Source organism: Vipera berus (genome assembly GCF_964194415.1).
Source record: "Vipera berus genome assembly, chromosome: 16".
In the NCBI taxonomy this organism is placed as follows: Eukaryota; Metazoa; Chordata; class Lepidosauria; order Squamata; family Viperidae; genus Vipera; species Vipera berus.
Genome location: NC_138219.1, coordinates 2146560 through 2431881, shown reverse-complemented (window position 1 = coordinate 2431881; position 285322 = coordinate 2146560). Strand labels below are relative to the sequence as shown.

General features: G+C 46.8%; 9 protein-coding genes across 16 annotated transcripts in view; 1 reads left to right on the top strand and 8 right to left on the bottom strand.

The window, feature by feature from the left end:
- Positions 1-2996: 2996 nt before the first annotated feature.
- Positions 2997-4686, bottom strand: ANKRD34A (ankyrin repeat domain 34A; the record flags this gene model as incomplete). Its single annotated transcript, XM_081340318.1, has 1 exon — positions 2997-4686. The coding sequence occupies one exon, from the start codon at positions 4684-4686 to the stop codon at positions 3145-3147; it is 1542 nt and encodes a 513-aa protein (XP_081196444.1). The 3' UTR covers positions 2997-3144.
- A 19727-nt stretch (positions 4687-24413) lies between these two features.
- POLR3GL (RNA polymerase III subunit GL) lies at positions 24414-41086 on the top strand. Its single transcript, XM_081340278.1, has 8 exons — positions 24414-24504; positions 27924-28058; positions 29461-29590; positions 30713-30781; positions 31904-31960; positions 34347-34420; positions 39097-39210; positions 40851-41086. Exons 2-8 carry the CDS (start codon positions 27933-27935, stop codon positions 40935-40937), a joined length of 657 nt encoding a protein of 218 aa, XP_081196404.1. The 5' UTR covers positions 24414-24504; positions 27924-27932; the 3' UTR covers positions 40938-41086.
- A 48973-nt stretch (positions 41087-90059) lies between these two features.
- Positions 90060-96291, bottom strand: TXNIP (thioredoxin interacting protein). The gene is made up of 8 exons (XM_081340326.1): positions 95856-96291; positions 94601-94673; positions 94345-94492; positions 93898-94000; positions 93083-93339; positions 92688-92844; positions 92278-92429; positions 90060-91622 (listed from the first exon to the last, which is right to left on the bottom strand). The coding sequence occupies exons 1-8, from the start codon at positions 96103-96105 to the stop codon at positions 91584-91586; spliced, it is 1179 nt and encodes a 392-aa protein (XP_081196452.1). The 5' UTR covers positions 96106-96291; the 3' UTR covers positions 90060-91583.
- Positions 96292-104722: 8431 nt separating this feature from the next.
- Positions 104723-126413, bottom strand: ITLN1 (intelectin 1). Its single transcript, XM_081340346.1, has 8 exons — positions 126317-126413; positions 122901-122974; positions 120057-120212; positions 117483-117730; positions 116111-116269; positions 114953-115073; positions 108678-108781; positions 104723-105044 (listed from the first exon to the last, which is right to left on the bottom strand). Exons 2-8 carry the CDS (start codon positions 122959-122961, stop codon positions 104892-104894), a joined length of 1002 nt encoding a protein of 333 aa, XP_081196472.1. The 5' UTR covers positions 122962-122974; positions 126317-126413; the 3' UTR covers positions 104723-104891.
- A 3010-nt stretch (positions 126414-129423) lies between these two features.
- Positions 129424-130675, bottom strand: LOC308675146 (interferon-inducible GTPase 5-like; the record flags this gene model as incomplete). Its single annotated transcript, XM_081340156.1, has 1 exon — positions 129424-130675. One exon carries the CDS (start codon positions 130673-130675, stop codon positions 129437-129439), a length of 1239 nt encoding a protein of 412 aa, XP_081196282.1. The 3' UTR covers positions 129424-129436.
- An 8851-nt stretch (positions 130676-139526) lies between these two features.
- On the bottom strand, positions 139527-177626 carry F11R (F11 receptor). Of its 2 annotated transcripts, XM_081340402.1 has the most exons (9): positions 177515-177626; positions 160981-161028; positions 156560-156673; positions 154755-154892; positions 153317-153519; positions 148196-148298; positions 144069-144176; positions 142256-143067; positions 139527-140324 (listed from the first exon to the last, which is right to left on the bottom strand). In XM_081340402.1, the coding sequence occupies exons 1-8, from the start codon at positions 177561-177563 to the stop codon at positions 143054-143056; spliced, it is 777 nt and encodes a 258-aa protein (XP_081196528.1). In that variant the 5' UTR covers positions 177564-177626; the 3' UTR covers positions 139527-140324; positions 142256-143053. The 2 variants fall into 2 exon arrangements, with proteins under 2 accessions (XP_081196528.1, XP_081196529.1); XM_081340403.1 differs by lacking the exons at positions 139527-140324; positions 142256-143067; positions 144069-144176 and adding an exon at positions 144694-146175.
- A 4600-nt stretch (positions 177627-182226) lies between these two features.
- USF1 (upstream transcription factor 1) lies at positions 182227-211291 on the bottom strand. Of its 7 annotated transcripts, none has more exons than XM_081340509.1 (11): positions 211169-211291; positions 203569-203664; positions 198893-198942; positions 198065-198183; positions 195899-196000; positions 194664-194856; positions 193209-193299; positions 191388-191446; positions 187733-187827; positions 184921-185049; positions 182227-183129 (listed from the first exon to the last, which is right to left on the bottom strand). In XM_081340509.1, the coding sequence occupies exons 2-11, from the start codon at positions 203574-203576 to the stop codon at positions 183043-183045; spliced, it is 933 nt and encodes a 310-aa protein (XP_081196635.1). In that variant the 5' UTR covers positions 203577-203664; positions 211169-211291; the 3' UTR covers positions 182227-183042. The 7 variants fall into 7 exon arrangements, with proteins under 7 accessions (XP_081196635.1, XP_081196638.1, XP_081196639.1 ...); XM_081340512.1 differs by having other exon boundaries at positions 198065-198177; XM_081340513.1 differs by having other exon boundaries at positions 184916-185049; positions 198893-198945; positions 211169-211285.
- Positions 211292-213510: 2219 nt separating this feature from the next.
- Positions 213511-264188, bottom strand: ARHGAP30 (Rho GTPase activating protein 30). Its single transcript, XM_081340275.1, has 12 exons — positions 263798-264188; positions 245234-245336; positions 242391-242535; positions 239533-239615; positions 238581-238688; positions 227767-227894; positions 226911-227070; positions 224436-224536; positions 221841-221918; positions 220225-220689; positions 218566-218807; positions 213511-217789 (listed from the first exon to the last, which is right to left on the bottom strand). The coding sequence occupies exons 1-12, from the start codon at positions 263904-263906 to the stop codon at positions 215531-215533; spliced, it is 3981 nt and encodes a 1326-aa protein (XP_081196401.1). The 5' UTR covers positions 263907-264188; the 3' UTR covers positions 213511-215530.
- A 6933-nt stretch (positions 264189-271121) lies between these two features.
- Positions 271122-285322, bottom strand: part of NECTIN4 (nectin cell adhesion molecule 4) — a 42317-nt gene continuing 28116 nt past the window's right edge. The window contains exons 5-9 of the mRNA XM_081340506.1: positions 280806-280957; positions 279701-279848; positions 278988-279066; positions 276144-276293; positions 271122-274415 (exon numbers count right to left, since the gene is read on the bottom strand). Coding sequence (XP_081196632.1) covers positions 274149-274415; positions 276144-276293; positions 278988-279066; positions 279701-279848; positions 280806-280957 — 796 coding nt within the window. The 3' untranslated portion in view covers positions 271122-274148. The remainder of the gene's footprint in view (positions 274416-276143; positions 276294-278987; positions 279067-279700; positions 279849-280805; positions 280958-285322) is intronic.

Here is a 285322-nt window from a genome sequence, read left to right as displayed (position 1 = left end):
CTTAAGACAGAAGTGATGACTGTAAGAGCAGGGGGGTTGGGCTAGAAGACCTCCCTTCCAACTCCGTTATTCTGTATTCTATTCTGTAAAAGGCAAGTCAAGAGTGGGCCAACCAATCATTTATGAGTCGTGGGGTGGTGGGGGTGGTCCAAGGTGATTGAGTAGGGGAGAAGCCAATTGTACCTGCTTCCATTATTTAAAAATGGTGACGCCAATGAGGAGTGGTTCCTCCTGCCGGCCACCGTGAATTAGCCCCCAAATTGCTCCAGCCGTTCCCAAATCTGGGTGCTGCGAAGGGCGCGTTTGTGCAATGTTTTGGTAAAGGGGTAGATATCTCAATAGGGTCCCTTCGGTGAGACAGACCTCTCCCCATCGAGAGAGCTGTTTCTGCACCCAGGAGGGGGCTCGGAGGGGGCAGAAAATAGACGGGGGGGCTTCAAGGCTGGTTCCGAATTCTGTTGCTTGGAAGGAACAGGCCAGATCCAAGCTTACCGCATTGTCAGGGGGCACCAAAGACAACCAAGCCTCTTTCGGGCATGGGTGAGTTACAAGTAGTCCTCGACTTACAACCGTTCTTTTAATGACCATTCAAAATTACGGTGGCGCTGAAAAAAGGGACTTATGATCATTTTTCACCCTTACAACTGTTGCAGCCTCCCCCATGGTCACATGATTTAAATTCACATGCTTGACAACTGACTCACATTTATGACGGTCAGGTTATGTGATCCCCTTTTGCAACCTTCTGACCAGCAAAATCAATGGGGGGGGGGGTGTACCCAGATTCACTTAACAACCGGGTTACTAACTGATCAGCTGCAGTGATTCACTTAACAGCTGTGGCAAGAGGGTAAAAATGGGGCAAAATTCACTTAACAAACGTCTCACTTAGCCACAGACGTTTTGGGCTCAATTGTGGTCGTAAGTTGAGGACTACCTGTAGAGGCAACCTCAATTCAGCCAGAGATGCAGGCAAAAGGAGGTTGGGTGGAAATACCTAAATTTTAGAAATGGATAACACTGTTTAAAAAAAAACAAACTTGGCCCCTTTAAGATGGGTGGACTTCAACTCCCACAATTCTGTAGCTGGCTGTGGAATTCTGGGAGTTGAAGTCCACCTGTCTTAAAGGGGCCATGTTTGAAAAACACTGCTCTGAGAAAAAAAAATGGAATAATAAGGAATAAGGTTTGAATATAGTTCTGGAGAGCAGCAGAGGAAGCTAACAGGAAGGTCCACGATAGAAGCTGTCAAATTGGAAAATCCAAGGTCCCCGTTTCAAGGGACAACAGCCAGGAGACATGAAGACATCCCGCAAGTCCTTCTGGGACATCAAAATCAGGGTGCCCTCCCTGAGCCTTGACAGTCCAGGTGGAAAAAGTAAAATAAATAAATAAATGTAAGATCCGGAGAACCATTTTAAACTGGCCATCCATCTCCCTGGAATTGCTCTCACCCACAGTTCTGGGAACAGATTAAGGAATCCACTTACTTCCTGATTTAAATAAAGAAGGGAACTCTGTCTGGTTTTCACCCAGAAAGACGAGCCTACATCCCGGAAACAGCATTTCTGGAAATATTTTGACCTCGTCACCGAAACTGTGAGGTCCACGTGAGGTTCTTGCTGAAGTGACAATGTGGAGAGAGTTGAAGTTAAGTTCAAAAGCATCCGGAAGACCAAAAAAATAATCCATGCTGGGTCAGAAATAACCCTGAAAGTCTCAAAATCTTCTCCAGAAAATTTAAGATCGCCAGTCAAAACTTTCCTACTGGGAGTAATGGGGGAAAAGAAAGAAAGAAAGTCTTGGTTTTTAGTTGCTCAATCCTAGAAACTGGAGGATGGGTAGAGGTTCCCCGATCTCCAAGCTGAACCCCAAAACCCTGAGTCCCGACTCCCGTCAGATAAAGCCTTCAGAAGAAATGGAAACCTGGAAAAATCCAGATGGTGGAAAAAATATAGCGGTGACCAAGGACATAAAACATTTGGTTCAAGTTTTCCTTCAGTGAGGACAAATCCCAAACGGTCAGTGAAAGGGTCAGTAAATTATTGCAGTTTTCCTCAAGCTCAGCTGTGTGGACTTCAACTCCCAAAATTCCCCAGCCAGCATTGGGAATTCTGGGAGTTGAGAACATAGGAGGAGTGACAGAACCCAGGAGCGGAGTGAAAAGAGGCATCAGCATAGAATCCGTACGTAGCCACAAGCAAACTAAATCCAATCTCCCTTGAGTGCCCTTGAGCCTTATCTAACACTAACCAAGTGCTGACTGCTAGTTGAGAAGATTCCTGTGCATTGGCTTTTAGCAATAAAGCAGCTGAATTGAACCTTCAGGGGTGGACCTCGGCTTTCTTGCCTCCCACCATTTTCATCTCATAAAGTTGAGGAACACTGGTCTACTGATCGGAAAAGGCAGAAGGCCCAGGATTTGACCCGGAGAATGAGAAGTAGAGAGGGCCATTTTCCTGGGTGTTGCTATGTATAGAACATTTTCAGATCTGTCACTTCCTGGCTCTCTGCAGCCGAGCGATTTCTCTAATTTTCTCAGATCTCTTTGGGAAAGCAGACCTGACGGGAGAAGCAGAAGAATTTTGCCTGATGCCAATGGATCCCTGAAGAAGTCCTAGATCCACAAGACATGAATCTATCTTGTGTCATTCATCTCAAAAGTTCCTCCAGTTTGTCCAAGAGGTCCCTCTTCTTGGACCATCACTTGAGCAACAACCTCTACCGTTGTGTATTCGGCGTTCACCATCTCCAACTCGGCATCCAAACCACAGAAAGGGCGTCTAGATCTCAACAATCTCCTATTTTCATGGTCAACCTTTTGTTGCAGATCTTCCTCTCCCCAAAGTTGACCAGAGATGGGTGAGTTTCCTCGAAGTTGTAGCCACTGGACGGCAACTGTGAATTGTCTGGCCCATTCCAAGATCCTGTCTCTTCGGTGGTCTTCGGATGCTGGTTCCAACTCTCCAGGTTTAGCAAGTCAAGTTAGGTTAGGATTCTAAATATGGCCGCTACCACGTAGGACACCAAACAAAGGAGGAAGACAATGGAAACCCAACTATGAAGACAGGTTGGGCCCTCTAAACTTTGACTAGGCCGAAGACAAAGATTACGGTTGATTCTGGTTTCTAAGGATTGCCCATTTTAGGTGGCCACCGAGTCGCCTTGTGCAATCAGGCTCTGGAAACTGACCAGCTGCTTCATCTGCTCCGTTTGCATGGAGTGTCTTCGGAGAAGCCGCTTGGTCTTCGGGGATGAGGGAGCCATGGGGATCAGCCCCTTGTGGGCCGGGGAAGGGGGCTTCCCATTGGCTCGGATGTCGCGGAGGGGAGGGTGAGGGTTGAAGTGCAGAGGGGGCAGGAACCCCGGGCGGCTGTGGGCGATGTGGTCGAGGAGTAACGTCCCGGAGCCCCTTCGCTCCAGGAGGCCTGGGGTCCTACGCCGGATGGACATCGGGGAGACGGCATTGGGGATGCTCTCTAGACTTTCCCGGGAGGAGCTGGTGGGCAAGGTCAAAGGGGAGGCGTTGTACCGCCTTCTCTCCAGCGAAACCCGGCCCGAATCTGGAGAACCTGGAATGGATTCGGGACAGAGGGAATCAGACTCAAAATGTTCCAAGCAGGTCAACTTGTGGTGGGCCACGCTTCTGGGACTAGGACCCTCTTGAGTTTCTGGGGCTGTGTTGTGTCGAGAGAGGGCCTGATGGAGGTGGCCCAACTGGACCTTCTCCGCCCAGGAGGAATCCAAGGCCGAGACCTCATCTCCAGATCCTTGGTGGGTCCCCATCTTGAAGCAGGAGGTCTCCTGTCCTTCCACGCTGTGTCTCCGAGACAGTGGAGGCCTTTTGGCGAGGCTCAAGCCGTTCATCTCAATCCTTACCCGATCTTCTGGGCTCCGGGCTTTTTCCTGATAGGAGGCAGCCAAGACCGAGGGGGCCACCAAGCCCCACGGCTCAGAGTTCAGTCTCTTCAGCTGCTTGAGCTGACTTTTGGGGAGTAGCCCCGAGGAGCCCTTCTCCTCCATCTCCTTCCCCTTGCTATGGGGAGAGCAGCTGAGTCGGGTGGCCAGGCTGAAGTTGAAAACGTCCCGCTCCTCTTCCTTCTCGCTGCCCCCAGGAGACTGGGAGGTGCGGACTTCGATGTCGGAAGGCGACATGCACAGGGTGGGCAGGGGCTTGTCCTCCACGCCGGGAGAGGGCGGGGAGTTGAGGTACTGCTTGGTCTTCTTGGTTCCCGAAGGGGAGGTGTCGGTGGTGATGATGATGACCTCCTTGCCCTTGGCTTTGCAGGCATCCAGAAGCACCTGCAAGGTCGCCCGGTCCCCTTTGTTGATGGCGTACACCAACGCCGAGGCGCCCGAATAGTCCTTGGCGCTGGGGTCCGCCCCGTGCTTCAGCAGGACGGTGGCCACCTCGGCCCCGGCGCCTTCCGCGCAGGCATGCATCAAGGCAGACTTGCCCGTCTTGTCAGGAATGTTGGGGTCGGCTCCGCTCTCCAGCAGGTACCTCACCATGCGGGGCTTGTTCTGGGGCTCCTCGTAGCTGGCCACGCAGGCGGCAATGAGCGGCGTCTCGCCCTGGGTGTTGCCCTCGTTGATGTAAGCCCCGCCTTCCAGCAAGAGGCGGGTCAGCCGGAATTTGCCCTGCCAGACAGCTTTCAGCAAGGCGCTGCCTTCGGTGTGCACCATGGTCAGGGTGGTCGTGATGGCGGCCTGGCCTGGCCGGGAGGGGGGGGGCGGCAGAAGGGGCTCTGTCAGAAGGCGGAGATGGGAGAGGAGGCAGACATCGCAAGGGAGGCTTTTGAGACCTGCAAAAGAGGAAGAGAGGAAGAGAATGGGGTGGTGGGACACAGATTTTCTAGGCTCCAGAGATGTACAAGCAGTCCTTGATTTATCACTCCCGGAAGGCAAGAGCTTTCAGGCAACTGCAGGAGGGGTTAGATTGGATGGCCTCAGAAGGTCCCTTTTGAAGAGTCAAGGAGCTTACGTCTGATTCGTTTTAAAACAACCTGGTCATCCTTCAAGGAAATAGTATTTTCAGTTAGGAGAAGAAAAAAGCAGCCAAACAGAATGCAATTCAAATTTAGATTATGGATTGTGGCTGCGAATTATTTATTTATTCATTTATTTTATTTATTTGTTTGTTTTTATATACCGCCCTTCTCCCGAAGGACTCGGGGCGGTGTACAGAGCAAGGTAGGTATACAGTAGAAACAACAGTAAATAAATGAAACCCCAAAATCTATCAGGCCAGGCCGGATTGCTGGAATAGGTAGGTTTTTAAGTCACGTTGGAAGGTGCGAAGGTCGGGGGCCATCTGGATTTCGGCAGGCAAGCAGTTCCAGAGTGTTGGCGCACCCACCGAGAACGCTCTCCCCCTGGGGGCCACCAGCCGGCATTCTCTGACCGGTGGCACCCTGAGGAGGCCCTCTCTGTGGGAGCGCACAGGACGGAGGGGTGTTGACGCTGGCAGTAGGTGCTCCCGTAGGTAATCCGGACCCATGCCATGTAGGGCTTTGTATGTCATCACTACCACCTTGAATTTCACCCGGAAGGCAACTGGAAGCCAGTGCAGCTCACGGAGGAGATGTGTAATATGGGAGTATCGGGGAGCCCCCAAAAGCGTCCGTGCAACTGCACTCTGCACCAGCTGAAGCTTCCGAGTGATTCTCAAGGGCAGCCCCATGTAAAGAGCGTTGTGACTGTACTGCAAGGCATCCAGGTCCAGATAGGGTCGTAGTTGGCGCACCAGGCGAACCCGAGTGAAGACCCCCCTGGTCACAGCTCCTATGTGATCTTCTAAGGAGAGCTGTGAATTAATAGGCACAACAGAACCAAGAGCTCAGCAGTTGGGCGGGTACATGGTAGTCCTCGACCTATGACCACAACCGAGACCAAAATGTCCACGGCCAAGCGAGACCGTTGTTAAGGGAGTTTTGCCCCATTCTGCGGCCTTCCTTGCCCCAGTTGTTAAGTGAAGCACTGCAGTTGTTAAGTTAGCAGCCCAGTTGTTAGGTGAATCTTCCCCACCCACTTTGCTTCTCAGCAGGTCGCAAAAGGGAATCACGTGATCCCAGGACACTGCAACCGTCGTAAGTATGAGTCAGTTGCCAAGTGTCCGAATTTTGATCGTGTGACCTTGGGGAATGCTGAAATGGCCGTGCGACATCCATTCTATTACTATTTTCAGGGCCATTGTAACCTCAGTCACTAAATGAATGGTTGTAAGGTGAGGATTATTTGTAACTATTTTGCTCCCTCTCTTTAAAAAAAAATCAGAATCAGTATAGAGCTGAAAGGGACCTTGGAGGTCTTCAGGTCCAGCAAAGCTACAAAAAACTGCACTACTCTTACATTTTAAGGAGATACCTGGTTGATACCTAGGATGCTGGCAGCAACCCGTGTCAACCATTAGTGCCAAGTCAGTTTGAGTGTTCAGCTGACTGAGTTTCATGTTTTATGAATAAAAGTTTTATAATAATAATGAAGTTGGAAGGGATCTTGAAGGTCATCTAGCCCAACCCCCTGCTCAAGCAGGAGAACCTATACCATCTCAGACAAGTGGCTGTCCAGTCTCTTCCTAAAAACTTCACAACTTCTGGTGGCAAGCTGTTCCACTGATTAATTGTTCTGTCAGGAAGTTTCTCCTCAGTTCTAGGTTGCTTCTCTCCTTGATCAGTTTCCATCTGTTGCTTCTTCTCCTGCCTTCAGGTGCTTTGGAGACTAGCTTGACTCCCTCCTCTTCTTCGGGGCAGCCCCTCAAATGCTGGAATGCTGCCATGATGTCCCCCCCTAATCCTTCTTTTCTCTAGACTAGCCAAACCCAAATCTTTTTAAAGAAAAAAAAAATCTAAGCAAATACAAAAGGGAACGGAAAAATTGAAACGAACAAACCAGGGATTTAAAAATGTCATGGACATTACCGCTTTCTGATAGATCAGGGGTGTCAAAGAGCCTTGGTGGAGCAGTGGGCTAATGCCACCTTAAGTAACACCAGCTGCCTGCAATCAGTGCAGGTTCGAGTCCCACCAGGCTCAAGGTTGACTCAGCCTTCCATCCTTCCCAGGTAGGTAAAATGAGGACCCAGATTGTTGGGGGCGATAAGCTGACTTTGTAATAATGCTGCTTGGTGTGTGTGTGTGTGAAAGCCCTAACAAGCAGGCATATACATAGAATGAAGGCTACTGCTAAGCTTGTAAGCCGCCCTGAGTCTTTGGAGAAGGGCGGGATATAAATGGAATTAAAATTTTTTTAAAAAAAATTAAACATCACGTGACATGCCGCAATGTATCGTGACTTTTTTCCATTGCCGGCAATGGGGTCGGTGCGGTTTCGCCATGACGCATCCAGCCCGTGCGGGCCAGCAGTCTGACACCCCTATCATAGATCATTAAGTAAGTGTAGAGATTAAATATGCAGGTAGTTTTCAGTTTACGACGACTGAAGTTAGCGATTGTGCGAAGTGACAATGGCATTGAAAAAAAGCAATTTATGGCTGGTTCTCACACTTACAATGTCCCCATGGTTACGTGATCACAATTCGGGCACTTAGCAACCAATGTTCATCTACAACAGTTGCAACAACCCGGGATCACGTGATCACCGTTTGTGTCCTTCCCAGCTGTCTTCCAACCAGCAAAGACAATAGGGAAAGCTGGATTTGCTTAATGACCGCATGATTCACTTAACAACTGCAGTGATTTACTAAACAACAGTGGCAAAAAGAGTGTAAAAAGTCAGGCGCGGCTCCCTTAAGCACCGCCTTGCTTAGCCACCAAAATTCTGGTCCCAATTGTAGTCGTAAATCGAGGACTGCTTGTATCGTATACCACACCAGAAGAATCATTGTTAGATTAAGAATGAATATTAAGAACCATGGATAATAATAAAGCGCCAAATAAGAATCTATCTTGATTTACGTATCTCATAAAATTAAAATATCGTTTCTGTGCCTTGATCAATCAAAACGCTAGCTGCGATAATGATTCATTCTCAGTTCTAGGTTGCTTCTCTCCTTGGTTAGTTTTCATCTGTTGCTTCCTGTCCTGCCTTCTGATGCTTTGGAGAAGAGGTGGACCCCCCCCCTCTTCTTTGGGGCAGCCCCTCAAATATTGGAAGAGTTGCTATCTTGTCACTCCTGGTCCATCTTTTCATTAAACTAAATTGCTGCCCAATTCCAGCAACCCAAGGGTGCTTTTTCAAGAGGTAACTCAGCTGAAGAAGCTTCTTGGATGAGAAGCAAAATGTCTTCAAAGAAAAATGAGAAAGTCCAGTTGCCTCTTGAAAAACCACCTTTGGGACAATCATGACGTGGATGACCTGGATGAATCTCCATAAAAAGTAAAGGTAAAGGTAAAGGTTCCCCCGCACATGCATGCTAGTCGTTTCCGACTCTAGGGGCCGGTGCTCATCTCCGTTTCAAAGCCGAAGAGCCAGCGCTTGTCCGAGGACGTCTCCGTGGTCATGTGGCCGGCATGACTAGACGCCAAAGGCGCACGGAACGCCGTTACCTTCCCACCGGAGTGGTCCCTATTTTTCTACTTGCCTTTTTACGTGCTTTCAAACTGCTAGGTTGGCAGAAGCTGGGACGAGTAACAGGCGCTCACTCTGTTACGCGGCACTCGGGATTCGACCCGCCAAACTGCCGACCTTCTGATCGACAAGTTCAGCGTCCTAACCCACTAGATTCCTGCAATTCCTGCAACCATTCTTCATGTGCTGGTGCTGGTGATGACCTATAAAGCCCCAAATGGCATGGGTCTGGATTACCTACGGGAGCACCTGCTGCCGGCGTCAACTTCCCATCGCCCCGTGCGCTCCCACAGAGAGGGCCTCCTCAGGGTGCCGTCGGTCAGGGAGTGCTGGCTGGCAGCCCCCAGGGGGAGAGCATTCTCTGTGGGCGCGCCTGCCCTCTGGAATCAATTGCCTGTTGAGCTCCGGATGGCTCCCGACCTTCGCTCTTTCCGCCGCGACCTGAAGACTTGGCTATTCAAGCTTGCCGGACTGGACTGAGGGATTGGGGTTTTAAATTTCATAATTTAATTTATTTTGTTTGGGGCTAAATCTAATTTAATCTATTTTTAACTTTTGTACGTCATATTTTAATTGCCCTGTACACCGCCCTGAGTCCCTCGGGAGAAGGGTGGTATATAAATCTAATAAATAAATAAATAAATAAATAAATAAATAAATAAATAAATAAATAAATAAATAACAAATGTTTTAGCCTCCAGGCCCGCAATCATCTTTGTTGCTCTTCTCTGCACCCTTTCTAGAGTCTCGACATCTTTTTTTATAGCACAGTGACCAGAACTGGATGCAGGATTCCAAGTGTGGCTTTACCAAGGCATTAGAAAGAAGCACTAGAACAGGGGTCTTCAAACTCAGCCCTTTTATGACTCATGGACTTCAACTCCCAGAATTCCTCAGCCAGCGTGCCTGGCTGAGGAATTCTGGGAGTTGAAGTCCATGAGTCATAAAAGGGCCGGGTTTGAAGACCCTTGCACTAGAACTTCAGGTGTTTCCATCCGTTGCTTCTTGTCCTGCCTTCAGATGCTTTGGAGAACAGCTTGACACCCCCCACTCTTCTCTCTGACAGCCCCTCAAATATTGGAAGAAGTTTATCATTTGAATCCCTAGTTCTTTATTTCACTAGACTAGACAATATCCAATTCCTGCAACCGTTCTTCATGCGTTTTAGCCTCCAGCCCCCTAATCGTCTTTACTGCTCTTCTCTTCACTCTTTCCAGAGGCTCAACATCTTTTTAATATTATGGTGACCAGAAGTGGACGCAGAATCCCAAGTGTGGCCTTACCAAGGCATTATAAAGAATACTAACACCTGAAAACTGGCATGTACCAGAGTTGCAACATCCCAGGATCACATCATCGACATTTGTGACCTTCCCAACTGGCTTCCGACAAGCAAAATCAGCAAGGGAAGCCAGAATCATCATTATCATCATCATCATCATCATTATCAGGAGGAGGAGAAGAAGAAGAAGAAGAAGAAGAAGAAGAAGAAGAAGAAGAAGAAGAAGAAGAAGAAGAAGAAGAAGAAGAAGAAGAAGAAGAAGAAGGGGGTTGGACTAGAAGACCTCCAAGGTCCCTTCCAACTCTATTATTATTATTATTATTATTATTATTATTATTATTATTATTATTATTATTATTATTATTATTATTATTGACTGTTCAATAATAATAATAATAATAATAATAATAATAATAATAATAATAATAATAATAATAATAATAATAATAATAATAATAATAATAATAATAATAATAGAGTTGGAAGGGACCTTGGAGGTCTTCTAGTCCAACCCCCTGCTCGGGCAGTAAACCCTGTATTATTTGTTTAAAAACCATGTGATTCACTTAAGAACTGCAGGGATTTGCTTAACAACTGTGGCAAAGCAGCTGGTAAGATCAGATGTGACTCACTTTAACAATACCTGGCTTAGCAACAGAGATCCTAGTCTCATTTGCGGCTGTAAGTCAAGGACCATCTATAATCTGAAGACTTTATAATCTATTCTTTACTTTCTACTATTAGTCACAACCGAGTCTGCACCAAAGCAAACATTCCTCACGAAAGCAACGGGTATCTCCGCTTGTATCTTTATTTTTTCCCACCACATTTTCCAGGCCTGTTCAGTTGGAGCTCATCGGAGTGGTCCTCAGACAAAATCCACCCCGAAAGAGCTGGAAATCTGGCTTCAGGATGGGTGATTAAATGCAGGCAGGGTTCAAAGGTCTCTTTGGGACCCCCAGCAAGCCCCCTAAATGGTGACACTGCCTGGTATTTCCTGGCACCAGTTCTCCCTCTTTCAGACATGTGTTTGGCCCAGCCTGTCTCAGAGGTTCTCTTGGGAACAAAACTGGGGCTCTGCAAACTCATCAAAATCCTGATAATTGTATCTGGTTAGGACGGGGGGGGGAAAGGGGGGGTCAGCAACTGGACGCCTAAGGGCCCCGATCTGCCTGCAGTACACAAGAGGTTCCTGGCCCACCAATTTTCAAGTACTTAAATGGCTAGTTGCAAAACAAATCAGCCATAGTGTCTTTCTGTTGCAGTGTTTCTCCACTTTGGCAGCTTGAGGATATGCAGACGTCAACTCCCAGAATTCCCCTGGCTGGGGAATTCTGGGAGTTGAAGTCCACATGTCTACAAGCTGCCCAAGTTGTGAAACACTGCTCTATTCCCTTTGACTTAGAGGAATGCTCAGGATCAGCGGTCCCCAACTTTTCTGGCACCAGGGATCGGTTTTGTGAAAGACACAATTTTTCCATGGACAGGTGGTCGTGTGTGTGTGTGTGTGTGTGTGTGTGAATGGTTTCATGCACAATCTAGGTCCCACGTGTGTGCAGATAAAGCTTCGCTCACTCGCCCTCTGCTAGTGCAGCCCAGTCTCCAACAAGCCGTGGCCCGGGACCAGCCCAGAGGTTGGGGACCCCTGCTCAAGATACTTTCTTTCCCAAAAGCCCCCTCCCCCATTTCTAGTTTTTATTTTTTTAAAAAAAAACAAGGATTTCTATCCAGGAGAGCAGGATTCAGTTTTCAGCAAAACCCACAAGCACTTCATTCAAATTACCTGTTTTTGGAGATGTTCAGAGCAAAAAGTCCTCCAGCTGGGGCTGAGCTGTTTGCAAGAACATTTTAATTTTATTATTTTATCCCAAAGGTGCGTTTTTTCAGGAGGCAACTGGACTTCCTTGTTTTTCCTTTGAAGAAATTTCGCTTCTCATCCAAGAAGCTTCTTCAACGTCTTCAGAGAAAAACAAGGAAGTCCAGTTGCCTCCTGAAAAAGGACCTTTGGGATAATAACTATGACCTGGATGATGGAGAATCTGCAGGTATTTTATTTTGTTTTATTTTGTTTTATTTCGTTGTATTATTTTTATTTTATTGATTCTAGTGCCTGAGAAACAAGTGAAAGCTGAGGAATTACCCATCACTCATGCCAGCAATTTCCTAATCCAATTCCCCCACTCATTATTTTCCCAGCCTCCCTAGAGAGGCACTCAAAAGCTGTCAAAGCTTGAAATCCAAAGACCAGGAAAATGTACCTGCCTCTCACACTGGGAGAGAAATAAGCTCCTTGTTTTTGTGTTAGGAATTCCCCAGCAATTTTATTCTGAGCCAGTATGGCTTGAAATTAACACCAAATTTAATTTATCTTTTACTTCTCCTCGCCACGGTTGCTACGGCTATCGGCACAGACATATTTAAAAGCAGATTTATTTGGAGAGCATCAAAGGAGTATCTGGCTCAACTCCCATTTTTAACATAAGCACAATTCTTAAACCCCAAGGAGCTTCATTAATAGGTCATTAATGCGAAGGGTGGAAAGGAACGGATTTGGCTGCTGAAACACAAAGAATGTCGGTTTTGCCAAAAACAAGAACAAAAAAAACGTTGCATCTTTCTTATTCTAAGAAGGAAGAAGCAGAATCGGGCGGCAAGGGGGCTCCAAAGAGATCCACTGGAATCTCGGCCCTGGATTCCTCAAGGATCAGAACCCCATCAAATCAATCCTTAGTGGTGGCATTTTATTTACTGATGGAATTTTAGCCTTTGCGTGTTAGGGGGAGATGAACTTAAAAATAGAGCAATTAAAATTAGTTCTCTCTCTCTCTTTCTCTCTGTATGTGTACACACACAAATATGTTGTGTCTGTGTCTGTGTGTGTCTGTGTCTCTCCGGGGAGTGTTGACTCGGCTTGAGTTACATAACTGCAACAAAAGTGAACAATTTTATGAATTTCTGTTGGCTCTTTCCAAAGGGAAAGCCGAGGCCATCTGTCCACTCCAAAATCAACCAACTCCTGTTCCCCCCACCCCACCAAAAAAAACACACAAAAAAACCAGGTGCTGCAAGGCGGCTGCAAATTGAATAAGGTCTGGCTGGAGAGTGCATGTATATATGTATACCTGTATATACATATATATGTGTATATGTGTAAGTTTTTACCAGTCAGACCGTTTTTAATCGATACACCTGGGGTTTTTGAACTTGCTCTACTACAGTTCTATTATTATTTAAAAAAAAAGAAATTCGAATGTATATATGTATAGGTGTATATTTGTGTAAATTACTAACAAAGAATTAAAGGAGAACTGAGATGCATTTCTGACTCTTTAGTCTTCATCAGTCAGTCATACCCTTCTGAGATTCGAACCTGGGCTGATTGCATATCTATGCATGTATGCATATATGTATACAGAGAGAGAGATCTAAACAGAAATAGAAACCTCCCCACCCAAAAAAATCGGATTGGCCAATTAAAACAGAAGCTCGGTGTAAGGGATGCGGTGCTAAAGGCAGCCAGGCAGCCAACCTCGAGAGAAGCCAGGGGCAGAATTGGGAAAGAAAGAAAATTGCGGGGGGGGGGGGAGGTTTAGAGAAGAGGGTGGGGTGGGGTGGGGTGGGGGGTCTGCTAATTCCGTGGAAAGATCCAGAGGGAAGATCCAGCAGCGAAGGGTCCTGCGAGATTGTTGGGGGGGGGCGAAGGAAGGAAAGGTCGTCTGGGAGGGAGATGCGAAGGAAGAAAGGGGGGGGCGGAAGGGGGCGATCCTCGGAAGAGAGAAGGCGAGGCTGCAGGGGAGGGGGGGCTTCCCATTGTCCCCCCCTCCCTGCAAGCCCTGCAAGCGAAGGGGGGTGGTGGGGGGGGGGCGAAGCCAGCTCGCCCGGCGGCTGCGCGAGTGAAGCATCTTTGCATCCTCACCTGGATGCCGGCTGCCTCCAAGCGCGCATCTTGGCCCCGGCTGGAAGCGCCCCTGGGAGTTGGGGGGGGTCGTCCGAGCAGCCCCCACCCAAACCCCTTGGCGGGAGCCCGGGCAAACAACGTGATTCCCTCCCTCCCTCCCCTCCCCTCCCCAGCTTGCCCGAGCCGGTCCAGGTGAGCTGCCCAGGTGAGCTGCCTCGCCACGCCTGCCCCGCCCGGCCGCCCCTCCAGCTGCGGACCCCTTACCTGCCTCGGCCTCGGGGCGGGGACGGGCGCTGCGCCGCCGCTCGCCGGGCTGCCTGGGCTCCGGGAGACGGACTGAGCCGGGCTGGGCGACCGCAGCGCCGCCTCCTTTGGCGCATCAGACACGTGGCTGCCGCCCCGGCTCGGCCTCCCTCGGCCCGGCCGGCTCCGCTGGGGTCTCCGCTGGGGTCCCAAGGCGAAAGGGGGCGCCCGGGAGGGGATGCGCCTCCTCCGGCTTGGCCGCCCGGGCTTAGGGAGGGAATTCTGGGTCTGAGCAGCCTTGGCCGGCTGAGACTGGGGCGGGGGCTTCTTTCCCTTTGGGCCGACTTTCCCAACCCTAGCGAGTTTAAGAGGGGTGGGCTTCCAGAATTCCCCAGCCAGCCAGCTTTAAGAGGGGTGGGCTTCCACTCCCAGAATTCCCCAGCCAGCCAGCTTTAAGAGGGGTGGGCTTCCAGAATTCCCCAGCCAGCAAGCTTTAAGAGGGGTGGGCTTCCACTCCCAGAATTCCCCAGCCAGCCAGCTTTAAGAGGGGTGGGCTTCCAGAATTCCCCAGCCAGCAAGCTTTAAGAGGGGTGGGCTTCCACTCCCAGAATTCCCCAGCCAGCCAGCTTTAAGAGGGGTGGGCTTCCAGAATTCCCCAGCCAGCAAGCTTTAAGAGGGGTGGGCTTCCACTCCCAGAATTCCCCAGCCAGCCAGCTTTAAGAGGGGTGGGCTTCCAGAATTCCCCAGCCAGCAAGCTTTAAGAGGGGTGGGCTTCCACTCCCAGAATTCCCCAGCCAGCCAGCTTTAAGAGGGGTGGGCTTCCAGAATTCCCCAGCCAGCAAGCTTTAAGAGGGGTGGGCTTCCAGAATTCCCCAGCCAGCAAGCTTTAAGAGGGGTGGGCTTCCACTCCCAGAATTCCCCAGCCAGCAAGCTTTAAGAGGGGTGGGCTCCCAGGATTCCCCAGCCAGCAAGCTTTAAGAGGGGTGGGCTCCCAGGATTCCCCAGCCAGCAAGCTTTAAGAGGGGTGGGCTCCCAGGATTCCCCAGCCAGCAAGCTTTAAGACGGGTGGGCTCCCAGGATTCCCCAGCCAGCAAGCTTTAAGAGGGGTGGGCTCCCAGAATTCCCCAGCCAGCAAGCTTTAAGAGGGGTGGGCTTCCGCTCCCAGAATTCCCCAGCCAGCAAGTTTTAAGAGGGGTGGGCTTCCAAAATTCCCCAGCCAGCAAGCTTTAAGAGGGGTGGGCTTCCAGAATTCCCCAGCCAGCAAGCTTTTGGAGGGGTGGGCTCCCAGAATTCCCCAGCCAGCAAGCTTTTGGAGGGGTGGGCTCCCAGAATTCCCCAGCCAGCAAGCTTTAAGAGGGGTGGGCTCCCAGAATTCCCCAGCCAGCAAGCTTTAAGAGGGGTGGGCTCCCAGAATTCCCCAGCCAGCAAGCTTTTAGAGGGGTGGGCTCCCAGAATTCCCCAGCCAGCAAGCTTTAAGAGGGGTGGACTACAACTGCCAGAATGCTGGTGGGGGAAAATTCTCGGAGCTGAAGTCCACACGCTTAAAAGCATTCTGGTTGGGGAATTCTGGGAGTGGAAGTCCACCCATCTTCAAGATGCTGAGACTGAGAAAACCAGAGCTAGCTTCCCAAAATCAAACGGGGGATACTGGGAGTTGAAGTGAGCCCATCTTAAACTTGCCGAGGGTGGGAAACCCTGCCACTAGGACACCAGGGTGGGCCACCAGGCTGTGGGGAGGGGGTCTTCCCAGCCTTGAACCCCTGGAGGGAGATTCCCAGATTCTCCGGTCTGCGCCCAAACTGGGATGCTCAAAAGCCTCGCAGAAAAAAAGTTTTCTTCTCCATGTTTTTCCCTGTGGCTGTTTTTTTTTACTATACAGGTAGTCCTCAACCTATGACCGCAATTGAGCCCCAAATTTCTGTGGCTAAGTGAGACATCTGTGAAGTGAATTTTGCCCCATTTTACGACATTTCTTGCCTCATTGGTTAAGTGAATTTAACCGTGTCAAATTAGTAACACGGTTAAATTCCCCATTGACTTTGCTTGTCAGGAGGTCGCAAAAGGGGAATCACGTGACCCCAGGACCCCGCAATAGTCATAAATATGAGTCAGTTGCCAAGTGGCTGAATTTTGATCATGTGACCACGGGGATGCTGCAACGGTCATAAGTGTGAAAAATGCTCGTAAGTCGCCTTTTTCAGTGCCGCTGTAAATTTGAACGGTGGCTAAATGAACTGTCGTAAGTGAAGAACCACCTGTACTTAACAGCTGCTTTTCCCGTCATTCCTCTGAATACGTCCTCTTCGTGCAACATACAAGGCACAATAGCAAATAAACTCTCCAGAAATCCCATTGGGAGTGGAAGGCCAGGGGTCTCATGGAAAGAAGGCCTGTTTGAAACCATGGAATAACCTAGTTCAGGGGTAGGCAACCTCGGCTCTTTTATGACTCATGGACTTCAACTCCCAGAATTCCTGAGTCAGCTGACTCAGGAATTCTGGGAGTTGAAGTCCATGAGTCATAAAAGAGCCGAGGTTGCCTACCCCTGACCTAGTTTGACCCAACCTAATAACCTCATCTACTCTGATGATATGGGGGGGAAGACCTGGCCCTAGGTATCCTGTCAAAGAAATCTTATTAAAGGTGCTTTTTCCAACGAGGCAACTGGACTTTCTTCTCTTTCTTTGAAGACGTTTCCCTTCTCATCCCAGAAGCTTCTTCAGCTCTGACTGGATGCTGGGGAAATGGGAGGATTTATACTCCTTGCAGACAGCTGGTCGTTTGCCTTCTTTTTAAGAGTCGTTGAGGCCATCTGCAAACGACTTCTTGGAGGAGAAGCGAAAGTTCTTCAAAGAAAAACAAGAAAGTCCAGTTGCCGGGTAAAAAAAGCACTTTTGGGACAACCATGAGGTGGATGATGGAGAACCTCCATCAACCATACTGGAGATTTGGTTTTTCATTGCTTTTCTGCTTTAAAACGTCGCGTTTTTGCTAAATTTTGTAATCCGCCCAGAGTTTGGCTACTGGGTGGATTAGGAGCAATTTCACTAACTGTGTCGGTTTTGGCTGCCGGTGGATGCATGAGTGGACCAGGAGTCTCCAAACTTGGTGAGTTTTGGACTTCGGCTCTTAGAATGCCCGTGGTTGGCTGCGGAATTCTGGGAGTTGAAGTCCCCAAGTCTTAAAGTCGCCACATTTGGAGGCCCCCTGCATTAAACCAGTGTTACTTAAATTTTTGCTCTTAGCTGGTTGAGGAATTAGTGGAGAGATGAACTCCTATCAAGTTGCCCAGATTGGGAATGGCTGCCCTTAGGACCACCGATTCGTCCTCCTGATAATGCAAAGCAAAGTGAAGGATTAGAAATGAATTTCCCCAGATAGGTGGGGACCCTCTATTTGAATGAGTGGGCAAACAGGAAAAGCCCTTATACAGATAGTCCTCGATTTACGACTACGAGCAGGATAGGAACTTCCGTTGCTAAGCAAGGAAGACATTAAGTTAAAACTCTGGCTGATTTATTTATTTTCACTGTAGTCGTTAAGTGAATCACCGCGGCCACTGAGTGAAGCACACCGCTTCAGGCAAGGCGGTGGTTAAGGGAGTCACGGCTAATTTTACGACCTTTTCCGCCATCGTGGTTAAGTGAACCATGCAGTCATAAGCTTCCCCACCGACTTCGTTTCTCGGAAACTGGCCGGGAAGGTCACAAATGCTGATCTCGGTGATCCGTCACAAACACATGCTGGTTGCCTGATGTCATATGTGCGAGGACCGGTCATACGCCGTAAGGATTTTTTCAGGGGCCCTTATAACTTCAAACGGTTGCTAAACAAATGGTCGTAAGTCAAGGACAGCCTGGACTGTGAAATATTTAGCGGCAACCCCCCCCAGCCGGAATTGGATGTCTGCTTTTCCGTTAGCGAGGCTATTTTTGTAGCACGCTAATTTTAGGACGAAAGCGCCCAAGTGATGCAGGGAGAGGCAGGCAGTGCGAGTCTTGCCAGCAAGTGGGGGTGGGGGGGTGGCCATCATGAATTTAACCAGAGCGACACCCTCCCTCCCCCCCATCAGGCTGCTGAAATCGAGGGGGGGGGTGGTTTGTGGGCAGAGGAAACAAGAGTTCAATTTCTGGTAGGGAAGAAATAAAAAACGCAGCAAATCAAATGTTCCCCATTGAAACACCCTCAGCGTTCCAACATTCCTGGCTTGTTTGCTCTGGGCAGTCAGCAGATTGGGACGATGCGTCTCGCAAGCCGCGTTTGGGGTCAGGATTGGTCCAGCTTGCTATCAGGAGCCCTCGGACGACTTGCAGGGCCACAATGAGCAACGGTCGGTAAGTGAGACAGCCCAAGACGTTAAAGCAGCAGCGGAGTCCCTGAGTAGCCCCCCCTGCCCTGCGCATCAGTCTGGACCAGGCGCTCTTAGGGGCCTCAGATAGAGCCCCCACCCCACCCCCGGATGGACTTGGGAAGGTATGACTTACGACGTTACAAAGCTACGTTGAAAAATGTGACTGATGACCAGTTTGTCACACTTAAACAACCGTTGCAGCATCCTCGGGGGTCACGTGATCAAAGTTCAGAGGCTTGGCAACTGACTCATATTTACGACGGTCGCAGCGTTCCCGGGGTCACGCGATCCCCCTTTGCGACCTTCTGACCAGCAAAGTCAATGGGGGAAGCCAGATTCACTTAACAACCGTGTGACTAACTTAACGACTGCAGTGATTCGCTTAACAGATGCGGCAACAAAAGGTTGTAAAATGGGGCCAAACTCACTGAGCAATGGAAGTCTTGGGCCCCGGGCCACATCCACCCTTTGACTCTTTCTGTCTGGCCCGCCTGAGGTCAATCAGCAACGTTGGCTGGGGAATTCTGGGAGTTGAAGTCCACAAGTCTTAAAGCGGCCAAGTTTGGAGACCTTCGATATAGGTTGGACTAGAAGACCTCCAAGTACCCTCCCAACTGTTTTATTCTGTATTTCCTTCCTTCCTTCCTTCCTTCCTTCTTTCTTTTCCTTCCTTCTTTCCTCCCTCCCTTTCTGTTTTTCTTTTTCTTTTCCTTTTCCTTCCTTCCTTTTCTTTCTTTTCTTCCCTCCCTCCCTTTCTTTCTCTTTCTTTCTTTCTCTTTTCCTCCCTCCCTCTTTCTTTTTCTTTCTCTTTTTCTCTTTTCCTTCCTTCTCTTTTTTCTTTTCCTTCCTTCCTTCCTTCCTTCCTTCCTTCCTTCCTTCCTTCCTTCCTCCCTCCCTTTCTTTCTTTCTTTCTTTCTTTCTTTCTTTCTTTCTTTCTTTCTTTCTTTTCCTTCCTTCCTTCCTTCCTTCCTTCCTTCCTTCCTTCCTTCCTTCCTTCCTTCCTTCCTTCCTTCCCTCCCTCCCTCCCTCCCTCCCTCCCTCCCTCGATTCTTTCCAACCTAGAACTAAGGAGAAATTTCCTATCGGTGAAAACAATTAATCAGCCTCCAGAGGTTGAGGGTGCTCCATCACTGGAGGTTTTCAAGAAGAGACTGGACAGCCATTTGTCCAGAATGGTCTCCTGCTTGAGCAGGGGGTTGGACTAGATCAGAGGTCCCTGACCTTTGGGGCACCAGGGATCACCGGTTCCGTGGGGAGAGGTTTTTCCGCGGACCGGAGGGTACGTGGTTTTGCGTGCTGCCTGCATCTCGTGGATGGGGCTTTGCTTGTTTGTGCGGACCGGTTGCTGGCATGCCACGGCCCGTTACTGGTCCACGGACCGGGGGTTGGGGACCCCTGGACTAGAAGACCTCCAAGGTCCCTTCCAGGTCTGTTATTCTGTTATCTCTCTGCCTTCCTTTTCCCTAAAGAGTTATTGGTCTGGTTCGACAGACTGACCCTTGGCCAGCAGCGCAGGGAGGCTGTCCTGCGCCCCCCTGCGCCATGCGCAACTGGCCCCACACAAACAGGGAAAGCAAGGAAGCATTTAATTCCTTTTCCCCCCAGCTTTGCTAAAACCCAGAGCATTGCACTGGCTGGACAGGATCGTGCCCCCCCCCCGCCTCGTGAAAGGCTTGTTCCTCCACCCACCCACCCTTCGCCCTTTTCCTTTCTTGCATGTCCACTCTTCCTCCTCCTCCTCCTCCTCCTCCTCCATCTTCGGCGCCCCCTTCCGTGTGCATGGTTGCCATGGCAACCTCCCAGCTGGGCACATAGGTATCCCCGGGTGATGGGCGGCTGAGACGCACCACAAATGGAGCAGAGAGAAAGATCTGCAGATCTCTGGCGTTCCTGCCTGCCACCCCCGGTGCACCCACAGGAGGCAGCCATGTGTTGGCCGCTGGGCTATTAATATGCTCCCGAGCATCAGAAGAGGGGAGGGGGGGAAAAAAGTTTATTTTTAACCTTGGTGCAACCGGGAGGCTACTCCGAGCATGAATCAGCTGAGCAGAACGGGAATTTATTTATTATTTTATTTAAATTTCAAAGGGGTTTTTTTGTGTGTGTGTGTCTTTGCGGGGTGAAGGAGAAGGACGCAATGAGGAGAGGCTGGGGTCACAAACCGGATGTCATCTAAACGAGAAGAGGGTTCAAAAACCAAGGAATAATGAACCTCAGAGAGGAAGAGAGAGAGAACTCTGCCCATGGTCAGAGGAACAGGGTTGGGGGAGGGTGAACCTTTGGGAGAAGACTGGCCCCAGAGCATCCCACCAGTTCTGCACAAGAGGTTTGAACATTTAATATGTTCAATGTCGACTGGTGGCCCCCAGGGGGAGGGCCTTCTCTGTGGGCGCACCAGATTTATGGAACCATCTTCCGGTCGAGCTCCAGATGGCGCCTGACCTCTGCTCCTTCCGGCTCGATCTCAAAACCATCCTTTTTGAACAAGCTGGCCTGGCCTGATGGGATGGGGTTGGGTTTTACTAATCTGTTTTAACCTACTTTTTAATGTGTTTTAACTTATTCGTGGGCATTTTGTTTAATCGTTTTTAATTTTTGTATCTTGTTTTTTTAATATGTATTGCCCTGTTCACCGCCCTGAGTCCTTCGGGAGAAGGGCGGTATACAAATAAAATTAATAATAATAATAATAATAATAATAATAATAATAATAATAATAATAATAATAATAATAATAATAATAATAATAATAATAATATGCAGAGAAGAGCAACGAAGATGATTGGAGGGCCGGAGGCTACAACATATGAAGAACGGTTGCAGGGACTGGGTATTGTCTTAATTTGATGCAAAGAATAATTAGGGGTGACATGATAGCATCTGCCAATGTTTGAGGTGGTGGGGGTGAGTCTTCCTATTCTCCAAAGCACCAGAAGGCAGGATAAGGAACAACGGATGGAAGCTCATCAAGGAGAGGCACAATCTGGAACTAAGGAGAAATTTCCTGACAGGGAGAACAATTAATCAGTGGAACAGCTTGCCTTCAGAAGCTGTGGGTGCTTCATCACTGGAGGGTTTGAAAAGAAGAGACTGGATGACCATTTATCTGAAATGCCTGAGCAGGAGGTCAGACTAGAAGACCTCCAAGGTCCCTTCCAACTCTGTTGTTCTGTAAGACTCAGATTAATCAGGTGAACTCATCCAATTGTCCTGGTTAGAGGTTGAGACTCTAGAGAAGTGCAGAGAAGAGCAAAAATAGAAAAGATAATTGAACTAGAAGATCTCCACGGTCCTTCTATTCTAATCTATTCTATTCTGTTTTGTTCTATTCTAATCTCTTAATTCTATTCTATTCTAATCTAATCTCTCTTAATTCTATTCTAATTCTAATTCTATTCTATTCTTTATTCCATATTCTATTCTATTCCATTCCATTCCATTCTATTCCATTCTATTCTGTATTTTCATTATAATCTATATTCCTATCCTATCCTATCCTATATTTCTATTCTATTCTATTCTATTCTATTCTATTCTATTCTATTCTATTCTATTCTATTCTATTCTATTCTATTCTGTAATTCTATTCTATTCTATTCTGTAATTCTATTCTATTCTGTAATTCTATTCTATTCTATTCTGTAATTCTATTCTATTCTATTCTATTCTATTCCATTCCATTCCATTCCATTCCATTCCATTCCATTCCATTCTATTCTATTCTATTCTATTCTATTCTATTCTATTCTATTCTATTCTATTCTATTCTATTCTATTCCATTCCATTCTATTCTATTCTGTAATTCTATTCTATTCTATTATGTAATTCTATTCTATTCTATTCTATTCTATTCTATTCTATTCTATTCTATTCTATTCTATTCTATTCTATTCTATTCCATTCCATTCCATTCCATTCCATTCCATTCCATTCCATTCCATTCTATTCTATTCTATTCCATTCCATTCTTCCCATGATCCCCTTCTGGCTAGCGAAGACAATGGGGGAAGCCAGATTTGCTTAACGTGTGCACGATTCACTTAATAGCTGCTGCAATTTGCTTAACTGTGGCAAAAAAAGGTCATACAATGGGTCAAAACGCACTTAACAAATGTCATGCTTAGCAGTGGTGATGTTGAGCTCTGTTGTGGCCATAAGTCAAGGACTATCTGTAGAGCCTCTCATTACTGTTGTTAAGTCATGACTATTGTCAAGCCGGTGATCAACCCGTTTTTACAACTTTTGCAGCAGTCGTTAAGTGAGCCCATCGGTCACTGGCGCGGGGGAGGGGGTTTGCAGAAAATTGTCATACACTGCACTTATGTGACCTGGGATGCTGCCAATGGCCTTAAGTGCTGACCGGTTGCTGAGCGCCCCAAATGCCGTCACATGACTGAAGCAAGGGAGAGCCCCCCCCATAGCTGTCCGAACATGGATTTATTGTAACTTTGAACAGCCGCTAAATGACTGCCGTAAGTCAAGGACTAACCTTTACTAAAACCGCAAAAAAGGTAAGACGCTAACCAAGCTCAAATGCAACGACAGGAACCTGCTTTTCTGCTGCGTGAACCCACCTGGTTACCTTCCCTCCAACCGCCCCTATTGGCCGCATTCATACAACACTAGATCTACTTTGGACACATGGTGCTGCACTGTGTTGAAATGAACCAACCCATCATTAAAGAGATCTTGGTTCGGCCACGGTACAGACCACAAATGGGTTGTCTTCTCAGCCAGCAAGTAAAAGGGAGAGCCTCTTAAATCCAGATGAACTGAGTTTCTAGGATTTCCGGGTGGTGCCTCATCCAATTCTCCTAGTCCAGCACCACTGAGCTTTTCCGAACAGCCAAGGATGCCCGAGGATGCCCCCTAGCGGAGCTGAAAGGAAATTTGCGATTCTCTAAAGTGGGTTAAGAGGGACGCAGTGGCTCAGTGGGTTAGGACGTTGAGCTTGTCGATCAGATGGTCGGCAGTTTGGCGGGACGAATCCCGAGTGCCGCGTAGCAGAGCGAGCGCCTGTTACTCGTCCCAGCTTCTGCCAACCTAGCAGTTCGAAAGCACGTAAAAATGCAAGTAGAAAAATAGGGACCACTCCGGTGGGAAGGTCACAGCGTTCCGTGCGCCTTTGGCGTCTAGTCGTGCCGGCCACATGACCACGGAGACGTCCTCGGACAAGCGCTGGCTCTTCGGCTTTGAAATGGAGATGAGCACCGGCCCCTAGAGTCAGAAACGACTAGCATGCATGTGCGGGAGGAAACTTTACCTTTTTAAAGGGGGGTTAAGTATGGCAACTTTACGACCTGGGGACTTCAACTAATGCCTCCTTAAGTAACACCAGCTGCCTGCAATTAGTGCAGGTTCGAGTCCCACCAGGCTCAAGGTTGACTCAGCCTTCCATCCTTCCGAGGTAGGTAAAATGAGGACCCAGATTGTTGGGGGCAATAAGCTGACTTTGTAATAATGCCGCTTGGGGTGTGTGTGTGAAAGCCCTAATAAGCAGGCATATACATAGAATGAAGGCTACTGCTAAGGTTGTAAGCCACCCTGAGTCTTCGGAGAAGGGCGGGATATAAATGGGATTAAAATAAATTAAAAATAAAAAAAAATAACTCCCAGAATTCCTGAGCCAGCACGGCTGGCTCAGGAATTCTGGGAGTTGAAGTCCCCAGGTCGTAAAGTTGCCAGAGTTGCCTTAAACTCACTAAGCCAGGGGTCGGCAACCTCGGCTCTTTTATGACTCGTGGACTTCAACTCCCAGAATTCCTGAGCCAGCATGGGGGAACTATGGCTGCTTTATGACTGGTGGACTTCAACTCCCAGAATTCCTGAGCCAGCATGGGGGAACTATGGCTGCTTTATGACTGGTGGACTTCAACTCCCAGAATTCCTGAGCCAGCCTGGCTCAGCTTGGAAACCTCTCCCTCCCAGAGGCCCCGCCCTTTCGAACGTCGCGGATCGAACCTTGGCTTTCCCCGCCCTCTCTCTTGACTGGCTGCAACGGCCAGAGGCTCCGCCCTTTCGAACGTTGCGGATCGAACCTTGGCTTTCCCCGCCCTCTCTCCTGACTGGCTGCAACGGCCAGAGGCTCCGCCCTTTGGAACGTGGAGTATCCGGCTTCGGGGCGGCGCGCTTTCCCTTTCGCGGCGGCTGCGGAGCCAAGGGAGATCCACATTCGGAAGTCCTCTACTGGGTCGGAGCTGGTAATTGGGGGCCGGGGGTTTTTTTTTTGGCCTGGCTTAGCTTCCGGGGATTTTGTGGCCTTTTCAGGAGTCGGAGGGTGGGGGGGAGGGGGAGGTTCGCTTTGCTAACCCCAGGAACAGCCTCCCTAAGAAATAAGACTCCCCGCAAGTAGAAAGTTAGCTCTTCAAGGCACACAGAATTCAACCAACCAACCAATCAGAATAGAGCTGGAAGGGACCTTGGAGGTCTTCTAGCCCAGGGGTAGGCAACCTGTGATTAAAATTAAAATTAAAATTGTGATTTTAATTTTTGGGGGGGCTAGAGTTAATTTATTATTTTATTTTAATTTTATGTTGTATGGTTTTTAAATTTTGCCTTGTAAACCACCCTGAGTCCTTCGGGAGTAGGGCGGTATATAAACCTAATAAATAAATGAATGAATAAATAAACCTCGGCTCTTTTATGACTCGTGGACTTCAACTCCCAGAATTCCTGAGCCAGCTATGCAGGCTCAGGAATTCTGGGAGTTGAAGTCCACGAGTCATAAAAGAGCCAAGGTTGCCTACCCTTTGTTCTAGTCCAGAGGTAGGCAACCTCGTCTCTTTTATGATTCGTGGACTTCAACTCCCAGAATTCCTGAGTCAACTGACTCAGGAGTTCTGGGAGTTGAAGTCCACGAGTCATAAAAGAGCCAAGGTTGCCTACCCCTGTTCTAGTCTAAACCCTTGCTCAGGCGGGCGACCTGCCTGGACCATTTCAGAGAAGTTGCGGATTTGGTTTCCTAGCAGGCCCTCTGGAGGTTTGTGACCAGGCCCGGAGGTCCCACGGTAGCGGAGACCTGTCTCAATGACTCCGGGGGTGGAGGGGGCCCTTTTTGATTCGAGATCACGCGAATTGTAAGCGCCAATTTATAAGGCCTTGGTTAAGACCCCTCTGCCTGGAATAACTGCATCCAGTTTGAATGAATGAACGAACCTTTATTGTCAAAGTACAACAATTCAGATTGGCGGAGCCTCCCTTTGTGCCCCCCCAACTTACAGCGACACAACCCCTCCATCTTATTACACCATGTGAGCTAATTGCACAACGCACCGGCCTCGCAAGTCAATCATGCATAAAGTTTATAAAATTATTTCCCGTTCAAAAGCCTGACAGCCCATGGATAAAAGCTGTTCTTCAGCCTGTTGGTACAGCTGGCTATACTCCTGTATCTCCTACCCCACGGTAGGAGAGTAAAGAGGTACCATCCAGGGTGTGGGTCACCGGATTATTAAAAAAGATGTTGAGATTCTGGAAAGAGTGCAGAGAAGAGCAACTTAGAGGATTAGGGGTCTGGAGGCCAAAACATACGAAGAACGGTTGCAGGAATTGGGCATGGCTAGTCTAGTGAAAAGAAGGATTAGGGGTGACATGACAGTCTTCCAACATCTAAGGGAATGCCCCAAAGAAGAGGGGGTTACCTTTTCCCCAAAGCATCTGAAGGCAAGATAAGAAGCAATGGATGGAAACTAGTCAAGGGGAGAAGCAACCTAGAACTAAGGAGAAACTTCCTGACAGTGAGGACAATTAACCAGCAGAACCACCTGCCTCCAGAAGCTGTGAATGCTCCAACACTGGAAGTTTTTAAGAAAAGACTGGACAGCCATTTGCCTGAAATGGTATAGGGTTTCCTGGCTGAGCAGGGGGTTGGACTAGATGACCTCCAAGGTCCCTTCCAACATTATTATTATTATTATTATTATTATTATTATTATTATTATTATTATTATTATTATTATTATTATTATTATTATTATGAAACTTCCTGACATTTTAGAACAATTAACCAGTGGAACTACCTGCCTCCAGAAGCGGTGAATGCTCCAACACTGGAGGTTTTTAAGGAGAGACTGGACAGCCGTTTGTCCAGGATAGCACAGGGTTTCTTTGCTTGTTGGAAGCTAGCTGGAAAGGTTGCAAATGGCCATCACGTAACCCCAGGATGCTGCAACCATAGTAAATCCACGCTGTGCGTGGACTTCGGTTCCCAGAATTCCCCAGCCAGTTGAGAAACACTGGGTTGCACAGACTATATACGCTGCCCTGCCTTGGGTCCAATGTAAAATCGATGGATGGATTTATCTGCGGGGAAAAACCTTTGCTCCTGTGGCAAAGAAGAAACGAAGGCTCTGCCTCGGCACTAGATCTCCAAAGTTGATCACTTATGAGTCAACATTTGTCCGGAATAGTGTGATGTCTCCTGCTTGCGCTGGACTGTGTGAGTTGCAGATACGGATGAATTGTTGCTACCCTCTGGCGGTGGGTTGCATATTTTGTCCCCAACCCCAGGTCCATGGACCGGTACCGGCTCGCAGCATGCCAGCAACCGGTCCGCACAAACAAGCAAAGCTCCATCCGCGGGATGCAGGCAGCACACAAAACCACGCACCCTCCAGTCCGTGGAAAAACCTGTCTCCACGGAACCGGTCCCTGGTGCCCAAAAGGATGTCGCCTTCCCATATTTCCTGAGAGAATCAAAAAGTTTGCATTGAACAACTGTATTTATAGGTGCAGTCGCTGAGATCAGGGGTCCCCCAACAGGGGGCCTGTTTGGAACCGGGCCGTGCAAGTGGTGGGCGAGCGTGCACACACCTGATGCTCCATTTGTCTGAGCAGTGGGTGGTCGTGTCTGCCTCTTGTACAAATGGAGCTACGTGTGTGTGTGCGTGCGTGCGCACACCTGCTGCTCACACAGAACCATCCCCATTCGCCAGTCCGCCAATCTGGAAAGGTTGGCTAATGCTGGCTTAGACCTTCTTTCTAAGACCCTCAGTGGGGGAGCCATGAGCAGCGATGCACACACCTCTTCCAGGCTGTGTTCTCATGACCTATGTAAACCCAGATCAACAAACAACTAAATATGGTAACCTCTGCATGCGACAGTCTGGTTCATATAACACCAGTGGGGTCCTATACAGATAATAATAATGCAATAATTGAACACATGTAGTGCTGGACGTACCGTCGCAATTGAGGTCAAGATTTCTGCTGCTAAGCGAGACGGTTGCTAAGTGAGCTTTGCCCCATTTTATGACAATTTCTTGCCACAGTTCTTAAGTAAATCACTTAAGTAAAACACAATTGTTAAGCGACTCTGGCTTCTGCTTGTCAGAAGGTGGCAAAAGGGGGATCGCACGATCCCGGGACACTGTGACAGTCGTAAATATGAGTCAGGTTGCCAAGCGTCTGAATTTTGATTGCGTGATCGCGGGGAACGTTGCAAAGGTCGTAAGTCTGAAGACTGATTGCAGGTGACTTTTTTCAGATCGGACGTAATTTGAAATGGTCACTAACGTCAAGGAGTGTCTGTCCAAATTCTGATTTTCAGCCCCACTCGTTTACTTTGGGACTTCTTGTCTTCAACCTTTCTGTAATCTTTTTAATGTTTTTTTTCCCCCAGGTTCACCTCATGGCTGGAAGAGGCGGGAGAGGAAGGGGCCGGGGCGGCCACATGACCTTCAATGTTGAGGCGGTGGGCATTGGGAAGGGGGAGGCATTGCCCCCTCCCACTCTGAAGCCATCTCCCCTCTTCCCTGTGAGTTGCTGAGTTTCCTTTGGACTTCCTTGGGTGATCACTGCGCCCCGATTTTTCCCCCTTCATTGTTAAAACTCTTTTTTTTTCCCAGAAAGTCTTATCAAACTTTGGGGGACCATCCTAAGTCCCTTCCTTCAGCACCGGTCGTAACCTTAAGCGGTCACTGAACAAACAGCCATAACTCGAAGGACAACCTATACTATAAGAGAATAACCACCGAACAATCTTTATGTCAGTTCAGCATAAAGATAATTCCATCCATTTTTGTCTTTGTAAGGAAGACTTTGGGAGATTTTTTTTTAATCCATTTCAGTATCTCTGGCAATTGTTAAGCCCATTTAAATTTCCCTTTGGCGATGGGTCCTGAGTTCGAGGGTTGTTTGATCCTGTGTAGACTTTTGTCAGGTCCTGAATTTATTTATTTAGCGTACGGCTGGTCACACACAGAATTAAAAGCACTTCATATTTACAAGTTAGAACAGTTAAAACAATTTTTTTTAAAAAAGAAGCAATTATAAAACCTAAGAGGAAAACAGAAATAACATTTCAGAGTTTAATGTCGAGTTTGGAGATCCAGTCAGTAGCTGCCGTTGTTACGCAGAGGAAGTCCTTAAAATCTCCTGGGTATCTTCTATTAGTGCATTCCCTCACTATATGTTGGATAGTCTGTCGGGGAGCCCCGCAATCACATTGCGCTGAAGGTGTATTTCCCCATTTATACAAAGAGTCGGCGCACATCCCATGAGTCGTTCTAATTCTATTGTATGTCACCCATATGTGTCCTGGAGGTATACTATTAGGATTAATATGCTCAGAAATATCTTGGGAGGTATAGCTACTCCATGCTTCCATCCACTTTTGTGTGGTGCTCTGATGTTCGGCCAGCAGCTTAAGCGCTGTGAGGAGTGGTGGATTTCTTGACTTTAATCGACATCTTAAGAGATCAGAGGTGTAGGCATGAATGGGTAGAGAGGAGTTTAGCAGGATCTTACTATACTCCCGAATGAGAGCTTCTTGTCGTCGTAAGTGCGGGGGAAGTATGTGGCTAAGAACTGGTAGCCAGTGAATAGGTGTAGATTTTATGCACCCAGTAATTAATCTCATCGTATGGTTGAGTTGAACATCAACTAGTCTTGTATGTGAGCTGTTTATCCATACAGGTGCGCAGTATTCAGGTCCTGAAGACGTAGCTAGATGCCCAGTCTCAGTGTCTGGCTAAACTGGCTAAACAATTAAGCATCCGTGGTTTGTTGATTGTGGCTTACACCAGTTGGGCTGTTGTGGGTTCGGGGACTTAAACCTATCCAGTAAATGGGTTAATTTAATAGCCCGATGAAGCGTGTTGTGGGAAGGGAGCCAAAGCATTCGCATGTTTTGTCTTAAACCTGGCTTGTTTCTGTAGCCGCTGGAATACAAGCCACTTCCGCTGCAGGCCGGCGAGGAGGTCGAATACATGCTGGCCCTAAAGCAGGAGTTGAGGGGGGCCATGAAGAACCTGCCATATTTCATCAAGCCTTCGGCCCCCCAAAAAGGTATCGAGTGGCCCAGAAAACTGTGAAGTCCTTGAAATATTGTCTGCCTTGTGATTGTCTGAGCTTCTGTGATGTCATAGAATACTGGAAAGAATGGAATGGAATAGAATTATGGGATAGAATGGAATAGAATAGAATAGAATTATGGGATGGAATAGAATAGAATTATGGGATAGAATGGAATAAAATAGAATATAGAATTATGGGATGGAATGGAATAGAATTATGGGATAGAATGGAATAGAATAGAATAGAATTATGGGATAGAATGGAATAGAATAGAATTATGGGATGGAGTGGAATAGAATAGAATTATGGGATAGAATGGAATAGAATAGAATATAGAATTATGGGATGGAATGGAATAAAATAGAACAGAATGGAATTATGGGATAGAATGGAATAGAATTATGGGATAGAATGGAATAGAATTATGGGATAGAATTATGGGATGGAATAAAATTAGAATCGAATTATGGGATAGAATGGAATAGAATAGAATTATGGGATGGAATGGAAAAGAATAGAATAGAATTATGGGATAAAATGGAATAGAATAGTATACAATAGAATAATGGAATGAAGAATAGAATAGAATTAGAATTAGAATTATTTATTTTATTTTATTAGAATAGAATTAGAATAGAATTAAGAGAGATTAGATTAGAATAGAATGGAATGGAACGGAACAGAACAGAACAGAACAGAACAGAATAGAATAAGAGTTGGAAGGGACCTTAGAGGTCTTCTATTCGAACCCTCTGCTCAGGCAGGAAACCCTGTGCCACTGATTCTTGCATAGGATATTTTTCTTCTCCCCCCCCCTTTTTCTTTTCTACCTGCTAGAGGTATTGTCCGTCTGCTAGTTTCCCCATAATTCAAAGACTGCAGAACCTGCACGCAAGGATTTATAACAGTCAAGCTAAATTGGCACTAGAGGGGGGTCAGTGGCACTCATGGGGAGAAAGCCAGACTTGGGCCTTTTGTGGCTGCATAAGGATTCCCAACTACTGACCCATTTAACCCCGGCCGCCATCTCAGCCTGCTCACCACCTCCCTCTTCTCACCCTCCCATTTTTTAAAGAGGGCATCGCTAACTCCTTGAATTTTTAATTTCTCCAGATATCGAGCGCTATTCCGACAAATATCAGACGACAGGCCCAACAGACAACACCATGGACTGGAACCCAGGTTAGGCCGGAGAAATATTTTGATTTCTTGTTGCAGGTATAGTCTTCAATTTATGACCTCGATTCAGCCCAAAATTTCCATTGCTAAGCAAGACAGTTAGCGAGTTTTGCCGCATTTTACAACCTTTCTTGCCTCAGTTGTTAAGGGAATCACTGCACTTGTTGAGTTAGTAACATGGTTGTTTAGTGCAGGGGTCCCCAACCTATGGCCTACTGGCCTACTTATCCCCGCTCGCGCTAGTGCCCGTGGACCCGTTTGTGCATGCATGCATGGCTAGCAGCAGCGGTGATTAGCAGTTGTGCACATGCACAAACAGAGCCACTAGCGCGCACTGGTTGCGCAGCCCATTTGTGCACACACCTGGGACTGGCAGCAGGGGTGGCTAGTGGTTGCGCGACTGCGCAAATGGGGCCACTAGCCCCATGCAGGTGCGCACAGCCCCATTCACATGCGGCCCCGTTCACGTGCAGCCCTGTTCATGCGCATGCGTGCGTGCAAATTTCCCAGTTGCTCGCTTTCCTTCCGGGCTGCCGGCACGAAAAGGTTGGTGACACTTGATTTAGTGAATCTGGCTTCCCCATCGACTTTGCTTGTCAGAAGGTCGCAAAAGGGGATCGTGTGATCCCAGGACACTGCAACTGTCATAAATACGATTTAGTTGCCAAGCGTCTGAATTTTGATCATGTGACCCTGGGAATGCTGTGTCATAAGTGTGAAAAACGATCCAAAGTCGCTTTTTCCGGTGCCGTTCCAATGGTCACTAAATGAATGGTTGTAAGTCGAGGACTACCTGTACTGCATAGTTCATAGTGACCAAAGGTACGGGAGTGAAAAGTGTTTTCTTTGTCCTTCATCTTGGAGAAGGGTTAAGAATCAAAATCATGTGTGCCCAACCTTGGCAACTTGTGGACTTCAACTCCCAGAATCCAATTCAACTCTATGACTGGCTGGGGAATTCTGGGAGTTGAAGTCCACAAGTTGCCAAGGTTTGGGCACCCCTGCTCTAAATTATGCCCAAGAGACACAGAGTTTCTAATTTTATTCACTTTTTAAAAATCCCACTGGAGCACGTTGGAGCCCAAGTAGCTAAATTTTAATTGCTTTTTGATTAAATCTCTGCAGATTGGAAACAGCTACCTCCAGAACTAAAAATTCGGGTGCGGAAGACTCGAAAACAAAGTAAGTCATTTCATTATCTGTGGAGGAAATACAATTTTCCCAAACCCCTGCAGCCCAGAGGGTTGCCCCACCTCTTGATAGGAAGAAACTTTACGAGTGATCAGAGCAAAGTTTGCCCGTTTGATTTCAGGCTATTATGGGTGGAGAGGTGGAAACATCCTATTTTCTTGCTTTTTGAATAAACAGTTCAGATTAGCCCTCCGCCTATGGCCACAGTTGCAACTGGAACTTCTGTTGCTGAGCCATGCTCTCATTAAGCGAATTGCGCCTGATTTTATGATCTTTTTTTTTGCCATGGTTGTTAAGTGAATCACACGGTCGTTAAGTGAATCCAGCTTCCCACGTCGACTTAAACTTGTTGGAAACCACTGGGAAGCTTGCAAACAGAATCACACGATTCTGCGACTGTCGTAAAAATACACGGCAGTTTGCAAAGCACACCAGTTTTGATCATGTGACTGTAGGATACCGACGGTTGTTAAGTGTGAGGACCAGTTGTCAGTTGCTTTTTTTTTTAATTGAAATCGTATCTTCGAAGGGCTGTTGAATATTTATAAGTGGTGGGCCACCAACGGTTGTTGCTGACCTTTGGTGATCGGGACACTGAATGTCGATGCCGGGTTTTGGGGTGCTGGTGAACCCCAAATCACCGCTTATGAAGGAGAGAGTCACACCCTACTTTCAGGAGAATGAATTTGCTTCAGATTTGAGAGGCAGGACTATCCTTGCTTTTCTCCCTTTGTGCAACTTCCTCCATGTTGCCATTTGGCACATTGGGAAGATCTTAGTAGGGTTTTTTTTAAAAAAAACCCATTTATATCCCGCCCTTCTCCGAAGACTCAGGGCGGCTTACAATCTAAGAAGCACAAATCAATGTGCCTGCTTATTAGGGCTTTCGCCCCCCCCCCCCCCAAGCGGCATTATTACAAAGTCAGCTTATTGCCCCCAACAATCTGGGTCCTCATTTTACCTACCTGGGAAGGATGGAAGGCTGAGTCAACCTTGAGCCTGGTGGGACTCGAACCTGCACTAATTGCAGGCAGCTGGTGTTACTTAAGGAGGCATTAGCCCACTGCTCCACCAAGGTGATCAAATCCGAAACCTGGATAGCATCTTTCCAGGAACATCACAGCAAAACACCCATCACCTCGGTCAGTGTGTGAGGACAATGGGAGATGTAGTCCTGCACACATGGTGGGCTGCAAAGTGATGTTCAAGTACATTGAGAGGGATGTGGGAGTCCTAGTGCGCTGCAGTTGCCAAAAAGGCCAATGCAATCCTAATGTCAATGCTGCAAACATTGGCATGCTTTTGCACTGAGAGTATAAGAAGCAGCCTTTTGTTTAAACTGCTTCGCTTTGAATCTTGAAGGGAGGGAAATGTCAAACGGCTCTTTTGAGAAGATAAGAAATAGCCGGGCAGAGAAAGGGAAGGGAAACTTCATATGTAAAACTAATTGGATAATGTGATTTATGACGTGTAAATAAGGGTGGGAATTGTGCATGATACGATGGGCTTAGGGGAGGAGATTTCACATTCTGTCATCCCTCCATGAGTGCCGATGCTGCGTTTCATTATTAAGACTTTTTAGATAAAAAAATGCCTTAATTTTGTTTGAACTGTCTCATTAATTGGAACCATGACACCTAAGCTGCATTGACGGAGGGATTGAATCAAGATCACGTGAGGTAGTAAGTAGTACTCCTTTGTAAAGCCTTGGTAAGGCCACACTTGGAATTCTGCACCCAGTTTTGGTCAGCGTGATGTAAAAAAAAGATGTTGAGACTCTTGTAAAGAGTGCAGAGAAGAGCAACCAAGATGATTAAGGCGCTGGAGGCTAAAACGTATGAAGAACGGTTGCTGGAATTGGGTACGTCTAGTGAAAAGAAGGGTTAGGGGTGACATGATAGCCTTCTTCCAATATTTGAGGGGCTGCCACAAAGAAAGGGGTGTGTGTGGATTTTCGACGTATTGTCCAAAGCACCCGAAGGCAGGACAAGAAGCAACGGATGGAAACTAACCAAGGAGAGAAGCAACCTGGATCTAAGGAGAAATTTCCTGACAGTTAGAACAATTAGCCAGTGGAACTACCTGCCTCCATAAATTGTGAGTGCTCCATCCCTGGAGGCTTTGAAAAGAAGGGACTGGACAACCATTTATCTGAAATGCCCGAGCAGGGGGTCAGACAAGACCTCCAAAGTTCCCTTCCTATTCTGTTGTTATTTTGTGCCTTCTTTTAGGCCTGCAGCGTGCTTGCAACTGACCAATGCCATCAAAGAATTTTGCTTTCCCGTGAAGCAGCTCTTGGGCTGTAGCCTGGTCAAAACGGGCCCTGGAGGGACCTTTGGCCAGGATGATGAGTTTTCCTGTTTTCTTCCCGGCGCAGGGCGGGCAACGCCGGCTCCGAAGCACAAACCGAAGGCGCCTGCAGACAAGGAAGAAGCCATTAAAAAGCTGGAGGTAAGCCAAACATCCTGGCAGCGCTTTCAAAAGACCAGGCTGGGATTGGGTGGGTTCCTCCCCCCCCACTTTATTTCCAAATTCTTCTTACACAAGTGGTCCTCGGCACACAACGGTATGTTTAGTGACCATTCAAAGTTACAACGGCACTGAAAAAAGTGACTTAAGATCATTCTTAAGAGAGCCTTGGTGGAGCAGTGGGCTGATGCCTCCTTAAGTAACACCAGCTGCCTGCAATTAGTGCAGGTTCGAGTCCCACCAGGCTCAAGGTTGACTCAGCCTTCCATCCTTCCCAGGTAGGTAAATTGAGGACCCAGATTGTTGGGGGCAATAAGCTGACTTTGTAATAATGCCGCTTGGGGGTGTGTGTGAAAGCCCTAATAAGCAGGCATATACATAGAATGAAGGCTACTGCTAAGCTTGTAAGCCGCCCTGAGTCTTCGGAGAAGGGCGGGATATAAATGGAATTAAAATAAAATAAATAAATAAAATAAAAATTCTTCACACAACCGTTGCAGCATCCCCAAGTTCAATGATAAAAATTCAGACCCCTTGCAACTGACTGGTATTTATTTATTTTTATAAATGTTTTACTGATTTTCTAGTTTCACAGTCAAATACTTAATAGACGACGTGTTGTCTGGGTCTCTTAGTAATTCGGTGGAAGATATTAACTTCTTCAGTTTAGATCCGATATTACACCATCAAATGTTTAGTACCTGATTTCCCACACTAGGCAAATACAATTCTTATTGTTATGAGTCAATATCCAATTGAACATCAACATCTTTGTTACACATTTCTCATAATATCAATAATGTCAGTTTTAGATAACTTTTCTAACCAAAACACATCTTAATCGCATTTTCACTTAATATGCATATGTCCAATCAGTATCCTGTTTTCGCTTTTTTTTAAAATTTCCCATCAGTGTTCAAAATGTCTCTATTGTTTATAATTTAAAAATAAGTTATATTTGGGTAACCAAAAGCTTCCCTTGTTCAAACCTCTTAGCATTTTCCTGTTTCCCTTCTCATACCAAAATTGTAATATTCTAATTACTTTTATTTCTAAAGGTAAAGGTAAAGGTTCCCCTCCACATGCGTGCTAGTCGTTTCCGACTCTAGGGGCCGGTGCTCATCTCCGTTTCAAAGCCGAAGAGCCAGCGCTTGTCCGAGGACGTCTTCCGTGGTCATGTGGCCGGCATGACTAGATGCCAAAGGCGCACGGAATGCTGTTACCTTCCCACCGGAGTGGTCCCTATTTTTCTACTTGCATTTTGACGTGCTTTCGAACTGCTAGGTTGGCAGAAGCTGGGACGAGTAACAGGTGCTCGCTCTGTTACGCAGCACTCGGGATTCGACCCGCCAAACTGCCGACCTTCTGATCGACAAGCTCAACATCCTAACCCACTGAGCCACCACGTCTCTACTTCTATTTCTAGCAATTATCTATTCTCCACCATATTCAAGTATCTAGTTAATAATGTAATATCCCATCTAATGGATCAAAAGCTCTATTTTCTTCAGTCTTTCTTCCTTTGCCAACTAACTTTCCATGCCAATGCATTTGAATCATCGTAATTTCCCCCCTGTTTTTATATATATTCTTTGGACTTAGAAAGATCATTTAATTCAAGTATTTTTGGAAGAGCGAACCCACTGATATTCATTAAACAGCCTCTCTCCTTTTCCCAGCTCCCCACAGTTCACCTAACAGCTCTATGTTCCATTCAATCAGTTCTTCCTTTTCCTAAAATGTATTCCGAATTCTTGATTGGCAAGAAGTCTTTTCCATTTCCGATATTATCGCTCCGTCTTCCAGTTCTTCAGTTGTCTGAATCTGTCGCTTAGTTCCTTCCTTTACGTCCTCCATCTTTGGAGCTGCTTCCTCCAGTTTTCCTTCTGTGTTCTGGCTTGCTAATTCCTTCTTTGTAGTCATGTAGCGGGTTTATAAATTTAGATTAGAAAATTGTTCTTTTATCTCCTTTGTGGTTATTTCTAGTCTCAATCACGAGCTATAAGGGACGCTGTGGCTCAATGGGTTAGGACGCTGAGCTTGTCGATCAGAAGGTCGGCAGTTTGGCGGGTCGAATCCCGAGTGCCGCATAACAGAGTGAGCGCCTGTTACTCGTCCCAGCTTCTGCCAACCTAGCAGTTCGAAAGCACGTAAAAATGCAAGTAGAAAAATAGGGACCACTCCGGTGGGAAGGTAACAGCGTTCCGTGCGCCTTTGGCGTCTAGTCATGCCGGCCACATGACCACGGAGACGTCCTTGGACAAGCGCTGGCTCTTCGGCTTTGAAACGGAGATGAGCACCGGCCCCTAGAGTCGGAAACGACTAGCACGCATGTGCGGGGGAACCTTTACCTTTACCTTTACACGAGCTAAAGCAATAGCCTCTTGTATTGGTTTCAACATGGAGTTTCTTTCTGATCTTCATATTTTCTTGGTGGTAAGCCAACTGAAGAATTTGGGAACAGGTGTTAGAGATGTTTTTTTAACCATTTAAAGCTGAGTATGGGACATCCATTTCATTTTTTTGTAGGGCGTCTTTATGATAAAAATTGTTTATCAATCGCAGATATGTAATCCAGAATATTCCATCATCTCAGGCAACGATGTGTGTTTCTCCTGCAAGGAAATAGTTCCACAACACAGCTCTGAAAGTCAGTTAATATTTATATTTGTAATTCAGGCAGGCCGATTTCAAAGTAGTTCATAGTCTCTGCCACACCGATAAGCAGCCCCAAAGTGTTTTTTTTCCCCTTTTCCAAGCTGCAGTCTTCAAAAGTGAAAGTTTCCAAAGGACAGCAAGAGTCTTATCTAAATCTGGGCTTCAAGCCAAATTTCCTTTAAGCATAACAAATTGTAGTGCCATAATTCGCCACTAGATGTCATTAGCGCCATTTTCCAGCTTTTCAAATCCAAATTTATATTTTCAAATATAAATCTCTTTCAAATCTCTTTTTTTTTTAAAAAAAGAGTCTCAAAAGCACTTTTAGTCCCCAAGTTTCAAAGCCATATATGTGTCTTAATTCCAAATTAATCTTGTAATTTTCTCTCTTTTTCCCCCAAGTAATTAATTTGCCGCTTTTCTTTTCTTGAGGGAATAGGGTGGAAATTCCCCTTCCCTCTCTCATTGGGGAGGGTGCTTTGGGCATTTTTTTCCAGGAAGAAGACTTAAGAGTCATAAAGAGAGGATAGGGTCTAACCCAGTTTCATCCACGTTGCTGAAAGCTTGCTTGTTAGTGCTTGTTTTGTCTTCTGTTGTCAGCAGCTTCTGACTGGCTACACGATTGTAGCTAGTCTTTCCCCCGCCAGTTTGGACAGCTTCCTCAGATCAAACAGAAGGGCCACTGCCCTCCCGCGATCAACGAGGGTCCCCTCCTTGTTTGTCGCTTCTACGGGGTGACTTTCGACCTTTTCCAGGGTCCCCAGCGGGGCAAAATCAAATGCAAAAGTGTCCCATCTTTCTGCGCCTGTCCCGCTGCGACGTCAAACCAGAAGCCCCTGCAACTGATTCATATTTATGATGATTGCAGTGTCCCAGGGTCACGCGATCCCCTTTTGTGACCTTCTGACAAGCAAAGTGAATAGGGAAGCCAGATTCACTTAACAACTGGCTTGCTAACTTAAGAACTGTGGTGATTCACTTAATAACTGTGGCAAGAAAGGTCACAAAATGGGGCAAAACTCACTTAACATCAATCTCACTTAACGACAGAAGTTTTGGGCTTAGTTGTGGTCGTGAGTCGAGGACCGGCTGTGCTAGTGTTGGTTGGAAATGAGTACCACATACGTACTTTAAAATCTACGTGGTGGATTTTAAAGACTAATATTCAACTGAAGCCAGAAATCTCCCTTTTAGGACTGGTGGATCAACAGTGAGAAAAGTGTCAGAATTTTCGTTGCTAAGCAAGGCAGTTGTTAAGTGAGTCGCACCTGATTTTGCAACCTTTTTGCCGAGGTTGTTAAGCGAATCACTGCAGTTATTAAGTGAATCACGTCATTAAGTGAATATGTCTCCCTCCATTGACCCTCTTAAATAGATGCCCGAATGTTTTGTGACCATGGGATGCTGCAGTGGTCATAAGTGCGAGGACCAGTTATCAGTCACTTTTTTCGGCGCTGCTGTAACTTCAAGAGGTTGCTAAAGGAACAGTAGTTGTAAGTTGAGGACTTCCTTTATTGCGCACCTGTGTATCCCTGGGTTTCTTGGCATTTCTTTGGGAATGCAACAAATGGACTAAGTGAGCATCCAGGTTGAAGGTGTTGTGTGAACTCACCCTTTGTAGCACATGCTCAACCTCGGCTACCTTAAGACGTCTGGACTTCAATTCCCAAAATTCCTCACTGGTTGATGAATTCTGGGAGTTGAAGTCTAGACATTTTAAAGTGGCCAGCCTTGAGACATGCTGATCTCGAGCCCCTGAAAGGCGTAAGGACAGTTAGCAACGTTAATCTTTCCTCCCCCATAGTTTTGTCAAGAGCTCAGGAATGAGAGTTGGCACTGCCAGAATTTTTGGTGCTGAACTTGGTGACTTGCCGGGACAGTTCCGTAATTCTGCGCCAGGATAGGAAAGGAGAGCAGGAAGCAGGATGAGGCAGAAATTCAGTGGGAATAACAATGAGGAAATGGCGGGGTCTTAAAATCCTTCTTTAATTGTTTCCCAGACTCTGGAAAAGAAAGAGGAAGAGGTGACATCGGAAGAGGAAGAGGAGAAGGAAGAGGGTGAAGAAGGCAAGGAGGAAGAGGAGGAGGGCTATGATGAAGAAGAGTTTGAAGAGGTAAGAGAAACGGTAGCAGAGATGAAGGCCAAAGATTGTTGCTTCTGAGTTAAGATAATCTTTATTGTCGTGTTTTTTTTACTGTGGGCACAATGGCACACATCAGAAATGAAATTTAGTTTTAGTGGGAGCAGAGTTCCCCAATCTCTGTCATTTTAAGATGGATGGGCTTCATCTCCCAGAATTCCCCAGCCAGCATGGGAGTTGAAGTCCACCCATCTTAAATGGCAGAGATTGGAGAACATTGAATTAGAGTAGGGGTAGGCAACCTTGGCTCTTTTATGACTCGTGGACTTCAAATCCCAGAATTCCTGAGCCAGCATGGCTCAGCTTGGAAACCTCTCCCTTTCCCTTCAGCATGGCTGGCTCAGGAATTCTGGGAGTTGAAGTCCACAAGTCATAAAGCAGCCTAGGCCTAGGCCAGGGGTTGGCAACCTTGGCTCTTTTATGACTCGTGGACTTCAACTCCCAGAATTCCTGAGCCAGCATGGCTCAGCTTGGAAACCTCTCCCTTTCCCTTCAGCATGGCTGGCTCAGGAATTCTGGGAGTTGAAGTCCACAAGTCATAAAGCAGCCTAGGCCTAGGCCAGGGGTTGGCAACCTTGGCTCTTTTATGACTCGTGGACTTCAACTCCCAGAATTCCTGAGCCAGCATGGCTCAGCTTGGAAACCTCTCCCTTTCCCTTCAGCGTGGCTGGCTCAGGAATTCTGGGAGTTGAAGTCCACAAGTCATAAAGCAGCCTAGGCCTAGGCCAGGGGTTGGCAACCTTGGCTCTTTTATGACTCGTGGACTTCAACTCCCAGAATTCCTGAGCCAGCATGGCTCAGCTTGGAAACCTCTCCCTTTCCCTTCAGCATGGCTGGCTCAGGAATTCTGGGAGTTGAAGTCCACAAGTCATAAAGCAGCCTAGGCCTAGGCCAGGGGTTGGCAACCTTGGCTCTTTTATGACTCGTGGACTTCAACTCCCAGAATTCCTGAGCCAGCATGGCTCAGCTTGGAAACCTCTCCCTTTCCCTTCAGCGTGGCTGGCTCAGGAATTCTGGGAGTTGAAGTCCACAAGTCATAAAGCAGCCTAGGCCTAGGCCAGGGGTAGGCAACCTTGGCTCTTTTATGACTCGTGGACTTCAACTCCCAGAATTCCTGAGCCAGCCTGGCTCAGCTTGGAAACCTCTCCCTTTCCCCTCAGCGTGGCTGGCTCAGGAATTCTGGGAGTTGAAGTCCACGAGTCATAAAAGAGCCCAGGTTGCCTACCCCTGAATTAGAGGAAGAATATTTATTTTATTTTATTTTGTTATTCTTATTTTTTTATTTTATTTTATTTTGTTATTTTATTATTTTATTCTTTTATTTTTTATTATATTTTTACTTTACTTTTTACTTTACTTTCTTTTTTTAATTATTTTTAAACTTCAATGCTGCCCATCTTGCCGAAGTGATAGTTTTCGGTTTGGCATCAGATTCTGCACCATCTCCCCAATATTTTCTTACCTGGAACTGCATCCCAGCTTCCGACAAAAGTGGATATAAAATATGAATCTCCGATCCACCTGAAAAACAGGGAAAGGTTTTATTTAGCAGGCTCCGAAATTGTTGGATTTCAGCCATTTTCCTTTCCTTTCCTTTTTTAATGCTGCTGCAGGAGACGGACTACATTATGTCCTATTTTGACAACGGGGAAGACTTTGGCGGCGACAGCGATGATAACATGGACGAAGCCATCTACTGAAGCCGTAGGCTGTCCAGCTGCAGAGGTCACCTCTAGTGAGGTGACTGGCACGGTCATCCTTGAGGGATCTCGGAAGGGGTGTCCAGATGTCCCCCCTCCAGCCTCCAGGTAGCATCCCTGTTCCGCGTTGCTGGTGGCTCTTCGCCCTTCAACAGCCTGAAGATGGAGCTTCTCCCGAAAAGGGGCCGCGTGGAGCAGATTCTGTGCTGCTCCGAAGTTCTCCAGGATCTTGTAGCGAAGAGGCTCGGAAATCTCCAAAACCCACCCCTAAACCATGGTCTTTGGAGTTGGGGGCCTGGGGTTACATTAGATGACACGACTTGTTCTTCTCGGCCTGCATTGGATGACATGACCTATCGTCCTTGGCTTGCTTTGAATGACATGACCTATCTCCCTGACCTGTGTTGGATCGCATGACCTATCCTCCTTGGCCTGGGTTGGATCACATAACCTATCCTCCTTGGCCAGCGTTGGATCACATGACCTATCCTCCTTGGACTGTGTTGGATCACATGACCTATCCTCCTTGGCCAGCGTTGGATCACATGACCTATCTTCCTTGGCCAGCGTTGGATCACATGACCTATCCTCCTTGGCCAGCGTTGGATCACGTGACCTATCCTCCTTGGCCAGCGTTGGATCACATGACCTATCTTCCTTGGCCAGTGTTGGATCACATGACCTATCCCCCTTGGCCTGTACCTTCTACCCGGCTTTGATAGAGCAGAAGATGGGAGAAAGTAACTTGGATATCCCAAATTTTGAGGAACATCTGAACACCTTTAATCCTTGGGACTCCCTGGGGCAGCTTGGCCTGTAGGGGAGCAAAGGGTCCCACTGAAGAGGAGGCTTCTGCAAAAAAGGGGGAGGTGGGTGCAATTCGAGGTTAACCCCCCTTTTTAAAAAAGTTTTTGGTGCACAGTGGGGGAAGGGTAGGAGAGAAATCCACATAAATCAGCAATAAAGCTTCTCAAGATGTATGGACTTCAAGTCCCAGAAGCCAACCTGCTTTAAGATGGGTGGACTTCAACTCCCAGGATTCACCTCTTCCAAGTCGCCAAGGTTGAGAAACGCTGGCTTAGCCCCAGCTCATGGAAAGAGGAAGCTGATTTTGGGGACAGAGTTTGGGGGTGATTCTTCAGATTTTTAACCGCTGCTGGAAAAAGCAGGTATTTGGGTTGTAAACTCGAGATATTTTTCCTGATCCTGAAGCTCATCAGCTGCCAAACGGTGGCTGGTTTTGGGGAGGGATGTGTGACATCCGTGGGCTCTCTTAAAAGTATTCTGTAAAAATGTTGGGTTACAATTAAAACCTCTGTTTAATTTTTCTCCTGCTTCCCCTTTGGGCAGAAATGAGCCTGTGAATTAGGGGGAGGCTCCTGTCAATCTCCTCTTAATTAAAGTCACACGTTGGGTGTTCTTGCAAAGGGCCTCTGGGTGCCACGTTTGATCCGGAAATAAAATGATGGGAAGAGTTTGCCATCTCTTCTGGCTCAAAATTGCCCACCTGCCAGGAGGAGGTATGTGTGTGGGTGGGTGGGTGGGGTTATGGGTGTGCCAGACCACCCCAATTTTTCCAGTCCAAGGACCCCTGAGATTTTGTTTCCCAAAGGGGAAATGAGCAGGAGTTTCTGGGCAGGTGTGAAATTTGGCTTGCAAAGTTTTGGGCCTAAAATAGGTAGTCCTTGACATACAATGACAGTTGGGACCAGAGAATTTCTCTTTAAGCAGTGTGGTTGATAAGTGAGGCACCATGTGACCGCAGCTGATTTTAGGATCCTTTTTAGCTCCAAATCACCCATGCTCATGAACAGGATACAGGCAGTCCTTGACTTACAAACGTTTTGTTTAGTGGCTGTGACAGCACTGAAAAAAGTGACTTTTTCACGCTTATGACCGTTGCGGCATCCCCACGGTCACGTGATCAAACTTCAGATGCTTGGCAGCTGACATGTGCTTACGATGGTTGCAGCGTCCCCGGGGAATCACGTGATCCCTTTCTGTGACCTCCTGGCAAGCAAAACCAATGGGGAAGCCAGATTCACTTCACAATCATGTTAAGAGTTGCAGCTGACGTCCTTAACAACTGTGGCAAAAACATTGTATGGCTCACTGAACAAAATGCCTTGCCGAGCGTTGAAAATTCCCTTCCCAGTTGTCGTAAACCGAGGACTACCTGCATCATATGGCTGCGACTTCCGAGTTCCTGCTGGCTTCCCCATTGCTTGCCAAGTGCCCAAATCGCAGGTCGTGACAGTGGGAATGCCACAACCATCGTAAGTACGAGGATCAGCTGTAAGTTGCTTTTTCTGCACCGTCATAACTTTGAGCTGTTGTTAAATGAATGGTCACCAGCTCTCTTTTCCTGTAGCCTGCCCAGTAAACGAATTTCTTTTTGAGAGTGAAGGGAGCTGAACGTCCGAAGGGGAAGCTTTGGGGAGGCGACCTTCTGACCTTGTTCTCCACTTTCCAACGCCTGCCCTGTGAGGAAGGCCCGTGGGAGGTCTTGGTTCATTTCTGTGTGGGCTGACTTAGGCTTGGCTTCTGGTTTCAGCAGCCTCATTAAACAAAGCCGCATCTCACCCAAAATGGGAACTTGAGAAGGGTGACCAAAAAAAGCCCACACTTTCCAGAGAATCTTGGCTGATGTTTTTTTTAAAGCGCCAGCCATCCGTCAGCACTTTTACAGTTGCGACAACACATTGAAAAAGAAAGAAGAATTTAAAACAAAACCCACCCTGAAAGGTTGCTTGGGAGTGATTGTGTCTGGAGCTGGCACTTCATTTCACGATAAAAAAAAATGAACTCTCCTCCTGGGTTTATTAATCCAACGAAGCATCAATTAGCCAATTGTAGATAGTCCTCAGCTGATGACCATTTCTTTAGCAGCCCGTTTGAAGTTATGATGGCAGTGGAAGCAAAAGGGGACTTGCGACCATCGGAGCCTTCCCACGGTCGCGTGATCACGATTTGGGACGCTCGGCAACCGGCCTGTATTTGCGAGAGTTGCAGCAAATCCCTGTGTTCATGGGATGCAGTGCGGATAATCCCCGACTTATATCCATATATTGCTTCTTTGAGGGAGACGGATGGCTCAGGAACGGGAAATCAAGTCGATTGCAGAAAATACATAAATGCATACAGGTAGCCCTCAAAATTTCCGTTGCTAAGCAGGGCGCTTGTTAAGTGGGTTTTGCCCCATGTTACGACCTTCCTTGCCCCAGTTGTAAAGCGAGTCACTGCAGTCGTTACGTTGGGTCACACAGCTGCTAAGCGAATCCGGCTTCCCCAATGACTTGTGCTTGTCAGAAGGTCGCAAAAGGGGACACTGGGACCGTCATAAATATGAGCCAGTTGCCAAGCGTCCTGGGACACTGGGACCGTCATAAATATGAGTCAGTTGCCAAGCGTCCTGGGACACTGGGACCGTCATAAATATGAGTCAGTTGCCAAGCGTCTGAATTTTGATCATGTGGCCCTGGGGAGGCTGCCAAGGTCGTAAGGGTGAAAAATGGTCATTTTTCCAGTGCCGTTGTAACTTTGAGCAGTCACTAAGTGAATGCTTGTTAAGTCGAGGATTCTCTGTACATACCTACATACATAGATACTAACTACTTTGGTCATAACCTATGTAGGCGCCCTTCAAAGCCATCCATTATCTGACTTGATGTGCTGGAAGGAGATATTTATGACACCCGGAATAATCTTCCCGAGTAAATTATTCTCCTGTTACTACTAGTCTTTATCGTTGTTATTATTATCTCAAGTTCTAGCAGTTTATGGCTTGTCCACGAGAGTCTTAAGTGCAGGCCAGACTTTCAGCGGCTCTTGTGTCTCTCTCCTCCTGGCTTTCTCTTTTCCAGGTCTTCCAGATGTTGTGTTTTTTTCTGTCGCAATTGGATAAGTAGGCCTTGTGTCCAGGTGTTACCTTGTTATCATCATCCCAAACTTTCTGGTAGTCATTAAAGGAGGAGGAGGAGGAGGAGATGTGAAGGGCAAGGGGTTTGTGGCTGGGTGACTCACCCACAGTTTCCACACCAGTAATCGGAGTTTCTTGGAACGCAAGTCTCTGCGCTCCAACTCCGTTTTTATCAGTTAAAGCTCTGTCGATATGTCTGGCTGAGGAATTCTGGGAGTTGAAGTCCACAAGTCATAAAAGGGCCAAGTTTGAAGACCCCTAGTGTACAGTGTACACAAGTCACAGAGAATGTAGAATCTTAGGCTGGAAGATTCTTAGAGCAGGGGGTCTTCAAACGTGGCCCTTTGATGACTGGTGGACTTTCAACTCCCAGAATTCCTCAGCCAGGCACGCTGGCTGAGGAATTCTGGGAGCTGAAAGTCCACAAGTCTTAAATGGGCCAAGTTTGAAGACCCCTGCCTTAGAGGTCTTCTAGTTCAACCCCACTGCTCAAGACAGCGGCCTTTTACTCTCCCATTGTCTAGTAGTTTTAATGACAAGAAGGAGTGGGAGCAAAGGGATAGCAGTCTTCCAATATTTGAGGGGCTACCCCAAAGAAGAGGGGGTCAAATTATTGTCCAAAGCGCCAGAGGGCAGGACAAGAAACAATGGTTGGAAACTGACCAAAGAGAAGCAACCTGGAATTAAGGAGGAATCTCCTAACAGGACAATTAACCAGTGGAACAGCTTGCCACCAGAAGTTGTGGATGCTCCATCATGGGAGGTTTTTAAGAAATGTTTGGGCAACCATTTGTCCAGAATGGGTATAGAGTCTCCTACTTGAGTTGATTGGATGAGAAGACCTGTGTGGTCCCTTCCAACTCTTATTCTGTTGTCCAGTCTGTTTTTGAAAAGGCATCCAGTTTTCATGGACCTGGCTAAGACAAGGACTGGGTTACTACCCAGTCTTGAACCATAAACCACCCCCACCTCCGTATTCCTCATTTAATGGCTGCATGAACCCGGGACTTGAGTTTGGGTGTCTTGAACTCCTTTGGCTTTTAACGCATGTCCACAGACACAGGACTGGACTCTTAGATAAGGGTGGTCCTTGATTTACAACGGTTTGTTTAGTGACCATTCAGAGTTAACGGTACTGGAAAAATGACGTGCAGCCGTTTTCCACACTTAATGACCCTCTCCAAGGTCACATGATCAAAATTCAGAAGCTCATATTTATGACCTTTGTAGGGTCCCAGGGTCAGCTGATTGCTTTTTGAGACCTTCAGACAAGCCAGGTTAATGTGAATTTCGATCATGGGACCGTGGGGGGGGGGGGAGGAGAAATGCTGCAACGGTCGTAAGTGTGAAAAATGGTCGTAAGTCACTTTTTCCAGCGCCGTTGTGACTGAACGGTCACTAAATGGACTGTTGTAAGGCGAGGACTTCCTGTATTTCCTTCTACCTTTGGCGCTGGCAATGCTTAAAACCTTTAATGAGAGACCTAAAATGGCCTTTGCCCTTTGTATAAAGCAATGATGGGAGAAAAGCAGAGATCGCCGCCTGGTGGCAAGGTAAATTTAATAATAAACAGCCTCTGTACAAAATGTGAGCTAGGATCGCCATTATTCCTCATCTAATTTTGCCCTTCAGTCAGGCCTTCCGTAAACCACCGACAAACCATGATGGTTGCTTCAAACAACACGCAAAGAGGAGGATGGCTCGGCCAGACTGCAAAACCTCAAGGTGGCACTAGATGGCAGCAGTACTCTCCTTCAGCGTTTTCCAGCCAGAAGAGAGAGCACTGCAATTGGTAATAAATAAGTCTCTTGCAGTTTTTTCCCCCAAACTTGGCAACCTTAGGATGTGTGCAGGCTTCCAGTTCCCAGAATCCCCCAGTTGGCAGGTTAAAAGCAAAACGCTATTTTGAAGGCTTCTTTCGCTAAGCTGTAAGGAAAGGGCAAGAGAGAAAACCCTACGCAAAGCTCGACTTTTAACCCACAAAGTTAAATCTTGTTGGTTGGGAGTTGAAATCCACTCCTCTTAAAGCTTGCTGGCTGGGGGGATTCTGGGAGTGGAAGCCCACCCCTCTGAAAGTTGCCAAGGCTGGTAAAAGCCTTTGCTTAAACGGAGCAAAATGGCTGGCTGGGAGGGGGGGGTGTGTTTTGCCAGGCTGCTTGGCGTAAATCTTGCTTTTCCTGGGCAACTGGATGGGAAGGCGGGGCCTGCGCTGGCGCGCCTGGTCTCTGCTTTGGCTCCCAGCTTAGGGAAAGGGGCACCTGGCTTGTGGGCCTGCCCCACGCCTGCTTCCTGACCCTACAAGGACTGTCGCCCTGTGCACCCCAAGGCTACGTGCAGAAGGGCTGTTTCTCCCAGTCCTGTGACTCTCTGGCTCTGATAAGGCCGCTTGGAGACTCGGCACCACCCTGGCTGCCTTCCCCTCTGGCCGGGATCCAAGCTGTCTGCAAATGGGTTGATTGCAACACAGCAGCCTAGTGGATTCTACTGGATCCTTCCTGCTGTATCTCCTGGGACTGAAGCCAGCCCTGCTTGAAGATGGGTGGACTTCAAGTCCCAGAATTCGCCAGCTAGCCAGTGTTTCCCTATCTCGAGTCACTTTACTCTTTGAGGACTTCAAGTCCCAGAATTTCCCAGCCAGCCACTCTTCCTCAGTAAGTTGAAGATGGATGGACTTCAAGTCCCAGAATTCCCTAGACAGCATTTCTCAACCTTGCTGACTTGAAGATGGGCGGACTTCAACTCCCAGAATTCCTTAGTGACATGATTTAAGAGGCCAGGACTTCAACTCCCAGAATTCCTCAGTGACATGATTTAAGAGGCCAGGACTTCAACTCCCAGAATTCTGCAGCCAGCCACTGTTCCTCAACCTTAGTGAGTTGAAGATGGACAGACCAACTTGAAGACGAGTGGATTTCAACTCCCAGAATTCTGCAGCCAGCCAGTGTTCCTCAACCTTAGCAAGTTGAGGACGAGTGGACTTCAGCTCCCAGAATTCCCCAGGTAACGGAATTCTGGGAGTTGAGGTTCCACCCATCTCCAAGTTCCCAAGATTGAGAAATACTTGTTTAGGGCTGTGTGTGAAGTCAGACAACATTTGTGTTAGCATCTGTTAATAGTTTTACCCATACCATTAAGCCATGATTATTTGACCCAAACCACAATTGGTTTATTCACCTGTGCACTAAGCCATAAGCCACTAAATGCTCACCTCATGTGATGCCAAAACCAAACAAAACAATTGTGGTTTATTGCAGTGACTGCAATGGATGTGAGCGCGTAAGAAAGTGGACTAGACAGAGGTCACACATTATGTGTTGGCATGTGTGAACCTAGCCATAAGACAAGTTCTCAGCAAAATTGAAGCTTGAATTCTGGGAATTGAAGTGCACCGATGCTAGCTGGGAATTCTGGGAGTTGAAGTCCACCCATCTTCAAATTGCCATGTTTGAGAAATGCCGCTATTGATACCAAACTGTTCTTTCAGGAATTTTGTGGGATCCTTTCCCAAATAATCTCCAAGAAAACCAGAATTGAAAATGTGTGAAGTCAGTAAATATTTTTTTCTTGATCAACCACCCAGCCTTCTTTGAGATAGATTGCAAATCTCTGGTCCACCATGCGATGGCAGCAGAGAGAGTCTAGTGGTCCTCCAGATTTCTGTATCTAGTTGTGGCTTATCCCCTCCAGGTACAGATGGTCCTTGACTTAACGACCACAGTTAAGCTCAAAATTTCTGTTGCTAAACGAGACAATTGTTAAATGAGTTTTGCCCCATTTTACGACCTTCCTTGCCACAGTTGTTAAGTGAATCGCTGCATTTGTTAAGTTAGCAACACGATTGTTAAATGAATCTGGCTTCCCCAGTGACTCTTTGCTTGTCAGAAGGTCACAAATGGCGGTCTTGTGAACCCAGGATGCTGTGAAGGTCATAAATACGAGTCAGTTGCCACACTGTCCAATTTTGATCGGGTGACCCTGGGGGATGCTGCAATGAGGGTCACTTTATCGCATCGGAACAGTCACTAAACAAATGGTTTTGTAACTCAAGGACCACCTTGCAATCTCCCAATGGTAGCTGTTCATTCTGGTTTTTTAAATTTGTTGGTTTTTTTTTTGCAAAAATCCTGCAGAAACAGAGAAATTAGTGCAAGGGAGTTTTAACGGTGCTCACCAGGAACTGAAATTTTGGTGGGGGGGGGGGAAATCTTTTTTGGATATGGTGGGGAAAGGCAACCGATATTTTGTTTTGCTCTGCTGAAATCCTCCCTTGCCCTTCCATTCTTTCTAAATTTTAATTTTGAGTCAGCATGCAAGGATGCTTATGGCTCTGGGGTGGCTGAGAGGTCCCTGGCCTGAAGGGAGATTAGAATGGGTGTCATAAATCACAGGTTGAGGCTTGTCCTGGCTTTGGTCACGTAGCAACTAACCGGCCCAGGTTTTTGCCGGCAGCTGCTGGGCAGATCGGAAGGGCGATCCGCTGGTGGAGGAGGGGGGGGTCCCTGGGTGACCCTATGCCGAAGCGGAACGCCCTTTTAAGCTTTTCACAGGTCATTGTTATTCCTCGTCTCCATTTTATTTTATTCAGAAGTCAAACCTACAAGACCCAAAAGAAGAAGAAAAAAATATGCAATTTTTATGAAAGGTGTTTTTTTTTAAAAAAAAAGAAAGATGAAAAACCAGCACCAAGAGAAAAAAGAAAAGCGGAGAAAAGCAGCGAGAAAGCTAAAAGTGCAAGAAACAAAAACAAAATCTAGAAAGAGAAAATGCAAAGAAATGCAGGAAGTCCTCAGCTTATGAGCCCAACACTTTTGTTGCTCGGTCAGACAAGTCAATTGTTAAGTGAAGTTTGTTAAGTGAAGTTTGCCCCATTCTATGCCCTTCCTTGCCACGGCTGCTAAGTGAATCACTGCAGTTGTTAGGTTAGTCACACGGTTGCGAAGTGAACCTGGCTTCCCCCAGGTCACCAAAAGGGGATCACGCGACCCCCGGGATGCCACGACCGTCATAAGTACAAGCCACTTGCTAAACACCCAGATGGGGATGCTGCAACGGTCGTAAGAGTGAAAAATCGTCATAAATCACTTTTTCCAGTGCCGTTGTAACTTCGAAACGTCACTCAATGAACTGTTGTAAGTCAAGGACTATCTGTAGCATCCGACCTTCTTTATGTCGGTTAAGTACCATTATCAACTTACTGCTTACTGTAGGGCAGGGGTAGGCAACCTTGGCTCTTTTATGACTCATGGACTTCAACTCCCAGAATTCCTGAGCCAGCATGGCTCAGCTTGGAAACCTCTCTCTTTCCCCTCAGCGTGGCTGGCTCAGGAATTCTGGGAGTTGAAGTTCACGAGTTATAAAAGGGCCAAGTTTGAAGACCCCTGGTTTAGAGTATAGGCCAGGGGTAGGCAACCTTGGCTCTTTTATGACTCATGGACTTCAACTCCCAGAATTCCTGAGCCACCATGGCTCAGCTTGGAAACCTCTCCCTTTCCCCTCAGCGTGGCTGACTCAGGAATTCTGGGAGTTGAAGTCCACGAGTCATGAAAGAGCCAAGGTTGCCTACCCCTGCTGTAGGGTTACAACACACCTCTCTTCTTGTTATAATCCACCCTGTCTAATCAATCATCCCTACCATGAATCGCCAGTTCATTTTATTTCTCTTTCGTTCCAGAAGGCCATAAAGAGTTTGCAACCTGCCATAAAGGCAGACGGGCATTCGCCATGGCCTCCTCCATCGTCACCCACCATCCTTCCGCTGCGGACAGTGCCTCCTCTTTCCATCTTTGGACACGCCATAAACTCACTGCAGTTATTCTGCGTAAAAAGAAACCACAGAGGCCCCAAAGGTGCTTTTTCAGGAGACAACTGGATTTTCTTGTTTTTTCTTGGAAGACGTTTCGCTTCTCCTCCAAGAAGCTTCTTCAGCTCTGACTGGATGGCGGGGGAGTGGAAGGATTTATATACTCCTTGCAGACAGCTGGTGGTTTGCCTTCTTTTTTAAAGAGTCGTTGAGGCATTTCAAGTTTTTAAAGTTGGCCCACCTCACCTACGCCTGAACTTCACAATTTTTCTTAATCCTATTTTAGGACAGTCCTCAAAGGAGTGGATTTCGTGCTGTAGCTTCTTAGGAAGTCTTTCTAAGCCTTGGCAAGGCTCTTCTAAGACCTGTGGGCTTTTCAACTCCCAGAATTCCTTGGCCAGCTGGGGACTTTGAAGTCCACCCCTCTTAAAGCATACCGGCTGGGGAATCCTGGGAGTTGAAGTCCACGCTAGACATTTAGTCTAGGAAGATTCTCAGTCATCTGGGTCATGGCTGTTCCAAAGGTGCTTTTCCAAGAGGCAACTGGATTTTCTTGTTTTTTCTTTGAAGACGTTTCGCTTCTCCTCCCAGAAGCTTCTTCAGTTCTGTCTGGATGGTTTGGAATGGAAGGATTTATACTCCTTGCAGACAGCTGGTCGTTTGCCTTCTTTCGGAGAGTCCTTCAGGATCCTGAGGACACAGGTAAACCTCCAAGTGGCCTCAACGACTCTCTAAAAGAAGGCAAATGACCAGCTCTGCCTGCAAGGAGTATAAATCCTTCCATTCCCCACCATCCAGACAGAACTGAAGAAGCTTCTTGCAGGAGAAGTGAAACGTCTTCAAAGAAAAAACAAGAAAATCCAGTTGCCTCATTGAAAAAACACCTTTAGGACACCCTTCTTAAAATCATCCTGGCTCGAGAATTCTCCACCCATCTCAAAGTATGCTGCTGGGGAATTGTGGGTAGTTAAGGTTGAGAAAGTCTGTTGTAGGGAAAGGAGAAGAGAAAGGAACAGCTGGTCTAAGCAGGGTTTGGCTTCTGGAGACAACTAAGCAAATATTTTGTTCCCTCAGCTAGATTACAATGTTCTTGCAGTTAAGGAGAAGCCAGACCGCAAAGTTACGATTAAGCAATCAGTTCGGAGAGGCCAAAACAATCCAAAATAAACAGAAGGAAAGATCCAGGCTCCAGTGTGCTTACAAAAGAGGAATATTTTCAGTTGTAGACATTCTCTATATAGAGTTATGACCACATTTTCTTGGAAAACAAAGGACAAACCAGAAAGAGGACAAATTCTAAAAACAGGTTCCTAAGGTCAAAACATTTCAACGGTTTATTTTTTACGTTTCCTTTGCTTTACAATGTAAATTTCAGGTGCAAAGCGAAGAAAAACTTGGCCAAAAAAGGCATCCGTGTTGGCCACCTTATTTCTAAAGGTAGGATGTAAATTCCATCAATCTAATAAAATAAAGTTGTCTACACAAATTTATTTTAAGGAGAGCAAGGTGAAAAACTCTGCATTAGGGGAGGCCGCGGGCATGGTGAAAGTTAAAAGATCAAATTAAAAGTGAGTTTCTGAAAAATAAACAAATCTCAAGGACTGAAATATCGTAAAAGAAAGTGGTATTGACAGAAGAGACTACAGTATTTGTAGCTCGGGGTTGAAGGTTTGCAGTGGAGAAGTAGGGGGTGGAAGGAGGATGATGATGATGCCAACCTTGGAGACCTCGGTGCTCTCTGAGGTTGGCTGTTTTATCTAAAGACATCCCATTACCATTCTAGGTAACATCATCAGTGCTAGAAAGGAGTGGGATTAGCTCTCTGTTAACATACAAGTGACTTGCCCTGTCTAGTATTTTTTTAAATTATTTCTTCCTCCGATGGCGTATCTTCATTTTTTCTAATATTGTGCAATATTGGTGTCCTTGATTGGGCCGTTGTTTAATATTAGCTTGTTTGTCTAAGTTGATAGTTTCTTGATTGGGATATTGTTTACTTCTTCATTGTTGGTCTGATGTTAATCTCGGTGTTAATCTCAGCTTATCTGGGTGTCAATGGGTATTTTGGTCTTTTTTGCACCTTTCTGGCTTTTTTGATTGTCTCTTTTGAATGGTGTGTAAACGTTGCTTATCTCTATGTGTCTGTTGACGGTCGATTTGTCTGAGCACCAGGTTTCCAGGAATTCTCCGGTGTTTTTGGGTTTGGCTTGGTCATCCACACAACTTCACATTGCCAAGATTGAGAAATAATGCACCAGATATTTGTGGCCAGAGAGCTACTGGTGTTATTTTTAAAAGTGCAGCTATTTCTTTGCGGGGTGACGCACAGGGCTGAGGCTGGATGGTTGCCCCACAACCATCTGGGGAAAACTGAACTCACTGAGAACGAAAGAAAATTGAGCAGAGGAAGCGGATGTTTTTCTGCAGTTCCTGAGTCAGTGGAGAGAACGGAGCTGCACTTGGTGACTCTGAATTGGATGGCCTCCATCATCACAAGGCAGACAAATCTGTTTTCCCTGCATTTATTTTAATCCCATTTATATCCCGCCCTTCTCCGAAGACTCAGGGCGGCTTACAATCTAAGAAGCACAAATCAATGTGCTTAGCAATAGCCTTCATTCTATGTATATGCCTGCTTATTAGTCATGCTCAGAACTAAGCTAATCCAATGCGAGGCTCCTTTCTGTAACTGCTCTGTGACTTCGTTAGCCATAAATTTAATCAGAATCAGAATAGAGCTGGAAGGGACCTTTGAGGTCTTCTAGTCCAACCCCTTGCTCAAGCAAGAGACTCTAGACCATTTCAGATATGTGGCTGTCGAGTCTTTTCTTACAAACCTCCCAGGATGAAGCACTAACAATTTCCGGTGACAAGCAGTTCCACTGGTTGATTGTCCTCACTGTCAGGAAGTTTCTCCTTAATTCCAGGTTGCTTCTCTCTTTGGTCAGTTTCCAACCGTTGTTTCTCATCCTGCCTTCTGGTGCTTTGGAGAATCGGGTGACCACCCCCTCTTCTTTGTGGCAGCCCCTCAAATACTGGAATCCTACTATCCCCTATTCCTTCTTTTCTCTAGACTGGCCATATCCAAATCCTGCAAAAGTTCATCGTATGTTTTAGTCTCCAGGCCTTTGATCATCTCAGTTGTTCTTCTTTGCACTTTTTCCAAAGTCTCAACATCTTTTTTGTAATGTGGTGGCCCAAACTGGATGCATTATTCCAGATGTGGCCTTACTCAGGCTTTATAAAGCGGTACTAATACTTCACATTATTGTGTTTCTGTGCCTCTAGAACTAAGGATTGTGTTAGCTTTTTTGGCTGCTGCCGCACGTGACAGACTCCTGTTGGTCCACTGGGACGCCAAGGTTCCTCTCAGAGTGACTGTTTTTGAAGAGTATTTATTTAAATTTAAATAAATGTGTATTGTCGTTACCCTTTAATCTTTCATTAGTATGCATGTAAAAATTGTGTTTGAAAATTTTCACCATCTGTTTCCCTTCAGCTTAAACCAATTACAAGATCGTTCTTGACCCAGGAACACAATGGGAACAGCCATTGCCAAGCAATGCGGTCTTTAAATGAGTCGTGCCCAATTTTACAATCTTTTTTGCTGTGGTTGTTAAGCGAATCCGGCTGGCCACCCCTGGGTTTGCTTGTCCAAAGCCAGCTTGGAAGGTCGCAAATGGCAGTCACCATGATCTCCAGGATGCTACAGCTAACATAAGTACATGCCTGTTGCCAAGCACCTAAATGTGGATCGCGTGATAGCGTTGCATCTGTCCTAATTGCGAGGATCCGTTGTAAGTCACTCAGCACCACCATAATTTTGAATGGTCTCAAGTAGAAGACTACCACCTAGATTTCAAGCCAGAATTTTTTTTTTGTTAGGTATAATTGTAGGACATTATGAGAAGGAATGTGTCTATTTAATGTGACCTGTATTATTAACTGCGGAGAGAATTGTATTTGCTCAACATTGGAAGGATGAAGAATTGCCAGCGGAAGAAGAGATAATTAAGAAAATTTTAGATTGTGCAGAAATGGACAGACTGACACTCAAAATGAAAGAGAAAGAAGATTCAGAACACTTTAGAACATGGGATAAATTTTATCAATGGCTAGAAAAATGAGGTAGAGAGGAAGGAGTTTAACATGTATTAGTAAATTAAACATTGGAACCCAGATAATATGTTGCTGATAAAATATTAAGGATCTGTGACTATAAAAAAATAATAAAATATTGGGGGGGAAAAGTTGAAGACTACCTGTAGGCTTATTTTCCATAGAAACATTACTTCGAATAGTGCAAATTGAATAATGTGATTATTTGGGGTGTGTTTGTGTAATCCATTAATTGCTCCAGTCAAGACCTTGCCATATTACATTATTTGTAAATCAATTTTCTTCGATTGAGCAAAAGCTTGGTGTCCGCTAGGACAAATTTGCCTCCTGGGGCAGATCAGAGCAACAGAGTCTTAGCTGGCAGATGTGATCTCGGGACCACTGACCCAAATCTTTCAAAGATCCCGAGGCACCAGGGAACTATCTGAGGACTGGAAAAGAGCTGATGTGGTTTCCATCTTCAAAAAAAAAAGGTGGGGGAAACAGATCCAGGACACTACAGACCTATTAGCGTGACATCCAATACCTGGGAAGATCCTGAAAAAGGTCATCAAGCAACAGATCTGTGAACATGCAAGCAAAGTTATAACCAGAAGCCAACATGGGTTTGTCAAAAACAGCTCATGCCAATCAAATCTGATTGCGTTCTTTGTCAAAGTGGACCAGAGAAATGCGGTGGACATAGTATATATACTTGGACTTCCATAAGGCATTTGACAAAGGAGACCACAACCTACTTCTTGATTGGCTAAAAAAAATAATCTGGGATAGAGTGAATCACCACTAAATGGATTCCTAACTGGCTGAGCATCCGAACTCAACGTGCAGTCCTTAATATAGCTACACCAACATGAAGGGAAATTGAGTAGATGAGACTCTTGGCTGGTCTGCGTTCTGTCTTGAAGTTTGGGAGTGATCCCTTGGCCATTGACCTTGAAAATTGTCCAGAAGTTGGAGCAACCAGGCTGTTAAATGGGTCTACAAGGTTTCTCTCTTCTCTTTCCTTGAAGGTCTGTACTGGTTTCCATGAAGACCAAATTCCTGAGCATAAGTTAAATGTTGGTGATGCCCTTCAAAGCCCTAAATAGCCTGACCATGTAAGGACATACTTCTCCAGTTACAGGCCTGATAAGAATGGCGGAAAAGGCCTTTGAAGTTGCCCAGGAGTTCTCCTTCTGGTATGCAGGAGAGGACTTCCCCTGGCATTCCTCCTGAGATAGCAGACATCTCAAGAGATGTCATCTTCAGGAAGGAATGGACATTCTCTCCATCGCCCTGAAGGTTGAAACTTCTGGGAAGGAGATTCAGATTAGATACGAGGAGGAATTGCCCGAGGTCGAATTGCTGACCATCAGTGAAGTAGGGTGGCTTCATGAAGTGGCCTGTTGGCCTCAACGGAAGTCTTCCAATGGAGGCTGGAGCTGGTTGATATGCTTTAGTTGACGTTGTGGGAGTTGTAACACCCTTAGATTAGGAGAGGACTGGAGATTTGAGTCACCCACTTCCTCCTACCTCATTTTGTAGCTGTTGACCCATAACCTCTAACGCAGTCATTTAAAACTTTGGAGTAATGGAGAGATTTGAGCAGTGTCTCTCAACCGTGGCCTCTTTAAGATAGGTGGACTTCAACTGGGAATTGAAGTCCAACTATCTTAAACTTGCTAAAGTTGAGATAATAATAATAATAATAATAATAATAATAATAATAATAATAATAATAATAATAATAATAATAAGAAGAAGAAGAAGAAGAAGAAGAAGAAGAAGAAGAAGTTGGAAGGGACCTTTGAGGTCATCTAGTCCAACCCCCTGCTCAGGCAGGAAACCCTATACCAGGGGTAGGCAACCTTGGCTCTTTTATGACTTGTGGACTTCAACTCCCAGAATTCTTGAGCCAGCATGGCTCAGCTTGGAAGCTTCTCCCTTTCCCCTCAGCGTGGCTGGCTGAGGAATTCTGGGAGTTGAAGGCCTCTAATCATCTTTAAGGGATGCGGTGGCTCAGTGGGTTAGGACGCTGAGCTTGTCGATCAGAAGGTCGGCAGTTTGGCGGGTCGAATCCCGAGTGCCGCGTAGCAGAGTGAGTGCCTGTTAGTTGTCCCAGCTTCTGCCAACCTAGCAGTTCGAAAGCACGTAAAAACGCAAGTAGAAAAATAGGGACCACTCCGGTGGGAAGGTAACAGCGTTCCGTGCGCCTTTGGCGTCTAGTCATGCCGGCCACATGACCATGGAGACGTCCTCGGACAAGCGCTGGCTCTTCGGCTTTGAAACGGAGACGAGCACCGGCCCCTAGAGTCGGAAACGACTAGCACGCACGTGCGGGGGAACCTGTACCTTTACTTTAGTGTTAACAATGTTTGTGATAGTACTGTTAATGTCTTCATTATTGTTTTTTTAATATATATTTTCTACTCTAAAAGAGTGTTTTTCAACCTTGGCAACTTTAAGAGGTGTGGACTTTGTGTTGTAGTCCACAGGTCTTAATGTTGTCAAGGTTGAAAAACATAAGATTGGGTGTAGATTATATAATTTTATATTACCTTTAGTTGGCCTATAATCAAAATTGTTTACAGTTCTTTCTTAATTGAAGTTTTTACCTTTATGTCAAAGAACTTTTTTTTTTACTGGTAGCCACTAAGGTTCCTTAAAGAGCTCATATTCATATTTTTTCCAGTCCTTCAGCATACAACGCTTGCAAATAAAATAGGGAAACTATTAACATCTGATCTGCTCTTTGAAAATTCATTTTTTCTGCAAGTTGACATGATGCTAAGGAAGTATCTTGTTAAAATTAAATGATCAGCAAAAAAAATATGCTATCTGAAAGGGCACTTTAGTTTCACGGGGGTAGTCATTTATCTAGAAATATAATTTTGGCACCCTCATTGAGCATCAGTTCCTCTATAGAGGGAGGTCAAACAGGTTTCTTGAGGACTAGCAGCTATGAACATGTCACCATGACCAAATGCACATCTATCCTAACTGCATCAAAGCAACACTTGGTTAACAAATCCAACAAATAAATACATTTTTACTAGTCTCTGACGTCTTTAATCACAGGTCTTTATTTTTTTGTAACAAAAAGATATTTAATCTTAAAGAAAAAAAAGATAATTCAAACATTTAAACTAAGAAGGAAAAGAAAAAAAATCCATCAGGCAATAAATGAATAACGAAGCAATAATGAACTCAGCAGGGAAATATTTCTTTACTCTTTTTGCCAAATTCAAATTCTCTGCAGGAGACCTGCTGGGGTTAAAATCCGAGCAGAGGTTATCAAACTTTGAAGGTGCTTTTCATTTTCCTTTTGGCAACATGCTGTTTGCAAGAGTCTGTTTTCATTCAAAAAGGGCCATTTTTGGCTTCACTGGGACCAGGAGTTTTGCACATCAGAGTTTGGATAAACAGGATGTAATAAAGACCACCCACCTTTTGAACCAGACAGTTCAACGATTGGGAAGTGGAGATGATATTCTTCTTAAGAGGTGGTTTCTGAATTTCAAGAGATGTCTCTGAGTTTATATATTTTAAAGCAGGGTTTCTCAACCTTGGCGACTTTAAGGTGGGTGGACTTCAACTCCCAGAATTCCCTGGCCAGCAAAGCACAGTGGGGAATTCTGGGAGTTGAAGTCCACGCATCTTAAAGTCGCCAAGGTTGAGAAACACTGCTTTAAAAGATAATTTCCTGGAAAAGTATAGTGGCTCTGGGATTAAAAAGGCTGTTGTTTTGATTGTCATAATTATGGGGTGTGCAATGTTGCCACAGGCAGTGCCATCCACGCTGGGGACCCCACTTATGCCCATAGCTATGACATTGAGTTGGACAGATAGAGCTTGCTAGCTGCAGGCTGCTCAGATACCTGTTTTTCCCCCCACTCTATCTCCCAAACTGGCTGGGGATTATGGGCACTGAAGGCCAAACTGGCCCTTGGGATCATTTGGGGATAGACAAATGCCCATCATCGCCCATCCTTCGCTAGTTTCCTTGGTTTCTTGCCAGTTCTGACAGCAAAGGCACCTTCAGCATTTTAACAGAACGACAGAATAACAGAGTTTAAAAGGGACCTCAGAGGTCTTCTAGTCCAACCCCTCGCTAAGCGAGAGACCCTACACCATTCCGGAAAAAGTGGTTGTCCAAACTTTATTGATTTATTGTGGTTTCTCTTATCTAGACTTTTGATTTAGAATCTGGGTTTATTTTAGCATAAAACGCTGATTAGACAAGTAAAAATAATTTAGTTTAAAACTAATTGGTTTTGTTTTTCCCTTTTTTTTAAATGTAGAATTTGGATTTTGTTTTGAGTGTGGAACCCCAAGATGACGTAATTTGAAAACTTATCGTGCTTTTTGTTGCCTGGATTTTTGCTTTAGAATCTGGGTTTATTTCAGGGTGAAACCTCGATTCGTTCAGTAAATAAGTAAAAATAATTCCAGTAGAGAGACGTTCCCTGACGATGGGGTCCAGCATGAGTCTTGCAAAAAAATAATAATAACTTAGTTTCAAACTGATCTGTTGTATTTCTGGTTATACCTTGAGTTCTGTGTGTAGAATCTGGGTTTATTTGAGCGTGGAGCCCCGATTAAGCCGCTGAAAGTTCATCTAATTTGAAACCGAGTTGTTGTGCTTTTTTTTTTCTGTCTAGTTTTTTTCCGGATAGCATCTGGGTTGATCTGAGTGCGAAGGCTTGGAGGCTTTTTTTAGGGAATCCTGTCAGCAACTTTGAGGGGAATTGGTTTCCCAGCAGAGCTCCCCCTCCTTTCACCTTGGAAGGAGTCTCATTTCCAACAGGAATGCAAGACGGGGGAGCTGGACAGATCCCAAGTGGGGAGAGTCACCGGCTTGTCAACAAGAGAAGGAATCAGGCATCTCCAGCGTGATCGTGCATGTGAACCAGCCTGGCCCGCCAATCAGGGAGCCTCACCGCCCGGTCTTGCACCCAGGGCACACCTGTGACACGCATGAGAGAGGAGTGCCACTACCTTCCAGGAATGGAGGCAACTTTGTGGTGAGCCAATGTTGTGCCTGCTCATGTTCCCTGCCTCGCCAGAAAAGGGAAAAGGACGCACAGAGGCTGAAATGGTTGCTGTTCCTTTGCAGGTGTCAATTTTCTGCAGGGGAAAAAAAGTTCCATTCCAGGTCAGTCCAGATTAAATCAGATCATTTCTTGGTGGGGAATGAACCCCGACATCTGGGACAAAAAATGACTCTAGCCACAAAACCAGCGGCTGCCGTGCATTTGTTATTTATTCCAGATGGTCCTCGGCTTACAGCTGTTGGCCGCTATTGCAAACTTACAATTGCTTGTTTAGCAACTGTTCAAAGTTACAATCCGGTCCTCACGCTTATGGCCACTGCGGCATCTCTGTGGCTCTGTAAAATTCAGATACAGGTAGCCCTCGGCTTACTACAGTTCATTTAGCGACCGTTCAAAATTACAGCGGCATTGAAAAAAGTGACTTAAGGCCATTTTTCTCACTTAACAGCCCTTGCGGCCTCCCCCTGGTCATGTGATCAAAATTCAGACCGCTTGGCAACTGACTCATGACGGTTGCAGTGTCCCGGGGTCACCCGATCCCCTTCTGCAAACTTCTGACAAGCAAAGTTAATGGGGGAAGCCAGATTCACTTAACAACTTAACAACTGCAGGGATTCCCAACATCTGTGGCAAGAAAGATCTTCCCAGGGGAAGGGCGTTCTCTGTGGGCATGCCGGCCCTACGGAACCAACTTCCCACGGAACCTAGGACTGCCCCCGACCTTCGTTCATTTCGCCGGGACCTGAAAACTTGGCTCTTCGAAGCTGTTCGGGGACTTGAATTAATTAATTGTTTTAACTGATTTTAATTTTTGTATGTTATGCTTTTAATTTTCCCTGTAAACCGCCCTGAGTCGTACGGGAATAGGACAGTGTATAAATTTAATAAAATAAAATAAATAAATAAATAAAATGAGGCAAAACTCTCTTAACAACTGTCTTGCTTGGCAACAGGAAATTTTGGGCTCCGTTGTGGGCATAAGTCAAGGACTTCTCCTGTACCTGTCCAACTGCTGTGTGCTTGGTTCTGTTGTTGCCTATTAATTCACACTCAGTTGTCACAAACCGCAATCTAAATTTGAATCACATCCTGTTCGGCTGCTTTTTTTCTTCTTCTCCTAATTAAAAATATCTACATTACTATTTCCTCAATGAATGACCGGGTTGCCTTAAAATGAATCAGACTTAAGCTTCTTGACTCATCGAAAGGGACCTTCTGAGGTCATCCAGTCTAACCCCACTGCAGTTGCCAGAAAACTGTTTCCTTCCGGGTGTGATTCAAAGGGCTGTTTTTTTTAGCTAACGAGCCTGAGTTGGCAGAGGTCCTGTTCCTTGAAGGACTGCCTGTCAGCTGAGGAAGCTGCCCGGCTGATCCGATCTGGCAAGGCTGGCACATTCTGGGTTCCTTCCATTAAATGTTCCAGCTCATTGGCTACTTCTTCATGCGCATATTTTTTCTATTTTTCTGCTACCTTTTTTCTTGTTTCTTTCACATTCTTTTTTTTCCCTCTTTCACTCTCTTTTTCTTTGCATTAATCTTATTCTGGTGTTTAAAATTTTCAATAGTTTTTAAATGGTTTATCTTATTAAAGCGTCCCTTTGGCCATACCTGCTCCACAACAGGTGTGAAGCTTCATTTACTGTCTGCTGGGTCATTTTTTTTAACCACATTTTATCTTTTTTTCCGCCATCCCCCTTTTCTTCCATCAATTTCATTCCAATTTTGTTTTGATTGCCCCTAGCCACTTTGAGGACCTGGGAGACCAGTGCCCCCAAAATGTAATCATAAAAGAAGCAAACTAATCAATAACCGAACTGCACCTGCATGTTTATTATTTAGGACTTTTTCCTTAAAGTGACATTTCATGATCGCATATTTACTTCATCACCTCTGGACAGCTCAGAAAATATCTAAAGGTCCCGTAACGCTTTATCTGGAGTAAACACACCCAGTGTTTTTTCAGCACAGCTGGGCAGAATGATAAATAAACTTATTTGGGAATGAATTTGAACGCCCCGTGAGAGGAACCCAGTTCAGTGGTAAAAGGCACCAGCTGGGCTGTGGGGTTGACACCCATCCAGGTAAGTTAGGAAGCTAAACATAGCCAGTAAATCTGGCAGCTCGCTTCCTGCCAAAAAACCCTGCAACTTCAGAGTTTTACTTCACAGACTGTAAAATGGGAACAAGTTGACCAGTTTCATAACTGTATTTATCCAGATGACTATTCTAAAATATTCACGATAAAATACTTTACAAGCTCCCAGCTGTGTCTGGCACCACAGGAAGTATTAGTACCGCTTTATAAAGCCTCAGTAAGACCACACTTGGAATTCTGTGTTCATTTTTGGTCACCGCGATACAAAAAAGATGTTGAGACTCTGGAAAGAGTACAGAGAAGAGCAACAAAGATGTTTAGGGGACAGAAGGCTAAAACATATAAGGAACAGTGGCTGGAATTGGGTATGTCTAGAGAAGAGAAGGACGGGGGGGGGAACATGATGACAACTGTTCCAGTATCTCAGGGGCTGCCCCAAAGAAGAGGGAGTCAAGCTATTCTCCAAAGCGCCCGAAGGCAGGACAAGAAGCAACGGATGGAAACTAATCAAGGAGAGAAGCAACCCGGAACTAAGGAGAAACTTCCTAACAGGGAGGACAATTGACCAGTGGAACATCCAGAAGTTGTGATGCTCCATCACTGGAGGTTTTCAAGAAGAAGAACAAAATAAGAGAATGACAGAGTTGGAAGGGACCTTGGAGGTCTTCTAGTCCAGCCCCGTTTAGACAGGAAACCTATATATACCATTTCAGACAAATAGCTGCTCAATCTCTTCTTTAAAATGTCCAGTGTTGGAGCATTCATAACATCTGGAGGCAGGTTGTTCCACTGATTAATTGCTCTCATTAATTTCTCCTGCATGTTTATTATTTCTCCTTAATTCCAGATTGCTTTCCTCCTTGATTATTTTCCCTTCGTTGCTTCTTATCCTGCCCTCTGGTCCTTTGGAGAATAGGTTGACTCCCCCTTCTTTGTGGCAGCCCCTCAAATATTGGAGCACGGCTATCATGACACCCCTAGAGATTGGACTACCATTTGTCTGAGATGGTATAAAGTCTCCTGCCTTGAAGATCTCCAAGGTCTCTTTCAGCCCAATGATTCAATGCTATGTGTGCTACCCTGGCTGTCATCCAAAGGTTAATAAGTCCAACTTAACACTTAACAACTAGCACCCAATTCCATCGTTCAAGGGGTGAAGGTGGAATTTACTGCTGGCTGGTAGGAAAAAGTGGGATTTAGTATTTCTTCTTTATTTCTCAGTTGTTGTACCTTTAAGGCCACGGCCTTGGGACTGCCTTGCCAAGGTGTTCACCAGTAGCAACCTTAAGTGACCACTTAACTTGGTCTCGGAAGCAACCCACGCTTTATCATCGATGGGGCGAGCTTTGAGCCCAACAGATGGACTGCACTGACAGTCACAAACGCCGAAAGGTTAAAATGAACTCAGCTTAGCAATTTGGGTGAAGGAAACCACCAAGGTTTTTATGAATCTGCCTAAGCACGTTCACGAGATGCCTGAGAGACGACTCTCGCCAAAACGTTTGTGCAACACATTGCACACTGGCCCTGGAGTCTTCACAGATCCTTTTTCCATTCCAGGGAATTTCCATGTCAAGACTGGTGCCCCCCCCGCCCCCCTCCCTTCAGATTTCACCATCTCTGTTGCAAGGGCTAAGATAACTTTTGGTTATCCGAGGAGAGATACTTTATCCTACAGTGCAGCTTGCTGACCTCAACACCCCGGGCTGATATCCAAAGTCCCCCCCCCCCCCGAAAGATGGGCATTTATTTTTTGGACGCTTTAAGAACTTCCTAACCTCCGAGCTGTAACTAGAGCTCAGAGGAGCATGCATCAAAATGTCTGTCTGAAAATTTTGGAATTGTTATTTCTTTTATTTTTTTAAAAAATGTACTTATTGATATTGAGGATTTTATATAGAGGAAAAGACTAATCTCAAGAGAGAAAGAAAGAAGAAAGAAAGAAAGAAAGAAAGAAAGAAAGAAAGAAAGAAAGAAAGAAAGAAAGAAAGAAAGAAAGAAAGAAAGAAAGAAAGGAGGGAGGGAGGGAGGGAGGGAGGGAGGGAGGGAAGAAGACAGAAGGAGAAATGAAGGGAGACAGAAGGAAAAGAAGGAAGGAAGGAAAGAATAAACTAGAGTTATGAATGTTTCCATTTATTTATTCTTTAGATTAGCCACCCATCTCGCTGCAATGAAATATGAAATATAATAACCTTGGACCTTCTCGTCAACATATATTAGCGAACCTAGGGTCCCCTCTCCCAGCTAACTCTTCAAAGCCTTATTTAATTTTCTTTTCTTTCAATCCTGAAATCCCCCCAATCATCCCATTAGCATTTACATAAAAAGGAGCATACAACAGCCTTTGATCTGCCCCCCCCCCACTTCCCTTTCAGCAGCACTCTGAAGCCTCAAAGGAAACACACCAGCACTTAGATTAGCCCCCTCCCTCCATCAAAGAATCCCCTCAAGAATCCCTCAAGGGGATTCTCCTGATAATAATCCACTACCCAGGAAGGATCTTTCTTCCTGGACTTCACACTTCCTCAGGGGAAAATCCATTTCAGGTAGTCCTCAACTTGCAACCAAAGGTGAGCCCAAAATGTCTGTCGTTAAGTGAAACATTTATTGAGTGAGTTTTGCCCCGTTTTACGGATTTCCTTGTTAAGCAAATCCCTGCAGTTGATGAGTTAGTAACTGGTTGTTAACTGAAGCCGGCTTCCTCATTGAGTTTGCCTGTGAGAAGGTTGCAAAAGGGGGAATCACGTGACCTTGGGACACAGCGACCGTCATAAATATCAACTCCTTTGCCAAGCATCTGAATTTTGATTACGTGATCCTGGGGATGCTGCGATGGTCGTTAACTGTGAAACACCGTCACAAGTCACATTTTTCATTGCCGTTGTCACTTTGAACAAACGTTGTAAGTCGAGGGCTTAGGTACACACCTAAACTTACACCCCAGGACAGAAGCACCCAAGTTGCATATTTAAACATCAAAGCCTCCTTGTTGTTATATATATTCTGCTACTGGTAGACCCGGAACAATGTAGACTACAAGTTGTCCCTGACTTACAACAGTTCGTTTAGTGACGCTTCCGAGTTACAATGGCACTGAAAAAAAGTGACATGACCCTTTTTCACGCTTGCGATCCCCCGTTGTGTGATCAAAATTCAGATGCTTGGCGACTGCCACGTACTTAAGACGGCTGTGGTGCCCTGGGATCACGTGATCTCCTTTTGCAACCTTCTGAGAAGCAGTCAATGGGGAAGACAGGCCCACAACGAACCGTGTTACTAACTACTAATACCACTTTACAATGCCTTGGTAAGGCCACACTTGGAATGCTGCATCCAGTTTTGGTCACCACGATGTAAAAAAGATGTCGAGACTCTAGAAAGGGTACAGAGAAGAGCAACAAAGATGATCGGGGGGCTGGAGGCTAAAACATATAGGGAACGGTTGCTGGAATTGGGTATGTGTAGTTTAACGAAGAGAAGGACGAGGGGGGACATGATAGCCGTGTTCCAATATCTCAGGGGCTGCCCCAAAGAAGAGGGAGTCAAGCTATTCTCCAAAGCACCTTAAATCAGGACAAGAAGCAACGGATGGAAACTAGTCAAGGAGAGAAACAACCTAGAACTAAGGAGAAACTTCCTGACAGTGAAAACAATTAACCAGTGGAACAACCTGCCTCCAGAGGTGGTGAATGCTCCAACACTGGAGGTTTTTAAGAAGAGACTGGACAGCCATTTGTCTGAAATGGTCTAGGGTGTCCTGCCTGAGCAGGGGGTTGGACTAGATGACCTCCAAGGTCCCTTCCAAATTATTATTATTATTAACTTAACCACTGCAATGATCCACTTAACGACGTTGGCATAAAAGGTCATACAACGGGGCAAAACTCACTCAACAACTGTCTCACTTAGCAACAGAAAATATAGGCTCAGTACCTTCAGCCGTTGTGGTTGAATGAATGAATACTTTACTTCTAGCAGCAGCCCTTTTGTGTTTACCTCGCATTATATGTTTATGTGTGATCCGGCTGAGAAATCATTTCACTTTTTTCTTCCTTTAGCACAAAATCGATGATGATGATGATTATTTTTTAGTCTTTCCCTTCAGACCAGCGTTTTTCAATCTTGGCTGTTTGAAGATGGGTGGACTTCAACTCCCACAATTCCCCAGCAAGCATGAATTCTGGGAGTTGAAGTCCAGCCCTCTTAAAGCCTGCTGGCTGAGGAATTCTGGGAATTGAAGTCCACAAGTCATAAAAGGGCCAAGTTTGAAGACCCCTGTTTTAAGGTGTGTGTGTGGGGGGGGAAATGGGGGCGTCCCAAAGAATGTACATCCTGAAAATGAAGCTGCCCCACCCGAACGATCCAGGGATCTCCCGCTTCTTCTCAATGGCACCCCGGAGACCGGAATCCAATTCGCAAAAATTTCATATTTTCCCCCCTTTGGAAAGAATACCTACCCCCCCTCCCGAAAAGACAGGGGTGGAGGGGACAGGAAAAGGATCGGCTTGCAAGCAAGGAAATCCCGCGCGGACGGGCGCTTTGCGGTCCCCGGAGGCCGGCTGCGGCTTGCCATGCTGGAGGATGCTGGGCAAGGCGGCCTCTGATTGGCCGGCTGCAGGGATCACGCGGCGCGCGATTGGCCGGAGCCTTCCAGCACTCGGCCTGCACGCGTCCTCCGCCTGATGCCGCCGCTTCCCACGGTGGAACAGCCCGTTCCGGCTGCTTCTCCCTGGGCTGAGTCATGGCCGGTCCCTTTCCAGCCCTGCTTTCCAACCGAGAGAAATGCGCTTTTTTTCCCCCCCCTATAGGTTATATACCCCGTTGCAAGCAGTATATTGAATTAAGTAGTCTGGTTTCCAGCTGATTTCTTGGGAGTTGTTTATTTATTAATTATTTATTTATTAATTTAATTTGTATACCGCCCTTCTCCCGAAGGACTCAGGGCGGTGAACAGGGCAATACATATTAAAAAACAAGATACAAAAATTCAAAACGATTAAACAACAATGCCCATGAATAAGTTAGTACACATTAAAAAAGTTAAAACAAATTTATGGAACCCAACCCCATCCCATCAGGCCAGGCCAGCTTGTTCAAAAAGATACGTCTTTAGATCGCGCCGGAAGGAGCGAAGGTCGGGCGCCATCCGGAGCTCAACCGGAAGATGGTTCCATAAATCCGGCGTGCCCACAGAGAAGGCCCTCCCCCTGGGGGCCACCAGTCGGCATTCTTTGACCGGAGACACCCTGAGGAGACCCTCTCTGTGGGAGCGCACTGGGCGGAGGGAAGTTGACGCCGGCCGCAGGTGCTCCCCAAGGTATTCCGGACCCATGCCATGTAGGGCTTTGTAGGTCATTACCAACACCTTGAATCTCACCCGGAAGACAACTGGAAGCCAACTGGATTTCCTCCAATTAACAAATGCAGCTCTGAATTGGATAAATGGATCAGGGGTCTGCAACCTTGACAACTTTTAAGACTTGTGGACTTCAGCTCCCAGAGTTCTTAAAATTTGTCAAGGCTGCAGAGCCCCCGGCCTAGATACTCATGTACGGAGGGCTTGTTTTATCAACTAACCTGTTTTAAAATGTAACTTGTAACTTCATCTAGAACTTTTTTTTTTTGCATCCTACAAAACTGATCACACATCTTCATTTGAAGTGTACCACGTAACCAACTCGACTTACGATGTCCACGGAGGCCAGAATATAATTTAGCTAAGTGAGAAATTTTGTTAAAAAGTCATTTTGGCCCCATTTGACGACCTCTCTTGCCACTTCTTGTGAAGTGGATCGCTGCAGTTGTCATGTTAGGAACACGGTTGTGAAGGGGAATCCGGCTTCCCCACTGACTTTGCTTGTCAGAAGGTCCCAAAAGGGCATCCTGTGACCACTAAAACCGTTGTAAATATTGAGTCAGTTCCTAAGCTTCTGAAATTTGATCACGTGACCCTGCGGATGCTGCAACAGAAGTTGTGGGTGCTCCATCACTGGAGGTTTTTAAAGAAGAGACTGGACAGCCATTTGACGGGGATAATATAGGCCCAGGATCTCCTCTGCTTGAGCTAGGGGGTTGGACTAGAGGACCTCTGAGGTCCCTTCACTCTTAGGATTCTATGAAGACGCTGGAATGGACTTCCAGAGGGCTGGTTCAACAAATACCAGGAACCAGGCCTTGCCTTCCCTTGTGGTCTGAAGCCACTATGGAGTTAAAGGTTTGGGCCTGGCCTGTGCTATGAACGTGGGACTCTTCTCATTAACCTGAGATTTAAAGCCCTTGTCGTGGTTGTTGCTCCATGGCTGTGCTGAATAAAACGAATCCTGAACAAGATTTGAAAATTGGGGTTAATAAAGGATCTCTTAGCGGTAAAGATGATGGCTACTGGAGCATTCTTCCAGTCTTACACATCCGAGCCTAAGTACCAGATGCCCATTTTGTGCCTCAATATGGATCGGTCATCGAGAAACGTTGGCAAAAAAAGGTCCGAGGAGATCAAGAAAAAGAGGTAGTCCTCGAATTATAACAGTTTGTTTAGTGACCGTTCAAAATGATAACGGCACTGGAAAAAGTGACATGGCTGTTTTTCATACTTCTGACCATTGCAGCATCCCCACGGTCACGTGATCAAAATTCAAGTGCTCGACAACTGATTCACGTTTATGACGGTCGCAGTGTCCCGGGATCACGTGATCCCCTTTTCCAACCTTCTGACAAACAAAGTCAACGGGCAAGCCGGATTCACTTAACAACCGTGTGACTAACCTATCAACCACAGTGATTCCCTTAACAAGCGTAGCAAGAGAGGTCGTAAAATGGGGGCGAAACTCACTTAAAAAGTGTCTCACTTAGCAACAGAAATTTTGGGCTCCCTTGTGGTCGAGGACCACCTGTAGGAAGCTCAGATCTGGCTCTGTGGTGTGTTGGGAACAGCCAATGAACTGCCTGAGATAAGTCAGTTTTGGCCTCTCCTCAAATGCTTTTCACCCTTGGAGATAAACTGAACTCTAATTATGTAGGCAAATGGGATCCACCCAGACCTGTGAAGGCAGGAAGGATTTTTCTTTCGGGGAGGGGCAGAAGGGCTGGGCCTGAGGTATCGGCAGATTGCTAGAGGGATAAAACGTGTCCTCAAAAATGGGAGAGGGGCTTTCAGGAAAAGGACAGAATTATCATACAGATAATCCTCGCCTGTTACTCGTCCCAGCTTCTGCCAACCTAGCAGTTTGAAAGCACGTAAAAATGCAAGTAGAAAAATAGGGACCACTCCGGTGGGAAGGTAACAGCGTTCGGTGCACCTTTGGCGTCTAGTCATGCCGGCCACATGACCACGGAGACGTCCTCGGACAAGCGCTGGCTCTTCCGCTTTGAAACGGAGATGAGCACCGGCCCCTAGAGTTGGAAACGACTAGCACGCATGTGCGGGGGAACCTTTACCTTTACCTTTATATTTACTGCACTGGGAATGGGGAGCTGTTCTTTCTGTTTATTTTTATTCTTTCTTTCTTTGCTTTCCTTCCTTTTCTACCTCCCTCTCTCTTTTTTCCTTCCTTCTTTCCTCTTTCCCTCCTTCCCTCCATTCCTTCCTTCCTTCCCCCCACTCTAATCCTAACCTCTCCTTCCTTCCTTCCTTCCTTCCTCCCTCCCTCCCTCCCTCCCTCTCTTCCTTCCTTCCACCTTCCCCCCTCCCTGTTTCTTTTCCTTCCTTTCTTCCTCCCTCCCTTCCTCCCCTCTTCTCTGTTTTTCCTCTTTATTAGTTTGGCTTCGTTTTTATCCTTCCTTCTTTCTTCCCTCCCATCTTTCTTTCGTTCCTTCCTTTCTTTCTTTCTTCCTCCCTCCCTCTCTTCCTTCCTTCCTTCTTTCCTTCCTTCCTTCCTTTCTTTCTTCCTCCCTCCCTCCCTTCCTCCCACCCTCCCTTCCCTCCCTCCCTCTCTTCCTTCCTTCCTTCCTCCCTCCCTTCCTTCCTCCCTCCCTCCCTTCCCTCCCTTCCTCCCTCTCTTCCTTCCTTCCTTCCTCCCTCCCTCCCTTCCCTCCCTCCCTTCCTTCTTTCCTTCCTTTCTTACTCCCTCCCTCCCTTCCTCCCTCTCTTCCTTCTTTCCTTCCTTCCTTCCTTCCTTCCTTTCTTCCTCCCTCCCTCCCTCCTTCTCTTCCTTCCTTACTTCTTTCCTTCCTTTCTTACTCCCTCCCTCCCTCCCTCCCTTCCTCCCTCCCTCCCTTCCCTCCCTCCCTTCCTTCTTTCCTTCCTTTCTTACTCCCTCCCTCCCTCCCTCCCTTCCTTCCTTCCTTCCTTCCTTCCTTCTTTCCTTCCTTTCTTACTCCCTCCCTCCCTCCCTCCCTTCCTTCCTCCCTCCCTCCCTTCCCTCCCTTCCTCCCTTCCTCCCTCTCTTCCTTCTTTCCTTCCTTTCTTCCTCCCTCCCTTCCTCCCTCTCTTCTTTCTTTCCTTCTTTCCTTCTTTCCTTCCTTCCTTCCTTCCTTCCTTTCTTCCTCCCTCCCTCCCTCTCTTCCTTCCTTCCTTCTTTCTTTCCTTCCTCCCTCCCTCCCTCCCTCCCTCCCTTCCTTCCTTCCTTCCTTCCTTCCTTCCTTCCTTCCTTCCTTCCTTCTTTCTTTCCTTCCTCCCTCCCTCCCTCCCTCCCTCCCTTCCTTCCTCCCTCCCTCCCTTCCCTCCCTCCCTTCCTTCTTTCCTTCCTTTCTTACTCCCTCCCTCCCTTCCTCCCTTCCTCCCTCTCTTCCTTCTTTCCTTCCTTTCTTCCTCCCTCCCTTCCTCCCTCTCTTCCTTCTTTCCTTCTTTCCTTCTTTCCTTCTTTCCTTCTTTCCTTCCTTCCTTCCTTCCTTCCTTCCTTCCTTCCTTCCTTCCTTCCTTCCTTCCTTCCTTCCTTCCTTCCTTCCTTCCTTCCTTTCTTCCTCCCTCCCTCCCTCCCTCCCTCTCTTCCTTCCTTCCTTCCTTCTTTCTTTCCTTCCTCCCTCCCTCCCTCCCTCCCTCCCTCCCTCCCTCCCTTCCTTCCTTCCTCCCTCCCTCCCTCCCTCCCTCCCTCCCTTCCTTCCTTCCTTCCTTCCTTCCTTCCTTCCTTCCTTCCTTCCTCCCTCCCTCCCTTCCCTCCCTCCCTCCCTCCCTCCCTTCCCTCTTCTCTGTTTTTCCTCTTTATTAGCCTGGCTTCGTTTCTATCCTCTCTTGTAATTACCCTTGTAATTCTAAGGAAAGTCTCTTCCGGAGGACCCAGAGGCAAGGGACCAGACACCTGGCCTGCACTTCCAGGCGCCGCAGCCTCCCTCTCCAGCCCAGCGCAGGGCGGATGGGCTCCCCTGCTTTTAGCTCAAGAAAGGGAGCGCCTAGCAGGATGTCGCTGGGTGAGGGTTTCACCTTCTGGGTACCCGGGAACCTTTCCTTGTTCAGCCAAGCATGTAGCTGAGGTGTGGGTACCCGCGTGCAACCGGGTCTCCACCAATCCCTGCCACCCATTGCTCCTCTCAGCCAATCAGCAGGAGCTCCCCTTTGCTTGCTGGAGCCAGCTGGCGCTTGCCAGTCCACCCCCCCCAAGACACCTTGGCACCTACGAAGAAACTTCTCCTGTTACCCTCTCCTTTCCTAGTAATTGCACACATACACACAAACACACAAATGCCCCAGTTCTGGGCGCCATCGGCTCGGCTCTTGCCAGGGCTTCCATGCCAGCCCTAAAAAGGGCAGAGGGTAGGGAAGAATAGCATGTGGACTCCTGCTCAGCAAGGGGGTTGGACTAGATGACCCCCAAGGCCCTTTCCATCTCTGTTACGAGAGAGCAGAAGAGAAAGAACTGGAGAAATTCACAAAATACAAATTCCTGGAAATAGAAATAGAATGACTGTGGCAAAAGGTAGTAGCCATCGTGATAGGCGCCTTGGGTGCAATGCCAAAACATCTGGAGCACCACCCAACTCTGTTATTCTGTTATTTATCCAGAGTGGCATGGAGTTCCATGTTCAAGCGGGGGGTTGGACTAGATGACCCCTCAAGGCCCCTTCCAACTCTGTTATTCTGTTATTTATCCAGAGTGGCATGGAGTTCCATGTTCAAACAGGGGTTGGACTAGATGACCCCTCAAGGCCCCTTCCAACTCTGTTATTCTGTTATTTATCCAGAGTGGCATGGAGTTCCATGTTCAAGCGGGGGGGTTGGACTAGATGACCCCTCAAGGCCCCTTCCAACTCTGTTATTCTGTTATTTATCCAGAGTGGCATGAAGTTCCATGTTCAAGCAGGGGGTTGGACTAGATGACCCCTCAAGGCCCCTTCCAACTCTGTTATTCTGTTATTTATCCAGAGTGGCATGGAGTTCCATGTTCAAGCAGGGGGTTGGACTAGATGACCCCTCAAGGCCCCTTCCAACTCTGTTATTCTGTTATTTATCCAGAGTGGCATGGAGTTCCATGTTCAAGCAGGGGGTTGGACTAGATGACCCCTCAAGGCCCCTTCCAACTCTGTTATTCTGTTATTTATCCAGAGTGGCATGGAGTTCCATGTTCAAGCAGGGGGTTGGACTAGATGACCCCTCAAGGCCCCTTCCAACTCTGTTATTCTGTTATTTATCCAGAGTGGCATGGAGTTTCATGTTCAAGCAGGGGTTGGACTAGAAGACCTCCAAGGCCCCTTCCAACTCTGTTGTTCTATTATTCTCTCTCTGGACAGCTGTTATTCTGCCTTCTGCATTCTGTAAGTTTTTATTTTTAAAAGAAAGAAAGCAGACTTCACCATTTGAGGACCGTTCAGTGGGCAAGTGGTGTCACCTTATGCTTGAGAAGCCAGTTTTTTTTCCCCAAGCTTGGCAACTTTAAGGGATGGGGACTTCGACTCCCAGAATTCCCCCTCCCCCAGCGGAGCTGGCTGGGGAATTCTGGTAGTTGAAGTCCCCATCTCTTAAAAGTTGCCAAGCTTGAGGAAAAACTGGCCTATATAGGCTCCTCGCAGCCCTTGATCCTCTGACCTTCAGGCTATAAAGATGTCACCAGAGTTTTTTTCAAAGCAAAAGAAAGCAGGCAGAAATACAACACACACACACCCTAAAAAAATTTCCTTTCAATAAGGATATGGAAGCTGAAACTCGTCCCTCAAAAGATAAGTCTCGTGGGAACTTTTTTTTTCCTTTTTCCGCCCCCCCCCCTGAATCCAAAATCTTCCCAAGAGGCAGGAATGGCTCCCCTCTGTCTTGCTAGCTCTGGCTGTAAACTTCCCCAAAGTATTTCTGGCTTTGGATGCCAGGCTAATGACGCTGAGAGCTTCTACTTGAAAAGCAGGAAGGGGTCATAAATTAAGGAGATATCCTGAAGGGAACAATCAACAACCTCAGTGCCAAACAGCTTCCAGGGGGCCAATGAATCAGCAAGCCATGAGTGTGCCAACAGCGAGAATTATTTAAGCAGCCTGGATGGTTTGTTTGAGTTAAAATCCTGGTCTAGGCCGTGGCTGATGTCAAAACGAAGCAAGTTGAGATACAGACGGACAAGCCAAGATGTCAAAATGTTGGCTTGGGAATTCTGGGAATTGAAGTTTATATATCGTAAACCATACGGGTGGGGAAATTGGAGAGTTGGAAGTCCACTTATCTTAAGCCATGTTGGCTGGGGAATGCTGGGAGTTGAAGTCCAAATATCGTAAATCATGTGGCTGGGGAATTCTGGGAGCTGAAGTCCACTTATCTTAAATAATGCTGGCTGAGGAATTATGAGCATTAAAGCCCATTGATCTTAAACCAGGCTGGCTGGGGAATTTTGGGAGCTGAAATCCACCCATCTTAAATCATGCTGGCTGGGGAAATTCAGGAGTTCATCCTACTGCTCCTTGTAGTAGTGTGATCTTGAGTTGAAGGGAAGGTTGAGAAGCGTGGGCAGCTGCAGATGTGGGAGAGAGAGGGGACCCTGGGGGTGGGGGGTGGGGAATCAGCACAGTCACCTCTATCCTTGGCCCTTTGCTCACTGGCTCTGTGCATATTCACACTTCACTGATTCCCGAGTTCATTCATTTTCTGGATTTGAATCCTGAGCTAACCAAACAGGCATCTGTAGCCAGGCAAATGTGTTAATTCAGGAATGAGTTGCATGGACACAACCGGTGAGCAATGATTCCCCCACCCGTCTTAAAGCTGACAACTTAACCTCCTGCCCGCCCCCAGGCAAGCTGATTGTGTTGTGTACATGCAGCACAATCGGTCGGTGTTCATTTAGCCTCCACTCCACGTTCAGCTATTGCTTAAAAAGCGACTTAGACGGGTCCCTGCAGGACATGTTTGTGGTCCAGATGCCTAGCAGCTGTCTCACATTTATGACGAGGGGGGGTGGGGGTGGGTGGGCTGGAGGTGGCAGGGTCCTGGGGTCAGGTGATTGCCATTTTGTGACTTGCCCAAGCCGGCTTCTGACAAGCAAAGTTAATGGGGAAGGTTGCAAATCACGATCACATGATGTTTCTCTCATCATCACAGCCAAAATAGGTCATAAAATTGAGTGCCTGTATGTCTAACAACCTCCATCCATTTAACGATGAATTTTCTAGCTGGGAAAGTGTGGTCGTAAGTCAAGAACAGGCTTGGCCTGTTGTCGGACCTCCCCCAACTCATAAGGGCCCAAGGAGACCTTCTGTTCTCCTCCGGGAGAAGCCCCAAAATGTCGTTTCTTTCCTTCAAGCCGAGCAGTCGAGAAGCAGGCTGGCCTAGGAGTGGTGAAGGCCACATGCTAGAAAGACGGAGCCTGGGAGTTCTAGTCCCGCCTCAGCCGCGAAAGCCAGCTGGGTGACTTTGGGTCATTCCCCTCCCTCTTGACCCAACCCACCTCACAGGGTTGTTGTTGTGGAGAAAATAGGAGGAGGAAGAGGAGGAAGGCAACGTTTGTATATATTTGTCAGCTTGAAATAGCTGTAAAAATAATAAAGACTGGATGTAAATAAACAATTTTTTAAAAAAATAAACTATGAGATAAGCCCAACCAACCCTCCAGCACTGAGATGTTTTTCCCTTGGGGAAGGACCGCTTGTTTCCAAACACGTGACAGATTCAGGGGGCTCCCAAAAATGGTGGGTGAGGGCCACGGATCCATCTTTGTGTTTTTCCAATCTTGCGTAAACGCAATCAACAGACACCCCCACACACAGAGATTGGATCGTAGCTCAGCTCAACGTCGCGGCTTTTCTGCTCGTCTGCAGATGCCAAAGTGTGGATTAAGAACAAGGTAGAAAACATCATTGCCATCACTGTCAGTGTTTTAAAATTAGCCCTTGGGATTTACACCCCTGTGTTTGTGTGTGTGTTTAACCAGCAGCAGAGCCAAGCTACACCCATCACCTGCCCAGGTCAAAGCAGGCGTGAAGCTAAATGGGAATACTTTGCAACCAAGCAACAAAGCAACACAACCATTGAAGTCCTCTCTGTGTGTGTGTGTGTGTGTGTGTGTGTGTGTGTGCATGTGTGCGAGCACACACCCTGGCTGATCAGGACAGGAGGAGAAAACAAGGAGACATTGAATTGTACTGGAAGCTGCTCAGGGGCCATTTTGTTTTCAAGGGCTGCATTCATTTTTTTAAAAAATCAAAATAAAGGATAAAAAAAATCACTCTTTAGGATGACGGTGAATAACACAACAATAATATCTTTTTTCTTTTTCTTTTAGGTCTTAGACTTTTAGAGGACCCTCAAGGTGAGCGACTGTTGAAAAAGCAGAATTTAATTAACCCAACAGTTCAAATCTCTCTTCATTTTCCAACTTAAAATGTTTTTCTAAAAAGGGTTTGGTTGTTGTTTATGTATGTTACTTTTTATTGTTCTTGAATTAATACGGCTATCAACAATAGATCTCAATCAATCAGCAGTGGATCAGCAGTCTTGATCTCCCGAGGGCAATTCTGTCTGTCTACCTCAGGGTTTTGCAAGCTTGGCAACTTTAAGATGGGAAGACCAACTCCCAGAATTCTCCAGCCATCATCCTGGCTGGGGGATTCTGGGAGTTGAATTCTCTTCAAGAATCTTGGCTGGGGGATTCTGGGAGTTGAAGTCCTCCCATCTTAAAAGTTGGCAAGTTTGGAAAACACTGATCTACAGGGAAGCAAGCCACACTGAGGGATTCCGCCCAAGAAATGAAGATTGCAGTTTTTTGGCAGGCCAAGACCTGGTGTGACCAGTACCTCCTTGTTTCCAGACACAAGGAGACCACAAAACAACAACGCTGCCCCAATAAACATAGCAAGTGTGTGCGAGGAGGAACACTGTCTCCAGAAAGGCAGACATTTCAACAAGAACACAGCCTGGATTTGTAGATCATACGAGGATCAAGGGCTTCATTGGTATCTGAGATGGAAAAAATTGGTTCTCCTTCTCTGGGAGATGAAAAGGTCCCTGATGGGGGGGGGGAGGGAGGGAAGGAGGAAGGAAGGAAGGAGGGAGGGAGGGAGGGAGGGAGGGAGGGAGGAAGCCTCCTATGGAAAGTCCAGCTTGGTCGCAAGAACAATGGCTGACCTTTTGCCCAGATGGCATGGCCTCGGGGACAAGATGCCTGCAAACAGCTGACAGCAACCTTTAGCCCATTTTTCTTTCTTTCTTTCTTTCTTTCTTTCTTTCTTTCTTTCTTTCTTTCTTTCTTTCTTTCTTTCTCTTTCTTTCTTTCTTTCTTTCTTTCTTTCTTTCTTTCTTTCTTTCTTTCTTTTTCTTTCCTTCTTTCTCTCTCTTTCTCTTTCTTTCTTTTCTTTCTTTCTTTCTTTCTTTCTTTCTTTCTTTCTTTCTTTCTTTTTCTTTCTTTCTTTCTTTCTTTCTTTCTTTCTTTTTCTTTCTTTCTTTCTCTTTCTTTCTTTCTTTCTTTCTTTCTTTCTTTTTTCTTTCTTTCTTTCTCTTTCTTTCTTTCCTTTTCTCTCTGCATAATATTTAATGCCACAAGAATATTGTAACGTCTACTGTAAATAGAAGCCATTGTGCAAGCAAGACTCCTCTCCCTCTCTCTTAAACCCCATGACCTAAATTACTCCTTCCCCATCTCCACCAATCTGCACCACTAGCAGAGGAGGGGCACCGCAGAAGCCCCTGGGAGGTTTATGAGGGGACATTAGGCTAGAATATAAACATTTATTGCCAGTCCAACTTGCTGCCAAGTTCTTGATGGAAAAATGCCATCAATCACATGTGCTCCTGTGCTGCAGGGATCTCATTGAAGGCCACCATTTTATGGACCCAGCTGAACACGTTTCTCAATCTATGAAACAATAGCTTGTCCAGGTCCATTGGTTCACAGGGAAGGCAACACAGATTTCATGTACACAAAGTCCTTCCAGAAAAATTGGCTCAAAACTCTGTCCTTCCCAGATGGCAGAGGTGGTCACGTCCCAATGAGGGGACCTCACAGTCATTGTCCTCCAGAGGCAGCCTTGGCAGGACATGCCTGAACCCAGAATACTTCTCAAAACCAAACTTGCATTGTCCAAACGTTGTCATCGTTGATTGATAAACTACAATGGGCAGATTGCAGGTGTGTGTTTTGAAATCCAACCTAGAAGTAAGGAGGAATTTCCTGATTGTGACCACAATTAACCAACTTGCCTCCTGAAGTTGTGGATGCTCCAACCCTGGAGGTTTTCCAGAAATGACTGGACAACCATTTGACCGGGATGGTATGAGGTCTTCTGCCCTGAGCAGTGAGTTGGACTAGAGCAGGGGTGTCAAACTCAATTTCATTCAGGGCCGCATCAGCATTGCGGTTGCCCTCAGGGGGACGGGTGGGTATGGCCAGGGTGGGCGTGGCCTACTGGGTGGGCGTGGCTAGAGTGCGTATGGCCTACTGGGTGGGCATGGCCAGCTCTAAATTGTTCACATCAAGGGTGCCTATGGGGGCCTGGGCAGGAGTGGGACAGATCTGAGGGTCTCTGGCAGAAGGAGGGTCTCTGGGTCAGGGCCAAGGCAGTGGGGGCCGTTCCCTCACTGTTTCCAGGATGGCTTCGCGGGCCACATGAAACCACTTTGCGGGCCGGATCCGGCCCCCAGGCCTTGTGTTTGACATATCTGGACTAGAGGATCTCTGAACCTATGTTCTATGAAAAACCATTTTGAGTGTGGCAGAGTGGCTACTATTTTGATTTAATCAAGAGCTGTGCAGCCTTTGAGCTTCAAAGACAATAATTCTTGGTTTGCAAATCCAACATAGTTTCGCAGGACTTTCAGTTTCTGAGTAAGAAGAAAAAAATAAGATCAACCATCCAACTTTTCAGTCCTCAGAAGCTTCCAAAGACCACCCTCACTTTTCACAGCATCTCGAGGTCATCTGGCACTGGAGACATAAAGCCACCAACACGCTCTTGATCGGTGTATCTCAATCTGGGGCAGTTGGACGTGGGTGGACTTCAACTCCCCGATGTCAACGTGGACAGACTTTGTGGATGGGTGAACTTTAATTTCCAGAATTCTGGAAGGGTGTTTCTCAACCTTGACCACTTGAAGATGGGTGGACTTCAGTTCCCAGAATTCTTGCTGGCTGGGGAATTCTGGGAGTCAAAGTCCACCCCCTTTTCAACCGGTCAAGGTTAAGAAGCATTGCTCTCGAATATTTATGTACTGAAGGGATGGAGAAGGAATTCTATGGATGCAACCAGATTGACGTGGGATTTGTCTATATACGTACATGCAGGAGGCCACTACTATTAGATTACTCCTAGTAAACTGACCTTTGTACACACAATAGCTTCCGATACACTGAAAAGGAAAGTTGTGGAACACAACAAGCCTATAAATCATGGTTGCTCAACCCTTGGCTCTCGACAGCAATGATGGTTATTTCAGTCATGCACAAGTACTGTATGTGGGATTCTACAAGCTCAGGATAAAATGAGCCCGTGTAGTATTTAATGTCCTGAAAACCTCCGTGTTTGTTTCATATTTACAGGGTAGGTCTTGAGCCCCAATGGCTGAGAAGCTTTGTTTAAAAGTATCGTGGCTGTTAGTTGCGTTTTCTGCTTTTTTTTTCTTTTGTTTTTGAATGACATCTTAATGACTTCTGAGAAAAATAGAAAAGGCACGGAAAGCATGTGGAGAAAATCTCCTAGGCGTAGACTTGCTCTGCACTGGCGTCAAAAGCAACCTTACAAGGCCTTCTCTGGATTCCAGATTCTTGTCCTGGACGGTGAGGGTTGGCACACGTTTTTCCGCAATGTACAACAGTTCTCAACTTATGACCACAGTTGAGTCCAAAGTTTCCATTCCTAAGAGAGGCAGTTGTGAATTCCTAACAGGGAGAACAATTAATCAATGGAATGACTTCCCTCCAGGAATTGATTGATTGATTGCAATTGTTAAGTTAGGAACACAATCGTTAAATGAATCTGGCTTCCTCATTGACTTTGCTGGTCAGAAGGTCGCAAAAGGGGATCACACGACCCCGGGACACTGCAACCGTCATAAATACGAGTCAGTTGACAAGTGTCCGAATTTTGATCACGTGACCTTGGGGATGCTGCAATGGTCATGTGAAAAATAGCCATAAGTCGCTTTTTTTTCACTGCCCTTGTAACTTTGAACGGTCACTAAACAAATGGTCGTAAGTTGAGGACTACTAGGGGAGGGCCATTTAACCAGAATTCAGGACTACGCCCCCTCCTGAACAATGGCTTCGCTTAAGGACCATGGCATTTGCTTTACGACTGCCGCATTCCCTTAATGACCCACTGTTAAAAAAAGGTCATAAATTCAGTTTGGTCACCTGGATGACCAGATTTATGCTGGTCACAGCTTACCTGCGGCCATAGTTAACAAGATCAATTACAGTCATAACTTGAGGACTACCCTTAGAGCAGAGCAGGCCAGAGAAAAAGGCTGCCTTTAGTTAATGAATCCTGATCTTTCATTGAAAAATATCCACCCAGTTTCTCTGTTGGGCTTTGTGACCTGTTTACTTGGCTCCTGAAGTGCCGGCATCACATGGGGCTAATAGCCAAGAGCTCATTAACCTTCAGCTTTCCTGGGTGATTTGGGCCCATCCTAGCGTGGGAAATGTTATTAAACAGGTTTCTGCTTAGGGGGAAAAAAAAAGGATCTGCAGATAATTATTAAACAGTGTTTCTGCTGCCCATTTCCAGTGCAGGTAACGTACATCCACAATCAAACCCAACATTTCTGTGGTTAAGTGAGACGTTGGCTAAGTGCGTTTTGCCCCACTTTACAACCTTTCTGGCCACAATTGTTAAGTGAATCACTGCAGCTGATAAGCTAGTAACCCGGTTGTGAAGTTTTCCCCTTGACTTTGCCTGACAAAAGCTCGCAAAAGGGGATCACTGCGACCGTCACAAATACGAGTCCGTTGCCAAGTGACCGAATTTTGATCACGTGACCGTGGGGATGCTGCCACAGTCGTATAAGTGTAATAAACAGTCGTAAGTCACTTTTTCCAGTGATGTTGATTAGCCTTGGTGGAGCAGTGGGCTAACGCCTCCTTAAGTAACAGCAGCTGCCTGCAATCAGTGCAGGTTCGAGTCCCACCAGGCTCAAGGTTGACTCAGCCTTCCATCCTTCCCAGGTAGGTAAAATGAGGACCCAGATTGTTGGGGGCAATTAAGCTGACTTTGTAATAATGCCGCTTGGGGTGTGTGTGAAAGCCCTAATAAAGCAGGCATATACATAGAATGAAGGCTACTGCTAAGCACATTGTGCTTTAGATTGTAAGCCGCCCTGAGTCTTCGGAGAAGGGAGGGATATAAAGGGAATTAAAATAAAAGAAATAAAATAAATGTTGTACCTTCGAACAGTCACTAAGCGAACTGTCGTAAGTTGAGGACTACCTGTATAAAAAAACCTGAAAACATTCTGTGCTAAGATCTTGCAGGTTCCTTTGGCCTCTGCTACTTTGTCCTTTCACAAAAGTGTGCTCGAAATGGATTGATTAAATGAGGGATCGCTGGATTGATTGACTGAATTTTTATGCCACCAATCTGCCCTTAGGAGGCGAGTCTGGGCAAGTTAGACAAGTAGAAGTAGAAACAAGTGGAAAAATAATTAAAATATTAAATGAGTTACCTGTCAAATTGTTCAAACTCTACTGAAACCGGAACACAGAGACCGAGGGGAAGGGAATGAGGTCTCCTTATCCTGTCAACTTTTTCCAGGATGAGATTCCTTCTCTCTCCCACCCCCAACTCACCAGTAAGGTAAAGGAAAAGGTTCCCCCGCACGTGCGTGCTAGTCGTTTCCAACTCTAGGGGCCGGTGCTCGTCTCCGTTTCAAAGCCGAAGAGCCAGCGCTTGTCCGAGGACGTCTCCGTGGTCATGTGGCCGGCATGACTAGACGCCAAAGGCGCACGGAACGCTGTTACCTTCCCACCGGAGTGGTCCCTGTTTTTCTACTTGCGTTTTTACGTGCTTTCGAACTGCTAGGTTGGCAGAAGCTGGGACGAGTAACAGGCGCTCACTCTGTTACGCGGCACTCGGGATTCGACCCGCCAAACTGCCAACCTTCTGATCGACAAGCTCAGCGTCCTAACCCACTGAGCCACTGCGTCCCTCACCAGTACAAGGGGTCTATTTGTGGGAAAGGACTGTTCGGGTCCCGCAAGCTGGCTGGGAAAATTGATCACATGACCTGGGATGCGGCAATTGTCAGAAATACAAGCGGTTTGCCAGCCCCCATTCTGACCGTAGGGATGGTGTGATGGTCATCAGTGTGAGGTCCGGCAGTAATCACCTTTTTCAATGGCATTGTAACTTCAAACCGGCGCTAAATGAATAGTCGTAAATCGAGGACTACTGTATAAACAAGAATGCTAATTATGTATAACAGCCAAGATGGATAGCCATGAAACTCAGAAGTCATAGAATCCTAGGGGTGGAAGGGACCTTGGAGGTCATCTAGTTCAACCCCCTGGTGACATAATAGTCTTCCAATACTTGGGGTGCTGCCCCAAAGAAGAGGCGGGTGCACCTCTCCTCCAAAGCCCCTGAAGGCAGGACAAGAAGCGACGGATGGAAACTAATCAAGGAGAGAAGCAACCTAGAACTAAGGAGAAACTTCCTGACAGTGAGAACAATTAATCAGTGGAACAACCTGCCACCAGAAATTGTGGACGGTCCATCACTGGAGATTTTTAAGAAGAGACTGGACAGCCATTTTTCTGAAATGGTCTAGGGTCTGCTGCTTGAGCAGGGGGTTGGACTAGATGACCTCCAAGGTCATTCTGATCTACTGGCTTTCCCTGGGAGTCGGCACCTGGAACAAAATGGTGCGCCATGTAGTTCCGCACGTCTGAAAGCTGCCAAGGCGGAGAAAGCCCCGGTTTCAGTTGTGACTCAGAGGTTGGACTAGAAGACCTCCAAGGACCCTTTCCAGCTCTATTCTGATTGATTGATTGATTGAATTGAGAGAGAGGGGGACTGGTCCAAAGTTACCTAGCTGTCGTGCCTAAGGCAGGACTAGAACTCACCGTTTTCTGGTGGTTGGTCCAGAGTCACCCAGTCGGCTTTCATATTACACCCCATATTACAATCCTCCTGCGTGGGCTGCATTGGTTGCCGGTTACCCTCCAGGTGAGGTTCAAGGTGCTGGTTCTTACCTATAAAGCCCTACATGGCTTAGGCCCGGGATATTTGCAGGACCGTCTGCTGCCGGGAACAAATTCCCATCGCCCTGTGCGCTCCCACAGAGAGGGTCTCCTCAGGGTGCCGTCGGCCAGACAATGTCGGCTGGCGACCCCCAGGGGGAGGGCCTTCTCTGTGGGGGCACCTAGTTTGTGGAATCAGCTCCCCCGGGAGCTCCGGATGGCCCCAGACCTTCGGTCCTTTCGTCGCGACCTTAAGACATATCTTTTCCAACAGGCCGAACTGGACTGAAGACGGGGTTTTTAATATTGCTTTATTTTATTGGTTTTAGTAAATAATGGGGCTTTGTAAATTTAATCTTTTTTAATATTTGTATTTATTGTTGTTTTATTGTTGTTAGCCTCCCTGAGTCCTTCGGGAGATAGGGTGGCATATAAGTCCCATAATTAAATTAAATTAAATTAAATTTCATGGCTAAGGCAGAACTAGAACTCACCATCTCCCTCTTTCTAGCCTTAAGTTCTAGACCAAACTGGCCAAAATGGGAGTTGCTGGGTGGGTGGGGGGGCTCTCCCATAAAATAAAATGTCCTTCTAACCCCCAAACCCCGTTTTTATCTTGGAGCATTGGTCTGCTGTGACCAGCATGGGTTGTGCTGGGTTGTGGCTTGTACTGTCTTTCCACCACAACTCTCCACATCCTTCCTCCTCCCGGCCTCCCCTTTCCCCTGGTTGGCTTGTAAACCCCCATCCCCACCTGTCCCGCAAGCCGGCCGTGCTATGGAGTTGATCCAGGGCAGTCCACATAGCTGAGTTGAGCTGGGGATCAGATGCCCGCTTGGCAGATGCCGGGCATCAAAGGATATTGGACAAAGGTCACCATCAATGCAGCTACCCAGTCCGTCCTCAGACACAAATGGATATCCAAATTTATCCAGAAAGGAGCCAGCCTAGAATTAAAGCGGAATTTCCTGACAACGATAATAATAATAATAATAATAATAATAATAATAATAATAATAATAATAATAATAATAATAATAATAATAATAATAATAATAATAAGAAGAAGAAGAAGAAGAAGAAGAAGAAGAAGAAGTTGGAAGGGACCTTGGAGGTCATCTAGTCCAACCCCCTGCTCAGGCAGGAAACCCTATACCATTTCAGACAAATGGCTGGCCAGTCTCTTCTTAAAAACTTCCAGTGTTGGAGCATTCACAGCTTCTGGAGGCAAGGAGTTCCACTGGTTAATTGTTCTCACTGTCAGGAAATTCCTCCTTAGTTCCAGGTTGCTTCTCTCCTTGACTAGCTTCCATCCGTTGCTTCTTGTCCTGCCTTCAGGCGCTTTGGAGAATAGCTTGACCCCCCCCCTTCTTTGGGACAGCCCCTCTAATAGTGGAACATACTATCATGGCACCCCTACGCCCTTCTTTTCACTAGATTAAAGGTAAAGGTAAAGGTTCCCCCGCACATGCGTGCTAGTCGTTTCCAACTCATCTCCGTTTCAAAGCCGAAGAGCCAGCGCTTGTCCGAGGACGTCTCCGTGGTCATGTGGCCGGCATGACTAGACGCCAAAGGCGCACGGAACGCTGTTACCTTCCCACCGGAGTGGTCCCTATTTTTCTCCTTGCGTTTTTACGTGCTTTCGAACTGCTAGGTTGGCAGAAGCTGGGACGAGTAACAGGCGCTCACTCTGTTACGTGGCACTCGGGATTCGACCCGCCAAACTGCTGACCTTCTGATTGACAAGCTCAGCGTCCTAACCCACTGAGCCACTTTTAGCCGTGCCCAATTAGCCGTGCCCAATTCCCACGACCGTTCTTCGTATGTTTTTGCCTCCAGCCCCTAATCATTTTTGTTGACCAGAAAGCCATTTGTCTGAAAGGTCTATGGCGATTCCCCGTCATCCAGGTCATGGCTGTCCCAATGCTGCTTTTCCAAAAGGCAACTAGGCTTTCTTGGATTTTTCCTCCCTTGAAAACGTTTTGCTTCTCATCCGAGAAGCTTCCTCAGAACTGAGCAAGCTTCTTGGCTGAGAAGCAAAAGGTCTTCAAGGAAAAAACAAAACAAAACCCAAGGAAGTCCAGTTGTCTTTTGGAAGATTGGTCTGGGATGGTGGAAGAGGGTCTCCTGCTTGAGCAGGACTAAAAGACCTCCAAGCTCGTTTCTCCTTGGAGAAAGTTCCTAACGGTGAGGACAATTAGCCAGTGGAACAGCTGGCCTCCAGAAATCGTGGGTGCTCCATCAATGGACGTTTTTGGGAAGAGACTGGTCAGTCACTTGTCTGAGATGGTACAGGGCAGTGATGGCGAGCCTTTTAGAGACCGAGTGCCCAAACCTCAACCCAAAACCCACTTATGTATCGTCGGGTGCCAGATGGGCGTGGCCCTTTGGGTGGGTGTGGCCCATTGGGTGGGCGTGGCTGCGGTGGTAACGGCAGACCGGGCGGGACTAAAAAGTTCAATCAATCAATTCCAACTTTGCGAGAACTTTTTTTCCCCCCGCGAGAAGTTGAAATGGATTGATTGAACCTCTGTTTTTGCACATGGCGGTGGAGGCCTAAAGCGAAAAGGTTTTATAAAATCCAGCTGAAGGCCTAGGACTGGGACGAGGGCGCGCGTGCCCACAGAGGGGGCTCTGCGTGCCACTTGTGGCACCCGTACCATAGGTTTGCCACCACAGGTATAGGTTGTCCTGCTTGAGCAGGGGGCTGGACTAGAAGACCTCCAAGGTCCCTTCTAGCACTATTCTATTCCCTCTGCTGTTCTGTCCTTCTACGGTTCCCCCGTAGCTGAGCAGTAGGTTATTTATCCTAACCTTCTGATCTCCGGCAGCTCTTGTGGCTCCAGAGCCAACCTGTGGCCGCAGCCACACTCACACACACATACACCCCCCTGTTCATGTGAGTTGCACGGAGACTCCTTGCCACAGGCTCCATTGCTGAGTGAATGCAGGCCAAGGAGCAGGAAGGGTTTTGCAAGAGGCTGGGAAATGTCAAGTTCTCCTTTCCGAAGTCTTTGAAGCAGAACCTTCAAGGATGGATTTTCTCAACCTCAGCAGCTTAAGAGACGTGGACTTCTCTAAAGCGTTTTGAATCTGAGAAACGCAGCTTTAAGAGGATCCGGTGACTTGGAACACTGCATCCCGTTCTGGTCACCACGATACGAAAAAAGATGTCGAGACTCTGGGAAGAGTGCAGAGAAGAGCAGCAAAGATGATCGGGGGGCCTGGAGGCTAAAACATATGAAGGAAAGGCGGCAGGAACTGGGTATATGTCTCGTTTAACGGAAAGAAGGACCAGGGGTGATGTGATAGCAGTCCTCCAGTATTTATTTATTTATTTATTTTATTTTATTAAATTTATATACCACCCTATTCCCGGAGGACTCAGGGCGGTGTACAGGGAAAATTAAAACAAACATACAAAAATTAAAATCAGATTAAAACAGTTAATTAAATAAAGTCCCGAAAATTTAAAACTAAAACCCAGTAAAAATTAAAACCCCTTTGAGGACACAAAGATGTGTCTGACACAAAGATCAGGAGGGGGTCAACCTATTGTCCAAGGAATCTCCAGGCAGGACAAGAAACAATGGAGGGAAACTAATCAAGGAGAGAAGCAAACTAGAGTTAAGAAGGAATTTCCTGACAATGAGAACCATTAAGCAGGGAAACGGCTTCTTTCCTGACGTTGTGGGTGCTCCTTTGGTGATGATTTTTTTTTAGAAGTGATTGGACAGCATTTGTCCTGAATGGTGTAAAGTCTCCTGTGCAGGGGGCTGGACTAGAAGACCTCCAAGGGACCTTCCAGTCCCAGGATCCTATGTTCTATGAGACTGGTTTGGCTCTGAGGCCTCTCTTCCCTTTGCAGCTCAGAAGGGACTTTTCGACATTCTGGATTTCAGAGCTGGCTCTCAGCTGCCCAAACAAGATTTCTGCAGTTTTGCCTTAGCTGGCTTCTGCAGCTCTTGTTTACCCTTCCTATCAGAGCTGGCAGCTTAGCCATAAACAGTCAGCTGAGACAGCTCCAGATAACTCTCTCCATTTTATTTGCCTTTTCCGCTGTTGAGGAGTCCACCGAGTGAGTCACTTAATAGCAGTCACCAAGGTTGTTTCCGAAGGATAGGAGATATCGGATGAAAGCAAAAGAGGAAACTTTATAATTTTCTGGTGCTTTTTGGCCCAAGGCCCCCGGGATCTTGATTCAACAGGCAGCAAATTTAGCAGAAGTGTCTAACCAGGTGTCTTCTCATGGTGGGCACTGTAGCTAAATGAATCTGGAAGTTTAAAGTTTGCATTCCCCCAGCAGACAGTTTGGGAAGACACTAACTTTTAGCTCATAATCTGCAACATCACTTGAACGCCATCCGCACTGATAAATTCACCATCAGTCAGTTGCAAAAGCGGGCTTTATTCGGAATAGCTTGCATCCTGTGACGAGACCTTAAACCCCATCAAATATTCCTTGGGAAGGATTCCAGAGATGGACAAAAAGGCAAAAATCCAGTCTCAATGTCTAGCTAACTGGGCCACAAACCGTAATAATTGTGCAAGAAGACCATTTAACTGCAAGCAAGAGCTCGTGCGCTATTGAAATAGAGCAAGTTATGGAAAACGAAGAAATTAAATTGTTCTGGGACTTTAAGACATGAAACAGACAGGCGCCTGCCACACAACAAGCCCGACTTAACAACTGTCGATAAGAAAGACAAAAAGAGTCTGGATAGTGAAAGTAGTAATACTTGGAGAGAGCAGAAGAGAAAGAACTGGAGAAATTCACAAAATGCAAAGACTTGGAGATAGAAATAGAATGACTGTGGCAAAAGGTAGTAGCCATCATGATAGGCGCCTTGGGTGCAATGCCAAAACATCTGGAGCACCACCCAACTCTGTTATTCTGTTACTTATCCAGAGTGGCATGGAGTTCCATGTTCAAACAGGGGTTGGACTAGATGATCCCTCAAGGCCCCTTCCAACTCTGTTATTCTGTTATTTATCCAGAGTGGCATGAAGTTCCATGTTCAAGCAGGGGTTGGACTAGAAGACCTCCAAGGTCCCTTCCAACTCTGTTGTTCTATTATTCTCTCTCTGGACAGCTGTTGGGAGCTGGGTTGTTGTTGTTAGTTGCGAAGTCGTGTCCGACCCATTGCGACCCCACGGACAACGTTCCTCCAGGCCTTCCTGTCCTCTACCATCTTCTGGAGTCCATTTAAGCTCACGCCTACCGCTTCAGTGACTCCATCCAGCCACCTCCTCCTCTGTCCCCTTCTTCTCTTGCCCTCCACCTTTCCCAGCATTACTCTTCTCCAGTGAGTCCTTCCTTCTCATTAGGTGGCCAAAGGATTTGAGTTTCAGCTTCAGGATCCGGCCTTCTAAAGAGCAGTCAGGGTTGATCTCTTCCAGGACTGACCGGTCTGATCGCCTTGCAGTCCAAGGGACTCGCAGGAGTCTTCTCCAGCACCAGAGTTCAAAGGCCTCAATTCCACGCTATTGTTGTTAGTTGCGAAGTCGTGTCCGACCCATCGCAACCCTATGGACAACGTTCCTCCAGGCCTTCCTGTCCTCTAGGCTCACGCCTCCTGCTTCAGTGACTCCATCCAGCCACCTCCTTCTCTGTCGTCCCCTTCTTCTCTTGCCCTCAATCTTTCCCAGCATGAGGCTCTTCTCCAGTGAGTCCTTCCTTCTCATGACGTGGCCAAAGTATTTGAGTTTCAGCTTCAGGATCTGGCCTTCTAAAGAGCAGTCAGGGTGGATCTCCTCTAGGACTGACCGGTTTGATCGCCTTGCAGTCCAAGGAACTCGCAGGAGTCTTCTCCAGCACCATAGTTCAAAGGCTTCAATTCTTTGGTGCTCAGCCTTTCTTATGGTCCAGCTTTCACTGCCATACATTGCAACTGGGAAGACCATAGCCTTGACTATACGCACTTTTGGGAGCTGGGTATGGCTGGAAAAAAAAACCCTGCACAACTATCTCACAGTTTCCTCTGGCCCACTCAAGAGCTGATCTTACCAAAGGAAGTCCCAAAATAGGCAGAGCAAGGGGAAACATTTCCACAAATTCTCTCCTACATCTTTGCCAGAACATTCAACTCTCCAGGGATCAGAACATCTGCTTTATTTCAAGGCCAGGGCACGGGAGAGCGAAGTTTCTCTAAAAGCATCCTGGCTGAGGAATTCTGGGAGTTGAACTCCACCAGTCATAAAAGGCCAAGTTTGAAGACCCCTGTCTCAAAGCATCCTGGCTGAGGAATTTTGGGAGTTGAACTCCACCAGTCATCAAAGGGCCAAGTTTGAAGACCCCTTCTCAAGACAGACCAGGATGGAGGCTTCACTGCACGCACTCTGGTTACCAGAGATGCTGTACTCTTGGATGAGAAGCAAAACCTCTTCAAAGGAAAACAGGAAATTCCAGCTGACTCTTGAAAAAGCACCTTTATGACAATCATGACCCAGATGACTGGGAATCTCCATAGTGAGTGTTTCTCTTTTTAAGAGGTGCACAGAGCTGGATTCTGCCTTTGGGAGCCCCCGCAAGCCTTGGGCCTGCTTCTCAACCCCACTGGGTCCCCTCAGGTTTCCCACCCAGCAGCAAGATGGGGGTGGCCTCTATGTCCCTGTGGTCAGTTGTAACGGTGTATGGCCGTGGGGCTCCTGCAGCAGTCGAAACTTTGAAAACAGTTCATAAATAGCTTTTTGGGGGGGGTATGTGTGTGTGTGTGTGTGTGTGTGTGTGAAACTGGGTGATAAGGACCCTTGGGGGGGGGGGGTTGCCATAATTTGAAAGGTCACTAAGTGACGGATTCTACCGTAAGTCAACACCCTGGTGCTGGAGAATGAGTATCCTCACAAGTGGAAGATAGACCTGCCCCCCCAAAAAAGAAGTTAAAATCTCACTTTTTAAATGTATATTGGATTCTATGCATTGGTCTTTCAAGAAATGTTTTCTTCCAAAATTTTCCTGGAGCCAGGAAAAACAGAGCAACAATAATAAAGAGTTGGAAAGGGACCTGAGAGGTCTTCTAGTCCAACCCCTTGCTCCAGTAGGAGACTCTGTACCAATCCCCAAGGAATGGCTGTCCGGTCTCGTTTTGAAAACCTCCACTGAGAACTTCTGGCAGCAAGGCTGGGGTGAGGTGAAAATGTAAAACCTCCCCACAATTTAAGTCCAAAAAAGGCTTGAGTTTGGAAGGGGGGGGGAAATCTTAAGTCTAAATTTAAACCTGGGTGTTTGGTGCTACTGCTGAGGTTAGCTGTGTTACCTTTTGGGTGTGGTTACTCTGCCTAGGGAATACTCTGGGTTACACCAGGTAGCTACTCTCTACTTTCAGTCAGAGCTGAAGAAGCTTCTCGGATGGGAAACGAAATGTCTTCAAAGCAAAACAAGGCAGTCCAGTTGCCTCTTGAAAAAGCACCTTTGAGACTCACTTAACGTCCTCGGTCCGGAAGAGTAGGGGTTGGGGTTGTTAAGTGAGGCCATCCCATAGGCCCTATTTGGACTGCAACGGGCAGGCCCCGTTATGGACATCACCTGAGGACTGCCTGTAAACTAAGTACTTACAGGAATTTGTGCTTGCACATGTAAACATTTTTTTTGAGGATGACACCAATCTTGCTGCAGCCCCAGTCAGAACCAACCAAAGGAGGCATTTTAATGTTTTGATAATTTATTTAGGAAAAAGGTTTATACCCCTTTAGTTCAACAGTACAAAATATAATTAAGTTGCAAATACAAAACAAGCAGAACAGTGAAACAAAAACACAAGTTAAGAAAAAAAAATCAGTACACCCATTTGCGACACACAAAGGTATTTTGTGGCAACAAAATCTGGGATGAATTAACACTTCGGCTATGCAGTGCAGAGTCATTTCAAGTGCATTTTTTCTGACGTGGCGGGGAGCAAAAACACAAGTGTGTACAAGTTGGACGGACACAGGATGGCTTAACTAACCACAAATAGATGCTTCTCCGTATGTATGGCTTCTTGAAATATTAAAGCTCTCGTTACGGATACAATCATTTTAAAATGCAGATGCTTTGGCATCATTTGGCAAAAAACATTTTTTGATCTTCTGAGGGGCCCTGGGAGATTCAAGGGGGAGGGGGCCTGAAACGCCCCCCCAACCCCATCTGCGACCTCTGCCTCAAACCCTCCAACCCATCTACCCCACTGAATGCCTATCGAAAATCTTAGGCAAAACAGCAATTTCTATTTTACAAAAAAACAACACAAAACAGGTGGTTTGCTTAACGGATTTAGACAAAAGGGAGGAAAAAATACAGGATTTAAGTGCTATTTTTAAAAAAACCAGTAACAAACTTGAGGACCCAAGTTGCTATCTTGCATTGTTCAGTTTTACAGGAACAGAAAACCTTTTTTTGCTTATTTAGGCTCTTTGGCCTATGGATGCTGCAAGTTTTATTGCGATACAATATTTTCCCACTTCTCTCTTTTGCTTCTTCTCGCCTCTCTCCTTCTCCTCCAGGCTGGTGAGGGGAAAGCCCCCCCCCTCCTCACCACCTCTGCTAACCTCAGATCCCTTTTTTCCTATACACCCTTCCTCTCCGTGTTCCTGCCAAGGCTGCCACGATTAAGAAAGATGGTGGGGTTTAAAGAGTGAAAACCACCACCCAAATACCAGCAGCTACAAAAAAAAATCTCCCCTTCCCCGATTTGGGTGCAGAAGCCCTTTTTGTTCTTTTAACGACAGAATGTCACACCTACAAAAGAGCAGAGGTATGCATTTTTGTCTCTCAGTAGCAGTGAAGTCCTACCAAGCCTTAAATTTTTTTCCCCTTTTCCTTGTCAAGGAGGGAAAAATGGGGACAGGATTTTTTTTTCTCCTCTTCCAAAAACCTGCCTCTTCCCTACAATCACATTTAACACCGGTCAGTTCGCAGGGGGCACGCTCTGCCTAAGTAAGGGCTTTGGAGGAAGGTCCCCCCAAACCCATACGTGCCCCCCGTTTGCGTCATCTGGAACACGTGTACTAAGGCACACTAGGAAGCCGCGTTTCGCTCCTTGCTGACCGTTTCCCAAGAGGTCATTTGACACCTGGTGGTTCTGTGTCCCTTTTCTGCTACGTGCAGAATTGCTACGGAAGGCAACGTTTAAAAGTCCAGAAAAAGCCGGATTTAAAAAAAAAATCACAGCTGGACTTCTCTGCAGTGCTCACTGGATGCTGTTGTTGTTGACAGCACAAGGATCAACCTGAAAGAGAGGTAAAAAGGGAGACGTGTAAAACGGAGGCAAAATGTGCTTCTTTGTGCAAATAAAAAAACAAAAAACAAAAAACTGGACGTCTTTAAGAAGAGGCTGGACAGCCATGTCTGGAATGATATAGGCTCTCCTGCTTGAGCTGGACTAGATGACCTCCAAGGTCTCTTCTAGTCCCATTCTGATTGAACTCAGCGGGAAATCATAGCTTTATCTTTATCTTTATCAGACTTCGGTTCACAAGGTTTTTAAAATAACAATACAACAATTACAAAAATTAAGAACAGTTAAAATGATTACATTTAGACCTTGAATAAATATAAAACCCCAATTAAAATCCAATTAAAACCCCAATTAATACTCTCAGTCCCGGCCAGAAAGCTGAAATTAAGGTTAACACACACACACACACACAAGTTAATCTAAGTCTCATTCTCAATGATGGGGGAAGCATGTTCCATAAGGTGATTGGCAGTGGCACAATCCAATCCCAGATTCAGCCTGGTTGGGCAGCAGCACTTATGGGCCTAGACCCGCCCCCCCACCCCCACCCCCAAGGCCAAGACAACCTGGAACAGACCCCCGCTTATACAAGACCTAACTTGCTCTACAAAACTGACTTGTGCAGTAGCCTTAAGAGAAGCCTCACCTCTGTGTAGGTCGGTGGCGGCATAAATTTGAACTCGGGAGCGTACATGAAGATGGGACTGTCAAATGAATTGTCCAGATCATCCAGGAGGGGAGTGGTCGGGCTTTCGATCCGATGGTCTTCAGGAATGATGTCCAGGTAGCATGGAGGTGCTAGAAGAAGAGAGAGAGAGAGAGAGAGACCAGGTCAGTTCTGGGGGGGTGGGGGTCAAGAGGCAGCTGCAGACATTGCAGAGTCTATCCAGGAAGGCATCTTAAAGTACAAAGCCAGTGAGAAGGCTTGTATTGGTAGGTAGAGGTCCTTCAGAAGACCTCCCCCCAAAAGACAACCACCTCCACAGAGGGATAGGTGTGTAGGCTCTTCCTCCTCTGGATCTTGAAGGGTTGACTTAAGACATTCAGATTGCTCACCTTCTGGAGCATCAGGCATGTTGAGGTCCACCCAACTCATCTCGGAGCTGGTCTGGCTAGCCATGCTGGAATTGCGACTGCCGAAGCTGGACTTGTTGCCGATGACCAGCGGCAACTCAAGAATGATCTTCTTAGAGCCGGGGACGCTGACGTAGATCTGGGGAAGAGCAGAGACGGTGAGGCGTTGGGTGAAAGCGACACCTGGTTAAAGAGGTTCCTTTCCCACGTGCAGTCAACCAGGATCACTCAAGACAAGGGGGAACTTCCTTGAAAAGTGGCTTAGGCTGGGGGACCTGACAGGTTCTGGGGCTATTCCTTTGGCTAAGCCAGTGCCAGTTGAAACGGGACCCAGAAGCTCTTGTAGAAGTGGGGCCCTTGTCTCCAAGGTTGCTCACCTGGAGGAAATACTCTACGCGCAGGATGTTGCAGCCCAGAATGGATGGCTTGATCTTCCTGACCCGGAGCGTCTTTCCCCGCCACGACTCGGACATGCCGGAGGTGATGTGGTTGCCTCGGACGCAGGAGAGCTTCTGGGAGAAGACCTTGGTCTGCCCGTTGGCCAGGTAGGTGTGCTTGGCCATGATGGCCGCCTTGGGCACCACAATCCGAGAGCAGGTGTTCTCAAAGTCCGCGTTGATGCAGATGTCATCCCCTGGAAGAAGGCAGAGGAGGGAGAGGTCAGACCCTGGAGAACACTCAACAGCCCTTCTTGTCCAGAGGAGACCCTGCGTTCTGGTCACCCATGAACCCCTCAAATTATTTCCATATTCTTATTCAGGGTTGCCAGTGAGATTTGCTAAAAAAAAAAACACCCTCAAGATTTCACATTCAAATTCTACGCAAAAACCTACATCAGCTTTAAATTACGTTTTTATCTATTTAGTCAGGGTTTTGCACTCAAATCAACACAGATTCTGCAAAAAACAAAACAACCCCAGGTAATAAGAAAAAAATCCAATTTTTACTTAGGGTTTGACACTTAACTGAGCCTTAAACTTATTTTTTACCTATATAACGTATGCAACATAACGTCATGCATGGAAAAGCTTAAGATTTTGAAATTAAAAAGCCCTAGAGATCAAAAACCAAGATCTGGGGTTGCTGGCAACTCTGTTTTTATCTGCTCCACCAAGCAATGGCTGAGCTAAACTCTGACTTTACAAACAGGTGGAGGTAAATGCAGGAAAATTGCCAAGCTCCAGAATCTCACCATCACAGAAGCCTTTGCGGTCGATCCTTGCACTAACCGACACGTGCCCGTCTGGGATGAACATACAGGAAACTTTCTTCTCCTTTTTGGCAGAGACAGGAGACTGCAGAGGAACACACAACAAAGTGAGTGACTTGACAACAAGCATCTCACCCGCTCCCAACTGATTTTTTTTTGGGGGGGGGGGGAATTCTTCCTTAGCTAAAAACTTCCTTCAGCCATGCAGCTATAAGCCAAGAAATGTTTTGAGTGCCTCGCACACAAGACTATTAAAGTCACCGCAAGGGCCAACAAACCTCACCAAAAGTTTTAAAGAGAAGGCTTTGGAGAAAGACAAGAAAAACAACCAGACATTTAAAGTCGTAATTCTAACTTCTTAATTTTAACCCTGCGTGATTGATGGACAGCAGAGAAGAAAGACCTAAGTAAATGAACCGGGGTAATTACCATCAGATCTGGGGTGCTGACGTCGATTTGATCCATGACTTCGAAGCGTTTCTTTACCTCTTGAGTTGGGAAAGACGGGCGATCCAAGAACGCTTTCACCCAGTAATCCACGCAGCCGTACTTCCCCTTAAAGGTGGTCCCAAGGGGTCTGAAAGAAACCCAAGCAACTTAGACAAAGGGGAACAGGGCAGATCCACGGCAGATGTTTAGGATTTTTTTTTACACCGATTTAATAATGTCTTTGATCTCTACCTACCCTTGGGGCAGTTCAAATTCAAACTTGTATTGGTATGTGTTTCCCGGCCTGAGTAAGACAGAACCATCTTTATCTAGAAAAATACAAGAAAGAAAGAATTCAGATTTCTTTATGGATTCTTTTTCAAGCTGAAAAATCAACATTCAGAGCGGCGGCAACCTATCAAAGGGTTTGCAGAACTTCCCCCTTTTAAAATAAGAAATTGCAACGGGTGTTCATTTCACTTCTTTTAAAAACTCAAAAAGTCACAGAAGCCCAAAGTCTTTACTTCTCTGTCCAGCTTTCATCCCCAGCCAAGTTTTGACAGCTAAAGCCTCTCTAAAGGGAACACCTGCGCGGCTGGGGCATTTGCTTCCGATTTAATGCTGTTAAAATTGCCTCCCGCCAGGGACATTCTGTACTACGCAGGATGTCTTTCCTTGGAAAACAGCCAACTTGGGCAAATTTTAAAAACTCCAGGATGCCTCATTCTTCCTTCCCTCAGAATTAACAAGAGTTGGAAGGGATCTTAAGTGGTCTTCTAACAAGACTCAAGCAAGAAACCCCTGTATCATTTCGAACAAATCTCTTCTTAAAAAGGCATTTTAAAGATCCTTTTAAGGATTGCTTTTTGCTCGGTAACCTCTTCTTGATGCTTCCAATTTATCAAACTTATCTAAACCTTCCTTCGCATGGAAGAAGGCAGAACCCGAGTCACTTGGCCAGAGTTGGGTGGCTATTGTAACTGAACATACCAATTAAATATATTTAAAGGCACTCTCTGGGGTGCCTTAAATGGAATTTATTTAGGAAGTGGGACTTTTGGAAGCCTTGATCTTTAAAGATGCAAGCTTTAAAATTTAATTTTAAAATTTTAAGATTCTTAAAAAAAAAAGAGATTTCCAGCAGGGAAGAGAGGGCTATTTCTAACCCCGTTCCATCCACTTGTTCCACCCCAGAAGAGGGTCGCTCAACCTCAGCTACTCTTGAGAGGGTGGACTACAAATCCCACCACCGGCTGGGGAATTTGGGGAGTTGTAGTTCACCCCTCTCAAGAAAGAGTGGCTGAGGTTGATCCAGAGGATGCCCCACTTCTCCCAATAATGCCAAGTGTGGAAAGCCAATGCTGGGCCACCCATGGGGGGTGGGGGTGGGTCTCCCCCTCCCAGACGCATGGGACCTTGGATCCCCCCTCCCAGACGCATGGGACCTGGAGTCCCCCCTCCCAGACGCATGGGACCTGGAGTCCCCCCTCCGCAAGCCTCCAGCTGCTCACCGGCCGGCTGCTCCTCCATCCGGAGCACCGATTCGTGGCGCAGGTACTCCATCTCCTGCTTGCACTGCTGGGGGCCCCGGATCCAGAGCACGCGGGCCACCCCGCAGGCCAGGAAGCGCACGGCCGACACCCGCGTGACCTCGGCCACCTCCACCTCCACGCGGCCGGCCACCTTCTCGCCGCTGGAGTAGACCCGCCCGTCCTCCTCGAAGTCCACCCGCAACGCCTTGATCCGCTTGAAGACCACCATGGCTGGGTGGAAATGGCAAAGACGCCGAGAGATGGCAAAAAGCGAGACGCCTCTCCGCGATCCCGAGGCTCTTCTTTTCAAGTAACGAGCGAGGCGGGACGCGGCTTCCGTCACTTATTCGGGACGCGACGCGGCGAGAAACCTCCGTCCTGTTCAGCTGCCTCTCGGCTCTGGCCGGCTGCGTGACGCAGGCGGCGCTTTTATACCCGGCTCCCGCCCTCCTCCCCCCGCCCCTCCGTTGTTGATCTCAGCGCGCGCGCCACGCGGCCGCCTCGTGGGCCCGCGTGCCGCGCTCGTGCACAGCGCTCCCATTGGCTTCCTCGCCGTGTTTACCCTCCCGGCAGCCAATCGGCAGCCAGCCGGCGGCGCGTGGACACGGTGTGGGGAAAGCCCTGCCGGCTGGTGCAGAGCAGCGAGGCGACGGGAAAGACCCCAGCGCTGAGTGACGGCCCAAGCGGCCAATCCCAATCCGACAAAAGAAAAAAAAAACCCGCGTTCTTCGCCAATCAGGCGCGGCGTCCCGGGTGGGGCTGTTCTAATTGCAGAAACTTCTGCTTGTTTGTTGTTTTTTTTCTCTCTCTCTCTCCTTGCTTGGAAGTTTCAATTTCAAACGCAACTTGGTTAGTTTTGTAGCTATTTTTCCCCCATCCTATCGGTAATAACAGGTCAGCATATTTGATAAAAGAGACTCTAAGGTTCGCTGGGGAACATCCATCCACGCCGCAATTTCTGGATTGAGGTTAAGGATGGGCAGTAATTTTGAGCAAAATAAATGGCATATATTTGGTATTTTCTTAGCATGCTTTGACTTGTTTTTTGTTTTTGCAATCTCCCTGGTTCTAAAAAGATCCTAAAGGAAGTGCCTGGAGTTTTGCCAACCGCTTTCCAAATGTGGGACGTGGGTGAGCGATAAAAAAACAAATATTAAAACTTAGGACTGAAAGTGGCTTCCCAAAATTTGGTGAAATAGAATAAAATTGGAGGTTATTTTTACATCATATAAAGTCATATTTACTTGTCTTTGTCTACAGCCTTTATAACAGATCCAAACCTGTCCAAGCGTTTATGGAGCAAAGAATCCTGTGACATCTTTTTTTAAAAAAAAATATACATTTAAAAATAATAATAATAAACCATGAAAGATAAAAGACAAAATAAAACAGTGAAGTCCAGTTAGTAAAATACAAGTAAGTAAACATGAGGTCCTCTTGAAAACTAGCCAGTGTTCCTAGATCAGAGCTTGCTGGAGAGAATTTTTATTTTAAATAAGGGCAAAATGTGACTTGAAAGTGCAGCATAGCAATGGGAAATGCTATGAAATACATTGAAAAGTTGATATATTCTAGATTGCTTCCCTTAAGTTCTATTCTCTACTTTTACTGGTGATTGGAAGCCTATTGAGGACTTTTTTAAACATAAAAATTAAAAGAGGGAATTTGTGATTTATGGCTTTCACATCCAAACAGGATAAATTATAGAAATAGAATATAGAAATAAATAAATAAATAAATATAGACATAAATATAGAAAACTGCTTCTTTGTATCTTTTTCTTCAGCATTTCTTTCTTTCTTTTTCTCTCCCTCCCTCCCTCCTTTCTTTCTGTTTCTCTTCCTTTCTGTGAATGTTCATCTAGTTTTGACGACCATAAAATTATGAAATTATTATGCATAAAAATTGTTCTCATCAGCTCACCAACCTAGGACACCAAAAGGAAACACAACCTCAGCTGAGAACACTGTTTGCATTTTTGAAATGGGGGCTGTACAGATAACAGGAAGCTTCTGAGATACAGAGAAAATTTACTTTTTCCTGCCTGTTTCTCCTCCTTCGTTTATGTCTTTGTTTCACTTCCCTGAAAATTAAGTTTTTTTCCACTCTGTTGAAATGTCATTTAGGGTAGGGGTCTGCACGGCTGGCTGGGAGATTCTGGGAGTTGAAGACCACAAGTCTTAAAGCAGCCAAGTTTGGACATCCCTGCTTGGGGGGGGGTGTGAGTTTATTTCTCTCCCCCACATTTCATCTGGAACGGCGTTAAACTGATTTTAGGCTTAAACTGACTGCCACCACCACCCTGCCTCTTTTTTTTTTCTTCTCTTAAGCAAGTAATGCATTCTGCAAATATCTGAGAAGACAGCAGGGCTGGTAGCCAAGCCAGGCTCTGAATCCGAAACAGATTCCAGACATAGCAGCCTCCTCAGAGATTTGTGGCCAGAGGACATTTAGCCTTTGGCACCCTGAACTCAATGCAGTCACCAATCCTTCCGAATAGAATAGAACAGAATAGAGAATAGAATCGAATCGAATCGAATAGAATAGAATAGAATAGAACAGAATAGAGAATAGAACAGAATAGAGAACAGAATAGAACAGAACAGAATATAGAACAGAATAGAGAATACAATAGAATAGAATAGAACATAGAACAGAACAGAATAATAGAATAAAATAGAATATAATAGAATAATAGAATAGAACAGAACAGAATAGAGCAGAATATAGAAGAGAAGAGAATATAGAATAGAACAGAACAGAATACAGAATAGAACAGAACATAGAACAGAACAGAATAGAATAGAATAATAGAATAGAACAGCAGAATAGAGCAGAATATAGAATAGAACAGAACAGAATAGAATAGAACAGAAGAGAATACAGAACAGAACAGAACAGAACAGAATAGAATAGAATAGAATAGAATAGAATAGAATAGAATAGAATAGAATAGAATAGAATAGAATAGAATAGAATAGAATAGAATAGAAGGGATTTTGTAGGTCATCTAGTACAACCACCTGCCCAAGCAGGAGTCCCTATATCATATCAGTCAAATGGTTGTCCAATCTCTTAAAAACTTCCAGTGTTGGAACATCCACAACTTCTGAAGGCAACTTCTGTTCCACTGGTTGATTGTTCTCACTGTCAGAAAAAATCTTCTTATTTCTAGGTTGAATCTCACCTTGATCACCTTCCACTCATTATTCCTTGTCTGGCCTTCAGGTGTTTTGGAGACTAGGTGGACCCCCTCCCCTCTTCTTTGTGGCAGCCCCTGAGATATTGGATCGCTGCTATCGTGTCTCCCCTGGTCCTGCTCTTCAGTAGACCTGGAGGACTTCTGAACGGGGATGCTTAGATACCCAGAGTGGAGAGTAAGATGGCATCTTTGAGAGAATTTATGACCATTTTTCACACTTACGACCGTTGCAGCATCCCCAGGGTCACGTGATCAAAATCCAGGCACTTGGAAACTGACTCATATTTATGACGGGCACAGTGTCCCAGAGTCACGTGATCCCCTTTTGCGACCTTCTGAGAAGCCAAGTCAGTGGAGAAGCCAGTTTCACTTAACAACCATGTTACTACCTTAACAGCTGCAGTGATTCACTTAACAGCGCTGTGTCGGTTTCTAATTTTTTAAAATGGACAGGTGGTCCTTGAGTTACCACCATGCGCTTAGTGATGTCCAAAGTTACAAGGGCCCTGAAAAAAGTGACTTGGAACCGATCCTCACACTTATGACCAGTTCTCACACTTATGACCATTGCACATCCCCCCATAGTCATGTGATCAAAAAGCTTTGGATTTGGCAAGTATTTATCATGGATTCAGTGTCCTGGGGGAGGTCATATGATTGCCATTGGTGACCTTGCCAGCCAGGGAAGGCCCCTCCTGAAGGAGTCAATCCTGGGTAAAACTAAGATAATAATTCTTTCAGGTGAGGATCAGCAAGCAGAAACTTCTAAGCTTTTGGTATTGGATGAAAGTGGGTGTAATAATAGACTAGGAAGAAGAATTGGGCTTGGGGTGAGTGAGGGGTAGAAGAAAATACATAGGGTGGATGGATGCTTTCAAAGAAATGACAGGGATGACCATCCTTGGAAGAGCTACGAGTTTAGCTGGCATTTGTCCCTGCAGTTAGAAAGTCGCTCTCTGAATGAGACGAGTGGTCTCGAAATTTAATGTATAAATTATTGGCCCAAAATCACGCAGACAGCTTTCAGACCTAAGGCGGGACTAGAACTCACCGTCTCCTAGTGATTAGCCCAAAGTCACCCAGCCAGCTTGCGTACCTGAAGCAGGACTAGAATTCACTGTCTCCTGGTGATTGGCCCAAAGTCACCCAGCCAGCTTGCGTACCTGAAGCAGGACTAGAACTCACCGTCTCCTGGTGATTGGCCCAAAGTCACCCAGCCAGCTTGCGTACCTGAAGCAGGACTAGAACTCACCGTCTCCTGGTGATTGGCCCAAAGTCACCCAGCCAGCTTTTGTGCCTAACACAAGACACCACAATAGCAATCTGGCTCTCTTAAGAAGTAAATACCTGCAATCAAGCCTTTTTCCCCTTCATTCACACATCATACCATACTAACCATGGTTTTCTTAGCCATAGTTTACCAGGGGAAAAATCATAATTTGTTGTATTTACATGTTGCATCTCTATGGTTTGCAAAACCTGAAGCTAAGGGGGAATTTCCTGACAGTGAGAACAATGAATCAGGGGAACGGCTTCGCCTTCAGAAGTTGTGGGTGTTCCACATCACTGGAGGTTTTCAAGACAAGATTGATCTGGGATGGTATAAGGACTCCTGCCTTGGGTAGGGGGTTGGACTAGAAGACCTCCAAGGTCCCTTCCAGCTAAGGATTCTATGAGGCAGAATAGCTGAGTTGACCGATCACCCCTTAGACATTCATGGGGGTGGCAAAGCTAAGTGAGAAGACACACATCACTCCAGCATGACGCAGAAGCTGGGACTTCACAGCTACACCACACCAGTCAGAGGAGCGATGTTTGTGTCATAACATTGTCTTGATGTGACACGGCACCTTCAAATGCCTGTGCAGCTTCTAAGCCAGAACCAAACAAACTGACCACATTAGGGCTTCACCAAACGTATTTTTCCCAACTCATATGTTGGCTAGTTAGACTTAGAGCCTCTTTTTCAAGCTTACTCAAAGAATGTCACAGAAAATCTCCCTTTTTAACCTCATGTATGGGGGGTAGGGACGCGGTGGCTCAATGGCTTAGGTTGCTGAGCTTGTCGATCAGAAGGTCAGCAGTTTGGCGGGTCGAATCCCGAGTGCCGCGTAACAGAGTGAGCGCCTGTTACTCGTCCCAGCTTCTGCCAACCTAGCAGTTCGAAAGCACGTAAAAACGCAAGTAGCAAAATAGGGACCACTACGGTGGGAAGGTAACGGCGCTCCGTGCGCCTTTGGCGTCTAGTCATGCCGGCCACATGACCACGGAGACGTCCTCGGACAAGCGCTGGCTCTTCGGCTTTTAAACAGAGACGAGCACCGGCCCCTAGAGTCGGAAACGACTAGCACGCATGTGTGGGGGAACCTTTACCTTTTACTATGGGGGGTAACAAATCTTCAGCCTGGACTAGCACCTCTTGTTAATATACAATCACAGAGTCCTCAACGTACGACCACAACTGAGTCCAAAAGGGTTGCTAAGTGCGTTTTGTTCCATTTTACAACTATTCTTGCCACAGTTGTTTAAGGGAGTCACTGCGGTTGTTAAGTGAGTAACAACATTGTTAAGTGAAATCTGGCTTCCCCCACTGACTTGGCTGGTCAGAAGGTCGCAAAAGGGGATCACATGATTCCTCGGGACACTGCGACTGTCATAAACACAAGCCAGTTGCCGAGCGTCTGAATTCTGATCACGTGATCCTGGGGACACTGCAAAGGTCGTAAGTGTGGAAAAACGATCATGAGTCACTTTTTTCACCGCCATTGTAACTTTGACAGGTCACTAAATGAACTGTTGTAAATTGAGGACTACTTCTACTCCAGTTCTGGCTGTGGCAACTTGGTTCTAATTTCACTTTCAAGGCATGGCAGGATGTAAAACCAGGGCTGTCCAATCTTAGCAACTTGAAGACCTGTGGACTTCAACTCCCAGAATTCCCCAGCCAGCATAGCTGGGATTGAAGTCCACAAGTCTTCAAGTTGCCAAGGTTGGACATATCTGAAGTGAAGGCCAAAAAAAAAAAAGCTCTTTCCCCTGTATTAACAAACAATTTTCTGACCTGGGTCAGAGGAATCAGCTAAGAAGGAGGCCTCCATTATTGTTTTCAAACCCAACCTTGGATACTTTAAGTTGAGTAGACTTCAACTCCCAGAATTCCCTTCGTTGGCTGAGGAATTCTGGGGGTCAAACTCCAACCATTTGGAAGTTGACAAGGTCGAAAAACAATAATATAGGCATTTAAATCGTTGATATGGCCACTTATCTCACAAAAGTGACTCTGAGGGTCTCCAGAGTTGTACATCTAGAGTCCTTCTTAATTGTGAAGGCAGACATTTTTGGTTTCAGTTTCACTTTTGCATTTTAGCAAACCCTTTTTGCATGACCAGTCTTTCATTTGAGCACAGGTCTACTTGCCGAAGTTCAGCTTTTCTGTTTCTCGGCCTTGGCCCCTTTATGGGAGCCATTCAACTCCCAGAATTCCCCCTGCTCCCAGAATTCTCAGCCAACTGAGGGAATTCTGGGGATTGAAGACCATAGTCAGTGCCGCAATAAAACGGAGCAAATCCACTCTCTGCCCGCAAACTCACAATCTGTTCTCTGTGCCCACAGACACACACACACACAACCCGTCCCACAGAATAAATGATGTTTTTTCCTTAAATCCTATAGCTGCTGAGGCGTAGGATGACACTAAGCAAATATCTTTAATATCTGAAGGAGAAATATTTTCTGTGGGATAGGAGCATAGTTTTATGGATAAATACCACCTCCTAGTGGTGATTGTTAGTACTTCACCCTGGCATTCTGAGGAACGCTAGAGAAAATTAATCTTGGCTCTTTTACAGATTTAGGCTTGATTCTTATGAGCTGGACTGCCCAATTTATTTATCTTTTTTTTTGGATTTCTATACCGCCCATTTCCCGAAGGACTCAGGGCGGTTTACAGGGCAATTAAAACAATACAATATACAAGGTTAAAATAGAATTAAATTAAATAGCCCCGAAAATTAAAAACTAAAAACCCAGACCCTCAGTCCAGGCCGGCAAGCTCAAATAGCCAGGTTTTTAGGTCCCGGCGAAACGAGCGAAGGTCGGGGGCCATCCGGAGTTCCACAGGCAGCTGATTCCAAAGGGCAGGTGCGCCCACCGAGAATGCCCTCCCCCTGGGGGCCGCCAGCCGGCACTCCCTGACCGGCGGCACCCTGAGGAGGCCCTCCCTGTGGGAGCGCACAGGACGATGGGAAGTTGATGCTGGCAGCAGGTGCTCCCAAAGATAATCTGGACCCAAGCCATTCAGGACTTTATAGGTCATCACCAGCACCTTGAATCTCACCCGGAGGGCAACCGGAAGCCAATGCAGCTCACGGAGCAGAGGTGTTACATGGGAGTATCGGGAAACCCCCATCACAACTTGCGCGGCCGCATTCTGCACCAGCTGGAGCCTCCGAGTGGTCTTCAAGGGCAGCCCCATGTAGAGAGCATTGCAGTAGTCTATCTGGGAGGTCACGAGCGCATGAGTGACTGTACGCAGGGCGTCTCGGTCCAGGTAGGGCCGCAACTGGCGCACCAGGCGAATCTGGGCAAAAGCCCCTCTGGCCACGGCTCCTATATGATCTTCCAAACTGAGCCGTGAGTCCAGGAGGACGCCCAAATTGCGGACCCTATCTACGGGGGGTAACACCTCACCCCCCCATAATTAATAATTTTTATTTATATCCTGCCTTTATTATTTTTAAAATAAGGCAGCTACCCCAGCCCACCAACAAGGCAGTTTTCACTGTATTTTTTTCCCCTGTTGGGCATCAGAAATAGATTTTTCTGACTTTCTTATTTTTAAATAGTAATATTTTTTATAGAACTTTAAAAATACAAAGATAGCAAAATAATACCAACTAAGAAAAAAAGAAAAAAGGAACAAAGAGGGGAAAAAAGGGGAAGGGAGAAAAATTTGTAAAAGAAAGTATGTATTTCTTGATTTTTCTGACTTTCTGATGCAGCTCATTTAATAAACAAATGCTAATCAGAAAATGTCTGGCTGACTTCACAGATAGTACAAAGGATAAAATATATTTTTTCTGCTTTCTTTTACTGTTTTGATGTTAGTTTTTTTACTGTATTATTATAGAAGTTTTTAAGATAGTGGTACTATCGCTTTGGTGATTTCGACGCTATTATTTCTTTATATACAGTATCTCTTTTCTATTTTACCTTACTATTCTTTTTCTTTTTATACTTTTCGTAAAGGTCAAGGTTCCCCCGCACATGCGTGCTAGTCGTTTCCCACTCTAAGGGCCGGTGCTCATCTCCGTTTCAAAGCCGAAGAGCCAGCGCTTGTCCGAGGACGTCTCCGTGGTCATGTGGCCGGCATGACTAGACGCCAAAGGCGCACGGAACGCCGTTACCTTCCCACCGGAGTGGTCCCTATTTTTCTACTTGCATTTTTTACGTGCTTTCGAACTGCTAGGTTGGCAGAAGCTGGGATGAGTAACAGGCGCTCACTCTGTTACGCGGCACTCGGGATTCGGCCTGCCAAACTGCCGACCTTCTGATCGACAAGCTCAACATCCTAACCCACTGAGCCACCGCGTCCCTTACTTATGTTTCTTACTTTGTGTTATTTCCTTATGTCCACATCTGTAAACTTTAATGCAAAGGATTATCATGAAAAAAGAAAGACAAAACGGAGGCCAGACTTTAATCTGCTGCTTTAATTTTCGTTGCATAGCATCATCATATGGCGTGCTGTAATCATAAATTTCTCTTGCTCCGGGAGTTAAATTTCTCCGTCTCCCGTCTTCTGATTCAGTTGCTCAGCGGTAGAAGATCAGCACGGCGGCATCCACAAGGGTTTTGGAAACGCTCCATCCACGGTGAACCCCGTAGCCGTCCCAGTCAAAGCCTGTAAAATCCCCACATTGACGGGGGGTTGCTTCTGGGAAAAATCCACCTCCTCCGATGCAGTTCTAAGGACGGAAAAAGGGAGTTAAACATCTTATGTATTGGGAGAGAGAACCAACTTAAACTAGAGAGGAATTTCCTGACAGTGAAAACAACTAGGCAGTGGAAGGGGTTCCCTCCAGACGTTGTGGGTGCCCCCTCACTGGAGGCTTCTAAGAAGAAATTGGACAGCTGTTTGTCTGGAATTTGTGTAGGGTCTCCTGCCTGAGCAGTGGGTTGGACTAGAACAGGGCTTTTCAACCAGTGGTACGGGTACCACCTGTGGTACCTTGGCACCTGGCAGGTGGTACGCGACCATCCTAGAGAAGTGGCAGCGGGGAAGGGGAATGAGCTGAACCGGTGGCAGCACCGCACAAGCCTGAGCGAGAGACGGCTGGAGCTGCAGGGCTGTCGGGGCTCAGCGGAAGCGCCAGGATCCAACTGGAGCTCGGCGCTGATCCTGGCGCTTCTGAGCCCAGAAGAAGCGCCAATCAGCTGGAATGTGGCAGCATCTCCAGGGTCTTGTGATTTACATTCAGACGCTTGGCAACTGATTCATAGTTATGACGGTCACAGTGTCCCAGGGTCATGTGAAGTAACCCAAACCTGCTGCAACCACCCAGCAGAGGGGGGGGGAATAAAAACCAAACACCCCCCACCCCACCCCCCTGCCAATCCTCAACAGAAATGAAAACCTCGGACAGGAGGAAGAGCACCGCCGGGCGGGCAGGCAGGTGATTTGCTCAGCTGTGGCTTGGGGGGCACTTTTTCCAGTGCCATTGTAACTTTGAACAGTCACTAAGCGAACTGATGTAAGTCGAGGACTACCTGTACTTCATCCCTTTTTTCCTTCTTTTTTTTTTTGGTCATCAAGGTTTTGACACTTTGCTAGGCGACTGGTGGTGCTCGGATGTTGCCCTATCCTAAAAGTGGTACAGTGAGTGAAAAGGGTGAAAAGCCCTGGACGATGACCTCCAAGGTCCCTCAGCCCTTAGGAGTTGATGTTCTGTGTTCTAAAATGCCACAGTATGCTGTGTGCATGGAGGACAGGATGCAAAACTATAACACACACACACACACACACAAATCTAGCAAAGGCGAACCTGGATTCTAGGATTGAAAAGGACAGCCCCAAAGGATGAACAGATAGTCCTCCATTTATGATTGGTCGCTTAGCAACTGTTCAAAGTTACCACAGACTCTCCAAAAGATACGTAAGACATGGGTTTTAAGTTAGGGAAAGTGTCCATTCCTCACCCATGTGGTCACCTTACAGGCAGTCCTTGAGTGATGATCAGCTCCCACAATTCCTGGATGAAGCGGACTATCTGGACCCGTACCAGTCCGGTTTCAGACCCGGCTACAGCATGGAAACGGCATTGGTCGCACTGGTGGATGATCTCTGGCGGGCCCGGGACAGGGGTTGCTCATCTGTCCTGGTCCTACTTGACCTCTCAGCGGCTTTTGATACCATCGACCATGGTATCCTGCTGCGACGGCTCGAGGGGTTGGGAGTGGGAGGCACTGTTTTACGCTGGTTCTCTTCCTACCGCTCGGGCTGCTCACAGTTTGTATTGGCAGGGGGACAGAGATCTACCCCGAGGCCCCTCACTTGTGGGGTGCCTCAGGGGTCGGTTCTCTCCCCACTCCTGTTTAACATCTATATGAAGCCGCTGGGTGAGATCATCCGGGGCTTTGGGGTGAGGTATCACCAATATGTGGATGATACCCAGTTGTTTATCTCCACCCCGAGCCAACCCAGTGATGCCCTTGAGGTGATGTCCCGGTGCCTGGAGGCGGTGCGGGTTTGGATGGGAAGGAACAGGCTCAGGCTTAACCCCTCCAAGACCGAGTGGCTGTGGATACCGGCATCTCGTATTGTCCAACAAGCTCCATCTCTTCTGATGGGGAGGGAGGTATTGCCCCCCTCAGAAAGGGCTCGCAACTTGGGTGTCCTCCTGGATTCACGGCTTAATTTGGAAGATCATCTAACGGCCGTGACCAGGGGGGCCTTCGCACAGGTTCGCCTAGTGTGCCAGTTGCGCCCTTTTTTGGACCGAGATGCCCTATGCACGGTTACCCACGCCCTCGTCACTTCCCGCCTGGATTACTGCAATGCTCTTTACACGGGGCTGCCCTTGAAGAGCACCCGGAGGCTTCAACTGGTGCAAAATGCGGCCGCGCGGGTGCTTATGGGAGTATCTCGGTACTCCCATGTTACACCACTCCTGCGCGAGCTGCATTGGCTTCCGGTTACCCTCCGAGTGCGAATCAAGGTGCTGGTAATAACCTTGAAAGCCCTACATGGCTTAGGCCCGGGGTACTTGCGAGACCACCTGCTGCCATTGTCAACCTCCCATCGCCCGGTCCGCTCCCACAGAGTCGGCCTCCTCAGGGTGCCGTCGGCCAGGGAATGCCAGCTGGCGACCCCCAGGGGGAGAGCCTTCTCTGTGGGCGCACCAACCCTCTGGAATGAACTGCCTCCGGAGCTGCGGACGGACCCTGACCTTCGGTCCTTCCGCCATGACCTGAAGACCTGGTTGTTCCAACAAGCGGGCCTGGACTGACTACGTTTTTTAATTAAGTTTTTACTGGGTTAAATTGTATTTATTGCATTTACTGTTTAATTCTTTTAAAAAAATTACTTTATGTTTTTTTAATTTTTATGGTTGTGAGCCGCCCTGAGTCCTCAGGGAGAAGGGCGGCATATAAATTTAATCAAATCAAATCAAATCAAATCCCAACCGAGCCCAAAATTTCTGTTGCTAAGTGAGAAATTTGTTAAGAGACTTTTGCTCCCATTTTACGACCTTTCTGGAAACAGTTGTTAAATGAATCACAGTTAGTAACTTGGTTGTTAAACGAATCTGGATTCCCCATAGACTTTGCATGTCAGAAGGTCGCCAAGGAGGGCCATGTGACCCCGGGACACTGCGACCGTCATAAATACGAGTCAGTGGCCAAGCATCTGAATTTTGATCACGTGACCCTGGGGTGGAGGCTGCAATGGTCGTAAGCGTGAAAAATGGTCGTCACTCACTTTTTTCAGTGCCGTTGTAACTTTGAATGGTCAGTAAATGAATGGTATATAAGTCGAGGACTACCTTTATAAGGTCTCCTGGTTGTGCAGGGGGTTGGACTAGAAGACCTCCAAGGTCCCTTCCGGCCCTAGGATTCTACCGTATGTTCTAAAATGCCAATAGAATTCCATAGTGTGCTGTGTACATGGACGGTGGGATACAAAACTATAGCACACACACATACACACATACACACAGACACAGACAGACAGACACAGACACACACACACACACACACACACAGACATACACACACACCAAAAACCAGCAAAGGCCAAACTGAATCCAAGGAATGAAAAGCACAGTTCAAGGGGATGTATAGGTAGGCCTCTACTTACGACCGACTGCTTAGCAACTCCTCAAAGTTACCATGGACAACCCCCACCCCTCAAAAAAAAAAAGATATTTAGGAGCTGGATTCAAAGTCCTGATGGCTGTCTACCCCCCCGCCCCCCCGTCGCCCCTGCGATCACATGATCTCATTTGGCTGGTTCGGCAACCGGTATGCATATATTTATTTTATTTTTCATTACTCAGCTTCTATGCCGAGGCGGCGTTCCTGACGGCCGGGATACTCACGTGTTCTGAGTTGCACCTGGTGAGTTTAATGCCAGAGCAGAGCGCCATTGCTGCCTTTTCGTGATTGAACACCCGGAACTGGACAAAGCCAGAGAGAAATTCACCTGGGACACAGAAGAGAAATACTAAATGCAGTTGGGAGGGTTTGGATTATTTTCACAATCTTGGTGGAGGACAATTGACAATCGGGGACTTCAACTCCCAGCATTCCCCCCAGCATGTTATTGAGCTGAAGCCCACCCCTCTTAAAGCACTCTGGCTGGGGAATTCTGGGAATGGAAGTTCGCCCCTCTTAAAGCAGGCTGGCTGGGGAATTCTGGGAGCTGAACTCCACCCCTCTTAAAGCACTCTGGCTGGGGAATTCTGGCAGTTTATTTATTATTATATTTTATTTATTTATTATTATATTTTTATACCGCCCTTCTCCCGAGGGACTCAGGGCGGTGTACAGGGCAATAAATACGAAAACAGGATACAAAAGTTAAAAGCGATTAAATAAATGCCCAAGGTTAAAACAATAATTAAGACGAATTTAAAACCCCAACCCTAACCCATCAGACCAGGTCAGACTGCTCAAATAGATACGTTTTTAGATCGCGCCGGAAGGAGCGAAGGTCGGGGGCCGTCCGGAGCTCAACCGGCAAGCGGTTCCATAGCTCCGGGGTGCCCACAGAGAAGGCCCTCCCCCTGGGGGCCACCAATCGACATTCTCTGACCGGTGGCACCCTGAGGAGGCCCTCTCTGTGGGAACGCACAGGGCGGAGGGAAGATGGCCGCTCGCAGCTGATCGCGGAGATCAAAGGATGCGAGTTTGGCATGGAGCCCTGCAGGGGGCTGCTGTTCCCTAGCCCGGATGGGCGACAGGACCCTCCGAGGCTTTGGTGGAGCCCGTAATGAGCGCCAGTAGTAACAACGGGGCGGTATTGGAAAGGGATGGCGAAGCGGCAAGGAGGCAAGGCTCCCGGACTCGAAGGGGCCAAGCGGAACGGCTCGATCAGGCTGACGGTCGAATTACAACGGCCGAAAGCAACCGGCGGCACCCTACGGCAACCTGTAAAGCGGCCGAGGATGGTCGGGCTGCAACGTGCAGTTTGCAGCCTTTTCTGGCTCGCTCAAACCAGCAAAGAGCATATACCAGCCGGCAGCTGCCGATGGGATCTTGCGGCGGTCCCCAAATCAGCTGTTAAGCGGCCAGCTTGGATGCGAGTAACCGGCGGCACCCCGCGGCAGCCTGTAAAGCGGCCGGTGATGGGCGGGCTGCAACGCGCAGTTTCCAGCCTTTTCTGGCTCGTTCAGACCGGCAGAGAGCATATACTAGCCGGCAGCTGCCGGTGGGATCTTGCGGCGGCCTCCAAATCAGCTGTTAAGCGGCCTGCTTGGATGCGCGGCATGCGGAAGCCTGCAACGGACATACAACGACCTGATCGATCTCCCTTCGATAGACAAACGGTCCGGCCCTGCAGCCACCTGCGGAGGAGCTGTAACGACCTGGGGCTGCCTACAAAGGTAGCCTGGACGGCGAGGCTCCAGAATTGGTGGCTACTGCCCCCCATCTGCCCATCTATAAGATCTTCGCGCTCCCCCCCCACGACAGAGATCTGTGGGATGATGGCCACCGTCTGTAGGCTAGAGCGCCATTTAAAACCCTCCTATATCTGGTCTGGAGGGCGGAATTCACCAGGGACCACCTGAAGCTTTATTTGGAGGTGGGATGTGCCGAAAGGCCCCCGAGATAGCAGTTATCCTCTCGGGATCATAACTTTAAGTCCAGATAATCCCTCCTTCATTTTTTCACCGGAGACTGACTACAGCCCCTCGGTCGCGATGACATCTTAGGCATGGAGATAGATGAACTACCACCGCTCATCACCGGAGCTACGAAGTTATCCACCAACAGACTATGCTAGCATTCACCGGACTCTCTCTCCTCCTGCGACCTACCCGGAGCTGGATGGTGACCCCCTGAGATCCTGATCACTGTGAGAGGGTGACCATGTTCTCAGGAGCCACTACTTCAGCTCTGTGGTCTTGATATGCAGTTGTTCCTACCAGCTCGTCCTTTACTCCTATTTCCACCTCTGATGGCTTACACCAGAAGTGAGCTACTTGCCCTGAGAGCTTCCCCACTCTCTCAGAGATGGCCATCAGACCTACGCCGCCGTTTCCTTAATGACGGGTCCTGGGACCCCGAGAGGTGGCATGGCGCCAAGAAGAGGCTCTTGGGTTTTCTTTTAAAATTTTTTGAAGGGTTAGGGAGGGGGGAGGGTCAGGCCCAGCAAATCGAGGGGAAGATCCCACCGGACCTGTCTCAGCCTAAGTTGGCCAATGGTCGCGGCAATATGAGGGCCATGGAGAGTCTTGTAAACCAGGGGGATGGGACAGGGATACCGATCCCCACAGTAATTGGGAATGGCAGCAGATGGAGGAGCAGAGGGTCATATCGTATTCTGAGATCACGCCCACGCTATCTTCTTGCTGTGGCGCGCTCTGACCCTCTGGCTCCCGCTTGCTGCCCTGGGGAAGAGGGAGGTCTGACTCCTGAGCTCAGGCTGATCTATTTTAATGCCAGGTCTGTTGTGAATAAAGCTCCCCTCATCCATGACTTGATCGAGGAGGAAGGCGCAGACCTGGCATGCATCACGGAAACCTGGCTGGGCCCAGAGGGAGGGGTCCCTCTGACTGATTTATCCCCCCCAGGTTTCCGTGTGCTACATCAACCTCGAGCTCAGGGTAGGGGAGGTGGCGTGGCGATCGTTATCAGAGAGACCCTCCATCCGCGGGAGGCCACTGCCCCTCAGATAGACGGATGTGAATCCCTCCTCTTAAGGTGGGGTCCTGGTGGTCAGTTGGGCCTACTTCTGGTATACCTCTCTCCAAGCTGCACAGCAACGGTTCTACCCAAGCTACCTGACGCCATCTCAGGATTGGCGGTCAAATTTCCAAAGCTTATGGTACTGGGAGATTTTAATCTACCTTCCCTGGGCAGTGCATCAGAAGTGGCCCGAGAGTTCATGGCCTCCATGACGGCCATGGACCTTACTCAAATTACTCAGGACCCAACTCACGAGGGAGGAAACATGCCGGATCTAATTTTTGTCTCTGGGCAGTGGCTAAATGGGATGGGTGGGGTTACTCCAACATCACAACCCCTTTCATGGACAGACCACTACCTCCTGCGGTTGGGCCTCCGTCACGTCACCCCCCGATGTCAGGAAGCGGAACCGACCAGGTGGTTCCGCCCCAGGCGCCTGATGGACCCAGATAAATTCCAGATGGCGCTTGGACCGATTCCCACCTCCCTCTCCCACAACCCGGTCGAGTCCTTAGTTAATGCCTGGCAACAGGCTGCTTCGGAGGCGCTCGACCGCGTTGTCCCTTTGCGGCCTCTGACCCGGCGCAAGTCCCGACTCGCTCCTTGGTTCTCCAAGGACCTGCGGGAGATGAAGCGCCAGAGAAGGGGCCTAGAGAGCATTTGGAGAGCCAGTCGGTCCGAGTCTGACCGAACACAGTTAAGATCCTTTTCTAGATCCTATCTTGTGGCAATGAGGGTGGCAAAGCACGCCTACTTCACCACCCTCATTGCGTCCGCAGATAATCGCCCGGCCGCCCTATTTAGAGTGGTCCGCTCCCTTTTAAGTCAAGAGACGGGAGAGGACCCCCTACATGGACGGGCTGAGGAATTTAGTAAATATCTGGTGGACAAAATTGCTCAGATTCGGGCTGGTCTGGACTCTGACTGGGCAGTATCTAACGAGAGGAAAACGATGAAGTTGGCCAAGTACATTTGGGAAGAGTTCGATCCTGTGACTCCGGATGAAGTGGACAAGATCATGGGGAAACTAAGTGCCGCCACATGTTTGTTGGACCCGTGTCCCTCCTGGCTAGTCTATGCTTCTCGGGAGGTTACACGAGGCTGGCTCCTAGCAGTTATCAATGCCTCACTGAGTGAAGGGTACTTCCCTGCTGCCTTGAAAGAGGCGGTGGTAAGGCCCCTCCTCAAGAAACCGGCACTGGACCCAGCTGTTTTAAACAACTTCCGTCCTGTCTCCAACCTTCGCTTCCTTGCGAAGGTCGTTGAGAGCGTGGTGGCACGACAGCTCCCTTTGAACCTGGAGGAAGCTGAATATCTAGATCCGTACCAATCGGGTTTCAGACCGGGGCACAGCACGGAGACGGCATTGGTCGCGCTGGTGAATGATCTCTGGCGGGCCCGAGATAGAGGTTATTCTTCTGTCCTGGTCCTATTAGATCTATCAGCGGCTTTTGATACCATCGACCATGGTATCTTACTGCGTCGTCTTGAGGGGCTGGGAGTGGGAGGCACCGTTCTACGTTGGTTCTCCTCCTACCTCTCGGACCGTTCGCAGACGGTGTTGGCAGGAGGGCAGAGGTCAAGCCCTAGGCCTCTTAATTGTGGAGTGCCTCAGGGTTCGGTGCTCTCGCCCCTCCTGTTCAACATCTATATGAAGCCGCTGGGAGAGATCATCCGTAGCTTCGGGGTGAAATATCATCAATATGCTGATGATACCCAGCTATTCATCTCCACCCCGAACCAACCCAGTGATGCCCTCGATGTGATGTCCCGTTGTCTGGAAGCGGTACAGATTTGGATGGGAGAAAACAGGCTTCGACTCAACCCGGCCAAGACTGAGTGGCTGTACATACCGTCATCTCGTTTAGTCCAAGAGGTTCCATCTCTGACTATAGGAGGAGAGATGTTACCTCCCATTGATAAAGCACGCAATCTGGGCGTCCTCCTAGATTCACGACTCAGTTTTGAAGATCACATCGGAACCGTGGCTAGGGGGGCATTTGCCCAGATTCGTCTTATATACCAATTACGCCCCTTTTTGGACCGAGATGCCCTACGTACAGTCACCCACGCACTCGTTACCTCCCGTATTGATTACTGTAATGCTCTCTACATGGGGCTGCCCTTAAAGACCACCCGGAGGCTTCAGCTGGTGCAGAATGCAGCTGCGCGGGTTGTGATGGGAGCTTCCCGATACTCCCATATTACACCCCTCCTGCGGGAGCTGCATTGGCTACCAGTTGCCCTCCGGGTGAGATTTAAGGTGCTGGTACTTACCTTTAAAGCCCTACATGGCTTAGGTCCGGGATACTTGCAGGACCATCTGCTGCCGGGAACAAATTCCCATCGTCCAGTACGCTCACACAGAGAAGGCCTCCTCAGGGTACCGTCAGCTAGGCAATGTCGGCTGGCGACCCCCAGGGGGAGGGCCTTCTCTGTGGGAGCACCAACCCTATGGAATCAGCTTCCCCCTGAGCTTCGGATAGCCCAAAACCTCCAATCCTTTCGCCGCGGCCTCAAAACACACCTGTTCCACCAAGCTGACCTAGACTGACAGGCATCTTAATTAATTTATATTTAGTATTTTTAATTCATTTTTAAATTCTCTAATTTTTTATTGCACTGATGTTCTCAATTTCATTTATCTTGATTTATGCACTTATTATATGTTTTATTGTGAGCCGCCCTGAGTCCTTCAGGAGATAGGGCGGGATATAAATCCCATCAATAAATAAATAAATAATGACGCCGGCCGCAGGTGTTGCCGTAGGTAATCCGGACCCATGCCATGTAGGGCTTTGTAAGTCATTACTAACACCTTGAATTGAAGTCCACCCATGTTAAAGCACTCTGGCTGGGGAATTCTGGGAATGGAAGTTCGCCCCTCTTAAAGCAGGTTGGCTGGGGAATTCTGGGAGCTGAACTCCACCCCTCTTAAAGCACTCTGGCTGGGGAATTCTGGTAGCTGAACTCCACCCCTCTTAAAGCAATCTGGCTGGGGAATTCTGGGAGCTGAAGTGCACCCGCCTAAAAATGGCCACATTCTCACTGTGCCAGACTCTTCCCATTCCTATTCCTTTTTCCTAGCAGCTGGAGTCTAGACTTTTGGGGCATACCAAATGCCCCCCAAGACACATCGTTAGCCTAACTTTCCCAGTCTGTTTTCTAAACCACCTTAACTGCGGCACCAGTTTTGGGAAGGAGCCCTTCCTTTGCCTTCCTCCTCAATCTTAGCTTCGGCAGATGAAGTCCCAGCTGAGGAACTGCATTGTGACCGTGAGAACTATCGACCAATGGAACAGAAGTTGCCTTCAGAAGTTGTGGGAGCTTCATTGCTGGAAGCTTTCAAGAAGAGACTGGATTGCCATCTGTCAGAAATGATGTTTCAGGGTCTCCTGCTGGGGTGGGGGGGGGGTTGGACTAGACTAGATGACCTACAAGGTCCCTTCCAACTCATGCTTACCCCGTCCATTGGGAGAGTACAATTCTGAAGTCGTCTGGGCATTACCAACATCGTAAACAATAGGGATAGCCGGGCCGTTGTTGGTTGGACAGCTGCCAGCACCATATCTCACCGGGTATTTCTGGAAAGCAAACCACAGCTGGATTATTTCCATGCATGACTGCTCCATCAGCAAAGCACAGGCAGAAGAGGAAGATGTTTTACCGTGTCCTCTTCAACACAGTTGTAGCACTCTGAGATGAACCAAGGCCCAGTCATCAAAACAGAGTTTGACTCATGCTGACTTCTTGGACCATGACCACCCAGTCAAGGTCCAACTAGAGGTTTTGTGGGCACCAAGATGGTTGCTTTGATCCTCTTTTGAGAGGTTTTCTTCGCCTTCCAAGTTTTAAGACCAGTTCTGGGATTCTGGTGGACTCTCAAACAACCACTAAAGAGATAGATAGATAGATAGATAGATAGATAGATAGATAGATAGATAGATAGATAGACAGACAGACAGACAGACAGACAGACAGACAGACAGACAGACAGACAGACAGATAGATAGATGGATGATAGGTGGTAGATAGATAGATGGTAGATGATACATGATACATGCATAGATGATACATAGATACACAGATGACACATAGGTGATAGATGATAAATAGATAGATAATAGATATAGATAGATAGATGGTAGGTGGTAGATAGATGGATAGATAGATGGATAGATAGATGATAGATTGATTGATAGATGATACATAGATGATAGGTGATAGATAGATAGATAGATAGATAGATAGATAGATAGATAGATGGCAGATAGATGATAGATAGCAGATAGATGATACATATACATGATAGATGATAGATAGATGATACATAGATGATACATAGATAGTAGATAGATATAGAAAGAAAGAAAGAAAGAAGAGATAGAAAAATGATAGTAGATAGATAAATAGATAGAAAGAAGATAGATAGATGATAGATAGATAGATTTAGATAAAGTATAGGTGTAGATGATAAACAGACAGACAATAGACAGTTAGACGCTTATTTCGTGTTTTAGGATCAGCCGGGATCAGGCCCAAGAGATGGGTGGTTCTAGGTATCCCATATTTGGTAAATCGTCAAGCAGAAAGGCAGAGAAGTCAGGTTGGTGGGGCTCACTTCATAAAGGTGGAGAAGGTTGCCCCCTTCACCCGCCAAGAAGCCTGTCTCGGTGTGGTATCTCAAGAAGGAAAGGTCCCGCCATTTCTTGATCGGGGTGTTGTTGGGAACATGCCATATGGAGACATCTCGGGCTGAAAGATCGTAGTAGCCTGGGTTCTGGAAAAGAAGAGAGACCATGGAGGACACTGGAGGACAGTTCGAGAGTTCCTTTCTAAGATCCTTTGAGAAGCTCTAAAACTTGAGATTCTGCAGAATGATACGTTCTCCAGACGCCTGGAGAAGAACCATCATGAAAAATTACCAGCGAGAGGGTTGACCCTAGCAGCACTGCACAAGGGCCATGGGGGGACCTCTTCCCTTCCCCCATTGACTGGAAGTACCTCTTGAAGAAGGAGCAAAATTACTGGGCTGCCACAAGGAAGAGGTGTGTGTGTGTCAAGTTATTCTCCAAAGTGCCTGAAGGCAGGACAAGAACCAACAGATGGAAACTAGTCAAGGAGAGAAGCAACCTGGAACTAAGGAGACACTTCCTGACAGTGAGGACAATTAATCAATGGAACGACTTGCCTCCAGAGGTTGTGGGTGCTCCATCACTGGAGGTTTTCAAGAAGAGACTGGACAGTCACTTGTCTGAAATGGTCTAGGGCAGACATGTCAAACACAAGGCCCGGGGGCCAGATCCGGCCCATTAAGTGGTTTCATGTGGCCCCCGAAGCCATCCTGGAAACAGTGAGGGAACGCCCCCCCACTGCCTTGGCCCTGGCCCAGAGACCCTCCTTCTGCCAGAGACCCTCAGATCTGTCCCACTCCTGCCCAGGCCCCCATAGGCACCCTTGATGCCAACGATGTAGAGCTGGCCATGCCCACCCAGTAGGCCACGCCCACCCAGGCCACACCCACCCGGCCCCCTGAGGGCAACTGCAATGCTGATGCGGCCCTCAATGAAATTGAGTTTGACACCCCTAGTCTAGGGTCTGCTGCTTGAGCAGCGGGTTGGACTAGAAGATCTCCAAGGTCCCTTCCAACTATGTTATTCTGTTAAACTTACGAAGTAAGGGATACTCCAGTAATACAACATAATTGTTGTTGCGCAATTCTGCAGCCATGTGTGCTCAACCCAGCATGAGTCAGGACATTTTATGCCCAAACTGGCCTGTCCGGTCATCTTCGGACCTACCACATTTAGGTTCAAGGTCAATGACAGTGGACAAACAACATCTGCTATTTTTTTTGCACCAAATATTAAACATCAGCCAGCACTGCCTGTTACTACCAACTCTTTTAGACTGATTTTGACCTGTGGCTAAAAAAGGCTCTTTAAAAAAAAAAGTTTGCTTTTTTTCCTTCCCCTCAAATGAGTTATTCTTACCTTGTAGTCATCACTTGTGGCTCCGACGGCTGATCCAAAGATGTTATTGTTGGACCAATTTCCGTCTCCGTCGGGGTAGTTGGCATTGCTACCTTGCTGACTGGACCAGCGATCGCCAACGGTGCATTTCCCAAAGATGTTGTTCTCGTGGACGCTGGCCACCAGCGTCCAGCCGCCTCTGTTGGTGGACATGTCACAGAAGGTCTGGTAGACCTCACCATCTTTGGTGGTCAGGCTATACAGTCCATCTGCCAAACAGCAAATAGAAGATATATGTGTAAGGTAAAGGTAAAGGTTCCCCCGCACGTGCGTGCTAGTTGTTTCCGACTCTAGGGGCCGGTGCTCATCTCCGTTTCAAAGCCGAAGAGCCGGCGCTTGTCCGAGGACGTCTCTGTGGTCATGTGGCCGGCATGACTAGATGCCAAAGGCGCACGGAACGCTGTTACCTTCCCACCGTAGTAGTCCCTGTTTTACTACTTGCATTTTTACGTGCTTTCGAACTGCTAGGTTGGCAGAAGCTGGGACGAGTAACAGGCGCTCACTCTGCTACGCGGCACTCGGGATTCGACCCGCCAAACTGCCGACCTTCTGATCGACAAGCTCAGCGTCCTAACCCACTGAGCCACTGCGTCCCTCAATATATATGTGTACACACACACACACACACACACACACACATTTATGCTCAATTATTGATATTTCAAAATGACCTCGTCCTCCTCCTCCTCCTCTCCTCAAACCCCCTTCCCCTCTAGCACTGATGATGTTACCTCGTTGGATAATGAAACGTCTGCAAGAAAACAAGCTCAGAGAGCACTAAGGACCCCACAGTCCTCCTCTTCCTCCTCTCCTCCTACATTCCTCCTCTTCTTCCTTTCTCCTCCTCCTCCTTTCCTCCTCCCCCCCTCTTCCTACTTTTCTTCTCCATTTGTCCTCCTCCTTCTTTCTTCCTCCTCCTCCTCTTCCTCCTTCTGTTCTTCCTTCTTTCCTCCTCCTCCCCTCCTCCTCATTCTCTCCTTCCTCCTCCATTTGCCCTTCTTCTTTCTTTCTCCTCTCCTCTTCCTCCTTCTCTTCCTCCTTCTTTCCTCCTCCTCCTTCTCCTTCCTCCTCCATTGTCCTCCTCTTCCTCCTTTCTTCCTTCTCCCCCTCTCCTTCCACCCTCCTCCTCCATTTGTCCTCCTGTTCCTTCTCCTCCTCCTTCTTTCCTCCTCCTCCTTCTCTCCTCCTCCTTCTCTCCTCCTCCTTCTCTCCTTCCTCCTCCATTTATCCTACTTCTTACTCCTCCCATCCTCCTCATCCTCCTCTCCTTTCTCCTACCTTTCTCCTCCTTTCTTCCTCCTCCTCCTCCTCCTCCTGTCTGCTTTTCATGACCACGAACACCATTTCAAAATAACCAATTGACATAAATGGTAGAAGATAATGTCGGTTTTGAATTATAATGATAAAAAGAGTTGTAATGATTCCAAGCTATGTAATCAAGAACTATACATATCAGGTTAACAGAAATTAACGATGGCTGGCCGGGGAATTCTGGGAGTTGAAGTCCACCTATTTTCAAGCTGCCCAGGTTGAGAGAGGCTGCTTAGATTCTCATTGTTGGCATGATAAACGGGGCCGAAAAAAGGACAGCCTCTGGTATTTAGAAAAAAATGACCCAAGGCTTTGAGCAGACCTTCTCTTTTTATAAAGCAGGTCTCGCCAACCTTGGCAAACTTTAAGACTTGTGGACTTCAACTCCCAGAATTGATGGCTGGCCGGGGGATTCTGGGAGTTGAAGTCCACAAGTCTTAAAGTTGCCAAGGTTGGAGAGACTCCTGTAATAAAAGATCAGATTGACCAGTAGCCGGAGGGGGTGTCATAAAATCAAAGTGCAGGCACAACTGTGAAGTCAAAGCCCCCTCCTCTCTTTTCCATGCCTCCCAATGCACAGGGTTGGCCTTCCATCCCATGTATGTGGCCACCATTTTGACTCTTTTGCCCCCTGGACTGTGGGGCATGGGGGTGGAAACCGGAGGGAGAGACCGATTTGTCGCAAAGGAACTTATGATGAAGAAGGGAAGCGGTGGGTGCTCCAACACTGGAAGTTTTTAAGAAGAGACTGGACAGCCATTTGTCTAAAATGGTATAGGGCAGGGGTAGGCAACCTTGCCTCTTTTATGACTGGTGGGCTTCAATTCCCAGAATTCCTGAGCCAGCATGGGGGAACTATGGCCCCTTCATGACTTGTGGACTTCAACTCCCAGAATTCCTGAGCCAGCATGAGGGAACTATGGCCCCTTCATGACTCGTGGACTTCAACTCCCAGAATTCCTGAGCCAGCCTGGCTCAGCTGGGAAACCTCTCCCTTTCCCCTCAGCATGGCTGGCTGAGGAATTCTGGGAGTTGAAGTCCATAAGTCATAAAAGAGCCAAGGTTGCCTACCCCTGGTATAGGGTCTGCTGCCTGAGCAGGGGGCTGGACTAGAAGACCTCCAAAGTCCCTTCCAACTTTGTTATTGTTGTTGTTATTGTTATTGTTCAGAAGCGGAGTGATTGGAGCGGGCTGAGAAGAACTTTCAGCGGCCCGTTTGCCCACCTGCGGCCTCTGGTATTGCCGCCTTGATTTCCTGGCAGCTCCGGCGCAGCTTCTGGGGCTGGCCTGGCTGGGTGGGGTGGCAGGATGACCCCGCTTCCCATTTCTTCAGGAGGTCCAGGAGGTCTTCCTTGGCTGTGCTGATGTAGCTGTTGCCACCTGTCGACACAAAATACAACAAAACGTAACTGAACCACAAAGCCCCAAGGATGTTCTGTACCTTCGCTACCCATTGGCCCCTTGGCTTTATTATTTTAATTTATTGGTTGATTTTTTAAAATGGATTGGCCGCCCATCTTACCACAGGGTAACGCTGAGTGGCTTTACAAAATTTTAAAAAAGATAAAACTACAGGTAGTCCTCAATTTACGACCACAATGGAGCCCAACATTTCTGTTGCTTGCCTAGTACAAAATTCACGCTTCCGGTGCTGAATTTGCCCTATGATATATAAACCAATGCTGTCTTAATGAAAGAAGCATTTCTTTTCATTATTTATTATTTTCATATTGATGAAAGAATTTCTAAAAAGTGTGCAGAGAATAGCCACAATGATGATTAGGGAACTGGAGGCTAAAATGTAGGATGAACGATTGCAGGAATTGGATATGTCTCTTTTAATGAAAAGAAGGATCCGGAGTGACATGATAACCGTATTCCAGGATTTGAGGGGCTGCCACAAAGAAGTGGGGGGGAAGCCTATCCTCCAAAGCACCTGAAGGCACAACAAGAAGCAACACATGGAAACTAATCAGGTTGTTCACCAGAGCACCAGAGAGAAGGACAAGAAGCAACGGATGGAAACTAGTCAAGGAGAGAAGCAACCTAGAACTAAGGAGAAACTTCCTAACAGTGAGGACAATTAACCAGCGGAACAGCTTGCCACCAGAAATTGTGGGCGCTCCATCACTGGAGATCTTTAAGAAGAGATTAGACAGTCCCTTGTCTGAAATGGTCTAGGTTCTTCTGCTTGAGCAGGGGGCTGGACTAGAAGACCTTCAAGGTCCCTTCTAGCTCCACTCCACTCCATTCTATTCTATTCTATTCTATTCTATTCTATTCTATTCTATTCTATTCTATTCTATTCTATTCTATTCTATTCTATTATTTTATTCTATTCCATTCCATTCCATTCCATTCCATTCCATTCTTATTCCATTCCATTCATTTCTCTATTCTATTCTATTCTATTCTATTCTATTCTATTCTATTCTATTCTATTCTATTCTATTCTATTCTATTCCATTCTATTCTATTCCATTCCATTCCATTCTTATTCCATTCCATTCATTTCTCTATTCTATTCTATTCTATTCTATTCTATTCTATTCTATTCTATTCTATTCTATTCTATTCTATTCTATTCTATTCTATTCTATTATTTTATTCTATTCCATTCCATTCCATTCCATTCCATTCCATTCCATTCCATTCCATTCTTATTCCATTCCATTCATTTCTCTATTCTATTCTATTCTATTCTATTCTATTCTATTCTATTCTATTCTATTCTATTCTATTCTATTCTATTCTATTCTATTCTATTCTATTCTATTCTATTCTATTCCATTCCATTCTATTCCATTCCATTCCATTCCATTCTTATTCCATTCCATTCATTTCTCTATTCTATTCTATTCTATTCTATTCTATTCTATTCTATTCTATTCTATTCTATTCTATTCTATTCTATTCTATTCTATTCTATTCCATTCCATTCTATTCCATTCCATTCCATTCTTATTCCATTCCATTCATTTCTCTATTCTATTCTATTCTATTCTATTCTATTCTATTCTATTCTATTCTATTCTATTCTATTCTATTCTATTCTATTCTATTCTATTCTATTCTATTCTATTCTATTCCATTCCATTCTATTCCATTCCATTCCATTCTTATTCCATTCCATTCATTTCTCTATTCTATTCTATTCTATTCTATTCTATTCTATTCTATTCTATTCTATTCTATTCTATTCTATTCTATTCTATTCTATTCTATTCTATTCTATTCTATTCCATTCTATTCTATTCCATTCCATTCCATTCTTATTCCATTCCATTCATTTCTCTATTCTATTCTATTCTATTCTATTCTATTCTATTCTATTCTATTCTATTCTATTCTATTCTATTCTATTCTATTCTATTCTATTCTATTCTATTCTATTCTATTCTATTCCTTATTCTATTCTATTCTATTCTATTCTATTCTATTCTATTCTATTCTATTCTATTCTATTCTATTCTATTCTATTCTATTCTATTCTATTCTATTCCATTCCATTCTATTCCATTCCATTCCATTCTTATTCCATTCCATTCATTTCTCTATTCTATTCTATTCTATTCTATTCTATTCTATTCTATTCTATTCTATTCTATTCTATTCTATTCTATTCTATTCTATTCTATTCTATTCTATTCTATTCCATTCTATTCCATTCCATTCCATTCCATTCTTATTCCATTCCATTCATTTCTCTATTCTATTCTATTCTATTCTATTCTATTCTATTCTATTCTATTCTATTCTATTCTATTCTATTCTATTCTATTCTATTCTATTCTATTCTATTCTATTCTATTCTATTCTATTCTATTCTATTCTAGGAGAGAAGCAACCTAGAACTAAGGAGAAACGTCCTAACAATTAACCAGTGGAACAGCTTGCCACCAGAAGTTGTGGGTGCTCCATCGCTGGAGGTTTTTAAGCCACTTGTCTGAAATGGTATGCTTGAGCAAGGGGGCTGGACTAGAAGACCTCCAGGGTACCTTCCGGTCCCAGAATTCAGTGATCCTTTGAGAACCTGCTTTCCCACAGATCCACCAGTTACTCACTCACATGCAGTTTGTGCTTTTGCGAAGGCAGCCCAGGCCAGCAACAGAAGCGCCAACAACCTCATTGTGGATCAGCCTCTAGAGAAAAATGAGAATTAATCTGTCTGTGAATTAATAGCAGAGATGGGGCTCTTTAAGAATCTGCGCAGAGGTAAAACTGCAAATGTAGATGCTACTGGCACTGTTTGATTGTCGTGGTGAAACAGACTTTGTGACTAATCGCTCCTCTTGCCAACTTCCAGGAACAGAGCCCTGTTGTTTTCAAATTCTGCCCAGCTGCCAAGACAGCAGCAATTGTTTTTAAGTGGTTTTGAAATACATCCTTCAGATTTGATCGGGCTTGAATGATTTTGCCGCAGGAGTTCTGAGAAAAAAAATATTAAAATCATTTCTGGCAAATTACCAAGACTCTTCTTTGATTTGATGGGCAATTTTAGGGCTGGTTGAAACACGGAATCAGAAAAATTGCAGCTCTTACCTACTTTTCTGAAGAACAGAGCCTTTTTTTTTTAAAAAAAAAAGAATAAACAGGATTTAGATCTCAAAGTACTTGGCCACTCAGCTTTTTAAGATAGATGTTCTCCCCAAGATTTTTTGGGATCATAATCTTGTGAGTTTTGCTTATAAGAGGAAATTGTATTCTTTTAGATCCGGAGTCTCCAAACTTGGCAACTTTGAAAGACTTGTGCATTTTGGCTGGGGAATTCTGGGAGTTGAAGTGCACAAGTCTTACAGTTGCCAAGTTTGGAGACTCCTGTCTGGAGATTCTCAGTCATCCAGATCAAGGTTGTCCCAAAGTGCTTTTTTCACCATGCTGGCCCTCTGCCTGACCACTGCCTATTTTAAATATAACGACGGTTTCTACAGACAAAAACACGGCTGCCCATTGTCCCCCCTTTGTGGCCAATCTCTACATGGTAGAAACCCTAAACTCCTTCACAGGAATTCCACCCACTTCCTGGTAAGGTGTGTGAACAATACTTGGGTCGAGATCAAAACACAGGGATTGGAAGCCTTCACCAAACACATCAAACCTGTGGACAGATACATCAAATTCATGGGGAAAGATGTTAAGGAAAATAGTCTGGCAGTGCTGAGCTTGTCGATCAGAAGGTCGGCAGTTTGGCGGGTTGAATCCCGAGTGTCGCGTAACAGAGTGAGCGCCTGTTACTCATCCCAGCTTCTGCCAACCTAGCAGTTTGAAAGCACGTAAAAATGCAAGTAGAAAAATAGGGACCACTACGGTGGGAAGGTAACAGCCTTCCGTGCGCCTTTGGCGTCCAGTCATGCCGGCCACATGACCACGGAGACGTCCTCAGACAAGCGCTGGCTCTTCGGCTTTGAAACGGAGATGAGCACCAGCCCCTAGAGTCAGAAACGACTAGCACGCATGTGCGGGGGAACCTTTACCTTTACCTTTTTACACATTAAGGAAGACAGAAGCCTTAACATTGAAATTTACAGAAAACCTTAGCACACAGACCAATATTTACATTTAGATTCTCACCACCCATTGGAGCACAAAGGTTATCAGAACCCTAACACAGAGGTCCCCAAACATTTGGGCACTGTGGAGAGAGTTTTTCCCACGGACTGGAGAGGGCTTTGCTTGTTTGTGCAGCCCATTTGTTGGCATGCCATGGCCCGGTACTGGTCCATGGACTGGGGGTTGTGGACCCCTGCCCTACACCACCGAGCTGAAGGCCTACCCACCAGCAAAGATGGAAAAGAAAAAGAACTAGAAGACATCAAGGAAGTCCTCGGAACCTGTGGCTATCCCAAATGGGCCTTCATCCAATCTCAAAAAAGACGCAGCAGAAACTTCTCCATAACAAAGTAGAAAACAATAAACAAAGCAACATAGTCATTCCACACGTTGCAGGAAAACCAGGAAAGCTCAGAAAAATCTTCAGCCAACACAACATACGTGCACCCTTCAAACCCAAGAATACACTAAGGCAGAAGCTTGTCCACCCCAAGGATAAAACACCCAGACACAAACTCAGCAACGTGGTATGTGCAGTACAATGTAGTGAGTCACGGGCAGATCTGTACACAGAATAACCACTTCATAAAGGCATGGCACAATATAGGACAGCGATGGCGAAACCTTTAGAGACCGAGTGCCCAAATTGCAACCCCAAACCCACTTATTTACCGCAAAGTGCCAACACGGCAATTTAATCTGAATACGGAGTTTTTAGTTTTAAAAAAAAAACAACTCATACATTAACCGGGACCTGAAAACTTGGCTCTTCGATCTGTTTGGTCCAGACTGTGGGGTTGTTAATTTAACTGGGTTTTAGATTTACTCTTGGGGCTTGAATTTAATTTAATTGTTTTATTTGTTTTAATTTTTTTGTATTCATGGTTTTAACTGCCCTGTAAACCACCCTGAGTCCTACGGGAATAGGGCGGTATACAAATCCAATAAAATAAATAAATAAATAAATAAACCTCTTTATTTACAGCTCAGCGTCCTAACCCATTGAGCCACCGCGTCCCTCTCTATGTTCTTTATTAGAGGTTAATTTTATATGACATACTAGAGAACTTTAAAAAGAAGAAATGAAAGCAAGAGTTTCCTAGATATTTTGACAGCAGGTCCAGTGACACGGAGTCCCCTTCCTTGGATGGGAATCAGAGGCAAAAGGGTTGGTCTAGGTGACCTCAAGGATCTTTCCAACACTGTCATTCCACGGCTGCATTCTTACCACTTGCTTAATCTGATGACTGAAATCAACTCAGTTCTGGGATGGTACAGTGCAATGAGCAACACACTAACCAAATCTCACTGTGTGTTAAATCAGAAAAAACAACAACCAACCCTTAATGATGGTTAATATTAAGAAACCTATGAATGCTGGGCGTAAACTGGTCTTTGGCTGTTGGGTTGAGCTTGCTGTGGGAACATCGGCTATAACCCCCATTTAACAAACCTCTCAATTGTTCGACTAAATAAAAAAGCCACTTCAGTCTAGTACTTTGTGTTGCAGAATCCATGCTTCTCCATCTGCACCCCAACATTGGACCCCCCCCTTCTGCTTCCTGGCTAAATTTATTACTTTATAAATTTATTACAAGGCACCTGAAAGCAGGACAAGAAGCAACGGATGGAAACTAACCCAGGAGAGAAACAACCTAGAACTAAGGAGAAACTTCCTGACAGTTAGAACAATTAATCAGTGGAACTACTTTCCTCCAGAAGTTGTGGGTGCTCCAACACTGCAGGTTTTTCAGAAGAGACTGGCCAGCCACTTGTCTGAAATGGTCTAGGGTTTCCTGCCTGAGCAGGGGGTTGGACTAGATGACCTCCAAGGTCCCTTCCAAATTATTATTATTATTATTATTATTATTATTATTATTATTATTATTATTATTATTATTATTATTATTATTATTATTATTATTATGACTTACCTAACTGATCTCAAGCGTTTCTTTGACGTCTGATAATGCACTGAGCACAGGTTTGTCTTGTCTGGATGAGGAAGACTGCGTTGTCTGAAGAAAGCAGGAAGCTCCAATCAGACTGGCTTTCTTGCTCAACTTTATTAAGTGGTTCAGTTTCAAAATTCCACCTCCCCACCACACAAGGAAGTGAAAAGCAGGAAATCCTGAAGTGAGGAGGGGCTGCTGTTTGCACAAAGAAGGTGAGAGAGTTTCGGGAATGGGGCTGGCCAATATAGAAGTCAATAAATATGATAATCTTAGCTGTCTCTGAGCTTGGTGTTTTCCTTGCAGATGTTGCATTACCTGATTAGGTAACATCTTCAGTGATAGAAGGGAGGAGGAGGAGGAGGAGGAGGAGGAGGAGGAGGAGGAGGAGGAGGAGGAGGAGGAAGAAGAAGAAGACAACGACTGTGGGGTCTTTGGTCCGGGATGCTCTCTGAGCTTTTGTGATTTTCTTGCAGACGTTTCATGACCCAGCTAGGTAACATCGTCAGTGCTAGAAGAGAGTGGGTTTATGAAGAGTAGGAGGAGGAGGAGGAGGAGGAGGAGGAGGAGGAGGAGGAAGACAACGACTGTGGGGTCTTTGGTCCGGGATGCTCTCCGAGCTTTTGTGATTTTCTTGCAGACGTTTCATGACCCAGCTAGGTAACATCGTCAGTGCTAGAAGTGAGTGGGTTTATGAAGAAGAGGAGGAGGAGGAGGAGGAGGAGGAGGAGGAGGAGGAGGAGGAGGAGGACAATGACTGTGGGGTCTTTGGTCCTGGGTGCTCTCTGAGCTTGGTGGTTTTCTTGCAGACGTTTCATGACCCAACTAGATAATATCATCGGTGGTAGAAGAATGAGACTGAATGGTGTGGAAATATTGTTTATCTCGATGTGCCCGTCGATGGCTGATTTGTCCGAATGTTAGGATTCTCTTGCATTTTTGGACTTAAGTTTTAGCTAGGATGCTCACAGTTTTCAATTTGGCAAAAAAGAAAAAGAAAAAAAAGAGGCATTTTGTCTTTGCCATTCCTTGGAATTGTTTGTGGTTCTTACAGAGCCTGCCCCCATTGATTGATTGATTGATTGATTGATGGTGGGGGAGATGGCAGGCTGGTCCAGTCACAGAAAGGAGAATGGTGGCAGGTTGTTCTTTCTTTCATATAAAGAATATTAGAGTTAGAAGGGACCTTGGGAGGTCATCTAGTCCAAGGCTTTTCAACCAGTAGTACGGGTACCACCAGCGGTACATTGGCACCTGGCAGGTGGTACGCGACCGTCCTAGAGAAGTAGTAGCAGGGGAGGGGAACGAGCTGAACCGGTGGCAGCACCGCACAAGCCTGAGTGAGAGACGGCTGGAGCTGCAGGGCTGTTGGGGCTCAGCGGAAGCGCCAGGATCAGTGCCAGGATCCAGCTGGAGCTCGGCGCTGATCCTGGCACTTCTGAGCCCAGAAGAAGCACCAATCAGCTGGAATGTTGCAGCATCTCCAGGGTCTTGTGATTTACGTTCAGATGCTTGGCAACTGATTCATATTTACGACGGTCACAGTGTCCCAGGGTCATGTGAAGTGACCCAAACCTGCTGCAACCACCCAGCAGATGGGGGGGGAATAAAAACCAAACACCCCCCACCCCACCCCCACTGCCAATCCTCAACAGAAATGCTCACAACCATGAAAACCTCGGACAGGAGGAAGAGCACCGCCGGGCGGGCAGGCAGGCGTCTTACTCGGCTGTGGCTCTGGGGGGCACTTTTTTCAGGGCCATTGTAACTTCAAACAGTCACTAAGCGAACTGTTGTAAGTCGAGGACCACCTGTGCTTTCCTTTTCTTTCTTTTTTTTTGGTCATCAAGTTTTTGGCCCCTTGCTAGGCAACTGGTGGTACTCGGATGTTGCCCTACCCTAAAAGTGGTACAATGGGTGAAAAGGTTGAAAAGTCCTGGTCTAGTCCGACCTCTTCCTCAGGCAGGAGATCCTAGACCATTCTGGACAAATGGCTGTCCATGAATCGAAATGATGAGACCAACGTATTAGCCAAGGGGACCTTCTCAGCGTAGAGATTTTGCCTCTGTCACCCTTCCAGTCATTGATGCTGAAAAAAATGCAAGATTCCTGAGATATCGTTGGGGGCAGACGAACTAGAGAAGATAAAGGAATCACAGGCAGTCCTGGAGTAACAACCACAACTGAGTCCAACATTTCTGTTGTTAAGTGAGACATATGTTAAGTGAGTTCCCCCCCCCCATTTCTCGCCATAGTTGTTAAGCTGAATCACTCTGCAGTTGTTAAGTTAGTCACACGGTCGTTAAGGGAATCTGGCTTCCCCATTGACTTTGCTTGTCAGAAGGTCCCAAAAGGGGATCACGTGACCCGGGATACTGCAACCGTCATAAATAGGAGACAGTTGCCAAGTATCCAAATTGTGATCACGTGGGGATGCCACAATGGTCATAAGTGTGAAAAATGGTTATAACTTCCTTTTTTTTCCTCCCCAGTGCTGTTGTAACTTTGAACGGTCACAAAATGAATTGTTGTAAGTTGAGGACTACCTGTATTGTAGTTTATCTCTGAATGCCAACCTAATTTTGCTTTCTTCCGAAGGAATATGCAGAAGGGTGATCGTGACAAATAAAAATCACGCTTCTCCCAATGTTTCTAGGGAGTTTGTCCCTGTAAAGATCAGTATTGTGGAGGTCACCTTAAAGGGGACGAAATGTTTGTGAAATAATTTACAAACTGCACCCTAGTTAAAGATTTGCAGTCTCTTAGGCAAAATTACAAGCAGAAATGAGGAAGTCGCATATTGCACAAAGACATTTCATAACCATGGCTGGCTGGGGAACTCTAGGAGTCGAAGCCCACCGGTCATAAAGTTGACAAGGTTGAGAAACGGACAACAGAGTAAGGCACACTCCAGGATTGAATCAGTTTGTGAGAGGGTTACTCCTGATTTACTCTCTTAAGCAACAACCCTGGTTTGAAAGAACATGGGAAAAGATAAAAGTGTAGCGTCAAAGCAAGAACATCCGTCGGAAACTTGACATGTAGCTTCTTTTCTAGAACTTCATGGTGTCCACCTTGGGTGTGGAGCTTCGTGGAAACCCCTTAAGAATGGCCTTGGTTCTCCAAGACTTTTGACACGGATGTCTGAGGCTCACTTGTGCCCTTATGGCTCATAAACACCTTGACCAGAAGCTTGTGGGCATCGGTTGCCACATCCTCCACAAATGTTTTCAGCATGCTGTAGACCACCGCGAAGGACAAGCCTACCGAGGCCATGGGCACAAGCTGTTTTGGTAGATTGGGTGCTCTGCTGGCCGCTTGGATGAGCAATTCCACCACAACTGCTTTGGTGACTGCAGGAGCCAGTGGAGACCTGATAAGGGCCTTCAGCTGCTCAAAGGGCTGGTCTACATGTTCAGCGGTCCTCCTTAGGGAGTCCTCTTCCAAGCCAAAGCTGATGCAATAACCTTGCATGGTTCTGACCAGCAGGTCCACATTGCACGCCACCGAAATATCTGAGATAGCTTCAGTCTGGATCCCACAGGCCACCACGGCCACCAACCACAAGTGTTCCAGCATCATGTCCTTCTTCTTCTCCAAGATGCGATGGGAGATGTTAGGGGTGGCAAGGAGGAACGAGTGGCTCTTTGGTAGATCCAGGTTCTTCTGCAGAGTCTCTTCCAGAAGATAGAAGTCGTACTTGCTGAGTAGATGGCTGGAAATAAGGAAGATCTTGGGAGATCTCACTTTCTCAGCTTGAAGATCTTGTAGGCAGTCTTCCCGGATCTTCTGCAGGGTGACCAGCTCATTGAAGCTAGATGGGTTGCTCTGACGGATTGATTCCAGATCTGCCTCCACTTTGGAGCGGACAAAATAGTATCCTTTGCCAGCTTTTTTGACATAATAAGCCAGCTTAGCATGGAAGGACCTGAAGTGCTGAGAGGCAATAATTAAAAAGAAGTCATAGGAGGCCAGATCCACCTTCTCCACATAACGTCTGGCACTGAAACCCGGATTCCCAATATCTGGCAGATCCCACAGGATTACTTTGGGGTACTTGGGGTGTGGATAAGCCACAGGAGTTTTATTGGCCTCCACTTTTCTGGGAGAAGCTGCTCCTTCATCTTCCGCACACAGGTCCCGAAAAGTGTTGATGAAGGCTGCCCTGTCTTCTCCCGATTCGCCAACGACGGCCATATTTAAGCTGATGTTCTCCAGAGAGGACAAAGCGTCCTGGAGGCGTTTGGTCAGCTGATCAAAACTCCCCGTCTTAAAGGCAGCCTTGAGGTCCTCAATTTGCTTTTCGGTTAGAGCAATTTTGTCGTCCGCTTTTTGTGCCATGGGGTCAACAGCTTCACTTTTCTGGTCAGCCTGGGGAGGAAGATCTAAAGGGCCAAGTGAAGAACATTGCATTAGTGGAAGTTAGGTGCCTGCATACATCTATTTTCACCACCAAGGGCTTGATAAAATGTCATCTTGCAGTTGGGTAACCTAGCCTGGATTTCCACCAGCCACAAGATGTTAGCCTCCAGTTCTCAAAAGGCAGGGATCCTCCTAGCCATCAACCCTTCCACAGAGCAGGAGCTGAGAAAAGTTTCAGGCGCCCTCGCAAAAAGCTGCTTGTAACGTTAAACTATCACACGAGATTTCAGTAATGTCACCTTCAAAATCTTATACGACGGGTTTTTAAAATGTTTTAATTTTTAAATTGTTTAGTTAATTTATTTTGGGGCTGTTTATTTAATTTCTTTTAACTTTTGTATTGTTGTTTTTATTGTTGTTAGCCGCCCTGAGTCCTTCGGGAGATAGATAGGGCGGCATATAAGTCCCAAAAATAAATAAATAAATAATAAATACAATTTTCACTCAAAATTCAATGAGACGTTGACCAACTTGTCTCTGGTCGAATCCCAAGTGCCGCGTAGCAGAGTGAGCGCCTGTCACTCATCCCAGCTTCTGCCAACCTAGCAGTTCGAAAGCACATAAAAACACAAGTAGAAAAATAGGGACCACTACAGTGGGAAGGTAACAGCGTTCCATGCGCCTTTGGCATCTAGTCATGCCGGCCACATGACCACGGAGACGTCCTCGGACAAGCGCTGGCTCTTCGGCTTTGAAACGGAGATGAGCACCGGCCCCTAGAGTGGGAAACGACTAGCACGCATGTGCAGGGGAACCTTTACCTTTACCTTACATAGATGATAGACATAGATGATAAATAGATAGATAAAGAGAGAGAGAGAAACACAGACACACACACAGATTCCTATAGCTAAAAAAGGGAGGATCTCTTTTTCCTCAAAGGGGAGTTTCCCAATTATGTTGGAATAGCAACCCTCAGATTTTGAAGGAAGGCCAGGCATGGTTACCAGATTCGGGAAAAGTCTTGCACAAATGATTATAACGGCAGACAACCAAGTCACCTCTTGCCATCCAAAGCTATGTTGGATCGTTCTCAACTCTGCAGCAGGAAAGTCATTTCAGCATTAGGTCTCCTTTGTTCTCAAGTCTAGAACTTGAGGGCTTTTGGAACTACAGGTTTCAAAAGCTACAAACAAATCACTGCGACTGTTAAGTGAATCATGCGGTCGCTAAGCAAATCTGGTTCCCCTCATTGAGTTTGCTTGCCAGAAGCTGGCTAGAAAATTTGCAAATATTGACCCCAGGACACTTGAACCGTCGTAACCTCATGCCAAATCCTTGCGAACCCCTGAATTGTGATGCACACGAGAACGGTGCAACCGTTACAGGTGTAATGATTGCTCCATGGGGACTTTGAATGGTCTTTAAGCGAATAGTCGTAAGACGAGGACTGTCTACATTCTGCTCAGGTCCACATAGATCTTCCTTGACTTCAGGCAGCATTGGTGCAACCGATGGAAAATCCTGGGTTGATTCCAACATCTGGAGCTAGAAGGAAGCCAGTTGTGAGTCTTGTAATTGGGCTGATACGAATACAGGTTGTCCTTGACTTACAACAGTTCGTTTAGTGACCCTCCAAAGTTACAACGGTGCTGAAAAAAAGTGACTCATGACCGTTGTTCACACTTATGACCGTTGCAGCATCCATACGGTCACGTGATCAAAATTGAGATGCTTGGCAACTGACTGGTATTTACGACGGTCGCAGCGTCCCGGGGTGGTGGTGGTCGCGTGATCCCCCTTTTGCGACCTTCTTGCAAGCAATCAACGGAGAAGCCAGATTCACTTAACAACCGTGTGACTAATTTAACAACTGCAGTGATTTCACTTAACAAACGTGGGAAGGAAGGTCGTAAAATGGGGCAAAACCCCCTTTAACCACTGTCTCGCTTACCAAAATAAAAGATAAAAAATTGGGGGGCTCAGCTGTGGTTGTCAATTGAGGATCCCCTGTATTTGCTTTCCTTTCCCCCCGCCTTTCGCTTCAGGGACCCCCATCTTTCCTCACAGTCTTTCCGGAGGGCACCTGGCCCGGGACCCCAAGAGTCGGTGAGTGGGGTGCCAGGTGGCCCCCCTGCTTGTGAAGTCCTGCCAAGTTCAACGGTCTTTTCAGCAATTTCCTTTGACCCAAGTGAGTGTTGGCTGGTGGCACCTAAGCAGCTGCTGTAGACACCGAGTGCCGGCTGGCCGGGCTGGCCATCCCAGTGTGAGGTCAGCAATGGAATCCCAAGCAGGAAAAAAAAACAAAGTCAGCTGAAGTCATGAGAAAGATTTGCATATTTTACTGTTGTGATTCAGGGTCAGCCTGTGGGTTCGGGAGTTGGGTCGGACGACTCAGAGGAGGAGGAGGGGGGTGTTGAAGAGCTTGCTGAGGGGGTTGAAGATCTTGCTGATCAGAGCCCTCAGCCAGGCCCCTCCCACTTGGTCACCACGGAGACCCAGCTGTGTGAGCCTGACAGCGTGGATAAAGATGACCCACAGCTGGCCCTGTTCAAGGACGCCCGACGCAGGAGGCAGTCAGTCAGGAGTAAACAGAGGGAGGCAATGGGGCACCTCGGAAGGAGGCACAGAGAAGCCACGCCCTGAACTGTATTTAAGGGGAATGTGTGGGAGGGCTGGTTTGCTGAAGGCAACCGCTTTGGATTGTTCCTGCTTCTTAGCTCGTGTTTTATGGTTGGTGTCTTGTCTTGCTCTTGTTTTATGTGAATAAATTTGGCAGGCTTTATTCCAGCCTCTTGCCGTTTGTAAAGGGGTCGTCCCTGCTTTTGCTGCAGGGCCGGTAGCAGGCTGGTACAGAACATTTTACAACCAAGAAGCACAGCAGGCATCTGGAAGGAAAACAAAGCCACCTGTTTATAGGTGTGCTCTGAGTTCAAATTATACGTATTACTTATCTCTCAAAGGTGGGGTTGGTTGTTTTTCCACGAGGCAACTGGACTTTCTTGTTTTTCTTTGAAGACGTTTCGCTTCTTATCCAAGAAGCTTCTTCAGCTGATGTGAAGCAAAAGGTGAACTAGAATAGAATAGAGCTACAGTAGAAGGGACCTTGGAGGTCTTCTAGTCCAGCCCCCTGCTCAAGCAGGAGAACCTAGACCAGTGATGGCGAACCTTTGAGAGACCGAGTGCCCAGACTGCAACCCAAAAGCCACTTAGGTATCGTCGGGTGCCGGGTGGGCGTGGCCCATTGGTGGGTGTGGCCCATTGAGTGGGCGTGGCCCATTGGGTGAACGTGGCCATGGTGGTAACGGCAGACTGGGTGGGACTAAAAAGTTTAATCAATGAATTCCAACTTTGCGAGATCTTTTTTTTCCTGCAAGAAGTTGAAATTGATTGATTTAACCTTTTTTTTTTGCACACGGCGGTGGATGCCTAAAGCCAAAAAGTTTTATAAAACCCAGCTGAAGGCCTAGGACTGGGCATCTGTGGCACGCGTGCCGTAGGTTCACCACCATGGATAGATAAGATAGAAAAATGTGGGTTAGATAGCATTACCACCAGATGGATTCGTAGCTGGCTGACAGGCCGTACTCAGCATGTGGTCCTCAATGGAACCGCATCTACATGGAAGGAAGTGTGTAGTGGGGTGCCCCAGGGCTCTGTTCTGGGCCCAGTGCTCTTCAATATCTTCATTAATGATTTGGATGAGGGGATAGATGGGGAACTCATCAAATTTGCAGACGACACCAAGCTGGCAGGAATAGCCAATACTCCAGAAGATAGGCTTAAGATACAGAAGGATCTGGACAGACTCGAACACTGGGCACTATCTAACAAAATGAAATTCAATGGTGAAAAAAGTAAGGTTCTACATTTAGGCAGGAAAAATCAAATGCATAGGTATAGTTTAGGTGGTACCTTGCTCAATAGTAGTAACTGTGAGAGGGATCTCGGAGTCTTAGTAGACAATCACTTCAATATGAGCCAGCAGTGTGCTGCAGCTGCCAAAAAAGCCAACACAGTGCTAGGCTGCATTAACAGAGGGATAGAATCAAGATCAAGTAAAGTACTAATACCACTTTACAATGCCTTGGTAAGGCCACACCTGGAATACTGCATCCAGTTTTGGTCACCACGATGTAAAAAAGATGTCGAGACTCTAGAAAGGGTACAGAGAAGAGCAACCAAGATGATTAGGGGGCTGGAGGCTAAAACATATAGGGAACGGTTGCTGGAATTGGGTATGTGTAGTTTAATGAAGAGAAGGGTGAGGGGTGACATGATAGCAGTGTTCCAATATCTCAGGGGCCGCCACAAAGAAGAGGGAGTCAAGCTATTCTCCAAAGCACCTGAAGGCAGGACAAGAAGCAACGGATGGAAACTAACCCAGGAGAGAAGCAACCTAGAACTAAGGAGAAACTTCCTGACAGTTAGAACAATTAACCAGTGGAATAACCTGCCTCCAGAGGTGGTGAATGCTCCAACACTGGAGGCTTTTAAGAAGAGACTGGACAGCCATTTGCCTGAAATGGTATAGGGTTTCCTGCCTGAGCAGGGGGTTGGACTAGATGACCTCCAAGGTCCCTTCCAACTTTATATTATTATTATTATTATTATTATTATTATTATTATTATTATTATTATTATTATTATTATTATTATTATTATTATTATTATTATTATTATATGGCTGGCCCATACTTCAGGGGCTGTCCACTAGCTGGATCTTTCTAGTTACTCCTGCTGCACCAGGTGCCACCTACTCTGACCTGCGCATTTGATTTTTCCTGCCTAAGTGCCGGACTTCCCTTTTTTTAACCTCTGAATTGCATCTGGCTGGATAGGGCCCAATGTTCAAGTCTGTCAAGATCCTTCTGGATCTTATGTCTATCTTCTAAAATGTTGGCTGTTCCCTCTAGCTTGACGTGCAAATCTGATGAGTTCACTTCTATCCCCTCCTCTAGATCATTTATGAAGATGTTGAAAAGTGTTGTGGCCATGACAGAACCTTGAGGTGCCCCATCTCTCCATGGGGCTGTAGCTCCACTAAGGACTACATGCTGGATGCGGTAGGTCAGCCAACTCTGAATCCATCTGGTGGGGATACTCTCTGCCCCACAGTATTTAATAGAATGGAATAATAACTTTATGATCACTTTGCATGTACACTAATCGGCAAACATTAAAATGAAATTTCATTGCATTCAGCTCTCAAAAGGTCACCACCTCCAATATACACTACATATATACCCACATATATTCTATGACACAGAGAAAGAAAACAGTCTAGTTTGGATTATGTATACATGTGCACAGTGAAAAAAAAACGAATCTTGCGAGTTTCCCAGACAGATGGCATAGGGAATAAAGCTATTACAGAATCGGGTAGTCCTGCTATAAATACTTCGAAACCTCCTCCCAGAGTGGAGCAACAGAAACAGACTCTGAAGTAGGGTCTCTAACAAGGCTCCGAGCTCTAAGCAAATATAAGCAGCATCCTGAATAACAGGAAGCGAACTTCCTATGATCTTCTCGGCTGTTCTTACCGCTCTCTGCATGGACCTTCTGCCTGAGGCATTCTTGCCACCAAACCAGACAGTGATGGAGTTTGTTAAGACGCTCTCCATCATGCCTCTGTAAAAAGTGGCTAGGACAGAAGGAGAGAGATGTGCTCACGTCATCAGACGCTAGTTTGCATGCTTCACTAAGGACGATGTGTGGAGATACTAATTCAGATTGTTAGTTATCTGCACCACCCAGGTATTTAATACTTTTGACTACCTCCACGGTTGCAGCCTTGATACAAAGTGGAGTATGACTATGCCGGCTCTTGATCTTATCAAGAAAGAGGTTGCGGTCTACTTTGACAAATGTCTTACTTATGTCCACAGCATGATCCCTAGTCCACTAATTACTCACTTCATCAAAAAAGGCAGTAATTTCTGTCTGGCATGTTCTCTTTTTAACAAATCCATGCTGGCTTCTATTAATCCCCTTGTGCATTTCTAAAGGTAAAGGTAAAGGTTCCCCCGCACATGTGTGCTAGTCGTTTCCAACTCTAGGGGCCGGTGCTCGTCTCCATTTCAAAGCCGAAGAGCCAGCGCTTGTCCGAGGACGTCTCCGTGGTCATGACTAGATGCCAAAGGCACACGGAACGCTGTTACCTTCCCACCGTGGTGGTCCCTATTTTTCTACTTGCATTTTGACATGCTTTCGAACTGCTAGGTTGGCAGAAGCTGGGACGGGTAACAGGCGCTCACTCTGTTACGTGGCACTCGGGATTCAACCCACCAAACTGCCGACCTTCTGATTGACAAGCTCGGCATCCTAACCCACTGAGGTGCTGATAAATCCTCTGCTTATTTATCTTTTCCAGGGTTTTCCCAGCTCTTGATGTCAAGCTGCTTGATCTATATTATCCTGGATCCATTTTCCCCTCCTTTTTGTAGATCAGAACCACATCAGCTCTTTTTCAAACCTCTGGTTCCCCTTTGCCATAATTTTTCCAGTGGCTACTTAGGGCTGGGAAAGGTGGACTCTGAAAAAGGCCGATAGGAGAAGAATGGATGCCTTTGAACTGTGGTGCTGGAGGCAGCTCTTACACATCCCATGGACTGTAAAAAACGCAAACAAAGACCAAACCTCACCAAAAATGTCCCTGGAAGACAAGATCACCAAACAAAGGCTACCATACTTTGTGTCAATGCTGCTAACATTGAATGTTCTTGCTTGACTAGAGATGAAGAAGTAGCCGTTTTATATGTTAAACTTGTTTATTGCTTTAAAAGATTAGTTTAAGATTGGGAGGAGGGATGAGTAGGGATGCACTTTCAAGGCCATCTCTCTAACTAAAGAAGATAAGGCCTTTTCTAACAGAAGGGAAACCGATTCTTTAAATTAATTGGAGAATATGATTAGTGACAAAATTAGAAAGGTGGAGAATTGTGTTTTAATATATTGTGCAAGGGGGCGGGGCGGAGATTTCAGATTCCAGCTTCCTTCGAGCAACCATTTGCCGGTGTATTAGGCTGAATAAAGGCCTTTCAAGGTAAACAATGCAAACAGAGTCACTTGAAAAGCCCCTACGTCGGAAACTCGACACTTTGGCCATGTCATGCGAGCTAACTCTCTTGAAAAGTCAATCATGCCAGGAGTGACCAGTGGAAAATGGAGAAAGGGCCATTCTAGCATCTGTTGGCTGGACACTATGACACTGGGATGACCATGGCGGATCTGAAGGAGGCAGTGCGAGACGGAGGGGCATGGAGAGTGCTGATCCACTGGAAAGAGTGCAGAATCAGAATCGAGCTGGAAGGGACCTTGGAGGTCTTCTAGTCCAGCCCCCCCCCCCCCGCTCAAGCAGCAGACCCTCTTCAGACAAGTGGCTGCCCACTCTCTTTTTAAAATCCTCAAGAAGGGCAACGAGGATGATTACAGGACTGGAGGCTAAAACAGATGAAGAATGGTTGCAGGAACTGGGCATGGCTAGTCTAGTGAAAAGAAAGACTAGGAGTGACATGATAGCAGTCTTCCAGTATTTGAGGGGCTGCCATAAAGAAGACGGAGGTCAACCTATTCTCCAAAGCATCAAAAAGGTGGAAAAGGATATTTTATGTATTGGAAAGTTTAGCTGGGATGATATATTTTTTGTTAATAGGGAAGTAGATATAACTCTCCGTCTGTTATGTTTGTTTTCCACGGTTTGTGTTACGTGATTGTACATGGTTTGTGTCTTTAAACCCCTTGTCCCTTTTCCCTATGTATTATTCTGTTGTTATTCTTACTATAGATAATTAATAACGATTATTATAATAAAAAAAGATGGAAAAGTACCAATGGATGGAAACTAGTCAAGGTGAGAATCAACCTCCACCAAGAGCCTTGGTGGAGCAGTGGGCTAATGTCTCCTTAAGTAACACCAGCTGCCTGCAATTAGTGCAGGTTCGAGTCCCACGAGGCTCAAGGTTGACTCAGCCTTCCATCCTTCCGAGGTAGGTAAAATGAGGACCCAGATTGTTGGGGGCAATTAAGCTGACTGTAATAATGCCGCTTGGGTGTGTGTGTGAAAGCCCTAATAAGCAGGCATATACATAGAATGAAGGCTACTGCTAAGCTTGTAAGCCGCCCTGAGTCTTCGGAGAAGGGCGGGATATAAATGGAATTAAAATAAATAAAAATAAAATAAACCTAGAGATAAGGATCCATGGAGGTTCTGTCATTCAGATCATGATTGTCCCAAAGCTGCTTTTTCAGGAGCCAACTGGACTTTCTTTGGCTTTCCTTGACGAGAACATTTCACTTCTTCAAGAAATTCCTTCAGGAAACAAAGTCCCGTCGCCTTTTGGGACTAGAACTAAGGAGAAGTTTCCTAACGGAGAACAATTAACCAGAACCAGTGGAAGGGAAGTTGCCTCCAGACGTTGTGGGTGCTCCATCACTGGAGCCTTCTTAAAAGATTGGACAGCCACTTGTCTGGAATAGTCTAGGTCTCCCACTTGTCCAGGGGGTTAGACTAGAAGACCTCCGAGGTCCCTTCCAGCTCCATTCCGATTAATTGATTGAATCTGGTTTCTCCATTGACTTTGCTTGCCAGATGGTTGCAAAAGGGGATCACGTGAACCCTGGAAACTGCTACCGTCATAAATGTGAGTCAGCGGTCAAGCATCCGAACGTAAATCACGTGACCACGGGGGTGCTGCAACAGAAGTGTGAAAAATGGTCCTAAGTCACCTTTTTTCAGCAATAGTCACTAAAGGAACTGTTGTAACTTGAGAATTACCTGTACTTTGCACACAGCTAAGGTTAAGATAAACTCTGACACAGCGAATTCATTGAATCAAAAGTTTTATTTCCAGTTCAGTGTCCAACATTTAAAAAAAAACACCTGTGTAAGGATATCGTAATATTAATAAAGTCAAATGTTAGTAAGGTAAAGGCCTTGCTGAAGTAACTTTAGCACATCTAACTCTCTCCTTCAGCACGCTTCCTTGATGGAGTGCATTGTGGCTATTTTATTTGCTACCCAATTAAATGCAAAATGCAGGACTTGATTTCTTGTTCAACTTCGGCCTCACGTGAAGGATTCTAGATTCCGTGTTTTACAACCTTGGCAACTTTAAGATGTGTGGACTTCAACCCCCAGAATTCCCCAGCCAGCCTTGCACATCTTAAAGTTGCCAAGGTTGCAAATGATTGTTTTTGGAGGACAGAAATGCAACTGGATCAACTTCCTAATCCCTGGCCTTAAATTCATAACTAACTCAAACTTAATTTGAGTGACATATTAGCTAAAAAAAAAATAGGCACACTATGGAATTCAGTTGGGTTGTTTTTTTTTTTACAAGAACACAGTGGTCAAGTTCCTAAACAATGAATAACTTGAAAGAAGGCTGGAAGCACAGCATTTTTAAATAGCTCCTGTTTAAAAAAATATGTAAAGGCAAACTATTTTTTTGTACATATATATATTTATATATATTTTTTTAAAAAAACAACCATTAAAAAAAAATCACACTTAATTACAAAGATCCATCGGGAACATTTACAGCAATCCTGAGCGGGGAAGACTTTAAAACACGAATCCTGTAAGCCACGATCAGACCAAGAAGGAAGATGTCTGTTTAAAGTCACCCTGAAAAAAAATCAAGAGGAGAAAAAAAATGCTTTGATATACCAGAGAATAATAAAGATAGAAAATGAATGTTGTAAATGTAAAAGCAAAGAAGGGACTTTTTAAAATCATTTATGGTGGACGTGTGATAAAGCAAAGAAATATTGGAGATCTTATATAGTCAGATCTTAATACAGAAAATTCTTAAAGTGAACATAGAAAGAAAACTAGAGACTTTTCTGTTGAGGTTAATGGACAAAGACCTGGAAAAAAATTGGAAATTTGATATTTATATATGTTGACGGCAGCAAGACTGCTTTACGCACAAAAATGGAAGGATGTTTTGATTCCCACTACGGCTGAATGGCTACAGAAGCTGATGGAGTTGGCAGAGATGGCTAAATTGACCATTTTGATTAAAGAAAAAACACACAAATACTTTTATTTCTACGTGGAAACTGCTTCTGGACTTCGTGCTTGAAGTAGAAAAAAATGAAACTTTGATTTGGGGCTTTACTGATTAGAGAGAGATCTGTTGTGATTGAAATGACTAGTTTATACTATTATGCAAAAGTAAAAACTTGAGGTTTGATGTTAATGTTTTATTCTACCGCACCAAAGGGAGTTGGAAGTCAATGCCTTATTTTTCCTTTCCCCCCTTGATTTTCCCCACTTTTCTCTTTCCTAATTTCCCTACTATTTATTTTTCTTTTTTCTTTGTATGCTATATTATAAACTAATAAAAATTTATACTAAGAAAACAAATATATCTCAGATGTTTGTCTACGCTCCAAATGGCATCTGTCAAAGATGACCAAATTACCACGATCACAACTGCACAGCCTCAGTGATATTTATTTTTGTATTTTCTTTGTAGACTATATTATAAACAAATAAAAATTTATACTAAGAAAACAAATATATCTTAGATGTTTGTCTACGCTCCAAATAGCATCTCTCAAAGATGACCAAATTACCATGATCACAACTGCACAGCCTCAGTCATATTTAATTCTAAAAATAAATAGCTTGGTTCTCCCCAGATGTTCAAAGCCTACTTTTTATATGATTTTGTTCAAGGCCTAAAGCATTACAGGCAGTCCTCGGCTTACGGCTATTCATTTAGCAGCAGTTCAAAATTATGACAGTGTCAAAAAAATGACTCATGTCCTGTTCTCGAAGTTACAACTGTCACACTACATTATAAAATCATGATTTGGGCATTTGGTAAGCAGCTGGCAGCGCCATGTGATCACGGCTTGTTATCTTCCCAGCTGGCTTCTGACAAAGTTAAATTCAAGAAGCTGGATTCACTTAATGACCACATGATTCAACTAACAACCATGTGATTTGCCTAATGAGTGCAGTACAAAATGATTGCAAATGGTCATGAGATGGCTGGCTTCAGGATCACGTTTATTTATTTATTAAATTCATAGGCTGCCCACCGTGCATCACTTGGTGACTGAAATCCTGATCCCAATTTGTGGTCGTTAAATCGAGGACCACCTGTATTTCCATTGTCCAGAATAGTATTTCTCTAAAATTCTGCCTTAAGTAGAATTTCTGGCTCCAATTCAGATATCGACAGACACTTTAAAAACACAAATTATCTAAGTTCTAAAACATATGATGATGATGATGATGATGATGATAATAATAATAATAATAATAATAATAATAATAATAATAATGATGATGATGATGATGATGATGATGATGATGTTGGAAGGGACCTTGGAGGTCAGCTAGTCCAACCCCCTGAGTTTGACTCTCATTTCTCTAAAAACTGGGAATGCAAAGCCAAATATTATTATAAGCCCTCTGAGGCTGCAAAAGGCTTTCTCACCACCCATTAAATCACCATCCCATTAAAACCAGAAGTCCAAAATCAGACTTTGGTGACCCAGATTCCTGGAGAGGGAACCTGGTGAGTTTTTGCTTCTACTTACATCGCTTCGATTGGAAGGCTGGCTGTAAATTACCTTCTTACTGCCACTGCTGGAAAAGGTCAGAGAAGGGGAAGATTAGGAGCGAGTTTCTCAACCTCGGCAACTTTAAGACAGGTGGACTTCAACTCCCACAGTTCCCCAGCCAGCATGCTTTAAAATAGGTGTTCTGCAACTCCCAGAATTCCCTGGCCAGCATGCTTTAAGGGGGGGGGGGGTGGACATCAACTCCCAAATGTCTTCTCCAACTTGGGAGTTCAATGACATGCTGGAAATGGTCTATTGGAGGATTCTGGGAATTTACATCCATAATTCCCAGGGGGCTTAAAGCTGGGGAACACTGACTTATTGTTTGAACATTGATTTTGATTATTTTTGTTTGCTGACTTTTCACTTACTGTACAGGTAGTCCTAGAGTTACAACTACAATAAGGCCTGGAAAATTGGTCCCTAAGCAGGAGACTCGTTAAGCGAGACATCACGTACTCCAATGCGCGACCTTCCGTGCCTGCTTCTCCGTTGACTTCACTGGTCACAAGCTGGCTGGGAAGGTCGCAAATGGTGATCACAGGACCATCATAAATATAGTCCCCCAAATGTTGATCAAGTGCCCGTGGGGAGGCTATGACACTTGTTAAGTGCGAGAACCAGCCACAGCTTCAAACAGTCACTAAGCAAACAGTCGTGACTTGAGGACTACCCTGTACTTTGCTCTTCTTATGAATTTGTGTCTCCCACTTTTCATCAGTGGACGGCAGGACGACCGGCGGTTACGAGGCAAAGGAAGGAAGAAATGGCTACTCACGTTGTTCTTTCTGAAAAACAAGAAAAAGACAAATAATCTGTTAGCCCAGAGGTCCCCGACCTTTCGGGCACCAGGGACCGGTTTCGTGGAGAGAAGTTTTTCCGTGGACCGGAGGGTGTGTAGTTTTGTGTACTGCCTGCATCCCACGGATGGGGGCTTTGCTTGTTTGTGTGGGCTGGTTGCTGGCACACCGCAGTCCGGTACCGGTCCATGGACCGGGGGTTGGGGACCCTTGCGTAAGCTAAGAGAGGAGGTGATCACGTCTCTCTTGCAGGGTTAGAAAGGATCAAAGTCCATGAATCCAAGCACCAAAATTCAGTTCTGTTCGCTTTCTCTCCAACTGGATCAGCTTTCCAGGGACCCCACATTTTCCAGCAAATTTGATATGTTTATGAAGAGTAGACTTCAGCTCCCAGAACTCCCCAGCCCGAATAGCTTCAAAGGAGTACAGGTAGTCCTCAACTTACGGCCATGAAGTCGTAAGTTGAGGACTACTTCCTTTGCTAAGTGAGACGGTTGTTAGGTGAATTTTGCCCCGTTTTATGAACTTTCTGGCCACAGTTGCTAAGCAACTTTCTCTGCTGATAAGCAAAGTGAACGAGGGAAGCCAGATTCGCTTAATGACGGTGTGATGCACTTAACAACTGCAGCGATACACTCAACAACCGTGGCAAAAGAGGTCCTAAAATTGGGTGCCACTTACTTAACAACCGCCTTGCTTAGCAGTGGAAATTCTGCTCCCAGATGTGGTCGTACGCCGAGGACGACCAGTACGACTCAATATCGGGTTTTGTGAGCTATCTGCAGGCTTTCTAAGACGATCTTGATGGCTACTAAACTCCGTCAAGTTCCCAAATCTTAGCAAATCTGCTTTCTGGTCTTCTTTCTCCTCTGACACCCACTCAGCCTTGGGGGGCTGGGGGTTAAAGAAACAGGACCACAAAACACAACAAAAATTACATTTTTCCTGCTTGTTTTGTGAAAACAAGAAAGATGCTGTTGGCCACTTACTGCTGAAATAGCCTCGATTGTAAGCAAACCAAATCCCAAAAATGACCAGTCCCAGAATGATGAGGAGAACCACCACGGCCGCCACGATCCCACCCACGTTCAGTTCACCTGCAAGAGCAATAAAAATGGATCAACCGTTAGAAAGATCGAAGGCGCAACTCTCAAGACCGCCAGAACTTACAAAGCAGAAAACCGCCAGCAAGGCTGTTGATCAGTGTTCATCCAGTCTTGGCCCAGCTATGGCCAATCAACTTGAATAAAATTAACCCTTAGGAGCATCCTTTTTATGTCCCGCTCCCTTTTGTGCGTTTATCTTTGAGCATTCCAGATAGAATCCCACTTAAAGCAGAAGTAGACTTAAAGAAAAGAAACACAGGTGGTCCTTGACTTACCACCACAATTGAGCTCACAATTTCTGTCCCTAAGCAAGACAGTTGTTCGGTGAAGTTTTTTAAAAAAAAAATCCCATTTATATCCCGCCCTTCTCCGAAGACTCAGGGCGGCTTACAATCTAAGCACAAATCAATGTGCTTAGCAATAGCCTTCATTCTATGTATATGCCTGCTTATTATTAGGGCTTTCGGGGGGGCCCAATCGGCATTATTACAAAGTCAGCTTATTGCCCCCAACAATCTGGGTCCTCATTTTACCTACCTCGGAAGGATGGAAGGCTGAGTCAACCTTGAGCCTGGTGGGACTCGAACCTGGACTTGCCCCATTTATCACTTTTTTTGCCACAGGGGTTAAGTGAAACACTACAGTTGTTTACTTAGTAACAAAGGTTGTTATGTGAATCTGGCTTCCCCATTTGATTTTGCTTGTCAGAAGATCACAAAAGGGGATCACGTGATCCCGGGACACTTCAACCATCATAAATATGAGTCCAGTTGCTAAGCATCTGAATTTTATTGAAATTTTATTTTATTCGAAGAAGGTAAAAATACTAAATGCCACAATATTTACCAAAGGGCAAAAGAATAAAAAAAAACCCAACAAAGATATGAAAAAGTGTCTAAAAATAAAAGAAAAAGAAAAAAGACTAACAGATATACAGCTAACATCCTCCATAGTTTAATGCTGATTAATATAGCACAGCAATGTTAGTTTCCCACTCCTTGAGAAATAGGCCCAAAGAATTTAAAACTATTAAACTACTAAACCTATTTGCAAATTGTTAGCCTGTCATCTATAAACTATATTAATAACAAAATAGTTAATAGGAAAAACAACAATAACAAACATATTATTTATTTATTTATTTATTTTATTGGATTTATATACCGCCCTTTCCCGAAGTAATAAAAATTGTGAACAATAATAAGAGAAAGACAAGATTCCAAAACCCTGTTAAAAAACATTTAAGAAAATTTACCACGGTTTCAATCCCAAATCATCCCAAATATGAACCCTAATTGGTCCCAGATCAAATATACAAGTTTATGTTTTTATACCATTTCTTATCAATTGCTGATTAATTGAATACAATGTCCAATCTCCCAATCCAATTTATCTTCCCCCCAAAAAACCAGATAAGACCATCTATCAATTAGATCTATTAAGTCCATTTCCGACTTTCCTTCAAACCCCTTAAAAAAATCCCATTTGCCACTTATACATCCAGAGAGTCCTCCGTTATTATATAAAGAGCACAGTGTTAAGCTTCCAGAAGGTGTTTATTGAGTCGACGCTAATATTTCTGAGTCTATATTTCTTTCCGGCCAATTTACAGCTGGGAAATCACATTTCTTCTCAATATTTTCCACAATGTTGCTTTATGACTATGTTTCTTCCCAATGAATCTGCTACTCTGAGAACAAGCTCTTCTTGTGGGTTTAAAGTATTTAGTGTCTGATTCTTCAAAATGTTTTCCACGGCCTTTATTAGTTCATCAAATCTTTTAGAAAAAAATTCGGCTAAAGATTGCATGTTGCTAGCCAGGCTTTGCTTTCCTGCTTGAAGTCAGGCTCCTACTTCTTTCCATGTAATCCAATATGTGGTTGCTCAAATCAGGGAGCAAGCAAAGAAAAAAAGAAGATATTTTCTGACTATTTTGATCCAAAAGGTTTTTGTAGGTTAATCAAATACAAATCCAGAGGCATGTGCTTTGCTTCCATAAGAGCAGTCAAATAAAATCAAAGAAGGAAAAAAAAGCAAAAAAAGCAAAAAAAGGAAACAGAAAGAATCTATCAGGGGTTGAAATAAATCAGCTTTCAGCCAGCCAATTAACCTTTAAAGATAAAAACAAAAACAAAAAGTGAACTTAAAAAAAATGCAGGCATGCTTACAAAAAATGTTCCGCTGGTAGGAAAAGATGTAAACACCCTTTGATTTTCCAGCTGCTCCCCTCGGGAGCTGCAATCTTCAAAATTCCCCCTCCCAGGTGGGTCTGCAACCATCCAAAAGTTGTCCTGGGTCACTCCTAACTGCCCCCCTCCCCCGTTCATTCAAATCCAGGGGGGCAAAACTGCAAAAGAACCAAGTCTGGCAGCAAGAGAAAGAGATCGTAAGAGGAAAAAAAGCCTCTCGCCTCTTCAGCAGCCATTTTGGAGAAGAGTCTGGCTTGAATTTTGATCATGTGACTCTAGGGATGCTGCAGCAGCCGTAAGGGTGAAAAATGGTCAGAGGTCACTTTTTTTCCAGTGCCGCTGTAACTTCGAGCAGTCATTACATGAACTGCTGTTAAGCTGAGGACTACCAGTATATATCAATAAAAATCTATCAACTAATAAGGAGCCTTGGTGGAGCAGTGGGCTAATGCCTCCTTAAGTAACACCAGCTGCCTGCAATTAGTGCAGGTTCGAGTCCCACCAGGCTCAAGGTTGACTCAGTCTTCCATCCTTCCCAGGTAGGTAAAATGAGGACCCAGATTGTTGGGGGCAATGAGCTGACTTTGTAATAATGCCACTTGGGGGGGGGGCGAAAGCCCTAATAAGCAGGCATATACATAGAATGAAGGCTACTGCTAAGCTTGTAAGCCGCCCTGAGTCTTCAGAGAAGGGCGGGGTATAAATGGAATTAAAATAAATAAATAAAATAAATATACATAGAATGAAGGCTACTGCTAAGCTTGTAAGCCGCCCTGAGTCTTCGGAGAAGGGCGGGATATAAATGGAATTAAAAAAATAAATAAATAAAACCTGTTTATTCAGAGATACTTTAAAGCAGGGGTCCCCAACCCCCGGTCCGTGGACCAGTACTGGACCACGGCATGCCCGCAACCGGTCCGCACATCTGTGGGATGGAGGCAGCACACAAAACCATGCACTCTCCGATCCGCAGAATAACCTTTTTCCGCAGAACCGGTCCCTGGCGCCCAACATGTTGGAAACCTCTGCTTTAAAGCAATGTGTCATGGTTCCGACAAATGCAGTGCTTCAAAGAACTTCAAGGCATTGTTTACCTTAAAGAATCTTTTATTATATTTATATTTATTTATTTATTTGATTTATATACATACATATTAGAAGCCAAGAACTGAATTCTCCTCCCCTGAACACATGCTATCAAACACAATTCCCTCCCTTAATTGCACGTCATAAATCACATCCTCCAATTAGTTTAACATGCAAGTTTCACTTCCTTTTTAACAACTGGCCAAATTCTTATCTTCTCCTATTAGAAACAGTCTTGAGATACATTCTCCCTACTCCTGCCAGCGTCCACTAATTCTAGCTCTAAAAATAATATATGACCTAAAGGAAGGCTACATCTCCCTATGTTGTCAAGCAAGAACATCCGATGTTAGCAGAATTCACGCAATGTTTCTCACCCTTAGCAAGTTTAAGAATGTCTGGACACCCAACTCCTAGAATTCCCTAGCCAGCTCTGCTGATTGGGGAATTCTGGGAGTTGGAGTTCTGACATTTAAAAGCTGCTAAAGTTCACAAACACCACATGTTACGCATTTGTTCTGTTGGAATTTAACATCTGTTGCACAACGACAATGGAATTCAAATTCAACTGGTTCACTTTGGACCATATTACTACTCTGTAAAATTAGGAATTTCCACCAACCCCTTTGCATTGCATTGCAAAACAGAATTGGATACCAAGGGACAAAGAGATGGCAGACTGTGCCACCCCAAAGAGCTGGTGCCCACAGGACAGATGCCAAGCAGCGTACTTACTGGTTTCCATGTGAATCGCCTCCGATCTCTGGGGCGGGCCCACCTTGTTCTCGGCTTCACAGGAATAGTCGCCTGCGTCCAGGGCCGTGGCGGGCTCAAACGCCTGGAGGAAAGAGAAAAGGACCTCAATTCTCGACCAAGAACACATCTGTCTCAACAGGTTGAGCCAGTAGTCATCCAAAATCTCTCTGGGATTCCTATTCTGCAAAAATTCCTATTCTGCAAAGGGTGTGTGGAAGAAAAACCACAATGGCACTGCTCGAATACAAGCAGTCCTCGGGTTAAGACCATCAGAATAGAATAGAATAGAATAGAATAGAATAGAATAGAATAGAATAGAAATAAGGAATAGAATAGAATAGAATAGAATAGAATAGAATAGAATAGAATAGAATAGAATAGAATAGAATAGAATAGAATAGAATAGAGAAATGAATGGAATGGAAGGGAAGGGAAGGGAAGGGAAGGGAAGGGAACGGAACAGAACAGAACAGAACAGAACAGAACAGAATAGAATAGAATAGAATAAAATAATGGAATGAAGAATAGAATGTAGAATAGAATAGAATAGAAATTAGAATAGAATAGAAATCAGAATAGAATAGAAATAAGGAATAGAATAGAAATAAGGAGTAGAATAGAATAGACTGTAGAATAGAATAGAATAGAATAGAATAGAATAGAATAGAATAGAATAGAATAGAATAGAATAGAATAGAATAGAATAGAATAGAATAGAATAATGGAATGAAGAATAGAATAGAATGTAGAATAGAATAGAATAGAAATTAGAATAGAATAGAAATCAGAATAGAATAGAAATAAGGAATAGAATAGAAATAAGGAGTAGAATAGAATAGACTGTAGAATAGAATAGAATAGAATAGAATAGAATAGAATAGAATAGAGTAGAATAGAATAGAAAAAATAGAATAGAATGGAATGGAATAGAATAATGGAATTAAGAATTAAATTAAATCAGATCGAATTGAATAAAATAGAACACTTTATTGACCAAGTGTGATTGGACACACAAGGAAATTTTCTCTGGCGCAGAAGCTCTCAGTGTACATGCAAAGCAACAGATTAATAATCATCATCATCTTCATAAGGATACCAATAAGAGGGGGAAGTAAAGAAGATGGGAAGGACAACAATACTACAGCCCTACCACTTGGGTAAATATCCTTGGACTAAGAGAATACTTTGATGATTAGGTGTTCAGCAGAGTGAGGGCACAAGGGGAAAAAACCCGTCCCCCTTGGATATTTATTGATTTGTTGTACGGCACATTCACATCAAACTTCAGCAATGCAGGAGTAAAATACAAAACATAGAATGTAAAATCTGAAATCTTACAGGATGATTACAAACGCATCTCAGTTGCAAATATAATTTTTTTTTACTTCATTTGTTGCAACCAGGAAATCGGCAAACTCTCCATCACAGATAATCCCCGAGTTACGAGTGTTCAACTTAACGCCCGTTCGAAATTACATGATCAGCGCCCCCTGGTGTTTACGAGCAAGTCCCCAAATTACAACTATTGCAGCACCACAGCAGTCATTCGCCCTTACGAGAGTGACTTGAGTGGGTGGCAACTGCAACGTTCACCCTATTTCCCCCGCCACACACTCCTCACAACTGCTTCCCCCTCCCTTTCTGCCACGCTGGACCCACTTATCTTGCAAAAATCCTCTCTGCCTTTGAGCGAGAGGAGAGCCGACTTGGAAATGCTTTTCACGCCGAGAATGGAAGTTTCTGGAGTCCGTGATCTCGCGTAAGTGTTGCGCCAAATCACAGACCTCAGAAACTTCCCTTCTCCATGCGAAAGGTGCCTGTCTCCTGCTCCTGCCCCACAACTCCTTTCTGCCTGAGGGCAGACCGGAAGCCTTCAACTGAGGGAGAAGGCCAGGCCCCTCGCACCATCTACCTCGCCAGAGCTCGCCGCACTGGGGGAGAAAATGACCCCGTTGTCCCCGGAGCCTTGGAGGCCTCCTCCAAGCCATCCGGAACGGAGGTTGGGAGAGGCTTCTGCATGCCTCCGGAGGTTGGATCCAGCCCTTGGAGGACTGCTCCAAGTTGCTGCCTCCTGGAAAAGAGCTCCCGGAAGTTGGAGGGGCCCTCCAAGCCATTTGCACCCAGAATGGAAATGGGGGGGGCTTCTACATGCCTCCGGCGGTTGGATCCAGGCCTTGGAAGCTCTGTTCTGGGCGGCAGCAGCTTGGAGCAGTCCTCCAAGGGCTGGATCCAACCTCCGGAGACATGCAGAAGTCCCCCCCCCTCCCTGCAATCTCTGTTCTGAGCTCGTAACTTGGGCGTCCTCCTGGATTCAGTTTTGAAGATCATATAGGAGCCGTGACCAGGGGGGCTTTTGCCCAGGTTCGCCTGGTGCACCAGTTACGGCCCTATCTGGACCGAGATGCCCTACGCACAGTCACTCATGCGCTCGTGACCTCCCGGTTAGACTACTGCAATGCTCTCTACATGGGGCTGCCCTTGAGGACCACTCGGAGGCTTCAGCTGGTGCAGAATGCAGCTGCGCGAGTAGTAATGGGAGTGTCCCGATACTCTCATGTAACACCTCTTCTCCACGAGCTGCATTGGCTTCCGGTTGCCCTCCGGGTGAGATTCAAGGTGCTGGTGATGACCTATAAAGCCCTAAATGGCTTGGGTCCGGACTATCTAAGGGAGCACCTGCTACCAGCATCAGCTTCCCATCATCCTGTGCGCGCCCACAGGGAGAGCCTCCTTAGGGTTCCGCTGGTTAGAGATTGCCGGCGGGTGATTCCCAGGGGGAGGGCCTTCTCAGTGGGTGCGCCCGCCCTTTGGAACGAGCTGCCGATGGAGCTTCGGACTGGCCCCGACCTTCGCTCTTTTCGCCGGGACTTAAAAACCTGGTTGTTCGAACTGTCTGGCCTGGACTGAGGGATTTTAAATTTTAAAGTATTTAATTAAATTATATTAAATTAATTTTAAAATTTTAATTTTATTGTTATTAGGAATTATGGGCTTTACTAATTTAATTCTATTTTATTCTTTTGTACTGTTTTAATTGCCCTGTGAACCGCCCTGAGTCCTTCGGGAATAGGGCGGTATATAAATTCAATAAATAAATAAATAAATAAATAAATAAATAAATAAATAAATAAATAAATAAATAAATGGCTTGGAGGACCCCTCCGAGGGCTGGATCCAACCTCTGGAGACATGCAGAAGCCCCCCCTTAATCTCTATTCCAGGTGTGGTGGCCACATGGCTGCAGAGTTGGGGGGAAGCAGGAGGCAGGCACTGCAAACAGCGTGAGAATTCAGGCACCCATTCTCTGCAAAAGAGGATCGGTGCCTGAACTCGCGCGGTGTTATGGCACCCAGGGGCTTGCACCGACTCTCCTGTCCCTCAAAACCAGGAAGCGCAGCAGAGAGGAGGCAGATCTTTTCCAGGTGAGAGAGTCCAGTGCAGCAAGAAGGGAGGGGGAAGCATGAGGTACCTTAGTGGGTTGGGGAGGCCTTGGGGTCCTGTTCCATCACTAGACGCCCCCCCCCACGGCCTTCACTTTGCACTTCGCAAACCACATGCGTTTTAATGAGCAAAAGGGAGTCGTCACATTCGAGGTACGAGATTCACTCCCAGGAGTTTCGGAGTTACGAGAGGAATGGGTTAGGCTCCATTCCACTCGTAACTCAAGGACTACCCGTGTAGGCTCTGTTTTGGCACTCCGTCACTATAGGTTGGGTAGTTCTGTTTTTTTACTTTAGGATAACCCCTAAACCTTGTGGGAAATAACTGGAAGTAGCAAGGAAATTTAAAAATAAATATTTGTATGCTTTTAGTATTATCATGTCATCCTATTTTATATTTTAAAATTATCATTTTATAATCAATTGTCTGAGTAGATGCTTTGAGTATATGGGGAAAAATACAAGTGGAGGGAGGGGGAGAGCAGGAGTTACAATAGGGGCCAAGTGTGAGTCACCATCTAGGAATTGTTTTTAAGTACCTTCTGGTGCCTGGTACCCCTGGCAGGTGTAGAAGATGGGAGACATCTCTCCTCTAGAATTGATAAGCATGTACATATATGGTCTGAGTAAACAGGATAGTAGGGGAGGGATCTCATTAGTATAATGTAAGCAAACAGGGACGGAGATAATGTATTCTGTTTAGGCGCTTCTGATAGACTGTAACCTCCAAAGCCTAAGCCAATGGGGCCACGGGGGAGGGAATTGGGGCGTCGCGATAGGATGTATAATAATATGTGATTTCGGAATTTGGGGGTGTGGTTCAGTGCTTGGCTACATTGCACTGTTTGCCTTCCTGAATCCACCACGTTTTGCAAACCATTACTTTTTAGACCAGGCATGTCAAACCCACGTCACGTGACGTCGCGTGACATATCGTGACTTTTTCCCCATTGCCGGCAATGGTGAGGACGCGGTTTCGTCGTGATGCATCCGGCCCGCGGGCCGGCAGTTTGACACGCCTGTTTTAGACTTTGTCGTGAAGTCTAATAAACTTCTTTTCTACTTGCAACTCAAACAGAGCGGATTTCAGTTTGTGACTACTTTTGTGTCTAACAACCTGAACGAGCTGTTCTCAGTCTTGCAACTTCTTCAGAACGGAAGCTGCTTCTTTGGATGAGAAGTGAAACATTTTCAAGAAAAAAACCCAGTCCAGTTGCCTTTTGGGAAAGCACCTTTGGCACAGCCAAACTCAGTGGGCACCAAGGACCCCACCATCCTCCTCCATCCCTCTGCAAAACCCCTCCCTTTTAGCACCGACGATGGTCGTTAGGTAATGAAACATCTGCAAGAAGACAACCAACCCATCTCTGCACACCTTCTCCCCTTGTAGCACTGACTATTTGTGTTTCTCAATTTTGCAAATTTAAGGTGGGTGGACTTCAACTCCCAGAATTCCTCAGCTTCCAGATGGGTGGACCTCAACGTGGCAGGCTGGGGAATTCTGGGAGTCCGCACACATTAATGTTGCTAAGCTCTCCTTGTCCATGAATGTAAGCCGCCTCACCTAACCCATACCAATTACCGGGTGGAAGCGAGACATGCAACTTGCACCCACCCCCCAATCCACACAGCTCAAAATCAGAAATGCAGGAACACACACCAACACGCCCGTGTCCGCGTCGATTGTGTAGGACGAATTCTTGAAGATGGTGCTGGTTTTGGGATCCGGGGGCATCTGGATGTCGTTCTTGAACCACTTGAAAGTCGGCCTGGGGTTGGCCTCGGTTTCCTCACATCTGAGGACCACCTTGTTGCCAATGGTCACCACCGAAGGAACGTGGGCGGTGGGCTTGGCGGCGGGCACTGCCGAGAAAGAGGAGGGCTGACAGGTTAGAATGCCAGTTTGGAGGGCATGAGGTGCCACAGGCGCAAAATGGCTGTCGTGGGAAAGTTGTACAGGCAGTCCTCAACTTATGACAAAAAAGGGTACTTACTCCTAGTTTCAAAATTCCAATGTCCAGCCCGCCCCTCCTCAGTTACGTGACCTCAAATCAGCCATTTGCAGTGCACGGGATGGAGATAAACTGGGGTTTAGTTCCAGTTTGTGGCAAAACCCGCCACATGGCAACACAATGGGTTCCGTTAATTACCACGGCCTTTACTGTACAATCACCACGTTTGCGTAATAACTGCCACACACACACACACACACACACACACACACACACACACAGAGAGAGAGAGAGAGAGAGAGAGAGAGAGAGAGAGAGAGAATTGGGCCATGTGATTGGCTTTGGAATGGAATGGAATGGAAGAATAGAATAGAATAGAATAGAATAGAATAGAATAGAATAGAATAGAATAGAATAGAATAGAATAGAATAGAATAGAATAATGGAATGGAATAGAATTACAGAATAGAATAGAATAGAATAGAATAGAATAGAATAGAATAGAATAGAATAGAATAGAATAGAATAGAATAGAATAGAATAGAATAGAATAGTGGAATGAAGAATGGAATGGAACGGAACGGAGCGGAACAGAGTAGAGTAGAGTAGAGTAGAGTAAAATAGAATAGAATAGTGGAATGAAGAATAGAATGGAATGGAATAGAATAGATTGGAATGGAGTAGAGTAGAGTAGAGTAGAGAATAGAATAGTGGAATGAAGAATGGAATGGAGTGGAGTGGAGTGGAGTGGAGTGGAGTGGAGTAGAGTAGAGTAGAGTAGAGTAGAGTAGAGTAGAATATAGAATAGAATAGAATAGAATAGAAGCTGGAAGGGACCTTGGAGGTCTTCTAGTCCAGCCCCCTGCTCAATGAATGTTAGGTGGACCCCTCTTCTTTGGTGCAGCCCCTGAAATACTGCAAGATGCAATATCATGTACCCCCCCAGTCCTTCTTTCTACAAGACTAGATTGACGCAAGTCTTTAGTTTTCTTGCTAAAGAGTTTGCATCAAGCAGCCCTTTCATAAAGCCTCCCCCCCCCCGCTTATGTTTTGCAGAGCTCAAACGATCCCTCCAACTCAAGAGTGCCCGGCTGAGAGTGGGGTCCCAGCTTCCAGGCCCAGGGCGTCCTTAAGTGGAACGGGTACCTTGCACAACCAGCTGCACTTGCGACTGCGAAAAAGACTCTCCGAGGACTTCGCAAGTGTACAAGCCTGAGTCTTTGCGGGTCACCGACGCAAGGTGGATCTCATGGGGGGTGAACGTGGCGCGATCCTTGTAGTTATCTGAAGAATGGGGCACAAGAGAAGGAAAAGAGTCAGAAAGAATTCGGCTATATCTGTATAAAGTTGGGCGAGATGCCTCTGCTTGCTTGTGTACATAAATACAGGTGGTCCATTTAGCGGCCGTTTGAAGTTAAACGTCAATGAAAAAGGTGACCTACGACCATTTTTCACACTTATAACTATTGCAGCATTTCCACCACCCCCAGTCACGTGATCAAAATTCAGACACTCGGCAACTGACTCATACTTATGACGGTCTCAGTGTCCCCTGGGGTCACGTGAACCCCTTTGGCGACCTTCTGACAAGCAAAGTCAATGGGGAAGCCAGATTCCCTTAACGACCGTGTGACTAATTTAACAACTGCAGTGGTTCACTGCATAAGCGTGCCCGGTTGTGAAACGGGACAAAACCTACTTAACAAACGCCTCACTAAGCAGTGGAAATTTTTGGGCCCAACTGTGATCAGACGTTGTGGATTACCTGTATAGAGATATTAATCTAATTTTCCAGATTTGGGCCAAGCACATCGGATCTGCTTAAAGATGGGTGGACCTCAAATCCCCTGGCTGGAGAATTCTGGGAGTTGAAGTTCACACAACTTCAAGCTTCCCTGCTTGACAAAACTGACAACTTCTTCCCCAGACTGGCACCATCCAAATTTCTTGGATTAGGTCCCATAATCCACAGCCAGCACAGATTTTGGGCAGTACCATTCTAACCCATTGGGAAGCACCCTGTTGCAAAGGGTTGTTCCAGACCAAGATCCCAACAAACACAGAACCACATAGTTTGGGAAATAATAATAATCACAACAACAACAATAGCATAGGAAGGGACCTTGGAGGTCATCTAGTCCAACCCCCTGCTCAGGCAGGAAACCCCATACGATTTCAGACAAATGGCTGTCCAGTCTCTTCTTAAAAACTTCCAGTGTTGGAGCATTCACAACTTCTGTAGGCAAGTAGTTCCACTGATTACCGGTAATTGTTTTAGCTGTCAGGAAATTCCTCCTTAGTTCTAGGTTGCTTCTCTCCTTGACTAGTTTCCATCCGTTGCTTCTTGTCCTGCTTTCAGGTGCTTTGGAGAATAGCTTGACTCCCTCTTCTTTGGGGCAGCCCCTGAGATACTGGAAGACTGCTATCATGTCCCCCCTCGTCCTTCTTTTCATTAAACTAGACATACCAATTCCTTAAATATTTTAGCTTCCAGCCCCTTAATCATCTTTGTTGCTCTTCTCTGCACTCTTTCTAGAGTCTCAACATCTTTTTTACGTCGTGATGACCAAAACTGGATGCCGTATTCCAAGTGTGGCCTTACCAAGGCCTTGTAAAGTGGTATCAACACTTCACGTGATCTTGATTCTATCCCTCTGTTAATGCACTGTGTTGGCTTTTTTGGCGGCTGCAGCACACGGCTGGCTCATATCTAAGTGATTGTCCACTAGGACTCCGAGATCCCTCTCACAGTTGCTACTATTGAGCAACTAAACTATACCTGTGCCTTTGGTTTTTCTTGCCTAAATGTAGAACCTTACTTTTTTCACCACTGAATTTCATTTTGTTACATAGAGCCCCATGTTCAAGTCTGTCCAGATCCTCCTGTATCTTAAGCCTATCTTCTGGAGTGCAGACCACTTGGTAATCACCCAGTCTGTCGGACTACCCACCTGTGAACTTCTTGTCATGATAAAAGAGCAGGGTGGTGCCATCTTTCTGGAACTTCCACTCCTGGCGTGTCGGGTTGGGTTGTGACTGTATGGCTTTGCAGGGCAAGCTCACCGCTGGGAAGAGAATGAAGGCATGAGAGAGGCAGAAAAGAGATCTTGCACCAGGGCTGCCAAGCTAAATTATTATGGGCTGGGAAAAAGAACACATAATATAGAACACAGGTAGCCCTCAACGTACAACAGTTAGTTTAGTGACCATTCAAAGTTACAACAGCACTTTAAAAAGTGACTTATTATCATTTTCCTCCTGGTCATGTGATGAAAGTTCAGATGCTTGGCAACTGGCATGTACTTATGATGGTCACAGGGTCCCTTCTGCGACCTTCTGACCAGCAAATCAATGGGGAAGGCAGATTCACTTAACAACCGGGTTACTAACTGAACAGCTGCAGTGATTCACTTAACAACTTGGGCAAGAAAGGTTGTGACGTGGGGCAAAACTCACTTAACAACTGATCCCAGGACACTGGCAACCATCATCAGTACCTGCCAGTTGTCAAGTGTCTAAATTCTGATCGTGTGACCGTGGGGATGCTGCACTGGTATGAAAAACGGTCATGAGTCGCTTTTTCAGGGCCGCTGTAACTTTGAACAGTCACTAAATGGCTAATGCCTCCTTAAGTAACACCAGCTGCCTGCAATTAGTACAGGTTCGAGTCCCACCAGGCTCAAGGTTGACTCAGCCTTCCATCCTTCCCAGGTAGGTAAAATGAGGACCCAGATTGTTGGGGGCAATTAAGCTGACTTTGTAATAATGCCGCTTGGGGTGTGTGTGAAAGCCCTAACAAGCAGGCATATACAGAGAATGAAGGCTACTGCTAAGCTTGTAAGCCGCCCTGAGTCTTCGGAGAAGGGCGGGATATAAATGGAATTAAAATAAAAATAAAAAATTAATAATAATAATAAACAAATGACTTATAAGTCAAGGACTGCCTGCATGTGTAAATGTATTGTTAACTGGGCTGCAACAAGCAACTGTGGCTCTAGCAATACAAATTTGTTCAGAACAATTTAGCCTAGCAAGGCTTATACAGGTAAGGTCATGGTTCCGATAGATGAAATCCATCAAAAGAACTTCAAGGCAAGAATTCTTCCTTAAAGAACATTTTATTCAGGAAACAAAGTATCGGCACTACAAAGTTGAACCCAAAACTAATTTCCCTTCCCGCGGGCTTTCTGCCCAGCCTGCCAAACCGTTAACAATTCGCCCTTGGGTTCCCACAAAGCAGCGTTTTTTATTATTATGGCTAGCTGAGCTCAGCATTCATCCCAACCCCCCTTCTGCACCTGATCTCTAAATAGAAGGGAGAGCATGTTAAAAGCAAAAAAGAGAAAATGGCAGCGATTTCCATCAGTTGCCAGAGCGGGAACGTCCAATGTTTTCAGCGTTGACAGGTAGTCCTTGACGTAGGAATCGAATGTTTCCTGGAATTTGCACTTTAAGTCATGACAGTCTCAAGTAGAAGCAGACTCAAAAAGTTATAGCTTTTTTTCGCAGCAGTTGTTAAGCGAATGGGATGGTCGTTAAGTGAATCAGTGTATTCACATGGGCAATTTTTGCTGGAAACCAGGAAAAAAAAACATCCAAAAAAAATCTCAATCATGTGACGGCGGAATACTGCAACTGGCTGCCAAGGTGATCTCAGCACTCCGAATGCGGTCACGTGACCACAAGGGTCCATATGCAGCCATCAGAACTACGGAACTGGGTCATAAGTATAGTTTTGTGGGGTCCACCATAACTTCAAATGGTCATTAAGCAACTGGTCGTTAAACGAGGATTGCTTGTAATTTGGTGTGTTAAGTTGAGTGAATCAAGGAAAACTGCTAAATAATAATAATAGTAACAATAATAATAATAATCATAATAATAAAGTTGGAAGGGACCTTGGAGGTCATCTAGTCCAACCCCCTGCTCAGGCAGGAAACCCTATACCATTTCAGACAAATGGCTGTCCAGTCTCTTCTTAAAAACTTCCAGTGTTGGAGCACCCACAACTTCTGGAGGAAGGTTGTTCCACTGGTTAATTGTTCTAGCTGTCAGGAAGTTTATCCTTAGTTCTAGGTTGCTTCTCTCCTTGACTAGTTTCCACCCGTTCCTCCCTGTCTTGCCTTCGGGCGCTTTGGAGAATAGCTTGACTCCCTCTTCTTTGGGGGCAGCCCCTGAGATATTGGAGCGCTGCTATCCTGTCACCCCTCATCCTTCTCTTCATTAAACTAGACATTCCCAATTCCAGCAACCGTTCCTTATATGTTTTAGCCTCCAGTCCCCTAATCATCCACCCCATGCTTGGAGCAGGAAAACTACGGAACATCTTCAGTGCAGGAAGGAAGGAAGGAAGGAAGGAAGGAAGGAAAGAAGGAAGGAAGGAAGGAAGGAGGGAAGGAAGGAAGGAGAATGACTGTAGGGTCCTTGCTGCTCTCTGAGCTGGGCTGTTTACTTGCAGATGCTTCATGCCCCAGCTAGGTGACATCATTAGCTAATTTGTTCCCTGGTTGGGTAATGAAACGTCTGCAAGAAAACGACAAAGCTCAGAGGGCCCCCAGGAGTCCCTCCTGACTTATGACCATTGCAGCATCCCTAACTGTGGTTGTAAGACTGAGGACTCCAGGTAGTCCGCGGTTTACGACAGGTCATTTAGTGAGCGTTCAAACTTACAACGGCACTGAAAAAAGTGGATGTTTTTTCACATTTACGGCCCTTGCAGCATCCCCACGCTCAGGTAATCAAAATTCAAATCCTTGGCACCTGACTCATACTTATGACGGTCGCAGTGTCCCCAAGCCATGTGATCCCCTTTTGTGACCTTCTGACAAGCAAAGCCGGATTCGCTTAACAGCCATATTCCTAACTTAAACACCGCAGCGACTCGCTGCTTAACCATGCACGGTCGTAAACTGGGGCCAAACTCCCTTAACAAATGTCTCTCTTAGCAAGAGAAATTTTGGGTTGAATTGTGGTCGCAAGTCGAGGACTGCCTGCATCTGAATTATTGGATGAAGAAGAGGCTGAATTCTTTTTGAACAAATGTCATGAAACATTCACTGATGGTTATTTGTTAAACAACAACAACAACAACACAGTTCTTCTAAAAGTAAGTTGTCTATCCCTCTTTAAGCGTGGCTCTGTGTATTTCCAAAAAAGGAATCACAAAATAATTCGGCAAATTCAAGGCCAAGGAAGTCACAAATGTTACCCACGGCGAGCCTCACTTCTGTCTGTTTTCCCATTTTTGCAGCAAAAAAGTTCACGTCTGGCTGGACTTTGTTCTGTTTGATGAGCTTTCAAGTTTTTGAAAAAAGCCACTGATTTTCTCTGCTTATGCCTATGAAATATGAGTGTTATTGTAGTCCAAGGGGAAAGAGTAGAGTGAAGGTCTTATGCCAGACTGTACAAAAAGTTAGAATTCAGTTTTTAATTAACTTTTAAACTTTAGTGACTGTTCAAAGTTACATCACTGAAGAAAGAGACTTACCACTAGACCAGGGGTAGGCAACCTCGGCTCTTTTATGACTCATGGACTTCAACTCCCAGAATTCCAGAGTCAGCTGACTCAGGAATTCTGGGAGTTGAAGTCCATGAGTCATATAAAAGAGCCGAGGTTGCCTACCTCTGAACTAGACCCACAACACACACACTTATAAACATCCCAGCATCCCCAGGGTGACATCATGATGGCTGCCTGGCAACCAGCACATATTTATGATGGTTGGAAGATCCCAGGATCACCTGATCACCATTTCCAATCTTGCCAACCGGTTTCCAACAAGCAAAGTCAATGGGGGAAGCCAAATTTGCTTAACAATTGTGTGATTCACTTAACCACTGCAGTGATTCGCCAACAACTGTTGCAAAAAGCTCATAAAATCAGGCCCCTTAATAATCAACTTGCTTTAGCAACAGAAATTCTGGTCCCGATAGATAAGAGACACATTTTTATTCCTTCCCCTTATATACCTCTAAAAAAAACTGCGGGGATCACATTTTAGAATTCAAGGTTTGGGGCGGGGGGGGGGGGCAAATCACACCTTATACTCCAGAAGAAAGTACTAGAACAACAACATGGAATAGAATATTCTTTAGTGGCCAAGTGTGACTGGACACGCAAGGAACTTGTCTCCGTTGCCTCCTAATTATATCAACTTATTTTATACACATTATTAATTAAATTATGCAACTTATTTAATTATTCCAATTAATTTATAATTCATAGTTCAATTAATGTATTTATTTGGCAACCAAGGTATAAATTATCATGCAAATTCAATTCAATAATATGTAAATGATTACGTATTTTTATTGTAACACTTCATTTCATTTTATAACAGAAAGGGAATGCGGGCAAAGGTTCGAAACTTACCTTTATTCTCCAGGACTTCAATTTTCTCTTGACCCAGAACCAGGGGCCCTAAAGGGAGAAGGCAAAAAATCAAGAAATTTCTCTTTAAGACTTGGAGGAGGGCTTGGCAAGCCGCCATTGTCTATCCTTGAATGTCCAAAGCCTTTTTCCTACAGCTGTTGGAGTTTCTTGCAGCTTCTTACACAACCTCCAAAAACACAGTTTGGTACCGTCAGCCAGACTTTGATCTGGAAAGATCCCACCGCGGAAGATACAAGCCGAAATGCAGCCACCCAACTATGCCCATTGTCCACTTCTGATCAAGGAAGGCTGGCCATGCCCAGGAGGCAAAGAGAGGTCAGCAACGGGAAGATCTTTCGGCAGAAACTGTGATTCAGCGTTTAAAACTACATGCAGCCTAAACAGGAAACTAGGGTTTGAGCAAAGTCATGGAGTCTCAACCGAAGCAGTGAAGCTACGTTAAACAGGAGTCATGAATATCTGACCTGCAACTCAAAGGACATTTACAGAGACCTCCGGGAAACCATCCTGGGTAGATTGAGTCAAACTATAAATCATGGTTTACAAGCTACCCTGGCTGGCTTCACGAAAGATAAGTGTCAACTATGTGAACCATGTTATGGCCTGATGTTGGTTTGCTAGCTTTAGATTGCCCTGAATTCAAAACTCACTATCCGGAACACACACACACACACACACACACACACACACACACACACACACACACACACAACCTAAGAGGGGTTTGGTAAGAGCGGGAAATGGAAACAATCAATCATGATTAATTTATTTTTTTCAAATAACGAAGCTGCACTAAAGTTCACTTTGATGAGTATTTCCCCAAATATCTACTGCACAGTTCTTGACTTACAAAAATTCATTTAATGACCGTACAAACCTAAAACGGCACTGAAAAAAGTAACCATTTTTCAAAAGTTACGACCATTGCGGCATCCCCTTGGTCACATGATCAGAATTTGGACCCTTGGCATGTACTTATGACGGTTGCCGCGTCCCCGGAGTCACGCGAACCCTTTTTGGGAGCTTCTGACAAGCAAAGTCAACGGAGAAGCCAGATTCACTTCGCCAGCGTGTTTCTAACAATGGGAGTGATTCACTTAACAACCGTGGCAAGGAAGGTCATAAAACGGGGCAAAATTCACTTAACAACCGTCTCGCTTAGCAACGGAAATTCTGGGCTCATTTGTGGTCGTAAGTTGAAGACTACTTGTGCAGGCACATTTTTTTTCTCTTCTCCGTTATATCCATCTAAACAAAACCGTAAGAATCGCACGGCAGAAGTTCTGGGAATGCTCTCTCAAGTTTGCAAGTGGAGAACTGAGTCCAGGTTGTGTGGCCTGGCCTGCAAATGCGCCTGAACTAATTAAACTTTCTTCTCCAGGTAGCAGAGGGCAGAAGGTGTGGTAATCCACCTGACTTGTTGAGTTTCTCGTCCTGCTAGTTTCAGCTCCGCTTATTTTCCGCTCCCACGAACAAATGACTCACTTCAGCTGTCTTGGGAGAAACTCTCGGCTGAGTAGCCCAAGAGACAGCAAAGCAGGTGGGCGGGGTGTGATTCTTCTGCATTTGATCTGCAAATGAAACTGGATTTTGAAACTTCTTTTCATCTCAAACACGTGACACCACCGGCAGAGGTGCAGCCTGGCCAGCTTCCTCCACAGCTGATTTGGTCCTCGGTGTCTTACCGATCACTTGGCAATTAAGGCACCTTTTGCCTGATTTGGCACTGCACCAAAATGATGGCGTTCCCAGCAGATAGATAGATAGATAGATAGATAGATAGATAGATAGATAGATAGATAGATAGATAGATAGATAGATAGATAGATAGATGGATGGATGGATGGATGGATGGATAGATAGAGAGAGACAGACAGACAGACTAGATAGAGATAGATAGATAGATAGATAGATAGATAGATAGATAGATAGATAGATAGATAGATAGATAGATAGATAGATAGATAGATACTGGTGGATGGATGGATAGATAGATAGATAGATAGATAGATAGATAGATAGATAGATAGATAGATAGATACAGACAGACAGACAGACTAGATAGATAGATAGATAGATAGATACAGACAGACAGACAGACTAGATAGATAGATAGATAGATAGATAGATAGATAGATAGATAGATACAGACAGACAGACAGACTAGATAGATAGATAGATAGATAGATAGATAGATAGATAGATAGATAGACAGACATAGACAGATAGACGGATGGATGGATGGATGGGAGAGATAGATAGATGATAGATAGATGATAGATATGATAGACAATTAGATATAGATAGATATAGATATAAGGGACGCGGTGGCTCAGTGGGTTAGGACACTGAGCTTGTCGATCAGAAGGTCGGCAGTTTAGCGGGTTGAATCCTGAGTGCCGCGTAACAGAGTGAGCGCCTGTTACTCGTCCCAGCTTCTGCCAACCTAGCAGTTCGAAAGCACGTAAAAATGCAAGTAGAAAAATAGGGACCACTACGGTGGGAAGGTAACAACGCTCCGTGCGCCTTTGGCGTCTAGTCATGCCAGTCACATGACCACGGAGATGTCCTCGGACAAGCGTTGGCTCTTCGGCTTTGAAACGGAGATGAGCACCGGCCCCTAGAGTCGGAAACGACTATCATGCATGTGCGGGGGAACCTTTACCTTTACCTTTAGTAGATAGATAGATAGATAGATAGATAGATAGATAGATAGATAGATAGATAGACAGACAGATACAGACAACCTTTGTTTTCATTTTTTACTGTGGGCACAATGGCAAACATTAAAAATGAAATTTAGTTGCTTGGTCTCAAAGGGTACACATACATAACACACAATTAAACATACCATATGCAACATATGTATAGATCCACACCCTTACATATAAGTAACATACAAATATTAATCACTGCCCATCTTGAATACATAAAGGAAGGAGAAAGCTTTAGAGTTCACAAGGTTAATACTATATAAGGCAATGCTGGGAATTTGGGACTAAACAGCTCCGCAGAAACGAAATTCTTTTTCTGCAATTTAAATCTTTCTCCCAGGGGTGTCTAGGCGAATTATTGACAAATACAGGTACTAGCTTGCTTTTCCAGCAATTTGCTTGTTTTGAATCAAATCAAATCAGTTTATTACAGCCATATGGCCAGGAACAGTAAAATATCCAATTGTAGGCTACTTACATACATACATATACAAAAATGCACTGAGCCTAATCTAATGTTTTGAATCTGGATTATCTTTCAGTACAGATCTATAGATCAGCTTGAGTCCCCCAAGTTTGTGATTTGATGATTAGATCTGTTATGACGATAGAAGTATTTTGCTAGTTTATGTATATATTGTGTTTTTATGTTCAGGTTTAAAGTTAGAGTAAGAGGTTATTTTCTTATATAATTCTAATATTATTTTGTCTATTTTGTATCTTTTATATGATGTTTTTATTTTGATTTGAAGGTTATTGTGCTATATATTTGAAGTTGGAAGATAATCTTTATTATTTCTTGTCACTTTTCACCCCCTGATTGATCTCCCCAATTTTTTTCCGTCAGTTTGTATCTCTTCTTGAAACTTTATAAAGGTGCGTAATTGATTTATTTATTAAAGTTGAGCCCCTCTCAACTTTAATGATAATGGCCGGTTAATGATATATGAATGAATGAATAAATAAACAAATTTGGGGAAAAGAAAGAAAGAAATCTTCTGGTAGGACAAGACTGAATTTTTTTTTTCTCTTGCCCCTTTACCAGTTGATGTTCCCGGAGATGGAAATTTAAAGATCGCTGCAGACTTTGGAAAAATTTAAGGCAGGCAGACTGACACAGGGACAGAGGCTTTTCCATGGCTGGCAGGGAGACTTAATCGTGGAATTGTACAAGAAAAAAAATCAGCCCCTCGGTCAATTTGCCATGTTCTTCTGAAGTCAGGAGAGAAGAGAAATCAGTTTCTCTGTTTTACGTTCTCAAACTTGGTAACTTCAAGATGGGTGGATGTCAACTCCCAGAACTCCCAGCCAGAATGCTTCGAGATGGGTGGACTACAACTCCCAGAATTCCCCATCCAGAATGCTTCAAGATGGGTGGACTTCAACTCCCAGAATTCCCCATCCAGAGTGCTTTAAGAAGGGTGGACTTCAACTCCCAGAATTCCGCAGTTAGCATGTTTTAAGAGGGGTGGACTTCAACTCCCAGAATTCCCCATCCAGAATGCTTCAAGATGGGTGGACTTCAACTCCCAGAATTCCCCATCCAGAATGCTTCAAGATGGGTGGACTTCAACTCCCAGAATTCCGCAGCCAGCCATGACGGCTGGGGTATTCTGGGAGTGGCAGTCCCCATGTCTTAAACCTGTCAAGTTTGAGAAACACTGTTGCAGGGCTGAAACCCTAAACCTTGTCTATTGGTGAAATATTTTTTTTAAAAGTTTATAAGAAGGTCCTTCTGCGTTGTGCTTTGCCTGTTCGATCCTGACCTCCTAGAGCAGGGGTAGGCAACCTTGGCTCTTTTAGGACTCGTGGACTTCAACACCCAGAATTCCTCAGCCAGCTGGCTGAAGAATTCTGGGAGTTGAAGTCCACGAGTCCTAAAAGAGCCAAGGTTGCCTACCCCTGTCCTAGAGGAACCGGAAATACAATCTCATCATCTGAAGGCCTTGGCATCTTCTCTCCTCCAAAGCCCAGCACTCAGGATGGGGCACCACACCATTCATGGGTTGAACCTCAAACGTTTCACAAGGCTCAGAGGTTTGGTGAGATTTCTGCAGGCAGGCAGGCAGGCAGGCAGGCTGTGAGCATCGAAATCTCACAACTTCAGGGCAGTTTTGCAATACACTTCAGGGGACTAGGAAGCAGCGCAACCTGGTCCATGCCAAGAGATCATGCCATTGAAAGGACGACAGAAACCAAGTTTATCTTACGGAGGCATCCTGGTTTCCCAAGGGCCAACCAGCATCTCCTGGAAGTCCATCTGCAAGCGGAACACGACCACTTGCCAGGCAGCCGGTAATCAGAGATAACTAACTGCATTCCTGAAGGACAGAAATTATTCATGACCTTAAACCAGGAGAGGCAGGTCCCCTGCGGGTAAATTTACATTATATAAACTTCCTTACAATCCGGCACTACCGAGTTAATCAGCAAAGGAGGACAGGCAGGCCTCAACTTATGGCCAAAATTGAGAGGAGAACTTCCACTGTTAAGCAAGTCGTGCCCTCTTCCACCACCTTTTTTCCATGGTTGTTAGGAAAATCGCTGTAGTTGTTGTTAAGTAAATCGTGTCCTCTTTAAGTGAATCTGGCTTCCCCCCACTGATTTTGTCGGGAAGCCAGCTGGGAAGGTTCACACACACACACACACACACACACACACACACACACACACACACACACGGGATGCTGCAACCATCACAAATACATGTTAGACGCCAAGCAAACAAATTGTGATCACGTGATTAGGGGGATTCTGCATCGGTTGTAAGTGTGAGGACTGATTGGAAGTCCCATTTTTCATCGCCGTTGTAACTCTGAATGGACAGTAAATGAATCTTCAGTCCTACGATCCTACGGCATCCGTAATTTCTCAATACTGCACGGTTTCTGTCCAATGGGGTTCAAATTTTGTCTCGGCCTTAAAAACGGAATATGACAAGGAAGTCGGTCACATTTTGGGGTCCCATTTAGAATTTGGGAAGCCTGCACAAGCTCCCCTCGAGTTTCTAAGGATGTTCTCCGTCAACCCACCACCTCCGGGGAAGATGCATTTCTTTCTGCATTTTATCCAAGACAGATGGGCATACAAGTAGCCCTTGATTTACAAACATTTGTATAGCAACCATTCAAAGTTACAATGGCGCTAAAAAACAACAACAAACAAACACACTTCTGATTGATACTCCTATTTACGACCGTCACAGCTTCCCCAGGATCATGTGATCAAAATATGGGTGCTTGGCAGCTGGCACGCACTTCCGTGCCAGTTGCAGCATCCCAGGGTCACGTGATCGCCATTTGTGTCCGTCCCGGCTGGCTTCTGACCACCCCGAGGCAAAAGAGAAAGCCGGATTCGCTTAACGACCCTGGCAAAACAAGTCGTAAAATTGGGCAAGATTCGCCTCGCTCAGTGAGAGAGGTTCTGGTCCCGATTGGGATTGTAATTCGAGGACGACCTGTACTTCAAAGCAAAGTTCTGAGGCAGAGGGATTCTCCATCTGAGATTCCATCAGAAAAAGCCTAGATAGGTCAAGGAACATTCTAGAAAATAAGGATTCCCGGTCAGGTTCTCTCAACTTTTTCAGGCAGGACTGTGTGCATCAAGCCAGCTTGCGTAATCCCAGGTGGTTGCTCTGAGATCGGAAGGAAATAAATAAATGGTAATAACATAATCTTCAGAGGGTTTGCAGTCTAGAGAAAAGAAGGACTAAGGGGGACATGATATAGCAGTATTCCGGTAATTGGGGGGCTGCCACAAAGAAGGGGGGGTGTCAAACTATTCTCCAAAGCACCAGAAGGCAGGACAAGAAGCAACAGATGGAAACTAACCAAGGAGAGAAGCAACCTGGAACTAAGGAGAAACTTCCTAACAGTGAGGACAATTAATCAGTGGAACAACTTGCCTCCAGAAGCTGTGAATGCTCCAACACTGGTGGAAGTTTTAAAGAAGAGACTGGACAGCCAATTGTCTGAGATGGTATTTTCTTGCCTGAGCAGGGGGTTGGACTAGATGACCTCCAAGGTCCCTTCCAGCTCTATTCTGATTGATTGATTGATTGATTGATTGATTGATTGATAGGGTTGAGTAGGGTTTTATCTCCCAAGGTTTCAAAGGACTCCATGTTGGGAACAATCTGACCGCTGACCCTCTAGCCATCTTTAATGGGCTTTCATCTCTTGACTTGACTTCTAAAGCTCCTCCTCAAAATCTCTCATGTTCCATCCATCCATCCCCATAAGCCTGGTATATTTGGGGCACCCCATGTTCCCCATTAGTTCTGCTCTTCCTAGGGGAACTTCTCTATCCTGGGGACTGCCCTGTGGAACAGCTTCCCACTGCAATACAGGTGGCCTCATATAAGACCTCGAACTCTTGACCGTTCTCCCAGGCACTGGGCCTGTGCGGGCAATCCTTCATTAACGGGTCCAGTAGCATATTGATTAGCAGTTGCCCCTCAGTTTTATTCTGGTTTTTATGATTCCTTTGTGTCTATGGCCAAGGGTAGGCAACCTTGGCTCTTTTATGACTGGTGGACTTCTACTCCCAGAATTCCTGAGCCAGCATGGCTCAGCTTGGAAACCTCTCCCTTTCCCCTCAGCGTGGCTGGCTCAGGAATTCTGGGAGTTGAAGTCCACAAGTCATGAATGGGCCATAATTCCCCATGCTGGCTCAGGAATTCTGGGAGTTGAAGTCCACAAGTCATGAAGGGACCATAGATTCCCCCATGCTGGCTCAGGAATTCTGGGAGTTGAAGTCCACAAGTCATAAAAGAGCCAAGGATGCCTACCCTATGCCATTCAAACAAATCAGGAGGGAGGGAGGAAGGAAGGAAGATGGAAGGAAGGGATGGGAGGAATGAAAGGAGGAGAGAGGGAGAGAGATGCTCCAGTGACAGAGAAGCTTTGTCCTGTTATTAGGGAGAAATTGAAACTATGACTCATGCTATAGCATTTTGCCAAAGTTATGATGACGTTTGTCACTTTTATACCCCTCCAATTTTAAGAAACTTTCCCCAGTGGCTCAGATAAATTAGATATACAATAGAGCTGGAGGGACCTTGGAGGTCTTCTAGTCCAGCCCCCTGCTCAAGCAGGAGAACCTATACCATCTTAGACAAGTGACTGTCCAGCCTCTTCTTAAAAATCTCCAGTGATGGAGAGCCCGTGATTTCTGGAGGCAAGCTGTTCCACTGGTTAATTGTCCTCACTTATCAGGAAGTTTCTCCTTAATTCCAGGTTGCTTCTCTCCTTGATTAGTTTCCATCTGTTGCTTCTTGTCCTGCCTTCTGGTGCTTTGGGGAATAACGTGACCCCCTCTTCTTTGTGGCAGCCTCTCAAATACTGGAATAAATTTTATATCTTGGTTCAGACTCTAATGTTGCTTTAATTGAAAATGGACATGTGCTATAGAGAGAGAAATGATGAAATATTGCAGTTTAACCTAGATGTCATTACTATTTTGTTCTCCTTATTTCATTTTGTAACTTGCCTGGGAGAAACTGTTGATGGTTATCGTCAGACTGTATAAATTGTCAGAGGAAAAAAGGAAGGGAAGAAGGAAGGAAAAAAGGGAGGGAAGGAGAAAGAAAGAAAGAAAGAAAGAAAGAAAGAAAGAAAGAAAGAAAGAAAGAAAGAAAGAAAGAAAGAAAGAAAGAAAGAAAGAAAGAAAGCTTGTCTGCCTTTGAATCCAGGGGCCATGGAGGCAGAGGTGGGAAAGGCTATTTATTAACCAGAAGAATTTAGTCAAGTGGAGCCTTCCCCAGCCAGAGTTTGCACAAAGTGTGCCCTTCAGATTCCACAGGGCACAGACATCCCCCATGGTTTGTGCAGACATTTTTTTCTGAGTCCATGAAAAAATTATAAATTGGATTGCAACAGACCTTTTAAGCAGAGTGCCGAACTGAAAATGCAGCAGTTATTTCTTTAAAAAAAATATTCCCTTCATAAATCACACTAAGCCACATTTTGGAAGATCATTGAATAAAGCTTAGTTAGCTAAGCTTGCACATAAAGCCATGTTTTATAAAGCTTGGTTTATTCTCCACACTGCCTATATTAATAAAGATACTAAATCGGAAACGTACAAAACTATTGCAAAATTTCAGCCAACGCCACTTCTGGGGAATTCTGTGGCAGCAAATGGGATGTTGGGACCCTCTAAAGCAGGGTAAGTTTAGGATCACGTGGTAGCTGATCATGCTAAAAGAAATGAAAAATCTTACCAAGGACGACCTGGTAAATATAATATTTGATTCAGAAACACCTTTTAGCCGCTGGGCTATTACTAATCCTCATATTAAGTCCTCCATAGTAGATTTGTAGCCCCTAGCTGATTTTGGCTGATCTAAAGAAAAGCAAAGCAGGTTAAATTGGTGGTTCTAGGAAAGGAGACCACTAGGAAATCCCAGGGCTGGTTTAATGGTTGATTCTCAGACTGGAAAGGGTTCAGCAAACGGTTTTATAAACAACCAGCTTGAAGGATAAAGGTTATTCTTTTATAAATTGTATAAAATGTAACACCAATGTGTGAGGAGAGACAGGAACATCGACAAAAGGTGAAAATTACAAGTAAAGATCATCTAGGGATGTGAAACAACTTCAAGAGAATGACTTAAGCTTCTTAGGGGTGGCGTGTATCGTGAAAAGAGTATAAAATGCCTGGTTTGAAACTTGCTCAGCGCGCTCTTTGAACCCAATCCAAGGGTCTAAGAGGCCGTGTTTGCAAACGCTTCTTCTTCTTTCTTCCCCACCCCCAATTTTCTTTTCAATAAATCTTTGTTTTTTGTTAACCAGACTTGTCTTCGAGTTGTGAGTATCCAATTTTGGGTTTTGACATCTCACCAGCTCGTTATCAGGGAGAGGTCCACTAATTCAAAGGAATGATATAAAAAAGGGGAAACGATACACATTGGGTTACTTTGGCCATAGATGGGAAATTATTCAGTTGCCATAATTTTTCATTCTCACCTCTTCCTTCTCAATAAATTTTGCTTAAAAAGCCTCTGTTTGGGAAAAAACAAACAAACGCCTTTGGCTTTGGACAGTTAGCAAAAAGCCCGGAACGCTGCAGCTTAAACAGGGAAGTTGAAGAAATATTAAGCGTTACTTCCTGCACGGCAAGTGCAAAAAATGTTTCATGTTTTGGGAGTGGACAAAGAAACACAAAGTGGGGGGGGGGAACCCTCCAAATTTTCTCCCAACCGCCTTAAGCGCCATTAAGGAGTCATTTGGTGCAAAGGGGCCTTGTGGAAAATCTTTGGAAGTGGCTTTGAAGGCAAACAGAAAGAGGATTTCTTCAAAGGAAAACAGACCGGAGCAAACAAAAGCGATAATTCACACAGACAAAGGGTCATTTGGCCTCTAGCTACAGATGAGGATTGGGACAAAGGCTTGCGTTGCCAAGGTCTGCTTGCCCGCTGTGAGTGGGCTCCTCGGCGCTTGGCGATTTTCTTGCAGACATTTCGTGACCCAGCTAGGGAACATCATCAGTACTAGATAGGATAGGGGTGAGGAGGAGGAGGAGGAGGAGGAGGAGAATGACTGTGCTAGAAGGGAGTGGGGTTGGTAGAGAGGAGGAAGAGGAGGAGGAGGGGAAAGAGGCAGAGGATGATAACTCTGGGGTCCTTGTTGTTCTCTGAGCTTGGTGGTTTTCTTGCAAAGTTTTCATGACCCAGCTAGGGAATATCATCAGTGCCTGAAGGCAGTGGCTTGCCCTGTAGCGCTAAACCAACAATCAAGTAATTAATAATACTCCAATCAAGGAGCTACCGGCTCTGAGAAGCATTCAAACAGTGAACAACAGCCTAATCTAGGAATCACCCAGCACACCCCCACCAACCCCCGCATATAAACAAAGAGCAAACCTCACTGCCTTCTAGCACTGATGATGTTCTCTAGTTGGGTCATAAAACGTCGGCAAGAAAACAGCTCAGAGATCACCAAGGACCCCACAGCGCAGTCTTGAGCTACAAATATTCTCACCCATTGGAACGATAAGTAGATTAGCTGCTCCAAGGGTTATTTTAAAAAAGACTTTTATTAAAATTATTAAAACATGAAACAGAAATCAAACCAAGATCACAGGAAAAGGGGGAATAAAGGTGTCCGTTAATACGGTTTGTTGTTATAGAAATGGCTAGGATTGGCTGAGCCGAGGCTGTGACTTCATTCTGCACTGCGCTGAAAAATGTTGGAAGTCAAATGGGGAAACGGGCTGCATATAAATTAATAAAGATAAACTTAACGAATCCGTAGATATAGAATTCGTATGAGCAAGCCTCGTGAAATATGGGGCTCGTAGAAAATCTAGTAGATTTAAAAAGCACAAATTGTATAAGGGTGTATACACACACTTGCATAAGGTTTGCATTATGTTATATATAGAACAATAACTCTTTACTTTCACAGTGACATATTATAATTTATTTTTTCTATTGCATTCGTCTCATTTTTTTAAGCCCTCGTTCTTGCATTTTTCGACAACGTGCAGTAGGCCCCTTCGCATTTTGTTTCTTTCCCGCTTCACTCTTTTCTGTTATTTTTTTAAAAGCAATATTACACACACCGAGGCACACAATACGTACGGTATATTTTTTTTTAAAAAAAGAAAGGTAATAACCCTACAGGCTGGGGTGCTCAGACTGCGACAAGGAAAGGAGAAATGGAGGAACGTGCAGATTTCATTTCCCACAATGCCCCAACTGGCACCGGCATTGCTGAGAATTTGGGAAACCAAAATCCACGGGTTCATTGCTTCATTGCAAAGAAAATGGTGGTTTTCTCCTGGAGTTGAGAAGCCAAGGAAAGGTCCCCGACTGGAGGGCAGTCTAGACCAGCTGAAAACAAGCCCAAAGGAGGGGCTGCCTCATTTTTCCATGGCGGGACTCTGGGCCACAAGCTGGCACTTTGGATGGGTTTAGCAGCAGTTTGGGAAATACAAGTAGTCTTCAACGTACTACTACTACTACTACTACTACTACTACTACTACTAAAGGTAAAGGTTCCCCCGCACACGCGTGCTAGTCGTTTCCGACTCTAGGGGCCGGTTCTCATCTCCGTTTCAAAGCCGAAGAGCCAGCGCTTGTCCGAGGACGTCTCCGTGGTCATGTGGCCGGCATGACTAGACGCCAAAGGCACACAGAACGCTGTTACCTTCCCACCGGAGTGGTCCCTATTTTTCTACTTGCGTTTTTACGTGCTTTCGAACTGCTAGGTTGGCAGAAGCTGGGACAGGTAACAGGCGCTCACTCTGTTACGCGGCACTCGGGATTCGACCCGCCAATCTGCCGACCTTCTGATCGACAAGCTCAGCGTCCTAACCCACTGAGCCACCGTGTCCCTTACTACTACTTACTTTACTACTACTACTACTACTACTACTACTACTACTACTACTAATAATAATAATAATAATAATAATAATAATAATAATAATAATGTTGGAAGGGACCTTGGAGGTCATCTAGTCCAACCCCCTGCTCAGGCAGGAAACCCTATACCATTTCAGACAAATGGCTGGCCAGTCTCTTCTTAAAAACTTCCAGTGTTGGAGCATTCACCGCTTCTGGAGGCAGGATGTTCCACTGGTTAATTGTTTGAACTGTCAGGAAGTTCCTCCTTAGTTCTAGGTTGCTTCTCTCTTTGGTTAGTTTCCACCGTTTTGTTTTTTTGTCCTGTCTTCAGTTCCTCAATGTACGACACCAATTGAGCCCAAAATTTCCACTGCTAAGTGAGACAGTTGTTAAGTGAATTTTGCCCCCTTTGACGGCCTTTCTTGCCAAAGTTGTGAATTGAATCACTGTTGTTATTGTGTTACTAACACGGTTGCTAGGTGAATCCGGCTTCATCCATTGACTTTTCTGCTCAGAAGGTCGCGAAAGGGGAGCATGTGACTCCAGGACCCTACAACCGTCATAAGTACATGTCAGTTGCCAAGTACATGTACTTGGTCCCTGGTGCCCAAAAGGTTGGGTACCTCTGCGCTACCCCAAGGGCCCTTCCAATTCTATTGATTGATTCGCTCCGATCGTTGCCGAAGAGGCTTCGCTTCCAATTCGTTCTGTCTCTCTACAAACCTGCTCTGATCTGGCACCTTTGAGCTTTCTGTCCACACATTAAAGCCAAAAAGAAAAGTTAGACAGCCAATGTTGTTAGTGAGGGAGAAACCAACCTCTGCCCTCGTTCTCGTGGAATGGATGCAAAGGCCAGTCTGACTCTCCTTTCCGCTGAAACTCAGAAAACCCAACAGGGGAAACAACTAGCAAATATAGTAGTAGGAATAACTCCCGTGCTAAGATGAATGTAAACTGTCACAGAAGTTAGTTAAAATTATTTCTCTCTCTTCTATTTCTCTTTCTTTCCTTCTTTCTTTTCTTTCACCTTCTCTTTCTCCTTCCCTCTCTCTCTCCTTCCTTCCCTCTCTTCTCTCTCTCAACTTCCTTCCTTCCCTCTCTCCTTCCTTCTTTCTCCTCTTTCCTTCCTTCCTTCCTTCCTTCCTTCCTTCCTTCCTTCCTTCCTTCCTTCCTTCCTTCCTTCCTTCCTTCCTTTTCCTTCCCTCCCTCCCTCCCTCCCTCCCTCCTTAAATGAAAATAAATGAATCATGAAAGAAGCTAAATAAAATTCCAAATGGATTTTCCCTGAAGTGAGTCACCCACCCACCCACCCTTCTTTGTTTGTCTCACACTTTCTCAGTAATGCAAACATCCCCCCCCCCAGGCCAGGGGCTTCCCTTGACTAAAACTCCAGGCTTGATTGGCCAAAAGCCAGAAGCAGGATTCAGCCAATCAAGAAGAGTTTCCTGCCAAAATTAGCTTCTTCTGATGACTTTCTCCTTTGGCCATCACAAATCTTTGCAAATCATTTAGGATGAGAGAAGCAGACCAAAGGTGCTACATTGCTTAAATCTTTCACACAACCCCACAAAAATTGGGAAATTCAGGTTAACCAGATAGAATAACTAAACAAGTTACTGAATATTCTGGGAAGAGGGATTATATATATATATATATATATTTAGAAGATGCTGGCTCGTTTTCTTCTGCCTTTCGAAATGGGGGAAATCCTACCTCACGTCTTCGGAGTCTTGTCGGGCACATAGTCCTCGACTTACATTTAATGACCCTTCAAAGTCACAACAGCGCTGGGGGAAAAAGTGACTTACGGCCATTTTTTCACACTGACGACCATTGCAGCATCCCCCTGGTCCTGTGGTCAAAATTCAGACCCTTGGCAACTGACTCACATTTAGGACGGTTACAGTGTCCCGGGGTCACGTGATCCCCTTTTGCAACCTTCTGCCAAGCAAAGTCCATGGGGGAAGCCGGATTCACTTAACAACCGGGTTACTAACTTAACAGACGCAATGATTCACTTGACGACTGCGGCAAGAAAACTCATAAAATGGGGCAAAATCCACTGAACAAACATTTCACTTAGCAACGTAAATGTTGAGGTCAGTTATGGTCGCAACCCGAGGGTTACCTGTATTTTTTTTCCCTCGCCTTTCTCTACATATTAAAAGATCCCACATTTCCACTCACTTTCTGGCTCCAGGTAAGCAGCCTCTAATTGCCCCAATCTTTTCTAGGCTGCGGCCATCTGGCCTTGTGGCCATAGACGCCAGTTTGGGAAGCTTTTCATTGGCATTTTGTTCTTGCTTTTTAAAATTGTCATTACACTAATGGAGCTGCTGTGCAAAGATTACTGTAAGCTGCCACAGACGATATCTCCATTTTGAGATCTCTTTCTTTCTTTCTTTTCTTTCTTTTTCTTTCTTTTCTTTCTCTTTCTTTCTTTCTTTCTTTCTTTCTTTCTTTCTTTCTTTCTTTCTCTTTCTTTCTTTCTCTTTCTTTCTTTCTTTCTTTCTTTCTTTCTTTCTTTCTTTCTTTCTTTCTTTCTCTTCCTTTGTCTCTTTTTGCTCTCTTTGTCTTTCTTTGTCTTTCTCCCTTTTTCTTTCTCTTCCTCTTAGTCTCTTTCTTTCTCTCTCTCCTTCTCTCCTTCTCTTTGTCTCTTTTTCTTTCTCCCTGTCTCTTTCTATTTCTTTTTGCCTTTCTTTCTGCCTTTTCTGTTCCTTTCTCCATCTCTTTTTCTCTTACACGCTTTCTCTCTCTCTCTCTCTCTCTCTCTCTCTCTCTCTCTCTCTCTCTCTCTCTCTCTCTCTCTCTCTCTCTCTCTCCTTCTCCTTCTCCTTCTCTTTCCTTTTCTGGCGATAGACCACCCTCAGCTTCCTTTCTTTGTAACTTCACATGAATATTCTTCAGATACTAAGCCAGACAAGTTTTAAGGGAACCCAACCACTCTCTGCTGCGGTTTTCCAAAGGCGGGTCAGAAACAGTCCTAATCCCCTTTGAAAAAAGCCTTTGGGAACCCCCAGACCCTAAACTTCCAAGACATCCCATCCCCAACAGCAGGAGGCATAAGGAGATCCGGGCCAGGCAGGGGGGCGGGGGGGGGAGTGTCCGTGTGCCCACTCACCTTTCCAGTAAAACCCGGGTGTGGCTTGAAAGAGCAACAGAAACATGAGCCGGCTTGCTCTGGCCCTCCCTTTCAACAATTATTTTCCAAGAGAGAAAAGTGACTCAAAAGTGCCCAACAACTTTTTGTGTTTTAATCCCCAGCTCCTTGGTGGATTGATCAGGAACGAAACTCTTGTTTTGTCCACCCGCAACGTCCTCCCCGCAGGAGTCAGGCCTGAAACCACCCCTCCCTCCTCCAGACTCTTCTTTCGAAATCTTTATCTCCCCACACACACACAAGCACTGCAAACAGGAGCCAGCAAAAGAGATCCGAAGCCAGAGAGCTGGGCGGGCGAGCAGAATCTTAACGCCATTAAATAGTCTCCCGTGAAAGTTTGCCAACTAAGTTGGCCCCTCTAGGCAGAGGCCAGTTTAGTAGCAGGAATCCTGGATTGGCTCAGATTGGGAATTGTAATCTATGATTTGGACCCCAGTCTGTTTTCTGTGTACTTTCAAGGAAAACAAAGGCCAGTGGACTCCACAGGATAAATCCATGCAAGAATGGATTTCAGCCTTGAAAGTTGAAGGAGCGTTTCTCAGTCGTGACCACTCTACGATGGATGGGTAGACTTCGACTTCCAGAATTCAATTCTGGGAATTGAAGTCTACCCATCTTTAGAGTGATGAGGTTTGAGAAACAGGCGTTTTACGGCATTGTGTGAACTCAATGAAGCCTTTGCTGCTTCAATCTTTGGTTAAACCAGGGGTAGGCAACCTTGGCTCGTTTATGACTCGTGGACTGGCTCAGGAATTCTGGGAGTTGAAGACCAGGAGTCATAAAAGAGCCACGGTTGCCTCCCCTTGGCTTAAACAAACTGTGGCTTAGCTCCAAGAATCCCCTTTCAGGAAACAACATTAAAAACAGGAGTGGGGGGGGAGGGGGAGGGAAGAGGGAGAAATCTTCATCCTTTGAAAAATAGTCCCCCCCCAGTCAAAAAACAGCTGGTGTCACACACACCCCACACCCCACAAAAGAGTTCAAATCAAGGGGTAGAGGGTCACCTGCATGAGCGGGGGGGGGGGGGTGGACTACAAGATCTCCCCAAGTCCCTTCAGCTCTATACTGACTGATCGCTGGAGGTTTTTAAGAAGAGCGGGGGGGGGGCGGCGGCGGGGGGTGTTCCACGGCGCTTAGTCACCCCCAATTCTCCACCGTGGCCCCAATTCTTAGTGGGGTGGTTTCCCCCCCCTCCCTCCCTCGGGGAGATCTCGAAGTGGGGGGATTCCCGCAGCCCAAGGGTTTGACCCCGTGCCTTTGTGGGCTGCCCAGAGCGCCCCAACTCACCCCAACCTGCGAGCAGGAGGCACCCCCAGAGCCAGCCGTGCGCCGCCATCGCCGCTCCTCTCGCCTCGCCCGCGGCCAGCTGGCTCCGCTGCCCAGGTGCGCAGGTGAGCGCAGGCGGGGCGCTCATTGGCTGAGCCGCCCGCCCGTCACCGCCCCCTGCTCAGGTGAGGCCCCCGCGGGAGGGGGGGTAGACGAGGAGGGGGGGTCTCGTCCCGGAGGGGCTCTCCCTGGCTAGGGAAAGAGCCCGACTTTCTCCGGACTACCCCGCTTGGATTTGGGTCCCAAGTTCCGCGGCCCCGATTGGGGGATGGCGGCTTCTTCACGGCTTCTGTTTCCCCTTCGAACGTGGAAACCTCGACTCCGAGGGCCGGGGAGGGCTCCCGGAGGTCGTCTAGTCCAACCCCCCCCCCCCCCCCCGCTCAAAGCAGGAGTCCTAGGAGAGCAGCCCGCTCAAATCCCCGTCCAGCCTTTTCTTGAAAACCTCTAGCTTTACAATTGTTGAATCGTTCACGATCGGGGTTGGAAGGGATCTTGGAGGTCTTCTAGTCTGATCCCCCCCCCCGCTCGTTCAAGGTAGGAAGACCTTATTGAATCCAGGAGAAATGACTGTCCGATCTTTTCTTTAAAACCTCCGGTGATGGAGCACCCAGAACTCCAGGGGGAAGGCTTGTCTGTCTATTTGTCTATTTATCTCACAGAATCATAGGGATGAAAGGGGCCTGGGAGGTCCTCTAGTCCAACCCCTGCTCAAGCAAGAGACTCTACACCAGGGGTGTCAAACTGCCGGCCAGCGGGCTGGATGCGTCATGCTGAAACCGTGCCCACCCCATTGCTGGCAATGGGAAAAAAAACAACAACTCACGCTTCATCACGACACGTCACGTGACATTGCGAGTTTGACACCCCTGCTCTACACCATCCCGGTCAAATGGCTGTCCAATCTCTTCTGAAAAACCTCCAGTGAGGGAGCACCCGGAGTTTCTGGAGGCCAGTTGTTCCACTGGCTAATATGTTCTAACTGTCAGGAAATTTCTCCTTAGTTCCTGGTTGCTTCTCTCCTTGATTAGCTTCCATCCGTTGCTTCTTGTCCTGCCTTCGGGCGCTTTGGAGAACAGGGTGACCCCCTCCTCTCAAATATTGGAAAACTGCTGTCATGGCACCATCCGTCCTTCTTTTCATTAAACTAGACATATCCAATTCCTGCAACTGTTCTTCGTGTGGGTTAGCTTCCAAGCCCCCTAATCGTCCTTCTTGCTCTTCTCTGCACCCTTTTGAGCGATTCTTTCCTCAATATTAAATTAATAATTACAAGAAATCCTTCTTTCATCAATACTCAGCATTGACTTGTATCACAGGGCAAATTCAGCATGGGAAGCATGAATTCTAGGTTGACCCCCCTCCTCTTTGTGGCAGCCCCTCAAATATTGGAAGATACTATCATCTCCCCCCTGGTCCTTCTTGTCACTAGACTATAAAGGTAAAGGTTCCCCTGCACATGCGTGCTAGTCGTTTCCGACTCTAGGGGCCGGTGCTCATCTCCGTTTCAAAGCCGAAGAGCCAGCGCTTGTCCGAGGACGTCTCCGTGGTCATGTGGCCGGCATGACTAGATGCCAAAGGCGCACGGAACGCTGTTACCTTCCCACCGGAGTGGTCCCTGTTTTCCCACTTGCATTTTTACGTGCTTTCGAACTGCTAGGTTGGCAGAAGCTGGGACGGGTAACAGGCACTCACTCTGTTACGCGGCACTCGGGATTCGACCCGCCAAACTGCTGACCATCTGATCGACAAGTTCAGCGTCCTAACCCACTGAGCCACCGCGTCCTAGACACACACAATTCCTGTAACTGCTCTTCATGGGTTTTAGCCTCCAGCCCCCTAATCTTTGTGGCTCTTCTGCACTCTTTTTTAAGATTCTCCACCTCTTTTTTTTAATTTTGTGGCAACACAATATGCACGCTATGAGGAAGAGCCTCAGCTTAACCCAGCCTTGGGTTTGTTGAAACAAGGATGAGAGGCACCTGGCAAGCTTTCAAGGTCTTGTTATTCGACACCCTTTCGGTGCCTGTGGCTGCACCAGCTGAGCGGAGACTCTGCCCGTTCAGAGATGCAATTCTCAGATGCTCCAGCAACGGGGACCCCAAAAGTGGGGGGACGCAATGACCACGGTCGCCCAGCACATCCTCAAGTGATCAGTGTGTGAAACTGGGTCTGGAGGTGCTATTGGTGAGGTTGGGGTTTGGAGACGCATTAGGGGTGCCCGTCTCCGATGGGCAGCTTCGCCCCCGAGCTGCTTCGTTTGTCGCGGGGACTTTTTATTAAAGTTTACAAAGGTAAACTATAGAACTTGGAATAAATTCTAGCAACGGCTAGGTAAGCGAGTTAGAGAGAAAGGAATGGGATATGCAAGTTTGAAATTTATTTTGAGTAAGAATGATACCATACATTGAAAATGTAGTATTGTTTCTGATAATCTATTATACCTATCATTGTTATTACTAGCTTTATTACCTTTATTTATGTATATTTACCCAGACAATAAGGGACGCGGTGGCTCAGTGGGTTAGGACGCTGAGCTTGTCGATCAGAAGGATCGGCAGTTTGGCGGGTCAAATCCCGAGTGCCGCGTAGCAGAGAGAGCGCGCCTGTTACTCGTCCCAGCTTCTGCCAACCTAGCAGTTCGAAAGCACGTAAAAATGCGAGTAGAAAAATAGGGACCCCTACGGTGGGAAGGGAACAGCGTTCCGTGCGCCTTTGGCGTCTAGTCATGCCGGCCACATGACCACGGAGACGTCCTCGGACAAACGCTGGCTCTTCGGCTTTGAAACGGAGATGAGCACCGGCCCCTAGAGTCGGAAACGACTAGCACGCATGTGCGGGGGAACCTTTGCCTTATTGTCTTGGAGCTGCTGAGAGACAATCGAACAATGGGGAATATTTGACGTTATTTGATCTGTCCACCCTAGATGTCTCTTGGACCCTCGTCTCCGTTTACAAAAGGATCAAATTCAAGAGTTCACAAGACCCAGATTTAGTTGGATTGACAGCTCCAAGTCTTTACATTGTACTACCATGCCAGTTCCTTAACGTGGATTATGGTCTCTCTCTCTTTACGGTCAGCTGACTCCTTCTGGGCAAGGAGCAGTATCTCTGGTTAATAAAATAAGGAACATTTTACTGCATAACAGCTTTTGCAGCAATAAGTCATGTATTGACTGTCTGGGATGAGAACTATAGAGAAAGGGTTAAGTCCAGATTTCCCCCTCCCCCCCTTTTCTTTCCTCATTATTAAATGTTTGCTTTTATGAAGAACAAGATTGGACTGTAAACAAGACAAAGATAAAAATCTTTTGGGATTCTTAACGACACAAATAGCTGGATTGGTTGACTTGAGAGCTTTCAGAATATTGAAATGAGCAGCCCAAAACTTGCGCCGCTTGAGAGATTTGACTGGATTTGAACTCGCACTTAAAGGGAAATGGGATCTGGTCCATCTTGGTTGATTTCAGGTAACGTATATATCCAGGCAGAAAACAATACCCCAATCAAGGAACCGCCCAGGAGAAAACCACACTCACACACCCCAACACGGCAAGCCACACACACACACACACACACACACACACACACACACACACACAGCAAATACCCCTCCCTTCTAACACTGATGATATTACCTAGTTGGGTAATGAAACATCTGCAAGAAAATAACTAAGCTCAGAGAGCACCAAGGACCAAGAGTTGTCTTCCTCCTCCCCACAAACCCCTCCCTTCTAGCACTGATGATGTTTCCTAGTTGGGTCACGAAACATCTGCAAGAAAACCACCCAGCCCAGAGAGCACCAGGGACCCCACAGTCCTCCTCCTCCCACCTTTCTCCTCCTCCTCTCTGCACATACCTCTGTCTTCTAGCAGTGATGATGTTTCCTAGTTGGGTCACAAAACATCTGCAAGAAAACTACCCAGCTCAGAGAGCACCAGGGACCCCACAGTCCTCTTCCTCCCCCATCCCCCCTTCTCTTTCTCCTCCTCCTCTTCCTCCTCTCTGCAGATGCCTGTCTTCTAGCACTGATGGTGTTCCCTAGCTGGGTCACGAAACGTCTGCAAGAAAACCACCCAGCTCAGAGGGCACCAAAGACCCCACAGTCCTCCTCTTTCTCCTCCCACCCTTGCTCCTTTTCCACAAACCACCTTCCATCCTAGCCCTGATGAGGTTACCTAGTTGGGTCACAAAGCATCTGCAAGAAAACTGCCCAGCACAGGGAGCAGCAAGGACCCCACAGTCTCCTTCTCCATTCTTCCCTCCTTTCCGTAAACCTCCCCGCCCGCCTTCTAGCACTGATGATGTTCCCTAGTTGGGTCATGAAACATCTGCAAGAAAACCAGCAAGTCCACGGAGGAGCACCGAGGACGTCCCAGTCCACTCTTGAGCTACAAGCCTTCCCTTCTACTGGCATCCCTGCTGCTGCCGGTCAGAGGCAGGACAGCATAGCCTTGGGGCACCTTATAAGATCCACCCGTTGCTGGAAGAGAGATTTGGGGTCCCCAGGCACCCTTCCTCTTTGCCTACGGGCCGCCACCACCACCACCAGCCAGCCCTGCCAACGGTGGGCAGAGCACCAACACCAACCTGCCCAAATGGGCTCCAGTTGCCAACCTTCACCACCCCCGGACAGACCCCAGCCGCCCCTGAAGAGCAAACAGAAACGAACCCAGCAAGGCAGCTATTTAATTATGTTCCTTTTTTTGTCCAAAACGCAGGTGGTGGTTCTTTTTTTTTAAAAAAAAGAGAGAAAAAAAAAGAGCGAGAGAGAACTGCTATCCTGATCATTAGATGCGTCATCTTCGAGAGCGCGACCGCTCGGGATCCGCTCCAGTCCTGGGCACTCTGCAGGTGAGCAAAACGTTGCGTCTTTTTCGGCAGCGAGGATTCCGCACAGGGAGCGTTGAGCGAGCGTCGAGCCTTCCGGAGTTCCGTCCAAGGAGAGAAGGAAGGTGGGGCTAAAGAGGGCCAGCGGGAGGGGCTGCAAAGAGCTCCACCCCCTCGCTTGGCAGGAGCAGGACCCGGGAGGGGAACGGCCCCCAGAGGTCACCGTCCGCAGGGAACCGTGGAAGGGAACTACGTCAGGTTGCATGCAAAGGGGCGTCCGGGGAAGCGCGCGAGCGGGCGGCAACGCTGAGCAAAACGGCGGGGCTGGGAGAGGAACAACACAACTCGGGGTGTGTGTGTGTGTGTAATTCATTTGAGGGGCCTACGAACCAAGAGTACGTTTGTCAACGTCGAGCCCGGAGGGCCAAGCCAAGGGGTGAGCCGAGAGGGGCCACCGGGCAAAGTCGAGTGTCCTGAGCCGAGCCCTGGCCCCGAGGGAGGGGAGGGACGCGGCCTTCCGATGCGGCACGAGGCAGAGTAAGGGAGGACGGCTGGCTGGGAAGCCCCGCTGGTCCAGCCGGGCCTCAGAGCCTCCCGCTGTGCTGAGAGGGGGGCGGGCGGCGTGTCTTGAGCAAGGCCCTCCCTGCCGCTGAGGGGCTGGTCAGTGGGACTCCTTGATGATCACCTCCACGCCGTGCTGTCGCAGCTGCGCCCGTAGGATCAGGTTCTTGTTCTTCATATCTTCGACCTGCAAGCAGAAGAGAAGGACAGAGGAGGAGGCTTCTAGACCAGGGCAATTTTGAGATCTTCGTGGGATGGAATCGAGATCACCTCGCACTGCACTAAAGGTAAAGGTTCCCCCGCACATGCATGATAGTCGTTTCCGACTCTAGGGGCCGGTGCTCGTCTCCGTTTCAAAGCCGAAGAGCCAGCGCTTGTCCGAGGACGTCTCTGTGGTCATGTGGCCGGCATGACTAGACGCCAAAGGCGCACGGAACGCTGTTACCTTCCCACCGGAGTGGTCCCTATTTTTCTACTTGCATTTTTACGTGCTTTCGAACTGCTAGGTTGGCAGAAGCTGGGACGGGTAACAGGCACTCACTGTTACGCGGCACTCGGGATTCGACCCTCCAAACTGCCGACCTTCTGATCGACAAGCTCAGCATCCTAACCCACTGAGCCACTGCGTCCCCCATACTGCACTATAAAGCCTTAATAAGGCCATCCTTGGAATTCTGCATCCAGTTTTGGTCTCCACACTGGGGAAAAAAGCTGTTGAGAATCCAGAAAGAATGCAGAGAAGAGCAACCAAGACGATTAGACAACTGGAGGCTAAAACATACGAAGAACGGTTGCAAGAACTGGGCATGGCTAGTCTAGCGAAGAGAAGGAACAGGGGTGACATGACAGCACCATTCCAATATTTGAGGGGCTGTCACAGAGAGGCTAGGGGTCAACCTATTTTCCAAAGCACCTGAAGGCCAGACAAGGAATAACGGATGGAGGGTGATCAAGCTGAGATTCCACCTGGAAATAAGGAACGATTTTCTGACAGTGAGAACAATCAACCAGTGGAACAGAAGTGGTGAATGCTCTATCACTGGAGGTTTTTAAGAAGAGACTGGACAGCCATTTATATGGAATGGTACGGGGTCTCCTGCTTGAGCAGGGGGTTGGACTAGATGACCAACAAGGTCCCTTCCAACTCTGTTTTGATCTCTATATGGATGACAGGCCACTAATTTGCAAATAGCTTAGTAGTTTAAAACAGGTGAGATACCAATATTGCAGTAATGTACTGTATTATAATCAATATTCAACTGGGGGGATAATATATATGTGTGTGTGTGTGGTTTTTCTTCTTTTTTGCACCCTTTTTTCAATGTCGCGTTTGTTTTTTCTTTTCTTTTAAACTTTGCACTTTAACCTTTTTTCGAATAACATAAGAGTTCCCAGAATTCCCCAGCTAGCAGGTTGAGAAAACACTGGTCTAAACGTCCAAGGGTTTCGCGAATGAGATGGCAAGCATCTTCTGTGAATCGGGTCAGCTGAATTCATCCTAGACCAGTGATGGCGAACCTTTGAAAGACCGAGTGCCCAAACGGCAACCCCAAACCCACTTATGTATCGTCGGGTGCCGGGTGGGCGTGGCCCGTTGGGTGGGTGTGGCCCATTGGGTGGGCGTGGCTGCGGTGGTAACGGCAGACTGGGTGGGACTAAAAAGTTCAGTCAATCAGTTCCAACTTTGCGAGATCTTATTTTTCCCTGCGAGTAGTTGAAATTGATTGATTGAACCTTTTTTTTGTTTTTTGCACACGGCGGTGGAGGCCTAAAGTGAAAAGGTTTTATAAAACCCAGCTTGAAGGCCTGGGACTGGGGTGACAGCACGCGTGTCCACAGAGAGGGCTCCGCATGCCACCCGTGGCCCACGTGCCATAGGTTCGCCACCACAGTCCTAGACCCTTCAGGAGCCCATGATGGGAAAGCCAGAGCATCGAGGGTCCCCTCCAGCAATAGGGGAGGGGGTGTCTCACCTTACCTGTTGTCGCAAGACTTCATTATCCACCTGGAGCTGTTCCAGGCCCTGCAGCTCCTCAGAAAGACGGATATTGTTCTGTCTTAATTCCTGAATGTAGTCACAAGCTTTGGAGAGGATCCCTCCTTTACTCTGCAGGAGGAAGAAGAGAAAGGGACTCAAGAGAGCAGCCTCAGCTACGTTATGGATTGGCTCACCCCTTTTAAGGAAGAGAAGGCGGAACCTTCTGGATGATCACTCCCCGAGCATCCTGGACTAGAGACAAAGAACTCTCTGACCACCAATGAGCTAATGCAGGCATGTCAAACTCTCGACATATCGCAGCTTTTCCCCCCCATTGCTGGCGATGGGGTGGGCGCCGTCTCAGTACGATGCATCCGGCCCGCGGGGCCAGCAGCTTGACATGCCTGAGCTAACGGTTAGCAGCCCAGCAGATCACTAACTAGATCACCAGCGGTGCAAAATCCGCTAAGGGGAGGAACCTGTGGCCTCCAGGTATTTACTAGATGTCACTTCAGCCGCAGAAGCCAGTGAGGAAGAACGCGGGAGGTCTCTCGCAAGGATATCCTGCAGCATCGAACCCCCCACCTTCTATTCGATACAGGCAGTCCTCGACAGCAACTGGGACAAAATTTTGGTCGCTCAATGAGGTGATTGTAAAACCTGATGCCGTGTGACTGTATTGCTTGGGGACAGAATTCCAGCCCCAAAGGCAGTCATAACCCCAGAGCCTTCGGGTCTTTAAGCGGGAAGAGGTAAGAGTTCCAAGCGCTGCACACAAGGGGCCGTAATTCGAGGACTTCCTGTACGAGCAAGTTCAAGCAAAAGCTCCCCATTAGCCTTCTTGGCAGTGAGGGGAACTGCTGGGAAGACTGACGGCAGTATTTTTCTCTAATTATTTGCATCCTGCCTTTATTGTTTGATAACTCAAGGCAGCGAACAAAAGAGCCTTGGTGGAGCAGTGGGCTAACACCAGCTGCCTGCAATTAGTGCAGGTTCGAGTCCCACCAGGCTCAAGGTTGACTCAGCCTTCCATCCTTCCCAGGTAGGTAAAATGAGGACCCAGATTGTTGGGGGCAATAAGCTGACTTTGTAAGAATGCCGCTTGGGGGGGGGTGAAAGCCCTAATAAGCAGGCATATACATAGAATGAAGGCTACTGCTAAGCTTGTAAGCCGCCCTGAGTCTTCAGAGAAGGGCGGGGTATAAATGGAATTAAAATAAATAAATAAAATAAATATACATAGAATGAAGGCTACTGCTAAGCTTGTAAGCCGCCCTGAGTCTTCGGAGAAGGGCGGGATATAAATGGAATTAAAAATAAAAATAATAAAAAAAGATATCCGCACCCCTTCCTCCTCCTCATTTTTGTAAACGGAGACGAGGGTCCAAGAGACATCTAGGGTGGACAGATCAAATAACGTCAAATATTCCCCATTGTTCGATTGTCTCTCAGCAGCTCCAAGACAATAAGGCAAAGGTGCATGCTAGTCGTTTCCGACTCTAGGGGCCAGTGCTCATCTCTGTTTCAAAGCCAAAGAGCCAGCGCTTGTCCGAGGACGTCTCCGTGGTCATGTGGCCGGCATGACTAGATGCCAAAGGCGCACGGAACACTGTTACCTTCCCACCGTAGTGGTCCTAATTTTTCTACTTGCATTTTTACGTGCTTTCGAACTGCTAGGTTGGCAGAAGCTGGGACGGGTAACAGGCGCTCACTCTGCTATGCGGCACTCAGGATTCGACCCGCCAAACTGCCGACCTTCTGATCGACAAGCTCAGCGTCCTAACCCACTGAGTCCCCCATACTGCACTATAAAGCCTTAATAAGGCCATCCTTGGAATTCTGCATCCAGTTTTGGTCTCCACACTGGGGGAAAAAGCTGTTGAGAATCCAGAAAGAATGCAGAGAAGAGCAACCAAGACGATTAGACAACTGGAGGCTAAAACATACGAAGAACGGTTGCAAGAACTGGGCATGGCTAGTCTAGCGAAGAGAAGGAACAGGGGTGACATGACAGCACCATTCCAATATTTGAGGGGCTGTCACAGAGAGGCTAGGGGTCAACCTATTTTCCAATATCCGAAAGCCCTAATAAGCAGGCATATACAGGCGAAAGCCCTAATAAGCAGGCATATACATAGAATGAAGGCTACTGCTAAGCACATTGATTTGTACTTAAATTGTAAGCTGCCCTGAGTCTTCGGAGAAGGGCGGGATATAAATGGAATTAAAAATAAAAATAATAAAAAAAATATCCGCACCCCTTCCTCCTCCTATTTTCCTCACAACAACCCTGTGAGGTGGGTTGGGTTGAGAGAAAGACTGGCCCAAAGTCCCCCAACCGGCTTTCAGGCCTAGGGCGGGAGTAGAACTCAGCGTCTCCTGGCGATTGGCCCAAAGTCCCCCAGCCACCTTTCAGGCCTAAGGCAGGACTAAAACTCACAGTCTCCTGGCGATTGGCCCAAAGTCACCCAGCCGGCTTTCAGGCCTAGGGCGTAGTCCCGCCCTAGGCCTGAAAGCCGGCTGGGTGACTGGGCCAATTGCCAGGAGTCGGTGAGTTCTAGTCTCTCTGTCTCCTGGTGATTGGCCCAAAGTCCCCCAGCCAGCTTTCAGGCCTAGGGTGGGACTAGAACTCTCTGTCTCCTGGCGATTGTCCCAGTCACCCAACCAGCTTTCAGGCCTAGGGCGGGACTAGAACTCACCGACTCCTGGCGATTGGCTCAAAGTCCCCCAGCCGACTTTCAGGCCTAGAGCGCGACTAACATTGCCCCTATCCCGAACCCTAACCCTTACCTCCCCATAGCTCAACCTTTACCTGTGCAGATTTGGTGTTCTCCATAGAACAGTCTGGAATGATCTTGGACAGCTGGACAATCCAGTTGTTGATCTTGTCCCGGCGCCGGCGTTCCACTACAGGACACAAAAGGATTATTACAACTGTTTCGCAAGCTTGGCAATGTTAAAACCCGTGGACTTCAAACTCCCAGAATCCCCCAGCCAGCATAAAAAATTCTATATGAACAGAACTCATTCTGCGGGGGTGGGGAGGGGAGCTGGATTTGCCACACAATTCACTTAACAACGGTGGCAAAAAGGTCGTAAAATTAGGCACGACTCGGGTAGCAACTGCCTTGCTTAGCAATCAAAAGTTCTACTTCGATCCTGACCAGCTCCAGGTTGACTCTGCCTTCTGTCCTTCCGAGGTTGGTAAAATGAGGACCCAGATTGTTGGGGCAAATATGTGGACTCTGTAAACCACTTAGAGGAAGCTGTAAAGTGCTGTGAAGTGGGACATACGTCTAAGGGTTATTGCTTTCCTTCCTTCCTTCCACCCCTTCCTATCTTGCCTTCCTTCTTCCTATCTTTCCTTCCTTTCTTCATTCCTTCCTTCCTATCTCTCCTTCTTTCCTTCCTATCTTAACTTCCACCCCTTCCTATCTTGCCTTCCTTCCTTGCTTGCTTCCTTCCTATCTCTCCTTCCCATGGTGGCACAGTGGTTAGAATGCAGTATTGCAAGCTGGCTCTGCCCAGTGCCAGCAGTTCGATCCTGACCGCCTCCAGGTGGACTCAGCCGTCCGTCCTTCCGAGGTTGGTAAAGTGATGGTTGGGAGGGGGGAAGGGGGCTGATTCTGTAACCCGCTCAGAGCGGGGAGTACAGCACTGTGAAGCGGGATCTAACATCATCCGTGCCTGAAGGGGGTGGGATGGGGTCTTTGAAATCAAGCACTATTGCCAGTTCCAATTGTGGTGGTACGTTGAGGGCTACGTAGGGTGGGTTTCAAAAAATACGGTGCCAGAGCAACTGGAAAAGTCCTGACTCTGGGTGCAGGAGGGGTTTTCTGTCACAGTCAGAGGAAAGCCCTCCGTTTTCTCTCGCTTTGCTCCCTGCGTTCCAGAGCAACGGGATTCGGATGAGCTGAGGAAGGGCTGCAGCGGAACGCACGGAAGACCTCGGGGGAACGAAGGGAAGATGAAGTGGTAAGAGAGAAAGGAGCTCCAAGTGACTTAAGAGCCGGAGGAAGAAACCTAGGAGGGACCTAAGTTAAAAGCGGCAGTGCGGAGTTTATGCTTTCAGATTTGCAAGATTCTCTTAATCAGAATGGAGCTAGAAGGGACCTTGGAGGTCTTCTAGTCTAGCCCCCCTGCTCAAGCAGGAGAACGTATATCATCTCAGACAAGTGACTGTCCAGCCTCTTCTTAAAAACCTCCAGCGATGGAGCGCCCAGGATTTCTGGAGGCCAGCAGTTCCACTGGTTAATTGTCCTCACCGTCAGGAAGTTTCTCCTTAGTTCCAGGTTGCTTCTCTCCTTGATTAGTTCCCATCTGTTGTTTCTCGTCCTGCCCTCGGGTGCTTTGGAGAAGAGCTTGACTCCCTCTTCTTTGTGGCAGCCCCTGAGATACTGGAAGACTGCTATCATGTCTCCCCTATTTGTTCTTTTCTTTAGACTAGCCCACAAGTCTGCAACCTGCGGCTCTGGAGCCGCATGCGGCTCTTTCAGCCGTCTCTTGCGGCTCCCAGTCCTCTGCCATGTGCAGTCCAAAAAAAATAAAATAAGTGGGACTTAAAAAAAGTTCAACCAATCAATTCAAATATGCAGGGTAGGTGCACATCTCGCCTTGGCTCCACTCTTCAGTCAAACCCTGTTCTGCACATGCACGCATGTACGTGCATGTGTACACATTTTTTGTGGCTCCCAGTTTTTCCTTTTGTGAGGGAACCGGTTCCGAGTGGCTCTTTCACTGTTTCAGGTTGCTGACCGCTGGACTAGCCAAACCCAAGTCCCGCAGCCGTTCTTCGTATGTTTTAGTCTCCAGGCCTTGGATCATCTTAGTTGCTCTTCTCTGAACTTTTCCCAAGGTCTCAACATCTTTTTTGTTATACGGTCACCAAAACTGGATGCAGTATTCCAGGTGTGGCCTTACACCTAATGCAGCCTTACAATAACACAGAATTAGCTCATCCCGTTTCCTGTCTGGTTAACCTGGGAGGCCGACGGGGAAGCAACAGACGCCGAGACCCTCAAAACCTTTAGCCAAGTCCCTTGATGAGGAGCTGCCATGGCGTCTTGCCTGTGGGACAATTGGGACCACAGTTTCCATCGCTGAGCCGGTTGCTTGTCAGGTGACTCATACCCGATTTTAGGACCTTTTTCCGCCATGGTTGCTAAGCGAATCATTGAGGGATTAAGTGAATCGTGGAGTTGTGAAATAAATCCCACTTCCTCCATTGACTTTGCTTGTCAGAAGCCGGCTGGGAAGGTCCCAAAGGGTGATCATCTCTCTCTCTCTCACACACACACACACAGACACACACACGCTGCAACTGTCCTAAATACAGGCTGCTGGTCAAGTGTCCAAATTCTGATCCTGCAGCGGTCTTAAGTCACTTGTTTTCAGTGCTCCTTTTAACTTCAAACAGTCGCTAAATGAACGGTCGTAACTTGAGGACTCCCTGTATTTATTAAGACATAGCCTTCATCTTTTCATGGGGACCTTTCTTTATTCCTATCCCCACAACAACAATCTTGTGAGGTAGGTTGGGCAGAGTTATGTAGTGAGTTCCCGTGCCTAAGAGTGGATTTGATCTCCCCAGTTGTCCCAAAGGCGTTTTTTTTCCAGGAGGCAACTGGATTTTCCTATTTTTCTTTGAAGACGTTTCGCTTCTCATCCCAGAAGCTTCTTCAGCTCTGACTGGATGGTGGGGAATGGGAGGATTTATACTCCTTGCAGAGAGCTGGTCATTTGCATGCTTTTAGAGAGTCATTGAGGACTCTGAGGACACAGACCATGTCACGGGTCTGATAAATGAGCCAGTTCAAACAAATTTCAAGCATTGTTTATCTAATAAATCTTAATAATGAAAGGAAGCATCGGCACTGGTGGAGGGATGCCAGAATCTGAATTCTCCTCCCCTTGATACATCATATACTGCAGAATCTCCCTCCCTTAATTACACGTCATGAATCACGTTCACCAATTAGTTTTACATATGAAGTTTCACTTCCCTTTCTGTGCGCCGGCTATTCTTATCTTCTCAAAATAGCCCTTTGACATTTCCCTCCCTTCAAGAGTCAAAGCGAAGCAGTTTAAGCAAAAGGCTGTCTCTTATATTGTCAGTGCAAAAACATGTCAAAGTTTGCAGCATTGGCAGACAAACCTCCAAGTGGCCTCAATGACCCTCTAAAAAGAAGGCAAACGACCAGCTCTCTGCTAGGAGTATAAATCCTCCCATTCCCCACCATCCAGTCAGAGCTGAAGAAGCTTCTGGGATGAGAAGCGAAACGTCTTCAGAGAAAAAAACTAGGAAGTCCAGTTGCCTCGTGGGGGGGGGGGGGAAGCACCTTTGGGACAACCACGACCTGGATGGCTGAGAACCTCCATCGACAAATCTGCCCAGTTCTGCTCCACCAACCTAACTACCATACAGCACTGCCTCTCCCCCAATCCTCCAGTGCAGCTGTCTTCCTCACCTTCGTTGTGTTGAGCCCGACGCTTCTCATCCCGCGTTGTCCGTGGAGCTTCTGATTTCCTGGGACGAGGAAAAGGCGGGTCTGATTTACACTGGCGTCGTTACAATTTACAGCGTGTCGTAATTTAAGTCAGAATTCTTATAAATGAGGTATTGTTGGTCTGCAAGATTGGCTAGGACAGGGGTAGGCAAGCTTGGCTCTTTCATGACTCCCATGCTGGCTCAGGAATTCTGGGAGTTGAAGTCCACGAGTCATAAAAGAGCCAAGCTTGCCTACCCCTGCACTAGGATGTTAAAAACGGACAAAGGACTATCAAGATTCAAGGTGCTGGTCCTTACCTATAAAGCCCTACATGGCTTAGGCCCGGGATATTTGCAGGACCGTCTGCTGCCAGGAACGATTTCCCATCGCCCTGTGCGCTCCCACAGAGAGGGTCTCCTCAGGGTGCCGTCGGCCAGACAATGTCGGCTGGCGACCCCCAGGGGGAGGGCCTTCTCTGTGGGGGCACCTAGTTTGTGGAATCAGCTCCCCCCGGGAGCTCCGGATGGCCCCAGACCTTCGGTCCTTTCGTCGTGACCTTAAGACATATCTTTTCCAACAGGCCGACCTGGACTGATGATAATGGGGTTTTAATTATGATTTTAAATGTTTTTATTGGTTTTAGTGGGACTTCGACATAATTTATTTCTTTTTTAACATTTGTATTTATTGTATTTTATTGTTGTTAGCTGCCTTGAGTCCTTCGGGAGATAGGGCGGCATACAAGTCTCATTATAAATAAATAAATAAACCAGGCTTGGAAATGTGAAGAGGGGTCCTCTTATCATGTGTGATGAACTTAACACACACACACACACACACACACACACACCAAAACCTGGGGTGCAAATTGATACACCGATGAGAAGATATTGCGGATTCATATTAAATGAAACCAGAACTGCTTCTATTGAGCTTTATAGACTGAACTGGGAAAGAAATATTGGGAAACTAAGATTGTAGAAAGTAACTGTGACAAGATTATTGTATGCACAAAGAGGGATGAATAATGAAATCTCCAGAGTAGAAGACCGGATTATAAAACTGCAAAGCTAAGCAGTTTGATCAGGGTAAAAATGATACAAGACTTTTTTTCTTTTGAAAGACTGGAAACCTTTTTTGGACTTTTTATGGAAAGAAAAAAAAAGACTGTTTTTAATGTGTTTTTCTTGGTTTCACCTTGTTTTTTTTCTAAGTCTTTTATAGTTTTTTTAAAAAAATATTATTTGTATCTCATTCTCCTAATGCTGGTCTCGGAAGCACAGTAAAGATTTGATTTTAAAGGGTAAAGCGGGGAAATTAAGAGGGCAATTACTCAACCGAAAGAAGGATGGAAGTCATAACTGCATGTTTTCCTTCTTTTTTTCATTTTTTTTCTATTTTCCCTTTTTTAAAAAAAAATGTCTGGCCTTTTTATGCTTTTATTCTATTAGAAGATAGAAAATAGAATGCCAGGGCTGGGAAGGACTTCTAGTCCAATGCCTTGCTCAAGGCAAGAAACCTATTGAAAAATCCTAATAAAAATAATAATAATAAAAATAATTCTACAGAGTTGTATTCCCAAAGAAAGAGAGAGAGAGAAAGAGCGAGAAAGAGAAAGCGAGAGCGAGAAAGAAAAAGAGAAAGAGAGAAAGAGCAAGAGAGCGAGCGAGAGGGAAAGAAAGAAAAAGAAGGTGAGAGAAGAGAGAAGAGAGAGAGAGAGAGAGAGAGAGAGAGAGAGAGACTAGCGAACCAATTTGGACTTCGGCAAGAATGGCGTTCAAGACGAGGCCTGTCACTCACGGGGAGTACGGGTGAGTCCGGGGCGCGATCGACCGCTGGGTCCCCCCACTCTGCAGCACCTCCTGGGGTGACATCATGACGAAAAACTGCCCTGTTCGAAGCAGGAGAGAGAAAGGCTTTGGGTTCACAACACAGGCCAAAACGAATGAATTGCAACTCTGGACGCAGAACACGCCACGTTCAAAACTGCAGGTAGTCCTCGACTTACAAGAGTTCATTTAGTGACCGTTCAAAGCTACAACGGCACTGACAAAAATGGCTTGTGGCTGTTTTTCACACGACCGTTCTTAGCGTCCCCACGGCCACGTGACCAAAACTCAGAGGCTTGGCAACTGGCATGTACTTACTGCAGTGTCTCGGAGTCAGGCGATCCCCTTTTGTGACCTTCTGACCAGCCAAGTCAATGGTGGAAGCCAGATTCACTTCACAACTCTGGCATGAAAGGTCATAAAAAAGGGCAAAACTCACTTTAACAAATGTCTCACTTAACAACAGAAATTTTGGGTTCAATTGTGGCCATAAGTCGAGGACTACCTATAATAGAAATTACTGTGATTTTTACAAGAGGCTAAAAGAATGGTTAGATTTCCCATGAATGAGTGCCATGCATGTTTTTTTTAATAGTGATTAAGACTAAGACTTTTTTTTGTATTACATCAAGCCAACAGATATATAAATTTTAAAATACTTATGTATTTTAGTGACTTATGATCTTTGTCACACTTAAGACCATGGCAGCATCCCTCACAATCACATGATCAAAATCTGGATGCCTGGTCACTGGTTCGTATTTATGACGGTCGCAGTGTCCTGGGGTCACATGAGCCTCTCCTGCGGCCTTCTGACAAGTAACGTCAATGGGGAAGCCCGATTCACTTAACAACCGTGTTACTGACTTAACAACCGCAGTGATTCGCTTTACAACTTTGGCATGAGAGTTCGTAAAAAAAGGACAAAACTCACTTAGCAACTGTCTCGCTTGACAACAAAATTTACGGGCTCACCGGTGGTCATAAGGTAAGGGACTACTTGTCCTACTTTATAAGTAACTCAAGGCAGCGAAGATACTTAATGAAAGATTTGCTACAAATATAAACTGGAAACATAATTTGGTTACTGGGGTGTTCATGAATGCTACAGGCCAGGGGTGGAGAACGATGGCTTTTATGACTTGTGGACTTCAACTCCCAGAATTCCACAGTCAATTCAATTCTGGAAATTGAAGTGCACCTGTCTGAAAGTTGCCAAGGTTGGGAAACTCTGTCTAGGCCGACTGAATTATCACTTCCTCTAGCTTTCAAAGGCGGTTTACAAGTCAAAAGGCAGCATTTATCAACGGAATACAAATTAATCAAATCAACAGATTGGAAGAGTGGGGAGAGAGACAGAATTATAGCAGAGTGGAGGGATAAATCTCGGCTCGGCCTCCATCTTGGATGGTCCTGCCCAACTGACCTGTGCCGGTGGGCGTGGCTTGTCCCAGAAGGGCGTCCGAGTTCTGGGTGGTGACCACCGCAGTCGTCCCTGCTCCGGCAGAGGTGCTGGTGTCGGCCACTGCGGTGGCAGGGTAATAAGTGTAGTGGGTCTCGGTGGCCGTGGCTTCGGAGTCCACTGCATCTTCGCTTGTGAATGCTCCTTGGATGACAGCCTAGGACAGAAGGTGGCGACTTCAAGATTTGTGCACTTCAACTCCTAGAGTTCCCAGCCAGCCATGCTGGCTGGGGAACTCTGGAGTTGGAAGTCCACAAGTCTTAAAAGTTGCCAATTTGGAGACTCCTGGTCTAGAGTAAAGTAGGGAACATGCTCTAGGACCATGGTGGCGAACCTTTTAGAGACCGAGTGCCCAAAACTGCAACCCAAAACCCACTTATTTATCGCTGGGTGCCGGGTGGGCATGGTCCACTGGGTGGGTGTGGCTGTGGTGGTCATGGAAGATTGGGTGACCAAAGTGGGTGTGGTCACCTCAATGTCGCTCGTGGGGAGGGACACCTGTGGGGGGGTGAGCAGGGTTGGGGGAGCTCCGGGAGGCCTCTGGCAGGTGGGGCGGTAGGCAGGAGACTCATCCTGTGGGGTGAGGCGAGGCAGGGTGGGGGTGCCATTGCCATGGGGCAAGGCAAGGGCTGGGGCAGCTGCTGCCTGACACCATCGGCCCCTGCACACAGAGGCCAGTGAGCGCATGGAGGCCGACGGTGTCCGTCAGCAGCCACAGCCTGTTGGCTCCTTGACCGGTGCACTCTGGGGCTCCACAGCCTGTCGCCAGGAGTTTAGAGAAGCCACCTCCAAGATGGATGGCCAGCTGACAGCTGAGGAGGCGATGCAGTGGGTCGTGCCCGGGAAAAGGAGAGCATGCGAGGCCAGGAGGGACGGGATGGGGGGGGGAGGGAAACCAGCCGTGCCCGGATGCATTCAGCCACGTGGGACCTCGGCAAATTAGCAGGCAGCTGGTTGAAGAGGGACAGTTGTCACCTCCAGGACATGGCACGGGTGCCCACAGAGAGGGCTCTGAGTGCCGCCTCTGGCACCCGTGCCATAGTTTCGCCACCACTGCTCTAGGACCTTGGCCACCTGAAGAAGTAGGACTTCAACTCCCAGAATTCCCCACCCAGCTGCAGTCAGACCATTCAGCCCAACCGCAGGGCTGCTTTCTCTTTCCCAGGAGGACCCACCTTTCTCTCCTCCACGTGGCCTACCTGGGTCATGGACTGCGTCGCAGGGTAGCCGCTGATGGCCCCACTGCCCTCCGTCTGGCCATCCAGCTGGCCCTCGGCCACCTGTATGACTCTGTACATCAGCTGCAGGAGGAAAGAGCAAAAAGAAGATTCAATTCAGGGTGGTGAACGTGGTAAACCAAGAATGGGGAACTTTGATAGTGTTTCTTTGTATCCTGCCTTTTATTATCAAAGCTGCAAACATATCCAACAGACTTTCCTCCTATTTTCTCCACAACAACAACCCTGTGAGGTGGGTTGGACTGAGAGGGACAGACTGGCACAAGATCACCCAGCTGGTTTCTGTACCTAAGGCGGGACTAGAACTCACCATCTCCTGGTGATTGGCCCAAAGTCACCCAATCTGGTTTCATGTCTAAGGTGGGACTAGAACTCACCGTCCCCTGGTGATTGGACCAAAGTCACCCAGCTGGTTTTCATGCCAAAGGCGGGACTAGAACTCACAGCCTCCTGGTCATTGGTCCAGAGTCACCCAGTTGGATTTCAAATGAAGCAGCTAGATTCACTTAATAACCATGTTGCCAACATAACAGCTGCAGCGATTCACTTAACAACTGTGGCAAGAAAGGTCGTAACATGGGGCAAAAGCCATTTAACAACTGTCCCGCTTAGGAACAGAAATTTTGGGCTCAATTGTGGTCACAAGGACTACAATTTGTTTTTTCCCCCCTTTAAAAAGATACAAAATCAGAATAATCACATCCGTGTCCTCTTGAACGGATAGAAAAATGACAAGCAGGTTTGCAATTAACACAATCGAGGACCTGCAATCCGTTTCGGAAATAAATACCAAACAGCAAGCAGAGACGCTGCAAATGACTTTTTTTTCTGATATTTTTTTTTTAAGAGAGCAATGTAGGGAAAATGCACCCCGAAGCCAGCTAATGCCTACAAATGTTAAATCCATACTTGCAGGCAGCCACGATGCAAATAAGCGAGAAAGTCCCCTTTTGTGCAAACCAAATTCTGTTTTAGAAGAATATGTTAATGCAGGGAGCCAGCGGCACAGAGAAGCTGTTTAGATCAGGGCTTTTCAAGCAGTGGTATGGGTACCACCTGTGGTACATTGGCACCTGGCAGGTAGTACGTGGCCATCCTAGGAAAGTGGTAGCGGGGGAGGGGAATGAGCTGAACCGGGGGCAGCACCGCACAAGCCTGAGTGAGAGACGGCTGGAGCTGCGGGGCTGTCAGGGCTCAGCGGAAGCGCCAGGATCAGCGCCAGGATCCAGCTGGAGCTCAGCGCTGATCCTGGCGCTTCTGGAATGTTGCAGCATCTCCAGGGTCTTGTGATTTACATTCAGATGCTTGGCAACTGATTCATGTTTATGACGGTCAGTGTCCCAGGGTCATGTGAAGTGACCAAAAACTGCTGCAACCACCCAGCAGAGGTGGGGGGGGGGAATAAAAACTAAACACCCCCCCCACCCCATCCCCGCTGCCAATCCTCAACAGAAATGCTCACAACAATGAAAACCTCGGACAGGAGGAAGAGCGTCGCCGGGCGGGCGGGCAGGCGTCTTCCTTGGCTGTGGCTTGGGGGGCACTTTTTCCAGTGCCGTTGTAACTTCGAACACTCACTAAGCGAACTGTTGTAATTCTAGGACTACCTGTACTTCATCACTTTTCTCCTTTTTTTTTGGTCATCAAGTTTTTGACCCCTTGCTAGGCGACTGGTGGTCCTCGGATGTTGCCTTATCCTAAAAGTGGTACGATGGGTGAAAAGGTTGAAAAGCCCTGGTTTAGATGACTGTTTCTCGACCTCAGCAAGTTTAAGACGGGTGGACCAGAATTCTACCCGTCTTAAAAGCTTGAGAAAAACTCTGGTCTGGGTCAGGGGTAGGCAACCTCGGCTCTTTTATGACTCATGGACTTCAACTCCCAGAATTCCTGAGCCAGCATGAGGGAAATTTGGCCCCTTCATGACTCGTGGACTTCAACTCCCAGAATTCCTCAGCCTGCACGGCTCAGCTTGGAAACCTCTCCCTTTCCCCTCAGCATAGCTGACTCAGGAATTCTGGGAGTTGAAGTCCGCGAGTCATAAAAGAGCCGAGGTTGCCTACCCCTGGTCTGGGTCCTTGCTGAGTGGCAAACAAGGAGATCTTCTGACAGCTGCTCACAGCACCTTACCTGAGCACCTCCATTCTCTGCTCGGAAGACATATTTGATGTTGGGATCCGAGAAGGTGGCTGCCGACTGGATGCTCGCAATGGCCACGCTGGTGGGATCTTCACCTGTCGCTACTGCTCCTTCAGGTAAAGAAGAGAAAGGGGCCGTAAAACAGGGCGGAAGCCCCCATTTGCATTCCCACCCCGTCCCCAGGACTCTGCAGCGTCAGAGAGTCCTCAGCATACAGCCACTCGTTTAGGGACTGCGTGAAATTGCATTGGCCCTGAAAAAAGTGACAGGACCGTTTTTCACACTTAAACGACCGTCGCAGCATTGCCGCCGGTCGCGTGATCAAAATTTAGACATGTTGGCAGCCGGCTTATATTTAGGACGGTTGCAGTGCCCTGAGGTCACCTGATCCCCTTTGGTGAACTTCTCACAAAGCACAGTCAAGGGGGGAGCCAGAGCCGCTTAATAACCCTGTCACCTACTTAACAACTGAAGCGATTACTTCACAACTGTGGCCAGACAGGTCGTCAAAGGGGGGGGGGGGCAAAATTCGCTTCACAACTGTCTTGCTTAGCAGCAGAAAAGTTGGGCTCAACGGTGGTTGTAAGTCGAGGGCTACTTGCGTCCCCGCAAGCAAAAATAAAATCTAAAGTAGCCTCAGACCTCATTGGGGTGGGAGACCACCAGGAAATCTCAGACTTTCCCAATCGAGAAGAGGAAACGCATCCCAAAACTAACGTCTGTAACGTCGCCAAGAAAATTGTATAGAGAAATCCCGGGGCTCCCGGGGGGGGGGGGGGGGGAGAAAGAGAAAATAAAACAGGGCTGGAGGATGCTCACCTTCTTGGATCTGAACCGTTCCCTCTTCTGTTTCTGATGCTTTCTGCTGCCTGCTGAGACAAGGAGGAACACGTGAGATGGGAACGTTCTTTGCATCAGACGTCTTATTTCTGAAGGAGAATGTGTGTGTCAGCGCTGCTAACATGGAATGTTCTTGCTTGACAAGAGATGAAGAAGCAGCCATTTCCTATGTTAAACTTGTGTATTGCTTTAAGAGATTGAGTTTAAGGTTGGGAGGAGGAAGATTGTGCCTCAAGGCCATCTGAAACTAAAGACAAGAACTTGGCAGGTTGTCTAACGGAAGGGAAACTGGCTTGTCAACGCTGCTAACATGGAATGTTCTTGCTTGACAAGAGATGAAGAAGCAGCCATTTCCTATGTTAAACTTGTGTATTGCTTTAGACCAGGGGTCTTCAAACTTGGCCCTTTTATGACTTGTGGACTTCAACTCCCAGAATTCCTCAGCCAGCATGCCTGGCTGAGGAATTCTGGGAGTTGAAGTCCACAAGTCATAAAAGGGCCAAGTTTGAAGACCTCTGCTTTAGACATTGAGTTTAAGGTTGGGAGGGGGAAGTGGAGGATTGCACCTTCAAGGCCATCTCTAACTAAAGAAGATAAGGCCTTGGCCGTTTTCTAACGGAAGGGAAACCGATTCTTTAAATTAATTGGAGAATATGATTAATGACAAAATTAGAAAGGCGGAGAATTGCGTTTTAATATATTGTGCAAGGGGGCGGGGCGAAGATTTCAGATTCCAGCTTGCTTCGAGCAAGCATTTGCTGGTGTATTAGGCTGAATAAAGGACTTTCAAGGTAAACAATGCAAACAGAGTCACTTGAAAAGCCCCTACGTCGGAAGCTTAGGGTTGAAATGAGGGGTCCTTGATGCTCTCAGAGTTTACACTAGATGAGGTTACCTGGTTAGCGTAACGAAAGATCTGCAAGAAAACAAGCAAGCTCAAAGAGCATCAAGGACCCCTTATCTTATTTTTTTTATGTATCACATTCAGTGACCATTCATCTCTCTCACAGAGCGACTGTGAGGCCGAGCTTAGCTGGACGCTGGTTAGACAAGGGATTAAAGAGGATAAAAGGAGGTTAAACTGTGTGAACGACTGAGGGAGCTAGGTATGTCTAGCCTACTGAAGGCAAGGATTAGGGGGGGGGGGACAGGATAGCAGTCTTCCAGTATTTGAGGGGCTGCCACAAATAAGAGAGAGTCAACTTATTTTCCAAACCACCAGAAAGAAGACAAGAAGCAACAGAGGGAAACTAATCAAGGAGAGAAGCAACCTGGAACTAAGAAGAAATTTGCTGACAGCAAGAATAATTTATTACTGGAACAACTTGTCTCTAGAAGTTGTGGGTGCTCCAACACGGGAGGTCTTCAAGAAGAGACTGGACAGCAGCCTAAATGTTGGAGGTGTGGTTGTGAGGATGCAACATATTTTCATACATGGTGGACTTGTAAAAAGGTTAAAGCCTTTTGGATTAAAAGTTGGTGGAATATGCAAAAGATATTTAAGAAAAGGATAAAGTTTTCTCCGCAATTGTTTTTATTGGGTATTATTACAGATACTACTGTTATAGACACTAAGCTGATGTTGCATCTAATTACGGCGGCGAGACTTTTAGGAGCGCAATATTGGAAGAAGACAGAACTGCCAACTATAGAAAAATGGACTTTGAAAGTTTCCAACTTGGCGGAAATGGCAAAGATTTCGGCATATTTGAAAGACCAATCGCAACAGAGATATATTGTGGAATGGAGAAGATGGATTGAATATATTCAGAATAAATATGGGACTAAAAAGTTTCATTTAGCATTTGAATAAGTAGTGGATTTTTATGATGTATGATTAGTTATTTGTTACTTTATTAATATTATGACTATGGAGAGTTAAAGTCCGATAGAACTTAATGTTCTATTTTTGTTGTTAGCATATTATAGCTTATGTTTGTATTATTATACCCTGTATTCAGCTCTGGGAAGTCGGGGAGGGGGGAGGGGAGGGGAGGGTTGGGGGGAGTTCATTGTATTTAAAAATTGTAAAACTTTTCAATTAAAAAAAAAAAGAAGAGACCGGACAGCCAGTTGATCGGGATAGTGTAAGGACTCCTGCCTTGAGCAGGGGGCTGGACTAGAAGACCTCCAAGGTCCCTTCCAAGCCTTAGGATTCTACGTTCTATGAATACCCAAGACACACACATCTGGAGAACATTTGTTCCTAAAAGAGGCCGAGGTATATATTTATAATGAGGGAGGGGCTTGGAGATTTTGTGTCTCATTATTAAAGTTTCCACTAGTCTTTCAGAGTTTATTTCATGCATTTTTTCAGTTTCCTAAATGCAATATAAGGTGAGCACATACTTTTGTTTCCAAGTCAGCCGCCTTCATCCTCGGCTTGGTGGACGTGCACAGAAGACAAAAAGTCTACACGGGTTTTTAAGACAAGTTGAAGATCTAATGGGATTCTCCACCTTGGCCACTTTTAAGATGTCTGAACTTCAAACTCCCAGAGCTGGCTGGGGAATTCTGGGAGTTGAAGTCCAGACATCTTAAAAGCGGCCAAGGTGGAGAAACGGTGCTCTACGTGTCTGCCTGCCTTCACACTTCATTAGCCTGGTATTAGCCTTAATTATCACTTTTGTGGCTTAGTCCATGGTGCAAATCCAGCTTGTGGGCTTAGTTTAATCACTGAATATTTATACATATTTTTTGCTGCAACCTGACCAAGCAGATATGTACAGCAAACCTGGGATACTTTGATTCGAAGAAATAACCCCAGTAACTTGGCTTTCAAGGTCAAAGTAGGGATATCGTACCAAGAGCCACTGATTTTTTTCTCCCATTTCTCCCCTCGGGCCAATACTGTGCAAATGCAGCTTTGGCAAACTCAGAAAATGGATTAATACAATGATCACATTGAAGCAGGATATAACAACTGCAGTGATTCGCTTAACAACTTAATAGAATGGAATAGAATAGAAATCAGAATAGAATAGAATAGAATGGAACAGAAATAAGGAATAGAATAGAGAATAGAATAGAACAGAACAGAATAGCTTTGTCACTTTGAATGTACACTAATCGGCATACATTAAAATGAAATTTTGTTGCATTCAGCTCTCAAAGAGTCACCATATACACTACATATATATGACAAAAATAAATAAATACAGAATTATGCACATATCCACATATATTCTATGACACAGAGAAACAAAACAGTCTAGTTCGGGTTATGTATACATACGCGTGGCGAGAAAAAATGATTCTTGAGAGTTTGCCAGACGGAGGGCATAGGGAACAAAGCTATTACAGAATCGGGTAGTCCTGCTCTAAATACTTCGAAACCTCCTCGCAGAGGGGAGCAACAGAAACAGACCGTGAAGTGGGTGTGTGGGGTCTTTTAACGATGCTCCGAGCTCTAAGCACATATAAGCGTTTATAAGCAGCGTCCCGGATATCAGGGAGTGAGCTCCCTATGAACTTTGGCAAGAAAAGACGTCAATTGGGGCAAAAGCCAACAAACAACTGCCTCACTTAGCAAGAGAAAAGTGCCAACTATAACTGAAGCCCAACTTTCAGCAGTCGTAGCATCCAGTAGTACTTGGAGGAACCTGGGCTAGTCCCTCTGAAATAAACCCAAAGCTTGCTATCATGTTTTACAGAAGGAGCAGTTGCCTAGGAGCTCAACCCTCTCCTACATGGCTGGCTGGGAAATTCTGGGAGTTCAAGTCCACACATCTAATAAGAGTGGCCAAAGGTGGAAACTCGGCCCTAGGAAGATCACGTTGGCCAGAAGGGGAAGGGAAATTCAGTTCAAAAATTGCCTGTTTATTCTCCCGGACAGGAGAATCCAAAGCTCTCTCTTTTTTATTAAGTCTCGTCCTACACTGGGTCTTCGACCACTAATACTGATGGGAGCAAGAGAGGGGTGTCTCTCTGAATAATTGGTTTTAGCAACAAGGAGCATCTTTGATAAACGTTGTTCTTTGAAGTAACCAGCACGAATGTAGATTCCAATAAGGACTGGCCAGAGTAGAATTGCCCAAAGAGATAGCAATAGCACTTAAGACTTCTATACCACTTCATAGTGCTTTATAGCCCTCTCTAAATGGTTTACAGAGATAGCATGTTGCCCCAAACAATCTGTGGGTCCTCATTTTACCGACCTCGGAAGGATGGAAGGCTGAGTCAACCTTGAGCCACGAGGATCGAACTCCCAGCAGCGGCCAGAGTCAGCCTGCAACACTGCATCCTAAACCACTGAGCCACCACAATTGAAATCTCACTCTAATGTAGGAAACACACCTCCTGAATATTCGATCATTGGTCACCAACATGATCGTGGCTAAGAATATCATGGGATGCTTTTAATTGTTGCATGGTACAAATAGAACTACTGAGCATGCTCTCTGGATGCTTCATGACACCAATGATGCTGGCTAATTGACAAAGGCGTTTGAAAGCCGAAAAGTCTGAACTGCAGAAAAAGTGATTTCTTACCTTTTTAAGGGCGTCTCACCTTGCATTCATGGGAGACCTCTCTTTTAACTTATGAACAAATTAATTTATCTTTCCAGCTCGGATGCTATTTTAGCAAGAGCACCTGGCGCCAAGAAGCTTGCTATTGTTTATGGCTAATAATATATTCAAAATATGGTTCTCACCCCTTCATTTCTTTAGTCGGTTATGCATCAGAAGTTCTCACCCTGGACTTCCTTTTCTTTTCACTGTCCCTTCTTCAGAGTTACTTCATCCAAAACCTAAAAGAAAGTTAGGGGGGAAAAAACAAAAGACATTCAGGAAGACCACGTTCCTGTATTTTACAGAGAGTCCTCAACTTATGACCACAATTGAGCTCAAACATTTCCACAGCTAAGCAAGACAGTTGTTAAGTGAATTTTCCCCCTATTTTATGACCTTCCTGGAAAACAGTTTGTCATGGCTGTCATTCTGCTAGCTTTGCCTCCTCATCTGCCAGCAGGACATTGGCAACGGGGAGGAGATCGGAGTGTGGGATGGAGAACGGGGTGGGGGGGTGGGAGTAAGGAACCAAGCTGTGCCAGCTGCAGCCCAGCCCAAGGTCAACCGAAAGAATGTGGAGATGCAGAAGGCGTGAACCCAGGACCGCTAATTGGACATTGACCCGTAACAGGCGGATGGGCCAGGGTGAAAGGGAAAGTTAATTGCAGTTTTTATAGATTCCCCTTCGTTCCTTCTGCAACCACTTCAGCTCTCAGTAAAAGGTGCAAAATGGGCCAGGACCCTTTCGTTGCTAACGAACCAAGTGGGCGACGGATGATACAGCTGTTCAGTGAGTAACTGTGGTTGGTTAAGTTAGTAAGCGAATCTGGCTTCCCCGTTGACTTTGCCTGTCAGATGGTCTCACAAAAGGGGATCACGTTAACCTCACACGCTGCAACCGTCATCAATGTGAACCACTTGCCAGGCATCCGAATTTGGATCGTGATGTCTCCAACGGGGCAGATCTCACTTTCTTTTCCGTGCCGTTGTAACTTGGAACGGTTGCTAAATTGAACGGTCGTAAATTGAGGACTATTTGTACTAGACGTAGGCCAGTGAAGAACGGAGTCCTGGCAGCTGCTTACGACAATGTGGGGGCCCTCCTGGGCTCCGACTCAAAAGAGTTGTGGCCAGAAGGGTCTCTGCACAGCTTCATTCCCAGACTGGGAGCCACACTCACCGTCACCCATGCCCTAGTCACCTCCTGGATAGACTACGGTAATGTGCTCTGCGTGGGGCTGCCCTTGAAGAGCATGTGGAAGTGGTGCAAAACGCGGCGCCACGGGCAGTTATGTGCGCTTCGAGAACCGCACACACTACACCTCTGCTTCATGCACTGCCTGGGTTACTTACTCCCAAGGCAGAAGCCCTCCAACCATCTTGGACAAACGGCCGCTCAATGTTTCCTTGAAAATCCTCAGTGATGGAGGAAGCTACAACTCCGGGAGGCAAGCCATTCCACTCTGCCAGGGACTTTTTTTTTTAAAGAAGCTGCTATTTATTGGTGGTTGTTTTTATCCCACCTTTTAAAAATACAACTGAAGATAGCAAACGTACCGAATCCTTCTGCCTCTTTTCCCGTACCAACGGTGACCACCACCCAGTGAGGACTGGGCCCAGAGGGTTTTCATGCTAGGAGAGGCCCAGAGCTCGCCATCTCTTGCTTTCTAGGTCAATGCCTTGGCCCCGACTCCAAACTGGCTTCCCGATTCTGCAATTCTAGATGATTGCCATGTCCACAAGTGGGCCTTCATGAGCTCTTGAATAGCATTGCGCAATCTCCATGCCCGAGATGCCCTTGCCTGGGCAGGCAGAAGGGGGGGGGGAAATCAAACTTCCACTGAAGAAGCAAGAGCAGTCAAAACCTGATGGGGACATTTATTAATTTGCTGCCCTTATATATATATCACCAGAGGGGGCCATTCCCATATTAAATCTCTGCTAAGCCAGGAATCAAACTCTTTCTCCTCCTCCCTCCGTCTACCCCACGTTTATTATTTTTATCAACAACTCAAGGCAACAAACATACATAAATACTCCTTCCTCTTCCTAATTTCCCCACAACAACCCTGTGAGACGAGTTGGGATGAGACTTGAGCGACTGGCCCAAGGTCACCCAGCCAGTTTTCATGGCTAAGGCGGGACTAGAACTCGCCGTCTCCTGGTGACTGGCCCAAAGTCACCCAGCTGGCTCTCATGCTTAAGGCGGGACTAGAACTCACCGTCTCATGATTTCTAACCTGGTGCTTTAACCACAACCAAAGTGGCTCTCTACAGTATTCTTCTGTAAACCAATGAACAAAGGATGGTTGTTTGCGGAGAAAATGTAGAGGTATGTTTGGTTGAGGTATATATTTATTTATTAAATTTATATGCCTCCCATCTCATATTGAAAGGTAAATGTTCCCCCGCACAGGCGTGCTAGTCGTTTCCGACTCTAGGGGCCGGTGCTCATCTCCGTTTCAAAGCCGCTTGTCCGAGGACGTCTCCGTGGTCATGTGGCCAGCATGACTAGACGCCAAAGGCGCACGGAACGCTGTTACCTTCCCACCGGAGTGGTCCCTATTTTTCTACTTGCGTTTTTACGTGCTTTCGAACTGCTAGGTTGGCAGAAGCTGGGACGAGTAACAGGCGCTCACTCTGCTACGCGGCACTCGGGATTCGACCTCCCAAACTGCCGACCATCTGATCGACAAGCTCAGCGTCCTAACCCACTGAGCCACCGCGTCCCTTATTCATATTGAAAGCAACTATATAAAAAATGGTGGGACATAAATAATAATTGGCATTGACAAAATCCCCAGAAGGAAATTGCAGAAGAACTTGGAAGGGTTTCCATCTTTTAGCACCACCAAGGAACGACATCTGCCTATGCCAGATCCTTAGAAAGGACTTGAGTGGTAGGTAAAAATGCCAAATGCCGATCTAAACATCTGGCTGACTGTGTGAGCAACCGTAATAAATACCTGGGTACATCAGAACAGAAGAGACAAAATGCAAAGTCCTGCAAGCAAAGGTAGTCCCAATAGCCCAATTGTAATAGGTGCCTTGGGTACCATCCCAAAACATCTGGAATACCATTTGAATCCACTGGCATTGATGAAATTCTCACCAATCAATTGCAAAAGGAAGTTTGACTTGGCAGGGCTTACATCTTGCAATCAAACCTTTAATATAATTCTTTATTGGCCAAGTGGTGATTGGACACATAAGGAATTTGTCTCTGGTGCATAACCTCTCGGTGTACACGCAAGCAACAAGTGATAAATCATGACCCTAATCATAAAATACAATCATAAATCGTAAGATTAGGCAAAACCTGGCTCAAAAACAGTAACTGTGAGAGGGACCTTGGAGTCCTCGTGTACAATCACTTAAACATGAGCCAGCCATGTGCGGCAGCAGCCAAAAAAGCTAATACAATCCTAAAGAGAGGCACAGAATCAAAATCACGTGAAATATTAGCACCGCTTTATATATTTAGTAAGGCCACACCTGGAATACTGCATCCAGTTTTGATCACCATACTACATAAAAGATGTTAAGACTTTGGAAAAAGTGCAAAGAAGAGCTACTAAGATGATCAAAGGCCTGGAGACTAAAACATATGAAGAACGGTTGCAGGATTTGGGCATGGCCAGTCTAGAGAAAAGAAGGACTAGGGCAGACATGATAACAGTCTTCCAGTATTTGAGGGGCTGCCACAAAGAAGAGGGGGGGTGTCATCCTATTCCCCAAAGCACCTGGAGGCCAGACAAGAAGCAATGGATGGAAACTAATCAAGGAGAGAAGCAACCTGAAATTAAGCAGAAACTTCCTAACAGCGAGGACAATTAACCAGTGGAACAGCTTTGCCTCCAGAAATTGTGGGTGCTTCATCACTCAAGGTTTTTAAGAAGAGACTGGACAGTCACTGGTCTAGGGCAGGAGTAGGCAACCTCGGCTCTTTTATGACTCATGGACTTCAACTCCCAGCTATGCTGACTCAGGAATTCTGGGAGTTGAAGTCCATGAGTCATAAAAGAGCCGAGGTTGCCTACCCCTGGTCTAGGATGTCAACGCTGCTAACATTGGATGTTCTTGCTTTGACAACAGATGGAAATGTAGCCATCTTTTCTCTTTCACTTTTAGAGTTAGTTGATGCTGGGAGTGGGGGGGATGTGGATGAGAGTCCAGTTAGTCATAGCAATAATAACTCAGCCGTAGGAATCCAAGGTTATCGGGCCTAGAGTTGATAAAGATTTGGTGGGCTGGAGAGCAAGCCTGTGCTTCAAACTAATTGGGGAATATGATTTATGCCTGTTAATTGGAGGAGGCAATTTTGTTTTTGGCTTTAACCACGTAGTGCCGATATTTTGTTTCTCAAATAAAAGAATCTTTACGGTAAACAATCCCTCAAAGTTCTTTTGAAGAGTTTCATCAGCCGGAACTGTGACACAGGGTCTTCTGCTTGAGCAGCGAATTGGACTAGAAGACTTCCAAGGTCCCTTTCCAGCTCTATTCTGATTGATTGATTGATTGATTGATAAGATACAAACTCAGTGATAATCATAGGATATTAATTAAGCAAACATGAATCATAATGAGATACTAAATAAAGGCAATCAACACAGTCAGTGATTATCTGCCTATCCCAGGTCCTTGGAAAGGACTTGATAGTGGATTAAAAATGCCATGCCCAGTCTAAACATCTGACTGATGGTCCAAGTAACCGTAATTCTGGTAATATACAGTAATACACTGACAAAATCCTCCTTGGTTAATCGCAAAAGGCAGCTGTGCTTGGAACAGTTTACAGCCTGCGGACAAGACCTTTAATATTATTAAATAATAACATCTGTGTCAGGACCTACTTCAAGCCCACATCTTAAGAAAGCTGAACTCTTGGAAACAGTTTCTTCCAATTTTTATTAAGAATAGGAGATAGCAGGCATAATAGACAGGATCTGAGGGATTCCCTTACAGATCGATATTTTAAAGTGTCCCTAAGCAAACCCCACCCGACAGTTCATCCGGGCGGTTCAGACCGGCCAATCCCCAGGTGGTAAATCCATCGTGGGAAAGGGAAGATAACATCAATCCAGTTCCGTCAGCAGCATTCCATAGCTCTTCACACCTCCTTTGGAGGATGGAGAAAGAAACCAAAGGTTTGTATCTCTTTCCCTCCCACTTTGCTAGTTCAGAGAGATGCATAGTATAGGACAGGGATAGGCAACCTTGGCTCTTTTATGACTCGTGGACTTCAACTCCCAGAATTCCTGAGCCAGCCATGCTGGCTCAGGAATTCTGGGAGTTGAAGTCCACGAGTCATAAAAGAGCCAAGGTTGCCTACTCCTGGTATAGGAGGCACTTTGTTACATTGTAATGGATAGCAGACAAAGGGAATAAACAAAAGGTTACATTGTGGCTAATAGAGGAAATGAAAGCAATAAAATCCGCATGCATATCCCCTCTCCCCCTTGAAGGTATGGCAGAATCCAGGGAAAGGTGAGATTTGGTTTTAGATCAGAGGAGATAGTTAGAAATGAAATATAAATGGATTCTGACAATCTTGTCTATCTCAGGTCTTTGGGAAGAACTGCAGAGCTGGACAAAAATGCCCAAACTGGTCTAAACATCTGGCTGACCGTGCGATGATCCATAATAAGCTTACATCCTGGGACGAGACCACTAATACTATCAAACACCTGCTTCTCCCAGGTCCTTGCGAAAGACTAAGTGGATAAAAATGCCAACTCCAGTCTAAACATCTGGCTGACGGTGCAACCAACCACAATATTATAATACTATTGGTATTGACAAATTTGCCATCAGTTCATTGCAAAAGGCAGCTGTATTTGGAGCAACGGTATTTTCAATATTACTAGATAATAACATCTGCCTCTCCCAGGTCCTGAGGAAGCACTCCAGAGGTGGATAAAAATGCCAAATCCAGTCTAAGCATCTGGCTGACGGTGCAACCAACCAGAATATTATAATACTATTGGTATTGACAAATTCACCAGCAGTTAATTGCAAAAGGCAGCTGTACTTGGAACATCTTACGTTCTGTAACCAAATATTTATATACTGCTCAAAAAAATAAAGGGAATACTTAAACAACACAATGTACTATATTTAATAGTAGGATGTCTTATTTTCTGTTCCCTTTTTTTTTGAGCAGTATATTTATTATAACATCTACCTCTCCCAGGTCCTGGGAAAGCTCTCCAGAGGTGGACAAATATGCCAAATCCAGCCTGAACATCTGGCTATATGACCATCCACGATAACAATAATAACCTCACATTCTGGCATGAGACTTTTAACCCCATCAAACATCCACGTCTCTCTATCCAGGTTCCTTGGGAAGGACTCCAGAGGTGGATAAAAATATCAGTCTAAACCTCTGGCTGAGCGTGGGGCCAACCACAATAACAATAATAAACTTTGCAAAATACATCAAGAAACTGCACCTCCTGCTATAACTCCAGCAATGCTACAAAAATCTGCGCCACTAGGAACTTCTTACATTTTATGGAGGTACCTGGTTGATACCTAGGATACCGGCAGCAACCCATGTCAACCATTAGTGCCAGTCAGTTTGAGTGCTCAGTTGACTGAGGTTCGTGTTTAATGAATAAAAATAATAATCATAATAATAATCTTATATTTTAAGGAGGTACCTGGTTGATACCTAGGATGCTGGCAGCAACCTGTGTCAACCATCAGTGACAGTCAATTTGAGTGTTCAGTTGACTGAAGTTTGTGTTTAATGAATAAAAGATAATAATAATGATAATGATAATAATCTTACATTTTAAGGAGATACCTGGTTGATATCTAGGATGCTGGCAGCAACCCGTGTCAACCATCAGTGCCAGTCAGTTTGAATGTTCAGTTGACTGAGGTTCGTGTTTCATGAATAAAAGATAATAATAATAGTAATAATAATAATCATCATCATCATCATCATCTTATATTTTAAGGAGATACCTGGTGGATACCTAGGATGGAATATACCATCAGCGCCAGTCAATTTGAGTGTTCAGTTGACTTGAGGTTCATGTTTTATGAATAAAAGTTTGATAATAATATTAATAATAATAAAAAAAACAGAATCGCCCTCAATCCATTATCAAAGGCGGCTCGACCTGAGACCGGTTGCAACCTGATGATGAGACCTTGGAAACCGCCCCCCCCCACCACCAAGCACCCCCATCTGCCCCTCCCCAGAGGTGGATTTTTTTAAAAAAAAATGCCCAACCCAGCCTCAACATCTGGCTGGCTGCCCGCCCCACCAACCCCCCTACCAACACGAGGTCCTGCGGACTGGGGGGGGGGGGTCCAGAAGGCCGGTGGGGGGGGCGTCCAGGAGCAATCCGGGGCTCCATCGCCGGAGGTTTCTGGACAAGCCACCGGGCTGGGATACGCGGCCCCTGGCCGGAGAGCCCGACTAGATGACCTCCAAGGCGCCCTGGGGCTCTGTGTTCTCTGGGGAGGGAACTGGGCAGGGGGCGGCTTCCCCATCGCCCCGCCGGGGCCCATGGCGACCCCAGACCACCACCACCCCCCACGACCCCCTCCGTGTCTCCTCGGGGAGGCGCGGCCTCCGCCTCCTCCTGCTTGGGAAGCGCTCCGAAGAGCCAGGCGGGGAAAGGCCGCGGGGCCTCCGGAGAAAGAAGCGGGTCGCTGAGGGAGGCGGAAGCCCAGCGGGGGGGGGGGTGGCTGGGCCCCGCCCCGCCCGGGAGGCGCCGTCCTCACCTGGGCTGCCCTCCGTCGCTCGGAGCCCCTCGGCGCTCCATGAAGATCAGCGCATGCGCACCGCGACGCCCGCCCGCCTTCCTCGCTCCCACAACTTCCGCCTTCTTCCCTCGCCGCCAGCGGGGCCCGACGGGGGAGCGGAAGCCACCCACACGCAAGCCCCGCCTCCGCCCGCCGGTCGCCGGAAGCTGGGCGCCCGGATGGCCTAGTCTTCCGGTAGCGGCCATTTTGAGGAGAGAGAGAGAGAGAGAGAGAGAGAGAGAGAGAGAGGGGGGGGGGACTCGGGCCTCCATCTTGATTTTGAGAGGGCGACCGGCGGGAGGGCGCTTGGGGACGGAGCACCCGGCTTCGTGTCAACGAGGGGTGCTTTTAAAGATGCGGCCTGTCGTACAATGACAGAAACAGCGCTTTAGAAACACAAGCCGGAAGTGCACTATACGCAATTTCCGGTTACCGCCCTCCTGGCGAGCCGCCGATACCTAAGCGCGGCTTGAGCGCCATCTTGCCTTTGTCAACTTCCGGTTCTCTGCGCTTCCTCCCGTGGGCAGTTTTGGGCTCGTCTTTCTTTGGGGGGCGCCCAAGTAAAACCTCCAGCGTCGAAAATAGCTTCCCCTCGCGTGCTGCTAAGTCTGCAAGTGTCACTGGAAATTAGCAGGATTCCTTCTGCGCGTGGGTGGATGCGACTCCAGACTACAACCCCCATAATTCCTTCCTCCCACCCAGCACGCTTACCATCTCGGTGGGAATTCTAGTCCACCCCTAAAACATCATTCCTGGTAGATGGCTGTCCTGTCTCTTCTTAAAAGTCTCTAGTGATGAAGCTCCCACGACTTCTGAAGGGAACTTCTGTTCCTTTGGTTGATTGTTCTCAAGTGTCAGGAAATTCCTCCTTATTTCTAGGTTGAATCTCTCCTAGTTGTTATCCACATGTAATTTTTATCTATCTATCTTTTATCTATCTATATATCTCTCCTTATCTCTCCTTATCTATATATCCTTATCTATATCATCTATCCTCATCTATATCCTTATGTATCTATGTATCCTTATCTATAAATCTATATATCTGTCCTTATCTATTCTTATCTTCTTGTTAGTTGTGAAGTCGTCTCCGACCCATCGCAACCCCATGGACAACATTCCTCCAGGCCTTCATATCTTTTTGCCTTTGGGTACTGTCCATGAGGTTTTCATGGCAAAGATACTGGACTGGGTTGCCATTTCCTTCTCTAGTGGATCACGTTTTGTCAGAACTCTCTAATATGACCTGTCCGTCTTGGGTGGCCCTGCATGGCATAGCTCATAGCTTCATTGATTACGCAAACCCCTTTGCCACGACAAGGAAGTAATCCATGAGGGGGCATCCTTATCTATATATCTATCCTTATCTATATCCATATCTATCCTTATCTATCTATATATCTATCCAAATCTAATCTAATCTAATCTAATCTATCATTTGCAGAAGGGACTTGGCCTGGCCGCCTTTCCAGGGCTTAGATGGAGGGAGCCCCAGCTGGCTTTGTGTTATGACAAGACTCAAACTTGCAAATTCCTGGTTTCCTGCCCAATGCATTTAGCCACAACATTAAATTTGTTGTTGTTAGCTGCGAAGTCGTGTCCGACCCATCACGACCCTGTGGACAACGTTCCATTAAATTACATTAAATTACCTCCCATATTATTAGATACACTACGGGCATTTATGTGTAAAAGTAGAGCTTAATTTCTGACTATTTTATATAAAAATGAACATGTAAACAAGCATTCCAATTATTGAAAAATGTTTTCAAAGGAAAAAACAAAAAGTCCAGTTGCCTTTTGGAAAAAAAGTACCTTTGGGCCAACCGTGACCTGGATGACTGAGAATCTCCAAAGGCATTAATTTTCCAATTTTAAAACTCTTAACTGGGTATGAAAACCTGACAGGATCTGTTCATACTTTGTCTAAGCATACGGACTAACATTCTTGCTAGTATCCTTGCCATTAAAATAGCACAAAGGAACTGTTGTGTATTAATGTAAATACATAAGGGCAGTTATAAATGGTTAACTGTCGTTGTAGTTCAAATCCTTAACTGTCTGTCTGTCTATGTCTATGACTTTGCAAGCTTGTGTTTTAGGAGGGAATGTTTGCTTGTCAAGCGTCTGTTAGAGCCGCTTCTGTGTTGACTGAATAAACCAGGGGTAGCTATGCTGACTCAGGAATTCTGGGAGTTGAAGTCCATGAGTCATAAAAGAGCCGAGGTTGCCTACCCCTGGAATAAATGAACTGTTACTTTCACTCTCGTCTCTTCAGTGTCTCACCGATCACAGTATATAACAGGAACCTGTACTCAATATACATTAATTATGCTGTCAGATCCAATTACTTTCAGATCAGTCAGTAACTTTAATAACTTGGAAAAAGAGCAATCAGACACCCAACTTTTTGCCAGCCAGCTCTCTTGCTTCATAACAAGATATTCTACCCTTTTAGATTACATTTCCACCCAAATAGGTGTCTTGATATGTACAATCCATACCCTTTTCTATTTTAAATGTAGTACATTGTATTCAAATAACCTGCTAATGCCACAGTTAAACCACAATGAATTGCATCTATAATACAACACTCTTTTAAGGCAGTGTTTGTAACTTTGGGAACTAAGATATATTTAGACTTCAATTCCCAGAATTCTGGAAGTTGTCATTCAGGCATCTTAAAGTATGATGGCAGGGAAATTCTGGGAGTTGAAATCCACCCATCTCAAAGTTGCCAAGTTTGAAAAATACTGCTCTAAGGCACGAATAGGGTTTATTTTCGCAGCCCAGAACCTCATCAGTTTCATAATACTGAAATCTGACAGCAAGATTTCATATTGTTTTCTTTCCTCTTTTTTAAAAAAATATTTTAAGGCCTTAAGCTGTATTAAAACTAGGTGTGCTGAACATACCTAAGGGATGAGTTTATACTCCTTGGCTCATTGTGGTTCAGCTCTTGTCTTGCTCTATTTTGGGTATCGCATAATCCCACTGTACCATAAGACTGTTTACTTGGGCCCTTGTGTGATGAGGACACAGTCATTGCATTAACAAAAAAAGCCAGTTTAGTCCCCAGAACAGAAAACAGAGTAATAAATGCTGGCCCCTTCCAACGTTTAGAAGGGAAATTGTTTTCCTCAATCTGAGGCTATCTCAGAGGAGACGGGAGAGTTTTGGGCTACAGATACCTGCAGTTTGTGGAACGTTTGAGCTACTTTCTCAAGACACACAATTTTTCCCCCACAGTTGTTTTGTTTAGGAACAGTATTTCTGATCCTTAACCTTCCTCCTCCCCTCAGTCCATCTTAATTTGAAATTATATACAGGTAGCCCTCATTTAAGAGATCGCATATGGGACCTGTAACTCAGCCATTCAGTATAATGGTCACTAGGTGAAACTTCAACTGATGTTAGCATTCCTCTGCTTTTCAGTACCACAAAGCAACTTAGAATCATAGACTCCGAGGGTTGGAAGGGACCTTGGAGGTCTTCTAGTCCAACCCTCTGCTCAGGCAGGAGACCCTATACCATCCTAGTTAAATGTCTTCCAATCTCTTCTCGAAAACCTCCAGTGATGGAGCATCCACAACTTCTGGAGGCAAGCCATTCCACTGGTTGATTGCTCCCATTGTCAGGAAATTCCTCCTTAGTTCTAGGTTGGATCTGTCCTTGATAAATTTTTACCCATTACGTCTTGTGACTACAAAGAGTCACTAAACAAGATAGTCTCTGTTATGTATTAGGCTTTTTAGGAACACCTGAAGCTTTATATAAGAGTCACCACCAGGAGGTGTCGAACTGTAACAGTTTTGGCGGGAAGCAGTTTTGGCGAGAAACAGAGGTTCAATCCGATTGGTTGGCTGTGTACCTGGCCAGGTACTGGCCAGGTATATAAAGAGTGCAGGTAGCCCCTATTCCCCAGTACAGTCACTTTCACCTAATAAAGAGCTGTTATGTTGTACTCATCGTCTCGGCATCCTTCCTGCTCTCCAGAACCCACTACACAACAGTCTCTAAATGGGAACTATATGTGTGGGCCCTTTATTAATGCTCTTTATAGATCAGGATTTGTCAATATTTTAATACCGGTAAAAAGATAAATTTGACCTTTGTATTCTAGTTTTCTTTGAGCCATTATGATCACATTATTTCTGTTTGCCGAAGAGGAGACACCCTTTGGGCCCCAGGGCTTGAAGAAGGCTGGATTAGACAGATCTCAGCTTTGATTTTGAGCCAACATCCCTGGAAGTTCCAAGGTGTGTTGTGTCATGGCGGGAGCCCCCACCAAGGCAGGGTGGCCTGGGTTGGCCCCACAGGAGGACAGGTGGGGCTAACCAGTCACCTCTGCTCGTGGGACAATCCAAAGCAGGCTTCATCAGACACGGACAAGCGCCGTCCGATCTTGGATAAGCTGACTCTGTTCCTCAGAGGAAAGTCCTGAGAAAAAGAGGACTCTTCCTGATCCTGGGTGTGCAGACTTTCCGGGATGCCGTCAGGCAAGCCTGGAGGACAAAGCATCTTTCCTGGAAGATGAGCTTCTGGAGGTCCAGCTGGGCTTATGCAACTCAGCGGCCTTTGAGGAGACCTCGGGACAGGCTTGTGGGCAGGAGCAGTCTTCTCCATTCGGGACCCTCCCTGCGAACCATCCACTTCACCATAGGAGTAGGTTTGCATTCTCCGCATGGGAGCCTGGGCCACGTGTCTCTCCTTGGCGAGGGCCACGGCCTCATCGAACGACATGCTTCCACTGTAGCGCCAGTTGCTCCAGCGCTGCTTCTGGGGAGTGGTCTCCAAGCCCTCCTTGGTGGGCCTCTCTGCTCCAGGCAGATATCCTTTCCCTTCGTCGTGTTGTCTGCTGTTCTGTTTCTCTAAACGTCCTGGTTGGAGGCCCTTCATGAGAGGAAGGCTGCCGCCTCCAACCTCCCCACTCTTGGTCCACGAAAAGCATTTGTCCCGTGAAGAAGGCGGTGGCTTTGGGGTGACGTCCTCCGTGTTCTTACAGTCCTTGCTGAACTTCTCCAAGCTCACAGGCATGGAATTGCGTTGCTTTGGGAGGACATCTGAATTGCTGCAACAACAATTCTCAGAAGAGCTGGGTGGGCCACTAGGAGACGCTGGAAAATGTTCTGTCCTTTGGTCCCAGCTGGTCAAGTGGAAAGGCCTTTTCAGAGAGCTTTGGTTGAGTTCCTGCTTGTTCCCACTCTCACTGGTCTTAACTAGGACAGGGATGAGATGTTCCTTGCTGGGAATCACTGGCTTTAAGGAAGGTGGCAACTTGGCAAACTGGGGCTTCGGGGGCACCACTGGGAACGATTTCACTTGCTGAACTTGGGGAGTCGTAGATGCCAACTTCATCTGGACGCTTCCATCCAAGAGTTCGTGCTTTGGAGCATGTGAAGCTTCCAGTGGCAATCCAGTCTGAGGTTTCTGCAGAAGACTTTCTAGGCCAGGTTTTGGAGGAGAGGCTGCGAGGGGGAAGTCTTCAGAGTCCATGCAACTGTCAGACAAAGATGCAGGAGAATAAGAAGAAGAGATATGCTCTGGATTTGGTGCTGGGAAGTTTATTTTCTCAGGATTATTATCCAGTAAAGAAGGAATCAAACTTTGAAGAAAGTTAAGTTCCTCCACAGATGAAGCAGCTTGTGCAGCATCTCCATGATGCATTTCTCCTGTCTCTTGAACCACAAGTGTGTCACCCAAGGGTTTGTTACATCTTCCAACCATCTCTGGAGGAACGTCTACTCTCATGCTGCAAGGAAGAGGTGAAGTCTGTTCACTTGTAGATGTGTTCTGAGGTTGCCACTTCTCTTCAGTACTTGATTTGATTGGTTGGTTTTCAGACTCTGGATCCCTAGGTGTTTGGAAGGTAACTTTGTCAGGAAGTCCAGTTTTTTCGACAAAGAGATCCACTCCGTTCCCAACATTTCTATCTTCTATCTGCAACGATGAAATCATGGGTTCTCCCTTATCATCCTCGCCATTTCCCCCGCCAGATTCTGAATCTAGAGTTTTTAGGTCAGCAACTTCTTCAGGACACCCAGTTTTATGGACAGAGAGACCAGCCACACTTCCAACATTTGCCTCTTCGATTTGCAACATTGAAAAAACGGGTGCTATCTCAGCTTGGTCAGTCAGGTGGCCTTCCACCTCACCGGTCTTGCTTCTGGAATCCAATTCCACTTCATGTGGCTTGGCTAATTTTGGATCCAGGCCCACGGTTACTACTAGGTCACAAGTTGAGAAGAGACCTTGCTGAGGTTCCAGGCCAGGTTCAGGTAAACGTGAGCTCTTTGGATCTTCAGCTAAGGTTTCTGAAGCCGTCCTGGAGGTCTGATCTTCCACGGTGAGTTTTGATGAGGGGATGTGAGGAGTTTGATGTCCCTCAGGTTGCTGACGATGTTCTGGTTTGCCTGCTAAGGGGCTGAGGTCATCAAAAGCGCTCAGGTAGATCTCCTCAGCATCTACCTCCTCAGAGGACTCTTCCTCAGTGAATCCCATGGCGAGGTAGTACTGGTCGTCTTCTCCTTCTGAATGCTCATTCATGCATTCTTCAATGGACAGGTAATCCAGGTGTGGCATTGTATGATACATCTCCAGCTAAAGGGGGTGGAAGGAAGGAGAAAGCCTTAGAAACAAGGCCTATAACTTAATTTCTGAAAAATTCATAGAGAAAGCACGTACGGATAACCTTCACACAGTTAATTTGAGAAAGAAAAAAAAAGACAGAACATCCATTTTTCACTTACACTTTCTCTTCATAAAAATCAACGAGAATAATATTTGCCATTTCAGGCACTAGGTGAAAGCGGTAGGCTAGAAAATGGGAGAGGGTGAGTTCTAGTTCTGCCTTAGGCAGCAAAGCCAGCTGGGTGATTTTGAGCCAATTGCCAAGAGGCTGTGAGTTCTAGTTCTGCCTTAGGCACAAAAGCCAGCTGGGTGACTTTGGGCCAATCACTAAGAGAAAATGAGTTGTTTTTTTTAATCCCATTTATATCCCGCCCTTCTCCGAAGACTCAGGGCAACATTGCCAAGAGGCTGTGAGTTCTAGTCCTGCCTTAGGCATGAAAGCCAATTGGGTGACTTTGGGCCAATCACTGGGAGACTCTGAGTTCTAGTCCTGCCTTAGCCATGGAAGCCAACTGGGAGGCATTGGGCCAGTTGGTTTTTCTCAGCCCAAGCCAACTGACAGGGTTGTTGTGGGGAAAACTGGAGGAGGAAAGCAATAAGAAGGAAAGCTACCACAAGGATACAGTGAGGAGATGGTGTCCAAAGCGTACTCTGCATGATGCTTCCCCTCCTGTTGCTCAGAAAGGCCTTTTTCCCTCAGGCTGAGGAAAAGCGGTAAAAAAAGACGGCCAAACCACGGCACTCACCTCCACCCCAGCTGCCATCATCTCATGCATAAACCCGCTTCCCAAATCATCTTCCATGCTTGGTAAGCTCTCCAAGCCATGTGGTGGAACCTCCGGGCACTGCCTGGCCTCCGGCTGCAGCTGATCCTCTGCCAGCACAGTGTCGATCCAGGCGTCGGCGCCGTCCAGGAAAGAGAAGGAGTCCTCGACTTGCATAGACATCCGGCTATCTTCAGGGTCCATTTCGGCTTCGACGTTTGTTCCTAAAATGCATGCAGGCAAAACAAAAACAAAAAACAGTCCAGATTTCACAGTAGGGACTAGGTCCTTACTGAGTACAAATAGAGGCAGTTCTCGACTTCGAACCACAATCAGACCCCAAATTTCTGCTGTTAAGTGAGACGTTTGTTAAGTGAGTTGTGTCTCATTTTACCATCTTTCTTGCCACGGCTGTTAAGTGAATCACTCCAGTAGTTAAGTTAGTAACCCCGGTTGTTAAGTGTATCTGGGTTCCCCGTTCATTTTGCTTGTCAGAACGTCGCAAAAGGGGAATCACGTGATTTTGGGACGCAGCAACAGTCATAAGTATGAACCAGTTGCCTGCGAGTGAGAAATACCAGGGAAAAATCAAAGTAAAGAATTTTCTATTGAGATAGTGAAATTGACTAGAAGGAATGTGCAATTGATTAGCTTAAAAGGTTACGTTGGCTTCCTATTTGAAGGAGGTGGAAATCACTGGGGCAACCCGCAAACACGCCATCATTGTCCCCAAAATGCTTTTTTCACGAGGCAACTGGACTTCCCTGTTTTTCTTTGAAGACGTTTTGCTTCTCATCCCAGAAGCTTCTTCAGCTCGGACTGGATGGTGTGGGAAGGGAAGGATTTACAGCTGGTCACTTGCAGTCTTTTGGAGAGCTGCTGAGGCCACTTGGAGGTTTATTTGTGTCCCCAAGGTCCTCAACCACTTTCTAAAAGCATGCAAATAACCAGCTGTCTGCAAGGAGTATAAATCCTTCCATTCCCCACCATCCAGTCGGAGCTGAAGAAGCTTCTGGGATGAGAAGCGAAACCTCTTCAAAAAATAAATAAATAGGAAAATCCAGTTGCCTCCTGAAAAAAGCGCCTTTGGGATCAACCTTGACCTGCCTGATGGAGAATCTCCACAGACATTTAGCTAGACTGCATCATTGGTATCCAGTCCTCTTGAAATCATTAGTGCCTATCCTTGACAACTATTCTATTATTATCAGTCACAGTTACAGTATAAACATTTAACAATTTTTTTAGGTTTTTTTTTAGTTTATAATATAAAATACAAAAATACAAAGGAAAATAGTAGGAAAAGTAGGGGAGGGAAAAGCGAAGGCGTTGGTTTCCTTTGGTGCAGTAAAATAAAATAATATCAAACCTCAGCTTTTTACTTTTACATAATAGCATAGAGCAGCCATTTCTATAACAACAAAGCTATCTAGTTGTTGTTGTTGTTAGTTGCGAAGTCGTCTCTGACCCATCGCGATCCCATGGACAACATTCCTCCAGGCCTATCTAGTTGGTAAAACCCAAAAATCAAAATTTCATGTTTTTTTCACCTCAAGCAAAAAGTCCAGAAGTGATTTCCAAGTAGAAAGAAAAGTAATTGTGTTTTTTTTTCTTTGTTCAAATACAAACGTTAACGCTGACCTTCGTCTACTTCCTCATTGGCAGTGAGGACGGGCATCCGTGTCTCCATGTCTTCTGTCCCCTTGGGAAAGTCTTCTCCGTTGGAAGAAAGGGCCTCCGGAGTCTCCTCGGTGCACTGGCTCAGCGCTGGACACTCCAGACCTCTGGTCAGCCGGGACAAAGTGAGGTTGGAGGTGATGTGGAATGGGACGGTGACCGAGAAGGGTCCCGAGATATGGACCCCGGCACACTTCTCAGCCCGGTTCTTTGAGCTTTTGGGCGAACGTCCTTGAGAGGACCCTCCGACAAGACTGGACCTGCTGCTTTGGGGAGTGGTGGGTTCTGACTTGGTGGCTTCCTCCTGTGTGTCTTCAGATTTACTCTTGGCAGACATGTACCCAGATTCAGAGAAGCTGCTGTTGAGTGAAACTGGACCATCAAAGCACTCGTGGTTTGGAGATATTCCTGACCTCAGGTGAGCATCGTCTGCATGCAGAAGAAAGGGACCGGTCAGAGAGAGTTGTGGAGCAATGCCCAGGTATCCAGAATAAAAATAAAACAGAACAGAATAGGATAGGAATAGCACAAAACAGAACAGATAGGAGAGAACAGAACAGAACACAATAGGAATAGCATAGAACAGAACAGAATAAAATAGAACAGAACAGAGTACAATAGAACAGAACAGAATAAAAATAGAACAGAATAGAATATAATAGGAATAGCATAGAACAGAACAGAATAAATTAGAACAGAACAGAAGAAAAATAGAAGAAAATAGGAATAGGACAGAACAGAACAGAACAAAAATAGAACAGAACAGAATACAATAGGAATAGCATAGAACAGAACAGAATAAAATAGAACATAATAGAAATAGGACAGAACAGAACAAAAATATAACAGAACAGAATACAATAGAAGTAGCATAGAACAGAACAGAATAAAATAGAACATAATAGAAATAGGACAGAACAGAACAGAACAAAAATAGAACAGAATAGAATACAATAGAAATAGCATAGAACAGAACAGAATAAAATAGAACATAATAGGAATAGGACAGAACAGAACAAAAATAGAACAGAACAGAATTCAAAAGGAATAGCATAGAACAGAACAGAATAAAATAGAACATAATAGGAATAGGACAGAACAGAACAGAACAAAAATAGAATAGAACAGAATACAAAAGGAATAGCATAGAAGAGAACAGAATAAAGTAGAACATTATAGGAATAGGACAGAACAGATCAGAACAAAATATAATAGAGGCTTTTTCTTCTTTCCCCCTTTATCTATAGCTCTTTTTCTCCTTTCTTTCCCTTCCCCAATTCCCTACTATCTTTACTTTCATTTGGATTACTTATTTTGTTGGCCACCTGCCTCGTTATCAAGCTACTTTGGGTTGCTTCCACTACCATAAATAACAAATTATGAACATCCTAATAAAATTATTATAAAACAAGCGGCCAGACCTGGGAGGAATCACCAGGGAACAGAGAAGTGGAGGAAGCAGGCATTTCGTCGCCATTCCTACCATCCCACGGAGGTTCCTAACAGTTTAGCCATAGTTAGCATCAGATTTATAATCTATTGCTTTTTTAAAAAAAAAATTTGCAGATTTCTCGACCTACCGTCACCGACCGACGGCAGACAGCTGAGGGAGTCCATGCTTTTGGCTGGACGCAGCCGTAGCTTACCCAGTTTGTCCTCTGGAACAGAAAAGGCAGGATTGGGCTGTGTTAGCAAGAATTCCTTCAATCTCAAATGTTTTCTGAGAGGAAGGCAGATGTTGGTTTCTTACAAAAGGCCACTGGCTCCCTGGGAAAATTCAGGTAGCCCTCACCTTATGGCCAGTCACTTAGAGAACATTCAAAGTTGCGATGGGAATTGATTTGAACCAGCCAGACATAAGAACTGCCTGCAGATTTGAACTTTAGTAACCTGAAAACTGATTATAATGTGGGAAACACACCTCCCGAGTATGCAATTGGGCCTTCACAACATCATGCCAAGACTATCGTGGGATGATATGAAATGTTACATGGTACACATCAAGCTAGTGAGCATGCTTACTAGATTACAGATGTGTCAAATTATGCTAAGCAGTGAAAGAAACTCATTCCAAATCCAATATGTTTGTTATTCTGTTGGAAGGGGCATCGAAGGAAGATTGAGGGCAAGAGAAGAAGGGGACGACAGAGAATGAGGTGGCTGGATGGAGTCACTGAAGCAGTAGGTGTGATCTTAAATGGACTCCAGAAGATGGTGGAGGACAGGAAGGCCTGGAGGAATGTTGTCCATGGGTCGGACAGGACTTCACAACTAACAACAACAACAAAAGGGTTTCCCAACCTTTCTAAGGGGCCCTTATTGTATCTTGTATCCATGGAGGGTCTCTTTTTACTAATGCATAAATAAAGATCTACTTTCATGTAGTGGGTTAAGCCAATAGGCAAGGAGTGACACAGCATCAAAGCATCTCTTTATTGTCTCCAGAAAACAACTGCCCAGCTACAGGTAATGGCCAGTACTCATACACATAAGCCCTCAGGTATTCCTCCAATTACCTGCCTGAATTCTCCGGCCCCAAATACGAATGTTCCCGTCAAAAATGTTGGGACTGACCATTAAGCTAGCTAGCTAGTCCCTGAGGGCTAGCCTCGGCTTGGCAGGAAATGCCTATTTAGCGTCTCCACAACAGGCGAGGGTGAATGGCTTGCATCATTACGTTCCAGTACATAACATCTACCGTTCCGGATCAGATCCTAGTTTGGGCAAAGGCCCAGCTGGCTAAGAATCTTGCCCATCTTTATGGCTATCACTAGATCTTGGCTTGGGCAGTGAAGAGAAGAAGACCATGGGAAGCCAGAAAGACACACTTGGGGGGAGACTAGAATGCCAAGCCGAATCCCCTTCTCCTTGCTTTATCTCCCTTCTCCACAGTTCCCACACAACATGGATTTTTTTAAAATATCAACAGGGACTTTGTAGTATTGTTGCACTTGCTAACTAACATCGTTATGTTGTATTTTGACTTATTAAAGTAAAAAAAGCCCATGCTTTCATCAGACCTCATTGAAATGGACACCCAGGTAACAGGTTTAACTCCATGTAACTTTATGTAAAGGTAAAGGTAAAGGGACGCGGTGGCTGAGTGGGTTAGGACGCTGAGCTTGTCGATCAGAAGGTCGGCAGTTTGGCGGGTCGAATCCCGAGTGCCGCGTAACAGTGTGAGCGCCTGTTACTCGTCCCAGCTTCTGCCAACCTAGCAGTTCAAAAGCACGTAAAAATGCAAGTAGAAAAATAGGGACCGCTACGGTGGGAAGGTAACAGCATTCCGTGCGCCTTTGGCGTCTAGTCATGCCGGCCACATGACCACGGAGTCGTCCTCGGACAAGCGCTGGCTCTTCGGCTTTGAAACGGAGATGAGCACCGGCCCCTAGAGTCAGAAACGACTAGCACGCACGTGCAGGGGAACCTTTACCTTTATATATAATTGTTGGCACCCCAGGAAGTTTTCCAGAAAATCAAGTATTTCTCACAGAAAAGTATTGCAGGAACACATGTTTTGCTATACACAGGTTTATTCCCTTTGTGTGTATTGGAACACAACAAAAAAAGGGAGGAAAAAAAGCAACTTTACTCCTCCTGGTCAGCTCTGTCTGCTTTAAAGGCACACATAAATCACTATAATCCGCAGATGTGGATGCAGCGTCTGGCTTCGCTCCTACACGGAGCAAAGGCATCCTGGACTCGGAGAAAGCCTCGGACTCCGTGGGAGCTCTCACCCTCCGACCCCCAGATAATTCTGGGAGGTCTTGGGGAGCTCTACCACTATCCGAGAAAGCTCACCTCCCCCTCTTCTCCCGAAGGGGAAGTTTACGAGCCGCGGAACAGCTGATTGTCACTGTCTCCGCGGCTCCAACGAAGCCTCAGGGCGGGCGGCCAGGAGATAGCCGTCATTCGGCGCGGCGTAACCACCTAGAAGCCATATTTTGACCCTCACCCTGGAGCAGTAGCAGGAGGGGGAAATGTGCCTATGTCACAAGGGCAAACTCAATTCTGAGCCCCGGTTTCCGTGAGAGTGGCCTTTCTCAAGCCCCTTCCTTGGAAAGGTGGGGGCAAAGACACGTTGGGGAAGGGAGAACTCTCTGCATGTGTGCTTGGCACAGATTGCTATGCTCCACGCGTGGGTTTCGTGTGGGTGAGGACCAGATGTCTCTTACCTTTGTCTTCTAGCTTATTCAACTTGCGTTTGGAGTCGTGGCTGGATCGTCCCAGGTTGAAGATAGACTTCCATTTTTTGGCTTTGAGGGACCCTTTTCTTCTGCAAAGAGGAGGGATTCAGGTTACAAAGTACTCTGGGGGGAAGCTGTGCATTTAGGGGACCCCCTCTCCCCAAGAGATGAATGTCAATGCTGCAAACAATATGCCTGCAATTTGTTTGATTTGTCTCATTCATCAGAACCATGACAATGAAGCTGGTGAGACTAGAACCAAAGAGTCCCATGTCAACATAGAACATAGAATCATAGAGCTGGAAGGGTCATTGGGATTCTTCTAGTCCAAACTCCTGCCCATGGCAGGAGATCCTATATCCGTGGTGGCGAACCTATGGCACAGGTGCCACAGGTGGCACGCAGAGCCCTCTCTGTGGATACGCGTGCCGTCGCCCCAGTCCTAGGCCTTCAGCTGGGTTTTATAAAATCTTTTCACTTTAGACTTCTGCCGCCATATGCAAAAAAAAAAGGTTCAATCAATCAATTTCAAATTCTTGCGGGGAAAAAAAAGTTCTTGCAAAGTTGGAACTGATTGAACTTTTTAGTCCCACCCAGTCCGCCATTACCACCGCAGCCACGCCCACCCAGTGGGCCACGCCCACCCGGCACCCGATGATACATAAGTGGGTTTTGGGTTGCAGTTTGGGCACTCGGTCTCTAAAAGGTTCGCCATCACTGCCCTATACCATTCCAGACTTTCTTTGGGCTTAATGGAATGAATACAATCATAAAGTGAATAGCAATAACTGAATGGAATAATAGAGTTGGAAAGAACACGGAAGGTCCTCCAGTCCAACACACACACCCCTCATCCAAGCAGGAGACCACATCGACAACGAGGTGGTGTCCCCCAAGGCCCTCAAAGAATGCTGAAGTATCTCTTGGATTGGAGAGAAGAACTTAGACTTTAAGTCTTGGAGCTTCAGCTCAGAATGGAATGGAATAGCTTTATTGGCCAGATGTGATTAGATCAAGATGAAGGGACTTGATTTCTGCATCCTACAGTAGGAAAAAATTATCTCTGTGCACAAATGTCATTTTTGTATACAATAAAGAGGCAGATGTGGCTGAGTTGACTCTGAGAGTCTTCTGCTGAGTAAGATAATTCCTGAAGAAGGGTTTAAGTATTTGGAGATTTACAACTTAGCTAGTACACCTTTCCATTCCTGGTTATGCTATGAATGCTTGGGCCACCCAACAGATTTTGACAGCCCTTAAAAACACGGACGACAGATTACATGCCAGATCAAAATTGGGAAAGCAGAATGTTGAGATTGTACCTAGGCGGCAAATAAATTTAACAAAAATTAAAATAAACAAACTGCTCTCTGGCTATTTGCCTCCGATGCAAAACAAGCTTTGAGAAACAGTGGATTAGAAACCGCTAAGATTGGAAATGAAATCACTTAAGAATCTGCCGGGGAAGATTAGATGCCTTAGTGGGCAGCAGGAAATCAGGGGGTGTGGTGTCAACTGTTAGCTGGCTGAGGGCAAGGAAGGAAGTGGTGAAACGAAGAGCTGTTGGGTGCAGCCACGGCAGAAGCTCTGGCAGAGAAACACCAAAGGATCCCACCATACTGGAGCCGACTGGGTGGCCTTTTGCTAGAAATGAGCCAGGAGCCTGGTGCTGATCAAGGCTGGAGCAGTTAACAGTTAAATGGACAATGTCCAGCTGATGGGCTGATGGTCAGTCACATGCCAGTACAAGAGGGAGAACCTCATCCTAAATATGGTGGGTGAAGGTGGTGAAGGTTGCTCCTCCTAGGAGAGGAAATGGATCAACCTGTGGGATCCATCCCTTGTGAGCAAGACCAGACCGGTCTTCCGAGTCTCCTCTTGATGTTCAGGACCATCATTCAGAAGAGCCCTTGGTCTGGAGAAGCTGTTCTCCTCTTGGAGGGAATAGGAGAAGGCAGAAGAGATGTCCACTGTCAGAATCCATTTATATCCCATTCATAAACGTATGTCTAAAATATTATACCCCTCCCTGGATTCTGCCATTTTCCCGAGGGGAGAAGAGAAGATGTTTATTCAGCCTGCCTGTAGGCTGTCTTCAAAGACCAGGGAAAACCTTTTGAACTGAGGACAACAAAGGGAGGGAAGGGAGAAGGAGATCTGGTTTGTATCTCCATTTGAAGGAAGGAGGCAATAGTCATAAAGGCACGGGAAGATCCCTCTTTCCCACCAAAGGGTTTGACACCTAAGTTTAATTGATGTGGGTCTGACCAAATGGGTTTGAGGGGAGGGGGTTGAACCGGGAACTCTTTATAAAGTATCAAAGTGTAACACAATGCCAGATCCTGTCTTGTATTTCCACAACCGATCATGTCCTAGTAAAAACTCCTCTTGGATAAGACCTGGCTCCAAGAGTTCTTTATTTTCCGAAGATGTGGATTGGGGTGGGTCCTGACATCCACTTACTTGCTTTCACTGAGTTCAATGATGGTGTGATAAGGTCTCATCTGGGGGGGCCCATCCCCTTGATTCAGCATGGTGGGCACATTGTAGGGAGTACAGTACTCAGGAAGGACCACCGGGGACATACCAAGCAAGGACCTCCTGATGGATTCAAGGGTGCCACCTAGGAACGATGATACATTTATACAGAACAACAGAACAACGCAGTTGGAAATGACCTTGGAAGTCTTCTACCCCAAACCCTGTTTAAGCTGGAGACCCCGTATCATTCTGCCCCAATGGTTATCCAATCTCTTCTTGAAAACCTCCAGCGATGGAGCACCCATGACTTCTGGAGGGAAGCCGTTCTACTGATTAATTGCTCCAAAAGTCACGAAATTTCTCCTTAGTTCTAGGTTGCTTCTCTCCTTGATTAGTTTCCATCCATTGCTTCTTGTCCTGCCTTCGGGTGCTTTGGGGAATAGCTTGACCTCCTCTTCTCTTTGGCAGCCCCTCAAATATGGGAAGACCCCTATCATGTTCCCCCCAATCCAGACACACCTAGCTCCCTCAACTGTTCATTGTACGATTTAGCCATCAGATCTTTTTGTTGCTCTTCTCTGCACACTTTCTAGAGTCTCAACATTATTGTGGCGGGGTGGGGATTGGGGTGGCCAAAACTGGATGCCATCAATATTCCGAGTGTGGCCTTACCAAGGCCTTATAAAGTGGTAGTAACGCTTCGCTGATCTTAATACTATCCTTCTGTTGATGCAGCTTAGGATTGTTTGGGCTTTTCTGGTTGCTGCAACCAACTTTTTTTTAAAAAAACTTTTTCCTGATATTGCAAAAAACCGAAGAAACGAGTTGAAGGACTTACCACATAGAGGAGCACCTCCAAATATCTGTTCCACGTGGGTCAAGATGAACTCCACCACAATGGACTGGATACGGACCTCCATGAAGGCTGCGGTGCCGTTGAAACCACAGACTTCAATGTCCTTGGACCTGCGGAGGATGAGAGAGGAACTGGAGGCCTCAGGAGAGGTAGATCTACTCATAGGAACAAAGCAAACTCTTCTTTTGTTCTGATTAACTTCACCTTCGCCAAGGTTTAGCTACAGGGAGTCCCTTGACTTATGGCCATGAGTTTTATGACCTTCAAAGTTACAACAGTGCTGAAAAAGTGACTTACAACTGCTTCCTGCAGTTATGACTGCTGCATAAAGTCCAACGGTCATAAAATTGGACAATATTCACTCAATGACCCTATCACTTAGCAACGGCTATTCCAGTCCCAATTGTGAGTCCTAAGCCAAGGACTACATTTTCTGGTAAAATCAGATTATCGGGGAAGGAGGAGAGACAGATTTCCGTTTCTCTTATTCAGTGATATATTGGAAAATATTTTTTAAATCTGCTTCAAACCCACCCAAATCAAGAATTTTGGTTCCAACTGGGATGGTCGCCAATGAAATATTGGACTCAAATAAATAAGCAGAGCAGGAAAACATGTGTGACTGCAGTGCTAGGTCACACCCAAGAACCAAAAGGTGTAGTTCTTTCCGAGTTGCTTCTTCATTGTTGTTCGCCTACAGACAGAATCTTGCCAGAGTAAACAAACAACAGGTAGGTACCACCACAATTCAGACCAGAATATCCATTGCTAAGCAAAGGGGTTGGCTAAGTGACTCCTCTGATTTCATGACCGTTTCTGCCACAGCTCTTAAATGAATCCCTGCAGTTGTTATGTGAATCACACAGTCGTTAAGCGAATCTGGCTCCCCCACCCCCATTGCCTTTGCTGGCTGGGGAGGTTGTGAGATCACTTGAACCCAGAATGCTGCAACCCTCATAAACACGCGCTGGTTACCAAGTGCTCAGCATTTTGATCACGTGGCTGTTGGGTTGCTGTGGTGGTTGTAAATACAAGGACCGGGTTGTTAGTTGCTTTTTTGGTGATGTTGCCATTTTGAATGCGTAAGAACCCACCTCAGCCTACATCTTAAGAAAGTAGAACTCTTGGAGACACATTTTTCCAAGCAGGAACTTTTACTAAGAAATAGGAGATAGCAGGCATAATAGACAGGATCTGAGGAATTCCCTCACAGATTGGTATTTTTAAAGCGTCCCCAAGCAAACCCCACCCCACAGTTCATTCGGTCAGTTCCAGATCAGCCAATCTCCAGGTGGCAAGTCCATCGTGGGAAAGAAGAGATAAAAGTCCGTTTGCAGCACAATCATTTCCACCACTCCTCACACTTCATTTGGAGAAATAAACCAGATCCCGGAGGTTTGTATTTCTCCTCTCCCCACCCCCTTTCCTAGCTGCCCGTAAGATAAGAGGGAATGCCTAGTAAGAAAGCAATTGGTTATATTGTGATGGATAGCAGGCAGGCGGAATAAACAAAAGGTTACATTTAGTGGAGGAGGTGAAAGCCATAAAGCCCCATGCCTGTTTCCTCTCCCCCTTGGGAATATGGCAGAATCCAGGGGAAGATGAGATTTGGGTTTAGCTCAGAGGAGATAGTTAGAAATGAAATATAAATGGATTCTAACAGAATGTTTGCTAAACAAATGGTTGTAAGTTGAGAACCATCTGTCTCTGCATAACTACTGTCAGAACCCACCAGGCTGGAAACAAGAAATGGAGAGGTTGCTCCACCTCAGCGAGGATGAGGACGAGAGACCGGCCCATTCCAGCCGGTTCCTGGAGCAAGCAACTGACATGCTGAGAGTTGCCTTTGACTCCCTCAGAGAAGAGAAGGCTGTCCCGTGTTGGGGCTGCAAATCCAGGCCCGGCTGAAGGAGAAGGCAATGCGGAAACCGAGATGGCGAACCCAGGTACAGTGGGGAACCGCAAAAATTGTGCATTCTCCTTAGCTCACCTCTTGAGCTATATGGAAGAGTAGGGCTGAGACATCCCCAGCCACCATGGGCGGGCGAGGATCGTGACCGTGGCACTAGAGGGGCCGGCGGCCGAGTGGATGGTGACCCTGCATGATGCAGATGCTCCGGAACTGTGGCATTTCAACCACTTCATGGCAGCCCTGAGGAGGAGATTCGAAGACCCCCTTGGCTGATCGGAAGGCCAGAGGACACATAAAAACTGTGAGGCAGGGGTGTCGCCCCGTAGCAGAATACACAGAGGAATTCCGAGCTCTAGCCAGCCAGCTCAGCTGACCAGAAGAAGTCCTTGTGGGTCACTTTAAAGACAGACTGAATGATGACTTGTATTATGCCTGCATACCTGGGGGGGCAGGGATCCTGATCGGCTCCAGGACTGGTACATCTTAGCCGAAGAAGCTGAGATCGATCGGGCCCGGAGACAATGACGCCTGGGAAGGTCCTGGGGATGATCTATGGCAGAGGGATCCCGGGAGCCACCAAAGCAAACCCCCACCACCCCGAGACCATCAGGCTGCTTCAAATGCGAGAAGGAGGGACACCGCATAGCTGAGTGTTGCTCAAAGACCCCAGTGCTGAAGGAAGCCCGGGAACACCCCCCCGAAGCCGAGAGAAATGGCCATGGAAAGTGTGGAGGTTGTCGAGGTCTTAACCCCATCGAAGTATGCAGGAGGAACTCCAACCCGGACCGGAGAGCCCGCAGAATCCTTAGAAGACATCTCGAACCCCTGGTAAGTGGACCCATCGCGCCCCTCACCAGAACCGTAGAACCGTTTAGCCCAGGGATGCCGGGAAAGGTCACTTTCAAAGCTGCACTCGCTGTCTCATAGGCCCAACCCTGATGGGGGACTTAGGATTCCCGGTGAGGAGGCAGAAGAAGCTGATTTCGTTTGGTCAGTTAGATGGGTCCATTGCAGAGGAAATCCCAGCCACCCTCGCCATGCGGCCCATCCAGCTTACCATAGGGAACCACGTAGAGACTCTAACGTTTGTGGTGACCCCTGGAATGGAGTGCCACTTATACTAGGCATGGCGTGGCTAACGAAATGGAACCCGAGAGTGAACTGGAGGACTGGAGAACTAAGGTTTCCGAAAGGGAACATCGACGCAAAGAAAGCAGCTCAGATTAAAGGGGTGGGAGGGCAAATGCCCGGAAAACGCAGCAGCGGTCAGCGATGGGGAATTGGAAGGCACACCAGAAAAATATCGGGATCTAGCTGAAGTTTTCAGCGAAGAGAGATCTGACGAATTACCTCCCCACTGGCCCACAGACCATGCTATTGAAATCTTGCCGGTGGTGAAACTATGCAAACCAAAACTGTATTCCATGACCCCTCGGGAGTTGGAGGAATGACAAAAATTCATAGAAAAGAATTTGTCGAGAGGGTTTATCCAACCAGCGAAACCAAAAACTGCAGCCCCCGTGCTATTTCGTGAAAAGAAAGATCGGTCCATAAACGTCACGTTAGAGCTCCAAAACGTCTTAGAAAATTCCATGCCAATTATCTTGACAAACCAGACTAACCCATATATCTATTTCCCCTTTTGTTTCCTCTACAGCGGATCTCTCTTTCTTTTAGGGGGGGCGGCATGTCAGAACCCACATATTGGAAGGAGGGCTTTCTCCACTGTTAAAGAGCTTGGTGGAGCAGTGGGCTAATGCCTCCTTAAGTAACATCAGCTGCCTGCAATTAGTGCAGGTTCGAGTCCCACCAGGCTCAAGGTTGACTCAGCCTTCCATCCTTCCGAGGTAGGTAAAATGAGGACCCAGATTGTTGGGGGCAATTAAGCTGACTTTGTAATAATGCCGCTTGGGGGGTGTGTGAAAACCCTAATAAGCAGGCATATACATAGAATGAAGGCTACTGCTAAGCTTGTAAGCCGCCCTGAGTCTTCGGAGAAGGGCGGGATCTAAATGGAATTAAAATAAAATAAAAATAAAAATAAATCCTTTCTTCTTCTTTCCTGCGGGTTCTGTCATTCTCCTGGGGAGGGGGGGGAAGGGGGGAACCTGTTGGGGAATTGCAATGTATTCTCTTCCTTTCATTTAGCCACTACAACGTATCCTCTCCGCTTCCTCTATCTGCTTGCTCTTTGAACTGTTTCCCCTTGATGCCAGCCTGGGGTGAGAAAGGAATGTGCCTCCAGCCATCTGGCTTATCTCTCGCTGCGGAAGGGAATGTGCGAAGACCCAAAAACATTTTCACAGCCTTGGGAATGCCGTCTTATACACCCCCGTTCCCACAGCGGATTCAACACCTGGGGATTGGCCCGTTTGAATTGACCGGATGAACTGTTGGGGTGGGGTGTTTGCTTCTTGCTCTTTTAACCTATTGATTCGTGCGGGAACTCCTCAGATCCTGCCTTCTATGCCTGCTGTCAACTTCTCCTAATAAAAGATCCTTTTGGGATGGAGCTGTTCCAAGAGTCCTGCTTTCTAGTGAAGAGGCTTTGAAGCGGGTCCTTACATTTTACAGGGAGTCCTCAACTTACAGCCACAACTGAACCCCAAATTTCTGTTGCTAAGTGTTGTGACTCAGGGCCAGCCTGTGGGTCCGACAGCCGGCTCCGATGTATCGGATGACTCAGATGAGGGGGAGGAGGGAGACGAACCGGCTGATGATGGTTTGGAGGCTTTGCAGAGCCCTCAGCCGGGGACCTCTTCTCAGCTGCGTGAGCCCGATAGTGCGGAGGATGATGACCCACAGCTGGCCCTGTTCAAGGACGCCCGACGCAGGAGGCAGTCGAGCAGGAACAAACAAAGAAAGGCTGTGGGACTCCTCGGGAGGAGGCACAGGGAGACCACGCCCTGAGCTCTCAATAAAAGGAGTGTTTGGGGAGGGGCTGGTTGCTGAAAGCAACCCTTCCGCTTGAGGATTCAAGTTCCTGTGTTTTTGTTTCTTGTTTTGTTAATTGACTAATAAATCTTGGCAGACGCTTTTCAGCCTTGGACACTCTCCAGTCTCTTCTGTTAGAATAGGGGTTTGCCTTACTACAAGGCCGGAAGAGGGCTGGTTCAGAACAGTTTGCTTTCAGCCTCCCACCCCTTACTACTACGATGGAGCAGCTTCTTGCCGAGAATGCTCAGCTCACCCAGCAACTCACTTTGCTGGCAGCTCAGGTGGCTCAACTGCAAGCTCAGGTACATGCTGCACCCCCACCCAGGAGAAAATGTCAGATAGCTATGCCGGATAAATTTGCTGGCAATCCAGAACTGTTTCCTGCCTTCCTGGGACAATGCCAGCTTTTTATCAGCGTGAGAGCAGCTGATTTCCCCACTGACCGAGATAAGGTGGGATTCGTGTTGAGCCTTCTGTCGGGGGATGCAGCTCGTTGGGGCACGCCTCTGCTGGCACAGCCTAGCCCTTTGTTGGATAACTTTGGGGGGTTTTGTGACCATATGCGCCTCATGTACGAGGACCCGATTAAGGCGCAGACTGCCACCCGACGTCTGAAAGCTTTGAGGCAGGGTCAGCGCCCCCTACAGGCCTATATCAGCGATTTCCGGCTGCTTAGCCAGGATTCCGCCTGGAATGAGGCTGCGCTCGTGGATGCCTTCCAGGATGGCTTGTCAGAGGAGATGTTGGATGAGCTGGCCCGCGTGGACATTCCCTCAGACCTGAATGGGCTGATCCATCTTTGTCTGCGGATCGATGCCCGGCTGCAGCAGCGAAAGAGTCGCCGTGCTACCCCACAGACCCCTGCCGCTCCTGTTGAGCGTGAGCCCCCAGTCCAGAGGGAGGAGCCAATGGAGCTGGGTGCCGCCAGGTCCCGTCTCTCGGTGACGGAAATGGACAGACGACGATCGGGGGGGTTGTGTTTTTACTGTGGGGACCCTGGACATTTGGCCGCTTCTTGCCCGAAGAAGCGTCAGCGGGCGTCAGTGACCAAGCCTGCCCCGAGAAAGTCCTCTACTTTGCTGTCGGGAAACGACCCGAGCCCGATCTAGACGGTGTGAACGATCGGGCGACCCACAACGATCACGCCGAGCGACGCCATTCCGACGGTGCCTGTGAACCTCCACGGCATTTGATTTTGGAGGCACGTCTGATCCTTCCTGGCAAGCCAGAGGGGATTCCGGTCCATGCCTTAATTGACTCTGGGGCTACCACTAACTTCATGGACTCGGCCTTCGTGGCCAAATGGGCTGTTCCCCAGTGTCCGGTGGATCCGCCCATGCTTGTGGAGACCATCGATGGTCGAGTGCTCCTGTCCGGGCCTATCACGGCCGCCACGCAACCCGTGTGTATGGCCATCAGTACCCATGTGGAGGCCATTCAGTTTTACGTCACTTCGGATCTGCACTTCCCCGTGGTCTTGGGACTGGCGTGGCTCCGGGCGCATGATCCACAGATCTATTGGTCTCAGAACTTGGTCACCTTCCCAAGTTTGCAGTGTGTGGATCACACCCGCCATATCTGTGCCGGCCAGGTGGAGGGTTCCCCAGGGGTTTCCTTGCCTCCCGAACTGTCCGACTTTGCTGACGTGTTCAGCGAGTCAGAGGCGGACCAATTACCCCCGCACAGGCCCTATGACTGTTCCATTGATCTAGTTCCTGATGCGCCTCTCCCAGTGGGGCGTTTGTACTCCATGTCGGAGCCCGAGTTGGCTGCATTGCGGGACTTCCTGACTAAGAATTTGGCTCGTGGTTTCATCCGGCCCTCGTCCTCGCCAGTGTCTGCGCCCGTGCTCTTTGTCAAAAAGAAGTCGGGCGAGTTACGGCTTTGCTGTGACTACCGGAAACTCAACGCCATCACGGTGCGTAACCGCTACCCGCTGCCCCTCATCCCCGAGCTCTTGGACCGACTCCGGGAGGCTAAGATCTTCACGAAACTGGACCTGCGTGGAGCTTACAGCCTCGTCAGGGTTCGGCCGGGTGATGAGTGGAAGACGGCGTTTGGTACTCGCTATGGACATTTCGAGTATACGGAGATGCCGTTTGGCCTGACCAACGCCCCCGCTGTGTTTCAGCATTTTATGAACGACATCTTTCGGGATCTGTTGGACCAGTTTGTTGTGATTTACCTGGACGACATCCTGATTTACTCCCCGTCGCGTGAAGCGCATCATCAGCATCTCCGTCAGGTCCTGCAGCGCCTCCGGAAACATCGGCTGTTTGCCAAGTTGGAGAAGTGCCAGTTCTACCAGGTGACCATCGATTTCCTGGGTCATCGCATTTCTCCTGAGGGCATCGCCATGGAACCGAGTAAAGTTGAGTCATTGCAGAGTTGGCAACCCCCGCGTCGCGTGAAGGACGTTCAGCGACTTCTTGGATTTGCCAACTACTATCGGACATTCATCCCTGGCTTTGCCGCCTTGACAGCCCCCCTCACCCGGCTCCTGCAGAAGAAGACTCGGTTCCAGTGGAACGCCCCCGAACAACAGGCGTTCCAAGCTTTGAAGGACGCCTTCATGAAGGAGCCCATTTTGAAGCATCCTGACCCGCAACGGCCGTTTGTCGTGGAGGCGGACGCCTCCGACATTGCCATTGGGGCCGTGTTACTCCAGGCAGCGACGCCCAACGGTACCCTTTTCCCTTGCGCGTATCACTCTCGGAAATTGAATCCCTCGGAGCGCAACTATACCATCTGGGAGAAGGAGCTGCTGGCCATCAAGGCGGCGTTCGAGGCTTGGAGGCATCATCTGGAGGGGGCGCGGCATCAAATCGAGGTCCAGACGGACCACAAGAATCTGGAAAGCCTGCAGACCGCTCGGAATTTGAACCAACGCCAGATCCGGTGGTCCCTCTTCTTTGCGAGGTTTGACTTCCGGGTGCGGTACATACCAAGCGGGCACAACCAGAGAGCGGATGCTCTGTCCAGGAAGCCCGAGTACACCCGAGTGGAAGACAAGCTTCCGCCCAGGACAGTGATCCCCGTCGAGTCTTTTGCTGCGGTGCGGGAGCCGGTGGATATACGGGCTCGGATCCGGGAGGCGCAGCAGCAGGAGGCGTGGGTGGCTCAGCGGAAGGAAGAGGTGGGGCCAGATTCGCCTTGGTCGGTCACGGATGGACTCCTGTATTATCGTGACCGGCTCTATGTTCCAGGAGGGCCACTCAGGGGACTCGTCCTCAGCCAGTGTCATGATAACCCGGCTGCGGGGCATTTTGGCCTGTTCAAGACTCTGAACCTGGTCTCCCGTACCTTCTGGTGGCCCCGAGTCCGACACGATGTCCAGTCTTATGTCACCTCCTGCGTCCCATGCAGGCAGGCCAAGTCAGCGACAGGGGCCCCGCCTGGTTTACTGCAGCCTTTGCCAACACCCAAGAGACCCTGGGGGGCTGTGTCCATGGACTTTCTGACGGATCTACCCCCATCCTCCGGCTTCACGACAGTGTTTGTGGTGGTGGACATGTTGACCAAGATGGCGCACTTCATCCCCTGTCGCGGCTTACCGTCAGCTCGCGCCACTAGTCGCATGTTCATCCAACAGGTGTTCCGGCTGCACGGCCTTCCCGATAGAGTCGTCTCCGATAGGGGGGCCCAGTTTACAGCCCGCTTCTGGCAGGAGTTGATGCGGGCGTTGGACATTAAGGTTTGCCTCTCGTCCGCGCATCATCCTCAGACCGACGGGGGTACCGAGAAGGTCATCGGCATCTTAGAGCAGTATCTGCGCTGCTACGTTAACCTGCAGCAGGACAATTGGGTGGACTATTTGGCCATAGCCGAGTTTGCCTTTAACAACTCGCAGCACACCTCCACGCAGATGACACCGTTCTTGGCCAACGTGGGTTATCACCCCCGGTTTTTCCCCCTTTCTCCCGTGGACTCACCGGAGCCGGCAGCGAACGAATTCATGGCGGAGTTACAGGCGATCCATCGGTTGGTGCGACGGCAGCTGGAGAAGGCCAAGGCCGACTACAAGAGGTTCGCCGATCGGTCGAGAAGGGATACGCCTCCATTATCGGTGGGGGATCGGGTCTGGCTGTCCACCAGGAACCTACCATCCACTCGGCCGGCGAGGAAGCTGGACCACCGTTACCTTGGACCGTTCCCAGTCGAGGCCGTCATCAACCCGGTCGCCTATCGTTTAACTCTGCCACGTTCCCTGCGCGTGCACCCCGTCTTCCATCGGTCCTTGTTGGTCCCCGAAAAACCGGCTTGTCCACTTCGCCAAGCGGAACCTCCCCCATCAGGACCTCGTGATGGCGACAGCACCCCCGAGTACGAGGTCGCCAGCATCAGGGATTCCCGCTGGCTGAAAGGTCGCTTCCAGTACCTGATCGAGTGGAAAGGGTACGGGCCGGAGGACTTCACATGGGAAGACGCGACCGCCGTTCATGCCCCTGCGTTGGTGACTGCTTTTCACGAACAGTTCCCATCCCGACCGCATCCGGATCGGCAGACTCGGGGGAAGGGCCCTGCGGTGCGGGATAGTGTTGTGACTCAGGGCCAGCCTGTGGGTCCGACAGCCGGCTCCGATGTATCGGATGACTCAGATGAGGGGGAGGAGGGAGACGAACCGGCTGATGATGGTTTGGAGGCTTTGCAGAGCCCTCAGCCGGGGACCTCTTCTCAGCTGCGTGAGCCCGATAGTGCGGAGGATGATGACCCACAGCTGGCCCTGTTCAAGGACGCCCGACGCAGGAGGCAGTCGAGCAGGAACAAACAAAGAAAGGCTGTGGGACTCCTCGGGAGGAGGCACAGGGAGACCACGCCCTGAGCTCTCAATAAAAGGAGTGTTTGGGGAGGGGCTGGTTGCTGAAAGCAACCCTTCCGCTTGAGGATTCAAGTTCCTGTGTTTTTGTTTCTTGTTTTGTTAATTGACTAATAAATCTTGGCAGACGCTTTTCAGCCTTGGACGCTCTCCAGTCTCTTCTGTTAGAATAGGGGTTTGCCTTACTACAAGGCCGGAAGAGGGCTGGTTCAGAACACTAAGTGAGACAGTGGCTAAGTCAATTTTGCCTCGTTTTATGGCTGTTCTTGCCACAGTTGTTAAGCGAAGTTAGTAACCCGGTTGTGAAGTGAATCTGGCTTCCCCATTGACTTTGCTTGTCAGGTCGCAAAAGGGGATCACAGGACCTCTGGGGGCACGGCAACCGTCATAAGTACATGCCAGTTTCCATGCCTCCAAATTTTGATCAGGTGACCCTGGGGATGCTGCAAAGGTTTTTAAGTGTGAAAAATAGTCATAACTCTCTTTTTTCAGTGCTGTTGTAACTTTGAACAGTCCCTAAATGAACTGCCGTAAGTTGAGAGCTACCTATATAGATAAGCTCTGTGAACTGAGGGTTTCCACCCTAGAGACCAATTTCTTGCGTGTCTAATCACACACGGCCAAATAAAGTATTCTAATTCTACTTCTACTTCTAACCATTCTACTTCTAATAATTCTAATTCAAATCAATCTAACTCTAATATTTTTAATTCTGGTCCCGATTCAGATTCTGATTGCTAGGGAGGGTCGGCTTTTGCTTCCTTCCTGCCTACAGACCCTCCCTGCTCTGGCCCCTCTTTGGCCTGCGTGAAGCAGCCCCTCCCTGCTGGGACTCCAGACTACATTCCACCACAGCTACTGGCTCCAGGACCTCCAGAACCAGGGTGGGCCTCCATGTGCTGGTTGTCCTTCCTGTCCTAAGCAGCAATTTTGACTTGGAAAACCACCATCACTCTACTGGCTCCCACCCTGTTTGGATCCCACCCTCTTCACCTGGGGATGCACCTCGCTCTTGAGAACGCGGCTGCTTCCCCCCTCGCGGTGGTTTGCCTCTGGCTCTTCCCCCCCCACCCAAAGGGCCTTACTTGGGTCTGGCTTGGAAGCCCCCCGCCCCATGGCGCACTCTCTCACCTGAGCAGGTTGGGGGCCCAGACTATAGCCAGGTTCCGCACGTGCATGTTGGTCTGGGAACTGAAAGACGCCATGCGAACGAGGTGCTTCATCAGGAATTCAAGGGTTCTGGCAGCAGATTGGGTTGGGGAGCAGAGAAGGAGAGAGGAGAGGAAATAAAAGGAGGCGACAGGAGGATCAGCTGCCCCTCGTGTCTTGAATTGTCATTTAGACTCACTTTCTTTCAGAGAGAAAAGTATCTTTCTGTTAGTTTCTTAAAATTACAGGACCTATTTCTCTTTCTCCTCCTTCTCTCTTTCTCCTCCTCTCCTTCCCCTTTCCCTCCCCCTCCCCTCCTCCAGGTCCCCCTTCCCTCCTCCTCCCCTCCTCCTCCTCCTCCTCCTCCTCTTCTTCCTCCTCTTACCTTCCTCCTCCCATTTGTCTTCTCCTGCTCCTTCTCTCCTCCCCTTCTCCTCCTCCTCCTCCTCCTCCTCCCCCTCTTACCCTCCTCTCCCCTTCCCCTTCCTCTTCTCCTCCCCTTCTCCTCTTCCTCCTTCTCCTCTTCTTCCTCCTCTTACCTTCCTCCTCCCATTTGTCTTCTCCTGCTCCTTCTCTCCTCCCCTTCTCCTCCTCCTCCTCTTCCTCCCCCTTACCCTCCTCTCCCCTTCCCCTTCCTCTTCTCCTCCCCTTCTCCTCTTCCTCCTTCTCCTCTTCTTCCTCCTCTTACCTTCCTGCTCCCATTTGTCTTCTCCTGCTCCTTCTCTCCTCCCCTTGTCTTCCTCCTCTTCCTCCTCCTCTTCCTTACCTTCCTCCTCCTCCTCCTCTTCCTTCTCCTACTCCTTCTCTCCCTTCCTCCTCCTCTTGCACTCCTCCCCCCTTGTCCTTCTCCATCTTCTCCTCCCCTTCCTCCTCCTCCTCCCCCTCCTCCTCCTGGGAAGACCGAGCCAGCGCCCAACAGGGTCCCTGCAGGTACCGATGGTGTGGTGGTGGCAGCTCTTTCAGGACCTCCTTGATCTTCTCCAGCCGGCTTTCTTCCAGCTGGATGGCCACAGCTTCCTGGAGGGAGGAGGATGTTGATGGTCAGTGGTCCATTCTGTTTGCTAAGCCTCCTCATTTTTCTCTCACTCCAGCGGAGGAAAGAACCAAGGATTGATTCTCCGAGCTGAACCGTGGATGATCGGGTGCAGGAACCAGGCGTTCAGAACGGGCCCAGTCAGTCATGGAAGTTTGAGTGGAAGATTAAAGGAGCAAAAATTGATTCCCACCTCCAATTAGGGAAAAGGTGTCAGGCCCCAAACCTAGAATAGCACATGGTGTTTCTTCCAAGCTGAGTTCTTTATTGTTTCACGTCTACAGAGAAAATGTTGCCAGACTGAAGAAACTCCTATTGTGTTTACAGTATACTCTGGGAACTGTTAGGAAGGGGCTGCCTTCACCCTCTTTCTTTCACACATAATATCCAGACTGAGCTGCCTCTTATTCTACAGGATAGAATAAGAGGCACCTTCTCATGACATTCCATCACATCATGTGTGGACTTCAACTCCCAGAATTCCTCAGTCATCATGTTCAGGCTCCAACCTACAATAGCACATGGTGATTCTTCCAAGTCGAGCCCTTATTGCTTCACATCAACAGACAAAATCTTGCCAGACTGAGGAATCTCAAATTGCATTTACAATATACTCTGGGAACTATCAGGGTGGGGCTGCCTTCACCCTCTTTCTCTCACATATAATAGCCAGGCTAAGTTGCCTCTTCTTCCTCTAGAATGCAGCCCCTACATCAGGGGTAGGCAACCTTGGCTCTTTTATGACTGGTGGACTTCAACTGCCGGAATTCCTGAGCCAGCATGGCTTAGCTTGGAAACCTCTCCCTTTCCCCTCAGCATGGCTGGCTCAGGAATTCTGGGAGTTGAAGTCCACCAGTCATAAAAGAGCCAAGGTTGCCTACCCCTGCCCTACATCATGGGACTCCATCTCCTTAGTACATTCATCACAATAAATGAACAATTGTAAATCAAGAATATTACCTGTACTGTCAGCATCTAGAATAAACTATATGAACTGTTAGGGAGAAGCTGTCTTCGCCCTCTTTCCCTTACATATAATATCCAGGCTGAGCTGCCTCTTACACCTCTGGAATGCTCTCCCTGGGACTCCACCTCCTCACTACCGTCCATCGTAAAACTCTTCCTATCTGCTCATCCCCCATTTTGTATGAGCCAGAAGAATTTTCAGTGGTCATAATGTTGAACTTGGACTTTGAGTAGAGTAGAATAGAATAACTTTATTGCTACTTTGAACGTACACTAATCGGCCTACGTTAAAATGAAATTTCATTGCATTCAGCTCTCAAACGGTCACCACCTCCAATGTATACTACAAAAATATGACAAAAATGAATAAATACAGAATTATGCATATACTCACATACATTATATGACACATGGAAACGTTAAGTTTGGGTTATCTGTACATATGCATGGTAAGAAAAATGAATCCTGCGAATTTGCCAGACGGATGGCATAAGGAACAAGGCTGTTATAGAATCTGATAGTTCTGTTATAAATACTTCGAAACCTCCTCCCAGAGGGGAGCAACAGAAAGAGACCGTGAAATGCTCTGAGCTCTAAGCACATATAAGTACTTATAAGCAGAATCCTGAATGCCAGGAAGTGAGCTTCCTATGATGTTATGATACAATCTCTGTATGGACTTTCTATTTGAGGAACTGCTGTCACAACAGTGAAGACCCAGCTCAAAAGCTAATTCAGCCAAGGAAGCTCCTAAGATAACTTTAAGGTTGTTATTCTCCCTCTTAGCCCAACTTCCTTCACTGAATGGGTTTTCTGTGGACTATAGAATAGAATAGAATAGAATAGAATAGAATAGAATAGAATAGAATAGAATAGAATAGAATAGAAATAGAACAGAACAGAACAGAACAGAACAGAATAGAATAGAATAGAATGTAAAACAGAATGGAATGGAATGGAACAGAACGGAACGGAACGGAACAGAGTAGAGTAGAGTAGAGTAGAGTAGAGTAGAGTAGAGTAGAGTAGAGTAGAGTAGAGTAGAATAGAATAGAACAGAAAATAGAACAGAATAGAGTAGAGTAGAGTAGAGTAGAGTAGAGTAGAATAGAACAGAACAGAACAGAAAATAGAACAGAACAACAACAGAACAGAACAGAACAGAACAGAACAGAACAGAATAGAATAGAATAGAATAGAATAGAATAGAATAGAATAGAATAGAATAGAATGTGAAAACAGAATGGAATGGAATGGAATGGAACGGAACGGAACGGAACAGAGTAGAGTAGAGTAGAGTAGAGTAGAGTAGAATAGAATAGAACAGAAAATAGAACAGAATAGAGTAGAGTAGAGTAGAGTAGAGTAGAGTAGAGTAGAGTAGAATAGAACAGAACAGAACAGAAAATAGAACAGAACAGAAAATAGAACAGAACAACAGAACAGAACAGAATAGAATAGAATAGAATAGAATAGAATAGAATAGAATAGAATAGAATAGAATAGAATAGAATAGAATAGAATAGAATAGAATAGAATAGAATAGAATAGAATAGAATAGAATAGAATAGAATAGAATAGAATAGAATAGAGCTGGAAGGGACCTTGGAGGTCTTCTAGTCTAACCCACTGCTCAAGCAGGAGAACCTATACTGTCTCAGACAGGCGACTGTCTAGTCTCTTCTTAAAAATCTCCATTGATGGAGCACCCACGATTTCTGAAATGCAGTCTGGATATAAATAACCAATCAATGAAACAACACAAAGTCACACTTACTACAAGTCATACTTACCGCAAATTTATCATACAGCTGGTAGGTGAGGAGCGGGTTGGGCAGCTCCCGGAAGTAAGCTTTGCAAAGGGAGCTCACACAATGAATGTCCTGAAGATACACCTCTTTGTTGAGATCAGGATTCCGGTCATTGTGGAACTCAAGTCTGAGAAGGATTTAAGGGGGAAAAGAAAGGGAGAAGGTGATGGGACATAGCAAAGATCGGGATCAGAAGATGATGATGATGATGATAATAATAATTTCAAAATACATCAAGAAATTGCAGTTTCCTGCAATAACTCCAGCAAAGCTACAAAAAACTGTGCTACTCGGAACATCTTACATTTTAAGGAGATACCCGGTTGATACCTAGGATGCTGGCAGCAACCCATGTCAACCATTAGTGCCACTCAATTTGAGTGTTCGGTTGACTGAGTTTCATGTTTAATGAATAAAAGCTTTATAATAATAATAGAATTGGAAGGGACCTTGGAGGTCATATAGTCCAACTCCCTGCTCAAGCAGGAAACCCATACAATTCAGGCAGTCCTCAACTTACAGCAGTTTGCTTAGTGACCCTTCAAAGTTACAATGGCACTGAATAAAGTGAGTCATGACCACTTTTCGCACTTATGACCGTTGCAGCATCCCCATGATTTACATTTGGATGCTTGACCACTGACTCACATTTATGACGGTCGCAATGTCCTGGGGTCATGTGATCCCCTTTTGCAACTTTCTAATAGGCGAAGACAATGTGAGAAGCCACATTCACTTAACCACCGTGTGACTAATTTAACAACCGCAGTGATTTACTTAACAAAGGTGGCAAGGAAAGCCATAAAATGGGGCAAAACTCACTTAACAAATTTCTCACTTAACAACGTAAAGTTTGGGGTCAATTGTGGTCATAAATTGAGGACTACCTGTAGTCCCATCCCTGAAGTGGAGAACTTAAATGGTGGGGGAGGGGAAACATATGAGAAGAGGCCCCCATTCCTTATCGGAGAGCCCCATCTGTGAGGTGGTTTTGGTCCTTCTCAAAGTCAGAGAAGATCCATCCCTTCCCATAGAAACCAGAATCTGAAGGTACTTAGAGGTCATCTAGTGTTGGGTCATCAAATTTGGCCCTTTGATGACTTGTGGACTTCAACTCCCAGAATTCCTCAGCCAGGCACACTGGCTGAGGAATTCTGGGAGTTGAAGTCCACAAGTCATCAAAGGGCCTGGTTTGAAGGCCTCTGGACTACACTGATCCTTAGCCTAATGAAGACAAGGCTTTTTGGGGAGATCTGAAAGGAATCTTCCAATATTTGAAGGAGAAGAGGGGTCAGCCTGTTCGACAAAGCACCAGACAAGAAGTAATGGATGGAAGCTGCTCAGGAGATCCAAACTCTGGAATATAAGGAGGAATTTCCTGGCGGTGAGAACAATCGACCAGTGGAACAGAAGTTGCCTCCAGAAGTTGTGGGTGCTCCATCCCTGGAGGTTTTTAAGAAAAGATTTGGCAACCATTTGTCTGGAATGGGATAAGGTCTCCTGCCTTGGTGGTGGTGTGGCTTGAACCAGAAGACTTTCATGGTCCCTTCCAGCCTTATGACTCTACAGGTAGACATGTCAGACAGGTAGTGTCTCCACCTTTCTGGGAGGTTTGCCCAGGTATCTTAGAATAATCATGGAAGCAAGTTATTCTCTCTCTCAGGAAACTCCTCCTTATTTCCAAGCTTCCATCCATTACTTCTTGTCTGGTGCTTTGTCGAACAGGCCAACCCCTCTTCTCCTTCAAGTATTGGAAGATTCCTTTCAGATCTCCCCCAAAAGCCTTGTCTTCATTAGGCTAAGGATCGGTGTAATCCAGGGGTCTTCAAACGTGGCCCTTTTATGGATCTCTCTTTGATAAACTTTCACTCGTTGCCTCTTGTCTTACCTTCAGCTGCTTTGGAGAATAGGTTGACCCCCCCGCCCCCTTCTTCTTTGTGGCAGCCCCATAAATATTGGAAGACTGCTACGATTGTCACCCCAACCATTCTCTGTATTAAACTAGACCAGGGGTGGGGAACCTTGGCTCTTTTATGACTCGTGGACGTCAACTCCCAGAATTCCTGAGCCAGCCTGACTCAGCTTGGAAACCTGTCCCTTTCCCCTCAGCATGGCTGGCTCAGGAATTCTGGGAGTTGAAGTCCACAACTCATAAAGCAGCCTAGGCCTAGGCCAGGGGTAGGCAACCTTGGCTCTTTTATGACTCGTGGACTTCAACTCCCAGAATTCCTGAGCCAACGTGGCTCAGCATGGAAACCTCTCCCTTTCCCCTCAGTGTGGCTGGCTGAGGAATTCTGGGAGTTGAAGTCCACAAGTCATAAAGCAGCCTAGGCCTGGGCCAGGGGTAGGCAACCTTGGCTCTTTTATGACTCGTGGACTTCAACTCCCAGAATTCCTGAGCCAACGTGGCTCAGCATAGAAACCTCTCCCTTTCTCCTCAGTGTGGCTGGCTGAGGAATTCTGGGAGTTGAAGTCCACAAGTCATAAAGCAGCCTAGGCCCAGGCCAGGGGTAGGCAACCTTGGCTCTTTTATGACTCGTGGACTTCAACTCCCAGAATTCCTGAGCCAGCCATGAAGTCCACAAGTCATAAAAGAGCCAAGGTTCCCCCTTCCCTGAACTAGACATACCCAGTTGCTGCAACCGTTCTTCATATGTTTTAGCCTCCAGTCCCTTAATCATCTTGGTTGCTCTTCTCTGCACTCTTTTTTCTAGAGTCTCAGCGCCTTTTCTGTATCATTGCGACCAGGTCACGATGACGTCCTGCCTCTCAGTCTTGAGGTGCTGTTTGGTACTCAAATCAAAATGGATATTCCCCACCTTTACCTTAATTTTTGGATGTTTGAAGAGACTCCTGACAACCGGTAGATGCCATCCACGATCCCATGCTGTTCCACAAACTCCGTACAGCTCTTCAGGACCTGGGGAACTGGAGAACCACCAAGATTCAATTTGGAAATGATAAATGTCTCCGTCAGTCTCCCAGATCAGCTAGAAAAGGGTTTTCAATCATCTAAAAAAAACAACAACTGGCCTATTTCATCCTAAAGTTTCTCCATGAGGACTTCCTCAAAGTTTGGGAAACTAGGAAGGCTAGCAATCCCTGGAATGCTGAGGGAACAATCCATCCTTGGTCAACTCAACTGAACTGCTCCCTCATGGGCTGCTAAAATTCTCATGGGAGGGATCTCTCCTGATCCCAAAGGTGCTTTTTCCAAAAGGCAACTGGCCTGTCTTCATTTTTCCCTTTGAAAACATTTCGCTTCAAATCCAAGAAGCTTCTTCAGTTCATGCAGTTCACGAAGCTGCTCCAGTTCAATTTAAGCTTCCTGAACTGAAGAAGCTTCTTGGATGAGAAGCAAAACGTTTTCGTAGGAAGAAAACCAAGAAAGTCCAGGTGCATTTTGGGAAAAAACACCTTTGGGACAACCATGGCCTGGGTGACTGAGAATCTCCATAGACATACAGTCTCTCCTGAACATTGTCCTTAGGATTGAATGGAAAGCGGAGACTGTGGACCACTAAAGAGAATATTTTTGCACAGAAAAACACACCTGGTCACTATCTAAATGCAAAAGCACCACAACTCTCCTATGAGAATTTCGCTGAAATGTTCTTCTCCAGGAATTCTCTTCTCCAATGAAATGAATTTCTAAAATAAATTCTTCCTCATACTGAAAGATGGGGGAAGAAGCAAAACAATATCTCTGCCCAACACCATTTTTTTGGAAGCCCACCAACAATCTTTACTTCATCTGTCAAGGTTTTCTCACCCCTGATTCCATTGTTGACGTCTTCCACTGCAACAGAGGAAGTCCGTTCTTTTTCTCTTCTCCCCCTCACTTTTCCCCCCTTTTCCTCCCCTCTTCAAACTTTGCCCTTTTAAGACTTGTGGACTTCAACTCCCAGAATTCCTCAGCCACGTTAGAAGACCCCTGAGCTAGCTGGCAGTGGTGCATATTAATAAACATGGATAAATTCATCATACCTTTGTCAGTGCAAAGGGAAAGTGATTCAGCAAAGGAACAGCCACCAAAGAAATTAAAACTGGTACTTTTTTTCCCTACAGTGTGTAATATTTTATGCGTTCTACAAGTTTTATTAATTTTTTAATTTTACATTCAGGTATTTGTGAAGCAACACAGTGGTTGGGTAATCAAAAGTAAACAATAGCATATAACAAATTATTTGTAAATAGCTCAAGTTCCATCAAGAAATATTTCCTCTCCGATTCCCTTAGTTATAACATAATCAAATTAATCGAATTAATACATTTCTAATTGTAACATAATCAATTAGAAGAATTTTCAGTATATTTTCACTTATACAAATCAAAGCCAAACTGCAACATAAATCTGACAGCTTAAAGCTACCAAATCAAACTTTGACCTTAAATGATGAATTGACAATCCAAAAACCAACAGAAGAAATGGAAATTAACATTAAAGTAGCAGACTCTAAAGAACAACAAATACAATTTACAGAGAACCTTGAAGCCCAAACCTCAACTTCAACTATAAGACCTACATTCAAAAAACAATAGTACATGAAGAAAGCAACATCAAGAGGGAAGATATCAAAGGCCTTCAAATACAGTAGGTTGAGGACCCAGACAATCAAATCCTAACCATAACACCAGTTACTACTTCTTACCTAAGCCAGATGGAATCAGAAGAAAAAGACCAGACTGAACAGTTTGTAATATTTTATGAGATTATAGAATAAAATAGTAAAGGAAAAGGTTCCCCCGCACATGCATGCTAGTCGTTTCCGACTCTAGGGGCCGGTGCTCATCTCCGTTTCAAAGCCGAAGAGCCAGCGCTTGTCCGAGGACGTCTCCGTGGTCATGTGGCCGGCATGACTAGACGCCAAAGGTGCACGGAACGCTGTGACCTTCCCACCGGAGTGGTCCCTATTTTTCTACTCGCGTTTTTACGTGCTTTCGAACTGCTAGGTTGGCAGAAGCTGGGACGAGTAACAGGCGCTCACTCTTTTATGCGGCACTCGGGATTCAACCCGCCAAACTGCCGACCTTCCGATCGACAAGCTCAGCGTCCTAACCCACTGAGCCACCACGTCCCTCTAATAGAATAAAATACAAAAAATACAAAAGCAAATAGTAGCACACAGTGGGGGGGGGGTAAGGAGAAAAAGTGAGGGGGAGAAGGGAAAAAGAACATACTTCCTCTGTTGCAGTAGAAGGAAGCATTAACACTGAACGTCAACTTTTTACTTTTCCATATTATTATAAACTAGCCATTTCTATAACAACAAATGAATCTAATCAGTAAAACCCAAAATCCCCCCCCTTTTTTAACCATCATTTTTGACACCTTGCTAAGCACTGGCGGTGCTCAAATATTGTCATGTCCTAAAAGTGGTGCAGTCTGTGAAAAGGTTGAAAAGCCCTGTTCTAGTCCAGACACCTGCTCACGTCAGGAGACCCTACTATCCCAGTCCACTCTCTTCTTAAAAACCTCCAGTGATGGAGCACCCACTGTAATGTATTGGGCTTTGTCTTGTTTTAGGGAACACCACGTGGGTTAATTGCTGGAAGTTTGCTTAAGCTGGGAAGATGGCTAACGGCTCCCAGCTCCTCAGACAACCCGTCTCCTGCGCCGCTATTGGTTGCCTCTAGGGCGGCAATAGGTTGCTTTTAAACCTATTGGCCGCCGCCTAGAGGCCAGGGTATAAATTGCTGCATTCGCAGCCCTGTTTCTCAATTCAGATCCTGCAAGCAATATACAATGATCCTTGCTGAACTCACTCGCCTCGTCTTGTCACTGAAGCAACGAACCCAGTACATAACACTGGCGACGAAGGTGGGATCCTGCTCCTCCAACTGAGCTGAAGAGTCACTAGGGGAGAGGCAGTGCACACCTGGCGGGAAAAGCAATTTCCCCCCCTACGGTTGGCTAGCACAGCCACGCTAGCGACCACGCGCCCAGAGGACCAGTCCCTGGGCAATGGAGGAGCAGGACAAGAAGACGCCGAGCACCAGTCGCGAAGACCAGCAGAAATGGCCAAGGTCGGAAAGCTGGAAGAATTCAACATAACTCAGCCAGAAGGGTGGTCCTTGTACCTGTCCAGGGTTGAGAACTACCTTTGAGCGAACCAGGTTGCCGAGGACAGACTGAAGGCCACCACGCTCCTCTGTGTGTACGGCCCAGCAACGTTCGACATAGCAGAGAACCTGTTCGCGCCAACGCCGTTGGGAGTCCGTATCATTCGCAGACTTGAAGAAGAAGCTCGGAGACCACTTCCAGCCCAAGCTGTCGTTGATCGCTTGGCGCTATGCATTCGAGCAAAGAGTCCAGCAACCAGGTGAAACCGCGTCCAAGTTCATCGCGGCCTTGAGGCAGGCCGCACGCCTGTGCCAGTTCTCCGACATCGAGGAGAGGCTACAAGACCGGCTTGTCTGTGGTCTCTGCAACCGAGAGCTACAGCAGAAGCTCTTCGCCAAAGAGACTCTGACATTCCCAGACGCACTGAAGGAAGTCATGGCGGACGAAGCCACCGGCAGGGCTGTACAAGCCATACGGCCCGCTAAAACTGCACAATGTGAAGAAGCCATCCACCACGAGGACGGCAAACACAGAGAAGACCCCGAAGACGACACAGAAGTCGACAAGCTACACAGACACCACGACCAACAGCATCACAGCAACAAGCAACATGAGGCCACTTACAAGGCAGATCCCTTCCTTAGAATCCCAGGTTGTGGCAGCTGCCACCAATGCTTGGACTGTAGGTTCCGGACGGCCACGTGCCAGGCCTGTGGAAAGATGGGCCACATGGCGTCCGTCTGCAGAGGTCGCCAGAGGAACCGGCCATCGAATCATCCAACCAGGAGAGGCACCGGGGCCCTGGGACTGTATAGTGTGGGGTTTTGCTCCAGCCACAGAAGCATTTGCTGTACCGGGGCTCGCCACCCGATTAAATATAGACTTCAGGTGAAGCTGCAAGGGGTCCCCTGCAAGATGGAGCTGGACACGGGCTCTGCCTTTTCTATTATTTCCCTTGAAACATTTAACTTTGTTTGTAGTCGCAGTAAGAGATGGGCCAAGCTGAGGCCATCTGATATTGTACTAACTGATTTTCAGAATGCCAGAGTCGCAGTCAAGGGTGAGGCCACACTAGTTGTTAAATTTAAGGGGTTTTGGGGGGACCTGGATGTTGTCATAGTAGGGGGTCAGTGAACAAGCCTGATCGGGCTCGATTGGTTTAATACACTAGGCATCCAAGTAACCGGGATCAACTGGACACAAGTCGAGAGTCTAGCGACAGTATGCGAGGAGTTTGCAGATGTGTTTGATTCAGCTCTGGGGACATACACGGGCCCGCCAATAGCATTTAAACTAGATCCAAATGTAGCGCCAGTCAGGATTAAACCTCGTAGGGTTCCATTTGCTCTTAAACACAAGATAGACACTGAACTAGATAAACTTGTTGAACAGGGCGTACTGCAGCCAGTAGATGGGGGTGAGTGGGAGACCCCAATTGTAACGTCACTTAAAGCCAACAGGGAGGTCAGAATCTGTGCAGATTACAAATGCACAATTAACCGTGCACTCAAACAGCATGCATACCCAGCACCAGTAGTAAGCCACATCCTGGCATCGTTGCAGGGTGGCACCATTTTTGCAAAATTAGATTTGGCTCAGGCCTACCAGCAGCTCCCTGTTGATGAGGCACAGACTATTGTAACCCACAGGGGGGCATTTGAAGTAAAGCGCCTGCAATTTGGGGTCAGAGTAGCCCCCAGCATTTTTCAGGGCATCATGGAACGTATACTCAAGGGCATTCTGGGGGTTTGCCCCTATTTTGATGACGTGCTCATCGCTGGTGAATCCACGGAGGTGCTAGCAAGGAGGCTCAGAGCCGTCCTGCAAAGGCTGCATGAAGCAGGCCTCAAGCTTAAAAAGAATAAGTGCAGTATCGGAGTCCCCTCCACTGAGTTCTTAGGATGCTGACGGCATCCACCCTGCTGAGACTAAAGTAAATGCCATTCAAATGGCACCCAGCCCTAAAACAAAAGGAGAGCTGCAGGCATTCCTAGGCCTCCTAAATTTTTACCACACGTTCCTTCCTAACAAGGCCGCAGTGGCAGAGCCGCTACACCGGCTCTTGGATAAAAATGCTACACGGAAGTGGACTAGTGTTCACGAAAAGAGTTTCCAGGAATTGAAGGCCCTTCTATCCATTAGTTCCACTATCAATCATTTCAAGGAGTCAAAGCCAGTTTGCTTAACGTGTGACATGTCCCCATACGGGGTGGGTGCAGTCACTTAGAGAGAGATAGAACTCAAGTTCAAATTGCTTTTTATTGAAGGACACTGTCCTCTGCTGAGCGTAATTATTTATTTATTTATTTATTTATTTATTTATTTATTTATTTATTTATTTGTTTGTTTGTTTGTTTTTATAAACCGCCCTTCTCCCGAGGGACTCGGGGCGGTGTACAGAGTAAGGTAGGCAAACATAATGAAACAGTACTGAAAAAACAATAATCAAAACAAACTGGGACCCCAATTAGAGCTATCAGGCCAGGCCGGACTGCTGGAACAGGTAAGTCTTTAAGTCGCGCCGGAAGGTGCGGAGGTCGGGGACCATCTGGATTTCGGTTGGTAAGCAGTTCCAGAGGGTTGGCGCACCCACTGAGAATGCCCTCCCCCTGGGGGCCACCAGCCGACATTCCTTGAGCGGTGGCACCCTGAGGAGGCCCTCTCTGTGGGAGCGCACAGGGCGGTGGGGTGTTGACATTGGCAGAAGGTGCTCCCGTAGGTAGTCCGGACCCATGCCATGTAGGGCTTTGTATGTCATTGTTAGCACCTTGAACTTCACTCGGAAGGCAACCGGAAGCCAGTGCAGCGCACGGAGGAGAGGTGGGAGTATCGGGAGGCTCCCAAAAGTGTCTGTGCTGCTGCACTTTGCTGCACTTTGCACCAGTTGAAGCTTCCGAGTGGATCTCAAGGGCAGTCCCATGTAGAGAGCGTTACAGTAGTCTAGGCGAGAGGTCACAAGGGCATGGGTGACTGTACGTAAGGCATCCAGGTCCAGATAAGGCCGTAGTTGGCGCACCAGTCGAACCCGGGAGAAGGCCCCCTTGGTCACAGCTCCTATGTGATCTTCCAGGGAAAGCTGTGAGTCTAGGAGGACACCCAGGTTGCGGGCCCTATCAACAGGGGGTAGTAACTCATCCCCGATGTTAAGGGGTGGGATGCTCTGAGTATTCTGGCTCGCCGGTACGTACAGCCATTCAGTCTTGTCCGGGTTCAGTTGAAGCCTGTTCCTCCCCATCCATTCCCGGACCGCTTTCAGGCAGCGGGACATCACGTCGAGGGCATCACTGATGCTGTTTGGAGTTGAGATGAAAAGCTGGGTGTCATCAGCATACTGATGGTACCCTACTCCAAAGCTACGAATGATCTCACCCAGCGGTTTCATGTAGATGTTGAACAGGAGAGGCGAGAGGACCGACCCCTGAGGGACTCCGCAAACGAGAGGCCTCGGGGTCGACCTCTGTCCCCCTGCCAGCACCGACTGCGAGAGACCCTGGAGAAAGGAGGAGAACCAACGCAGAACCGTGCCTCCCACTCCCAGTCCCCTGAGGCGCCGCAGCAAGATACCATGGTCGATGGTATCGAAAGCCGCCGAAAGGTCTAATAAGACTAGGACAGAGGAATGGCCCCTGTCCCGGGCTCTCCAGAGATCATTCATCAGAGCGACCAATGCCGTCTCCGTGCTGTAGCCTGGCCTGAAGCCCGATTGGCACAGGTCTAGATAAACCGCTTCATCCAGGACCTGAGGAAGTTGGTGCACCACCACGCTCTCAACAACCTTTGCAAGGAAGCGAAGATTGGAGACTGGACGAAAGTTATTCAATGAGGATGGGTCCAAGGTGGGCTTCTTGAGGAGAGGTCTCACCACCGCCTCCTTCAAGACGGTGGGGAAGTGACCCTCACTCAGAGAAGCAGAGATGACCGCCAGGAACCAGCCTCGTGTCCCCTCTCGAGCCGCATAAGCCAGCCAGGAAGGGCATGGGTCCAGTAAGCATGTGGAGGAGCTCAACCTCCTCATAATCCTGTCCACTTCCTTAGGAGTCACAGGATCAAATTCCTCCCAGATGACGTCGACAAGACTGTCCATGTCTTGTTCTTCCAACTCTGCCCAGTTGGAGTCCAGGCCGGTTCGAATCCGAGCAATTTTATCCAACAGATATTGACCGAATTCCTCGGCTCGACCCTGCAAGGGTTCCTCCCTCACCTCTTGGTTCAGTAGGGAGCGAGTCACCCTGAACAAGGCAGCCGGGCGATTATCTGCGGACGCGATGAGGGTGGAAAAGTAGTTGGATTTTGCCACCCTTATCGCAGCGAGATAAGACCTGGTGAGGATTCTTAATCGCAATCGGTCGGATTCGGATCGACTGGATCTCCAACGGCTCTCTAGGCCCCGTCTCCGACGCTTCATCTCCCGGAGCTCCGCGGTGAACCATGGGGCTCGCTGGGATCTGCGCCGGGTCAGAGGCCGCAGGGGTACAACTCGGTCCAGAGCCTCCGTGGCTGCCTTTTCCCAGGCTTCCATTAAGGCATCCGCCGAGCTGTGAGCAGGGAGTGCATGTGCGTCCCCAAGCGCTGCCTGGAACCTATCAGGGTCCATTAGGCGCCTAGGGCGGTACCATCTGGTTGGCACCATGCACCCACGGCGGGGGGTGGCAAAGGGGAAGTCTAGCCGTAGGAGGTAATGATCGGTCCATGACAGGGGCGTAACAGTTGTGGCACCCCCACCGATATCATCACGCCACCGTCCAGACAAGAACACCAAGTCTGGGGTGTGGCCTCCCTCATGAGTCGGTCCAGAAATTATTTGCGACAGGTCCATGGCCGCCATGGAAGCCATGAACTCCCGAGCCAGTTCGGACGATCCTCCCAGGGACGGTAGGTTGAAGTCGCCCAAGACCATGAGTTTTGGGAATTCAACCACCAACCCTGAGAGGACATCGAGTAGCTTGGGCAGGGCTGCCGCTGCACGATTAAGTGGTAGGTACGCCAGCAGCAGGCCCAACTGCGCCCCCGGGCCGTATCTCAGAAGGAGAGACTCACACCCGACTATCTGAGGGACGGTGGTCTCTCGTGGGCTAAGGGATTCCCTGATGATAACTGCCACTCCCCCGCCCCTCCCATGGGTCCGAGGCTGGTGCAGCACCTGGAAACCTGGTGGGCAGAGGTCAACCAGAGGGACACCACCCTCTGGGCCCAGCCAGGTTTCCGTGATGCAAGCCAGGTCCGCGTGCTCGCTCTCCACTAGGTCACGAACGAGGTGAGCCTTGTTAGCTACGGACCTGGCATTCAGGTAGACCAGCCTTAGCATAGGAGGCTGCACACCTTCGCTCCCGTCTTCGCTTAAATCGACAAAGAGGCACTGGCCATAGTTACTGGAGTTATAAAATTCCACGACTACGTATACGGCAGGGACTTCACAGTCTTCACAGACCATAAACCGCTATTGGGGTTATTCACTACAGACAGACAGACACCCCACATCCTATCCCCTAGGATGCTTAGATGGTCCATTTTTTAATCGGCTTATACTTTTAAGCTAATTCACAAACCCGGCAAGGTATGGGCCATGCAGATGGCCTGAGCAGGCTTCCACTGCCTCAAATTGAACCAGATCCAGCCCTAGAGGCCTGCGTTTTGTCCATTCAGGACTTGCTGGAGTTTCCCCTCCATGCGGGGGACATAGCTGAAGAAACGGCAGTGGATAAGACACTAAGTAGAGTGCTATCTTGGGTACACACAGGGTGGCTGGATAAAAGCCCAGGTCCTGACTTTCAGAGCTACTTTACAAGGAGACATGAGCTGTCAGCTCACAAGGGTTGTATTCTTTGGGGGAACAGGATCATAGTTCCTACCTCACTAAGAGACAGGGTTTTGCAATCATTGCATGAAGGCCATCCAGGTATTGTTCTCATGAAAGCTTTGGCTAGAAACTATTTATGGTGGCCAGGATTAGATAAAGCCATTGAGGCCCAGGTGCATGGGTGTTATACATGCCAGCAATCAAGGTCTGAAATGCTGCACGCTCCAGTTCACAGGTGGGAGGAGACTCACACTCCCTGGTCTAGGAATCACATAGACTTCACTGGGCCCTTTCAGGGACAGCTCTTTCTTATAGTGGTTGACAGCCACTCTAAATGGCTAGAAGTAATACCAATCGCAAACATGACTACTGCTAGGACCATCCAGGTGCTTAGGAAACTCTTTGCCAAGCACGGGCTGCCAGACGTTGTAACAGGGCCCAATTTACTGTGGCAGAATTTCAGGCGTTCCTTAGAGCAAACCTCATTAGGCATGCGACATCGGCTCCATTTCACCCATCTACTAATGGTCAAGCCGAACATATGGTTTGCACCACAAAAGAGTCATTGAGGCGTATAGTGATGGGACTGGCACCACAGACTGGCTGACTTTTTGCTTTGCCAACAATCCACGTCATGCATGGCTACAGGGAAAAGCCCAGCAGAGCTGCGCTGGAGGAGGTGACTAATCATGAAACTGGACAGGTTGCACCCAGACCAGGTGGCAGCAGAGGCCTCTCACCCAAAACCCCCGAGGGGGCTGCAAGTGGGCAATGGGGTGTGGGCCAGGAACTACGGGCATGGGAACTTGTGCGTACCAGGGAAAATCACCAAAACATCAGGCTCTCATATGAAGTGGGCCTATAGGGTGGGCGAGTTGTCCATCGCCATATCGATCATCTTAGAAAGCATTTTCCAGAATGGCCACAAAGCAAGGACTTCGTCACAGGTCCTTTTCACGGACCGCAAACTGGCAGCCAGGCCAATCAATTTATAGACTCTGAGTGCTCAAGCAGCCAGAGCAACGGGGAGATGGCCGTAGGGGAGGAAAGCCCAGGAGTGCAACATGGGTCCCCTGATGGAGAAAGCCAGCCTGAAAACTACAGCTGCTGTGCTAACTCTGCAGAGCAAACTGACTCTGGGGTGGCCCATCCTGGAAGGGCCAGCCAGAGAATTCCGAGTCAACCAGACTCACTTGAACTTAAAGACACTGGTCTACCCAGCCTGGCGGGCAAGCTGGTAGGCCAGGAAGTGCCTGGGTCCCCCAGGCATTCCACAAGGGTTTGCAAACCTCCTGCATATCTACAAGATTTTGTTCTGAAATAACGAAGCTATAATGTTGTCTGTATCCTTAATTGTGCTGCTAGCTAGGAAGCATCTGTATTAGCTAGGATGGAAACATGTAAACACACACTATTGTTGTACCATTGTAAACTTGTATTGTTGTAATTATTTTCCTTTTGTTGTTATAATGTTTGTACATTCTAGGGGGGAGGGGTGTAATGTATTGGGCTTTGTCTTGTTAAGGGAACACCACGTGGGTTAATTGCTGGAAGGTTGCTTAAGCTGGGAAGCTGGCTAACAGCTCCCAGCTTCTCAGACAACCCATCTCCAGTGCTGCTATTGGTTGCCTCTAGGGCGGCAATAGGTTGCTTTAAACCTATTGGCTGCCGCCTAGAGGCCAGGGTATAAATTGCTGCATTCGCAGCCTTGTTTCTCAGTTCAGATCCTGCAAGCAATAAACAATGATCCTTGCTGAACTCACTCGCCTTGTCTCGTCATTGAAGCAACGAACCCAGTACATAACACCCACAACTCCAGAAGGCAAAACATTCCAGTTGTTCTGTCAGGAAATTTCCCCTTAGTTCCCCTTTGATTTCTTCCATCAATTGTGTCTTGTCCTACCTCCAGGGGCTTCGGGCATAAGCTGTCCCCTTCTTCTCTGTATTGGACTTGAACTCCCAGAATTCCCCAGTCAGCATGGATCAGGGGTAGACTTGTGGACTTCAACTCCCAGAATTCCTGAGCCAGCTATGCTGAGGGGAAAGGGAGAGGTTTCCAAGCTGAGCCATGCTGGCTCAGGAATTGTGGGAGCTGAAGTCCACAAGTCATGAAGGGGTCATAGTTCCCCATGCTGTCTGAGGAATTCTGGGAGTTGAAGTCCACGAGTCATGAGGGGGCCATAGTTCCCCCATGTTGACTCAGGAATTCTGGGAGTTGAAGTCCACAAGTCATAAAAGAACCAACGTTGCCTACGCCTGGCATGGATGAACTTAAATTCCCAGCACATTGGCTGGGCAGTTCTGGGAATTGAAGTCCACGCATCCTAAAGCTGCACAGGCTGAAATAACCTGCTCTACCAACCTTCCACAAATAAGAATTAGTTGTTCATGAGTAAGCCAGCAAGATTTCAGTTGGGCTTCCTCACTCAGGCTAAGCCTGTGGGTGGAGGACTTGCATGATTTCATTTCTGAGCCAGAGACAGGAAGTGAAAGACGGAGAGAAGCCCTGCAATAAAACATGGCGCAGAAGACGTCAGCATGTTTATATTCCCATCCGTTGGTTCATCTCGTGGCCTTTCCAGGCTGGCTGATGCCCAATGACTTTCATTCTACAGTTAGTCCTTGACTTATGACCACAATTGAATCACAGCAGTGGTTAAGCTAGTAAACATGGTTGTTAAGTGAATCTGGCTTCCCCACATTGACTTTGCTTGTCAAAAGGGGATCGCATCACTCCTGGACACTGCAAACCGTCATAAATGTGAATCAGTGGCCAAGTGTTTGAATTCTGATCACATGACCATGGGGGAGGCTGCAACGGTCATAAGTTTGAAAAATGGTGATAAGTCACTGTTTTCCGTGCTGTGTAATTGAACGGTCACTTAAGTGAACTGTTATAAGTCAAGGACTACCTGTACTTTCTACTCAGGAGCTCAAGGCCATGGACATCCAGTCGGCTCCTCCTGTTTTTCCCCACCACACCAGCTTTGTGAAATACATTGGAGCAATGTTTTTTCATGGGAGTTGAAGTCCACAAGTGTTAAAGTTGCCAGGTTTGGAGACCCCTGGTCTGACCTATTTCTCAGGGTTATTGTTACAGTGGGCATATAATTGAGGGAGACCCCCATGTAAGAGTCCTTGAGTTCTTGGAGAAAATGCAGGAAAAACATATAACAAGTCACAAGAAAATGTCTTCTTGGAGATGCTAAAGATGCTACTTCTGCTATGGTTGTCTTCTGTGATACAACTTCACATGACTCTACAACTTCCCTGGTTTATCCATAGCCTAACAAAAACCTCTCCTAATAGGTAATTTCCCTCTGGAATTACACTCATGTGGAAAGCAGGAAGGCTGCAAATCATTGGAGAGAAGACAATTATCATGTCTCTTCTTAATAAAAAGGTAAAGGTTCCCCCGCACATACGTGCTAGTCGTTTCCGACTCTAGGGGCCGGTGCTCATCTCCGTTTCAAAGCCAAAGAGCCAGCACTTGTCCGAGGATGACTCCGTGGTCATGTGGCCGGCATGACTAGATGCCAAAGTTGCACGGAACGTTGTTACCTACCCACCGTAGTGGTCCCTATTTTTCTACTTGCGTTTTTACGTGCTTTCAAACTGCTAGGTTGGCAGAAGCTGGGATGAGTAACAGGCGCTCATTCTGCTACACGGCACTCGGGATTCAACCCGCCAAACTGCCAACCTTCTGATCGACAAGCTCAGCGTCCTAACCCACTGAGCCACCGCGTCCCTCTCTTCTTAATGCTTCTCTTCAAAAGTCTCTAGACATACGTAGCTCCCTCAACCGTTCACATAACAAGGCATTCTGGAAAGACGATAATATCAATCACGACAAGGGAGGGATTCAGCTGGTTTGTGACACTCAAGTGTCCTTGACTACAAGTTTGCTCAACCATGAAGTTGATGCAACCGCTTCCTGGGACAAGGGCTGGGGCAGCAGCCCAAACAAGGAAGTCACAAGAGTTGTAATAGACTTGCTTTTCCTCCCCTTCTTGCTAGCTGTGCTGCTAAGGGCTACCTCCCAGATGACTTCCTGTGTGTTGCTGTGCACAAGGAATTTGGTGGTGCCCAACCCAGCCTTTTGTGCATCTCAGTGTTTGACAAAGAACAGGTGGAACTGTGCCCATCAAATGTGTATTTCTGGTCTTGCATACAGTTCAGACTGTGTATGTTGGAGAAAGGATGGGTGGCAGAATTGCAACCTCATGTCCTTCCAATGAGCTGAATAGAGTGCCAACAGCTAAGCGGGCTGGGGTGTCAGAAACTGCAGTGTGGACCAGTGTGGATGCTGTGGGAAGAGATTGCCTCAACCCAAGGTCCCCAACATCTGGGAACAGAATGATATTTGGCTGATACTTGGTCCCAACATTTAAAAGTTTAGGCGTTCTGGCTAGTGGGAAAATGTGCAGTTTTGTATAACTATGGAGCATCTTAAAATGTTGGCAAAGACATGGCAGGCACCAAACATCTGTCTCTGTAGTGTAATACTTCCCATTTTGGCACTGTTTCCTTTGATTTTGGGGACAAGGTTTCACAACCTTGACAACGTAGAGATGCGTGGACTTCAACTTCCAGAATTCCCCAGCCAGGAAATAGAACGTGGACCGTGTCTAATATTCATTTCAGAACAGTAAACATTTAAAGTTTATGCTTAATATTTGAGGGAAAAATTCTTGGCAACTTTGCGATGGGTGGACTTCAGCTTTCAGAATTCACCAGTCAGTCTGTTAGCTGAGGAATTTTGGGAGTTGAAGCCTGCCCATCTAAAAGTGGCCAAGGTTGAGAGACACTGCTCTGGGGACAAGGGGGCATCTTTTAAACCAAGCTAGCCACCATTTTTATTTGCCAACAATGTTTGTAAGGCTAGGTGAGAGATACAGGTAATCATAGACATAAAAATTGATTCTAGAACTTTGTGGCAAATAGCTTCCTGTCTAATTTTTTTAAAGTGAAAATAATCTATTAAATCCACAGCCACCTTTGCAGAGATCCTGATAAGCAAAACACCAAGAGCTGGGTTCCAGCTGGAGGACAGTGGGAGTTAAAGTCCACCCATCTTAAAGTTGTCAAAGACTTGCAGAGAGAGTCAACCGTTGATCTCCACTTTATAGTATTTTGGCTTTCTAACTAAATGGGAGCTGATAAATGGCCTGGACTGCTTTTCACGGGCTGACTGTAGGTCTGGAGATTCTGGATGGATGATTCCCCTCAACTTATCTTCTGAAAAATGGGTCATCAGCTCATCCACCCTCTCAGCCAAGCTGTGACAGCCTCATGAGAAACTCAGCTTGCTCCATGATATCAAATCTTTGTTCCATCTTAAAATATTGGGTGGACCTCTCAGGACGGAAGGAAAACGACTACCAGGATCCATGCTATGATAACTTGGAATAAGAAATAAATTAGTCTAACTTATCAAGTCTAATGAAGAGAAGGACTAAGGGCGACATGATAGCATCTTCCAATATTTGAGGAGCTGTCTCAGAGAAGGGGCGAGGGGGTCAACCTATTCTCCAGAGCACCGGAAGGCAGGACAAGAAACAATGGATGGAAATTAATCTAGGAGAGAAGCAACCTGGAACTAAGGAGAAATTTCCTGACAGTGAGGACGATGAATCAGTGGAACTCCTTGCCTCCAGAAGCGGTGAATGCTCCAACACTGGAAGTTTTTAAGAGGGGATTGGGCAACCATTTGTCTGCAATGGTACAGGCTCTCCTGCTTGAGCAGGGGGTTGGACTAGAAGACCTCCAAAGTCCCTTCCAACTCTGTTATTCTGACAGTAAGAACATTTAACCAGCAGAACAGCTTCCCTTCAGAAGTTGTAGGTGCTCCAACACTGGAGGCTTTTAAGAAGAGATAGGACAGCCCCCTATCTGACATGTTACAGAGTTTCCTGCTTGAGTATTGGGTTGGACTAGAAGACCTCCAAGTTCGCTTCCATTTCTGTTGTTCTGTACAGGTAGTTCCTCGACCTACAACCCCAGTTGAGACCAACATTTCTGTTGTTAAGTGAACTTTGCCCAACTCTCTGACCTATCTTGTCATAGTTGTTAAGTGAATCACTGCAGCTGTTGAGTTGTTGAACTGGTAACACATCTCATCATGATGGTGAAGGTTCGTTCTCCGAGCTCGTAGGTTGGTTTCTGAAAGTTTTGTTAACAGGCTAAGTAACATCTTGAAGTCGAACTAAACTCCACTGAAGCCAGGTAACAAAATATTCAGAAACCAGCCCACAAGCTCCGAGAACGAACCTTCACCCTCACCCAAACCCGAGCTACAGATATTCGCCATTATCGCAAACAACTCAACACAACACAGTTGTTAAGTGAATCTGGCTTCCCTATTAACTTGGCTGGTAAAAGGGTCACAAAAGGGGATCGCCTGAACCCAGAACACTGCAACCGTCATAAATACAAGTCAGCTGCCAAGCATCCAAATTTTGATCACATGATCACAGGGATGCTGCAACAGTCGTAAGTGTGAAAAAAAGGTCATTATTCCCTTTTTCCACTGCCATTTTAACTTTGGTCACTAAACGATTTTTTGTAAGCCGAGGACTACCTTTTATTCTGTATTAATGGTGGGAGGCCACTGTGGGTTTGAATATTACTGCTTTCAACATTGGTTTGATAGTTTTGATCACAAACTTACATTACTGAATATCTTTTACTATTTAATATGGCGTTTGCAGGAAACCTTACAAGAATAGTCAAAAGATGCTCTGTTTTCTTTATTAGAAATATTTTCTAGCTGTGCACCATGGAACATTGTCACTCGAGACAGAGAGATGGGGAGCATGTAAACTTAATAATCAAATAAAAAAGTAAAAATAAAGATTCAGTGTCCCACAGTTATTTTAATTTCAACCATGAATAAACTATACTGTGAATTCTGCAGTAGGAATGATGCAGTTGGGACTGGTCTGCACAAAATATCACATATGTCTGCTTATTATTATTTCCAGGCAATTATTCCATATGCAAACAGTTTTCCTTTTTACACCTGAGTGTAAAAATTTAAGAAGCTTTCTTTAGAACTTTCTGGCCCGGCTAAACCATGTGTGAATGTAGTTCAAACAAGGAAGGACAGGAAAGTGAAAATGAGCTAATGTTCAATATGGTGGTTGAGGTAACAGCAAAAGGACACAGCAATCTCAGCATTAATCCATAATTTGAGATTCAGTATGACAATCATACACAAGGAAAAACATCCAACAAATACAGCATTGTTTTACTAATATCAAACCCAGCGTGGCGGCTAATATCCATTTCAGAAACAACAAGCATGTGGATGCTTAAAATTGGAGCGAACCAACAATTTCTGAGCTCTAAAACTGAGTTCATTCATATAGGTTGCAATTTCAGCCCACTGTGGATCAGAATAAATCTGGTAGTGCCTTGCCTAGTTAGCAACTTTAATTAAAAGTCACAAACTTGCGTGAGATACAATTCACGACATCCGAGCTTATCAGCTCCATCAAAGCTTATGGGGCTTCATAAAGCTTGCTAATCAGAGAAGGTGCCACAGAAATCCTGATTTTTGGTTGCCATTGACTACCATGGCTGTCCTCACTCTGGGACTCCATTTTAAGGCACCCCTGATTTTAGTGGGAGGTATCTCCTGCCACTGGTTAATGAAATGGCCCTACGTGAACATCCAGGGTGATTCACAGAAATTTTGCTGAGTATCTCCAGCTTTTGTAAGCTCAGCAGATGAGGATCAAGTCAACCACAGAGGAATTTTCACTCTTAGAGTTAGACACACAGAACAATGGAGTTGGAAGGGACCTCGGAGGTCTTCTAGTCCAACCCCCTACTCAAGCATTCTGGAGAAATGTCTGTCCAGTCTCTTCTTGAAAACTTCCAAGGATGGAGCACCCACACCTTCTGAAGGCTACTCCTGTTTCACTGGTTGTTTGCTCTCACTGTCAGGAAATTTCTAGACTCTAACATCTTTTTTGGTATCGTGCTGATCAGAACTGGATGCCACATTCCAAGTGTGGCTTACCACACTTTTGTCAGCCGTTCAAAATTTTGGACCCCCGATTTAATTGGTACTGATGATGTTACCTAGTTTGGGTAATGAAAGATCTGCTAGAAAACAACCAAGCTCAGAGAGCACCAAGGACTGCATAGTTCTCCTCCTCCTCCTCCTCCTCCTCCTCCTCCTCCTCCCAATTTCATTGCTTACTCTTTTAATAGACACAAACATTGCTTTTAACATTGTTGGGTTTAATTTTTTTTTATTTGTCCTTTAAGGTAAAGGTAAAGTTTCCCCCGCACAGGCGTGCTAGTCGTTTCCGACTCTAGGGGCCGGTGCTCATCTCCGTTTCAAAGCCGAAGAGCCAGAGCTTGTCCGAGGACGTCTCCGTGGTCATGTGGCCGGCATGACTAGACGCCAAAGGCGCACGGAACGCTGTTACCTTCCCACCGTAGCAGTCCCTATTTTTCTACTTGCGTTTTTACGTGCTTTTGAACTGCTAGGTAGGCAGAAGCTGGGACGAGTAACAGGCGCTCACTCTGTTACGCGGCACTCAGGATTCGACCCGCCAAACTGCCGACCTTCTGATCGACAAGCTCAGTGTCCCTTTTTGTCCTTTAACATGATGCAATTTTGTCCTTTAACATGATGCAAAAAACGCGGTGGCTCAGTGGGTTAGGACGCTGAGCTTGTCGATCGGAAGGTCGGCAGTTTGGCAGGTCGAATCCCGAGTGCCGCGTAGCAGAGTGAGCGCCTGTTACTCGTCCCAGCTTCTGCCCACCTAGCAGTTCGAAAGCATGTAAAAATGCAAGTAGAAAAATAGGGACCACTACGGTGGGAAGGTAACAGCGTTCCGTGCGCCTTTGGCGTCTAGTCATGCCGGCCACATGACCACGGAGATGTCCTCGGACAAGCGCTGGCTCTTCGGCTATGAAACGGAGATGAGCACCGGCCCCTAGAGTCGGAAACGACTAGCACACATGTGCGGGGGAACCTTTACCTTTACCTTTATGATGCAATTGTTAATCTAGGCCCATGCTTGGTGAATATCTGGCAATGCATCTGGAGTTTGCCCTCAGATTTGGTTTGATTTTAATTCATTTATGTTTTAATGTATATGTATAGACATACTTTAATTACTGTAAGCCACCCAGGGTTACCCTATGGTAAGATGGGCGGCCCATAAATTTTATTAAATAAATAAATAAGTAAATAAATAAATAATTAAGGGACCCAGTATTTTTGCATAGATTGGTCTAGAACAGGGGCCTCCAACTTTACCAACTTAAGGTTGTGGACTTCAACACCCAGACTGTGGACTAAAAGGCATCCAAGGTCCCTTCTGGCGCTATGATTCTACAACTATGAATTACCCAGGCATGGAGTCTGCTCGGAAAACCAGTGAAGCAGATTCAGAACAAACGTTGTTGTTTAGCAGAAGTTCTCACCTCACCTCATTTCCTGTTTGGGCTAATGGACCCATAAGGGGGCTGAAAAACATGCAGGTCTTTGAAAAGAAAATCACTTACTATCATGGCCAGATGACTGCAGATGTTCCACCAGATCACACCCAAAAACCCGATCTTTTGCCGGTCCTTTCCGTTTCACCTTCTGCCGAGCTTTCATGGCCAGCGACATGGGTGTGAAGGAGCTCCACTCTTCCTCTTCCTCAACGCTTACACCCTTGTACCAACTTCTCCTTCCAAGGCTGGGCCAAGTCCATCGGTCCTCAGGAGAAACTTGTTGATTGTTGAGTTCCTGGCTCTCTAGCAGTCACTTACTGGCCCATGGCGATCTTCTGCTCCCTGAAATTCATTCTACTCTCCGTGGCCTCTGCTCAACACATCCAAGGTCCTTCAGAAAGATTGGAAGATCCGTCTTTGCAACCACGGGGCCACCAGAAGTGTGATTCCCAGCCAACTGGAAGATTGCCGCAAAGCATACAGTGGTAGACGAGGGCAAAGTAGAAAATCTGTGCCCCCCCTTTTTTTATTAAAAATTGTTCTGTTCTTACTCAGACCTGACAGGAAGTGAGTTCAGGTTGTCTCCAAACACAACTTCCCCTACACTGCATCTCTGAAACCACAAAGCGCAAGCTAACAGCTTTCAACAAAAGCCTCCTTGCTTTGTCACAAGCTGACACTTGGAGGGTTGAAGGACTAAGGCTTACGGCTTTGCAATCTTGCCTTTTTGATTGTCCCCATTAGCAAATGAGGAGGAGGTGATGGTGAGAGGGCCAGAAAAATCATGGGGTCAAGCGCCTGAGGGCAGGAGAAGAAGTTACAGGTGGAAGATTGTTAAAGAGAGATCCAATCTTGAACTAAGGAGAGGTTTCCTGGCAATGAGAGCAATTAATCAGTAACATGTCTTGTCTCTGGGACTTGTGCGTGTTCCATCATTGGAGGTTTTCAAGAAGAGACTGGACAGCCGTTTGTTTGGGATGGTATATGGTCTCCTGCTTGACCAAGGGGTTGGACTAGACCAGGGGTAGGCAACCTTGGCTCTTTTATGACTCGTGGACTTCAATTCCCAGAATTCCTGAGCCAGCTTGGCTGGCTCAGGAATTCTGGGAGTTGAAGTCCACGAGTCATAAAAGAGCCAAGGTTGCCTACCCCTGGACTAGACCTCCAAGGTCCTTCCAACTTCTGTTGTTTTGTTACTTCTGACAGTGAGAACAATTAACCAATGGAATGGCTTTCTTTCAAAAGTTGTGAAGGCTCCATCACAGGAGGCTTTCCAAAGCCACTTGTCCGAAATGGTATAGGGTGGTGAACCTATGGCACGCGTGCCACAGGTGGCACGCAGAGCCCTCTTTGTGGGCATGCACGCCATCGCCCCAGCCTTAGGCCTTCAGCTGGGTTTTATAAAACTTCTTTGCTTTAGGCCTCCGCTGCTGTGTGCAAAAAAAGAGAGAAAAGTTTCAATCAGTCAATTTCAACTTCTGGCAGGAAAAAAAAAGATCTCGCAAAGTTGGCATTGATTGATTGAACTTTTTAGTCCCACCCAGTCTGCCGTTACCACCGCAGCCATGCCCACCCAATGGGCCACACCCACCCAATGGGCCACACCCACTCAATGGGCCACGCCCACCCGGCACCCGACGATACATAAGTGGGTTTTGGGTTGCAGTTTGGGCACTCGGTCTCTAAAAGGTTCGCCATCACTGGTATAGGGTTTCCTGCCTGAGCAGGGGGTTGGACTAGATGACCTCCAAGGTCCCTTCCATCATCACCATCATCATCATCATTATTATTATTAAAAGGTCAGACAGCCAGTTGTCTGGTAGGGTCTCTTATTTGAGCAAGAGGTAATAATAATAATAATAATAATAATAATAATAATAATAATGATGATGATGATGATGATGATGATGATGATGATGATGATGATGATGAAGAAGAAGAAGAAGAAGATTGGAAGGGACCTTGGAGGTCATCTAGTCCAACCCCCTGCTCAGGCAGGAAACCCTATACCATTTCAGACAAGTGGCTGGCCAGTCTCTTCTTAAAAACCTCCAATGTTGGAGCATTCACCACCTCTGGAGGCAGGTTGTTCCACTGGTTAATTGTTCTAACTGTCAGGAAGTTTCTCCTTAGTTCTAGGTTGCTTCTCTCCTTGACTACTTTCCATCCATTGCTTCTTGTCCTGCTTTCAGGTGCTTTGGAGAATAGCTTGACTCCCTATTCTTTCGGGCAGCCCCTGAGATATTGGAAGGTTGCTGTTATGTATCCAGTGCAGGCATCTGCATAGCAACAGCCACTAGGGGGCGTTGGCCTGGATGGTTTTGGCGGGAACCCTAGTTTCGGCGGGAAACCTAGGGCCAACCCCATTGGCTGGACGCCTACCTGGCTAGGTATTTAAGGAGGCCAGGTAACCCTCGTTCCTCAGTACGTTACCCCCCCCCCAATAAAGAGCTGAACACGTACTCTGGCTGGCATCTCTTCCTTGCGTCGGACCCACTACAATACAGTGGCGACGAAGGTGGGATACTGCCGACAGAAGAGCTGAAGTCACTAGGGGAACGCACCGCACACTGAAGGAAAAGAGGAATCTTTTCCTTTCTCCCCAACACGACCGCCAGCCACCGCAACCGGCCACTGCGAGACACCGGCTCAGGCCGCCGCGCTAGGAAACGGAACCACACACCACAACGACTGACGGGACAATGGCATGAGCCGGGCAACCCCGCGAGTTCGACATCCGCCACCCGGAGAAATGGGCCCGGTACCTGTCGCATGCCGAGCTGTACATGAGGTTTAACCAAATCTCGGAAGACGGCTCAAAAGCGGCAGCCCTGCTCTGCATAGGTGGACCCACACTCCTCGAGGTCGCCGCCAACCTGTTCTCCCCAGAGGCCATTGATACCGTCTCGTACTGGGACCTTGTCGCAAAGCTGAACACCAATTTCCGGCCCCGCAGGTCCAAACTGGCTGCGAGATCCCAATTCAAGAAGAGGGATCAGCGTCCCGACGAGTCCGGGGCCAAATTCATCGCCGCCTTGAGAGAAGCCGCCGTCGCCTGCAAGTTTTCGAACTTGGAGGAGCAGCTACGAGACAGGCTGGTTTGCGGCCTATGGGACACGAGGCTGCAGGAGCGCCTGTTCGAAAAGGAGGAGGTTTCGCTCCAGGAAGCCCAGGACGCCATCCTGGCCCACGAAGCAGTTTGCGGGGCTGTCCAGGCGGTCCAGGAGTCCAAAACCAGCAGCCAGGCGGCCAACATCCACCAGCAGGTCACCTCAGCCGAGGACGAGGAGGACAGACAGAGCATCGACCTCCTCCGGCGGAAGTCGACCCTCGACCATTGAGGCGGACGCCCGGACAAGCCCAGGCCAACAAGCAACAACAACAACTTGCAGAAGTGTGCAGGCTGTGGCAGAAACCATGTGCACAGCCTCTGCAAGTTCTGGTCGGCCACGTGTCGGGCCTGCAAAAAAAACAGGCCACATAGCCGCGGTCTGTCGTAGCCGCCGCCCCCAAGAAGAAATCCACGAGCTGCGCCCAGAGGAATCGCCGTTCGAAGGTACTGGGGCCCCAACCAAATTAAGAATCGGCTATGTTGAGAGCCGGCTGGCCATCCACCACACGGGTAGCCGCCGGCTGCTCAAACCAAAAATTAAACTAACAATCCGCTTGCAAGGCATTCCTTGCAGCATGGAGCTTGACTCCGGATCAGCGGTCTCCGTCATTTCAGATGAGACCCTTAACTATATCAACAGCCGGAGCAAGCAGCAGATTAAATTACGGCCTTCAAATTTAGCCCTGACCGACTTCCAAAACTCACCGGTCAAGGTAAAGGGGGTGGCCACCATTTCTGTGGGGTTTAAGAGTCATGAAGAGCACCTGGAGGTTGTAGTGGTAGAGGGCCGGAGAGCCAGCCTAGTCGGCCTAGACTGGTTTGAGGCCCTGGGAATCACTGTCTCCGGGATCCACCGGATCCAGGGAGAATCCATTGAGGCCGTCTGCAAAGAGTTCGCAGACGTCTTCGATGGGACGCTGGGCAGGTACACAGGGCCCCCCATCTCATTCAAGCTAAACCCGAACATTCCTCCCATTAGGGTCAGGCCGCGAGTTCCCTTCGTGCTCAAGCACAAGATCGAGTGCAAACTGGATAAGCTGGTGGCCCAGGGAATCTTAGACCCCATAGATGGGGAGGAGTGGGAGACCCCGATAGTCACCCCGCTCAAATCCAATGGGGAGATAAGGATCTGCGCCGACTACAGGTGCTCGGTGAACCACACCCTAAACCCGCACGCTTACCCGGTTCCCACGGTCAGCCACGTTCTCGCTTCCCTCCAAGGCGGCGCCATTTTTGCAAGGCTCAATCTTGCACAGGCATACCAGCAACTCACGGTTACCTGACACTCAGACGATAGTGACTCAAAGGGGAGCGTTCAGGGTAAACAGGCTGCAGTTTGGAATCAGCGTAGCTCCTGGCATTTTCCAGGAGATCATGGAGAAGACGCTCAGGGGCATTCCAGGGGTTTGCCCTTATTTTGATGACGTCCTGATCGCAGGAGCGTCAGCAGAAGAACTGGCAGGTAGGCTGAGGGAGGTACTAACCAGGCTGCGCACTGCTGGACTCAAACTAAAGAGGGAGAAGTGCAGCATAGGTGTTCCATCCACTGAATTTCTGGGATTCAGGGTAGATGCCAAGGGAATCCACCCCACAGAGTCCGCTGAGCCAGACCCGGCACCAGCAACACAGATCCTAGCTCTGCAGGAATTACCAGAATGCCCAGTACATGCCAGGGACATTGCTAGCAGCACAGCCACTGACAACATCATGAGCAGGGTACACTCATGGGTTTGCACGGGGTGGCAGGACAAGTCTCCGGGGCCTGAGTTCCAGGCCTATTTCACCAGGCGACATGAGCTCTCCATGCACCAGGGTTGCCTCCTCTGGGGAAGCAGGGTCATCATCCCCACCGCAGTCCAGGGCAGGGTATTGGAATCCTTACATGAGGGATATCCGGGGGTGGTTAGGATGAAGGCACTGGCCAGAAGCTACCTCTGGTGGCCAGGGCTGGACAAGGACATTGAGGAACGGGTCAAGGCCTCTTACACATGCCAGAGATCTAGGCCAGAAATGCCTCACACCCCAGTGCACAGGTGGGAAGCCACACACACACCCTGGTCCCGCGTTCACATCGACTATGCGGGGCCGTTCCAGGGCCAACTGTTCTTAGTGGTAGTGGACAGCCACTCTAAGTGGTTGGAGGTAGTCCCTGTCCCCAACATGACCTCAGAAAGGACAATCCAGGTACTCAGAGCCCTCTTTGCCACACACGGCCTCCCTGACGTAATTGTGTATGACAATGGGCCTCAGTTTACTGCTAATGATTTCCAGGTGTTCTTGAAGGCGAATTGGATTAGACACGCCACCTCCGCGCCCTTCCACCCATCGACTAACGGGCAAGCTGAACGGATAGTAAGGACGACCAAGGACGCACTCCAGCACATCATCAGCGGGGACTGGCATCGCAGACTGGCGAAATTTCTGCTTGCTCAACACACCACACCATGCGTTGCCACCGGAAAGAGCCCAGCAGAACTACGATGGGGATGGCGCCTCATCACCAAGCTTGACCGCTTGCACCCCGACCGAGTGGCAGCGGAGACAGATAGGCCCTCATCAGCATCACACAGGGTTCTCAACGTGGGGGACCTGGTTTGGGCAAGAAACTACGGGGCAGGGCATCCATGGATTCCAGGGACCCTGGTTGAAAAAATGGGCCCTCTCTCTTAGATCGTGGGGGTGGAGGGGGATTGACACATAAGGCAACATATTGACCAGCTCAGAGGAAGGGTCCCTGAGTACACCACCCACGGCCAATGGGATAGCCACACCCCAAGAGAGGTCAGTCCAACCGAAAACGACTCGGAACCAGAACTAGAGGAGGATGGCCTCCTGCAACCAACCTTGCTCAACCCAGAACAAAGGCCTCACGAGCCCGCTGTCCAAATCCAGGGCCAAGCCACACCCAGACGATCCACCAGGCCCCACAGGACGTCGGCATACTTAGCGGACTATGTGTGCAAGTGTCCATCCAACAACTGCAGATGTAATAGCACACATTGTACATAGTTATGTATATAGTTGTAATGTTGGTTCTGCGGTTGTCATGTGGTTCTTCTCTAAGGGGGGAGGGGTTTTATGTATCCAGTGCAGGCATCTGCATAGCAACAGCCACTAGGGGGCGTTGGCCTGGACGGTTTTGGCGGGAACCCTAGTTTCGGCGGGAAACCTAGGGCCAACCCCATTGGCTGGACGCCTACCTGGCTAGGTATTTAAGGAGGCCAGGTAACCCTCGTTCCTCAGTACGCTACACCCACCCCCAGTAAAGAGCTGAACACGTACTCCAGCTGGCATCTCTTCATTGCGTCGGACCCACTACATTACAGTTGCTATCATGTCACCCCTCACTCTTCTCTTCGTTAAACTACACATACCCAATTCCAGCAACTGTTCCCTATATGTTTTAGCCTCCAATCCTCCAATCATCTTTGTTGCTCTTCTCTGTACCATTTCTAGAGTCTCGACATCTTTTTTACATCGTGGTGACCAAAACTGGTTGCAGTATTCCAGGTGTGCCCTTACCAAAGCATTGTAAAGTGGTATTAGTACTTCACCTCTGAGGTCTCTTCCAACTCTGCTATTCTGCCTGATATCTTCACAAATGGGTTTTTTATTAAATGTTAGGAGATTTAGGACCTATAGCTTGATGCTTCTCCACCATTGGCTGAAGCAGGGATGGGGTGATGTTTTTCTATGGTGTTTAAGGATGGCAGAGGAAATTATATTTCTTGCCTTGAACATCTCTGAACAAAAGTCTAGTGGTCTTGCAGGAGACCTCCAACCATGGGCAAAATTGCCCTTCTTTTGTGTGTGTGTGTGTGTGTGTGTGTGTGTGTGTGTGTGTGTGTGTGCGTGTGCGTGTGTGTGTGTGTGTGTGTGTGTGTGTGTGTGTGTGAGAGAGAGAGAGAGAGAGAGAGAGAGAGAGAGAGAGAGAGAGAGAGAGAGAGAGAGAGAGAGAGAGAGAGAGAGAGATATTTACCAACTTATGAGAATCTTTTGGACCAGGGGTTCTGAACATTGGCAACTTTAACACTTGTGGACTTCAACTCCCAGGCTTCCAAGACCCGACACCTGTGCCTGAGAGGAATTTGCACACTTACAACTTTGGGGGCTTGTGCAAAACTTGATGGATCACCAAATAAAACAAAACATTTGAACCTTCCTACTTCTTCAATATATACCGTGCTATTTTTGACACTTATCCTTTATGGTGGCTTAGATTAGAAGTAGAGAGAAACTCAAGATGTACGTATTTACCAAAAAGCAGGATTCTGGGATGGCAAAAGTGCAGTTTATTTACAAAACCAGCAGAGCATGTTACACCTGACAAGGCCTACCCCAAGTCCTGTTCTATACACACAGAGTATTTTACACACATGCACCTGCGTGAACAACGCACACATACAGGGAGACAGACATACTTGCCTTTTTTTTTCTATATACAAAGACATTTACAGATCGTAGAAAGACAGCTGCTCACTTCCTCACACTTTTTTTTAAAAAAAGGCTAATAACAATATTAATACATATTTAAAAGGCTTCTAAAAGTCTGGAGTCTGTCAAATTCACTTCCAAAGAGTCCCATTGAGATAGTGACATTCAGAGGAAGCGAGGGAGGGAAATTAAAATAGACGTATTGCACCTCACAAACTCTCTGACATGTTTGAAGGAAAATCAAGATGTCTAGCAAATTGGCCCTTGGAGAAATTTCTTTCAAAATCATGCTCAACCTCTGGGTTTGTTTAACATGCTGAAAGGAGTCAGTTAAAAACCTAGAGGTGTGCATAACACGTAAATGTGGTTAGGTTAATTCTATTTGGCCCGTTGTGTAAACCCAGCCCGTTTAGTTCATTTCTGTAGCTTATTGGTTCATTTCTCATATTTAACATATTACAGGAACTCCTTGATTAACCAAAGTTCATTTGAGACCGTTCAAAATGGCAACGGCACTGAAAAAAGTGACTTATGACCGTTTCTCACACTTAAGACCACTGAAGCATCCCAGGGTCACGTGATCCAACTTCAGGCGCTTGTCAACTGACTCATATTTACGACGGTCGCAGTGTCCTGGGGTCAGGTGGTCCCCTTTTGCAGCCTTCTGATGAGCAAAGTCAATGGGGAAGCCAGATTCCCTTAACCACCATGTTGCTAACTGAACACCTGCAGTGATTCTCTTACAGACTGCTGCAAGGAAGATGGTAAAATAGGACAAAAGTCACTTGAGTTTCTCACTTGGCAACATAAATTTTGGGCTCCACTGAGCTCGTAAGCCGAGGACTGCCTGTATTCACGGATGCTAAAGACCAAGCTCAGTTTATGGCAGATTCGAAGGGGAGATTTGCGTTTGTTAATTCAGCCACGGCAGTTCCAGGAACTGCATGTCTGAATGAGCCAATCTCTGAGTCAGATCAGCCAGTCTTCTCATCATCTAATCTCCTAAACCAGAAGTCCCCAATCTTTTGGGCACCAGGGATCGGTTCCGTGGAGAGAGGTTTTTCTGTGGACCGGAGGGTATCCCACGGATGGGGGCTTTGCTTGTTTGTGTGGACCGGTTGCTGGCATGCCGCGGTCCGGTACCGGTCCACGGACTGGGGGTTGGGGACCTCTGTCTTAAGCAATGGACCAAAGCAGAGTCCAGGCAGATGGTGACACTGGGACCCAGAAGGTCCAAAACTGATGAAATTTTGAGGCATAAGCCCTGATAGATGTTCTGATCCTGCCTTCAGAGCTGTGGTGCCCCAAATTTGTTTCCCCCCCCTCAATATTGTGAGTCACTTCACCTTCACTGCGAGGCAGAAATTTTTCTGAAGGAGGCAGCTGGTCAGCAAAGTTGTAGCTCTTGACAAATATGAAAAATGAGGTATAGTGCACACAAGAAAACTTAGAATATCAGAGAAGGAAAAGTTTGGTGTTTAAGAAACTTACTTTGTAAGCATATCCAAAGAGGACTTGGAGCTGTTTGGCAATTCCCCTAAAACTCAAAATTAATGTTTCTCAGCCTTCACGACTTAAAGGTGGGTGGACTCTTAACTCCCAGAATTCCCAGGTCAGTTACGCTAGTTAAGGAATTCTGGGAGTCAAAGTCCAATCATCTTAAAGCACGCTGGCTAGGGAATTCTGGGAGTCAAAGTCTACAAATCTTCAATTTGCTGAGATAGACATCGACGTCAAATGTGGACTTCAAATCCCAGAAGTCCCCAGCCAGCATATGCTTTAGGATGTGTGGACTTCAATTCCCACAGGGCTGGGGAATTCTGGGGGTTGAAGTCTACTCTTCTTCACATTGCTAAGGTTGAGAAACCCCTGCTCAAAATGCAGACTCACTCACCAAATCCGTCCTCAGAGTCACACATGTATCGCTCATATGTATTTCCATTGTTGTTTGGTTAGCTTTAGAAATATTTATAGTTATAGCATGCTAAGAAATACAAAGAGATGGGGGGGACACTTGAAGTTCATTGGAGATGGTGTGTCCCAGCCTTCTTGATCCCCAATGTTGGGACGACACCACATGGATGTGTTTTGGACTTTCTAAATGGCTTTAGGAGTTGGAGAACTCCTGGGCCCATGATGCACTTCCTCGGGACGAGCAGAAGCACATTACTGAACATCCTTGACCCAGTAGAAGGACTTCCACTGGGGATCTCCAGGTACTTTCTTCAGCATTTCCTGGAAAGTCCTTGAAGCTTACAGCAGAAAAGTTCCTTGCCCAGTTCATATTAATAATACAAATAAACATAATAATTAAAATTGAGTTCATCTTTTTAACTGCTGGTGGCCTTTGGCAACCTTTGCCCAGGATGGACCAAGGACCATCTTAACAACGACAACAGCAGGTATAATAATTACTACAAAAGACGCAAGAGTTTCAACGATTTTCCCCCCCGAGCCCAGTCGAGTCAACTGGACGGCCCGGAAGGGTCTTGCTTATCCCTTCTCCAACACTTCGTCCCTTCCCCTGCCCCGAATCATCCCTGGCCTCAAAAGGTTCCAAAAATAATTTGCCCAAAGAGACATCCCAGACCAGTTGGAAAGACAAAACTGGCCTCTGAGCATCTTCAGGATCTCTTGCACGTTGGAGGAGAAGTTGGCTTCGGTGTTGGCCAAAGTCCTGGGCCTTCAGGAGATCCCAAGGTGGACAGTTTGCAGCCAGCTGGGCCGGTGGCTCCGAAGAAGGGGACCTGAGTCTCAAGAGCTCTTTGCCACCCCACAAAAGAGAGGCACCAGGAAGCAGTTAGGATGAGGGCTCAGAGCTGGCTTGGATCTGGGAATCTGACAGGGGAAGTGGTGGGGTGGGGTGAGCCATCAGACCAAGTGTCCCCGTCCGTTGATGTAAATGCCGTTGGAGGTGGGCTTCGCTCGGAGGGTGCCGTTCTCTTGGACAAAGTGAGTCATTGCTTGCTTGATGTTGTTTTCGTCGTTCCGCTGTTCCTCTTCTTCTTTCTCCTTCTCCTTCTCCTCCATCTGATCTTCTGGGACAGGGGTGGGGGGCGGCGGAGGAAGCTCCGTCTGGGTCTCAATCTCCCGGACGGTGGATAAGGTTGAGTAGCTGCGTCCCTCAGCTTCTTCTCCCTGTGCAGGCCGAAAGGAAGAAGAGTCACCGAAGGGGCAATGGGGTGATGGGGCCGGAGGGGGACCTGGCCCCCAACTCAAGGTCCTGCTCAGCCACAGACGTTCACAGGTTGGACACATTACAGGTAATCCACAGCTTATAGCCGTTCGCTTAGCGACCAAAGTTACAATGGCACTGGAAAAATGACTTATGACCTCCCCCCCCCCCCGCTTAGAACTGTTGCAGCATTCCCCCATATTCACAGGATCAAAATTCAAATGCTTGGCAACTGACTCATATTTATGACGGTCGCAGTGTCCTAGGGCCATGTGATCCCCTTTTGCGACCTTCTGACAAGCAAACTCAGTGGGGGAAGCCAGATTCACTTAACAGCCATATTACTAACTGAACGACTGCAGTGTTTCGTTTAACAACTGTGGCGGAAAAGTCGTAAAATGGGGCAAAACTCGCTTAACAAATGTCTAGCTTAGCAACAGAAATTTTGGATTCCATTCCGGTCGTAAGTCGAGAACTACCTGTAAAGTAAACCCCTGTTCATTTAATCATGAGTTTTTGAACAGGCCACACATCAAATCATAGATTGCTTTATAGGTTACAGGTAGTCCCGAACGCTTTTGTGTGTGAGGATTCTTCATAAGTCACTTTTTCCTGTGTTGTAATTTTGAGCTATTGCTAACTGAGCGGTTGTAAGTCAAGGACTACTTCAGGATAAATAAAACAAACTCAAATATTTCCGTTGATATATAAGCTGGTTATTAAGAGAGTTGGGATTTTTAAGGATTTTCACGATCCCATGTCATGGTTGTTAAAAGAATCATTACAGTTGTTAAGTGAATCACACAGTCATTAAGTGAATCCAGCTTCCATGCATAAGTGTATCTGAATAATATAATATATAAAATGCATATGCATTTGAAAAATCTTATTCAGAATGTAAATTTCTCTGCATTCTGCCATGTTGCCCATTTTTAAAAGATATCTCTTCAATAAAGGGCTGTGCAAAAGTGAATAAGTTCAACTTCAATAAGTTGTGAAGTCATGCGTTCTTTTTTTTAAAAAAAACTAGGCTAAATTGCAAACAAAAATGTGTGTGATTGGCAAACAATGAATAGAATAGAAAATGGAATGGAATGGAATGGAATAGAATAGAATAGAATAGAATAGAATAGAATAGAATAGAATAGAATAGAATAGAATAGAATAGAATAGAATAGAATAGAATAGAATGGAATGGAATGGAATGGAATGGAATGGAATGGAATGGAATGGAATGGAATGGAGTAGAGTAGAGTAGAGTAGAGTAGAGTAGAGTAGAGTAGAACGGAACGGAACGGAACGGAACGGAACGGAATGGAATAGAATGGAATGGAATGGAATGGAATGGAATGGAATAGACTTTATTTGGCCAAGTATGGTTAGACAGACAAGGAATTTGTCTCTGGTACAGAAGCACTCAATGTACTTGCAAAAAAAAAACAGTGAGATAATAATGCTAATATTAAAAGTATGCCTCCAGTGGAAGGCAGGAATAGGTAATAAAGGACTAAATAATACTATAGCCATACTTTATGAGTTAATATAGGTATGCATTAGTCAGCACAATCAACCCAACGTTAAAAAAAGAAGAAGCAAAGAATGCAAGAACGAGAATCCCAGACTCTGCCAGCCTTGCAAAGCTGAGCGGCTCACAGCCACTCGAGGCAGCCTCCTTGCTTGACTCCGCTCACCATCACTGAGCAAAGGCTGGTCTCCGTCCGGAAGCTGCCTTGCCTGCTGTCCCGGCAGAGACTGTCCGCTCGGAGGCTTTCCCGGCACAGGCTGTCCCCGCGGAAACTGCCTTGCCGGCTCTCGGCCCTCAGGGGAAGGTTTTCTTCAATCTGAAGAGCAGAGAAATAGAAGGGCGAGAAGCTAATTTGGGTGTCCTCTGGAGGGCCTTTCTTCCTGCTCAGCCAGGTGGACTTCTCACCTGGTGCTTAGCCCTCAGACTCTGAGGAGACTCTGAGGAGGACCACGGAGAAGTTATGGAAGTCCTTCAGAATGACAGAATGACAGAGTTGGAGGGTCCTTGGAGGTCTCTTAGTCCAATCCCTGCTCACTTTTTAGCCCTGATGATGTTCCCTAGTTGGGCTATGAAATGTCTGCAAGAAACAACCAACCTCAGAAAGCATCAAGGACCCCAAAGTCCTTCTCCTTCTCGTCCTCCCCTCTAGCCATCACAGACAAACGGCTGTCCAGTCTCTTCTTAAAGCCTCCAAGGATGGAGCACCCACAACTTCTGGATTAATTGTCCTCACCGTCAGGAAGTTTCTCCTTAGTTCCAGGTTGCTTCTCTCCTTGTTTAGTTTCCATCCGTTGTTTCTTGTCCTGCCCTCTGGTGCTTTGGAAAATAGGTTGATTCCCACTCTTTTTGTAGCAACCCCTCAAATTTTGGAATCTACTATCATGTCACCCCTAGTCCTTCTTTTTTTTTTTTAATAAACTATACAGATTAATTCCTGCCTCCAGTCATAGAAAGACAACTGGGTCTCTCTGTCTCCTCTCAAAAACAAAATGTGCTATGTTGTTATAAAGGCTTTCCCATAATACTAAATAATGCAGATTTAACTATGTAGGTTTATCCCAACGGTGCTTTTTTCCAAAAGGCAACTGGACTTTGTTTTTTCTTTGTTTGGCTTTTCACTCAAGAAGCTTCTTCAGTTCTATACTGAACATGGTTTTGCCTTTATCTTTGTAGGTTTCAAACATATTGTTAGCCACCCAGAGTTGTGAGAACAAGATGGGTGGCCATCGCTGCAAATCGTCGCAAGAAATGGAAGCTAATTTTCGTTCTGGCTTTTTCCTTTTTCTGGGGTGTCTCCCCGAGTTCAAACCAGCCCTACATTAAATGAATGTCCTAAGGCTTCAGAAGTCCTGAGAAAATTTCCAGATATTTTCTCAGAAGAAATACCTGGAAATGCTTTCTAGCTGCACATTTTTCCCACTTGCATCCTCTAGGGGGCGCTGGAGGACTTCTGTGGCTCAGTATATGAAAAGGAGAGGATGTGAAAATTAAAAAAAATCAAGGAAGACATCTGCCTAGGCCAGGGGTAGGCAACCTTGGCTCTTTTATGACTGGTGGACTTCAACTCCCAGAATTCCTGAGCCAGCATGAGGGAACTATGGCCCCTTCATGACTCGTGGACTTCAACTCCCAGAATTCCTGAGCCAGCATGGGGAACTATGGCCCCCTCATGACTCGTGGACTTCAATTCCCAGAATTCCTGAGCCAGCATGAGGGAACTATGGCCCCTTCAGGACTCGTGGACTTCAACTCCCAAAATTCCTGAGCCAGCATGGGGAACTATGGCCCCCTCATGACTCGTGGACTTCAATTCCCAGAATTCCTGAGCCAGCATGAGGGAACTATGGCCCCTTCATGACTCGTGGACTTCAACTCCCAGAATCCTGAGCCAGCATGGCTCAGCTTGGAAACCGCTCCCTTTCCCCTCAGCATGGCTGGCTCAGGAATTCTGGGAGTTGAAGTCCACGAGTCATAAAAGAGCCAAGGTTGCCTATCCCTGGCCTAGTCTGAGCAGAGTTATAGCTATAATAGCTAAATGGCCCCTCCCTATCCAGAAGTGGCATTCCACTGGTGTGGCTATTAGGAAACAGCTATCCTCATGGTAGTCCAACTGGATGAAATTTCCAGACAGCAAGAACAATTAACCAATCAATTCTTTGGTTTGCCTTCAGAAGTTGTGGATGCTCCATCACTGGACGTTTTCAAGCAGAGACTGGACAGCCATTTCTCTGAAACAGGATCACCCTATTCTCCAAAGCACCCGAAGGCCAGACAAGGAACAATGGATGGAAATCAGTCAGGGAGAGAAATAACTTGGAATTAAGGAGAAACTTCCTAACAGTGAGAACAATTAACCAGAGGAACAGCTTCCCTCCAGAAGTTGTGGATGCTCCATCACTGGAAGTTTTCAAGAAGAGATTGAACAGCCATTTGTCCAGAATGGCATAGGGTTTCCTGCTCGAGCAGGGAGGGGTGGACTAGAAGATCTCCAAGGTCCCTTCCAACTCTGTTGTTCTGTGTGGCCTTTTCTGGGAAGATTTTTCAACTCTGTGATTCCATGTCCTATGGCCAGTCCTGAATTTACCCAGAAGGCAATGAACTCTCCTCCACAACTCACAACCCAACCGGTGTGTTTTTCACACTTCTTAAAGAGCCTTGGTGGAGCAGTGGGCTAATGCCTCCTTAAGTAACACCAGCTGCCTGCAATTAGTGCAGGTTCGAGTCCCACCAGGCTCAAGGTTGACTCAGCCTTCCATCCTTCCGAGGTAGGTAAAATGAGGACCCAGATTGTTGGGGGCAATAAGCTGACTTTGTAATAATGCCGCTTGGGTGTGTGTGTGTGTGTGAAAGCCCTAATAAGCAGGCATATACATAGAATGAAGGCTACTGCTAAACACATTGATTTGTGCTTCTTAGATTGTAAGCCGCCCTGAGTCTTCGGAGAAGGGCGGGATATAAATGGGATTAAAAAAAAAAACTTCTCCATCACCATCACACCTCACGTTTTTACCTGATGCCGGGTCTCCGTGCTGTGGCTCGAATGCAGGCGCCGGATTGAGTTTTCCCGGGTCAAAGTCAGTTCTTCCTCACTGCCAAAGACAAGGAGAGGGGAAGCTGAGGGTGTGGCTTGGTGAAAATGCCACCCCCCCCCCAGGCCCAACCGTTGGCTCAGTTTCGTGGTTCTGACTCCAGGAGAAGGAGTAGGCTTGCCTCTCCACAAAGTGGAGTTGAAGTCCACAACCTGAAGATGGGTGGACTTCAACTCCCAACGTGCGTCGACTTCATGGACTTCAACTTCCAGACTCCTGGAAGAATATTTCTCAACCTTCGTCACTTGAAGATGGGTGGACTTCAACTCCCAATGTGAGTCGACTTCATGGAAGGGTGGACTTCAACTTCCAGAATTCTGGGAGTTGAAGTCCACCCATCTTTAAGTAGACAAGATTGAGAAGCATTGTCCTACCTAGACAGAGACCAGCATCAACTGGTGCTATTTCTTCCACCATATCTAAATGTAGATACGGCTCCTTTTCCCTGTGTTGCTTCAACCCACCCTTGACCTCCTTCACCACCTAAGGTCCTTCATCATCACTCCGAGCTTCTCCAACCCAAGGACGATGACCCACAGATCTGAAATTCAGACCGACCCATCCTCACAAGACAAGCTTGATGACAAGAGGGGAGGAAACCGACGCGAGCTTCCACGCAACCGTCGGTCCTTACTATTTCTCTGTGATGCGTTTCGTTTTCCGCTTGTGGTAGCACGTCATGAGGACGATCACCAGGATCAGCAGGCTGACTAAGACCACCGAAATGATGCCCACGCCAATCATGGAGATGGAGACCACGTCTACCTGCTGAGCTGGGAGTCCTGGGGGTGAGACAGGAAGGTCACAGCAGCTCACGTCAAGCTCAGAAGAATCAGAAATTATAGACCGGTTTCATTTCACTGTTTTGAAGGGCAGAGATTTTTTCTTCTTCTAATTCCGTTCACCATGTCCGATTCTCAGAAGCTGCCTGGACAAGTCCCGGCAGTTTTCTTGGCAAGGTTTTCCAGAAGTGATTAGCCATTGCCTGCTTTCTAGGGCTGAGAGAAAGCAACCGGCTCAAGGTCACCAAGCTGGCTTTGTGCCTAGAACTTTGGGACTAGAACTCACCATCTCCCAGTGCCGCAAGCTAGACGCTTTCATGTTTTTCTAAGGATTGCTTTCATAATTGGCAGAAATGTGCACAAGCCAGATGTGGCACGGAGGTGAGGGTTATACAGGTTGTCCTCGGCTTATGACAACAATTGAGCCCAATTATTCTGTTGTTAAGTGAGACGTTTGTTAAGCGGGTTTTGCCCCATTTTATGACCTTTCTTGCCTCAGTTGTTAAGGGAATCACTGCAGTTGTTGAGTTAGTAACCCGGTTGTTAAGTGAATCCGGCTTCCCCATTGACTTTGCTTGTCAGAAGGTCACAAATGGGGATCACGTGACCCCAGGGACACTGCAACCGCCGTAAATGTGAACCAGATGCCAAGCGTCTGAATTTGGATCACGTGACCCTGGGGATGCGGAAATGGTCATAAGTGGGAAAAACGGTCATAGTTCACTTTTTTCAGTGCCGTTGTAAATTTGAATGGCCACTAAATGAACTGTGGTAAATCGAGGACTGCCTGTGATATGACTCTCAGCTGCCTTAAGCAGGCCTGAAGGAGAGATGAGTTCAAGCATGAAGGAAGAATGAATTCTCCGGGGCCAATGGTACCTCTGCCTGTTTCAAACTTTCTTCATCCACTTGTCCCTGGGATAGTGCAAGCAGGAACCGCTTGCCATCCGAACCCACCTTTGATGTCCACAGTAGCCCTCACTTCCTTGGCTGCAAAGCTGTTGGCCACTCGGCAGATGTAAACCCCTCCGTCCTCAGAGCTGAGGGGTCTCTGGAAGAGCAAGGTGTCCCCTTTGATCCTCACCCCCCTCGGAAGGGGCTCGTTCAGCCTGTGCAGAGAGCAGAGAAGGGAGGTCAGAACGGAGAAGGAAGCAAACCAGGAGACTTGCCAGTCCTTAGAGGACTTGCCAGAAGGGGAGGGAAGGGGAGGGGAGGGGAGGAGAGAGGGGGAAGGAAAGGAAAAGAAAAAAGAAAAGAAGGGAGAGAGGAGAAGAGGAAGGGGAAAGGGGAAAGGGAAAGGAAAGGAGAGGGGAGAGGGGGGAGAAAAGAAAAGAGAAGAGAAGAGAAGAGAAGAGAAGAGAAGAAAAGAAAAGAAAAGAAAAGAAAAGAAAAGAAAAGAAAAGAAAAGAAAAGAAAAGAAAAGAAAAGAAAAGAAAAGAGAAGGGAGAGAGGAGAAGGGGAAGGGGAAAGGGGAAGGAAAGGAGAGGGGAGGGGAGAGGGGGAAGGAAAGAAAAGAAAAGAGAAGGGAGAGAGTAGAAAGGAAAGGAAAGGAAAGGAAAGGAAAGGAAAGGAAAGGAAAAAGGAAAGGAAGAAGAAGGAAAGGAAAGGAAAGGAAAGGAAAGGAAAGGAAAGGAAAGGAAAGGAAAGGAAAGGAAAGGAATGGAAAGGAGGGAGAGAGGAGAAGGGAAAGGAAAAGAAATTAGAGGGGAGAGGTGAAAGGGAAAAGGGAAAGGAAAGGAAAGGGGAGAGGAGAGGAGAGGGAAGAGAAGGAAAGGAAAGGAAAGGAAAGAAGGGAGAGAGGAAAGAGGAAAGGAAAGGAGAGACAGGAAACAGAAGCAGACACACCAATTCCACTTTCTTGCAGGGCTACATGAACAAAACAGGACAAACCTCCCACCGTCTATTTCCCAGCCTTGGGAAGCTCCGGGGCCTCCCTTCCGGGTTGCCTCCACCCGTTATGCAGCTGAGGGCTCAGCCGTCTCTTATCTGACTGCTCCCCAGGCAGCATCTCTTCACCCCACCTCCCAGGGGTCTCCCCCACATCCCATCCCATCCCCAGAGGTTGCAGATAGCACCAACCCCACCCCCGGACCTAGACGCCAACAATGGCGTGTGAGGAGCTGAGAACGAGCGAGACCGCAATCCTCACAGGCCGCACAACCGTGCAGACACACTCCTAGGAGCTCAGAGAGGCAAGTGTTTCCGAACAGCATCCCACGGCACGTCTCTCTTCCTTGACTTCTACCGCTGATAAATTACTCTCCCATTCATGGCAGGGCAGCCTCGTTAGGGCGAGTTGTTAATACTCATTCTCCAGGTTTTAGCACGCAACACCCATTCGATACGTGCGCCAGGCTCGTGCTTTCCTTAGTGCGACGAATGGGCTGCCACTCGCACAGCTCATTACTTAATAGTATTTCTTCCCCTCACCCTTTCTTTTAAATATTCAGAAGCTATTCCCTACACTAGCTTTCGGTGCAACAGTTGGGAAGAAATAGCTCGAAAACAATTAGATTGACCGGACTGCCCTCTGTCAGGAATGACGGAGGGACTTCTGCTTGGGCAGGGGGTTGGACTAGATGACCTACGAGGTCCCTTCCAAGTCTGTTAATCTGTCTAATCATCTCGATGAAAAATGCTCAAAACCTGGGCAGGGCGGGGCCCAACGTCTTCAAGGGCTCAGAGAAATGTTGAGGGTGACAAAAGATTTTCAGCGGGCCAAAAACTGAGGCTTATTTTAAGAAATAAAGGAGGATCAGGTGGTCCTGGATTTAGGACCATTCATTTAGCGACCCTCCCAGGGTTACAATGACGCTAACAAAGTGACTCACGACCAGCCCTTGTACTCTTGCCCCATTTCACGGCCTCCCTTGCCCCAGTTGTTAAGTGAATCCGGCTTACCCAACAACTTGGCTCGACAGAAGGTCGCCAAAGGGGATGACGTGACCCCGGGACACCGCGACCGTCATAAATGTGAGTTCAGTTGCCAAGTGTCTGAATTTTGATCCATGTGACCATGGGGGGGGGCGGGGGGAAATGCCGCAAGGGTGGCAAGTGCGAGAAGTCCCTTTTTTCAAGGCCTTTGATTGCACACTAAATAAACGGTGGTAAGCCGAGGACCGCCTGTGCCTTGCTGACACCTGGGTTGTGATCTTTTTTTGCTGGTTCAAATAACTCAAGGGCTAGCTCTCTTTCTCTCCCTTTGCTGGCTGTTCCTCCACCCCCAAGGACATGTTGCGACTGGTGTTAACAGGGAAGAGAAATGGGGGGGGGGGAGAGAGAAAGAGGGAAGGACCCATGACATCATCAACGATAGGTGCCGAAATCAAAGGAATGCCTTCCCTTTTCCCACGGTGACCTGATTAGCGGAGCCGGTGCTGAAACCTGTTCGGGCCCCACCCAAACTCTGCACACGCGGATTCCAGCAGCATCGGAGCTGCCGGGAGAAGATCAGCCTGGTGCCCGCTGCTGCGCCCCCACCCCAAACCCAAACACTGATTCAAACCCCAACCCAAATCTTAACTCCAACCCCAGCCCACGGCCTCGCGTGGGCATTGGTGCATGCAGCAGAGCTGCCCGGATGTGCAATTTGATGGGGAAACCCATCTGTATTTTTATTTTTATTTGTATTAAGAAAGGAAACACCCGGGGGCTCTGACGAAGGGCTTTAAATGCACAGGTCACAAGACATTACTGTCTCTCCTGGGCAGGGGGTTGGTCTAGAAGACCTCCAAGGGTCCCTCCCAGCTCGACAAATCTAGGTTTCTTCAAGCGCATGTTTGTCATTGCCTTTAAAAATGGTACATTCTTCGCAGGAAGGGCGGCCAGAAGCCGTTCTTTGGATCCTTGCATTAGAGAGCAACTGACGAAGTCCTTGACTTACGGACGCAAATTTAGGCCAGAATTTCCATTGCTAAGCGAGGCAGTTGTTAAGTGATTCTGATGACAGCCACCTTCCAGTTCCTGAGGGGCTGACACAAATAAGGGGGGCTGGGGGTGTCAACCAGTTCTCCAAAGCGCCTGAAGGCAGGAAAATAAGCAACGGATGGAAATTAATCAAGGAGAGAAGCAACTTGTAACTAAGGAGGAATGTCCTGACAGTTAGAACAATTAACCAGTGGAACAACCTGCCTCCAGAAGTTCTGGGTGCTCCATCGTTGGAGGTTTTCAAGAAGAGACTGGATAGCCACCTATCTGAAAGGGTATAGGGTCTCCTGCTCGAGCAGAGGGCTGGACTAGATGACCTCCAAGGCCCCTTCCAGCTCTGTTATTCTGTGTAGCCTTTTTCGTCAAGATCACTGCAGTTGTTAAGTGAATCAGCAGTCATTAAGCCAACCCAGCTTCCCTCGTTGACTTTGCTTGTCAGAAGCCGACGGATTGCAGATGGAAATCCCCTGAGCCTGAGACACAAATGCAATTGAGACCAACGCAATATTTTGATCCCAAGGAGATGCTGTGACGGGGCGTAAGTGTGGGAGCTGGTTGTAAGTCATTTTTTTCCCCAGTGCTAAACGAATGTTTTTTTTAACTCAAGCTCTTCTTGTATTTGCTTCTGGGAATCCACCCGGATGGTGTGGATATGTGCAAACGTTGCCTTCATATCATTTATTTTAAGGTGAGGCTGTCAAACTGCAGACGCAATTAAAAGAGAGAGAAGCAGGAAGCGGAGGGTTCAGAAACAGCCATGCCTGTCCGGGGAACATACCATCGGACAAACCTGCCCACGGGGGCTCGACGCCCACCCCAGCTCCAGGCCTGGGAATCTGGCCAGTTTTTTTTTCTTTTTCTTCTTCAAAGACTTTTCTAATGTCAGCAGGGTGGGATCCATGTGGGTCTCGGGGTGGGGGTGGGGTGCCGCAAAGGGCAGGTGGTGTGATTGAGAAGATGGTGCATTTCCTAAGTCTCAGCAGTGTTGAACGGAAGAAGAACAGAATAACAGAGCAGCAAGGGACCTTGGAGGTCTTCTAGTCCAACCCCTTGTTCAAGCAGGAGAGCCTAGACCATTTCAGACAAATGTTGTCCAATCTCTTCTTAAGAACCTCCAGTGATGGAGCACTCACAACTTCTGGAGGAAATCCGTTCCACTGATTAATTGTTCTCACAGTCAGGAAGTTTCTCCTTAGTTCCAGGTTGCTTCTTTCCTTGATTAGTTTCCATCCATCGTTTGTTGTCTGGCCCTCTGGTTCTTTGGAGAATAATTTGACCCCGTCCTCTCTGTGGCAGCCCCTCAAATATTGGAACTCTGCTATCATGTCACCCCTGGTCCTTCTTTTCTCTAAAAGGTAAAGGTAAAGGTTCCCCCGCACATGCGTGCTAGTCATTTCCAACTCTAGGGGCCGGTGCTCACCTCCGTTTCAAAGCCGAAGAGCCAGCGCTTGTCCGAGGACGTCTCCGTGGTCATGTGGCCAGCATGACTAGACGCCAAAGGCACACGGAACGCTGTTACCTTCCCACCGGAGTGGTCCCTATTTTTC

Bases quoted from the DNA above. Each gene is read 5' to 3' on its own strand.
- ARHGAP30 (XM_081340275.1), bottom strand. From the start codon at position 263,906: ATGTCGCTGGCCATGAAAGCTCGGCAGAAGGTGAAACGGAAAGGACCG. The intron at 242,536-245,233 runs GTAAAGGTGGGG...AATCCTTCTCAG, and splicing joins TCAAACATCCAAAAATTAAG to ACTTGAGTTCCACAATGACC. The intron at 239,616-242,390 runs GTAAGTATGACT...TCCTCCCTCCAG, and splicing joins AGCTGTATGATAAATTTGCG to GAAGCTGTGGCCATCCAGCT.
- USF1 (XM_081340507.1), bottom strand. The intron at 196,001-198,064 runs GTAAGGTGCTGT...TTCCTCCTGCAG, and splicing joins CAGAGAATGGAGGTGCTCAG to CTGATGTACAGAGTCATACA. The intron at 185,050-187,732 runs GTAAAGGTTGAG...TTCCTCCTGCAG, and splicing joins AGAACACCAAATCTGCACAG to AGTAAAGGAGGGATCCTCTC.
- F11R (XM_081340402.1), bottom strand. From the start codon at position 177,563: ATGGCGGCGCACGGCTGGCTCTGGGGGTGCCTCCTGCTCGCAGGTTGG. The intron at 156,674-160,980 runs GTAAGTTTCGAA...TTCTCTTCCCAG, and splicing joins TGAAGTCCTGGAGAATAAAG to CGGTGAGCTTGCCCTGCAAA. The intron at 144,177-148,195 runs GTAAGTACGCTG...TTGCTCTTGCAG, and splicing joins GGCGATTCACATGGAAACCA to GTGAACTGAACGTGGGTGGG.
- TXNIP (XM_081340326.1), bottom strand. From the start codon at position 96,105: ATGGTGGTCTTCAAGCGGATCAAGGCGTTGCGGGTGGACTTCGAGGAG. The intron at 94,493-94,600 runs GTAGGTAGAGAT...GGTTTCTTTCAG, and splicing joins GAATTTGAACTGCCCCAAGG to ACCCCTTGGGACCACCTTTA. The intron at 92,430-92,687 runs GTGAGCAATCTG...CTCTTCTTCTAG, and splicing joins CATGCCTGATGCTCCAGAAG to CACCTCCATGCTACCTGGAC.
- POLR3GL (XM_081340278.1), top strand. From the start codon at position 27,933: ATGGCTGGAAGAGGCGGGAGAGGAAGGGGCCGGGGCGGCCACATGACC. The intron at 28,059-29,460 runs GTGAGTTGCTGA...TTGTTTCTGTAG, and splicing joins AGCCATCTCCCCTCTTCCCT to CCGCTGGAATACAAGCCACT. The intron at 39,211-40,850 runs GTAAGAGAAACG...ATGCTGCTGCAG, and splicing joins ATGAAGAAGAGTTTGAAGAG to GAGACGGACTACATTATGTC.
- ITLN1 (XM_081340346.1), bottom strand. From the start codon at position 122,961: ATGAGGTTGTTGGCGCTTCTGTTGCTGGCCTGGGCTGCCTTCGCAAAA. The intron at 120,213-122,900 runs GTGAGTGAGTAA...TTGTGTCGACAG, and splicing joins CGCAAAAGCACAAACTGCAT to GTGGCAACAGCTACATCAGC. The intron at 115,074-116,110 runs GTGAGCCCCACC...TTTGCTTTCCAG, and splicing joins ACCTTCTCCACCTTTATGAA to AAATACCCGGTGAGATATGG.